The 281,919-nt window shown below is 50.8% G+C and overlaps 9 protein-coding genes across 11 annotated transcripts; 5 read left to right on the top strand and 4 right to left on the bottom strand.

Moving 5' to 3' along the window:
- Nucleotides 1-3,336: 3,336 nt before the first annotated feature.
- On the top strand, nt 3,337-17,344 carry C1QTNF12 (C1q and TNF related 12; the record flags this gene model as incomplete). Its single annotated transcript, XM_082295916.1, has 8 exons — nt 3,337-3,507; nt 7,320-7,439; nt 7,983-8,094; nt 8,384-8,565; nt 13,054-13,162; nt 13,989-14,079; nt 16,296-16,374; nt 17,246-17,344. The coding sequence occupies 8 exons, from the start codon at nt 3,337-3,339 to the stop codon at nt 17,342-17,344; spliced, it is 963 nt and encodes a 320-aa protein (XP_082152042.1).
- Nucleotides 17,345-44,988: 27,644 nt separating this feature from the next.
- Nucleotides 44,989-49,226, bottom strand: B3GALT6 (beta-1,3-galactosyltransferase 6). The gene has a single exon (XM_082295861.1). It carries the CDS (start codon nt 49,222-49,224, stop codon nt 48,208-48,210), a length of 1,017 nt encoding a protein of 338 aa, XP_082151987.1. The 5' UTR covers nt 49,225-49,226; the 3' UTR covers nt 44,989-48,207.
- Nucleotides 49,227-49,995: 769 nt separating this feature from the next.
- On the top strand, nt 49,996-61,744 carry SDF4 (stromal cell derived factor 4). The gene is made up of 7 exons (XM_082295907.1): nt 49,996-50,135; nt 50,794-51,164; nt 54,367-54,503; nt 54,872-54,985; nt 56,471-56,629; nt 58,968-59,143; nt 60,325-61,744. Exons 2-7 carry the CDS (start codon nt 50,857-50,859, stop codon nt 60,499-60,501), a joined length of 1,071 nt encoding a protein of 356 aa, XP_082152033.1. The 5' UTR covers nt 49,996-50,135; nt 50,794-50,856; the 3' UTR covers nt 60,502-61,744.
- A 760-nt stretch (nt 61,745-62,504) lies between these two features.
- On the top strand, nt 62,505-70,592 carry TNFRSF4 (TNF receptor superfamily member 4). Its single transcript, XM_082295908.1, has 7 exons — nt 62,505-63,127; nt 65,410-65,532; nt 65,863-65,961; nt 66,606-66,672; nt 67,165-67,382; nt 68,034-68,159; nt 69,144-70,592. Exons 1-7 carry the CDS (start codon nt 62,989-62,991, stop codon nt 69,212-69,214), a joined length of 843 nt encoding a protein of 280 aa, XP_082152034.1. The 5' UTR covers nt 62,505-62,988; the 3' UTR covers nt 69,215-70,592.
- Nucleotides 70,593-76,048: 5,456 nt separating this feature from the next.
- TNFRSF18 (TNF receptor superfamily member 18) lies at nt 76,049-80,875 on the top strand (the record flags this gene model as incomplete). The annotated part of the gene is made up of 6 exons (XM_082295574.1): nt 76,049-76,202; nt 77,318-77,452; nt 79,319-79,406; nt 79,491-79,579; nt 80,149-80,289; nt 80,715-80,875. 6 exons carry the CDS (start codon nt 76,049-76,051, stop codon nt 80,873-80,875), a joined length of 768 nt encoding a protein of 255 aa, XP_082151700.1.
- A 49,102-nt stretch (nt 80,876-129,977) lies between these two features.
- On the bottom strand, nt 129,978-139,178 carry LOC309581337 (uncharacterized protein C1orf159). The gene is made up of 10 exons (XM_082295895.1): nt 139,081-139,178; nt 137,223-137,332; nt 136,884-136,974; nt 135,819-135,894; nt 135,277-135,381; nt 134,874-134,939; nt 133,921-134,055; nt 132,558-132,583; nt 132,190-132,220; nt 129,978-131,676 (listed from the first exon to the last, which is right to left on the bottom strand). Exons 3-10 carry the CDS (start codon nt 136,953-136,955, stop codon nt 131,591-131,593), a joined length of 597 nt encoding a protein of 198 aa, XP_082152021.1. The 5' UTR covers nt 136,956-136,974; nt 137,223-137,332; nt 139,081-139,178; the 3' UTR covers nt 129,978-131,590.
- A 16,506-nt stretch (nt 139,179-155,684) lies between these two features.
- On the top strand, nt 155,685-156,895 carry RNF223 (ring finger protein 223; the record flags this gene model as incomplete). Its single annotated transcript, XM_082295573.1, has 2 exons — nt 155,685-155,736; nt 156,048-156,895. 2 exons carry the CDS (start codon nt 155,685-155,687, stop codon nt 156,893-156,895), a joined length of 900 nt encoding a protein of 299 aa, XP_082151699.1.
- A 2,724-nt stretch (nt 156,896-159,619) lies between these two features.
- Nucleotides 159,620-184,880, bottom strand: LOC309581286 (tyrosine-protein phosphatase non-receptor type 11-like). Of its 3 annotated transcripts, none has more exons than XM_082295800.1 (16): nt 184,819-184,880; nt 176,273-176,395; nt 170,759-170,953; nt 169,558-169,750; nt 169,358-169,477; nt 168,941-169,054; nt 167,961-168,057; nt 167,343-167,422; nt 166,713-166,868; nt 166,065-166,196; nt 164,110-164,264; nt 163,490-163,557; nt 161,528-161,679; nt 161,167-161,267; nt 160,549-160,644; nt 159,620-160,236 (listed from the first exon to the last, which is right to left on the bottom strand). In XM_082295800.1, exons 1-15 carry the CDS (start codon nt 184,830-184,832, stop codon nt 160,560-160,562), a joined length of 1,785 nt encoding a protein of 594 aa, XP_082151926.1. In that variant the 5' UTR covers nt 184,833-184,880; the 3' UTR covers nt 159,620-160,236; nt 160,549-160,559. The 3 variants fall into 3 exon arrangements, with proteins under 3 accessions (XP_082151926.1, XP_082151925.1, XP_082151927.1); XM_082295799.1 differs by lacking the exon at nt 184,819-184,880 and adding an exon at nt 182,704-182,811; XM_082295801.1 differs by lacking the exon at nt 184,819-184,880 and adding an exon at nt 178,933-178,958.
- A 4,102-nt stretch (nt 184,881-188,982) lies between these two features.
- AGRN (agrin) lies at nt 188,983-274,542 on the bottom strand (the record flags this gene model as incomplete). The annotated part of the gene is made up of 37 exons (XM_082295608.1): nt 188,983-189,286; nt 190,902-191,005; nt 191,527-191,751; nt 196,379-196,466; nt 197,757-197,946; nt 198,450-198,566; nt 199,435-199,446; nt 200,292-200,403; nt 200,515-200,679; nt 200,885-200,981; nt 201,095-201,229; nt 201,754-201,983; nt 203,204-203,419; nt 203,899-204,091; nt 205,128-205,472; nt 206,738-206,857; nt 207,145-207,259; nt 208,782-208,909; nt 210,253-210,387; nt 210,481-210,864; nt 211,496-211,601; nt 211,874-211,998; nt 212,606-212,749; nt 213,131-213,295; nt 214,796-214,909; nt 215,225-215,330; nt 215,441-215,586; nt 217,058-217,258; nt 218,088-218,282; nt 220,415-220,636; nt 225,390-225,596; nt 226,738-226,962; nt 228,768-228,992; nt 230,111-230,326; nt 237,565-237,636; nt 268,252-268,513; nt 274,348-274,542. The coding sequence occupies 37 exons, from the start codon at nt 274,540-274,542 to the stop codon at nt 189,129-189,131; spliced, it is 6,195 nt and encodes a 2,064-aa protein (XP_082151734.1). The 3' UTR covers nt 188,983-189,128.
- Between the last annotated feature and the right edge of the window lie 7,377 nt (nt 274,543-281,919).

The following is a 281,919-nucleotide window of genomic DNA, read 5'->3' as shown; positions in this document are numbered from 1 at the left end:
TGGAGCTGCCTTTTCCCAATCCCTGGCTGGGGAGTGTGGAGCTGTCAGGCTGTTTAGCCGGGATCTGACGGATTATCCCATTAATGTGTCATCGGGAGCACTCGGACAAATTCAGGGCTTGTCTACAACCAACCTGGAAAAAACCCAGCCTGGAGTATGGGAAGGCGCCAAAGAAAGTTAAATATTATTAACAAATCAAGGCTGCCACGTACTTTTCATGGAATGTGAGCTGCTCGGGGGAGGGGTGAGGTGCTCTTAACTCTTGGGCTGCTGGGGAGCTTCCCTTTGGGATTTGTTCCTGTTCCCAAATCCCAATTTTCCCCAGAGATGCTGTAAAAATTTATTTTAAATTTCATTTTTTTTTTTCACTCTACGTCTTGATTTTGTGCTCGGATTGTTTCGTGTTTCCCCGAGTTACAGATCCAGAGTTTTGCTCCTGATCCACAAAGTTTTCCTGCTGATCCACAGATCCAGAGCTTTGCTCCCAATCCACCCTGCAAAATCCAAGGAAAACCACGCTGACCATTATCCCTCGGATTACACAATTTATGGTAAAGGAATTGCCAAAATAAAGCAAAGTTTTTTGCTTGCTGGTCACATAAAGGGCTTCAAATGCTGGGATTTTCCACCTTTTAGCATTCCTGGATTTCTCCAGGTGTGATCCCAGGGAAATCTTTGCATCAGGGTCTGGATTTTTGGGAAGGATGGGAATATTTGTTCCAGGTGGTGAGGGATTTGCAGTGTCTCAGCACTTCCAGAGCTCCCTTGGGAAATGCTGGTGGAGGAAAACCTTTGGAATTCTGTTATTTGTAAAGAATATTCCTGACTCTTCTGTCCCTGCTACTGAGGGCAGGGGGGGAAACAGGGAAAATTGCACATGGAACACCCCAAACTGGGAAATAAAGCAGGAATTCTGCCTTATCCAAACTGGGAAAATTGCACATGGGACACTGGGAAATAAAGCAGGAATTCTGCCTTATCCAAACTGGGAAAATTGCACGTGGAACACCCCAAACTGGGAAATAAAGCAGGAATTCTGCTGTATCCAAACTGGGAAAATTGGGTATGGGACACCCCAAACTGGGAAATAAAGCAGGAATTCTGCCTTATCCAAACTGGGAAAATTGGGCATGGGACACCCCAAACTGGGAAATAAAGCAGGAATTCTGCCATATCTAAACAGGGAAAATTGCACATGGAACACCCCAAACTGGGAAATAAAGCAGGAATTCTGCCTTATCCAAACTGGGAAAATTGCACATGGGACACCCCAAACTGGGAAATAAAGCAGGAATTCTGCCATATCCAAACAGAGAAAATTGGGCATGGGACACTGGGAAATAAAGCAGGAATTCTGCCATATCTAAACAGGGAAAATTGCACGTGGAACACCCCAAACTGGGAAATAAAGCAGGAATTCTGCTGTATCCAAACTGGGAAAATTGGATATGGGACACCACAAACTGGGAAATAAAGCAGGAATTCTGCTGTATCCAAACAGGGAAAATTGGGCATGGAACACCCCAAACTGGGAAATAAAGCAGGAATTCTGCCATATCCAAACAGAGAAAATTGGGCATGGGACACTGGGAAATAAAGCAGGAATTCTGCCTTATCCAAACAGAGAAAATTGGGCATGGGACACTGGGAAATAAAGCAGGAATTCTGCCTTATCCAAACAGGGAAAATTGGGCATTGGACACTGGGAAATAAAGCAGGAATTCTGCCTTATCCAAACAGGGAAAATTGGGCATTGGACACTGGGAAATAAAGCAGGAATTCTGCCTTATCTAAACAGGGAAAATTGCACGTGGAACACCCCAAACTGGGAAATAAAGCAGGAATTCTGCCTTATCCAAACTGGGAAAATTGGGCATGGGACACCCCAAACTGGGAAATAAAGCAGGAATTCTGCTGTATCCAAACTGGGAAAATTGGGCATGGAACACCCCAAACTGGGAAATAAAGCAGGAATTCTGCCATATCCATGCCTGGCGTGACGCTGGGGGCTTACCCCAATCCACGGATTTTCAGCCCTGCCACACACGCTCCCGCCGAGCGTTAGAAATTCCCAGAAAAAGGGTGATTTCCCTGGGATAACGAAGGGGAGGGGCGGAGGGGAGGGAGCAGGGCATGGGCACTGATTTAAATCTGCCTGGCACACGGGGCTGGCTCCATTATCAGGGAATTTAATGGGAATGTGAGGAGAGGAGGCTTGACAGCTCATTAGAATGTGAGCCCTCCTCCTTTTTTTTTTTTTTTTTTTTTTTCCTCCTTTTCTTGAAGTTGATGGAAACTCACTCGGGAAAGGAGCCCTTGAAGCAGAAGCCGGGGAGGGTTTTGCCAGTGTGGAAAGGAGCAGCCAGAGGAGTCAGAGCCTCGGAGGGACCTGGAATTCTGCCTAGAGCCAGGGGAGAGGAGGATCGGGATGCAAAATCCACGAGGTTCTGCACCCTGACAGCCGCAGCTTCGGGATTTGCTGCTCATCCTTAGGGAAAAGCGAGGACAAAGCTGAAGAGGAAAGAAAAAACTTGGGAAAACTTCACCTGCTCCTCATGCACTTCGGGCCACCCTCAGAGGTTTTGCTTCCCCCTGCTTGAACTTTTGGGATGTGAGGGATTTGTTTTCTCCTTACAAGGCTGAGCTGGGATGCTCCCAATTCCTTGGATTACAATTCCCCAGCATCCCGAAAGGGAAGGATGAGGACTTGTCCCTGAAGCAGCATCATTCCCGAGGGAATGGATGGGATGAATTCCAGCCTGCTCTGAGGGGGAAATCTCCCGGTGAAGAGGGAGCAGCAGAGCCCGCGATGAGCTGGGGCTGGCAGCTCTGCCCTGAGCACTTCTCCAGCTTTTAGGGCTGAGTGCCTTTAAAACCGGGTTTAAGCCCGATTTGGGGGGGGCACAGGGGGCAGAGTAAAACCAGTTTCAAGCTCGATTTAGGGGGGCAGAGTAAAACCCGTCTCCAGCCCGGTTTGGGGGGCAGAGGGGGCAGTGTAAAACCAGTTTTAAGCCCGATTTAGGGGGGCAGAGCAGCCCTTCAAGGTGGGTGGCAGGACTTTGGAGGGCCTCTCGTATTTATGTAAAGCTTCCAGAGGCTGCATGGACTTACCTCCTTCTCCGAGGGGATCCAGGATTCCAAACAACTTCATCTCCACCTTTTCCATGGCTCCTGCTTGAGCAGAGCCCCCTGAGCCACCAGCACATCCCAGAGGAGCTGCTCGGATCCTGACCTGGTTAATTTTGATTTCTTTTTTTTTTTTTTTTTTTTTTGGAGACCAATCTGATTTTCTTCTTGGTGCTGGAGGATTTTGTGGCTGGCCCCTCCTTTCCCAAAATGAAGGGGTGCACCTGGCTGCTGGTGGCCACCCTGCTCTGTCAGCAGCTCTGTCCCTGCAGGGTCACAGCGGCCAGGAGGGACAGGAAGGGCAGGAAAGAGCCCAAGCAGCACCCAGAGCCCTTCAACGCCACCCTGTCCAACAGCGAGGAGCTGCACGGGCATCCCAAGGTGGGTTTTGGAATTCTCAGTGCTTATTCCTGCCAGGAAAGGGATGCTGGGGCCTTTTCCCAACTGATTCCAGGCTAACTTGTTGAATTTTTTGTATTTAACTTTAATTTCATCCTTGGTTTTTGCCCTTTTTTGCTCAATTTTTTTTCATACTTGCTGAAGCAAAGCCTTTCATATCCCAAATTGTGATTATTTTGGACTGAAGTTCCAGCTTCTCGGTAGCTGGGAATGATATTTTAGAGTTCTGGTTCTACCAGTGACAACTAATTAAAAAAAAAAATTAATTGCTCCCAAATTTTGCAGTTTCTCCTTGGAATTGATTGGAATTGAAGTCCAGGCTGTCCTGGGAGAGAGTATTTTTATATTCATATTTATATAAATAGACTCAAGCTATGGGGAGTATTTTATTATTATTATTATTATTAATATTAATAATATTATTAATACAGTGCTTAAGAATTGCCACTTATTTAATTTTTTAAAAAGGCAGGAATCACAATAGTGATGCTATTAACTATTAATAGGAATTATTAGGAATATTAATGTGCCTCTGGCAGACAAATTCTTTGGTTGGAATTGTTATTCCAGACCTTTTCACCAGCAAATCCAGGTCTAAAACCAAGCATGGCAGAGCTTTCTCTGAAAATCAGGGATGGGAAGGTTTGGGAGCAGCCAGGGGATGTCTCCAAGGGGATTTTGTGGCTCCAGGAAAGGATCCAGGATGGGTTTGGTTGTGGATAAATGGGAAGTGGAGCTGCAGTGGAGACTTGGGAGGGAATTTTGTAGGGTGAGGGCACTTTTGGGAAGATTCCCCAAGCTGGGAACAGCAGCAAACTTCCAGGGAGCTGCTCACAATCCTTTGGGATGAATATTTGCACGGGATTTTTGGGAATAGCGGAGAGGTTTAGGGAATTCAGAGCAGCTTTTAGGATTTGGGAGAGGGAAGGGCAACGAGGAGCGAGGGAATCTGGAACCAGCAGCAAACTTCCAGGGAGTTGTTCACAATCCTGTGGGATGAATCTTTGCAAGGGATTTTTGGGAATAGCGGAGAGGTTTGGGGAATTCAGAGCAGCTTTTAGGACTGTGAGGAGGGAGGCAATCTGGAACCAGCAGCAAACTTCCAGCGAGCTGTTCACAATCCTTTGGGATGAATCTTTGCATGGGGTTTTTGGGAAGAGCAGAAGGGTCGGGGATTTCACAGCAGCTTTTAGGATTTGGGGCGGGAAGGGCAGCGAGGAGGGAGGGAATCCCTGTCAGCCTCAGCCCGTCCCTCTGTGCCCACCCTGGTGACACAGAATGTCCCCTGTCCCCATGGGGTGACCTCCAGGCCTGCTTTGATCAGCGCCATTAGGGCTGGCAGTTGCCATGGCAACCAGGGGACAACCCGGGAATTGGGGCATGGCCGCCAACAATCGGCCACAAATTTGGGAACAATCGGGCTGCCACCGGGAATATCCCGCTCCGGGAGAGTAATTGGTTCAGGCTGGGCAGGTTTGAGGGCTCTAAAACCCTTCTGCTCCGCTAAAATTCCCATTAAAAAAAAAGAATTCCCATCAAATTCCCATGGAAAAAGCCATTTTTTTCCTGCTGATTTTTTGGGGTGTGGTGCAGGGTTCTGTGGCCACGCTGAATTGTTGAGGTTGTCCCCCGCTAAAACCCCTCCACCCTGCCCTTGCAGAGGGGCCAGGCAGGAATTTAATCCCAGTTTATCCTGGAATTAATTTTCCTGGATTGAGAAATGCGCTGGACCACGAGCAGGGTGGATTCTGGTTGCAAAAACAAAAAGCAGGAATTGTTTAATTCTGATGGAGTCTCCCATATATCAGGGCTGGAAAAAAACCCACAGGGCATCCATTAATCCAGAATTTGTTTGGATGCTGCAAGTTTTGGATGGAAATACTGGAAAATATCCCTGGCAAATGTTTGGCTGCAGCTCAGGCAGCACAACCCAAATCTCTGAGGGAAAATTGCTCCCAAATTTTGCAGTTTCTCCTTGGAACTGATTGGAATTGAAGTTCAGGCTGGTTCTAAATGTCCAGGGTGAGAGTATTTCGGATATTTTATATTTATTTAGCGCCTGCCCAAGCTGTGGGGAGTATTTTATTATTATTAATAATATTATTAATACAGTGCTTAAGAATTCCCACAATATCTGAGGTAAAAGTTGCAGTTTACAGCGAAACCATCACAATTTACATCATTACATTTAATAATTAACCCATCCTTAGCTAACAAAAGCCAGTTTTTTTGTGGAAAAAGTGATATTTTAGGCTCTTGAAGGGAATTCTGTGGGCATGAAAGGATGCCCTGAGCAGGGAAATGAAGCAGCAGAATCCTCATCCCAATTAATTCCCCACAGCTGGAATTTTTGTGGCCTCGTGCAGTGAAAAACTCAGGATGTGTTTACCTTGGAATCCTCTGGGCCCAGCTGGAGCAGAAGGAGCAGGGAATGAGTTATGAGCTGAGGGATTTTTTTATTTTCCCTGCTGAAAAGGTGGATGTGTTTTCCTTCTCATTAAGCTAAATTTATTTGGGATGAAATTCCCTCGGGAATTCTGTTCAAGCAGCAGCGGAGAAAGCTCCTCTTTGACATTCCCAGGGCCTGAGTCATGTGGGGAAAACTCCACTAAAACTGGGAAGGCTCAAATCTCCTGAGAAACCTGGGATTGCCAAGGGGACAGGGAACCTGTTGGGGTTTTTTTTTAAAGGAAAAATGTGGGGGTTTTTAAGGAAAAATGGGATTTCTTTAATGAAAAACGGGTTTTTTAAGGAAAAAAAAATTTTTAAAGGAAAAATGTGGGGTTTTTTAAGGAAAAAGGGTTTCCTCCAGTGTCATCTTTCAGTTGATGGCAGTGTTTTTGCCAAGCCCACCAGAGTTTTCTCCTCTGGATTGAGAGAAATCAGGACACGAGTGGTGGATACTGGATTTTTATGGATACAGAGGTTTTGATGCACTGGATTTTTATGGATACAGAGGTTTTGATGCACTGGATTTTTATGGATACAGAGGTTTTGATGCACTGGATTTTTATGGGAAGCAGCTGTGGATCCCTTCCATCCTGAATCCCTCTGTCAGATTCCAAGGGCTGCATCCACCTGCTTTATTCTTACATCTTCCTGAATTATTTCCCTTTGTTTTTTTCTGGGTCAGTGACTCTGCAGAAGTTTTACTCCTCCTCTATCAAATATTTCAGCCAGGGGCATTTGGGGAAAGGATTTTGGGGCCTGAAAAGTGGTAAAACCATGGGAGGAACTTGGCTGTGACCAGTAAATGTTGTTTTTCCTGGTTTATGTCTGACACCCATCTCATTTTTCTGGAAGATTATGAAGAAGAGCTACAAAAAATAACAGAATTACAGTGATTCCGTGTGGCCCGTGTGGAATAATGTTAAAAATATTTCAATATGAGGTGAGAAACATCATTTTTCATTCCCAAAACAGAAGGGGAATTTAGGGAGGAATTCCCTCTTGGATTTGGCTGAGAGGCCAAACCTCACACTTGTGCTGCAAGGAAAACCACAAGTGCTCAGGACATGATTTTCCATCTCATTAATAACCAGAGGATTATTAAGTGTGAATTATTAGCAGCTGGCATGGGGATTTTAAAGGATTATCAGAGGACTGGGAGTCCCAGAAGTTGGAGAGAGGTCTCTGAGGGACTCTCAGAGCTCTTGGCTCTTCCTGATTCCCCAAGGACACCCGCAGTGTCCTCCAAAAGCAGCAGAAACAGCCTGGGCTGGATTTTTTTGCATCCTCTGAGCCCCTGCTGTGGCCAAGCAGTGACATCAGCCTTTGTCCTTGTGTCTCCTCAGCTCCTGGAGTCTCCAGACCCCCGGATCACAGACCCCAGGAGGACCTGGATCTCCTTCGTGCACCGCCCGGACGATGGAAACACCTCCAAGAGGAGATGCAAAGGGAAAGACAAGAAATTGGTAGGATGTGCACTCCATGTATCCCATGGTTTCCCTTCCTGCTGCTCATCCTCAGGGCTCCAGCTTTTCCCAGCCCAGAGAGTGCTGAGTTTCCATTTTTTTTGGTGATTAATTTCTCAATTTTTGGAGAAGTTTGAGCCTTTGTGCTTTGGGAGAGAAGATATGGGAATTTTGACCCAGCTGCTCTTGGATTGGGCCTTTTTTGGGTTGTTTTTCTGCTCAGTAGAAATAAAATCCACTCTTTTTTTCCCCCTTCCACGAGATAAAGTCCAAGTATCCCAAAGGATAAATGAATCAAGGTGTGGACAGGTAGTTTATTTCAAATTAATGAGCTGAGTGACACTTGATCATGTGGCACTTTTCATCTGCTGCTTGGACAATCTTGGATGCTTTTAATGATTTCCTTCCATGCAGTTTATTTGAGGAAACAGGAATTCTCTGGGAACAAAACACCTCACATTGCTGATGTCCCTGTAGGATTTTTGCTCTGTCACTGCAATTCTCTGCTCCTCATCCCTAATTTTCCTTTGTTTGCTCCCTCAGCGAGGCCTGGTTGGGCCCCCAGGACCTCCTGGGCCTCAGGGACCTCCAGGAGCCCCTGGGGCTGAAGTCACCAGGGAAGTCCTTCTGCAGGAGTTCAAAGAGATTTTAAAAGGTAAGAGATTTTAAAAGGTAAAAGATTTTAAAAGGTAAAAGATTTTAAAAGGATATTCAAGGTAAAGGACATTAAAGGCTGTAAGAGCTTTGTGCTTTGTTTTGCTGAAGCACCACGACAAAGCAAGCACCGGCTTCACCTTAAAGCATTCCCCTGGCACCCAAAAATGTTTCCCCAGTGCTGCCTGGCTTAAATGAAAGAGGAAAACACAAAATCCAATCACACAATTAATGATTTCATGGGCCAGGCCCTTACATTTTATTTCCTTTTATTTCCCTTTTCCCCTCAGAAGCCATCGAGCGCCGAGCGTCCCTGGCCATTTCGGCCCATCCCAGCCAGCTGCCCCCGCTGCTGCTGTCCCTGGAGGAACTTCCATCCCACAGGCGTGTGGAGGAGGCTTTCCACTGCAAGCTCAAAGGCCAGGTCGTGGTGGACAAGAAGACCTTGGTGGAACTCCAGAATTTCCAGTCGGTGAGAAGGAATTCCAGAGTCAACCTGGCTGTTCCCTACTTAGCTCTGTGGGGCTTCCTGAAAGGCCAGGCTCATCCCAGAAACTCCTCCCAGGCTGGAAGAAAGATAGAAATCCATGAGGAAGTTTCCAAAGGAGGGACATGGAGATGGGGAAGGGTCTGGAGGGGCTGAGGGCACTTGGAGGAGACTGAGGGAGACTCTTTGGGCTCTGCAGCTCTTCCTGAGGGGCAGCTCCAATCTCTCTGTGACAGGGACAGCACCAAGGGAACGGCTGGAGCTGCTCCAGGCCAAGTCTAGGTTGGATTTTAGGAAAAGGTTCTTCCCCCAGAGGGTGCTGGGACACTGACCAGGCTCCCCAGGGAATGAGTACGGCCCCAAGAGCTCCCAGGGATGCACAGGGTGGGATTTTGGGGTGTCTGTGCAGGATCCATGATCCTGAGGGTCCTTCCAGCTCAGGATATTCTGTGATTTTATGGCTGAAGTGGCACTGAGCTTTGAGTCCTCTGTTCCTGACAAACCCAAGACAGAATTTCTCCTTCTTCTGCAGCCCTGCAGGATCTCCCACAGTTCTTCCCGTGCTCCCAGTTCCAACAAGAGCCAGGTTTTTATTTTAGTTAATGATGGAGGGAGACTTGTCCAGGTTTGGAATGAGCAGGATCTTTAGGATCTGCTGTTTTTTCAGTGCACACCCAAAGTAAAATTCAGATGTAGAATGTCAGAGGCAGACAGAAACCATTGATCATAGATTTGGGAGCCCAAATAAAGGCTGAATTTTGTTAGGTGAGCCAGTTCTGATGCTTAAATTCTTTACATAATAGACTAATAAACATTATCTATATAACTGAATTATAATCAGGTTATAATTTCAATCAGGGGTCATTATAATCATTGTTACAAGCAAGCTGCTGAATATTAAATCTGACATTAAATACTAAATTTTTCATATTAAAACTTGTAATAAACCATTCCAGTGGCAAACAGGCTCTGGATTTGCAGTATAAATTTTAGGAAAATTAAGAATTAAACCCAAATAGTTATTTGATAATTGATTGATGCTGGATTTTGGGGTCACAAAGGCTGTGGAAGAGCACAAGGCCCTCAGGGATGTTTTGTGAAGGGTTTGAAAAGGGAATGGGACAGGGAGAATCCTGTCCCTTGGGTGCTTTCCTGCTGGGATTCCTCGCAGCTGCAGCACTGCAGGCAGTGCTTACATCCTAAATAAGGTGCTTTCCTGGATTTTCCCCAAATTTCTGGCAGCTTGGCTTGGCAGCGAGGCAGGATCTGCCCTGAGGGGTGGGCAGGGCTGGAAGGAGAGCTGCTGCCTCATTAATTAGCATGGAAAATGGGAATAATCAAGACATCCCAGCAGTGGGAGCGTGGGCTGCTGCTTCCCATGCCTCAGGGATGGGGTGCCCAGCTCCTTCCTAATTTTTCCTGGCTTGGAGCTGCTGTGGGAGGGTCTGGATGCCAACCTGGCACTGCAGCCCGGGACAAGAAGTGTCTGGTTTTGGCTTGTGCTCTCTGGAAAAGGGGAATTCAGAGGGAGGGAGCCACAGGCTGCTCCTGCAAAGGTGAAAATATTGTCTTTAGGGAGAGTTCCTCTCCCACCATTCCATCAGTTTAGTGGGAAGAAGCCAACAGCTGGATAATTCTCAGTGGGATAACAGGGATTGACCCTGATTCCTGGATTTGGAGCTGATCCAAAGCATTTTGAGATAGAGGAGAGAACCTGAGAAGGGCCCATCCCTCTGCTCCCTCATTTGTGGTGTCCAAGTCACTCTGACCTTGAGCACTGAGGTTTTCCTACCAGTTTTCCCACCCTTCCATGCTAAATTCCCTCCCTCCTGGCCTCATGATGTCCTTGGAATGTGGGATGAAACATGGGATGCTCCTTTCCCACACCTCTCCCTCCTGCACCTCACACTGGAGGTTTTTGAGGATTTCCTCTTAAAAAAAGCTTTTCCCAGCAAGAATTGAAGGAACTGCAGCCTCTGGCAGGGCATGGAAGTGGGATTTAGCTGGGAATCTTCCTGGAATCAGATCATTTAACGTGGCCCACCTGCTTTTCTTGGCTTGTATGGCCTTGAACTCAAGTGAAATGTCTCTGCCTTTGGAATTTTAGTGCTGGATCAGGAGATTGTGGATATCCCTGTGCCTGGATTATCCTTTTCTTTACTAAGATAAATCCAGGCATTGCTTTTGGGGGGACCACTGGGATGTGAAACTGGGAGTTCCCATCCCAGTTCTCCAGGAATGGCTCCCGTTTTTCCTCCTGGCAGAAAACCAAGGATTGGCTGAGGGAGGTGTGGGATAAACTGAGGGGGAGAAGCTGATTTGGTTTTTCCAGAGTGGCTGCTCTGAAATACTGGAATATTTGGGGCTGCTTTCTGGGATAATTGAGTGATTTCCTCAGGAATAAATCCCTGTGGAGTTTGGAGCAGCTGGGTGAGGGCCCTGGGAGGCAGCAGCAGCTCTGGCATGGGATTTAATGGAATATTTTGCCCAGGGAACCTCACCCTGCATTGTGAGCAGAAGAATAACAAGGCAGGGAGGGCATGAAGGAACAGGAATTTTATCAGTTGGAATTTACTGGGGCCTGGAATTGCTTTCCAAGCTCAGCCAGTGGGGTTGGAATTCTGATGCTGCTTCTGCTCACGGCTGCAACAAGAAAGGGATGAATGAACCGGGCAGGGCTTGGAGCTGAGGGAAATACAAACTGGAATTACCAAAAATCGTGCTGGAGTGGTGGGATAAGGACAGAATCCAGCTCCTTCCATGATTTTTGGTGGGTTTGCTGTTATATTGGCTGTGGCTGTGCATGAGAAAATAGGAATTATCCTCAAATTCGAAATTCTAAGGAAGTTTCATCATGAGAAAATCTGCTGTTCCACATGGACTTAGAATCCTGGAATCACAGACTTATTTTGGCTGGAAAAGTTATGGATTTGGGCCTGGTTTTGGGATCCAGCAGGGTGTGTTTTTGGGATACAGCAGTGCCTGTTTTTTAGGATACAGCAGTCTGTGCCTGTTTTTTGGGATACAGCAGTGAGTAGTTTTTGGGATACAGCAGTGAGTAGTTTTTGGGATCCAGCAGTCTGTGCCTGTTTTTTGGGATACAGCAGTGATCAGTTTTTTGGATCCAGCAGTGCCTGTTTTTGGGATCCAGCAGACTGTGCCTGTTTTTTGGGATACAGCAGTGAGTAGTTTTTGGGATACAGCAGTGAGTAGTTTTTGGGATCCAGCAGTGCCTGTTTTGGGATCCAGCAGACTGTGCCTGTTTTTTGGGATCCAGCAGTGCCTGTTTTTGGGATCCAGCAGACTGTGCCTGTTTTTTGGGATACAGCAGTGAGTAGTTTTTGGGATACAGCAGTGCCTGTTTTTGGGATCCAGCAGTCTGTGCCTGTTTTTTGGGATCCAGCAGTGCCTGTTTTTTGGGATCCAGCAGTCTGTGCCTGTTTTTTGGGATACAGCAGTGAGTAGTTTTTGGGATCCAGCAGTGAGTAGTTTTTGGGATACATCACTGGGTATTTTTGGCATCCAGCCCTGTGTATGTGCCCTCACAGAGTCAGATCTGAACAGCTCCTGTGATCCCTAATCCCAGTTTGGGATAAACCTCCTGGACCAGTGTTCAGGGGCCACATTCCCAGTGCCCAGAGCATCCTTGTGGTGGGAGCAGAGTCTGACTAATGGGATTTCTTGGCCCTCTGGAGCCTCTCCCCAGCTCCAGCCAAATCCCTGCGGGGCCAAACCGAACACTAAACATTTCTCACCGAGTTTATCCGAGTCTGACTCAGAGAATCTGCTCCCAGTGTGACTCCAGAGCACTTCCCTGCCACCAGGAGCAGCTCCCTGCTGGATTTACCAGGGTTTGGTTATCCCAGACAATCCAAGGTTGGGACAAACCAAAACTGAAATGGAATCCCCCAGAATCCAACCAGTTCTTCGTCAAACCCCTCTGATTTCCACCTAAAGTAGGTAGGAAACTTCTGGAGACTCCTGTGGGTGTTAGGGCTCCACAAAAAGCAATGGAGAAGGTTCCAGGATAAGCCTGGGAATGTGGCTTGGCCCCATCTGGGATGTTTTTGGGAGTAGCAGGGAGCTCTTGGCTCAAATAATGGGAACAGAGCATCAGGACGTCAGTGGAGGCCACTGGGATCAGCACAGGGATTTGGGATTAGCCCCGAGATGGAGTCAGGAGCAGCACAGGGATGGAGCCAGGATCAGCACAGGGATTTAGGGCCAGTCCAGGGATGCTGTAAGCTCAGTCTGGGTCCAGATGAGTCAGAAGAGCCAGCTCTGTGTGTCCCACGGATCATTTTCCCTTTTGTGCACATCAAATTCTGGGAGGGAGCCCCTCTGGAATCTCCTGGCGGGATCAGGCCATTTTCAGCAGCTCTGTTCCCCTGCAGCTGGGCTGGTTCTGTGTCCTGGGCAGGGAGAAATGTTGGCAGTGCTGGGATGTGCTCAGGCTCTGTTTTCCCTCTCCAGCCCCTGGCCAAGGGCGCGTTCCTGCGGGGCACAGGACTGAACCTGGCCACCGGCCGCTTCACCGCCCCCGTGGGCGGCATCTACCAGTTCTCAGCCAACGTCCACATCGGTGAGTGTTGCCCACAGGGACCCCAGATCCTCCTGGAGAACCCCCTGCATCCAGGGAAAAGCCTGGATATCACCCTTTGGAACCATGGCTGGCTCCTTCCACAGCCTGCGACCCCAGTGGCTGCTCCATGGGCACCAAAAATCCACATTCCCTATGGAGCAAGAGCTTAGGGAGCAAATTTATTTGGTGCAGAAGCTCTGCCTTCCACAAAACACTGCAGAAAAAATGTAAATGTCGATGTAGAACTGCATCCAGGCAGGTTTTCAGTGGTTTTCCCTGCTGGAGCATCTCTTCCCCCATATATTCCCACTCCTCTCTTCTCAGTTGCACTATTTTTTTTTGCCCCTTTTAAAATCCGTTATCCCAGAGTTCTGCCACTGATGGGCAGAGCTGGATCCCCTTTTTAATCTGATATTCCAGAGGTTCTGCCACTGATGGGCAGAGGTGGATCCCCTTTTTAATCTGATATTCCAGAGGTTCTGCCACTGATGGGCAGAGGTGGATCCCCTTTTTAATCCATTATCCCAGAGTTCTGCCACTGATTAGCAGAGGTGGATCCCCTTTTTAATCTGATATTCCAGAGGTTCTGCCACTGATGGGCAGTGATGGATCCCCTTTTTAATCTGATATTCCAGAGGTTCTGCCATTGATGGGCAGAGGTGGATCCACCTTGGAGCTGTTGGCTTTGGCTCCACTGGATATGGGGGAACCTTCTGGCACCTTCTGTAGCCCCAAACCCAGAAGTCCCAAGGCTGCTGGTGTCCCTCTGAAGCCCAAATCCCAGAATTTGTGGAAATGCTGATATTTTCCCCACTGCTTTTCCCAGACCACAGTGAGCTGAAGAGCAAAGTCCAGCTGCGAGCCAGGGACAACGTCCGAGTGTTGATCTGCATCGAGTCCCTGTGTCACAGATACACGTGAGTCACTCCAGAGGGGACTTTGGGCAATTATTTTCCTCAAATTTTCAGTATTTCCTGATATTTCAACCAACTCTGGAAGATCAAGTTCACCAAAAGTGGATTTCTATATCATAAATTCGTGTAGAGTTGTTCTGCAGAGCAGCCCTCAGGCTCTCTGTGTTATTTTAATTCTGAGTTTTAACCCCTCAGTGCTATAAATATTAGTGATAAATAATTATTACATAATTGTGAATGAAGTATTATTTATAATAATATTTATATCACCTAAATATAGAATAATACACCCAAATATTGAGGGAATTGTGGCTGCAGCTCCAGGTGCTGAGTGCTCAGCTGTCACCATTAACACACAGAATTCAACACTTTATTTGTGCCAGAGCTCCATTTTTATCATTTCCTCCTCCTGAGTGGATCCCAGCCTCTCCCTGGTGTTACCATGGAAGTGTTGGAGTGATGAGGGGAAGGAATGGGTGGAAAATCGAGGGGAATGAGGCAGGAAGTGCAGGTTCGTGGTACCTCCTCACCTTGCTGAGAAAATGGTGCTGAATTTCCCTTTTCTGAGGGCAAAACTGCTTAAACCCCCACATTTTTTAAGTCAGGAAAACTTCCTCGGCTGCTTTTTACCTGTGCTTCCATTTTTTCCAGCTGCAGCCCGGAGGTGCCGTGTCCCAGGGGAGGCTCAGGAGGATTTTGGGAGCTTTTCCAGGGAGGAAGAGGATGGGAGGCTCCCAGCAGAGGGCAATGCTGCTGTGGCTCTGTCCTTGGCCCCAGACCTCAAATCCCTGCCCAGGTTTATTTTAGTGCCCTGCCCAGGGATTAAATTTGGGACAGATCCCAGAGCAATGGGATCAGGATGAATCTGGGACACATCCCAGTGCCACGAGAGGGTGGCTGGAGTGGAAGGAGCTGGGAGGAGGGATGGGAGCCTGCCTGGACACACTCCCTGCTGCCACCCCGTGCTTCTGGAATTTCCTGGGGACGTCAGCACCGACTCATCCATCCATCCATCCATCCATGGAGCTGGAGGAGCCCCCAGGGCTTTGGGATGAGCGATGGAAACTCAGGTGGAAGGAGACAGTCGCGGTGGAAGAGATTAATTGTGGGAAGTCCCCACCCCAGCCGGGATTTGGGATTTGGGCAGGATGTGACACAGCCTGAACCGAGGTGGTGCCAAGTGGCTCCTGCTCTCGGGGCCAATTTGCCCCCACTTTTCATTTATTCCCTTGCACAGGGCTGGGAAAAGCACGTTGGAACTTGCAGGGTTTCATCACCGAGGAAAAGAAAAGGGACAAAAGGGGTTGGTTCAGTTGGGAAAACACGGGAAAACAACCCCCACTGGGCAGGGAGGGAGGAACCAGCCAGGCAGGGAGCTTAGGACTGAGCTTAACTGGGTTGTGCTGGGTTTTGGTGTCCCAAGAACCTGAATCCTGCACAAAAGGAGCTGATTTTGTCCTGTGAACTGGGAATTCCACAGGGAACAGCTCTCCCTGATGGCTCTCAGAACAAAAGAGCAATGCTGGAGGGGTGATGTGAAGCTTTCCCTGGATTTTGAGCTGGAGCACAATTATTTAAGGATTTCTGGGGGCTTGTGTGTGATCCCTGATCTAAAAATCCTCCCAAGCAGCTGCAGAATTTGTCCTTTCTCACACAGAAATTTGTGGTTCAGGTGAAATAAACCTTTCATCCCTGGAAAATAAATGAAGTTTTACTGGCAGGGTGCCTGCAGCTCTTTGCAGAACAGGTACAAACCATTGTGCTGCTCACCAAACTGGGCAAACTGGGGTAGAGATCGATCCAAAGGGGTTTTCAGCACCTGCTCAGGGGTGGGAGTAGAGAGGACAAGACCCTGGAAAGGCCTCTGGGGAAAGGTGGCTCCCAGCTGACTTTTTTTATCCAAAATCCTGGGTTCTTTGTGGATTTTCCATCTGCAGTGAGGAAAAGCTTCTCCAATTTTATATTTAATGCAGCTGGAATCATGGAATTGTGGAATGGACCTTAAAGATCACCTCATTCCAATCCCATTCCACCATCCCAGCTTGCTCCAAGCCCCATCCAGCCTGGCTTTAAACACTTCCAAACATCAAAAATCCAGTCAAAATTCACCTTTTTGGTCCAATTGGTCTTATTTCCAAGGAAATTGAGGGACAATTGTCCTTCCACACACAACTGCTGCAGTTGCCTGAGGGGTTTAATCTGTTCATGTCTCTCTTTAGGTCCTTGGAAGTCATTGCTGGGCTGGAAAGCAACAGCAAGATCTTCACTATTTATGTCCATGGTTTGCTGCAGCTGCAGGTGAGGCCCTGAAAAGTGGGAATTTCTGCCCCAAATCCCTTGGCAGGACATGGAGTTATTTCCTGGCCAGGCTGGACTCTCCCCTGGAGGCGGGGAAGGATTTAGGAACCTCCTTTCTGAGGTTAAGGGAGGGAAATTCCTCACCTGGGGCAGGATCAGGAGGAAAAACCAGACTTGGGTTTCACATTCTGAATTTAAGGCACAGGAAGAACCTTTCCTTTGAGAAAAATTAAATATTTCTATTAATATTACATTTTAAATAGAAATATTTTCCTTTCCCAACTCTCCCCTGGCATTGCCAAGATGCCAATTGAATTTCCCACCTGAAGCACAGGTGGCCACTTCACCCAAAAAGGTGCCAGTGCCGGAAGGATTTGGTTGATAATAATAAATATATTAAATAGATAATAAATATATCTTAAATAATATCGATTTAATTTTATTTCTATAGAAAATATAAATATAGACATACAATTATATTAAATTAAAGATATTAAATTAAAGATATTATATTAAATTAATATATTCTATTAAATATATGATGTATCAACATATCTCTAAATATAGAATGTTTAATATAGAATGTTTAATATAGAATGTTCAATATAGAATGTTTTCATGCATATAATTTTTAATAGATACTTTTAATTTATCTATATATTTTATAGAATATCTATTATTGTATATAAATGTATAATATAGAAATATAAAAATAATCAACCACAAAAATGCACCAAATTTCTTCCACTTAATCAGATCAGATCCCAGGAGCCACAGAACAGCTGCTGTGCTGAGTTCCTGCTGGAGCCATGGGATTTTTCTCTCTTTTTCCTCTGGAATGTGTCACCTTTCCCTCTCCTTCTCCCTGCAGGCTGGGCAATACACCTCCATCTTCGTGGACAACAGTGCTGGGGCTCCCATCACCATCCAGAACGGATCTGATTTCATGGGAATGCTGATGGGAGCATAGCAGGAAGCCTGGGAATGCCAGCCCTGCTTTTGGGACTGAAGCAAACCCCACTCTGACCTAGAAACTGCTCCCTGTACCTGCAGCAATTTGAAACCAGCCAAAATCCTTTCACAGCTCCTCCAGCTTTGCTTCCAGAGGCTGCTGCTGCTTCTCGAGGTCCTCACCAGCTCAATTCCTCATCAGAATTATTCTTTTTATCCTCCTGAAAGAAACGTTTCCTATTTAATTTGTGCTTCACCAGATGCTCACGGAGCAGCACACTGAGATTTGGGGTTTGTTACGTTGTAATTTTATTATTTCACCGTAGCACTTGTAACCAGCACGGGTTTTTTGGGGATTGGTTGGGGGGTGCTTGGGTTTGGAAATGAAGGATTGAGATGGGAAAGAACAGAAATAACTCAGTGACTCTGTTCTGTGTGGTGGGGAGGAAGGGGACAGGGATTTTCCAGCAGAACTGCTTTTTCCATCGAATTATAAATGGTTTAGATCTTCTCCCAGGGTCAGAATTGGATACATTTGACCAGGAATATGTTGAATTCTCACACAATCCAAGGAATCCACGGTCTGAACTCTTTAATTGTGGTTCTTTACATCAAAATATTTCCTTGAGGATCCAAATCCTTCCTTGCCAGTGCTTTGGGGTGGGGAAAAGGGAAAGCCAAGGGGAGCACAAACCCCTCACTGCGTTCTTATGATTTAATAAGATAAACCCATGGATTTGGGCACAAAATCTGCGTCCTCAGAGTCCCTGGTGAGCGTGTCAGGTGTATCCCACTGATTGTCCAAATCCTGGCAAATCCAGTGGGAATGGGAGCCTTGGATCAGGCTCAGACCTATTTGGTCACTGCAGGGAATTAAGGAAAGAAAGCACAGGGCAGGGGTCACTCCCAGCAGCTTTTCCAGGTCTGCCTGCAAAAAACCTGGAGCCTCAAAGTGCACCCAAAAAAATCCAGGGAATCTTTTCTGGATTTCTGAGTGCAAAAGTAAAGGTGTGAGACTGAGCTTGGCCCACAGCTCCAGGCCATCACCTCATTTTAAATAGAAACAGGATGACATTTCATGGGATTTGTTATCCAAGACCTGGAAAAATCCTTGGGATTAAACCCCCCCCTCATTTAATGCCCCTCTGCAGCTTTTCCCTCCCCTCAGACTCCTGGGCTCTGAGGATTCACCTGAGCTGAGGAAATTCTTATGGAAAAGTCTCATAAATAGAGGGGGACAAGGCCCAAAATGGAGTTCAGCTCTGCCTGGAGCCTCAAAGTGCTGCCAAAAAAATCCAGGGAATTTTTTCTGAACTTTTGGGTGCAAATAAGGCTGTGAGACCAAGCTTGGCCCACAGCTCCAGGCCATCCTCTTGTTTTAAGTAAAAGGGGGATGACATTCCATGGTGGAAAAATCCTTGGGATTAAACCTCCCTCATTTAATGCCCCTCTGCAGCTTTTCCCTCCCCTCAGACTCCTGGGCTCTGAGGATTCACCTGAGCTGAGGAAATTCTTGTGGAAAAGCCTCATAAACAAAGGGGGATGAGGCTCAAAACAGAGCCCAGCTCCTTGTCCTTGGAAGTTATCCCTTAAAATGCTGCCATTTTTGATCAGCTGCAGCATCTTTGTGCAATGAAGAGCCAGAAAATGTCATTTATTGCTGGGTTTGTTGCAGAGGAGGATCAATCTGTGAGGTTTTACAAGCTCCAGGTGATGCTGCAAAGAGATATTCCAGGAGCTGTGGAAGAATCTGCTGGGAAACAGGATTTTAAACTGGTTTTAATCTCCATTATTAATACCTTGAGCCAGATCTTTGAGGGTATAAAAGGATATTTTTATTGTCTTTGTGAAGAATAAATTAAATTGGGACCTGCTGGAAGAAGAAGAGGGCACGGGGAGGGATCAGTTTGTGCTGTGGCAGGTAAAAAGTGAATTTAAGGCCACGTTGGATGGAGCTTGGAGCAACCTGGGCTAGGGAAGGTGTCCCTGCCCATGGATTTAGGGTCCCTTTGAACACAAACCATTCCATGATTCCACAAATTCCACTTCCCAGCCAGTGGAATGTGCTTGTTCTGTCTAAACCACAGCATTTACCCATGTTTATAAATTCCTCCCTGCCCCACCATAATGCCAGAATTCCCTTTTTGCAGCACATTTTGGGGCAGAAATTCCTTTTAAGCACAAACTGGGATCGGGGGGAATGCACAGCTCTGGAAAAGCAGAGCAAGGAGCCACGATGGTGATTTTTGGAGCTTCAGAAAGCTGATAACACATGAAATATCACTAAATATCACCAAACATCACCAACCCCTGTCAATAAAATGAGATATAAATGAGACATTTCCCCTGGGTTCGATGGAGTGAGTGCAGGCAGGGCACGGGGCCCACATCCCACGTTGTCTCCCTGCCCTGTGCTCTGTTCTTTGGGAATATTTGGAATAAATTTGGCCTGTTCCAGCAGCAGAATCCCGGAGTTGTGACATCCAGCACGTGCTGTTCCACCCCGAGGCTTAACTCGGAGCTAAAATATTTATTTTGTATAGAACTAAAAAACCTTTCTCAGACTTTGCTTTGGGAGTCGTGGCTTTTATTCCCCTCCTTTCCATGCTAAGTTTTAATCTCATTTTTCCTGTTTTATTAACAGGGATAATTATGAATAATTATCCTGCTTTTATACCTCTTATCCCTTATTTTAGGGGGGTCTTCCTGCTGTTTTCCCAGCGTTCTCCTGAGAACATCCAGCCTAAAAACTGGGAATAAAGCCTGAAATCTCCCTGGGCAGAAAAAAAAAAAAAAAAAGGAGAATTAAAGCTCCATCCCTGGAATCTGTCTGGAAGCCACAGGGCCTGGAAGCTCCAGCCAGGAACAGGAATCTTGTGTCAGAATTGAGGGAAAAGGAGCCAAATTGGCAGAGGGAAGGGACTTTGTGTCTCTTGGTTGATCCTGAGGTCGCTGTCACCCCCCTGGGGGGTTCCATCAGCTCCATTTACCCTCAGGAGGGAGGTCTGGCCCTCCAGGAGTTTTTCTCTGCATCACCAAAGTCTTTTAGCCAAAATTTAAAATGATTATTATTATTGTTAAAGGAGTTTTTTTAAAGCTGTGGATGCTCCCAGCGGTTTTCTTGTTCCCTGGGGCTCCAGCCAGCGTTAAAATGGGGCAAAATGGGTTGAAACAGCAAAAAAAAAAATGACCCAAAATTGAGTCTCTGCTGTGGAGGTGCAAGTGAATAAAACTCCTGAGGGATAATGGGGTGTGAAGCAAAGCAGGCAGAAAAGTCCCAATCCAGGAAAAGTGAAGGATTCAGCAGTTCAGGATGAAGTTGTTTATAACAAAATAAACCCCCTGAGATTCTGGTTTGGTGGTTCAGGGTGTTCATCCCAGCCCCAGGCAAGGGGAGAAACCTAAAAAAGACATAAATTAAATATTTTGGGGTTTTTCGGGTCGTTCAGACATTCCCTGAACAGCCAGGGCAGGGGGATGGGATCCAAACCCCTCATTTTTGGGGTCCTGGCAGAATAAAGAACACCGAGAGCTGCTGCAGCTTTTTTCCTTCAAAATCCTAAGAAATGTGGGGATTTGGGGAAGCTGAAGGAAAATCTCATTTCTTCCTGGGACAAATCTCTTTTTTACCTCAATTTTTCAGTTCTTCACAGGAAGTTTTGCCACAGAAGCACCCCCAGAGAGATTCAAATATTAATAAAAGCTCCCAACTTTGCCCGGGAACACCCTCAGAGGGTTTATTGGGAGATAAATCAATTAATATCAGGAGACAAATCAATTAAATTCCCTCAAATTTTGCTGTTTTCACCTTGCCTTTGCTTTTCCAGCTTCATGTTAAGGTGAATTTTAAATATCATCCTCTGGGGCTTCTGGAAGGGTCACCAGGAGGTTTTTATGCTAGAATCCCTCCTAAAAAGAGCTGAAAATTGGGGTTTATTATCCACCAAAACTGCTGGAAAATCCACCCAAAAAGCTGCCGATTCATCCCAAAAATGCAGGCTTTTGGTGCAGGACAGAGCTGAAATTCATCCCTGAATTAATTTTCAGGATATCAGAGTGACCTTTCAGTGCTTTATGGCCGCTGTTAAATCCTGTCCTTTGTTATCCCCAAATCCCTGGGATCCCTGACCCTGTTATTCCCAACATTTTCTGGCTCTGGAGGGCCCAGCCCAGCCCTTCCCAGTTGGAATCTGCAGGGAATTCTTTATTTCCTTCCCACAGGAGAAGCTGCCCCCATATTCCAGGCCCATCCAGGGCCCTTCCCAAAGAAATCCCAGGCCCTGAGCTCCCAATCCCAGGCATTCCCTGGATATTTTCCCTTGGAGCTGCCAGGTTTTGAGGTTTTTTGAGTTCTCTTCGAGTTTCATGTTCTGTAAACGCTTCCAATGCCACACTCCAGACTGACTCCAGGGGTATTTATGTTGGATTAGCAGAATATTCCCTGTTTTTCCTCACTCCAGAGGAAAGAGCCCGGCTCATGTCAACTCCCCTTGAGTGGCAGCCTGTTAAACCACCAAAAAATAGGATTATTTGTCATTTTAAACTTCTGTTATAAATAGGAACAGGTTACAAATCACTCCTCAAACAGAGGGGAAAAAACCTTTCCAAGCCTCTCCTCTGGGAGAAGGGAGCAGCAGAATTCCAGGGAAACGCTCCAGCTCCAAGGAAACCTCGAGGGGAATTTCAAAACTCTCCAGAATTGGTGAAAAAAAGCAAATTGAGCCCTTTAAGATAGTTGGATATTATGATAATGAGGATTTAATACATTCTTTGGGAAGGGCAGATTCCAAGAGGGAGATCCAGGCTCCAAGGAAAATCAGGGAGCTGCTGACCCTATGAAAACATGGAATTTTTATGGCTTTGTGACTCTTTTTGATGTAAATAAAGCATGACATTCCCATTTATTCCAGAGCTGATTCTCACTCAGGAATTCCATTGAATGCTCAGATGAAGCTGAGGGATCAATGAGGGAGAAATCCCATGGATTGGGGGTTCAGATGTCCCAAATTTCCTGCGGAGCTTCTGGGATTTGTGAATCCCCTAAAAAACACCCAGTGGTGAAGGGATCAATAGGTATTGATATGAATAATATCGATTATTGGAGCTCTGTGGGGAGGAGGAGTTGTGTCTGCTGCTTTTTAAGGTAACTACGCTGAATTTTTTTAACGTCTGGTGGGAAAAAAAGGGAATTTTGGCGCTCTACAACCTCAATCCCGGGCTTGGAAGGGATTTAATAGTTTTATTTTCTTGTTTTACCAGCAATTCCCATCCATATTTGAGATAAAAACCAAGAGCATCATGTGCAGAACAACATCTGGTATTCCCCTAAAACGTTCCTGTGGATTTTGGGGCTTTTCAAGTGGGAATTTCAGACCTCGTTCGAGGCATTTGCTGCTTTGTTTTTAGAGCTGCTCTGTCCTTCAGGGCTTGGGGGGGTTTTTTTAGCAGTGAAAATTTGTGTTCACAGCTTGTTTGGAGTAAACATTTGTGAGTTTATTTATTCACTGCTTTCGGTGTTTATTTATTCACTCTTCTTTTTATTGATTCACTGTTTGCAGTGTTTATTTATTCAGTCTTTTCCCTGTTTATTTATTCCCTTTTCTTTTTATTTTTTCCCTTTTTAAACTGTTTATTTCTTCACTCTTCTTTTTATTCCTTCACTGTTTGCAGTGTTTATTTATTCAGTCTTTTCCCTGTTTATTTATTTCCTTTTCTTTTTATTTTTTCACTTTTTAAACTGTTTATTTCTTCACTGTTCTTTTTATTCCTTCATTGTTTTCCCTTTTTTTCCTTCTATCTCTTTATTATTTTTTCACTGCTTTCCCTGTTTTTTCTTCCCTGTTCTTTTTATTTATTCACTCTTTCTCCTGTTTATTTATTCACTGTTCTTTTTATTTTTTCACTCTTTTCTCTGCTTATTTCTTCACTCTTCATTTTATTCCTTCACTGCTTTCCCTGTTTATGTCTTCACTGTTCTTTTTATGTATTCACTGTTTTCCCAGGTTTTTTATTCACTCTTTTCCCTGTTTATTTATTCACTTTTCTTTTTATTCCTTCAGTCTTTTCCCAGTTTTTTTTCTCCACTTCTCTCTTTATTATTTTCCCTCTACTTTCCCTCTTTATTTCTTTGCTGCCTTCCCTGGTTTTGGTCCTTTTCCTGTTGCTCTTTGCTCTCCTGGAGCTCTGGAGGTGCAGATTTTTCAGGATTCTCTGGAAAACGATGCTGGAAATGCTCTGGTGGATTTTTCAGAGCACTTGGAATTCCAACTGGATTGGAAATTCGTTCTCCTGCTCTCTTTTAGGATTTCCCTCCTCATGTTTCACTGCTTTTTAGGGTTGGTTTTAGGGTGAAGGGACGAGGAAGAGAAATGCTCAGAACCCAGAGTGGGAAAGGAGCTTTGGAGGTTCCTGCGGTCCCTCAGGCACTTGTGGCTTCATGGATAAATTCCCAACAGCTTTTCCTAGGCTTTTCCTTAAGAAAAGGTTGGGAACTTCTTAACTGAGAATCACTAAAGTTGGAAAAATCCTTGAGTCCAACCTGTGGTCACCACTAAACCACATCCCCAAGGGCCACTTCCACAGGTTTTGGAACATTTCCAGGGCTGGGAATTCCACCAATTCCCACAGCAGGTGGTTGGAACTGGGTGATCCTCCAGGTCCCTTCCCAAAGAAACCATTCCATGATTCTCCTGGCTGGAATTAACGGGAGGTTTGGGTGGACAGGAGACCGAGCGTGAGGAGAAGAGGGAACCCTCTGCAGGTGGCTCCAGGTGGAAGGGAAACTGGGAAAAGCTGGGAAAAAGTGGCTGAAAATGATCCCTAAAACCAGACAGGGAATGTCCCACTTGGAATGTGATGAATTTTTCCAGGATGGTGAAGTCTGGGCTGCTTTGCTTGGTTTGGTTTCAGGTGAAGTTCTCCAGGGCTGTTGGAATTACCAAATCCTGCTTTTTTTTTTCCCAGAGAAAGGGTGCTGGGAGCTCAAAAAACCAGGAATGACAACCAGCAACGACCTCAAACAGGGCAAATGTCCCCAGCCAGGTTCGGGATTTGGGGTTTTATGGAGGGATGGAGATTCCCGGGGGTGTCTTTACAGGAGGCACAGGGAGCTGCCATTGCCTTCCCTGGATTCCTTTGGAGGTTTTTTTGGGATGGTTGTTGTATCCTGAGGGGGCACACACTGGAATGTGGGAGAATGGAAAAGCGGGAATGTGATTCCAGCCCACCTGGGGCAGGATCCCTCATTCCTTCTGTGCCTCATCCACCAGGAGGTGGAATTCATGGTCCTTCCCAACTCGGAATATTCCATGATTCCATGACCTGGTGTCCCTGCAGGCAGAGCCTCCTGCACTCACCTTGACCTCTCTCATTTGGGTTTTAAGGGATTTTTTTCCACCCCACGAGTGGAAAAAAAAATTTCCTTCATAGGCTAGAATTCCTGGAGCTGGAACTCTAAAATATTTGGGATAATTCCTCTGGAAGCTTTGCAGGTTCATTTGCTCCCTTTTCAGCCCTTGGCATTGATTCCCAAATAAATTCTGGGAACACTCATGCCTTAGCATGGAATGAGTTTGTTTTCCTCCAGTTTTAACCCTTGATTCCCACATCAAATTCTCCCTGGAAGGACCTTGGAAAGGTTCATTCCCACCCCTCTGGATCTCCGTGCCAGGCCAAACGTCCCCTTTTGGGATCAGCCGGGAGCAGCGCGGAGCCAGGCTGGCTCCCGAAGTTCTGGCATCCCTGGAATTGCTCCGAGCTCCCAGATTCACCCTTCTCCCTTCCAAGGAAAGGAGGGAATGCCAGCGCTGCCTCCGTGCGGGACATTCCTGTGCCTTTAAACAAACAGGAGCTGGAGCCTGCGGCTGGATGAGGGAGCGGTAGGATCTGATAAGAGCCATTATCCCGCTCCGGGATCTGATAAGAGCCGGGGCTGAGGGAGAGCCCTGCCGGGAACGGCTCAGCCCCGCGGCTGAGGGGACACGAGGGGACATTGGGGCCCCCGCTGGAGCCTCCCTGCTTCCCGAAAATCCCCGCTCCTCGTGCTCTATCCCAGTGGGGCCAAATCCATGGAATGGCCGCGTGAAATGGCGGACGTGGCTGCTTGGGGTGGAGATAGGGAGAGTTCGGGATTCCCGGCTCTGAGGGAGGGTTCAGGGTTCCTGGTTTGAGGGAGAGTTCGGGATTCCTGGTTTGAGGGAGGGTTCAGGATTCCTGGTTTAAGGGAAGGAATTCAGGATTCCTGGTTTAAGGCAGGGTTCATGGTTCCTGGTTTGGGAAGGAATTCAGGATTGCCAGATTTGAGGGAGAGTTCAGAGTTCCTGGTTTAAGGGAGGGCTCAGGGTTCCTGGTTTGAGGGAGGGTTCGGGATTCCCGGCTCTGAGGGAGGGTTCGGGATTCCCGGGTATGAGGGAGAGTTCAGGATTCCTGGTTTAAGGGAAGGAATTCAGGATTCCTGGTTTAAGGGAGGGTTCAGGGTTCCTGGTTTGAGGGAGAGTTCGGGATTCCCGATCTGAGGGAGAGTTCAGGGTTCCTGATTTGGGGAGGAATTCAGGATTCCCAGATTTGAGGGAGAGTTCGGGATTCCTGGTTTGAGGGAGGGTTCAGGATTCCTGGTTTGGGGAGGAATTCAGGATTCCCAGATTTGAGGGAGAGTTCGGAATTCCTGGTTTAAGGAAGAATTCAGGATTCCCGGGTATGAGGGAGGGTTCAGGATTCCCAGGTATGAGGGACAGTTCAGGGTTCCTGGTTTGGGAAGGAATTCAGGATTCCCAGATTTGAGGGAGAGTTCAGAGTTCCTGGTTTAAGGGAGGGTTCAGGATTCCCGATCTGAGGGAGAGTTCAGGGTTCCTGGTTTGGGAAGGAATTCAGGATTGCCAGATTTGAGGGAGAGTTCGGGACTCCTTTGACGACGAATTCAGGATTCCTGGTTTAAGGAAGGGTTTGGGATTCCTGGTTTAAGGGAGGGTTTGGGATTCCTGGTTTAAGGAAGAATTCAGGATTCCCGGGTATGAGGGACAGTTCAGGATTCCTGGGTTCGAGGAAGAGCTGAGGATTCCAGGATTCCTGGGCTGGGGGAAGAATTCAGGATTCTCAGATTTGAGGGAGAGTTCGGGATTCCTGCTTTGGGGAAGAATTCAGGATTCCTGGTTTGAGGGACAGTTCCTTTTCCTGAGGAGATTCCCAGCCTCCCTGCTTTTACCTGGATGCTTTTTTATCTCTTCCATGAAATCTGTAGGAAGTTGGATGTATCCCAGCCCTCGGGAGGTTCAGTTAGGATTTATTGCATACAGACAGCAGAGGCACAACCTGATTCCCTAAAAATCTGGGAATCACCAGCAATTTCTGTGGGTGGTTGTTGTCTCTTATCACTGTATCCACACAAAAAACAGGTGGAAAAAGAAAACATGGATCTGGTTCCTGAGCAGTATTTTCATCCAGAGGTGCCTGGCCCTGTGGGAAGGATTATTTTTACATTTTAAATTTTTAAAAATATATTTTTAATTTTAATTTTAATAATTTTATTTTTATATTTTTAGGTTTATTTGCATTGGGGTTTTTAAAATATTTTAATTTTTATATTTTACTTTTGATATTTTAATGTTTGTATTTTTAATAATAATTTATTTATTGTATTTTTCTATTTTTAGGTTTCCTTTTTTTGGTTTTATTTTTATTTTTATGCTTTTAACTTTCATTTTTATAATTTTAATGTTGTATTTTTAGGCTTCTTTTTATTGATTTCATTTTAATCTTTTTAATTTTTTATCTTTTTAATTTTAATTTTTATTTTTTAATTTTTTTTTTTTTTTTAGTTTTATTTGGTTCTTTTAAAATTTTTTTTTCTTTTTTTATTCCAGACAAATCCCTGCTACAACACAACAGGGAGGGGAACCCAGTCCAGAAATAAAATTCCATGATCCCAACCCTCATCCCAAGGGAATTCTTGCACCTCCCTTGATCTGGGAAGGAGCCTTTTTTCCATGGTTGGGAATAAAAGCGAATCCGTGCCTGCAGATCCTGGAGGATGAGGATGGGAACAGAGCAGGAGCATTTTTCCTCACAATCCCATAAATCCGCCTTGTTCCCACTCTGCTCCTCGCAATTCCCACTGGGAACTCTCCCAGAACCTCATTTCAGCCTCACACCCGGGAACAACGCAAGGAAACTTTGGATCCAAACGGATTTGTTGTTTTTTCTTTCAATTCCTGTTTTTTTCTTGGCTCCAGGGGCTCTCGGAGTGAGGAATTTAAATTGGCTTTGCGGAGGAATGCGGGTCTGGGTGCCAAAACTCCGATATCATCTCTGTCTGGCACCTCCACGGCAGGTGCTTCCCGGGATAACCCCAGGCACGGCGGAAAAATGGGAATGCTGGGCTGCGATCTTGCACAACCACATCCCCCTGCAGCCCTGGGGACTCTTGCCCGCTCTCCCAGCACAGGGATAAAGGGATTTTCCAGCTGCTTCTCCCTCCACGTCCCTTCCCAGTCTCCCGTGGAGTTGTTAAAGCTGGAAAAATCCGGGATAAACCTTTAATTCCCTTCCACGCTGCGTGTCCTGAGTGTTTTGGAGCTGATCAATCCCCCTGCGGGATTGGGATGTGGGGTGAGGAATCTGGGATGCAAATCTGCCTCTTTTGGGATGAGCACATCCCTCTTCTTTGGGGCACTTTGCTGGGATCACTGGGAATTCACAGCTCCCAGGAATTCCAGGGAGAAAAGGGAGTTTCAGCTTCCCACCCATTCCCATTCCCTGCCCTGCCTTGAATGCTTGAGGAGAACATGGAATTTTTTCCATGGTGGGACAAAGCTCCTCCATTCCTCACACACTTCCAGGCTGGCACTGCATCCCCAAATCCCCTGGAAAGGCGGCAATAATTGAATAAGGGCCTGAGGAATTTTCCTGGCAGACCAAAATCATCCTTTTCACCACAAATCTGAGCTTGGGGCTTCCCAGATTATCCCCAAATTGGTCACTCAGGGATATTTTCCAGGGAATCAGGGATTGGAGCTGCGTGTGGGGCCCTCAAAAGTGCGGGAATTCTCTCAAAATTCCCATTTTTTCAGGAGCTGTTTTCTTTTCCCCCCACGTGTGGATTTCCTTGGTGTCACTTTGATCTGCGGATCAAAGAGCAGGAGGGGACGGGAGGTGAGGGGGGACCTCGGTCACGGGATATTGGATTTCCCAAGAAAAAAGCCTTGGAAAGAAGGGGATAAAATGGGAAAGGAAAAGTGAAAAATGGAAACAGGAGAGGGGACGGAATGGAAGTGGTGTGGGGGCGGCTCCCAGCTGATTCCAGGGAGTTTGGAGTTTTCCATGTCCAAATCCACGCGGATTTTGGAGCTTTTCCCTTCCAGCCTCAAGGAGCCGCTCCCGGTGATGCTCCACAGGATCAAAGCAAACCTTGGGAAACGAGGAGCTGAGAAACGAGAAAGTTTTGGGAATATCCATTTTTCCGTCGTTTCCACCGAAGCCGGCCAGCCTGGGCACGGCGCCAGGACACGCCAGGAATGAAATAACGATCCCAATTTTCTCTGGGAGAGCTGATTCCCATCAAATCCATCCCTCCCTGTCCTCGTAAACAGCTTTAATTCCCTGCAGGCGCCACATCCCTGCCCGGGGTTATCCCGGGGGATGGGGCTCGTCCTGCTCGCCTGAGCGGGCTGGAGCCGGGATTTTCCCTCCCTTTCTCCGCCTGTCAATCCCGGGAATTCTCCAAGGGTTTTATCTGGCAGGAATTCGGCTTTCAGCGCTGTCTGGGTGCTGGGGCGAGACGGGAGCTTTTAACACCCTTTTCCCAGCGTTTGCTTTCCTGCCTCGGGAGCAGCACAATTCTTCTGGGATCGAATCTGTGGGCAGGGAAAAGGGATGGGCTGGGAAAAGCTGCTCCCAGCAACCAGCACCCACTTTTGGGGCTGTTTCAGTGGAATTTTGCACCCAGGAAATATAAAAGGAGGGAAATGGGGAGGGTTGGAGTGGGAAGAGTTTGGGAATGAGGGGTTTGAGGGCCTAATCTGGGAATATTCCCTAGGGAAGAGCAGAGGGAAGGATCCATGGGAAGAAATCCCATCCCCAGTTTTGTAAGGGGCTCCCAAGGAGCCTGGAGAGGGATTTTGGAGTTGCAGGATACAGGGAATGGGTTCAGACTGCCAGAGGGGACGTTTAGGTGGGAAAAAATGGGAAAAAATTCCTTCCTGTGAGGGTGGGGAGGCCCTGGGATGGAATTCCTGGAGAATTTATGGCTGCCCCATCCCTGGAAGTGTCCAAGGCCAGGTTGGAGCAACCTGGGATAGTGGAAAATGCCCGTGGATGGGGTGGGATAGTATGGGATTTAAATCCCTTCAACCCAGACTCCTGAGGAATTCAGGAATTCATCAGCAAATTCAGGAATTCATCAGTAAATTCCGGAATCTCCCACTGCTCCGTGTGGGAAGGAACAGTCACCCCTCATTCCACCGATGCCTCAGGGAGCCAGGATCCGTCATTTCCTAGATTTTTGTCTGGAAAAGCAGCTGATTCTCCCCCCCAAAAAAATGCTGGTTTTGTGGGAAACCCGTGATTCATGGATGTGCAACACTTGGGATTGGCCACGGGGAATGAAGTGGAGGGGAAAGGAAAACACATCAGGAGGTCGGAGCAGCGGGAGCGGGGCCAGCTCGGGCTGTGTGGTTTGGACAGCAAATTCCTCATTTGCCGTGGCACCCGGAGGAACTTGACAGGAATTCCGAGGTTTCTCCCTCAAAATCCCATTTCAGGCTTCTGGAAAATGCCGTGGAGGGATAAGGAGAGCAGGGAGAAAGCTGTGGAAAACTCTGGGATGCTTTCACACAGTGCCCAGGCCTGCAGGGAAAGTGCAGGAATGAATTGTTTGGAGTCAGGATTAAAGCAGGAATGGGCAGCACTGCCCATGGCATGGGGCTTTTCCTGCTTTTCTGCCTTCTCTCTCCTTAAAAAAAATCCCCAAATCCAGAATTTTGGGAGAACCTTAAAGGTTCTCTCACTGGCCACGCTCCCACATCAACATTCCCAGCAGCTTTTCCATGGTTTTTCCTTCCAAATGTCAGCTCCAACCTCTCCTGCTGACTTTGTTCCTGCAGGTGGATCCCCTGCTCCTTCCAGGGAGGATTTGATGTGGGAATCAAGGGTTAAAAATGGAGGCAAACCGGCTCATTCCATCAATATTCCCAGATTTTTTTTGGATCAACTCCCCACTGCCAAGGTAGGGCTGAAAAGGGAATAAATAAACCTGCAAAGCTCCCAGAGGAAATATTCCCATTATTTCAGGATGGGATTATTTCCCATGGGATGGACTTCCTGTGGCAAAATCCAGCCCAGAAAGGGGCAGGAATGGGCTTGGATGTGCTCCTGCACCTGGTGCTCCCAGGAATTCTGCCCAAACCTGGCCATTCCCAAAAAATGTAAGGTGTAAATGCTAATTTAAGGTTGGAATTCTCTGCTTTTCCAGACGGGAATGCCCGCAGGGTGGATGCTGTGGGTGACATTTCCCTGAGGGGTCACTTGGGAGGGCTTCCCAAATTTTTGGCATTAATTGAGTTAATTAGGCTGGAATTGTCCTTCTTGTGATTTCTGAGGCTGTGCCCAGAAGAATTCCACCCTCTGGAATGGGAGGTGAGGAGCAGAACACAAGGAATGCCATGAAAATTGGTGGAATTCTCTAATTGGGATGGAAAGTGACGATTTTGGGCAAGAACCAGCAGGGAAAAATGGAATTTTAAAGGGATCAGGATTGGGACAACCCTGGGTGTTGAGTCACTGGTTGTTACTGGTTTTACTGGAACCAAACCTCTGGAATTCCCATGCTGCCTTTGCCATGGAATTGTTCCTTTTTGGAAGATTTCCCTTCCACACACTGCTGGGAAAACAAGGAGGGGAGAGGAAAAATCCCTTCATCCGTAGAGGTGAAAACCTGGAAATCCTAAAATCAGTGAAAATGCCTCCGAAAAACTGGGACAAACCCCCCTTTCCCAAACTTCCAGCCCTTTCTTCTTGGGAAGTTCTGCTGCAGGGCAGAAAGGGAACCTGGGGGAGAGCTCAGCCTGCAAATCTTCCGAAGGATTAGGGTTTTACTCAGCTCCAGGAATGTAAATGTGTCTGGCTCCATCCTGGCTGGAAATTCCTGGCTGGAGCCGAGGCTGGGCCATGCTTGGCTGGGATGAGGAGTTTGTTTGCCCACCCTGGATGGGCCACGGATCCCTCGGGCTGGGAATGATAAAAATGGGATCTGGGAGAGCTTTGAGGGCCATGGAGGAGATTTGGGGGAGCAGGAGGAGGAGTTGGGGGTAAAAATGTGGGGAGGGGATTTCCTTTCCTTTTTCCTTTCCTTTTTTCCTTTCCTTTTTTCCTTTTTCCTTTTTCCTTTTTCCTTTTTCCTTTTTCCTTTTTCCTCTTTCCTTTTTCCTTAATCCCTTCCCTTCCCTTCCCTTCCCTTCCCTTCCCTTCCCTTCCCTTCCCTTCCCTTCCCTTCCCTTCCCTTCCCTTCCCGTGATTTTTGGGGGAGTATTGATGATTTTGGGGGGATTTTATGTCATTTTGGGGGGATTTTTGGGTGGTTTTAGGGGATTTTGGGTGGATTTGGGATTTTTTGGGGGACTTTTGAGGCATTTGGGGGGTTTTGGTTTCATTTGGGGTGATTTTATGGGAACTTTCTGTGATTTTGGGATGATTTTTAAGGAATTTTGAAGGCATTTAGGGACATTTGGGAGGGTTGGGGGGATTTGGGGGGGTTTTAGCAGAATTTTGGGGATTTTTTTGTCTGATTTTGTGGGAATTTTTTGTGACTGGGGGGATTCTGGGATCAGTTTGGGGGGATGGGGAGTTTGAGGGGGGATTTTGCTTTATTTTGGGGTCAATTTTAGTGATTTTAGGGGAGTTTTAGGGGATTTTTGAGGGATTTGGGGAAGGATTTTGGGACCACCTGAAGTGGGGTCCCAGGGTAAATTCCCACCAGGAATAGCAGGGAAAAGAGGGTGGGAATTTTTCCCTCCAGGCCCTGGTGTTATTCCACGTGGAGAATTCTCCCAAAACCAGCAACAACATCACCTTCAAATCCTTGGGAAGAGGCTGGGGATGGGAAAATCCGGGCTGTGCTGTTCCTGCAGGGACCACACAGGTGCTGGATTTATGGAGCAGGGAAACAAACCCGGAATTGTGTCCGTTTTATCCCAAAAAATTCCACCTGGATAACAGAGCTGTGTGGTCTGGCCGGGCCTCCCTCAGGAACAAACACAACCCACTCACACTTCCAGCACTTTGCTCCCGTTTATTTCTCTCCTGTTGGAGATGAAATCCTTGGAATAAGCCTGGAAAAGCTTTTGGGATCAGTGAGTATGGAATGGTTTGGGATAGAAGGGATTTAAAGATCATCCCATTCCACCCCCACCATGGGCAGGGACCTTCCAGTATCCCAGCCTGGTCTTGGACACTTGCAGGGATGAGGCAGCCACAGTTTTTCTGGGAATTCCATTCCCACCCTCACAGGGAGGAATTCCTCTGGCAGCTGAGAGAAAAAAAAATCCAGATTTTAGGAATTTTTTACCTCAGTTTCTCTGTGGGTCCTGAGCACCTATTTTGGATTTTCATGTGGAGAAAAGGGGTCGAAAGCTGCTGTGGTTTTTATTATTAATTATTTTTATCAATAATGATTTTAATCATCATCATTTTTCATTTTCCATGAGTTTCCCTTTGGGATAAGGAGCCTCCTCCTCCAAAATCTCCCTCAGGATCCATCTCTCCATGAGGACAGAACCTGGGACACCTCAGCCTCTCCCACGTGAGTGACAAGTGCAGGGTTTGTCTTTCCTCAATCCCCTGAGGGGATACTCCCCCCAAAATCACATAAAATCCCTCCAAATTCCCATGAAAACCCCCCAAACCCCTCAAATTCCCAATTTTCCCCCATTCCAGGTTGTTCCTGAGCAGTCTGGCCCCATCCAGCACCTGCAGTTTTTGGGGTGGGGGCACCGGTAGCCCCAAAATCCTTCCCCAAATCCCCCCAGAATCCCCCAAAACTCCCCTAAAATCACGGAAATTGACCCCAAAATAAACCAAAATCCCCCCCCAAACCCTCCCTCCCCTCTCAACTGCTCCCATCCTGGAGATACAGAGAGCTCCGAGCCTGGATTTTGGAATTTGGCGCCATCCCACCCCTCCCAGAGCGTTGGGTGCCTGCCAGCAGAGCCCCAGTAATTAATTCATTCATTCATTAATGCTGATTACACAGCCTGTGCTCTGCCCCTGCACGTGCCCCTCTCGTTCTGAGCTCCTCCCAGCAGCCCTGAAAACAAAGTGGGGGATTTTTCCAGCTTTTCCATAGGGAATAAAGCCAAAATCCAAGGGATCTCCAAGCTGTGTTTGCTCAGGGAGCACTAAACCAGTTTTCCCAGTTTCCAGCACAGTTGGGCACTGGGGGGATCCATTGCCAGGTCCTGGAGATCTCAGATCCAGCAGATCCCCACCTCTGCCAGCTGGAAATTTAACCAAACCCCTGGAACGAGGCAAAAATCTGGGAACAGCAGGGAAGAGAGGCCCTGGAGAATCACCCAATAATTCCGGAATTCTGAGCCCACCAAGCCCAACCAACTCAGCACTTTTAATTCAAAATTGGATTTTAGGGATGGTTTTTTTTTTCTTAGATTTTAATGATTCCCACACCTGTCCCAAGCCTGGCTGCCTGGAAAAGGGAATTCAATATTTTGGGAAGTGCCAGTGCTCCTGGAAAAGCTGCTTGGGCCAGCACTGGCTCTTCCAGACAGAAAAGTCTTTGAGGTCCAGATCTAGCTGGATCTAAATCCCTGGAATTCACTTCCAGGTGGTTGATACTTCCCAAAAAAAGAACTTGAGCTCATGAAGGGCAGTTCTTTTCCCAGACCTTTTGGATCTCCATAGGAATCCCAGAATATCCAGAGCTGGAAGGGATCCCCAAGGATCATCCAACTCCTGGCCCTGCACAGGACACCCCCAAAAAGACCAGAATGCGGTTGGATCTTGGGATTTGGAGAAACTCCCCAAAATCTGGAGTCTCCTCTGGCCTGGGCTGTGGTGTCTGCAAAAATCAAGCAGGATGTTTTCCATATCCAAGATTTCTCCTTTATTCCATCTGTTCAGTCCCTCAGGAAGGACATTTCCAGAGCTCCTCTGCTCCAAAGGCCTGGAGAGAAACGAGACCACAAAAGTGTTGCTCACTTCAGAGAAGTCCTAAAAAAAATCCCAAGGGAAAAGACAAACAGGGAAATAAAACCCTCTGAAATCCATTGTCACTCCCAGATTCCAGGAATTTCCATGTGATGATTCCTTGCTTGATTTGAAATCCTTCCTGGCTGGTCTGAGGGAGCAGCTGAATTTATCACTCTGAGCTCAGTGTAAACAGCAGGGAATGAAATCTGTCCTGGGCACATCCCAGGCCAGGGAAATGCTGGGATGAGCTCCCAAACCTGCTCCCACATCTCCCTGCCCCACAGGAGTGAATCCACACAAAATCCATGTGCCAATTCCCAAACATTGCTCTGCGTGGGCAAATCCCAAGTGGAAAAATTCCCTTTGGGGAAGGTGACAGAGCTGATTCCTGGGAGACAGCAGCTCCCAGGGAAAGGAGCCGGAGGGAGCACGGAGTCGCTGTCGTGTTTGGCTCGGGATTCCAGGAGCAGTGGAGTCCAACTGCCAGCAATCCGAGAGTCTGGAATGTGCACTAAAATAAATATTCCCTCCTGGGTGTTTATTTTGTCTGGAGGTTCCTGCTCAGGTTGACAGGGCTGCAAATCCCTGCCTCGGGATTCTCCAGGGCCTTTCAGTCTCCTGAGGTGGATTTTGGGATTTATCTGCTGAAAATCTTGGTCTCGTTCCTGCTGGGAGGGAAGGAATGAGGGCTGGAATTGTGCTGGGATGCTGTGGAATCCCAGAAGGATTCAGGCGGGATGGAATTGCAGGGTTTGCTGCTCCAGCCCTCCCAAAAGGGACTTTTCCCTCTCTCAAGGAAGCAGAGAATCCTTGGAAATGTGTTCAGGTGGGATTTATCCAGGCCTGGGAAAGGCCTGTATGGGATTATATATCCAGGCCTGCAAATCCCTGTCTGGGATTCTCCAGGGCCTGTCAGTGTCCTGAGGTGGATTTTGGGATTTATCTGCTGCCAATCTTTCCCTCATTCCCTCATTAACTGGGAAATTAAATCCCATGTAAAGGTAGAAAATTCCATTTCCTTGAGTTGTTTTAGGGGAAAAGGGGACTAAAGAGAATTTCTCAACTCACTGCAACTGGTGCCTAAATCCTGGGAATTTCTCCCAACCCTGGGGCTGCACCAGCAGGAAAAATCGACTCCAAAATGATGGGAGCTCTCCTGAAAGGGACTGGGGGACATTCCTTGGTGGAAAATATGGGAATTCAGAGTAGTCAGAACATTTCCAAGCTCTTATTTCCCTATTCTTTTTTTATTATTATTCCCACAGATTTATTCCTAATGGGAGAGAGAATTTTGTGGGAATAGCTGAGTCAGGGGGAATCAAGCAGTGACCCTGAGTTGTGGGATAAAGAAAGGGATCCTATTTCCCTATTTATATTCCAGTTTACTCCCAAAGCTGGGGAAGTCAACAAGGAATAAAAGTGGGAATGGGAAAATTCCAGCAAGGAATGAGAGGTCAAATCAGAAATAAAGAAGAATAAAGTTAAATTCTGACCGTTCTGCTTGGAAATAAAATTGCCTAAAATCCCAAAAAGCAGGGAAGAGGAGGAAAGGTGACAGAATTCCTTGGAAGAGTATTTCCCTGTGGGGAAGAGGAGATTCCAGCCTTGGAGAGCAGAGCACGGGAGCCTGGCTGTGCCCAGAGCGAATCCAGCTGATTTTCATTGCAGGAAATTTGGATTCATTCCCTGGGGGATTTAATTAGCCATGGAAGGAACTCTAATTAGGCTGGAGAAGAAAGGCCTGGGCCTCCTGTGAGGGAGAGCCAGGAGTTTTCCATTGTTCCCAAAGTAAACACCGGAGGCCTGGGCACGTTTGGGATGCAAGGAAAATCAAAAAGAGGGAGAAATGGATTCCAAGTTTTAAAAAATTAGGGAAAAACCTTTTCCAGGAGCGTGGTCCTGGCAGGAATCACTTGGGGTGCAGCTTCAGCAGGCGTGGCTGGAATTGGTGATTTCTTGGGATAATTCTGTGGGGGGAATTGTGTGTTGGTGATTTCTCGGGATAATTCCTTGGGGGAATTGTGTGTTGGTGATTTCTTGGGATAATTCCTTGGGGGGAATTGTGTGTTGGTGATTTCTTGGGATAATTACGTGGGGGGGATTGTGTGTTGGTGATTTCTTGGGATAATTCTGTGGGGGGAATTGTGTGTTGGTGATTTCTTGGGATAATTCCATGGGGGGAATTGTGTGTTGGTGATTTCTCGGGATAATTCCTTGGGGGGAATTGTGTGTTGGTGATTTCTTGGGATAATTCCTTGGGAATGAGGGGGGGTTTTTTCCTTCCCATCTTTTTTTAGCTGGAAACAGATGGAAAATGGGCCACAGAACCTGCAGCGGGGAGGAGAGGGTGCCACACTGGGAATGCTTTTGGGGAGGTTGAGCCCAAGATTAGGATTTATTTCAACTGGAAAATCCAAATCCAGATTCCCGATTTGTTTTCCAGGCCTCACTGCCTGTATAAAAATCCAAAATTCCCTTCCAGCATCCCATCTTGGGACCCCAAATAATTGATAATTCATTAATAATAGATCCCAGTATTTGGGTTTATTCCATAAGGCTCAGCTTTTCCCAGGGCAAATCCTTTTTCTTCCCAAAATTTCAGTTTTCCTGCTGCAGAGGGAATCCTGAGTGGGATTTCTGGAATCCTCACAGAGGCCTGATAAGGTTATCAAAGCACTGGGAGATCTTTGGGATAAGGAGCCTCCCAAATTCCAGCAGGGCCTTTCCCAGCTGGGTTTGGGCTCGGGCAGTCCCAGGGATGGTGTTTCCCTCTTGGATTTGGGATTTGGAGGGAAGTTTTTGGGCATTTTTGGCTGGGTAAGACAAACATCCCGAGGCTGAGGACATCTGGAAGGCTCTGATTAGGGGGAACATCTGCTGTGGCTGTCTGGATTCCAGATGGGAGAAAACAGCTCGGAATTCTGTCCAGGAAATCCAGGAAAAGCAGGAGATGTGTCCTGGTAGGAGTTAAAGCAGTTAAAATGGTAGTTCACCAGTTCTGGGTGAAGGACGTGGGATCCAATGGATCCTGGAGCTTTATCCTAATGGATCCTGGAGCTTTATCCTAAGGGACCACAGAGCCTTTTCCTGAGGGATCCTGGAGCTTTATCCTAAGGGACCACGGAGCTTTATCCTAAGGGACCACGGAGCCTTTTCCTAAGGGATCCTGGAGCTTCATCCTAAGGGACCACAGAGCCTTTTCCTAATGGATCCTGGAGCTTTATCCTAAGGGACCACGGAGCTTTATCCTAAGGGACCACGGAGCCTTTTCCTAAGGGATCCTGGAGCTTCATCCTAAGGGACCACGGAGCCTTTTCCTAAGGGATCCTGGAGCTTCATCCTAAGGGACCACGGAGCCTTTTCCTAATGGATCCTGGAGCTTTATCCTGAGGGACCACAGAGCCTTTTCCTGAGGGACCACGGAGCTTTATCCTAATGGACCACGGAGCTTTATCCTAAGGGATCCTGGAGCTTCATCCTAGTGGATCACAGAGCCTTCTCCTAATGGATCACGGAGCCTTTTCCCAGGGCTTGTGAGCTCAGATCCATTCTGGGAAGGCTGCAGGCACAGGAATTTTGGGGATCCCAGCCCCAGGAGGAGCAGGGTGACCCCCTGATCCTGTCCCCCGTTCCCTGGGAATGCCGAACCCCTGGCAGGCTCACCCCGGGCTGCAGTTCCCTGCTCCCAGCCCCGTGTGGGTTGGATGGAGCCCTGCTGGAACGTCGTCTGTGCCGCTTTAATTCCCTAATAACAGCTTTTCCCTCCAGCCAGGCTGGAGCCATCACCCGGAGCAGCCCCTGGCATGAACAACTCCTCTGTGTTCGTGACACTGGGGTCTTTTATCAAGCAGCCTGGGATGGTTTCAGCAGCAGGGATTAAATATCCCAAATATCCCAATTAGTGCAATTCCCAGGTAGTGACAAGGCTGTTCCCTCTCCAACATTCCCCAAGGACGAGGGAGGGACGCTGTAGGAGGAGGGAGGCAGCAGGAGGATGCTGCAGCGATTATTTTATGGATTATGGGCATAAATGTGAGGTAAATTCCACTTGCCAGCCCAAATCCTCCATCTCGGAGGGATGGAAAAATGGAATTTTGGGACTCTGGCTTGCAAACAGCAGAGCTGGGCAGGGAGAAGCAGCTGGATCTGGACTAGAAGAAATTTTCCCAGCCAGATTCTTTATCTACGTATTCTATACCCTGCCCAAGCCACAGGAATTGCCCTCTTCATTCCCACTTTTTTGTAGGAATGAGAGGGAAAAAGCTCTGACAGGTAGTTTGGAGTCCCAAAATGTCCAAGGGGAAGCACAGGAATGTTGAAGGTCTCTCCAGTTCTGGCTGGAAATCCGGGTGGGTTCCTGGCTGGGCTCTTGAGGGCCCCAATCCCTGCCAAATCTGGGAATCAAAGGTTGGAAAAGCCCTTCGGGATCCTCAATGAACCACCTGGATGCTGTTGTTCCCCAGGGCAGCTCCAATAAAATGTTCTTTGCCCAAGCTCCTTTCACTGGATTGTTCTGGATTTACCCAGAAAAAGAGAAAAACAGGGAAAAAATTCCTCACCTGGATCTGCCATTCCCAACCAGGGCAGGATCCTCCCAGCACTGCAGGGTGATCCCAAGAATCCTTGAAGGATCATTTCATCCCAATTTCTATCCTTACTTTTATTTTTTCCTCACTTTCCCTTTCCTGCTCTGCAAAACCAGAGACGGGAACGGGCAAAATGTTTGAAAAAAAAGTTGGATTTAAAGTGTTAAGAAAGGACAGGAAAAAAAATTCCTGGCTTTTAAATCAACCTCAGCATTCCTGATCCAGTTGTTTATGAGCCTCTGTTCCAGCCCATTTCACGGACAAAAGCCAAGGGAAATGAGCTGTTTGATGTCTGGAAAGCCATGGAAAAGCAATGGAAAAGCCACGGGCCTCCCATGGAAAGGGAAGTGGTGGGATAAACACTCCCTGATTGCAGGGAAGGGGCTGCGTGTTCCCCGCCAGGGAAATCAGGGAATCACGGGCTGTGCTCGGGCAGGAGGGGAAGGGAAGGGCACAGCGGGAATAATTCAAGGAATGGCGACACTGGGAATCTTGGAATCATGGAATTTGGGAATATCCTGAGCTGGAAGGATCCACAGGATCAGAGTCCAACTCTTATTCCTGCCCAGGACACCCCAAAATCCCACCTGGGAGCGTTGTCCAAAAACTCCTGGAGCTCTGGCAGCCTTGGGAATGTGACATTCCCTGAGGATCCCGTTCTGGGCCCCAGCACCCTCTGGGGGAAGAAGCTTTCCCTGATATCCAGGAACCCTTTCCCCAAATCCAGGAACCTTTCCAGCAGGGATGCTGTGAGGGGAGGGTGAGCCTGGGGGTTCCCTGCTCATGGGAGCCCCATTTAGGATTGGGATGAAATGGAAGCAGCTCCCTTTGGCTCCCAAATTCCTGCGGGAACTGGCCTGGAATTTTCCATCCCATTTGCAAGGACAAAACCTTCCCACTGGTACTTGTTTGATATTCTTACCGCTGGATTTTCCTGTGTTTTCTGCATAATTCCGTTCTCCTGCTGCTGCTGCCAACTCAGCCTCTCCCAATTCCCCAATCCAGGAATCTGCAGCCATTCCCAACCTGCTCCGGGCTCCTGCCTGTCCTTTTCCTCCCAAGCTGCTCTTCCCAATCCATGGAGAAATCCCTGATCAATACAGGCCATGGGCTGGATGGGGAAGGGGAATGCAGAGGGAGGGAAGGAAATGTGGGGCCTTTGATGTCTGATTTCATCTGGAAGGCATCGAGAGCCAAATGTTTTGGGATAAACAACTGTCAGGGGCAGGGAATGACCAGATCCACATGGATGGGGTGGGGTGCTCCCAGCGTGGACCCAAGGGAGGAAAAATGGGATAATCCCAAGCATTGCTGCTGCTGAGGTATCCCCTCGTCTGTCAGCAGCCCTGGCACATCCAGGGGTGAGGGGAGGCAGGATTGCTGTCAATCCTGGGATAATTAACGCTGGAAAAACCTCTGGAGGTGCCTCCTGCTCCAAGTGGGGGCAGCTCTGGGGTTATTCAGGGATTTATCCACTTGGATTTGAAATGTTGGAGACTCCACAACGTCCCTGGCCAAGCTGATCCAATAATTTACTGTGGAATGATGAGGACAATTCCTTTTAATCCAGTTTGAATCCCTCTCGTGTCACTGTGCCCATCGTCCCTTGTCCTGCCACGGCCACTGTGAAGAGCCTGGGTTTGTCCCCAAATTCCATAGGAATTTTAAGCTTGGAATTAGTCCCTCTCCAAGTTTTCTAATCCAGGTTTATTTTATCTTCCCCCAGGTGATGCCCGAGGTTCCATTTGGAGCCGTTGCCACGATCAGGTGCCCTCAGGAGACTGTGAGTCCACTCAGGAATTGCTTTTCCAGCCTCCTGCCCCAGACTAAACACGGCTCCGGTTGTTCCCTGTCTCTCTCCCAGAAGGAATTGCAGCAGGGAGCTGCTGCTGGGACACTCCAAGGAGGATAAAATTCCTCTTGGAATTAAAAGCAAGGTCGTTGTCCCCCTTCAATTCCTCCTTTTCCCCTCAGTCCTTCCCCATCTGCCACCCCTGAGGTGCCCCCGAGGACAACCAGGCCAGGCCAATCCCGGTATCCCACACCTTGCAAAATTTATGGATTTTCTTGGAGAAAGAGCTCTTTGGGAGCCTGCAGCTCCCTGGGCTCAGGTTTTAGGATTTATTTCGGTGTCTCCAGCCCTGCTGTCTGAGCCTGAAAATAGCAACTGAGTCTGATCTTATCAGCAGCTCTTGGAGACTCCAATTATCTCCTCCCGGGACTCCGAAGAAATTGGATCCCGGTTATTGTTTTCTTATCCCTCTCCCTGTCCTCAGAAACCTCCCAAGCCACGGGCTCTGGCTTTGATGGAGCTTTTCAGGAGCCAGATTGGAATTTTATAAAGTGTAAGATAATCAGGCTCTTCCCTAAATCCAGCCATGCCTGCAGCCCAAAGCCTTTGGGATCAGAGCCTGAGGGGAGCGATTTGTTCCCAATGTTCTGAGGGAGAAACTGAGGCAAAAATTTCCTTTTAGCAGCTCTTCCCTCTCAATTCCTTTGGAATTATGGATCCACAGCGCTGGGCCATGATTTGGGAAGTCTGTGCATGGATATGGAGATTCCAGGAGTTCTGACTCCAATTAACTGCTCCGGGTTTTTTTAGGACAAAAAAGGGCCCAGCCTTGCACTAATCAATGCTCAGGGCAGGATGAGGTTGGATATTTGGGAATATTTCTTCCCTGAAAGGGTGGCCAACCATTGGAATGGGCTGCCCAGGGAAATGGTGGAGTCGCCATCCCTGGAAGTGTCCCAAAAACCTGTGGATGTGGCCCTTGGGGACACGGTTCAGTGGTGACTGGGTTAATGCTTGGATTCATATCTTGGAAGGTTTTTCCAGCTTTAATTCCAAGATTTCAAGGAGCAGCTGAGTGACCCCCACCCTGCAGAACTTTGCAGGACAGAAGAAAAAAACCCAGAACTTCTTCCTAGCCAGGAATCCCTATGGAATAAAGGGCTGGGAATGGTAAAGAAAAGCAGGAGAACTCCCAATTTTTCCAGCTTCTCGTGCACAGCACCTCAAAATTGGGAAGATCCTGGTGTAGCTGAGGATTCTCCTGATGTTTTTTGTACCAAACCCAGCAGGATTTGCCTTTGGGAAAGGACAGCAGCATCTGCAGAGAAACTCTGGACTCTGAGGAGCTGCAAATCCAGGCAGAAAAAATCACCCAGGAAACTGCACAAAACTCCAGGATTAATCCCAGGCTGGGATTTGAGTTTAGCAAAGCCACGGATCTGGCCTGGATCCAGCCTAGCACATTCCCAGGGGGGAGCAGGACACTTGTTTTCGTGGGATCAGGGCATGGAAAGAAGGAGAAATAATTAGACAAGGTAAGATCAGAGGGATTGGCCCCGAATTCCGGCTCTTAGCACCTCAACCGTTGGGATTTTGGCAATCCAGCTCCATCATCCTGGCTCGAGTCCTTCCCTAAAATAAATATCTAAAGTAAATATTTGGAATTCTCCCAGCCAGGATCAGCTCTGGATAAATGTTTTTCCAGTGGCTCGTGCTGTGATGATTCCAAGCCCTTTGGCACCATCCCAAATCCATTGATCACCGGCAACATTTTCCTTTATTTCAAAAATTGGGAATTTTTCCATTTTCCAGCCCCTTCTGTTCCTCGTGGATCCAGAACTTTGGGGGAGCTGCTCCACTCTGCCAGCGCTGGAGGGTGGAAAATAAACAGGGCTTGCATTCCCGGGATTTTGGCTGTCAAGGGAAGCAGGGAATGACAGGGACCACCAGCAAGTGGGAATTGTGGCTTTCCATGAGGAGATGCTCCTTCCCAACTTCCTGGACATTCCTTGGCACATCCAGAGCTCAGTGGATTTCTGAGCTTTCCTCCAAACCTTGGAGCAGTGTCCGGATTTTTCCACTTTTTTCCCATGTTTTCCATCAGTAGATGTTCCTCAGTGTATCAGAATTCCAAACTTCCCTAAATTTCAGGGAATCTTTCCACTGAAAATAAAGAGGAATCGGTTCCCAATCCCACAAAAAATCTCCTGGGAAGCTCCTGGAGTGTCAATAACTTTTAAGAGGAATTTTTAATTTCTACACATCCTTTAATCATCCCAAAAGTTGGAGCAGGGGTCCCACACAGACAGGTTTGGGAATGAAATCCTTTGGAAATCCCAGGGAATTTTCAGCTGATGGAACCCCAAAAATTCTTGATGAAAAGGGAACACAGGGACTGGGTTGTTTTGAGTTGTTCCATAAACAAATTCTCAGAATATTGTTAATTAATTTTTATTCTTTTAAAATTAATTTGAAATAACTTTTATTATTATTTTTTCCTATATTTTGGGGGCTTTTTTTTGGGCTTCTGCAAAGGTTTGTCTTTAAATCTCAGGGGTTTTCACATTAATTTTCCATTAATTCCATGGAAAAATACGGTGGCTCCCCTTAATAATTCCCTCCTGATTCCATTTTTTTAATTGGAAAACTCCTTTTGCTTTTCCCCCCATCATTTTATGTTGAAATTAGAGAAGTCCACCAGATTTTAGTTCATAAACAACTGTCTTTGGACAGTTTAATTCCCCTTTTTTTTTTTTAAGGGATTCATCCTTTCTGTGCTTCCAAAGGCATGGAGTGACATCTAGCGACTGCCTCGGACAGGCAGGAAAATTTGGGAATAAATTCCCAAATGGATCCCTTTGCTTCAACAGCACAATCCCCAAATTATTCAGAATTATTTATGGGGGAAAAAAAAAATCAGGATTATTTTAAATCTTTGTGGCAAGTTTGAGTTCTTTGTTTGAGCGTGGAATGTTTGAAATTGGGAGGAAAATCAGTTTTAAAAATATTGGAATGCAGGGATTAAATATTCCAAGGAAATCGGGGGGGGGGAAATATTCCCTTTAAAATAATTTGGCCTCACCCTCAGTTGATTTTGCTTCCCAGGTGGAATTTTCCAGGGAAAAGAAAGGGTAAAAGTGGATGAAACAATGTGAAAATGGAAATTATTCTGGGAATAAATGGATTTCTTTGTAATTTTCCTGGGAAATAAAGGGTGAGGTGGATAAAATAACAGGAAAATTGGTGGTAGGTTGGGAATAAATTCCTTTTACTTGTGATTTCCTTGGGAAAAACCTGGATATGGAGGAGTTTCAAGGGGCAGTGGTTGGGGCAGAGTTAATTCCTTGTTTATTCTGGAATTCTGTGTCATGGGAAGGGAAGGGAATTCTCTGACATTTATTTTTATTTATTTTTATTTCACACTCTCTGGAATTTCTGAAGGAGCTCCAAGGTTGTCAAAAATCCCCCAAATTTCAGCTCTGCTGAAAAGAAACCGAATAAAAATCAAATTCTCCATCAGAGCTTCCACCCTGATCCCTGAAATGTCAGGAAATACAAATTCAATCCTCAAAAATCAGGAATTTTCCACTCCAGGAAATTCAAGTTTTGTCCAAAATGTAACAGAACAAAATTCAGAGGAACAAGAACATTCAGAAAAGAAAAGATTCCAATACAGGAATAGCAATTTTTTAGAGTTAATTGTTGGTATTTTTTAATTCTGAGGTGATTATAGGAATTCTCAGCAGCTTGAGAGGTTTTGAAGTGAAACTTCATGTATTCATTATTTAATTTATTTAGTAAAGCAAGGAATGCTTCAATGTTTATTTTTGCACATAATTTAAAGAAATCACTGGAAAATAAAGCAAATTTTCTGAGTTTATGCCATTGCCAGATCTAAATAATTCAGTATTAATTCTTCAAGAGATGAGCAGAGAATATAATGAACAATTAATTTCTATTCATTTCTGACTAAAAAATAAAATTCTTTTAATTTTTTTATTTTAATTTAAATTATTCTGGAATTACCAAAAAGCTCAAGAATGGCACATGGATAATTTTGCTGGATGCCAAAATAAATTAAATTATTGTGGATCACACTCAGGTCTAGGAAAGCTGAGGGGAGAATTTTAATAATAACAGAAAAAATATAAAATATTGAGGAAGGAAAAACCCCAAAAGAAACTCTTTAAATAAACAAATAGCTACAAAAAATAAAGATAAATCTGCTCCTGGGTCATTTTATTTTCATTAAACCCGAAATTCCCACTCTGAGAGTTGCAATAAAACGCAAAATCCAAATTATTTCTCAGCAGATTGAAATATTCTCCCAAAAATCTGAAATCAGGCTCCTCATCTGATGAGAGGAAAATGATCCCAGAATGGCTTTGAAGAGTAAAACAACCCCAGAAAACCCTCGGAGATGATGGCAGAAATCGGGAATTTAATCCTGAGCAGGTGGGAAAGAGCCTTTGATTACTCCTGCTAATTGTTAAACTCATTTATTGTTCCAAAAGTGCTTCAGATTTGGCTCCAAAGATGAATTTTGGATGGTTTCCATTCTAAAATTGTAGTGATTCATTCATTTAAAACACACATTTGGATGACTTCAAATAACCTTAAAAGGTCTTTTTCAGGTAAAATGGAAATTAAAACTGTTTTTTTTTTTTTTTTTTCTGGCTTTTCCCACAAATTATGTGGGATTAGGGAATCATCAAGGCTGGAAAAGTCCAACCTTTGGACACCACAAAATGCCACTTCCAGTTGTTTGCTCTCTCCCAAATGATTCCATTGGCCTCTAAAATATCCCCCCCAAAAAAGGAGATTAAAGATATTTTTTATGAATTTGGGAATTTCCCAGGAAGCTGCAATTGGAATCCAAGGGCTCTCCTTGGAGAGAAAGGGAATGAAAGGAAAAGGAAGGGAAATCCAAGGGAATTCAAAGCAATTCCCAAGGATGTGGGCAAAGCTCCTGTGGTGTTTTCCAGCTGGAGCAAAACTTGGGATAACCTGAAATGGAACCAAGATCCCCCAATCACTGAGGTTGGGAATGATCCCTAAAACCATGGAATATCCACCCCCAGGGAGTGGTGTCCATCATTTCTGGGTGAGCTTTTCCAGGCTCCAATCTCAGCTGCAGATCCAGCATTTCTCCAGGAATTTTCCTAGGGATCAAACCCACTTTTTTTGGGGGGGGAGGGGAGGGGGCAGTGAGGAGTCAAAATCCCAATGGGAACAACTTCCACGGAGCCAGTTCTGGATGGAACTGGATAAACACCACATGGATCTGCACTTCTGATCCAGCTTCAAATAATGGCTTGGATCCCCAAAAATTCCAGTCCTGCCTGATCCTTGTTTTTCAAGGATGTTCCAGCACCTCCTGGGTGTAAAAATGACATTTAAGCAGCTTATTTTTCCTATAGAGAATACACTGGCAATAATTATAAATAAATATTCACATTACAAGTATTTATAATCACATTTCCAGACAACACTGATGAAGCCCAGATGGCAGATGGATGGTTAAAAAATGGAGATTTGCTGTCATCTTGGTAAATTCCTGGTTTGGAATAGGATTCTTTTAGGAAAAAGACATTCCCTGCTAATCCTGAAGCATGCATTAGGATGGATGCTAATAATAATTTAGTTTAACATGCTAAAATAACGGAGTTTTGCAGTATTTTAATTTTGTTTTAGGAGGAAGTCAAAGCCTTGTTGAAATTTTTAAAATAGAAAAATCCTCTGCAGAAGATTTCTAATCCTCAATAATTAATTAAAGCACCAGAATAACAAAAAAACCACTCCATACTTGATCCCTTTGGTCTGAATTCCTAATTTTGCTAAGAAGCAAAACTAAAGAGATACTGGCACCTTTTTTAAAAGGAATTTTTCTTTGCCATTTGTCTCTTCCAGACACTGAGCTGGGAAGGAAGGAACAGGATGGGAATGAAAGTGCAGAGTGCAACAAAACACCAGAACTGGTCACAAAAAGACATTTTAAAAAAAAGAACTTTTACATGTACAAAGTAAAAACTGCTCCCACTGCAAGAGCTGCAGCTGGCACAGGGGACTGGAGTAGCACTGGAAAAAATATTGGGGGTTTTGGAGCAGCTGCCACTCAAAAATGCTCGAATGGCAGGCTCAGCTGAAGGTCTGGAGATAAATAAATCATGTCTGAGTCCTCTGCCAGTGCCAGGGTTATTCTGGTGTAGCCAGGACTGAGGGACAAAATCCCATTTGTGGATGTGTCCCTTCAATTAATTCAATTTTAGTTCCTCTCCAAGGTGTTTTTTGGAGAGAATGAGAGAATCCCCCCAGTTTTGGGCACCTCAATGTGACTTTTTAGTGTCCTGAAAAGAGAAATAAAGTTCTCAAAGTGGAATTTTTGGGGTGGGGGAACCCATTTCTCTTGACTGCACCAAGTTCACTTTTATACCTGAAGTGCCCACCTTTGGGCAATGTTTTTGGAACTTCCACTGATCAATTCCTGCTCATTTTTATTAGAAATAAATATAAATCTGAAGTCTGCAATGCCTTGGAGCAGCCAGGGAGTTACTGACTGTTGGAGGGAAATATTTCTTGTGGAGGATGAGCTAAAAAACAACACCTGGAGGCTTTGCAGGAGGACAGTGCTCCCAAAATAAGAGAATAAACTCTGCATCTGCCAAATACCCACCTCAGCCACCTCCCTAAATAAATTTTTGTAGCTGCCAGATAATTTATGTACACATTGCCTTTAAAACAGCAAAAAGCTTCGAGAGAAATGAACAGATTTAGTAACTCCCTTCCCTGCCAAAGACAGCTCTCCCTGCAGGTATCCCACGAAAAAGGGGATTACCTTTTCCTGCCTGTGGCAATAACATGTTTCCTCTGGCACCAACAGCTTCACTGGGCTCCTCCCTCCGTGCCAAGCTGGCACTTCCTTGCCAAGGAATCAACAGTGGCCTCATTTCAGTGTTATCAGCATAAAAGCCTGGCATGATCTTTAGCAAATAAACCTCAGAATCTGTTCAGAATCTCCCAGCAACTTTCCATTCCAGTTCTCTCCCCCTCATTTTCCCTACTATCCGTGTTTTGCCCCCTTTTATTTGCCTTCAGTCCTGGCATTTGAGACTTTTCTGTGCATTCTGTCACCTATTTTTTTTTTTTTAAGCATCTGTAACCATGCCACGTCAGCAGCTCCCGGGGAGTCCCAGGGTGACAGAATGAGTCGTGCAAAATCTTTTTAAGAGTAATTAACCCCTCGTTAATGGGATTCTCCCCGTGTAACAGCAACCAAGAGTCCATCATCGCTTCGCCTCCTCCTTCCTGAGGCTTTCAGGGGATGCCATCCTTCCTCTGGCAGCACTGGGAGGGAGGCACTCCCCAGTCGTACATGTAGGAAAGCCTGAGTTTAACCTCCTCCTTACAGAGCTTCCCTTCCTTCGCCAGCGTCTGGTGCTTCTCCAGCATGTCCTCGATGCTCTGCTTGTGAGTCACTATGTATTTATTGTTGCAGCCCCGCGATTTGTACTCGGTGTCGAAGCGGGGGTCGTGCACTCTCTTCACATCGATGGGCGCCAGCCACACCCCCAGGGACACGTCCTCGCTCTGCCACAGGTTCAGGTAGTCCCTGCTGAGCCGCAGGTAGCGCACCAGGTCGGCGGAGATCACGTAGCCGCCGCCCAGCGCGTAGGGCAGGTAATAATCACACAGCACCCAGGCGCTCTCCTTCCATTTCCCCCCGGATTTCACCCGCCCGCGGCCCGAGAAGAAGCCCCAGTAGAGGCGCCGCGGCTCCTTGGCCCTCAGCTCCTCCACCAGCACATCCAAGCGCACGAAAGTGTCGTCGTCAGCCTTGAGGGCGAACTGGAAGTCCAGGTGCGCATCCAGCCACACGTAGGTGGCCAGCACCTTGGCCGTGAGGTTCTCGTAGGAGTCGCGCAGCTCCGGCAGCAGCAGCAGGTCCCGGTGCCGGCTCTGCTCCAGCTCCAGGCTCCGCAGCTCCTCCGCGCCCAGCCCCGCCGTGCCCACCACGAAGCGGCTCCAGACGTGCCCGTGAGGCGCCTGCCGCGCCGCCGCCATCCAGGTGCTGCGGATGATGCTGCGCCGCTCGCTGTACTTGGGGCCGCTCATCACCACCACGGCCACGAAGGCGCTGCCCTCAGGGGCGGGCGGGGGCGCGGCGCGGGCCCCCCGGCCGGGCTGGCTGTGCGGGAGCGCGGGGGGCGCGGGTAGCGGGCGCAGCCCCTCCGAGGTGCACTTGGCGAGGTAGAGCAGGACGGCGGCGCAGAGCGAGAGCCCGCCGAGCCCCAGCGCGGTGCGGTGCCGGCTCAGCCGCCGCAGCGCCTTCATGGCCGCGGGGGCCCCTCACGGCCGGCGCCGCGGCCGCGCCCACCGCGTGTAGGCGGGAACGGCGGTACGGCCGCCGGGAGGGGACAAGCTGCCTGCGGGAGCGCTCACCGCGCGTCGCCGCCAAGCTGGGGTGGCTTCACGGCTCCCCCGCGCTTTCCGCCTTCTCCTCCGGGAAGCGGCGGTTCCGTCCCTGCTCCTGCCGCGGCTCCGGCGGTTCCCGCACCGCGGGAAGGGGAGGGAAGAGGGGCAGTGCCCGCACACCCTGACGCGGCGGCCGCCGCCATCTTGCGGTAGGGCACGTGAGGCCGAGGAGGAGCCATCTTGGGTTTGGGTGCCTCGTTCTTGGGATGGTAAAGGGTTGGGAGGGACCTCAAAGCCCACCCCGGGTCACCCGTGCCATGGACAGGGACACCTTCCAGCATCCAAGCCCCCTCCAACCTGGCCTTGGACACTTCCAGGGATGGGGCAGCCACAGCTTCTCTGTCCATGGCAGGGCTTGAAATTAGACGATCTTTAAAGTATCTTTCAACCCAAACCATTCCATAACTCAATGAAAACAGCTGACACACACACACAGCCAGGAAGCAGGAGACGATCTGCGTGTTGTCTATCAACTGAGATAACGATGGGAATGCGAGGAAAACGCCCCTTTGCCCCCTCGCTGCCGGAAATGGCGCCTGCCCTCACCCAAGATGGCGGCGGCGCCCTCCCGCCGCGCGGTGCAGTGACGCCCTTCCTCCTTCTCCTCCTCCTCCTCCTCCTCCTCCTCCTCCCCGCCTCCCTCCGCCCTGGCAGCGTTGGGGGCTTCGTGAGGGGCCGCGGGCGCTCAGGGGCGGCCGGGCCCGGGCTGAGCCTCCCCGCGGCCGTCACGGCGCTCGGGGCAGCGTCCGCTCACTCCCGAGCGGCTCTCGGTGAGTGCGGGCGGCCCCTCCCGCAGCCCGCGGGATTCCGGGGGGATCTGAGGGGCTTGAGGGGTTTGTCTGGGGGGTTTGGGCTCCCTCGTGCTCTCTCTGTTGGATTTGGGATTTTTTTCCCTGGAATTGGGTGGTGTGATCTCTGTGGGTCACTTGCAGCGGAGGATACTGTGGTTTTATGGCTCTGTGACAGGTCCGCCCCGGGGTTGTTTCCTGGGTGTTTCCAGGTCCGCTTTCTCTTGGATCTGACCGTGTTTCCCTCAGTCATCCCTCTCCGAAAACGTCCTTATCCCTTTTCCAAGGAGCATTTTTGTTGGGATCTCTGGGATATTCCCGTGCTGCCGCGGCTCTTTGTGCATATTGAGGGATGTTCCCTTCCAGACTCCTCTGCAGACTGAAAACTAATGCATTAATTCCATGTATTTATTATTTAACAGGCTTTTTAAATCTCTGGCAGCAAAAACTCCTCTATTTTTGTGTAGTTTCCTCTGAATTTATTCTTGTGTGTAGGTTTTTTATATTTGTATATATATATTTTACTATTTATATGTATGTAAATAAGTTACTGATACTACGCGTAGATTTTTCTAATTTTTAGATGCTCATTAGTGACCTCTTGCTTCAAAGTTTAATTTCTGTCTTTTCTCCTTTTTAGATCGTTTAACCCACAGTGGTTTCAGCAGCCAATAATTTGAATTTAAAAGGAAAAAAAAAAAAAATGATGTCGAGACAAGCTTTCCTCTGTGGTTTGGGATCTCTTTATTTATCCCTCCTGTTCATCTTCCTTTTGATGGATGTTTATGCCAGGCCTGCAAATAATTCCGTGCTCAAGGAAAAAGCAGCTGACAGCAAAGATGAGAACGAGATCCTGCCCCCAGATCACCTGAACGGGGTCAAAATGGAGATGGATGGACACCTCAACAAAGAATTCCATCAGGAGGTTTTCCTGGGAAAAGAGATGGAGGAATTCGAGGAGGATTCAGAACCCAGAAAGAACAGGAAGAAGCTGATGGCGATTTTTTCAAAGTAAGTCATGGGCAGTGCCAAGAGCAAGGAAACAGGAAAAAAAATGGGAATTTTAATTAATGTTTAGAAGTTGAAAGGGAAAAGCCTCACTCTGGAACTGCTGTGTTTGGGTTTTATGCCAAAATATTCCGTTTCTGTGTGGAAAAAAGAACTTAAAGGTATGAAAATCAATATTCCTTTTTCCTGGCTCAAGGAATAATTCATCCCACTTGGATTTTAGATCCAGGAATTGGGGAGGAAGGGCTTCAGTTCTGTCCTAAGTTTGGTTTCAGTTGGCAACTTGAGTTCTTTATTTATTTTCTAGCCTTTTGTTCCCTCTGGAGCTTGGGTTTATTCCTGTTGGGACTTGTGCAAGTAAAGAGAAAACACTGGGAAGGCAATAAAGAAAAAAGGGCAGAGAAACAATGTGGTAAAATTGTGAAAAACCTTCAAAAATTGTGAATTCTGCTCACAAAACTTCCAGTGGATGCTTCAGTGGCTAAAAGTGGAGTGTTTCAAGTGAATAATAAATAAAAATAATTGTGGATAAGTGCACCTTCCAACAATTCAGGAATCCCCAGGACAGGTTCAGGAAGTAACAGAGCAATTCCTGAGAATCTAGAACAAGAAAAGAGAATAAAACATAAAAATAGACAGATTTTTTTTTTTATTTTATAGCTTTATTAAAAAGTTAATTAATTTCTTTACTTGGTATAGAAATATCAACTTTGATTTCAGACACTCAGGCATTTTCCCTTCCATAAAAAGCCCTTTTTTTGGCTTTGTTTCAGCACTTTCAGACACCAGGTGGCAGAATTGGGTTTTTTTTTGGAGTGAAGGATTCATTTTATTAAAACAGCTCCAGTCAATACCACAGGGGGATAAACTGAGGAGGCTTTAAAAGCTTTATTTTGTGCAAACTTCTCATGAATAAGGGAAAAAATATCAATAATAACATTGGATATTGGGCTTTTTTGAGTTTTCCTGAGCAAAGGAATTCCAGCAAACAGCCAAACCTTTTTTTTTCTTTTTTTTCTTTTTTTTTTTTTTTTTTTTTTAAATTTAAAGAAAATTCTTTATTATTTTGTGGTGTTCAGACCCCTCATTTCCCTGGTAAAATATTAAATATCAAGATTTCTTTCTCCAACTCCTGGTTAGGAAATTGTCATCCCCAAATTCTAATTTATTTCCTCCTGTTTGTTATGAAAGAGGTTCCTTAGGAAGTTTCAATTAATTGGATTCAGGATCGGTTTCATTCAGAGATTTATTTCAGATTCCCTCAGAGGATCAGATTAAAAACGTAGGGAAGGGTTTGGGGGAGATTTGATTGCTTTCTAGAGATACTCTTAAAGAGAAATCCCAGGGAAATCCAGTAAATCCCAGACTTCCAGATGCTCTGAAATTATTTTCTTGGAAAACAAAGCAAACACAGAATGTGTTTTTGATCAACCAAAGCTCAGTGTGCCATAAAATTCACAAATAAATTCAAAGCATGAATTATTATCTAACAGAATTCCTGAAAATGAAGTTGGAACATGGAAAAGCTTCCCCAAACCATGATTTTCCAGGCAGGAAAACTGTGCCTGAAACATTTCCTAACTCTGGCTTGCTGAAATCTTGATTTGGATGAAACAGAACCCAGCCCTGAAATGATTTGCATCAAAAATTGGCGGTTTTTTGGGTGTGAAAGTTGTGATTTAGGAACCTCAGTGCCCTGGGTTCATTCAGGGAGGGAAGGAAGCCACATAAATCTGATTTTTAGTGGCTTCTGTTAGAGAAACCAGGCTAAAATGGGTTCCTTATCCATATTCAATATATTCCTTGCTATAGGAAAATTCAGTTTTCCTACAAAATCCACTCTTGTTCAGACTCCAAGGTCCCACTTTGTGCTTCCATGCTTTAAATCAGCAATAAATGGGATTTTGTTCCCTTTTTCCCTAATTATGATATGATTTAGGTGGAAAATACAATTAGAAGGAGGAATTTTGACAGCTGTGATCTCAGGAAACAAAATTTTAAATACTGAGGGGGAAATGCCTTTTTTAGGCTCATTTTTGATGCCAAACTTGGTCCCCCCTAAGCCCTGAGTGCCCCAGGAGCATCTCCCTGCTCTTGCCACTGAGCTGATGTTTAATTATAGCACCTTTGTGATATTTAAACTCCCTAATTCTGCATTTCTTGGGTCTGTTTGTCTCTTTTTTCACATTTAATTGACATTTAAAGGCAAATCACATCTTGAATAATTCGAGTTTCAATAATAACACCTCAGTGATACAAACAGATAACAAAGCTCAGAGTCAAACTGGGGCTTTTTAATTGTGTTTTTCTTTGAGTTTTGTTTTTTTAATAGAAAAAAGAGTGGGTTTGAGATGCTTTAAATAGAATCTGAAATGGTAATGAAATGAAATCTGATTTTTTTTGGTTATATTTTGAATACTTACTTAATGGTGTGCTCAAAAAACCCTCAAAGTGGCAGAAAATTTGATTTATGGGGTTTTTTTTAACTGTAATTTTAAAATTTGTTTCTTAATGAAATAAGGATTGATGGGGTGGCAGAAGAGAGGATGGTCAGCATGGATTTTCCTGATAATTTTAATCAGGAAAAGTTGAATTCTGGAGCTCTGAATCCAAGAAATTCCTTGGGAAAGCAAGAGCCAGGCAGAAAACTCAGGGAGAACAAATGGATGTGCAATTTTAAAATGTGTTCAAAATTAAAAATAGCAGCTGGAATTTGTTACCAGAGATCAAAGTGAACAGAAAACACTTATTTTTTTATTTTCTTCCACTTCCAAGTGCTGCAATCAAATATTAGTTGGAATCCTCAGGAAATCTCAGAGATCTTGGGGGAAAAAAAGGGCTTGGAAAGAGAAATGGAGAGGGAATTAAAGGTCTGGAAGGAATTTGGAATTTCCAAGTAGTGACAATTGTGGTTTCCTCTTGAAAAAATTCCCTCAAAACCACGATTTAACTCCAGCAAAGTGAATGTTTTTCACTGAATGGTAACCTAAATGTTGTTAAATTGAATTAAATGACTGAAATTAATTAAGTTATTTACATTTAATTATGAAATAAAGGTTGAGCTGCCACTTGTTTCTCAGAGAGAGTCGTAAATGTTCTCTCTTCTGTTTATTAGTGCTGAATAAAACAATTGAGAAGCTAAAACCACACCAGATCTTTCCCTCCTAAGCCCCAAATGTAAATCCTGTTTGTTTTTCCTGCCTAGGGTGGATATAAATAATGATAAAAAAATCAGTGCCAAGGAAATGCAGCGTTGGATCATGGAAAAAACAGACGAGCACTTCCAGGAAGCCGTGGAGGAGAACAAAATGCATTTCCGAGCTGTGGACCCTGATGGGGATGGTAAAATCAACATTTTTTTTTTCCATCCAAAACCGACTTTTTACATCAATTCTGGCATCCAGAACTGGCTACTGGGATAAAATTTGGGTTGGGAATCGCAAGTTTTGGCTTCTGTGGGAAGGGATGTGCTGCAGGCACTTCTTTGTTTCATAAGGTAGTGGAAAAAACAACCTAAATTGGTTTTTTTTCACAAAACCTTTGTGGCTTAATAAACCCAGAAGTGAATCAGGTGACAGCTTTTATGTTGTCATTCATAAAATTCAGTGTGGGGTTGTAATGTTGGACTAAAAGATTTTAAAACTTGGTGGTTTTTAAATCCTAAAATCAAAAATTCATCATTTCAGGCTGAGATTTTCTCTTTCTTCCAGGCCACGTGTCCTGGGACGAATATAAAATTAAATTCTTGGCAAGCAAAGGCTTCAATGAAAAGGAAATTGCAGAGAAAATCAAAAACAACGAGGAGTTGAAAATAGATGAAGAAAGTAAGTGCACAGTGAGGTGGGCTTTGTGTTCCTAAAACCTGGATGTGAAAATAAAAATGGGAGAGAAATGTTTTGGTTGTTCTGCTTGAGTAGGATTGAAGTCAGAAAACAAAAATTTTGCATTTTTTCCACCTAAAATCTGCCATGAAAATGACAATTTTTAAGAGGAATGTTCCTGTTTTCCCCCTTAAAGAAATTTCAATTTACTGTTAAATCCACCCCGAAGTTTTAAGTCAGAAGACACAAATCCTACATTGTTCCTCACCAGAATCTGCCATGAAAATGACAATTTTTAAGAGGAATCTCCCTGTTTTCCCCCTTCAAAAAACATTGAAATTTACTGTAAAATCCCCTTCTAAAGCTTCTCCCTTTCCCTGCAGGAATTAGTCATTTAAAAAGGCCTTAGGTGACATTTTCCAGTGATTAAAAAGCAACTGAGATGCAAAAAGGAGCTGAGAATTTGCTGGCAGGGGAATCACCTGGGGGCAGCTTCCAGGAACCTCAGCACATCAGAGCTGCTGAATCAGGGCATCAGTTCTTTACCTGAGCACCAAAATCTTCTTTAGGAAAATCAAATTATTCATCCCCCACTTCCTGAGGGTTTTTTCTCATCCTCCAAACACTGTAAAAGTGGGTTTTTTTAAATAAAAACCACCTGGGTGTGTGGCGTTTAAGGCACTTCCTGCAGAAATTTGGATTTCAATTCACGATGGAATTGTCACCATGGAAGAGCTGGAGGTAAATTCCTGCTCCTTTTAAACCCAATTGTTTTCAAATACACCATTAAAACCCCAAAATACTTGAATTACAGCACAATTATTCACAAATATTTCATGGCAAAATAGAATATTACATTTTAATTTCGATTTAATTTTAATTTCACTTAAAATCTAGTATAAATATTTGGTTTATAAGTTTTTTGGAGTGCTGGCAGGTGGTTTTATGTTGGTTTTTTTAAAGAAAATTGGGATTTTTTTTCACCCTCTGAGGGTTTTTTTTTAACCCCCCAGACTCTGGGATGGATCTGGAGGGGTAAAACCCAACCCCAAAGCACAGAATCAAACTTCCAGTTACAAAATAATCTCCAGATTCATTGAAAAAAAAAGGAATAAAATATTCTTTTAATATTTTGAAAATACTAGAATAAAAGAAAACCTAAAAAAATGAAGGGTTTAATTTTAATGAATTGACAGATATTGACAGATAATAATTGGATTGTGGAATGAAATGTGCAAGAATTCCATGGCAAATTGAAAGGGATTTTGGTGCTGATTTCTCTCTTCGTACACCCTTGATTCTACTTCTTTTTGTACAGCAAAATGAATAAATACCGTGATAAATAAAAATCTGCAAGGTTTAAGCTTATAGAACATCATTAACGTTCTCTAATTAATCTGAGAGCTTGAAATCAATGACTTGTGACAATTGCAATCCTAAAAAGGAATTGGGACAAGCTTCAATTGGTGCTAAATCCCGACTTTGCAGCGCAGGAAGTGCTGGATAACCTGAAGGATCGCTGGTACCAGGCTGACAATCCCCCCCCAGACCTGCTGCTGACCGAGGAGGAATTCCTGTCCTTCCTGCACCCCGAGCACAGCAGGGGCATGCTGCAGTTCATGGTCAAGGAAATCATCCGGGATTTAGGTATTCCACACTTTTTTTGGGAATTCTTTCCAGGCGCTCTGTTATTTTAGGTGGCTATCGAGAGGGTTTTTTGTGAAATATTCTGATTTGAGCAGGGAAAAAAGGGAGGTTTTAGGACAAATCTTGGAATTCTGTGGAGTTTTTTAGGCATCTTGAAATTCAATTTGATTTCTGGTTTTTAAGTCGTAGACTAATTTGTGATTATTTAGAAAAAATAAATAATAAAAATTATAAATAGTAATAATACGTGAGCACAAATCCTGGAATTCTGTGGAGCTTTTAATGCATCTCGAAATTCAATTTAATTCCTGGATTTTAAATCATAGACTAATTTGTGATTATTTAGAAAAAATAAATAATAAAAATTATAAATAGTAATAATATGTGAGCACAAATCCTGGAATTCTGTGGAATTTTTTAATGCGTCTCGAAATTCAATTTAATTCCTGGATTTTAAATCGTAGACTAATTCGAGATTATTTATAAAAAATAAATAATATAAATAGTAATAATATGTGAGCACAAATCCTGGAATTCTGTGGAATTTTTTAATGCGTCTCGAAATTCAATTTAATTCCTTGTTTTTAAATCATAGACTAATTTGTGATTATTTAGAAAAAATAAATAATAAAAATTATAAATAGTAATAATATGTGAGCACAAATCCTGGAATTCTGTGGAGCTTTTAATGCGTCTCAAAATTCAATTTAATTCCTGGATTTTAAATCGTAGACTAATTCGAGATTATTTATAAAAAAATAAATAATATAAATAGTAATAATATGTGAGCACAAATCCTGGAATTCTGTGGAGCTTTTAATGCGTCTCGAAATTCAATTTAATTCCTTGTTTTTAAATCATAGACTAATTTGTGATTATTTAGAAAAAAAATAATAAAAATTATAAATAGTAATAATACGTGAGCACAAATCCTGGAATTCTGTGGAGCTTTTAATGCGTCTCGAAATTCAATTTAATTCCTGGATTTTAAATCGTAGACTAATTCGAGATTATTTATAAAAAATAAATAATATAAATAGTAATAATATGTGAGCACAAATCCTGGAATTCTGTGGAGTTTTTAATGCGTCTCGAAATTCAATTTAATTCCTGGATTTTAAATCGTAGACTAATTCGAGATTATTTATAAAAAATAAATAATATAAATAGTAATAATATGTGAGCACAAATCCTGGAATTCTGTGGAATTTTTTAATGCGTCTCGAAATTCAATTTAATTCCTGGATTTTAAATCACAGAATAATTTGTGATTATTTATAAAGAATAAGCAATATAAATAATACAAATTAGAAATAATAATATGTGTATTTATATATGAATATAATATATATTTATTAGGGTAATAAATAGAATTAATAAATAGAATTAATAAATAGAATTAATAAATAGAATTAATAAATATGATAATATATAGCACATAGAGTAATAAAAATAAGAAATGAGTATTTATACCTATAAATATATACATACATATTTATCTATCATATTTTATGCAATATATAAAAAATAACATATATTTTTATATATAAATAATAAATACCTGAGTATTTATAGATTTAAAAAATCAGCTTTTTCTTCACTACTTCACACTGAAGTTCTGCTGGTTTTGAGCATTTTACATATGAAATATTATCAAATTCATTGATTTAAAATATTCTCTCAGGGACTTGGGACTTCCCCAGCTCAGCAGCTGTGGCTTAGTCATGAAAATGGAAAGAAAAGATTGAGGTTTCTAAGCAAACAGTAATTTTTTTTTTTTTTCTTTGAGTATTCAGAATTATTGGTCCCCAAGTTGTTTTTCTTGCCACTGAGTCAATAATAATGCAGATTTCAAACTGTCAGAACACCTGGGGTTCAAAAGAATTAAAATAGAACTGATTTTTGCTGATAAATATGAGGAGTTTCCAGTGACACACAGAGAGAAAAAAGCTCAGTACTTTGAATTTTCTGAGGGTTTGTTTGATGCTGAATCTGTAAGAAAATGTCTGGTGTAGTAAATGGAACAAGTAAGAATTAAACCAAAAAAATTTAAAAAACCTTAAATGTCCATTTTTCGGTCCAGAAAAATTAATTTATTTAGTGTTTGATGAATGTGTGTGAATGTAGAATTTTCTATTTGGATTTTTTTTGTTATTTAAAATAATAATAAATACAATAAAATAATACTAAAATAATAAAACAGGGATTTTTTAAAAAATAAATTAAAATAAAAAATAACAACTTTTCTCTGCCCAAATCAGGCTCAAACCAGAAAGAAATTCCCATTTTTATGGATATGAAGCAAATCTTTTGAATTTTTCTGCTGCTTTTTGTGCAGATCAGGATGGAGATAAGAAACTCACCCTGTCAGAATTCATTTCTTTGCCTGTGGGCACTGTGGAGAACCAGCAGGCTCAGGACATTGATGATGACTGGGTGAAGGACAGGAGAAAAGAATTCCAGGAGGTCATCGATGCCAATCACGATGGAATTGTCACCATGGAAGAGCTGGAGGTAAATTCCTGCTCCTTTTAAACCCAGTTCTTTTCAAATACACCATTAAAACCCCAAAATACTTGAATTACAGCACAATTATTCACAAATATTTCATGGCAAAATAAAACATTACATTTTAATTTCGATTTAATTTTAATTTCACTTAAAATCTAGTATAAATATTTGGTTTATAAGTTTTTTGGAGTGCTGGCAGGTGGTTTTATGTTGGTTTTTTTAAAGAAAATTGGGATTTTTTTTCTCCCTCTGAGGGGTTTTTTTAACCTCCCAGACTCTGGGATGGATCTGGAGGGGTAAAACCCAACCCCAAGGCACAGAATCAAACTTCCAGTTACAAAATAATCTCCAGATTCATTGAAAAAAAAGGAATAAAATATTCTTTTAATATTTAAAAAATATTAGAATAAAAGAAAACCTAAAAAAAACCCCATGGCCACCAAATTTGGGGGCTCCAAGAGCCTTAAAAATAACCCAAAACTCATTTCTTGTGGGGTTTTCTGGTTTAAAAACCACATTTTTCATGTGTGGGGTCTGATTTAGGGCTTTTTTGGGCTTTTTTCTACTCCAAGACTGGCTAACTAGTAAAATTCCTCATTTCCCCATTATCCAAATATTTGGATATGGATTTTTAGGCTGAACAATTGTGTGGTGACACAGAATATTTTTAATTTTACTGAGGGTTTGATTCAAATAATCCCTGTTTTACCTGGGAAATCTCTATTCACCCACAGAGATGCCACATCTTTGACTGAATTAAAGATAATCCTCATCTTTCTATTTTTTAAATTAAACCTTGCTCTTAATGAATTCTTGAATTAGTTGGTTTCTGAGCCTTTTTAAAATGGCTGAAAAAAGTTCTAAATTGACCAAATTTTGAAAATACGAGAAGAATTTAGAAAAAATGAGCGAATTTAGCTCCTACAAATCACTAATTGTTAATTTGGGCCTGGAATTTGATCCTGAGTTTAATTTGCAGCCCAAACTCCACAAATATTTCTTGGAATGAGCTGAAAAAATCCAGATTTTTGGGAACAGCCGTGGAAGCGGGATAAAACCCGCTGTTCAAACTCTACTTAAAGAGCTTTTCCCGTGCTTCCCATCCATTTCAGGCTGGGATATGGGATGGGATATGGGAAGAAGTGTGGTCAGGGCTGGGAAAAGGATGATTCTCCATGTTTTAGGAATACATGGATCCCATGAACGAGCACAACGCGCTCAACGAGGCGCGGCAGATGATCGCCGTGGCCGACGAGAACCAGAACCACCACCTGGAGCTCGAGGAGATCCTCAAGTACAGCGAGTACTTCACAGGCAGCAAACTCATGGATTATGCCCGGAATGTCCACGAGGAATTCTGAGCCTGTTCCCTCTTCCAGCACTTTCTGCTTCCCAAAAAAAAAAAAAAAAAAACAACAAAAAAAAAACACACCCAGGGAAAAAAAAAAAAGGACTCGACCAAGCCGCGGAAATTCTTTGCTGCTATCGCCGCTCCTCGCTCGGTGGTGTCCCGGATTCCCGACTTTCCGTCCATCCCTGGCATCTGCAGCTCTTTGGATTGGTTGCCCTGCCAGCAGAAATCATGGAAAAGGCCTGGATTCTGGCAGTTCTCCCTGCTTTGTGCTGGTAAATCCAGCTGGAATTCCGGCTGCTTTGCCTGGTTAAATATTCCCTTGTTGCCCTCACGGCTGTTGATCCAGGGAATCCCAAATAAAGGTTGGATTTTGGGAAGAGAACAGTGATTCCAAGGAATGTTTGAGCTCCTGGGAATATCCTCACACAATTCCTCACAGCTGCTGATCCAGGGAATCCCAAGTAAAAGTTGGATTTTGGGAAGGGGATGGTGATTCTAAGGAGTGTTTGAGCTCCTGGGAATTGCCCTCACAGCTGCTGATCCAGGGAATCCCAAATAAAGGTTGGATTTTGGGAAGGGGAATGGTCATTCCAAGGAATGTTTGACCTCCTGGGAATATCCACACCCAATTCCAGTGGTTTTCTCAACCTCCTGAAGAGTTTTTTGGGAATTTAATGGCAATTTCCACCTCTTTTCAGGAGCTGGGGAAGAATTTATTTGAAATGTTACAGAAAAACTGTTTGGAATGAAAATTTAATTAATTAAATTAAATTAAAAATGACAGATTTTGTGTTGACACCTGCACTGGGCATGGGAGATTACAGCTTAAAAAAATCAGATTTTGGTCTAAAATAAAACAGTTTGGATTTTTTTGGGGAATTTGAGCTGTTGGACAGAGCAGTGGGAATCCCCAAGGGGTTTGATGGCTGCTAAATTAAAATTCACTGGCAAAATTAATGAGCTCTCTGCTAATTAATGCTGTTAATGAGCTGGTAATGATGAATTTGGGGGGAATTACAGGCTTTGGGTAAGCTCTGAAAGCATCTCTGTCCAAAGTAAAATTGATTTTTCCTCTGCTTCCATCTTTCCTGGGGAAAAAAACCCTTCTTTGGGAAAGAATTCCGGAAAATTGGAGATGTTATATTTGATTAAATTTATTCTCTTAATATAATGTAAATACAAGAATTTCTGTCTCTCTTTCACTCTTCCTCTTCTTTATTTGATGTTTTTATTAAACACCTTGGATAAGAGGTTTTTATATCCATTTTTTTTCTTGTTTGTTTTCCATTAAATATTTTTCTCTCCATGCTTTGGAAATGCTGCTGCTTTTAAGGTTTGCCAGAGAGTGGGGGGGAATAAAACTCCTCAGGAAGAAGAGGAATAAATGCCATGGATAATCTCATATAAAATGCATTTAAACACAAAAATTTCAGTAAATTCAGCTGATAATTGTATTTTATCTGTTTATAGATTTTGCCAACACGTTCCTAATTTAATTTTGGGACACCATGAGAACGGAATCCCTAATCCCCACTATTTTCTGGACTCAGTGAAGGCACAGCTGCAATTCCAGGGAGCTGGAACACCTAAAATTGAGCTCCACGATCCAATTCCAATAGGCTGGAAAATCAAATTCCCTAATTCCCACTATTTTCTGGGCTCAGTGAAGGCAGAGAGCCGTCCTAGAACGACCAAAACTTTTAAATCCTGGATCAAATCAGTGAAATTCCAATAGGCTGGAAAATCAAATTGCCTAATCCCCACTATTTTCTGGACTCGGTGCAGGCACAGCTGCAATTCCAGGGAGCTGGAACACCTAAAATTGAGCTTCAGGATCCAATTCCAATAGGCTGGAAAATCAAATTCCCTAATCCCCACTATTTTCTGGACTCAGTGAAGGCAGAGAGCCGTCCTAGAACGACCAAAACTTTTAAATCCTGGATCAAATCAGTGAAATTCCAATAGGCTGGAAAACGAAATTCCCTAATTCCCACTATTTTCTGGGCTCAGTGAAGGCAGAGAGTCGTCCTAGAACTACTTAAACTTTTAAATCCTGGATCAAATCAGTGAAATTCCAATAGGCTGGAAAATCAAATTCCCTAATCCCCACTATTTTCTGGGCTCAGTGCAGGCACAGCTGCAATTCAGGGAGCTTGAACATCTAAAATTGAGCTCCACGATCCAATTCCAATAGGCTGGAAAATTCCCTAACTCCCCCCAATTTCCCTGCCTCACCGGAGGCAGTCCCATGGAGCTCCTCCATCCCTGCATTCCAGCGGGATTCACCTGCCTCGAGCGCTCCTTTTTACCCCTGAAACCCTTTTCAAACTCACCATTTCCTCTTCCTGCCTCGAGATTTCCTGCTTAAAACCCCAACCTGGGAAAGGGAAGGGGCGTGGAGAAACCGGGAATTTCCCTCCGCGGCACCGCTCGGAGGTGTCCCCGAGGCCGGAGCTCACAGCCCCGGGAGCGGCCGGCGCTGCTACCACGGGCAATGGCAGCTCCAAGGATTCCTTGGAATTTTCCTGCTCTCTGCTGGCTCCTGGCTGTGGCTCTTCCCGATTCCCTGGCTTTGGAATGTGGGGAGCACCAGTATCCCTTCCATGAGAAATGCTGCAGCGACTGTGCCCCCGGTGAGTGGCTGCTTTTGGGGCTGGGAAGAGCGAGCTTTGGACTGGGACGTTTGGTTTTGTACTGGGATATCTGGTTTGAAACGTAATAACCTGGTTTTTAGTGGACTAGCTGATGTTTTGCTTCACGAAATACCTGTTTTCTGGTAGTGGAATAATCTATTTTTTAGTGGAGTATTTAATTCTTTCTTACTGGAATATCTGTGAGTGGAATATCTGGGTTTTTGGTAGTGTAAAATCTGGGTTTTTTAGTGTCATATCCGGGTTTTTTTGTTCGTGTAATACCCATTTTTTAGTGTGATATCTCATTTTTTCTTAGCGTATTTTTTGCTAGTGTAATGTGGAATATCGAATTTTTTCTTAGTTTTAAGTGTAATACCCATTTCTTAATGCAATATCTGGTTTTTTGCTTGTGGAATATCTATTTTTTAGTGTAATACCTCCTTTTAATGTCTATTTTTAAGTGGAATATCTATTTGTTCGTGTAAAATCTGTTCGTTTAGTATCTTCTTTTAGTATAAGATCTATTTTTGTTAGTGTAATACCTATTTTTAGTGTGGTATCTATTTTTAAGTGCAATATCTGGTTTTTTTCTTAGTGTAATATCTATTTTTAGTGTAATACCTATTTTTGGTGTGATATCTATTTATTAGTGTAATACCTATTTTTGGAGTGATATTTATTAGTGTAATATCTATTTATTAGCGTATTATCTATACTTTTAGTGGAATACCTATTTTTAAGTGCAATACCGATTTTTTGTAGTGTAGTATCTATTTTTTAGACTGATAAAAATCACTTTTAGGACAGAAAAATTTGAAAAATCTTCCTTTCTGAGAGTGGTTTCTAACTTTTTTTAATGTGTTTTTGCTTCCTGAATGGCTCAGTCAGGGGAATTTTCATTTTTGGGAATGTTGTCTGAAAAAAAAGTGGTAAAATTCAAATTATTGCTCTTTACCTGTCCCACAAAGAAGCTCAGAAATCCTGGATAAGAATGGCAATCGAATTAATTATTATTATAAATCTAATCTAATCTAATTCATTCTGGTCCTAAAGATTTCTTTTATAGCAAGGTTTAAATTATTTGATATTTTTCATGTTCTGGTGGGGTTTTGAGGAAGAAAAAAATGGTTTATTCCTAGAATTTAACTAAGATTTACTGGGATTTTTTTAAGGAAAAATATTCCTGATTTATAGACAGATAAACTTGCAGGAAAGGGATTTATTTCCTCCTTTTTCCTTGTAAAAACTGCAGGATTTTAACCTTTTCTAAAGGAAAATCCAGCTTGGTTTTCCCTCCTTATTTTTATTTTCCTTATTAAATCTTATTCCACAAAATTCTGGGAACTGCTGCAGGAATATTCTCCTCCAAGATTTAATCAAAATAAAATCAACTTTTAACCCAGCATTTGAGGCATTTCTTGCTTAATTCTCAAATCTAATTAAACCCGAGTGGGTTTTGAGCTGAGCTTAAAGCCAGGACTAACTGTAAGAGGATATAGATAAAATATAGTCTCTCAAAAATGTTCTTGTTCAAATGAAAGAACTTGTTTCAATTTTTTTTGCACTCTTTGCAAATCTGCCTCTGAGGGGAAACTTTTTTTTTCAGCAGCTCTTCCTGATGGTGGAGATAATAAAAACGTAGAGGTGGAGATGTTAAAATGCAGAAGTAATAAAAATGTAGTGGTTTACTGCAGTTAAAATCCCTAAAAATCTCCTTTATTTAGCCACTCGCAGCCCTCATAAAATAAAGAGAATTAAATTGGGGCCTGGTGCTCATTGTTCACTGGCAAAAAGGGAAAATGGAGCCCCAAATCCAAGGAAAAACCATTTTTATCCCTGTTTGGGATTTAGGAATGACCATTTTTAGCCCTGTTTGGGACTTTCTGGGGCTGATTTGTGGGATTTAGCTGGTGAGGGAAGGCAGGACCTGTCCTAAAACCAGATCTAGACTGGAGATCAGCCCTAGGGCTGTCCTAAAGCAGATATTCCCTGACACTGGAATATCTGAACTGGAGGAAAAGGTGGCTTGGGAAGGTGTATTTGGGATACAGGAAAGGGAGAAAAGTTTGGAGCATTTTCTCAACTCTCAGCCATCCCCAGCCCTTTTTAGCTGCTCACTTTAATGGAGATTTTTCACACAGGCCAAACTTTCAGGGATGATTCTGCTAAATAAAAAGCTGAAACTGCCACATTCTGGGCACTGTTTGATCCCAATGTATGAAAATTAAGATTTTTTCCCTCATGATCCCACCCGATCCCTCCTTTTTGGGGTGTTTTTGTAGGGGAGAGGATGAGGAGCCGCTGCACGGCCACAGCAGACACCATTTGCGCCCCGTGCCAGGATGAATATTTCAGCTCTGAGCACCACCACGGCTTCTGCCACAGCTGCACCATCTGCAACACCAGTAAGTCCTTGGATTTGGGACATTTGGAGGGAAAAAATCCCTTCTGGGGGGAAAAAAAATCCCTTTTTTGGGTGCTCCTCAAAGCCCAGGGTGTTTCAAGCTGATCTCACCTCAGTTGTGAGGGTGGAGCAGGCCTGGGCCTACCTGAAACTTGCTGTCCTTAAATGAAATTGTTCAATTATTAACTTGTTCAATTATTAATTGTTAATTATTAATTGTTAATTATTAATTGTTAAATTGTTGAATTCTGCAGCTTCTACACACAAACTCCCCCTGAGGAGTTCATTTTTGTTGTTTCTTAATTAATTTCTGGTCTCTGCCTGGGCCCAGGGAAGGGCAGCGTGGAAGTGAAGAAGTGTGAGAAGACCTCGGACAGAGTGTGCATGTGCCGGGCAGGATTCATGCCAGCTGGAATTCCCTTGGGAAGTGGTAAGTTCAGGATGTGCCAGGCTTCCCAAAATCTTGCCCCCAAGGTGGGAATTTCTGCTGGAAAAGCTGCCTCGCCTTTGGCTCACTGAGGGCTCCGCACCAAGTGGCAAAACAGGGCTGGGGGGGCAAAAAATTCTCTGGGATTCCTGGCAGGAATTGTGAAATTCTCCTGAATAATATCCAGAATTGATCATCTTTGGGAATCCAGAATTTGCCAGTAGATAAAGCAGGGAATCCTTCCACTTTCCTTTGAAAATATTGATAATTAGCCAGCAGATAAAGTAGGAAAACTGCCACTCTCCTTGAGAATATCCATAGTTTGTCAGTGGATAAAGCAGGGAATTCTGCTACTTTCCTTGGTAATGTCCATAATTGATAATCCTTGATAATCCATAGTTTGCCAGTGGATAAAGTGGATAAAGGGAATTCTGCCACTTTCCTTGATAATTTCCATAATCACCCAGGGGATAAAGCAGGAATCCCTGCCAGTTGCAGCCTACACCCTCTGAGTGCTGTGTTATTTCCCTTGTCTGGTTTTAGGAGTTTAGTTGGGTTTGGTAGGTCTGGCCTAAGACAGACTAACAAATTATTATTTTGTTGCTCACTGAACCCAAATTCTGCCTTTTTTATCCCTTTTTTCCCAGAGTGCTCCCGATGTCCTGAAGGGACTTTCTCCAGAGGAAGGAATGAGAACTGCCAGCCTTGGACCAAGTAGGAATCCCTGCTCCCAACGTGCTCAGAGCAGCTTTGGGGGTTTCATTTTTACAGGAAAAGCCCAAATCAGGATAAATAAATCAGAAAAAACCTGGATTGGTTTAGGGTTCCCTGAATCCCATCCTGTGTGATTTTTAGGATCCTTGAGCTGTCTGTGCTCATTTGAAGCCTCTGCCTTTGGCCCTTTTGCTCCTCACTGTGGCACCAACATTTTCTACCTTTTTTTAAAGCTCTGGATGGTTTCCTTGGAGCAGAAAATTCCTGTGCCAAAAGCAGCTCTGCTCCAGGGCTCACAGAAATCCAGGATCTTTTTTTCCAGCAATAGCTTGAATTGGTTTAATTGTGCCTCACATTTTTGTGGGATGTAGGGATGGTAAATCCTGAGTTTGTGGTGATAAGACAAGGACTGTGATTATCCTGTGGATGGGAGGTAGGAATCCGTTCCAGCAGCTGTTGGAAAGCTCATCCTGATTTATTTTGCATCTCCAGCTGCAGCAGTTTTGGGAAGAGCACCCTCCGAGCTGGCACAAGGACAGAGGATGCCCTTTGCAGCAGCCCTGATGTCCCTGCCAGTGCCACCAGCCCCACCCCGGATGCCATTCCCACGGAATTCCCGGAGAACAGCTCCAGTACCACAGCCCCCTCCAGCCCCAGGGAGATTCCCTCCGTTTGCCTGGATCCCAGCAGCCCCACGGAGCCCAGCTGGGGTAAGGACAGGCAGTGAGCAGAGCAGAGCTGGGTAGGGAATTCCAGCTGGAGCTGCTTTCCTGGGAAGTCAAATCCCACTTCCTCAAAAGCCATTTCTGTTCTTTACACAGCCTTTCAGTATTCCACATTTCCACCTGCAGGTTCTTTCCTGGGAACTGGAATCCCATTTTCTCAGGAGCCTTTTCTGTATTTCACACAACATTCCAGGATTCCACATTTCCAGCTGGGCAGAGATTTCCATGTAAAGCTGCTTTCCTGGGAACTCAAATCCCACTTTCTCAGAAACCATTTCTGGTTTTTACACGACCTCTCTATTCCACATTTCCAGCTTTCTTGGGGAAATCCCCCTTTTTCTGAAGCCATTTCTGTATCTTACACAACCTTTCAGGATCCCACATTTCCAGCTGGGCAGGGATTTCCATGTAAAGCTGCTCTCCTGGGAACTGAAATCCCACTTTCTCAGAACTAGATCTGTAGTTCCCACAATATCCCAGGATCCCACGTTTCTGTGGTCGCTGGAACTCTCAGCCTTTTTGTTTTAGAGGCATTTCTGGACTTCTGGATTCTCCCTTTAGAAGCTGGAAAACTCTGGGGATTCCAGCCAGAACTGGGAATTATTTTTTTAGGGAATTTTTCTGTTCTAATTCCAGGCTCTTTATCCCTCCTCCTGCTGTGCCTGATCCTGCTGATGGTGAGTGGAATGTCCATCCTCCTGCTGATTATCCAGGCAGCCAGGAAGGAAACCAGGAGAGGGCCTGGGAGGAGCATCCAGCAGAGTGAGTTCCCTTTTTTATGGGATAAAATAAACAGGAAAAAATTAATCAGGGCCCCCTGTTTGAAATTTGATCATTAATAAAAATTATCTGCAGGGAATTCCAGAGGTTGATCCCTGATTAGGAGGTCAGTGTCCCAAATTTTCATTCCAGAGCCCAGATTCCCTGATTGTTGCCATCCAGAGGGATCTTCTCCCTGATTTTCCCTCCTTTTATCTTTCCCCCTCCTTAATCCCTGATTTTAGGCAGGGAATTCTCTTCCTGGCAGGATCCAGCACCAACTTCCAAGAGCAGAATGGGAATTTTTTGTTGCCTCCATAGAATTGAAATGTCCTGAATTCTCCTGCAAACGTGGGAAAGGTCTGGCTGAGAAGAGCTGAGCTCTAAAACCAGGATCAAGTGGCAGAGCTGAGCTCTAAAACTGGGATTAAGTGGCAGAGTTGAGCTCTAAAACTGGGCTTAAGTAGCAAAGCTGAGCTCTAAAATCAGGATTAAGTGGCAAAGCTGAGCTCTAAAACTGGGATTAAGTGGCAAAGCTGAGCTCTAAAATCAGGATTAAGTGGCAAAGCTGAGCTCTAAAACTGGGATTAAGTGGCAAAACTGAGCTCTAAAATCAGGATTAAGTGGCAAAGCTGAGCTCTAAAACCAGGATTAAGTGGCAAAGCTGAGCTCTAAAATCAGGATTAAGTGGCAGAGCTGAGCTCTAAAATCAGGATTAAGTGGCAAAGCTGAGCTCTAAAATCAGGATTAAGTGGCAGAGCTGAGCTCTAAAATCAGGATTAAGTGGCAGCTGCCTCAAGATCCATTCCCAGGCCCTCGGCAAAGTGGATTCTCCCTGATCCCTACATTTGGTGTTCCCTAGATTGCCTGGAAAGCCAAGAACCAACCCAAAAATCCCTTGGAGGGGTTTGGTCACCCACAAACCCCGGGAAAATCCCTGTTGCTCCCTCTGTGCACTAATTGTTGGAATGATTCCCTGTCTTCCAGAGGAGGGGAGCTGTCGAATTCCCATCCAGGAGGAGCAGATTGACTCCAATTCCAGCCTCATCAAAAACTGACTCCGCTCCTTTGCTGTTTCCTGCATTTTCTGAGCCAATGGATCTGAAGGAGCAGTGGGATTGTCCTGTGGCTAATTAGGGGCTGGTTTAACTCTTTAATTACACTCAGGGTCTCCCTGAGTGTCCCCTTTGGAATTTGTGCCCATGGGAGAATTCCTTAGGGGAATTTTGTGTGGTTCTTTCTCCTGGGCAAATCCTTGCTCAGCATCCCAGGGCTGAGCTGAAAACCCTCTGGGAATTTCCAGGCAGGAATTTCCAGCTGGAAGAGCTGATCATGGAGCAGACTGAAAACCAGGATGGTTTAGGGAAGAGAAAATCCTTGGATGCTCCTGGTAAGAGGAAAATCTGAATTATTAACCCAGTCCTGGGATTTTGGGGTTGGATTTGAACCAAGCTTGTACAGCCTAAACCTGGGTTCACCTTGGAACCCAGAACTGAAGAAATCTTGAGCTGTGCAGTTAAAATCCTCCCACACTGCATGAAAAAAAAAAAGGAATTTTACTTCTGTAAAGGTTTAAAATCCCCCCACATTTTGAAATGATCAGGGTTGAAAATCCCCCCATATTTTCAAATTAATTTTACATCTGTAAAGGTTTAAAATCCCCTACCTTTTGAAATGATAAAGGTTCAAAATCCCCCCCATATTTTCAAATTAATTTTATTTCTGTCAAGGTTTAAAATACCCCACAATTTAAATTAATTTTACTTCTCTAAGGGTTTAAAATACCCCCACACTTCGTGAATTTTACCTCTGTAAAGGTTTAAAATCCCCCCCATATTTTCAAATGAATTTTACTTCTGTAATGGTTTAAAATACCCCCAACATTTTATTAAATGAATTTGACCTCTCTAAGGGTTTAAAATCCTCCATATTTTAAAATGAATTTTACTTCTTTCAGGATTTAAAATCCCCCCATATTTTGGAATTATTTTATTTATATAAAGGCTTAAAATCCCCCATATTTTGAAATTAGTTTTATTTCTGTAAAGGTTTAAAATCCCCCCGCATTTTAAAATGATCAGGGTTTAAATCCCCCCCACACTTCATGCAATTAATTCTCCCTCTCTAGTTGGTTTTCCACAACTTCATCACTTTTGGAAAGCAAATTTTTAGGGAGCAAATTCCAAATCTGGAGTGTCTCAGGGGAGCCTGAAATGTTCTTGTAAAAACTTCTGCTCAATTTGAAATCTCTCAGTGTAAATTCGAGACAACTTGAATTTTTTATCATTTAGGACTGGTTTTCACTTCAAATATCAGCTGATAACTCCTCAAAAATGGGAATTTTAAACACACAGCACCAAGAATATTCCAAAATATGCAGCAGGAAATTTATTTAGGAATTTAAAGTTGTTTGTAAATCCGTGGATTTTAAATATTTGGGGGTTTTTTTATATGTTATACATATAGTGGCCTCAGCAGGGATTTCCCTTTCCCCAGGCCTTATACTGTGTATAGGAACATTTGTATTATATACAAAGTGGGAGAGGGATTTCTGGGAATAAAACTCTGGAAAAACAGCTCCTTGCACGTGTTTGGGGCAGGCAGAAATGTGGGGGAAATTCCTGCAGGAAGCTGATCAGCCTGGGGAAAGGGAGGAGGGGAGATTTTAGGGAATGGTTCTTCCCCAGAGGGTGACTGGGCTCCCCAGGGAATGGAGACATTCCCAAGGCTGCCAGAGCTCCAGGAGCGTTTGGACACCGCTCCCAGGCACTGGGTGGGGTTGTTGGGGTGTCTGGGCAGGGATCAAAGTTGGATTCGGATCCCTGTGGATCCCTTCCAGCTCAGGAAATTGCAGCTGCTCCATCCTGGGGCTGGGAATTCCCACCTTGCCTTGGCTCTGGCTCCTGGGGAGTTTTCCCTGTGGTCCAGCAGCTCCAGCCACGGATTTGCTGGGATGTCTGAGCTGCCCCTTGCTGGGAATGCTGAACCCTTGGAACGTGTCCTGGGGCTCAAAGCAGGGATTAACCCGGAAAGTGAATTCCAGGCAACTCCCAGCCCCTTCTGGGAAGGGCAGCTGAGCTCAAATCCCACATTTCCAGGTGCCCCAGGAAGGTGCTGGGAACTCCTGAGCTCAAATCCCACATTCCAGGTTTCCCAGGAACATTCTGGGAACTCCTGAGCTCCATCCCACATTTCCAGGTGCCCCAGGAACATTCTGGGAACTCCTGAGCTCCATCCCACATTTCCAGGTTTCCCAGGAACATTCTGGGAACTCCTGAGCTCCATCCCACATTTCCAGGTGCCCCAGGAACATTCTGGCAACTCCTGAGCTCAAATCCCACATTTCCAGGTGCCCCAGGAACATTCTGGCAACTCCTGAGCCCATGGGTGGGGACGAGAACACCCCCAGGAACAGGGGAGTTGTCACCAGCACAGCTCCTCTGTCCCCTGGGCTCCTCAACTGCTTCCAAGAATCCCAGGAGTTTTCCAGGAAGATGCCCCTGGCTCAGTGTCCTTCCTGCAGCTCCCCAGCCAGGGATTTCCCAAAAAACCACCTTCCCTTCTGCCTGGAAAAGGAAGGAATGCTGGTCCTGCTGGGGTGGCTGAGGATGAGTTGGATTTGTTGGGAAAGAGGGCAGAGAATTCCTGCTGCAGAATTCCTGGATCCCACCACAAGATAATCCCATCCGAGGATTTATCCATGATATTTAATGGGATTTGGGACATTTATTGGAGGAATGAGGGTTGGAATGAGCTGATCTTTAAAATTCCACAAAACCCCAAACCACTCTGGGATTTGTGCTTGGAGTTTTTGAGGATTTGGGTGCCAATTTCAAGAAAACAACACCAAAATTTCACTGTAAATAAAAAAATAACGATTGATTTCTTTTTAATCACCACAGCTCAGTGAAAATTTGGAATTTTTTTTGCTCCAGTCCTGCCTGAAGTGCCAGGAAATAGTTAAAAATGAGCAGAGAATCTGGAAAAATTTGCTCCTGCCCACACTCCCTTCCCACACGAATGAAACTTTCACTTGTCAGAGGTGCAGCTCTGGGGCACCAAAGTTCCCGTTTTTCACCCAAATTTCCCCTTTTTCAGACACTTTGAGAGGCTCAGGCAGAGCTCTGCACCTTCAAACTGCTGGAATGCTGTCCCTGCAATTTGTTTTAAAATCCACCTGGGAAAATGAGAAATAATTGTATTTCTGAGGGAGAAAAATGCCAGTTTTCCTGGATAATAATTGTATTCCTGAGGGGAAAAAAAAAATCCCATTTTTTCCTGGCTAATTTGCCTTCAGCTGCACCAGCCCCTTCCATTGTTTGTGTGAGCTGCAGAGCTTGGAATTCCACCAAAAACCAGGAGAAAACCCAAACAAAATCCCAACCCCTTTAGCATTTCAATCCAAACTATTTCTATTTTCAGCCTGCAGTTTCATCATCAATATTTATTTAAAATGAAGGGATTTTTTTTCCTTATTTATCTAACTTTGGATAAATATTGAGGCAAGAACTGACAATATTTGAGCCACGCTGGAAAAAATATAAATAAGCTGAATTTTGCCGTTCTTGATGAGCCCTTTCAAGCTGCGGATCTGACATTTGTACTTCGTGTTCAGCAGTTATTCTAATTTTTTTTTAAAAACAAAAGAGCTAAAAACCCCCTGTAGATCAGAACAATTCTTTTCATGGTCACTTCCTCCTTTTCTTTTTTCCTTTTTTGGTTTTCCCTGGCGGCCTGTGACGAGTTTCTGTTGCTGTGGCTACGCCAGATCCTTTATCTCCTGCTTTTTTTCTCTCTCCACATCCTCCCCTGCTTCGGAGCAGCCCCGACGTGACTCAGGTTTGCCACCAGAGATGGAAAAAAGGTCACTGGAGATACTGGGGCTGAGCCTGGGTTTGGGGTTTTTCTGGATTTTCCCTCTGTCTGGCTTGATTTCCCTTTGGGAATGTCAGATTTCTTGGGATTTTCCTCGTGGAGTCACCACTTTCGGAGCCCAAAGAGGGGAATCTTTCCATGGGGTGTGCTGAGTTTTTGGGAAGGATTCAGGGGTTTCGATGGATTTGGGGTGAGGGTTTCGCTCCAGGTTTCTGCCACGTCCTGGGATTCCTGGGCAGGGCAGGGAATCCTCCCTGTGTGCCAGAGGGCAGGAATTGGGCACTGCAAGCCCTCAAAATTTGGGAATTCCAGAGAGAGCCAGGCAAAACCACAAGATGAGCTTAAAAGCAGAACTTGCAGGGAAAAAAAAGTTTAAAAAAGGGAAGGAGCACAACCATTTCCCATGATTTTCTCTCCCAGATTCAGGGAGATAAATCGTGGATAACTGCTTTGTCCTTCAGGATCTTTAGGAAGTTTTTGGGCAGCCCTGGGTGAGCTGTCCCTGCTCCTGGTGCTCTGGGAGTTGATATCCAGGCTCTCCCACCCCTCCTGCAGCCCCGGCGCTGCTGTTCTTCCACAGAATTCCTTTATTGGGGCTGGAAAACCCCTCCAGGATCAGACTCCGAGCTGTGCCTGATCCCCAACCTGTGACAATGACCCAGCCCAGAGCCCCGAGTGCCTTCCTTGGACACCTCCAGGGTAGCAATTCCCACGTTTAACAACCCTTTCCATGGAGAAATTCCTCCTGATCTCCAATTTAAACCTCTCCTGGAGCAACTGAGGCCGTTCCCTCTCATCCTGGCCCTGTTCCCTGTCCCAGAGCCCCCCACCTGGGGCTGTTCCCTCCTGTCAGGGAGTTGTGCAGTCACAAAATCCCCCCTGATCCCCCTTTTCTCCCTTTCCCAGCTCCCTCAGGAATTCCCCAGCCCTTCCCCATCTCCCTCAGCTGCTCCTCATGCCCCAATCTCCAGACCTTTCACCAATTTCCTGGCTCTTGGTGTGACAAACGACCTCATCCTGTGAGTAACATACTGTTGCTGTCAGCCCAAAAGGTTTTTTTAAGTCCAGCCTGAGGGAAATTTATTTCCCCAAAAGCACAGAGCCCTTCCCTCTGTGAATCCTGGAAGTATCCATGGAGTTTTCCACAGTGGGATGAAAAGATTTCAGAGCTGGGGCCTGCCGGCAATTCACAGCCAGGCCTAACGACTTGTGAATCACTCAGAAATTCTTTTTTTTTACTGGCAGGAGAAGCTCAGGCTTTCTTTCCTCCCCTATTTTGGGTAATCAGCAAAAAAAATCAGCATCAGGAAACCAAAAATTCTGCTAAAAACCTTCTGGCAGTGCTGACGTGAGGCCTGAGGGGTGATGGGGAAGCCACCGGGCCTCACGAGAGGCAGGGATGGCTTTGAGAAGCGGTGACGCTTTTTTGGGGGGTGGTTTCCTTTTGTTTTCTCCAAAATGCGTCATTTGGTCACCTCAGCAAAGCTCCAGGAAAAAAGGAAAGGACAAGAAGGCTCCAGGAAGAAAGGAAATTGAGGTGACGTGTCCAGCTGGAGATCCTGAATGTGGGCAGAGAAATCACAGGAATTGTTTGGGTTGGAAAAGCTCTCCAGGATCAGAGTCCAACCTGTGACCGATCCGTGAGTGCCGCATCCAGGAATTCCTTGGACACCTCCAGGGATGGGAATTCCACCCCTTTCTAATGCCTGACCCCTCTTTCCATGAGGAAACCCCAACCTGACCCTCCCCTGACAGGATTTGAGGCCATTTCCTCTCATCCTGTCCCAGAGCCCAACCCCCAAATTCTGCAAATTCTCCTAGGAATGTGCCTCTGGATGAGGATAATTCCATGTGTTTTCAGTGCCCTGAAGACAGAGCTCCAAGTGCCACAGGGGTGCAAGAATCCTCTGGTTTTTCCCTCAGTCTCATCCTTGCAGGTTGTGGTACCCCAGGGTGTGGAAAAGGGATTAAATCTGTGACATTTCCCCCTCTTTTCCATGACAGTTTAAATTTACGGTTGGAATTTGCCTTGATCCACGTGTGGGGCTGGCTGGAAAAGAGTTTTTTGGGGTGGGAAGTGGGCTCTGCATTTGAGGCCTGAGCAAGGAGAGGATTGAGCGGTAAAATGTCAGCTCCTGGCAGCAGACACAGGTGAAGCTGCTGAGAAAAACCCCAGAGATGAGACAGGAGATAAATCAGGTTATTTCTGAAAGGTCACTGCTGACTCTGGAGCTTCAGGCCTGGCAGGAACAATCATTGTCTGAGCTGACTGGAAATGTTCGTCATCTGACAGGACCTGAGCAGCTCGAAGGGTAAAAACACCCAAAGAGCAAAAAAAAAAAAAAGAGAAGAAACCTAAACAGCTAAAAAAAAAAAGAGAGAAAGAAAGAAATTTGTGGTTCTTGCTGTGATAAACAACAGGTGTCAGGTGCCACAGGGGGCATGGCTGGGATGGGTTTTAGGGACAGGTTCATCCCCCAGAGGGATATTTCCAAGGGATGGAGTGCCAGGACACAGGGAATGGTTTCAGACTGACAGAGATCAGATTTAGATGGGATATTGGGAAGAAATTCTTGGCTGTGAGGGTGATGAAGGGCTGGGATGGAATTCCCAGAGAATTTATGGCTGCTCCATCCCTGGAAGTGTCCCAGGCCAGCTTGGAGCACCCTGGGACAGTAGGAGGTGTCAGCAATGAGCTGATTTTTAAGCTCCCTCCCAACCCCAACCATTCCCTGACCCCACAACCCAAATTTAATCCCCTTTAATCCTCAATTATGCCCCAAAACCCTTCCAAACCCCCATTTTTATGGAGCCACCCCTTTCTCTGCCCCTGCTGCTCCTCCCTGGGTCATGCCTGACACTCAGACTCTGCCATTTTAAAGCAAATCTTCTCCCCGCCCCTCAAAAAGCAGGAAGAGTTCAGCCACAAAACCCCAACGCCTTCCTCTGCAGAGGGGACAGAGCAGTGCCAGGGACTTGGTGGCACTGCCCACGCCAGGGTGCCACTGCCCAAGAAGATGCCCAAGCAGAGGAATGGAGTTTTCCTGCTCCTGGTGCTGCTCCTGGGGCGCTGGGCACGGCAGGGCCGGGCAGGGCAGTGCCAGGATGGAGAGATGAGAGCGGTGTGGGGAGATGGCACCAAGTGCTGCCCTAAATGCACCTGGAAAGGAGGTGAGGATGGGCAGGGGGGGTGTCAATGGAGGTACAGGGTGGAAATTTGGTGGAAATGTGTGTAAATTGGGTGTAAATGCTGGGTAAATGCGGGTAAGCATAGGTACAGTGTGGAAATTGGGGGTAAATGGGTGTAATCGTGTGAAATTTTGTGGGTAAATGTGGGTAAATGTGGGTAAATTGTGGGTAAATGTGGGTAAATTGTGTAAATGATGTGGAAGTTGTGTGTAAATTGTGTGTAATTGTGTATAAATGTGGGTAAATTGTGTGTAATTGTGTATAGATGTGTGTAAATTGTGTGTAAATGTGTATAAATTGTGTAAATCACGTGGAAGTTGTATGTAAGCTTTGTGTAAATGTGGGTAAATGGTGTGTAATTGTGTATAAATGTGGGTAAATTGTGTGTAAATGTGTATAAATTGTGTAAATGATGTGGAAGTTGTGTGTAAATTTTGTGTAAATGTGGGTAAATTGTGTGTAAATGGGTATAAATGTGTGTAGATTGTTTAAATTGTGTATAAATGTATGTAAATGTAGGTAAATGGTGGAAATGATGTGGAAATTGTGTATAAATGTGTGGTAATTGTGTAGAAATGAGTGTAAAGTGTGTGGAAATGTGTGGAAATTGTGGGTAGATGTGTAGAAATTGTGTAGAAATGTGGGCAAATTGTGGGTAATTGTGTGTAAATGGTGAGTAATTTGTGTGTAATTGTGGGTGAACCTGTATAAATGTGTGTAAATGGTAATTGTATGTAAATTGTGTGTAAATGTGTGTAAATTGTGTGTAAACTGTGTGTAAATACGTGTAAATGTGGCTAATTGTGTGTAAATGTGTGTACAGAGTGTAAATTCTGGGGAGATGCTGTGGAACCTGTGTGTAGCTGTGTATAAATTGTGCACACCTGTGTGTAAATGTTGGAAATTACGTGGAAATCGTGTGTAAATGTGTCCGGAGGAGCTGTACACCCCCCCCCCCCCCCCCCCAAAATGCCCAGGGCTCCTCAACCACCCCGAAGCAGGGTGGGTGGCAGTGCCACCTCCCTGGTAACCCTTTTTTCCAGTCTTTTCCCAGGAGAATGGGAATGCCTGCCTTTTTAACCCTTTCCTTTCGGCAGGAAGCAGCAGCCCCTGCGAGGAGGCGCAGGACCACGACTGCAAATGTCCCCCAGGGCACAGCTGTGCCGACGAGCCCTGCCAGTACTGCCAGAGGGTGCCCCTGTGTGAGCCCGGACACGAGCCCACCAGGATCGGTAATGCCGGGATTGGGAATGGGAATGGGACAGGGAACAGGGAATGGGACAGGGAACAGGGGACAGGACCTGCCAGTACTGCCAGAGGGTGCCCCTGTGTGAGCCCGGACACGAGCCCACCAGGATCGGTAATGCCGGGATTGGGAATGGGAATGGGACAGGGAACAGGGACAGGGAACAGGGAACGGGACAGGGAACAGGGAACAGGACCTGCCAGTACTGCCAGAGGGTGCCCCTGTGTGAGCCCGGACACGAGCCCACCAGGATCGGTAATGCCGGGATTGGGAATGGGAACGGGACAGGGAACAGGGAACAGGGAATGGGAACAGGGAACAGGGAATGGGAACAGGGAATGGGACAGGGAATGGGACAGGGGACATGGAATGGGACAGGGAACAGGGAACGGGACAGGGAATGGGACAGGGGACAGGGAATGGGACAGGGAACAGGGAACAGGACCTGCCAGTACTGCCAGAGGGTGCCCCGCTGTGAGCCCGGACACGAGCCCACCAGGATCGGTAATGCCGGGATTGGGAATGGGAGTGGGACAGGGAACAGGGAATGGGACAGGGAACAGGGAATGGGAACAGGGAATGGGAACAGGGAATGGGACAGGGAATGGGACAGGGGACATGGAATGGGACAGGGAATGGGACAGGGGACAGGGAATGGGACAGGGGACAGGGAATGGGACAGGGAACAGGGAATGGGACAGGGAACAGGGAACAGGACCTGCCAGTACTGCCAGAAGGTGCCCCGCTGTGAGCCTGGACACGAGCCCAGCAGGATCGGTAATGCCGGGATTGGGAATGGGAACGGGACAGGGGACAGGGAATGGGAACAGGGGACAGGGAATGGGACAGGGAATGGGACAGGGGACAGGGAATGGGAACAGGGAATGGGACAGGGAATGGGACAGGGAACAGGACAGGGAACAGGGAACGGGACAGGGAACGGGACAGGGAACAGGACAGGGAACAGGGAACAGGACCTGCCAGTACTGCCAGAGGGTGCCCCGCTGTGAGCCCGGACACGAGCCCACCAGGATCGGTAATGCCGGGATTGGGAATGGGAGTGGGACAGGGAACAGGGAATGGGACAGGGAACAGGGAATGGGGACAGGGAATGGGACAGGGAACAGGGAATGGGAACAGGGAATGGGACAGGGGACATGGAATGGGACAGGGAATGGGACAGGGAACAGGGAATGGGACAGGGAACAGGGAACAGGACCTGCCAGTACTGCCAGAAGGTGCCCCGCTGTGAGCCTGGACACGAGCCCACCAGGATCGGTAATGCCAGGATTGGGAATGGGAACGGGACAGGGGACAGGGAATGGGAACAGGGAATGGGAACAGGGAACAGGGGACAGGGAACAGGGAACAGGGAATGGGACAGGGAATGGGACAGGGGACAGGGAATGGGACAGGGAACAGGGGACAGGACCTGCCAGTACTGCCAGAGGCTGCCCCTGTGTGAGCCCGGACACGAGCCCAGCAGGATCGGTAATGCCGGGATCGGGAATGGGAGTGGGACAGGGATTTTCACACCCTGCAATGCTTTTCTGGGATTCTTTCCTTCCCAAATCTGGGATTTTCGCACCCTGCAATGCTTTCCTGGGATTCTTCCCACCCAAAATTTGGGATTGTCACTCTCCCAGTGCCATTTTCACCCCAAACTTTGGGACAGTTTGCAGGAGCCACTTTTGCTCTGAGCTGCCTCAACTTCCAACCCTCCTTTCCCAAAATTCCAAGGTGGGAGGAGGAACTGGGAGTGGATTTTTCTAGGGGGGATTGGTCACACGGAGAGGGAAAAGCTTCCCCCGGAACTTGGGATGTCACAAATTCCCATCCTTTTTCCCTGCAGGAAAAGTCAATTTCAAGTTCGAGTGTAAACCATGTGAGACCGGGACTTATTCCAGCAGCAGGAACGGCTGGTGCCGCAACTGGACTGAGTATGGGAATAACTAATAGTTATTAATAATAATAAATAATAATCATTAATAATTAATAACCCCAAATTCCAATGGTTTTTCCAGCTGTGAGAGCAGCGGGTTCATAACGCTCCAGGAAGGGAACAGCACCCACAACTCCGTGTGCGGCTTCCCCATGAGACCTCTGGAGCCAGGTACTTCCTTCCCGCGGTTTATTCCCTCTTCCCTGCTTTTTTCTGGGATCCTCCAGAGCTTCCCGGCCTGGAAATCCTCTTGGAAAGCTGCTGTTGTTTCATAAAATACTGATTTTAGTATTGATATTAATATTGCTATTAATTGAGGTGTGATTAATTAATTGTTGGCCTGGCAAAGATTCCGCTTTTAAAGCGCTGTCCATGAAAAAGGTGGAGAAAATCCTTGGATAGGGCACGTTTAGGTGGGAATTTATCATTTCCCACTGAGCTGCTCCTGCTGTTTTCCTGGTTTCTCCAGGAAAAATGTCCTTAGGTCCTCCTTTCTCCTTTTTTCAGTTCCTTCCCTGCTCCCTTTCTTTTTCCTTTTCCTTTTTCCCCCTTCCTTTCTCCCTATTTTATCCCATTCCATGATTCCCTTGCCCCCTCAACTCTGAGCCTCTCAAACCTTCCTTCTTTCCCCACAGAACTCCCAAATCAATCCCTAAACTCCCTTGAAAGATCTCCTTCCTCTTGAACAAAAACCTGGGCCCAGAATTCCTTAATTTTTAATTAAATCCCGTTAATTGCAGCTCGGATTCCCCTGGAATTCCCTTCCAGCACCATCCTGGCCATCCTGACGGCTGTGGCTGTGTTTGTGCTCATCCTGCTCACATTCCTGCTGCACTTCTGCATCTGGACCCTCAGGAAGGACAAAAAAAACCCACCTGGAGGTGAGGAACCTCTGGAAGCTCCAGCAGGGATAAAAGGAGTGGAATTAGTGAGATAAATCTGGATTTTCCTCTGGGATTTGGGGCAGGTTCCCGGAATCACCGATCATTCAGGCCAACATTCCTGACAGAGGGGAGGGTTAAATGGGATTTTGGGATGGAATTCCTGCCTGGGAGGGTGGGGAGGCCCTGGAATGGATTCCCAGAGAAGGTGTGGCTGCCCCTGGATCCCTGGAAGAGTCCTTGGAGCACCCTGGGATAACGGGAAGTGTCCCTGCCCATGGATGGGGCAGCACTGGATCATCCTAAAATCCCTTCCAACCCAACTCATTCCATAATTCCCTGATCCCACGACCTGGAAAAGGGCTGGGCAGCCTGACCGAGGTTTCTGGGATTCCTGGATGAGCTTTTCTTTGTTCCCACTGCAGATTTGGGACACAACTTCCCGCGGCTGCCGCTGCCCCCGCAGCTCCCTCTCCAAGGGGAGGAATCCTACAGCATCCAATTCCCAGAGGAGGAACACGGGGAGAAAACGGCCGAGGAAAAACTTTCCATCTTATCCCTCAAAGTCTACAGTGAGCTCAGATAATGGGATCATTATCTGGGATCAGCAGGAATCAGCAGGGCTGAGCTCGGCTTCCCAGAAAAACAGCAGGAAAGGGAGGGATGGGGTGTGAAGCATCGTTTTTTCATAGGGAAAGGAGTGCATTTAGGGCGAGTTTGGCTTTGTTTTTCCCCAAAATCCTGGAATTTAGGGATAAAACCCTGCTCATTCAGGCTGGCATTGATTCAGGAGCTTTCCCAGGTTATCCTGATTTCCAGGATCTGGAATAGCAGCCACGTCTCCTCCTCTTCCCTTGGTTTTCCAGCGCTGCCAAACTGCCCTGATTGTGTCATTCCCAACCCCATTCCAGCCTTTCCCAATCCCATTCCAGCCCCGGGGGCTGCTCCGGCTCAAAGATTCCCTTGGGAGGCTCCTTTTGTGCTGCCAGGGATTTTCCTATGAAGGTTCTTCCAAGGAAAATCAGGACAAAAGAGAGTGGTGCTCATCCAGGGAATGGTCAGAGCTCCAGAAAAATGGAAATGGAAAAAAAATCCTGGAAAATGCTCTCAGGTGGGATTTTGGGATTGCTGTGCAGGACTCTGATCCCTGTGGGGCCCTTCCCACTTAGGATATTCCATGGTTTTATGATGTAATTCCAGCAGGTTTTGGAGGTTTCTTGGGCTGATCCCCTGTGGAGATGCCGATGTGTTGATAATTATGGATAATTATGGATAATCCAGGACGAGTTTCTTGTGCCTTTGGTGGATATTCAGTGGAAATCCGTGTAAATTCCTGGGATTTCAGAGCAATTGCACATGGATTTAAACCTCTCCTGGATGATCACTGGATTTTGGATCAGCTCCAAAGATCTGGAACGGGGCTGGGAGAGCTGGGAATGTTCCCCTGGAGAAGGGAAGGATCCAGGGAGATCCTTCTAGAGCCTAAAGGGATCCAGGAGAGCTGGAGAGGGGTTGGGACAAGGGATGGAGGGACAGGACACCGGGAATGGCTTCCCACTGCCAGAGGGCAGGGTTGGATCAGATATCAGGAAAAAATTCCTCCCTGTGAGATTCCAAAGGCTCCCGGTGAGTTCCAGCAGCTTGCAGCAGGTGATTCTGTTTCCCTGGATTTGGGGTTGGGATCACAGCGAGGAATTTCTGCAGGAACTGCAACCCCAAAAGTTGGGTTGGGAAGTTTCTGATTCCTCAGGAAAACTTGGGAAATTCTAAAGAAAAACTCATTTTAATGAAGTTTTTTGCTTTGGGATTTTTATTTTATTTGGCTTTCAAATCCAGCATCATTCCCTAAATTATCCTGAGGAAGCTGAGCCTTTTCCACTTTGGATTTTCATCCTAATCCTGGAGAGAACAGAGCCATCCTTAGGCTCAGGCTCCCAGGAAAACCTGGGGGAAAAAAAATATCCCATTTTTGGGGCTGTGCAGGCATCAGAATTCCACCCTCCAGGAGCAGAGGATCTGGATACACCCATGGGAACAATATTCCAACAAAAGCCACAAAATTCCATTCAAACCCCAGCTTTATTCCCAACCCTTTGGAAGCAGAGTGGCAGCAGAGGGAGCTCCTGGAGAGGCTGGAAAAATTTATTCCAGAGAGAACAGGCTCGGTGAGAGCCCGGGGAGGGGAGGGAATTAAAGATTGACCAATATTTCCTGGAAAATTCATGGATAAAGCACAAAGGGCCCTTCAGAGGCACTGCTGCTTTTATGGCCTGAGTGACGAAATCTGGGAATTGTTTCCCTTTTATCATCAAAGGCTGCTGGGAGCTGCTGGAATAACCAGGATCTGTTACAGCACTCCATGCCAACTGCACTTCTCCAAGGAAAATGGAGCCCCCTCCTCATTCCTCACCAACAGGAGCCCAGAGTGGCTCCAAGGGAGGCTCCAACCGCTTTTTCCTTGGAAGTGCTGCCTGGAGATGTCAAAAAAATCCCATTTTTGGTCTAAATGGGCTGATTTTGTCCTGGCTGCTCCGATTCCAGGGAGCCTGTGGGATCAGCATCCCAGTTTTTCATTTTCCACCTCCCAGTTTCACATTTTCCACCTCCCTCTCCCCCTTTTCAAAGCCTGGCTTTGGTAGGAAGGCCCTGTTTGGCAGATCCTGAGGGGTGGAATTCCACCTGGAGCTGCTGGAATCCAGAGAAGGCACTGGGAATGCTGAGAGGAGTGGAGCAGGAAAGGCTGGGAGAGTTGGGAATGTTCAGCCTGGAAGAGGATTTGGGATGATCCAATTGTGGCCTGGAGGAGCTTCAGGAAAGGTGGAGAGGGAATATTTCCAAGGGATGGAGTGACAGGACACAGGGAATGGCTTCAAAGGGACAGAGAGGGGGTTTAGCTGGGATACTGGGAATAAATCCTTCCCTGTGAGGGTGGGGAGGGGCTGGGATGGAATTCCCAGAGAATTTGTGGCTGCTCCATGCTTGGAAGTGTCCCAGGCCAGGTTGGAGCAGCCTGGGATAGCGGAAAATATCCCTGCCTGTGGTCCCTCCGAACCCAAACCATCCCTGATTCCATGATAATTCCATGGATATTGCTGATTTTGACTGGGCAGACACTGAGGGAGAGGGGGGGACGCTGAGGGAGAGGGGGGGACACTGAGGGAAAGGGGGGACACTGAGGGAAAGGGGGGACACTGAGGGAAAGGGACACTGAGGGAGAGACATTGAGGGGAAAGGGGGGACATTGAGGGGAAAGGGGGGACATTGAGGGGAAAGGGTGGGAAAATGAGAAATGAGGGAAAGGGGGACAATGAGGGAGAGACAATGAGGTGAACAGGGGACACAGGTAAAGGGGGGACACTGAGGGGAAAGGGACACTGAGGGAGAGACACTGAGGTGAAGGGGGGACACTGAGGGAGAGGGGGCGACACTGAGGGAAAAGGGGGGACAATGAGGGAAAAGGGGGGACAATGAGGGAAGGGGGGGACAATGAGGGAAAGGAGGGACACTGAAGGAGAGGGGGGGACACTGAGGGAAGGGGGGGACACTGAGGGAAGGGGGGGACACTGAGGGAAAGGGGGGACACTGAGGTAAAGGGGGGACACTGAGGTGAAGGAGACGACACTGAGGGAAGGGGGGGGACACTGAGGGAAGGGGGGGACACTGAGGAAAGGGGGGACACTGAGGTGAAGGACGGGACATTGAGGGAAAGGGGGGGAAAATGAGGGAAAGGGGGGACACTGAGGTGAAGGAGGGGACATTGAGGGAAAGGAGGGGACACTGAGGCAAAGTGGAGCTGGCCTTGCTCTGTCACAGTTACCAAGTGCCACTGAACAGCTGAAACTCAGATTTTTGCTGCCTTTTCCCTCCCTTTTCTGCTCCTCTGAGCTCCAAGAGTGAAATTTCCTGCCCCAGTGACAAAACCCAGGTAGGACAAAGGCTGTGGCCGTTGTCACCCATCCTTATCTCTCCTGGTTTATGATCCCTGCGTTTATTCCCCGCTGGTCCCACCCCTGGGTGCAGGTGCTGTCCCCAGGGAGCTGTTCCCACATCTCCTGCCTGTCCCACACCTGCTCCACTTTGCTCTGGAATAAAGGAGAGGGATTTGCAAATCCTCCCAGTCAGGAATTGTTTTAAAATTCTGCTTCCAAAGGGTTCTGACAGCAAAAGCTGTGGTGAGGCCTGTGCTGATCCCTGCCCTCCTTCCCTGAATTTCCTCCTCAAATCCCACCCAAAACACCCCCAGAGCACCCAGGAACCACCAATTCCAACAAATCAGGGCACTACCAGGGGGAATTGCCTCAGAAGGGGCTGGAAAAGGATTGAGAAAAGATTTTTTTTTTTTTAATTCCAAGCCCTGTGTGGGGTTTTGTGGAGGCCAGGCCACGTTTGGGCCCTGTAGGGCTTGGGGACAGTGGGAAAGGGATTTCCCATGGGAAGCAGTGCCTGAGTTTTTCGGCTCTATCCCATTATTTCATCACAGGCAACTCCATCAAATGGAATTCCAGAGTGGGTTGGGAGGGAGCTTAAAGATGATCCAATTCCACCCCATCCATGGGTAGGGACTCCTTCCACCATCCCAGGGTGCTCCAACCTGGCTTTGGGCACTTCCAGGGATGGGGCAGCCATAAAATCTCTGGGAATTCAGTCCCAGCCCCTCCCCACCCTCCCAGCAAAGGATTTCATCCCAGTATGCTGGAATTAGGGGTTTATTGTGACTTGAGCTCTCAGGGAAGGGCCCTAGGGGTGTCACTGCTCACACCGAGCAGGGAATTCACAGCACGATCCCCTCCCAGGGAATTTGTCTTCCCAGTAAATTACTGGACCTGGATGTGGCTCATTAATTCCTTTGGGAATTGTGTCTGGCCCTGGCAGGGACACAAAAACCGCCTGGGGTCATTTGTTACAAAAAAAAAAAGAGCAGAGTTTAGGAGGCAAAACTTCCCCTTTCCCTGGAAAATGCAGTTTAATGGAATATCAGTGACTGATTTCTCCAGAATCCAGTTGCAATGCAGCTGGAATTTCCAGCTAAAAATTACCTCAGCATCTCCCTAAGGACAAGAATTCTCTCTGCATTAAAAAGATTTTAATCGGAGGCAAAGAAATCAGTTTTTAATGCACAGAGCTGGGCTCAGTCAGGAAAATGTCAGGAAAAGAATCCCAGAATCTGGGAATGATTTGGGTTAGAATGGACCTTAAATTCTTCAAGTGTCCCAAAGGTCAGGCTTGGGAAACTCTTCCCACTCCCAGGAGCGAGTTTAATGTGAGCTGAGCCTGCAATAATATTTAATATTATTTTATATTATTTTATTGGTTTAATATGAGCTGAGCCAGGGGTTAATTGGGAGAAAAGGGAGGAGGGAAAGAGAGGGAAAGAGGGAAGGGAAGGGAAGGGAAGGGAAGGGAAGGGAAGGGAAGGGAAGGGAAGGGAAGGGAAGGGAAGGGAAGGGAAGGGAAGGGAAGGGAAGGGAAGGGAATCCTCCATTCCCCTCTTCCTTCCAAACCTTTTCAGATCCCAAAGGTTTTCCCAGGAATCTGAGAATGTTGGGATAAACATGGAAAAACCCCAATTCGCTGATTTGGGGTGCTCTTTCCAAACTCATTCCTAACAGAGCGAATCCATGGCCAGTTTCTGATTCCATGACCCATTCCATGCTCTGAGAACTCCCGGTTTCTTTGGGAGCCTCTCCTCCCTCACATTTTTGGTTTATTGGATCATTAATTATTGGAGTGAAGCGAAAAGTGCCTGAAACAATGGGATTGGGATTCTTCCAGGCAGCCTCTGGGTTGTTCCCAAACCGGAGCTTTGAAGGGAATTTGATCCCTGTGGAGCCTCCGTTAAAAATGTCACGAAGCCAATTTATGGAGCTTTGAATTCCTAATTTGCTAAACTCGGATGCAAGAGCAGAAAACAAGGTGGGATTTGGGTTTTTTTTTAGGATCTCGGAGTGGGGCATTCCCAGGGTTAAAATCAGAGGATCAAGTCTGCAATTCCTGCCAGGCTCTCCCATTTTCAGGTGCAAACACCACAGATTTTGTCCCATCCAGAAAAATCTCTCCAACTCCTGAGATCCCAGAATAGTTTGGGTGGGAAGGGACCTTAAATCCCATCCCATCCCACCTTCCACTATCCCAGGCTGCTCCAACATCCCTTGGACACTTCCAGGGATGCTGAAACTTCCTCAACTCCCATTTTCCAGGCAGGAATGATGAAAACCCAGCAAAATCCTCTTTTTTTTTTCTCAGTGCAACTCCCACCCCCAACCAAAAACTCTGGGAAAAGCCGATGGAAGCTGGAATTTGGCTGCGCTCCCGCGTCCCCTGGGCTGGCTGTGAATTCCCTGGCACCTTCCCCGGGGGTCACAGCGCCCTTCCAGAACATTCCCAGGGCTTTTCCTGCTGCTGCACAATGGTTGGGATCAGCTCCAGTGCTCCCAGAGCCCGTCCTGGCCTCACCTTCCCCCTCCCTGGATTACCTGATCCCACAGGAGCAGCAGTGGGAGGACGGAGCTGTCACAACCCAAAACGCTTCCAAGCAAAATTCCACCCTCGAGGAATCATTTCCCAATTCCTGGACAAGGGGAGAGGCTCCGTTATGGATTTCAAGGTGTTTCAGCCACCCCAAAACCTTCTGTGCTCCCTCAGCTTTCCTCAACTCAGGGGAAAATGGGATATTCCAGAGGGATTTAACCAACCTGGCCTTGGACGCTTCCAGGCTTTGGGAAGAAACCCCATTTTATTTTTCCCACCTGGAAAAAAACTCCAAAATATTTCCACTCTGTTGCCTTTAGGAAAACCAGATCTTTGGAAATGGATACATTTGGATCAGCCAAATCCCATGAAATTCGGATTTGATTGGGGAATTTTACTGCTTTTCCAACACTGAATTCCCATCCTGCTGCATCCCAGTTCTGGAACTTCCCTAAATCCAGCTGCCAGCAGCACTGGTGGGGAATCTGGGAGGACTGGGAGCTATTCCAGCCCCAAATCCACTCCTGCATCATTTCCCATGTCCTTTTCTCTCCTCCAGGAGTTTTATTTCCTAAACCACCCTGTGAAACTTTGAATTTTCCCAAAGCCCAACCCAATTCCGGGCAGGATTTTTCCTGGGACTAGAAAAAATTCCACAGAAACTCAGAGCTGGGTTAAATTTCAATTCTTTTATTCAATAGAAATTCCAGTGAAAATGTCTAAAATGGATTTTATCAGCTCCCAGGCACTGAAACAGGAGATAACTGTGAGATAGAAAACTTCTTCTCTCCAAGGGCAGCTGCTGGAGCTGCTCTTCCCATTTTTCCAGGGAAAAATCATCTTTATGGATGTGTTTATCCACGCAGGTGGATTGCAGAGATAAAGTAGAATATTCATTTATTAATTAGAATTAATGAGTAGTGGAGAAAGTGGGAATTTTTTCACCTTTTTGCCTTCTCCAAGGATGTTTTGGTCACACCTACCTTTGAAAATTCCCTGTCCACGGCCTTTCCAGTGGGATTTTATTCCCAGCTTCCCCAGGGACACTTTGTAATTAAAGGAATGAAGTTTTTGGTTTCAGTTCTTTGAAAGAGAATGAATTGAATTGAATTCATTTCATAATTAAGCTGCTGAAAGGTCAGATTTGTTGGGTTTCAGGAAGCACCAAACTCCAACAATCCCCCTTTTTTGGGACTTCTTGGGAAGGCAGAAATGGGAATTGGGAAGATTCCAGTGAGAAATTGTGGAATCCAAAGGGGAAGTGCTGGAATGAGGCAAATAAAGGGAAGAAAAACAAGGAATCCAAGGGTGGAAATGCAGGAAAAAGAGACAATGGTGAGGATAAAATTCATCTTTTGGGGAGACACTGCAACTTCCAAAGGAAGGAAGATTTTCCATGAAATTATGGGAACTCTGGAAAAGAAAAGCTGCAAAAATGAGAGTTGGAAAGGACCCACCTCAACCAGGACAACACATCCCATCTTCCTCTGGAGCGAGGCCATTCCTAGCTGGAAATTCCAGGGAATTGTGCTCTCATTTCCCAGAATAAAGGCTGGGTGTGGGGAATCTCTGGGAATCACCTTTTTCCCTGTAAAATGTGATGAATCCCATCCCCAAACAGAAGATTTTGGGAGCTGAGGGCTTGGCAGAACCTTTGAAATTTATAAAATCCCTTTAAAAGCGTTCTTCTCTCCATTTTAAAATCAACCAGGGATCTACCCCTGAGCTATTCCCATCATTTGGAAATTTAAGGAATGATTCCCAATCGGAAGCAGCTCCTTAAACCAAGAGCAGCCTCAAGGCCTGAATTTCACCAGAAAAATTCTCTTGCTTTGATTTTTATTTCAACCTCAGGGTTTCTGTGTTGAGAATCTTCAGCAGGAAAATTTTAGGATCCAGAACCATCAAATTCCCATTCCCAGGGCAGTTTTCCAAAGTTTTTTCAGCACTGGGACCAGCGAGGGCTCTGCTCAGGTTTGGATTGAGGATTTTTTTCCTGGGGTGTGGGGTCTGCACCCAAATTCCAGGGGCCTCAAATTCATGTGAGAATTCAGGGATTCTGCTGAGAAAATCAAGGATTTGGCGTTTTTTTTTCTCTCCACATTTCTGTCAAGAAAAAAGGGACTAAAATGCCTAAAATTAATATCATTAATTATTCTGATAAAATCAAGGGATTGGGGTTTTTTTTTCCAGGACAAAGGTGCCTGAAATGCTTCCAGTGAATTCCAGCTGTGAAACTTCCTGAACTCTTCTGCTAAAGGGAATTTTCCCCCCATTTCTCCCACGATGAAGGTGACCAAAATCCCTCAAATTAATATGAAACTCCATTGATTCTTCTGATAAAATTCAGGGATTTGGGGCTTTTTTCCTGATTTCTCCAACACAAAGGAACCTAAAATGCCTCCAAAGAATTCCAGCTGTGAAACTCCAGGAATTCCTCTGCTAAAGGGATTTTTCCCCCACATTTTTCCCTAGGACAAAAATGCCTAAAATGCCTCAAATTAATAAGAAACTTCATTGATTCTTCTGATAAAATCAAGGATTTGGGGTTTTTCCCCTCCACATTTCTGCCATGAAAAAAGTGCCTCAAAATGCCTCCAATGAATTCCAGCTGCGAAACTCCAGGAATTCTTCTGCTAAAGGGGATTTTCCCCCATTTCTGCCCCGCTGAGGTCGTGCCCGTGCGATTGACGGCATTACCAGACAGTATTAGACAGAAATAGGCAGATCTAACTTTGCCTGGTAAGACAGCAATCAGCAGGCTCCAGGAAAAGGACTTTCTCCACATCCAGGATTGGAAAATGATCCCAGGGAAAGGCTCTCCTGAGCCACAGCAATTCCCAGGGAATCTTGAACTCGTCCTGCCTGATTTGAGGCAGGAAAAGGGTGAAAATGCAGCTTTTTTTCTGCTTGGCTGGGAAATGAATTTTAAATATTTGAAAGGACTTACCCCAGCAGCTCCATCCGTGGAATTCCTCTGGCTGTACCTGGAGCAGCTCCCAAAAAATTGGGGATGCGCTTCCAGCTGCCCCACATCCATAAATCCCACTTGCTGAGGCAGGTTTTTAGGATTCTGCCCCAAAAAGCTCCTAAACCACCCCAAACCCAGCACTGGTGGTGAAGTAGATTTAAGGAAGGGGAGAATCTGTGGGAAAAGGGAGGGAATTGAGGCAGAAGGGAATTTTCCTGGCTCTAAGAAAAGCTGGGATGGATTCTTCCTTAAGCACCCACCATCAGTAGGGTGGGAAGGAGTGGGATTTCCCTGGCCCCATTTGGTTTGTCCAGGGAAGGAATGGGATTTCCCTGTCTCCATTTGGTTTTTTCCAGGGCCACATTCCCACGGATGCCCAGCTGGAATGATCTCCTTTTTTATTGTTATTTATTGACCCAATTCCACACAAATTCCAGCTTTGTTTGAAGAGGGGATGGGTGGGAGGGGGTTGGGCCCCAATCCCGCTGATTTAAGGCCTGGTTAAAATCCAATTTCCAGAATTCCTCCAATTTCCCCCCATTTCCTCCAGGGCTCCCGGAGCAGTTACTCATTAACGCCTTAATCACCCCTCTGCTTCCTCCTCCTCTGCTTTTCCTGGGAATTTCAACCTCCAAGGACAAGCAGAGCTCCTTCCAGGGGGTCAAGTGTGGATTTAGGGCAGCTCCTTCCGAGATCTCCACGTTGAAATGGGAATAAGTTTCATTATGGATCAATTGATCCATTTTTTTTCCCCTGCTTTTCCTTTATTATCCACTCATTTGGGGCAAGGAGTCTTAGGCTTGGCTTAGTGCAAAGCAGGGAAAAAGGATTTAAAGTTTTATAGTGATAAGGGAAGAGAATTCCAGGCTGGTTTGGGTTGGAAGGGACCTTAAAATCATCTAATTCCAAGCGTTTTTGTGTTGCTAGACCAGTTTTAATTTGGAATGTGGAGTGAGGGAAGGGGTTAAAACCAGGATGAGGCTGAGGGAAAACCTCGTGGGGCTGTGGTTTAATCCCAGATCAAATCCTTGGAATCCCACGGAAAGCTCTGGGGTGAGGAATGTGTGGAACTGCCTTGGTTGGCCCAGAAAGGAGCTGAAATTTGGGACTGGGAGGAAAATCTGCAGGGAAAAGGGGGTGAAAGACGGGAATGGGTCCTTAGGGAGGAGTCCTGATCCCTGGAGGGATCCAAGGAATTCCTGGATGAGGCAGGCAGTGACAAGGTGGGGATTGGGCACTGGTTGGATTTAGATCCTGGCCTAAATGATCCTGGAATTCTGGGATTCCTTGTGTGAGGATGGATCAGAAGGAATGGCTGCTGACAGGAATTCTCATCCCCTACGGATAAACCCACCTGCAAACCCCGAATGTGGGTGATTCTGTCAAGGAAGGTCCTGAAAGGTGAACAAAGACAGGTCCTGCATATGAACCTGGAATTAATTACACATCCCTGGAGCAGGGCGAGACTTGCAGCTTAATTAGGCCCCAAGTTAGGCCTGGTTTTAGCTGTGTGACCCCAAAGCCTGCTTGATCTTTACTGCAGCTCCAGCAGGGCTGAAATTCGGGATTTTTTACTAAAGCTGGGCTCAAATTTGATGGAATTGTTGTGGGATGAGGTGTCCTGTGTCACCCCTGCAACAGATTTAATTGGAATTTTATTCTGTAGGGGAGAAGAGTCGATTTCCTTAGGGAATTCCAGCTTCCACCCCAACTTTATCCCTTCTCCAGGAGCTCCTGCTCACTTGGGATGAATTCTTGGAGCTCCCAATATTCCTCCAGCTGCTTCCTGGCTGGAATTCCTGGCTTTCCTAAGGAATGCTCGGAGCAATCAACCCCCCTGGGACAGGGCAGGGTGGAAAGGTTGGGAGTTCAGGAGCCGTTCAGCCGTGGAGCTTTAATTGAGCTGGAATTGGGGACAAGGACCTTTCCAAGCGGGATCCTGCCCTTTATCACCTTCCACAGGCAGGAATGGCAAAATTCCAGGGAAATCTTGGTGTCCTGGGCGACATCTGGGCCGTGCAAACCAAATTCGGGGGGAGAAAAGTGGATTTGGGATGTTAGACCTGACCTAAATACCCAGCAGCACCTCTGAGGGGTTCCATCGATTTTTAGTGAATATTATTTCTATTTCTATTTCCATTTCCATTTCTATTTCTTTCTGTTTCTATTTCTGTTTCTATTTCTGTTTCTATTTCTGTTTCTATTTCTGTTTCCATTTCTGTTTCCATTTCTGTTTCCATTTCTGTTTCCATTTCTGTTTCCATTTCCATCTCTATTTCCATTTCCATCTCTATTTCCATTTCCATCTCTATTTCCATTTCCATCTCTATTTCCATTTCCATCTCTATTTCCATTTCCCAGGGCTAATCCCACCCCGTTTTCCCGAGATCCATCCTTACCCTGTGGAAAAGTTCCGCTCTGGGTGCAATTTGGGCCTGGAGTGGTTTGGTTCACCCTTTAAACATCGTTACCAGACAGTGTTAGAGTAGAGGCAGAAAATCCAGCACTGTCTAGTAAGATGCCCACAGAGGACCAGCGTGTCCAGCAGCTGCAGGAATCAATAATTCCATGTTCTTCAGGAGGCCCCAATTCCAGGAAAAAAACCAAGGAATGGCTTTATTTCATCGGGAGGGTCAGGAATTTACCGTGGGCACAAGGAAGGTGGGTGGTGTTGAAGGAGAGCTTGAACTCGTGGGGGGTTTCAGGAGGGAAAAGAGCACAAAAAGGTGATTTAATGCAAGTCTAAAGGAAAAACAGGGGGTTAAGCCTGGTTTAAGACAGGTCTAAAAGAAATGTGAGGTTAAATCTGGTTTAATACAGATAAAGATGAGGTTAGGCCTGATTTAATCCAGATCTACAAGAGAAAGAAGAGGTTAAGCCTGGTTTAATACAGGTTTAAAATAGAAACAGGGGGTTAAGCCTGGTTTAATACAGGTTTAAAATAGAAACAGGGGGTTAAGCCTGGTTTAATACAGGTTTGAAATAGAAACAGGGGGTAAAACCTGATTTAATACCGATCTAAAAGAGAAAGATGAAATGCAGCCTGGTTTAATACAGATCTAAAAGAGAAATATGAGGTTAAACCTGATTTAATCCAGATCCAAAACAGAAAAAGGAGGTTAAGCCCAACTTAATACAGATGAACAAGGAAATTCCAATAAAAGATTCACTTTCCCTCTCTGGGCAGCTCCAGGGCTTTAAGAGGGAAGGAAAAGAACATTTGGGGTCAGAATTCCCACATTTCTCTTGTCCCTACACCATTTTTCCATTTGGATATTCCTATTTTTGCAGCATCTGATCCATGGATTTTTCCTGATCCAGGCTTATCCATCCCAACAGGATTTGATCCATCCATAAATAAGATTTCCCAACCCACGATAAACCCAAGCTGTTTTCCATGAGCTTCACCCTTTATCCCCACATTTCAAGCTTCCATTTGAACTCCCTCGTGCTTGGCAGGGATTTGGGGGCCAAACCTGGAATTCTTGAGTGGGGATTAAGCTCAGCTCCCAACTTTTGTGCCGGATTTTCCACGGAGTGCAGGAAACACCATCATCATCATTACCAGGCAGTATTAGAAAAGCAGAAATCATCCAATGCTGCCCAGTAAGATGGTGAGGATATCTCAGGGTCAAGGCTCCAAAACCGGATTTGATTTTGAGCAAAAAATGAAAGGATTTGGGAAAAATGTCACCTGGGAATGGTCGTCTGTTGGGATTTGAGCTTTTTGGGGGATTTTCCAGTGAAAAATCTGGAAAAATCACCCCAAAATTGTGTTGATACCCAGCCCTGCTTATAAAAGGAGGTGGAGACTTACTAAAGACTAAAACCTGGCTTTGTTAGACCCTGTTTTAATAATTAAAACCAGCTCTGTCATCCATTGAATGGGGATAAAAAGAATAAAAATGATAGAATAAAACCAGAAGAATAATTAAATAATTAAGAATTAATAATGATAATGAAAATAACAATAAATGTGATCACCATGGCGAGTAATTACTAATGATAATAATGACAATAATGATAAGGAATAATGAACAATAATAATAAATAATTATGCACAAAAATACCCCAATATTTAATAATAATTAGAGCAAACCAATCCAAATCCTTAATAATTTAGGAAATACTATCGAGCTGTAAAAATTTCGGGAATTTTAGGGAAAAGCCAAAATTCTAAATGCACAACAATGTGAGAGATCCCATCATTTAGAGGGAATTTGGGATCCTCTGCTTGGATTTATCCACCAAAACCACCTTTAATTCCCTCAGCAAATGGCAGCAAATTCCATCCCTGCAATTCCCAAAATTCCAGATCCCATTCCTGCCACTGAGCAGGGAATTCCAGGAATGCCAGCATTCCTCGAGGACACAAAGGGGATTTTTGGGGCTGTTTTGGTGGCCTGGAGTGTCAGACCTGGCTGGGAGATGTGAGCTGGTGCATCCCAATTTTCCAAATCCAGCTGGAAAAAATCCCTGAGCTGCCAGCTCCTGCTTTAAACCCAGCTCCTGCTTTAAACCCAGCTGAGGAGCTTTTTAAGCTCCGCCTAAAGGGATTTTTCCGGGATGAATTATTTCAGATGTCAGTGGATCTTTCCCGAAATATTTTTTGGTTTGGAGCTGTTCTTGGAATTTTCCCCAATTTTGGAATTTTCAGAGCTGCTGCACTGACCCAGCCACATTTCAATCCCTAAAACCTGTCCAGAAATGCCTCAAATTCATCCTGAAAATCCAAATTTCACCAAGAGATCCATCAGGATCCTTCCTTTTGTGTCCAAAACAATAAACCAGCGTCAGGACAATATTGCAGCACCTCTTTTTTGGGTGGAAAACACCTAAAATAAAGAAGATTTCAACCATTTTTTTTTCCTGTAAGTGGTGTGGGCAAAAGGGAAAGGCAAAAGGGATCAGGAATGAGGAATTTTGGGGGAATTTTCCTTTCAAAATTCCTTCACTTTCCTGCCTTCGACACATTTTGTGATGAGGAAAATCCCATTTCAGCTCTCACAAGAAATGGGGTTTATTTTCTACTCAAGCTGCTTGGAAGGATAAAATTTCTTCCTAAAGGGAGGACATTTAACGGGATCATGGCAAAAATCCCAAATCCCGAGGAATAGGAAGTGGGAATGGCCCTTTTCCCTCAGTCCCACACAACACTTCGGGTGTCCAGGCACTTTTCCAACGATTTTTCCATCTTAAAATAAAACTCCTTCATTTCTTAGCTCACATTTTACAAACCAAAGAAAAGGCTGAGGGCTCTGGGCTGCACAAAATCCCTGCTCCAAAAGAAACTGGGATAGATCCATGAATTCCCTTTGGTGAATTGAGGAAGAGAGACCCAAAAAACCCCAAAATGGAGAGGAAGGCCCCCAAAAAACGCTCCAGGCTGGGTTCAAGTCCCTTCAGTTTGTTTGATTTCCTACAGCACAGAAATTTGGGATGGTTTGGATTGGGAAGGACCTCAAAGATCATTTATTCACAGCACTTTCCACTATCCCAAACTGGCTTTGGACACTTCCAGGGATGGGGCAGCCACAAATTCCCTGGAAAATCCATCCCAGGCCTCACCTCCCTCGGGGTAAATCCCATTTTTTAAATCTCAGCTCTAAACTGAGGAGGTTTTTCCACTTCCATCCTGCCCACGGATTGGGAAAATCAAAAATCCAAGTCCTGGCCACGGCAGGGATGTTCCAGGAGTGGGATTTGGCTCTCAGGACACCAATTCCTCCAAGGAATGTTGTGGAGCTGCTGGAGCCACCCTTATTCCATCAATAAAAGCATCCCCAAAAATTCCTGGAGCTCCTGCAAGGCCTTGGATCAAAAATATCCTTTCAAATATCCTTAAAAGCTGAGGGTTTTTTGGGAATCTGGAGCTCAGGGGGTTGGGATGTTCCTCACTCACCTCAAAACCAACCTCCCCACATTCCTCATTTCCAACAAATCCCATTTTAAAATCAACCTCCCCCCACTCCTTTATTTCCAAGCAAATCCCGTTTTCCTGGTCCCAAAGGGATTTGTTGAGCTGAGCTTTGAAAAGTTGAGATTTTCAAGTAAAGAATTAAAAAAAAAACACCCCAAAAAAGGATGTTTTAATTGGGAATGGGACTGTGAGGGAAAAATCTGCTCCCAGGGAAAATGTGGAATTTTACACCAGGACAGCTCAGGAAGAGAGTACTAAAAACCATCAAAACCAGTTAAAACCAGTTAAAAACCAGTTGAAAACCAATGAAAAAGCAGTTAAAAACCAATTAAAAACCAGTTGAAACCAGTTGAAACCAGTTAAAAACCAGTTTCTCAGAACTGCATCCCAGTGCTTCACTGAGGCCTTGTGTTGGATAAATCCATGGTTAAATCCACCAGGGGAATCTGAACTTGGAGTTAAACCCTACAAAACCTCTGAAAAACTCAAGAAACACCAAAAAATTCCCCCAAACCCCAACAACAACTGAAAAAAATACAAAAAAACCCTCAACAATAACAGCAAAACCCTGCCAAAAATCACAATAAAACCAACCAAAAACTCCCTAAACCCCAACAATAAACACCAAAAAACTCCCCAAAAACCCAACAAGCAAAAACTCCCAAAGCAACAATGAAAAAGCAACCAAAAAACCACCAAAGCAACTAAAAAACCACCAAAACAACCAAAAAACCACCAAACCCCCCAACAATAACAACAAAAATCACCCCAAAACTCAATCAACACCAAAAAACACCCCCAAACCCCAAAGCAACAACCAAAAACAACCCAAAAACCCCAAAACCCCTGAAATAACAACAAAAAGCTGCCAAATCCCAGAACAAAACCAACAAAAAACTCCTGAAAAAAGCCAAAACAAGCCCAAAATTCCCCCAAATTGCCCCGATTTTCCCAATTCTCTCGTGGCTGGATTCAGATCCAGGCTGGGAATGGGAAAATGCCTCAAAAATCCCATTTTTTCTGGCCTTTGTTAATCATTACTGAGCTCCCAGTGCCTGGGGAATTTCCTTTTCCCAACTTTTCCTCCCTCTCCTGGAAAAACGAAGCTTTTTGTGGGAAAAATAGATCATAAAAATATCGTGGTGCAATGGGGAATAAAAGGGTGCAAAAACGGGAAGAAAATGTTCAAAGTGAACGTTTTACCAGGTCAAAAAATAGGGAATAATTTCGTGGAAAACCCAAATCCTTCATAGGGATCTTGTTGGGACTTTTAAAGAGTTAAAAAAATTATTATTATTAATAATAATAATAATAATAGTAATAAATTTAATAATAATGCATTTAAGAATAGTAAATTTAATAATAAATTTAATGATAAATTTAATGATAAATTTAATGATAAATGCCTAATAATTAATATAAGAATATAATCATAAATAATTTAATAATAATACATTTAAGAATAATAAATTTGATAATAAATTTAATAATAAAATTCCTAATAATAAATATAAATATAAATATTTGACATAGATATAAATATAAATATAAATATAATAGTAATATAATAATAATAATAATAATAATAATAATAATAATAATGTTGTTGTTGTGCTTTTTCCCAATAGGAAAACAATTCCAGAAGTGAATTTTAGAAGGAAGAAGGAATGGGAAGAGGTGGCTTGGACCTCCCATGGGGAGACCTTGAGGCAGCAGAAAAAAAAAAGAGGGAAAAACAAGGAAAAAGCCAAGGAAAAAAAAGGAAAAATGCCTGAGAATTCCCTGTTTTCCGTTTTTGTATGGACAGCTTGGCAAAAAAGGGGAAATAAATCAAATATTCTTTTGTTTTAGGCAGGATCTTTGGCAAAGTGGCAGGAAAAGAAGGAGGCACCAGGTGAGGAGTGGGAAAAAAAGGGCAAACCAAGGAAAACCACAAGGAAAACAAGGCAAAACCCACGAAGAATCCCTGAGAATTCCCTGGTTTCCGTTTTTTTATGGACAGCTTGGCAAAAAAGGGGAAATAAATCAAATATTCTTTCGTTTTAGGCAGGATCTTTGGCAAAGCGGCAGGAAAAGAAGGATTGGGAAAGAGGGAAGAAAGAATGGGAGGAGGTGGCTTGGACCTCCCATGGGGAGACCTGGAGGCAGCAGGAAAGGAAGGGAAAAACGAGGAAAAAGCCAAGAAAAATAAAAGGGAAAAATCCCTGTGAATTCCCTGTTTTCCGAGCATTCCTGGGCATTCCTGGATATCCAGGGAATCTAAAACCGGCCCCGGGGTCGCCCAGGTCACCTCCTGCCTTGGGTTAAACTGCTCTTCCCACTTATTTCCTGCAGGAAAAGCCAGGAATGGCTGAGAGGAGTGGAAAACACAGGATCCAGCCCCAATCTCGCCTAAATCTTAAGCCCGGCTTTGTAGGTGCATTCCCTCCTTTCCCTTTTCCTCCTCAAATCCAAATTTGCAGCCTTCGAAAATTCCCTCGATGATCCCAAAGTGGGATCGGAGAGTTGGGAAAAAATTCCAGCTCCAAGGAGAGGGGACAAAAAAAAAAAAAAAGGAGTCCTAAATTAAGTTAAGCTGGAGGTTGAGCCTTAATCAAGGCTCACAGGCAGGGAAGGAACAAAGCCTGGGAAATTTAAGCCTTCCCATCTCCATGGGAGAAAATCCAGACCTGGAGCTGAGAAGGACAAGGAGGAAAAGCTTAAAAACATCCCAAAAAGCTCCAAACCCCTCCTTCAACCCGGCTTAACTAAACCACAAACTGAGATTAAAGAAAATCCAGACCCTAAAGTGGATTGATTTGGGTTTAATATTAAGAAGAGAAATTAAAAACCCCTTCCAAAATGAAATGAAAGTGAAATTTCCCCAGTGGAAAATGGAATTTCCTGGGATCGCTTTGCCCTGCCTGAAACGGGGGAAATATTCCAAGGAATTGTGGAAAGGAAATTTCTGAGGAAGGAAATTGGAGATTTTAGGGTCACTTTGCAATTTTGCAATCCTAAATTTCATGGAGATTTTTCGCCTTTTGTTAAAATGGAGAAAATGATCATTCCAGAACTTTCCCAGGGTTTTTTTTTTTCCCCTAAAAATATCCCTCATTCCTACCTAAAAAAGCAGCAGGAAAATGGGAAGCCCAGGAAGAATTTGAGATTTTTGTGATTATCACATTGAAGTGATTTTTTGGTTTTTCAAGAACTGATAGGATTTTAATATTTTAATTCACATTAATTTGTATTTAATTAAAAACATTGTTTGGGAGAGGATTTTTTCCTGATTTTTCTGGTTTTTTTCTGATTTTTCTGAACTTTTTTTCTCATTTTTTCCCTGACTTTTTCTGATTTTTCCTGGTTTTTTTCTAATTTTTCTGATTTTTTTTTCTGATTTTTCTGATTTTTTTTCTGATTTTTTCTGATTTTTCTGAACTTTTTCCTGATTTTTCCTGATTTTTCTGATTTTTTTCCTGATTTTTCTGATTTTTTTCCTGATTTCTTCTGATTTTTCTGAATTAAAGAAGCTCTGCTCAGTTTTTTGACAGCAATATTTTATCATTCATTTTAATTTTAGTTATTATTTTATTCAAAGGTTGGACTTGAGGAACTCGAAGGCTTTTCCCAACCTTATTAAATAAATTAAATAAATTAAATAAAATCAATAAATTAAATAAAATCAATAAAATCAATAAAATAAATTAAATAAAATCAATAAATTAAATAAAATCAATAAAATAAAAAGAGTGCCTGAAAAGCCCAGGTTTTAATTAATTCTGTGTAAATAATAATAATAATAGTAGTAATAGTAATAATAATAGTAATAGTAATAATAATAATCTATAATAAATATAACAAATATAACAAATATAACAAATATAACAAATATAAAAATATAAAAGTATAAAAATATAAAAGTATAAAAATATAAAAGTATAAAAATATAAAAGTATAAAAATATAAAAGTATAAAAATATAAAAGTATAAAAATATAAAAGTATAAAAATATAATAAATGTAATAAATATAAATATAATAAATACAATAAATAAAATAAATACAATAAATATAATAAAAATAAAAAATAAATAATAATAAATATAAAAATAAATAAAATAAATATAATAAAAATAAATACAATAAAAATACAATTCAAATAAAACGAAGAAATATAATATTCAAAAATAATTAATATAATAACCAAAAATAGTTTAAAAAAGGTGAATTTGGAGAGCGATTGAAACGCCAAAAAATCAAAGGTGCTTTCGAAATTCTGCTCACATCACCCCAGCCCTGTGTGGGCACCTTCAGGCACCCACCTGTGGCAGCTGCAGCAGAAATTCCAATTTAAAAAGGCATCAAAGCAAGGAAAATTTGCAAATTCCAACTTTAATTCGGCCCCGCTGCTCCAACTCGAGGAGTTTGGGTTCGGAGAGGGAATTTTTGGATATTAAAGTCATTTCTTTTTTTGGCGGGGGAGGTAAAATAAAGCAGAATTAATTCATGAAAGGGAGAAATGGATTGAAATGGTTGTGATTCCAAAGGGGGGGAAAAATAAATCAGGAAAAAATTCATCAGGAATTAAATTCTGGGCAAATGAGGGGGGAATAAATCGCTGGTGTTTTTTAGGGAAGAGCCATTAAAGAGCTTGGAATGAAATCAATCCAAGAGCGTTTAATGGGGACTTGGGAAAAGTTCCATCCCCTGAAACTCTTTGGGCCAAAATCCGGGATAATTTCCCTCTTTGTGCCCCACAGAACTTTCCAGAAGGTTTTTCCTCACGGGGTGGAGGGAAGGAGTGACCAAACATTTTGTGCTGACTCCCTCCAGGTCCGCAAATCCCGATCCCGATCCCCGAATCCGGCAGAATTCCCCCAAGAACCCTCCTGGATAACAAAACCCCTCTCCCAAATTCTCCCCAGCCAGCAAAATTTCCTCCTTTCCAATGGGATTCTAATCAAAAAAAAGGGGATTTTGAGGTTCCTCCAGGCTGGGAAAAAGCCAAGGCCTGACTTCACCCTCCAAAAATGAAATAAAACCACTTGGTTTCGTCTTCTCCCTTCTCAGCCCAGCTCTCCAAAGTTAAGGAAAAACAAGGAATGGCCGATCCTGGCTGGATCCAGCACTGGAATGAAGATGAAACTCCATGATTTTTATTTGGTGAGGCACCAAAAAGAACAAAAAAAAAGCCCCAGGTAAGAAAAGAATCAACAAAACCAACCCAAAATGGCTCCTCCTGCCATGAGCGGAAGCCGACGGCTCCGACAGAGCCCCAATTTTCCTCCACGTCCACTTGGATCCCATAAAAATTCCCAAATTTTCTTGTTTCTGTTTGGAAAATTCCCAATCTCTTCCCTTCACTGCTCTTATCCGAGGAATCGATTTGGGTCGGGATAGGAGGAAGAACTAAAATTCGAGGATCGGGCGTTTTGCAGGGTGAAGAAAACTCATTAAAATGCTGGTTAATTCAAGAAGTAATTAAAACATGGCAATCATTACTCAGAGCCAGCAGCCAACTCGGATTTAGAATCCTCACTTTTATTCCCAAACGTGGGAAATCCTCCCTTAAATCCAAATCTTCCGAAATCCCGAAATATTGGAAGAACCCCTTAAATTTGACGCTCGTTTTATATCGATTTTATTCGAATTTTAATCAATTTTCTCCAAATACTCCTTTTTTTCCCCAAGTTTTCTCTGACACCTGGGTGAAAGGAGCTTTTCCCCCTCCGACTCCCTCCTTTCCAAGCCCTTGGATCTGCTCGGAGCTGCCCTGACTGGTTTGACTGGTTGTAAAATGAACGTTTGGATTCATGTGCTGCCCTCCCCTCCCCCAGCACTCGGAGCGCACAAAACCTGATCTGTCCAACAAAACCCTCTTGAATCCACCTGGGGGGAGAAGGAGGAAGAGAAAAGAGGGCAGAGTCACGGAGAAAGTGAAGTGGAGAGGGGGAATATCGATGGAAAATCAGGAAAAGCCTTAAAGAAGTCGTTCTTTGCGCTCCGTAAATCCCTTTTTCCCGCTGTACCTGGACACTTTGGCTCTTACCAGGACCACCACCAAACACAGGGCAAAACTTCAGTGCTGGAAGCACAAACACCTTCTCCCAAAGCCAGCTCAGCCTCCAGGTGGGGAAGGAAAAGGTTGGAAGGATCAGCAGGCCAGGAGAGTTTTCCTCTTCCGCGTCCTGGAAAAGGCGACCTTGGAGCGCGAGGATTTCGCGGGGAAATTGGCGCCGAGCGAACGGAGGCGAAAGCAGAAGCACACCTGGAAAAACAACACTGCTACACCTCGTTAGGCGACTGAAATGGAGCTTAAAAAAAATCAAACCGAGCCTAGAAAAGGCAGGAGGAAAAAAAAAAAAAAAAAAGGCCGGGAAGGGCTCGGCCGAGCGCGGTGCCTCGGAGGAGCTGCGTGTTGGAGCTGGAATTGAGGAGGGATGGGGAGTGAGGCCAAGGCTCGTCTTACATGGAGCCCTTCACCCCTCCCTGCGCAGGTGCATTCCTGGCGCAGCCAATCCCGGCGCTCCCGTTCCCAACAGGTGTGTCCTGGCCTTGGGGAGCGGCCGCAGAAGCCGCCTCGGGAGCCGTGGCCGCCGAGCGCGGGGCTGGGCCCGGCCTAACAAAGGCTGGGTTATTCAGGGAGCTGTGAGGGGATGGTGGGGGGTGCTGGGCTTGGAAAGGATGTTAAAGATCCAGAGCTGTGGGCAGGGACTCTTCCCGTGAGCCCAGGGTGCTCCAAGCTGGCCTTGGACACTTCCAGGGATGGGGCTTCTCGGGTCAAAGCCTCGCCGCCCTCGCAGGGAATAATTTCCTCCCGATTTCCCATCAAATCCCGCCCTCATTCAGCACCAAACCATTCCCCATTGTCTTATTCCTCGTCCCAGTCCCTCTCCAGCTCTCCTGGAGTCCCTTTAGGCCCTGGAAGGGGTCTAAGCTCTCCCCAGACCCTTCTCTTCTCCAGGCTGGACCCCCCCCAGCTCTCACCTTCCTCCTACACCCCCTTAAGCTTTGCCAAATCCACCCTCTCAGGGAACAATTTCCTCCCAATTTCCCATCCAAACCTGACCTTATCCAGCACCAAACCCATTCCCTGGGTCCTGTCCCTCCATCCCTTGTCCCAGTCCCTCTCCCGGAGCCCCTTTAGGCCCTGGAAGGGGTCTAAGCTCTCCCCAGACCCTTTTCTTTTCCAAGCTGGACCCCCTCAGCTCTCACCTTCCTCCTTGACCCCCCCTCAAGCTTTGCTAAATCCATTCCAGGCCTCACTGCCCTCAAAAGGAACAATTTCCTCCCAATATTCCATCTAATCCTGCCCTCATTCCGCACTAAGCCATCCTCATCCTCTTCTTCCTTGTCCCAGTTCCTCTCCAGCTCTCCTGGAGCCCTTTTAGGCCCTGGAAGGGGCTCTGAGCTCTCCCCAGACCTTTCTCATCTCTCCCCCATCAACCCCACAGAACATTCCCACAGAACATTCCAATTGGATGATAATCCGAAATATTCTCCACCCCCACCAACCCCATCTCTGGGACCTTGTCCCAAACCAAGACCAGCAGCCCAATTTTTGCACATTTTAGGACTTTTCCAAAGGAGTTGTCAGGAAATTCCCCTCGGCGCCCTGACAATGAAACAAAAACACCAAATGTTTTCTCCTTGTTAAGAAGGAAACACGCTCAGATTTCCCAAGGAGGATGCAGCTCCTGGCTCCAATTATCCCATTAATTAGCTCAGAATTCCCACAAGACCCAACTTCTCCTCAGAAGTGACTCCAGAGATCCCTTGGGAAGCTTTGGATGTGTCAGAGTGATTTGAGCTGCACCAGCTGAGCTCCTGAGCTTCCCCTTCCTCCTCATCTCCACTTCCAGACACAAATTTTACCTGGAATGAGCTTAATCCACAGGATTTTAGGGAATAAATGTGTGCCTGGAATGAGTGGATTTATTTTTGTGTGGCTGGGTTCATACCTGGAACCCTTTGGTGGCCCAGGCAGAACATTCCCACAGAACATTCCCACAGAACATTCCCACAGAACATTCCCCCAGAACATCCCTGCTGAATGATAATCCCAAATATTCTCTATCCCACCCACCCCATCCCTTGGATCTCATTCCAAACCAAGCCCAGCAGCCCAATTTTTGCACATTTTAAGACTTTTCCGGTGTCTTTATCCCAAAAATTCAGGTAATTTTGGCTCCAAAGCTTTTTGATGTCCCTAAATCTCCACGTAAAACCTGGGAATGGGATTGTCCTTGGGAAAAGCCTCACTTAGAACCTGGATTTTTTTCATCAGCAACGTCAGGATGCAGCTGAAAAACCCCTACAAATAAAATTGGTTTCCATTGAAGGAGTTGAAGGGGGGGAGATCAAAACCCTGAGCTGCTCAAAATCCCATTGGGAGATTCAAAAGAAAGGAATTTTTATTTGAAAACAATTATTCCTTTCAATATGTTCATCATTTTAAACAATGAATACCTTTAAAATAACTTTATGAAAGAATTGTCCTGCTGGCCTCAGAGGGAGCCAAGTGTTTCAGGGATGATTTACAGGGTGAGAACAAGAAACAGCAGCAAAATTTCCCGGGGGATCTGGAGGAGGAGATGACCCAGCCCTACAAAACCTCCCTGGGCCTCATCAAACCTCCTCGGAGTTTCTTTGCTAAGAAAGAAATAAAAATCATCAAGAGCTTTTTTTTCTGCTCTTTGCAGAGAATTTTCAAGCTTGGAGATCTTTTAGGGTTCATTTATGGGGCCCTGCACTGATTTAGGGTGAAGGTGGAGCCCAGCATGGATAAAACCCCATTAAATCCAGCAGGAAAAACCTGATTAATGTCATTGTTTTTTTAAAGATTAATGTGTAACTTATGACATTTGCTGCCAAAATGTTCATTTTTGTGGTTATCAGAACAACTCAGCTGTGTCTGGGCCACGGCAAACCAACCCCCACGTTCCTGAGGTGAAAAAGAAATTAAAGGGAGCAAGAATTCCAGGGAAAGTCGGGTGAAAACTGCAGGATTTCCGTGAAAATTTAGAAGGATGAAATAGAATTATGAAATATGAAATGAAAATTTATTCTATTCAAGAAATAAAGATGAAATAAAAACCCTCTGGGTTCCCAGCAGCACAATACAGAATCCAGGGAATTCTGCTGTCAAAATCAGGGAATGGCCAAATATAAACCCAAAAAAAAAAAAAACAACCTGGGATGAAAAGCTGGGAAAAAGGAGGAAAAACAAAAGAGCAAAACCAGAGAGAGTTCAGGGTAACCACAGCACCAAAAGGAAATCAAAGATCCAAGGAAAACCTTGGAAGTGGCTCTGGGGGAATGTCCACGGCCTCGGGCTGGGTAGGGATGGGGAGGGTGCCTCAATCCCAGAGCACAAATGGGATTTGATTCTCTTGGGGATCTTTCCCTTAACGATCCCAATTCCCACCGAAATCATTCCCTCTGTTTTTTGGCTTTTTGTTTGTTTTCCATGAACTCCCTGGAGGTTTGATCCAAGATCACGAATCCTCATTCCCAGAAGGAATCTCAGCTCCAGAAAGGGATTTCTTGCTTCCATCACCTCAACCTCTTCCATTTCGCCACCTGCTTGCCCAATCCACGGGGTGAAAAACTGGGATTCATTTGGGATTCATTTGGGATGAACCCTGTGGAATTTTGGTTTTTAGGACAAAGTCCTGCTCTGTGTGGCCGCCAGAAACCCCAAACTCTGCCTCATTCAAGGACCTGAAGCCCAGATTTTCCTCTGGGAGAGCAAAATTGAGCCCCAGGCAGCAGCTGGCAGGTGAGGACCAGGATTTAGAGCCGAGGAACCTCCCCTGTCCCAACAAATCGAGGGGAGGAGAGGGGAGGAGGGAATTTTTCTGCACAATAACCCAGAGGGGAGGCTCCCAACCCTTCCCAGGGCACAGGGAAATCATCTTCAGGTCGGGAGGTCACCGCTAAATCCCTGATTTTTCCTGCCCTGACGTCATGGGAAGCAAAGGCAGAGCTTATTTGCACCCCAAAATGAAGTTTTATAACCTCAAAAGCTTTGGAAAAACCTTAAAATCCTCTCAAAACCCTCAAAAGCTTTGGAAAAACCTTAAAATCTTCCAAAACACCTCAAAAGCTTTGGAAAAACCTTGAAATCTTCCAAGACACCTCAAAAGCTTTGGAAAAAGCTTAAAATCTTCCAAAACACCTCAAAAGCTTTGGAAAAACCTTGAAATCTTCCAAAACACCTCAAAAGCTTTGGAAAAACCTTAAAATATTCCCAAACACCTCAAAAGCTTTGGAAAAAAAATTGAAAAGCATTAAAAAAACCCCTCAAAAGCTCTAAAAAAACCCGTAAAATCTTTGAACTAACCCTAAATACATATAATTTTTATATTTATATCTATATAAATATAGAAATGATAATAAATGTATTTAATTTTTATAAATTAAATTTTAGAAATTTTATTTACATTTTATAAATGATTTATTTATTTAAATTTTACGAATCACATCCATTTCTATCAATTAGAATAAATTATAATATCTATTTATATATAAATATATACATTTCTATATTTATATAAATGATAATAAATGTATTTAATTTTTGTAAATTAAATTGTATAAATGTTATTTAAATGTTATAAATTATTTATTTATTTAAGTTTTACGAATCACATCCATTTCTATCAATTAGAATAAATTATAATATATATTTATATATAAATATATATTTTTTATATATATAAATGATAATAAATGTATTTAATTTTTGTAAATTAAATTGTATAAATGTTATTTAAATGTTATAAATTATTTATTTAAGTTTTATGAATCACATCCATTTCTATCAATTAGAATAAATTATAATATATATTTATATGTAAATATATACATTTATATATATAAAAAATATATATAAATTTCAGAATTTTACCCATTTAAGGCCTTCTCTCTCATTTCAGGCTGGCCCTCAGCTGGGTTTGCACTGGGCTCGAGTTTAAGGGGAGATCCCTCCCAAAGCTCGGGAAGCAGAGGATTCCCAGGAGAGGGATCAGGATCCCATCAGCAGCGCCCAACACCCCCAGGGGGTGGAGCACCAAATCTTGGGAATCTGATTGAAAACCTTGGGCTCAGCACCAAATCTTGGGAATCTGATTTAAAACCTTGGGCTCAGCACTGAATTTTGGGAATCAGGCTTAAAAACTGTCCTTGAGACCTTGGATTCAGAATTTTGAGAATCCAACTTAAAACCTTGGATTCAGCACAGGATTTTGGGAATCCGATTTAAAAACTGTCCTTAAGGCCTTGGGCTCAGCACTGAATTTTGGGAATCTGATTTAAAACCTTGGGCTCAGCACTGAATTTTGGGAATCTGATTTAAAACCTTGGATTCAGCACTGAATTTTGAGGATCCAGTTTAAAACCTTGGGCTCAGCACCGAATCTTGGGAATCTGATTGAAAACCTTGGGCTCAGCACAGAAATTTGGGAATCTGATTTAAAACCCTGGGCTCAGCACTGAATTTTGGGAATCTGATTTAAAACCTTGGGCTCAGCACTGAATTTTGGGAATCTGATTTAAAACCCTGGGCTCAGCACTGAATTTTGGGAATCTGATTTAAAACCTTGGGCTCAGCACTGAATTTTGGGAATCAGGCTTAAAAACTGTCCTTGAGACCTTGGATTCAGAATTTTGAGAATCCAACTTAAAACCTTGGATTCAGCACAGGATTTTGGGAATCTGATTTAAAAACTGTCCTTAAGGCCTTGGGCTCAGCACTGAATTTTGGGAATCTGATTTTAAACCTTGGGCTCAGCACTGAATTTTGGGAATCTGATTTAAAACCTTGGGCTCAGCACTGAGTTTTGAGGATCCAGTTTAAAACCTTGGATTCAGCACAGAATTTTGGGAATCTGATTTAAAACCTTGGGCTCAGCACTGAATTTTGGGAATCTGATTTAAAACCTTGGACTCAGCACTGAATTTTGGGAATCTGATTGAAAACCTTGGGCTCAGCACCAAATCTTGGGAATCTGATTTAAACCCTTGGGCTCAGCACTGAATTTTGGGAATCTGATTTAAAACCTTGGGCTCAACACAGAAATTTGGGAATCTGATTGAAAACCTTGGGCTCAGCACTGAATTTTGAGGATCCAGTTTAAAACCTTGGGCTCAGCACCAAATCTTGGGAATCTGATTGAAAACCTTGGGCTCAGCACCGAATCTTGGGAATCTGATTGAAAACCTTGGGCTCAGCACCAAATTTTGGGAATCTGATTTAAAACCTTGGGCTCAGCACTGAATTTTGAGGATCCAGTTTAAAACCTTGGGCTCAGCACTGAATTTTGAGGATCCAATTGAAAACCCTTCCTGGAGGCCCAGGCCTCCCTGAATTCCCAGAAAGCACCACATCCCCTCCTTTCCAAGAATTCCAGCCGTTCCTGCCCTTTCCTCCCTGCCCTGTCCCCCACAGCAGCACTTGGGATCGCCGAGCTCCTGTCCGGACAAAGAGGAGTGAAAAGAAAAAGGGGAAAAAAAAGGAGGAAAAGCCAACCCAAAGGGAACAAAACCTTTCATGTTCAGAGAAGGAAGATTTCAAAAGCTGGGGGGCTGCCAAGTGCCAGGCTGAGGTTAGGGATTGATTTTCCAGCTTGGTTCTCAGCCCATGCCGTGGTTTTGGGCCATCCTTTCCCTGCCTTTTGTTTCCTCCTGGAGCAGTTGGAGTGCAGCAGGTGTTGCCCTGGAAATTCCTTTTCCATCTCCAAGCACCTTTGTTTCCTCCTCACAATTCGTCCTCGTGCAGCCCCGCTGCTCTGAAAATGAGGATTTCTGTAGGGCGCTGGAGGTTTGGAGCTGCTCTGGGGAGTGAATCCAGCATGGAATGTGTCAGGATCCCGAATTCATCCCCAGAAAAAGCACTGGGATTCTTTTATTCCATCATTCCCACAGCAGCACTCACCAAACGGGACAGCGCTGATTTTTGGCAGCACAAATTTGCACAGATTTCTGTTTTACAGCCAAAACACCCCCAAAAATCAGATTCAATCCCAGACTGGTTTTCAGCCCATCCCATATTTTTCAGCCCATCCCGTATTTTTCAGCCCATCCCGTATTTTTCAGCCCATCCTTTCCCTGCCCTTTGTTTCCTCCTGAAGCAGCTGGAGTGCAGCAAAACCCAAATTTAATCCCAAACCAACACAAAGCCCTCAGAGCTGGGCAGAAGTTCTGTCTCTCAAAGATTTTCAGCTCTGATTTAGGCCGGGCTTAGATTTTAGGATGATTTGGTGGCTGGTAAGAGCCGGTTCCTTGCGCTCAGAGCTGCTGGAACAGTTTTAAAACTGCTTTTAAAACAGTTTTAAACCAGAGTTTAGCAGAGCTGGGGGTAAATTGGGTCAGTTAGGCTGGGCCCAGACACAGACTGGCCCAGTTAGACCCTGGATTAGCGCTGGAACAGGGCCATGAACGCACAAAGGGCAGCCCCAGAGAGCCACGATCAGAATAAAGGCAAGAGCTGAGAATTCCAGAAGGATTTTCCTGCCTTTTCCAGCAGTTCTGAGCGGTTGGACTCAGAAATCTTCCCGGGCTTTTCCAACCTGGATAATTCTGTATTAAAGAGAGACTCCAAGAAAATCCATGGATCAAGAGGAATTATTTACATCTCTTTTCTCCAGCAGGAATTCCAGCGGCACCAGGAGAGTTTGCTCTGCTCTCCCAGCCCGACTGTGCCCATGAATCCCACTCATCTGGGACTTCCATCCCAGGGATTCCTCAGTGTCCCAGGGAAGGATTTCTCCCGAATTTCTCCTCTAAGGGAGCAGATTCCCTCCTGGCATCGCGTGACAGAGCAAATCCAAGCCCGGTTTCCCCTGGCACGGTGCCAGGAGGAGCAGGAACAGGAGCTGGGCACTCAGGTTGTGCCAGGTGCTGCCTGCTCTGAGTCACCCTCCCTTCCTCCCCCTGCGTGTCGGAACAGCTTCGGCTTTTCCTCCTCCAAATCCCACACCCAGGAAGGCAAAAAATCCACAACCTCACAGTGAAATCATCCCAAATCCAACCCCAAACCTCAAATTAGGGAGGAAATGGTTAAAAACTCAACCTCCCACAGCCCTGTTGGAAGGGTTCTGGATTAAGTGAATAAAAGGAACACAAATCCAGGTCATGGTTGGAACTGGTTTGGGTTTTCCTCCTCCAAATCCCACACCCAGGAAGGCAAAAAATCCACAACCCCACAGCGAAATCATCCCAAATCCAACCCCAAACCCCAAATTAGGGAGGAACTGGTTAAAACCTCAACTTCCTGCAGCCCAACTGGGGAGGTTCAATCTGGAGTCAATAAAAGCAACATAAAATCCAGGTCATCACTGAGCCACAAGCCCACAGTGAAATTCCCAAGTATCCCAAATCCAACCCTCTGGAAAACCCCAAATGAGGGAGGAAATGGTTAAAAACTCAACCTCCTGCAGCCCCACTGGAAGGGTTCTGGATGAAGTCAATAAAAGGAACACAAATCCAGGTCATGGTTGGAACTGGTTTGGGTTTTCCTCCTCCAAATCCCACACCCAGGAAGGCAAAAACCCCACAGCCCCACAGCAAAATCATCCCAAATCCAACCCCAAACCTCAAATTAGGGAGGAAATGGTTAAAATCTCGATTTGCTGCAGCTCCATTGGAAGGGTTCTGGATGAAGTCAATAAAAGGAACACAAATCCAGGTTCATGGTTGGAACTGCTTTGGGTTTTCCTCCTCCAAATCCCACACCCAGAAAGGCAAAAACCCCACAACCCCACAGCGAAATCATCCCAAATCCAACCCCAAACCTCAAATTAGGGAGGAAATGGTTAAAATCTCGATTTGCTGCAGCTCCATTGGAAGGGTTCTGGATGAAGTCAATAAAAGGAACACAAATCCAGGTTCATGGTTGGAACTGCTTTGGGTTTTCCTCCTCCAAATCCCACACCCAGAAAGGCAAAAACCCCACAACCCCACAGCGAAATCATCCCAAATCCAACCCCAACCCTCTGGAAAACCCCGAATGAGGGAGGAAACGGTTAAAAACTCAACTTCCTGTAGCCCAACTGGGGAGGTTCAATATTGAGTCAATAAAAGGAACAGAAATGCAGGTCAGGAGCTGTTTGTTCAGGGTCGGGTGACTCCGATGGGACACACCTCACCTCGCCTTTGGAACGCTCTCCCGCAGCAGATCCACGCTTCCAAGTGGGAATTAGAGTGGGAACACCCCCAAAACCAGGCAACAATGGGGTAATTTTCACTCCAGGCTCGCAGCTGGAGTAGGGTTACACCAAACACGGCAGCAGGTGCAGGGCAGGTGCAGGATGTGGGATAAATCCCCAAAACCTCTGAAAAAACCCCATAAAAGCCGTGGGGTTTGGATTAGTGGCAAAGGACAGCCGGCGTTGGAATCATCAAATTGTAATTTTAGTCATCAGATCATCACTTAAATAATAAAATCGGCATTTTGAATTATAAACGCAGCATTTGAATCTTCAAATCATCATTTTAATCATCAAATCATCATTTGAATCATCAAATCATCATTTTAATCATCAAATCACCGGGTGGTTTTGGTCTTAAAGTTGGGATTTTAATCATAAAATCATCCTTTTAATAATAAAATCATCATTTTTAATCCTAAACCTATCATTTAATCATAAAATCATCCTTTTAATAATAAAATCGTCATTTTTAATCCTAAACCTATCATTTTAATCATAAAATCATCCTTTTAATAATAAAGTGATCATTTTTAATCCTAAACCTATCATTTTAATCATAAAATCATCCTTTTAATAATAAAATCATCATTTTTAATCCTAAACCTATCATTTAATCATAAAATCATCCTTTTAATAATAAAATCATCATTTTTAATCCTAAACCTATCATTTAATCATAAAATCATCCTTTTAATAATAAAATCGTCATTTTTAATCCTAAACCTATCATTTTAATCATAAATTCATCATTTTAATAATAAAGTGATCATTTTTAATCCTAAACCCATCATTTTAATCATGAAATCATGGGATGGTTTTGATCCTAAAATCAGCATTTTAATCCTATAATCATCATTTTAGTCATAAGCCCATCATTTTAATAATAAAATCACGGGATGGTTTTGATCCTAAAATCAGCATTTTACTCTTAAAATCATCATTTTCATAATAAAATCATAATTTTTGATCATAAACCCATGACTTTAATCCTAAAATCATGGGATGGTTTTGATCCTAAAATAATCAATTTGATCCTAAAATCATAAATTTAATCCTAAAATCATAAAGGAATTATTTTAATTATAAACCCATCATTTTAGTCTTAAATGGGATGGTTTTAATCCTAAAATCATCCTTTTAATAATTAATCCATCATTTTAATCCTAAAATCATGGGATGGTTTTGATCCTAAAATCATGGGATGGTTTTGATCTTAAAATAATCAATTTGCTCCTAAAATCATCTTTTGACTCCTAAACCCATCGTTTTAATCCTAAAATCATCTTTTGACTCCTAAACCCATCGTTTTAATCCTAAAATCATCATTTTAACAATAAAATCATTATTTTAATCATCAAATCATTTGGGTTGGAAGGGACCTTAAAAAGCGATTTTGTTCCAACCCCGCTGCATCGCACATCCCATTCCAGGCTGTGGAATCTCCCACTTCTCCTGCACATTTATGGGCAGACATTCACCAGATTTGAGCCAGGATTATCCCAAAGAACGCTCTCAATTCCAGCCCAAATTTGCCCAATTCCTCCCCAATCCATGGGGGTTTAAGGTGGGAATTCTCCAGGATATCCAGCCCCGCTTTGGGGCAGGAGCCAAAACTTCCCAGAGTTTTTTCCGGGGAGTTTGAGCTGAATTTCCCTTTAACATAAACCCAAAACTCTGGGATCAATTCTCCTTCCCCATCAATCCTTCCCAATTCCACAGATCCCATCAATCTGCTGGGATCCAGGCAGGGCATTTTCCTGAGGGGTTTGTGATGTCCAGGTCCTTTCCCTGAATTTCCATCCCTATTTGAATGTGGGATTAAAGTGGATCGGGGCCACCTGCCTGGAAACAAATATCAGGAATTATCCATGCAAATCCCAAGGGACAGGGATGTGGGATGGCAGGGAAAAGAGGGGCCGAGGCCACGTTTCACCTCATTTCATATGGAATTGATGCAAAATCCCAAGATTTCCTCATGGCAGCAAATTCCAACTGCAGCTGGCAAAGCTTGGAGCTCTGGGATTTTTTTTTTTCATCAGGGAAAGGAGCAGAGAAAACAAAAAAAAAAAAAAAAAAAAGGAGGAAAAAAAGGTTTTTTCAAGGAAAAAATAAGGAATAAAATCGGGTTTTCCTGACAGCTGCCCTCCCAATGGTGTTGAGTTCAAAAAAGAGGGAGATTTTTATTCCAGAGGAGTGGCAGGATTGGTAGGAAATCGGCAGCCAGCACCAAAAAAAAAAAAAAAAGGGGATTTTAAATCCTAATTATGGGACTTTAAATCCTAATTATGGGATTTTAAATCCTAATTATGGGATTTTAAATCCTAATTATGACCCTTCTCTCCTGGATTGGCTCCCATCCCTGGAATTCCAGGAACAAAGCCAAAAAAAGGGGATTCCCTTGGGAAATTGGGATCCAGAGAGAGCAGAACCCAAAATACATTTCCAGTCCACGCTGTGCTGAGGAGGAAATTCCAATTGCACTGATCCCGTGGAATTTTCGGGCTGATCCAACAGCTATCCATGGAATCAGAGAACCATGGAATTGCTGAGGGGGGAAAATCCCTGCAGGATCATCCAGCTGTGCCCCATCCCCAGCGCAGAGCCACATCCAGGAGTTCCCTGGGAACACCTCCAGGGATGGGTGCTCCAAACCCCCTGTGGGCAGCACCTTTTCCATGGGGAAATTCCTGCTCATGTCCAACTTAAACCTCTCCTGGTGCGTTTGGGGTCCTGTCCCAGGGACATCCCAATATTTAACAACCTTTTCCATGAGGAAATTCCTGCTCATGTCCAACTTAAACCTCTCCTGGTGCGTTTGGGGTCCTGTCCTAGAGCTGGACCCACCCTGGCTGCACATCCCAATATTTAACAACCTTTTCCATGAGGAAATTCCTGCTGATGTCCCACACTGTCAGGAGTTGTGGAGATGCAGGAATTCTGCCCGATCCCCCTTTTTCAGACCAGGAAAAAGCCATGTCCTTAACTCTGCACTTCCTGGTTTATTTTCCATCCTTGGACAAACAACCTTTGTTTCAAAACCACCAAACTCCGACGAGTCAGGACCTGTCCCTTCTCCCTTCTCCCTTCTCCCTCCTCCACGGGAGCCCCTCTGGAGAAAGCTCTGGAGCAGCATTCCCAGCACAGCAGCTGCTCCTGAGTCACCCTTCCCAGCGGGAATTTCATGGGAAAAGGTGGGAAGCTCTGGGATGAGTCACGGCAGTACCTGGATAACCTTGGGTCAACTCCTCCAGAGCTGCTGCTCCTCCTCCCTGCTCCCTCCTCTTGGAAAATCCTCCTTTTCTGGCAGGAATTATTGATCCAATTGAAGGCAGAGATGTGAAAATTGAGAGCCCCTTTGTAATTGAATTAATTGGAATGCAAATAACAGCGATGAAAAGACCGAAAAGTTGGAGGAACAGCGGAAGTTTTGCCACTCGGGTGGACAAAATCAGGTTCTGATGGTTTAATTCTGATTATTTGGGGATTTTCAGCATTATTTGGTGATTTTCAGACCAATTGATGAGCATTTTCAGCTCGATTTTTGAGGATTCTCTGGGCTTGCAAAGTATTTTCAGTGCTCACCAACACCCCTAAAGAACCAAAATGCACCAGCTGGGGAGGGCTGAGAGCTAAATTTATTCCTGAATCCTCTCAGATTTGAGGTGGGAAAGGTTGAGATCCCAATTTATCCCCAAATCCTCTGAGATTTGGGATGGAAAAGCCCCAGTCTCAGGCTGGGAGCTGGGCTGGGCCCTTCGCAGCCCAAGCCCAGCGGAGGAGGAAGTATCAGGTGACAATTTGGTGACTCACCAGCAAAAAAAAAAAAAACAACACAACAACCAAGGAAAGGGAGGTCACAGCCTCAAAAAATATCCCCAAAAAAATCCCTTTATGGGGATTTTGGGGGGAGCTTGGGAGAATCTCCCCTCAGATTGATGAATAAAGAAATTTTGGGGGTGGCACTGGGCCAGCACGAGGCTGCCCTGGCCGGTGATGTCCCCTCCCGGTGCCTCTGTCCCTCGTTAACCCCCGGCTTATCTGGGCAGCCCCTGCGGCGTCCCCGGGGCTGGGCAGGGCTGCCCCGGGCAGGGCGGGGTGTGCCAGGCACGGCTGGAGCCGGGGCTGGGCCAGGGCGGTGCCGCTGATGTGACATTGATGTGACACTGATGTGACACTGATGTGACACTGATGTGACACGGGCCAGCACCTCCTCAGAGAGTCAGAGAGTCCCGCGGCTCTGACACTGCTGTGACACCTCTGGGACACAGCTCTGACACTGCTGTGACACGGGCCAGCCCCTCCTCAGAGTCCCCCACCTCTGACACTGCTGTGACACCTCTGGGACACCGCTGTGACACGGGCCAGCACCTCCTCAGAGTCCCCCACCTCTGACACTGCTGTGACACCTCTGGGACACAGCTCTGACACTGCTGTGACACGGGCCAGCACCTCCTCAGAGAGAGCCACAGCCCTGACACAGCTCTGGCACCTCTGGGACACTGCTGGGACACTGATGTAAGACAGGCCAGGACCTCCTCAGAGAGTCCCCCAGCTCTGACACTGCTGTGCCATGGGTCAGCCCCTCCTCAGAGTCCCCCACCTCTGTCACTGCTGTGACACCGCTGTGACACGGGCCAGCACCTCCTCAGAGAGAGCCACAGCTCTGACACTGCTGGGACACCTCTGGGACACCGCTGTGACACTGCTGTGACACAGGCCAGGACCTCCTCAGAGTCCCCCACCTCTGACACCGCTGTGACACGGGCCAGCACCTCCTCAGAGAGCCCAGCCCCACAGCTCTCGAGCCCAGCCCCCCAGCTCTGCCACCTTTCCACGCAATATCCCGAGTGGGATACTCCCAAGGGAATCATGGATCCAAGCCTTATCCCTGCCCAGGACAGCCCAAAATCCCACCCTGTCCCCAAGAGTCCCCCAGCTCTGAGCCCTCTGTGACACCGCTGTGACAGCCACCAGCCCCTCCCCAGCTCTGGCAGCTCCCCACATTCCCAGAACATCCTGAACGGGAAGGGATCCCCAGGGATCCCCCAGTCCTGACACCCCAAAATTTTCCCCCTGTCCCTGGGAGCGTTTTCCCAACATTCCCTGACCCCTGGCAGCTTTGGGACTGTGACCATTCCCTGGGGAGCCAATTCCAGGTGTTTTTATCTGGAAAAATCGGCTGCTTCCCCACCTGGTGACCCCAAACTTCCCACAGAAAATGCTGGAATGGTTCCAGTGCTGCAGCACAAAGAGGGAGAGAAGGAGGAAAACCCAAAGTTTGGGAATGCGGGGAATAAAAGTAACGAGCCCCGCAACAGTGCGGCAGCAAAGGGCTGGGTTTAAATGCTCCTTAGCTTAGTTAGGCTGGGATTCACTGAGCTGAGCTCAGCCCAGTTTGTTCAGGAGCTTCCAAAAATTGCTCTGACCCCCAGGACCGAGTTCATGGATTCACAGAATCAATTCCTGCGTTGGAAAGGACCTTAAATCTCATCCCATCATCCCATTCCATGGGCAGGGACACCTCCCACCATCCCAAATTTCTCTGAGCCCTGTCCAGCCTGGCCTTGGATACTCCCGGGGATGGGGCAGCCTTTAAAACCAGGTTTTTTCCCTAACTCTGGCATCCAAAAGGGAATGATTTAAAGGCAGGGATTTATTAATTAATCATCTTAATTAATAATTCCAAGTGGTTTTATTTTTGCTTTTTCTGGAGAAGGAGGAGCTCTTGGAAAAGGTCACAGCTCAGTAGGAACAACACTGGGAATTCTAGGGAGGATTTGTGCAGAAGGAACAAGGTTTGTGGGATTTTGGGGGGATTTTTATGGGAATTGTGAAGGGAAACACAACAGGAGGAAAAAGCCACGACTGGCACAAGATTGAGCTGCCCAGAATTCCAGAGGGTTTTTCATTCTGTTCCCCTTTTTTTCCTTAAACACCTCAAGGATTTATCCCATTGTTTTCCAGGGAGCACTTGAATATCCAAATAAATATCAGATTTATCCCATTATTTTCCAGGGAGCACTTGAATATCCAAATAAACATCGCTGTGCTCATTGCCAGCATTTGCAAATGAAATCAGGGCAGCTGCAAATCCCAGCAGGAAGATGGAATTCCGGGCTAAATTATTCAAATCCGCATTTTTTGCTTACAAAACGCTCATCCCTGGCAGCTGCCCCTGCTCTGGTGCCGGGTTTTTTTTGCCACGTGCTGCCATAATTAATGTTTAATTATGCAAAATTCACCCTGATTTCTGATGTTAATTTGTGGAGCCACTGATTCCTTTCACTGCTTCCCAAGCCAAGTTAAAAAAATCCCAGGAAAAGGAAGGAAATGTGGCTGATTTGTCCTTTTAGTGAAAATAAAAGTTTGATCTCTTCCCCCCTGTGAGTTTTAAGACAGATAAAACTCATTATTGACTTTCAAATCATGGAATTAGGGTTGCTGAAAAGGGATTTGGGAATTTTTCCTGCCCAATTATCTTTGGGATGGCCGGAAAATGGAGCAGAGGAAGCAAAATTCCATGAAAATGGAGCTGGGGGATTTAAAAAAATCATTAATTTCGAGATCTCAACCTTTAAATCTGCATCTCCCCATTCCCAAGGGCCTGGGGGCTGCTCCAAATATTTTCCAAGCTGGATCAAGGTTGAGCTGCCCCTTCCCCATGCCCCAAAACCATTCCCAAATCTTCTCTTCCATCCTTTCAAACCCTATCCCGGTGCAGGAATGATCAGGAATGATCATCCCACACCCATTCCGTGGCTCCTGATCTGGCACAACGCTGTGGATTGATCCCAAAAAATCCCCAAACATCCGGCTCCATCCTAAAAAAAGCATTTCCAGGGAATCTTGGGAAGCAGGTGCTGTTTAACCCTGCCAGGAGGGGAGGATTTAACAACCAAAGCAGCAGAAAATCAGGAATTTTCAACTCCCATCAGCCTGGAGAGGGATTCAACCGAAAAAAACTGGGAAAAGGCTGGATCCCACACCACTGGAAGCACTTTTAGGCTCCTTCCTGATGCCCAAATCCCAGCAATTCAGGAGTTAACCCCAGGCCTGCACCTTTTATTTGCCTTGGATTTGCCCCAAGTTTGAGTCATCGCATTCAAACAAAAGGAAAAAAAAACCAACAAAAAGCCCCCAAACCCTTTGTGCTTCATATTCCAAATACCCCTGGGAAAGGAGAAGTTTTGGAACAATGAGTGCACATCCCTGGCTTTACCCTCAGAAGGAAAACCAGGATGCATCCAGAGCATTAAATAATCCCAATTTCCGTGTGCTGCCGTGTAAATAAAACAAATTACGGCACATCTACAGCAAAACTCCAGCTTTTCTGCAGCTCCACGGATCTGCTGGAGGTGGGAGCGAGCTTTTTTATAGGAGCAGACTTCCAAAGGAACGTCAGGAATGCGGGCTGGAAACAGATCAGACCTTACCCTTGTAGAAAAACCCGATTTTTTCCCCCCTTTCCCTCCGAAGTTTAAATTGAAACAAAACCCTGAATCATCCAAACGCTCCAGGTCCTCATCCAGGATCCGGCGCCAGGAATCCACAGGTTTTTCCTGCTCAATCAGGAACTCCAGGAAGCTTTGGAACCGGATCCAGTGGCGGTTTGGGTTGGACTGGGGGATAAAAAAACCCCCTTGACCTGCAGCCCATTAACCCCTGGCTTGGCTGTTTCATCCTGGTTGGAGCTTTATCCTGCAATTCCCAAAGAAATCCACCGGCTGCATTCCTTATCCCGATGGATTAGAGGGGTTTGTGCTGGATAAATAACAAGGGGCCGAGGGCCAGGCTTGGAGCTACAGCCAGACTGAGGATTTCAGGGATTTGGGGGGGATTTTAAGGATTTTTTTGGAGGATTTTAGGGATTTTTTTGGATGGTTTTAGGAACCTCTGGATGATTTTAAGGATCTTTGGATGATTTTAGGGACCTTTGGATGGTTTTAGGGATTTTTAGATGATTTTAGGAGCCTTTGGATGATTTAAGGGACCCTTGGATGATTTTAAGGATCTTTGGATGATTTTAGGGACCTTTGGATGGTTTTAGGGATTTTTAGATGATTTTAAGAGTCTTTGGATGATTTAAGGGACCCTTGGATGATTTTAGGAGCCTTTGGATGATTTAAGGGACCCTTGGATGATTTTAGGGATCTTTGGATGATTTTAAGGATCTTTGGATGATTTTAGGGACCCTTGGATGGTTTTAGGGATTTTTAGATGATTTTAGGAGTCTTTGGATGATTTAAGGGACCCTTGGATGATTTTAGGAGCCTTTGGATGATTTAAGGGACCCTTGGATGATTTTAGGGATCTTTGGGTGATTTTAAGGATCTTTGGATGATTTTAGGGACCCTTGGATGGTTTTAGGGATTTTTAGATGATTTTAGGAGCCTTTGGATGATTTAAGGGACCCTTGGATGATTTTAGGGACCTTTGGATGATTTTAGGGACCCTTGGATGATTTTAGGGACCCTTGGATGATTTTAGGGACCCTTGGATGATTTTAGGGATTTTTTGATGGTTCTAGGGACCTGAGAATTATTTCAGGGACGTGCTTTAGCCAGAGAAATAAAAATTTCCCTTCCTACTCAGAGGCTTGAGCCAGGCCTCGTGTCTCTGTGCTGATGGGAGAATCCAAACCTCCTCCATGGGCTGCAGGGAATCCATAAAATGCTTCAATTCTCTTGGTTTGGGGCATTTCTGTCCCTTCCTAACAGGCAGAACAAATATCTGGGATTCAGGGCAGGCTGAGAGGGAAAATCAAGGATTTGGGGGATATTCAACGCTGCCAGAGCTCACAATAATTATTATTATTTATTTTCATCCCTGAGCTTTCAGCCCTTTCAGCAAAGACTGCTTTCAAAGCAGTCCCAAAACTCCAAGGATTCCCTAGATTTTAATAAAATTCCTTCTCTCCAGCTACATTTTAAGGAAGATTCCCACTTTTTTGGGGGGCTGTGCACTCCTCAGGAAGAGCAGGGATTTGGGATTAGGCCTCCTTTGTTCCAGGTTCCCACCAGGGTGTAAATCCCTGATTTTCCACTGCTGACACTTTACACCAGCTCTGGGATCCCTCTGAGTGGGAAATGCTGAGGGCTGAAACCGGGAATATTCCGCCCATGGAAGTTCCCATCCCCTGGAAAACTTCCAAGAAGTGATCCCAGACAACACCAACCACTACAGATCCCTGGGGTTAAAAAAATTTAGGAAATAAGCGGTATAACTTTTTTTTTTCCTTTTTCTTTTTGTTTTCCAATAGTAATTCCCCTCCTGCCTCTTAACCAACTGCATCCATGGCTGGGAATTTTCCAGAATCACCAGAACACTGGGAAATACCTCTTTTAATCCCTTTGTCCCTAATCAATGCCTCAAGAAATTTCCCTGTTATAATTCACCCTTGAGCACCTCAAAATCCAGGAATTTTTACCCTTTTCGCTCCTACAAAACTACCCCAAGACAGGCAGAACCCAATCCAAGAATCCCCTCAGGAAAAAAAATCCTTCCTTAGGAGAGGATAAAGTCCAACACTTACTTGTCGTGCCCCGTCCTCTTCGTCCTTTAAACTCCAGCAAAACCCCACCGAGGAGAAGACCCCGAATCTCCATCCCAAATGGGGAAGCAGAGGGAAGCAGAGGGAAAACGAGGTGGGAGATGGAGGCTGCCGATGGAATCTGGGAAGTGTGGATTTCTTCCTGCTCTGTTATCTCGGCCTTGGCCGAGCGAGGGAATGCTGGTGGAAATCTTTGCCTGGTACAGTGCGGAGCCTCCGCTTCACAGGCCAGGAATTTTTACTTTGAATAATTTTTAACTTCAGCTCCCAGCGAGGAAAATCCAGGGGCTCCAAGGCTCTGCTTGGTTGGGTTTGTTTTATTATTTATTTCGTGGGGAGAGTAGTCCGAATTGATGAGGGAGAAGTGGGGAAATTCCCCTTTTTCCTGGCCTTTCCCGGCTTCCAGGGGTGGAGGGGATGAGGGGAAGGGATTAGCACAATTTTCCTGGAAAAATGAGGAGATAACAGAGCTGGGAGAGGGGATCTTCAGGAACTTTAATCATGTGATCTCCATTTGTTTTCTCCCTTTGTTTTAAAATACAAATAATTTTCCTGGCCTGTGGCTGACGCAGCCCAATCCCCTCAGGAGGGCTGAGACAAAACTAATTACCAATTCTGATCGTTGAAATTGGTTAAAAATACCAATTTACTGTTATTTTAATTATTTTTACCCCTTAGAGGGTTGAAATTCAGGCACATTCCCCACAGAAACTGAGAGAGTAAAACCTGAAAACACAAAGGAAATTTGAAAAAATCCAAGCCAAGAAAAAAGGCCCAAATCACTTTGGAAGGGCTAAAACAAGATTAATTACCAATTCTGATCATTAAAATTGTTAAAAATACCAATTTACTGTTATTTTGATTAATTTTACCTCTTACAGGGTTGAAATTCAGGCACATTCCCCACACAGACTGGGAGAGATCACCTGAAAACAGAAAGGAAATTAAAAAATCCAGGCCAAGAAAAAAGGCCCAAATCTCCTTGGAAGGGCTAAAACAAGATTAATTACCAATTCTGATCATTAAAATTGTTAAAAATACCAATTTACTGTTATTTTGATTAATTTTACCTCTTACAGGGTTGAAATTCAGGCACATTCCCCACACAGACTGGGAGAGATCACCTGAAAACAGAAAGGAAATTAAAAAATCCAGGCCAAGAAAAAAGGCCCAAATCTCCTTGGAAGGGCTAAAACAAGATTAATTACCAATTCTGATCATTGAAATTGTTAAAAATATCAATTTACTGTTATTTTGATTATTTTTACCTCTTACAGGGTTGAAATTCAGGCCCATTCCCCACACAGACTGGGAGAGATCACCTGAAAACAGAAAGGAAATTAAAAAATCCAGGGCAAGAAAAAAGGCCCAAATCTCCTTGGAAGGGCTAAACCAAGATTAATTACCAATTCTGATCATTGAAATTGTTAAAAATATCAATTTACTGTTATTTTGATTATTTTTACCTCTTACAGGGTTGAAATTCAGGCACATTCCCCACACAGACTGGGAGAGATCACCTGAAAACAGAAAGGAAATTAAAAAATCCAGGCCAAGAAAAAAGGCCCAAATCTCCTCAGCTCCCTGAGGAAATCACACAAAGTGGGAAAGTCAGGATCAGACCCAGACTGCACCCAGACCTCTCAAAAAGCAGCTTTTAAACCAACTGAAGTGGAAATAACTCGGTGTAAAGTGAATTATCCCAGTGTTTTCCCATCTGGCAATGGGAAATTGAGGAAAGAGGTGGAAAATTGGGCTGGGTGACCCTTGTGGGGCTTTTCCAGCTCAGGATATTCCAGGATTCAGTTCTGTGAGGAATCCCATGACTCATTCCATGAAAACATAGGATTTCCAAGGGATGTTTTCCTCCTCCCAGGGGTGAGGAACCCTCAGCAAACCCCTCAACCACAACAAAATATTCGCTTCAAGGCTTGAAAAATCTCTGCCCCCATCCCCATTTTTGCCCTCAAGTTCATTTGAGCTCCCTCCTGGTGAGAAATGTTTATTCCCACATTAAATCCCAGTAGGAAAACTCCCTTTTTTTTTCCTGCAGCCACACAAACCCCAAAGCTGGCAGTGCCAGCTGAGCCCTACCACAAACACCCCAGCCCTGCCCCGTGTTTTTATGGTGTTTGTCCTTGTTAAACCCAGGTTTATCCCTTTTTTTCTCCTCTCAGCACCTGCCCTTTTCCACCCTGGGAGCTGGGGAGTCGCTCCCAGAGCTGCTGAGCACCTGCACAATTAAAGCTTCATTAAAAGCGACTTTTGAAATTGCTACCTCTGGGTCGTTGGAGCAGGAAAAGCAGCTGGATAAAGCCTTGGAGATGGTCAGGAAGCAGCAAAAATTCCCTGTTTCCTTCCCATCTTGCTGCAGTGAAGGTGAAATTCAGCAGGTTGGAAGCGTTTGTCCTCAAAAATGAACTGGAAATAGGGAATAAGCAGAGATATTCCAGAGAAAAAGGGAAATATTCCCTCAAAATACAGATTATCACTGCTCAGTGTTTATGCAGAGTGTTGTCCCATTATTGGGGCATTTATTGCACAATTTATTTAAGCAAACACGTGGGTAAGGGATGCAGGAAGGTGGGATACAGATTCCATGGCTTAAATATCCCCAAAAAGCAGGAAAAGCAGAACCTGGAGGAGAAAAACATGGAATTTTCCAGGTGGTTGATGCAGCAGTGAAACGCTCGCTCTCAGGGATCTTGGAGGTCTTTCCCCCCAAAAATTCTGTGGTTCTGGAAGGGGAATTAATCCCTCCAAAAGACTCCAAAAAGAGATTGGAAATCCACCTGGGATGGTGGAAGGTGGAAAGAAGTGGGGTGAGAGGAGATTTGAGGTCCTTTCCAGCTTAATCCTGGAATTCCGTGACCTTAAATGCCCTCTGGTGACAGCAGAATGGGACAGAAGGAGCCGATTACCCACGAGGCTGAATTCCCTGGTTTATCCAGCGAAATTTATCCAGTCCTGAGGAAGGAAAATTGGAAAAAAAAAAATCATAATTTCACTTCAAATTAACCCTCAAAACGAACAATAACCTCGCACGATTTAACAAGCGGGCAATCCTCGGGTTTTAAATCCACTAAAAGTATTTTTAAAGGCTTTTAGGACTTCGGGAAACTCCTTTTCCTTATGCCAGGAATCCCTCGGGGCTACGTTTGTCCTGCCCGAACAAACCGCCCGCACCAAAGCACGGCTTTTCATCCGCATCCATAAAATTTTATAATTTTTATTTGATTTCTGACAACGCCCCGGGAACGTTTTGTGCTTATCAGGACCCAGATAAGATAGGAGAGGTTGGGCTCGGCTCATTAAAGCCCGGCCTGGCAGCGGCAATTAACGAACTCGCTTTTCCCAGGTGATTGAGCGGGATGAGCAGCTCCGGGAGGATTCACCTGCTGCGGGAAAGGCGCGGTCCCAGCGCAACTTGCCTGGGTCAAAATCCAGGGATTTTTATGATCCAGAGGCTGCCGGGGGGATGGAGAGCTCTGCGCGCTCCTCCCGCCCACTGCCAGGCCGGGTTTAAAGTTTAACAGGATTTTTAAGACGAGGTTTTATTCTCCCGCCGCTCCGGGATGTCTTTAATTGATGGGAATTCTCGGGAAAGCGGGAACGGCACCGAATTTCAAAAATTTAACCAATTTTGGGTTTTTTTTTCTCCTGCTGCCTTCAGTGGGACCCAATCGCCCAATGGGGGATGGAGAACTGGTTGTACTGGGAGCCACTGGGACACCCGGGAGAAGGGATTTTGCCACCCAGGTGCGATTCTGGGATTCTTATCCCACCACTAATTAGTGCTGCAAGCCCAAAATTCAAAAGCCAATTTCAAAATTCCAAATTCAAGCTCTCTTTGGAGAAATCCCAGCCTTTTAGAGGGAGAAAACGTCATTTCCCTTACTGAGATTATTTTATTTCGTTTTAATTTTTATTCTGCTTTATGGTATTCTATTTTCTTTTTCTTTTAGTTTATTCTACTTTATTTTAATTGATTTTATTTTACTTTCTTCTATTCTGATTTATTTTATTTTATTTTACTCTCACCAGTTTTGTATTTCCCACCAACCACCAAATTTCCTCGCAAACTCGACCCAGACAACGCCACCGACTGAAATAACTCCCAAACCAGCGAATTCCCCCCATTCCCATCCCTCTTTTCCCAGGAAATCCGTGAGCAGGGCACTCCTTGCCTTCTACTCCCCCCAAGTGGCCGCAGCTCCAGGGATTTCCCAGCTCCGGGGATTTCCATGGACAGACCCCGCTCCTCTGGATTTGGGTTGGAAGTGCAGAATCCAGCAGAGGGGGGAAAACGATCCTGCTGCCAAAAATCCCTGGATTTTAGGGAAAATCAAGCAGCTCCAGCCAGAATAAAGGGAATTAAAGAGGATTTTATGCACAGAAGGAAGAGTCTGGGATTAACAAACACCCCCAGCCATGAAATCAAAAGAAATGCATGGAATTAAAGGAAATCAATGAAATGAAATCAGCTAAAAAGCAACTTCGCTGCTTGAAATGACGTCATTGGGAAAGGGAATCATTGCCCCACTCCCGATCCTGGATCCCTAAATCAGCTCCCGGTGGGGAATTGGGAGGGAAAAGGGGAATTAAAGCCCGGCTTTATCAGCCAGGGAGGCTTTGCCTGCTCAGAGCTCGATGTAAACACCTTAATGAAGGCGCTCGTGCTAATTGCAGCTGTTGGCTCTTAATTAAAGCTCTCCCAATTCCAGACCCTCTGGAATTGCAGCTCCTGGAAGGTCACTGGAGTTCACCTGCCCAGCAGTCGGAATTCAGGGATTTTCCGCTCCCACAGCAGCTTTCCCAAGGTTATTCCGCTGGTTCCTTTTCGGCTGGGATTTCCTTCAGGAATAGGGGGAATTCATGGAATTCTCCTAAATTCATGGAGTCTCCTAAAGCAAATTTCCCTGGAGAGCCAGCTCAGCTCTCCCTGAGGGCAGCAGAGGCTTGGAATTTGAATTTTCCAACATTATTTCCCGCCTTGTTCTCCGGTTTTATTTGCCAGGAGGTTTTTGACAAACGAAAATAAAATGGAATATTAAGGATTTTTTTCCCACTTCATCCCTCTCCTCTCCTCGTGGCGGATAATGGGATTCTCTTTCCCAGCCTGTCCTCATCAGAAATAAATTTCATTCCTGAAATTGTGCTGGAGAAGGAGGAAATCACCTGGAATTTAAAGTAAAGCAATCCCTGCCGTTATTCCCAATTATTCCCATTAAAATGTCCAATATTTCTGCTAGATTCGTTCTTGAGATGAAAATTCCATCTGGATTTTCCTGCTTTTTAACACTTTGGGGCTTGTTTAACACTTTATGTGCCGAGATTTCCCAGCTGGGAATTGCAAAGGAGCAGCTCTGGAATTTCTCCCAGCTCCTACAAAAAAATTGGGATTCTCAGTTTTTACCAATTCCTGCAGGGGAAAAACTCCACCAGCTGCTCCCATTGTGGTTTTTAGGGAGCAAAGAGGGAAATTGGGGTAAAAAAATCCGTCAGGTTGGAGGCACAGGGATGGAAAAGTGGAATTCCAGAGGATCCCAGGTGCCACCAGGTGTCACCCATCCACCGCCGAGTGTCCTGGAAATCGCTGTGGGAAAAGTTTGGAGCAGGTTTTTTGGGAAGGGAACAAGAGCCAGGGATCAGTTTGCAGATCCCACGAAGATTCCTGAACTGGGATCCAGGTTTGTTCCTATTTGCCAAAGCCACGAGCCGCCCCACACCAGGGAAGGAGGACTGGGAGCTACTTTAAAATTGTTCGGGGATTTTTTTTCCAGCTCTGTTTTCACACCCGAAGGGGCGGTGGGAATTCAAATCCCACCCTTATCCCTGAAAACAATCCCAGGGGAAAGGATCAGCACCAAAACCCATCGTGGAACTGGAAGCAAATCGCCAAATATCCCGGATTTGGAGGCCTGGGTTGGGAATTCTCTGCCAAACTCATGCAATTCCTCAAGAATGGTTTGGATTGGATGGGATTTGGCAGCAGATCCCGGTGGGAATCACTTTTCCCTGGTGCTGATAAGAGATTTTATCAAAATCTCCTCAGCCGGGCGAGGTCCTGAACTCCCCTCACATCAGAACGCAGCAGCTCGTTATGCAATGGGTTGATTTGCATATGCAAATGAGACGCTTCTCCGCACTTAAACTCAGTCCTAAATTATCTCTGGCTCCAAAAAACGTTTCTGGGGCTGTTTAAAGCTCTGCCAAAAGGAGTTGGAGCAGCTAAAATTCGCTTTATTTTGGGTGTTTATGTGGATTTATAAATAGGGAAGGCTTGGAAGAAGCTGGGATGAACCCAAATCATTGCACGGTTCCATTCCAGAAAGAGATTTTAAATAGAATAAATAGAAATATATTGAAAGAAGTCTCTTGAAATATATAGAGATATTGCAAATATTTTTCCAGGTCTCCCTTTTCCTTAAGCCCCTCCTCAGCAACACTTCCAGGCAGGATTTTTCCCATAAATCAGCCCCTTTTGGGGATTTATGAGGGAAAAGTTTAACTGTGGGGGCTTGGCAGCCCCATTTCTTTTGGGTCTGCTCCTGTTATAATGGAGAAATGATTATTATTATTAAAATTATCATTATCATCCTAGTTTTATTTATTGTCATTATTTTCATTTTTTATTCTCATTACTTTATTAAACTTTAATGCTGTTTTATTATTATTTATAATAGTTTTATTATCATTTTAATTATTATTTATTGATAGTATAATTATTATTTATAATTTTTATTCCTTTTTTGTTACCATTTTATTATTTAAATTACGATTTCATTATTTTTATTAATAATATTTATTAGTTTTAATTGATAATAATATAATTTTAATTTATTTCTATGTAATTTTTATTAATATTTTACTTACTATTTTTATGGTTTTTTTAATTATTTAAATTAAAAATTTCTTAATTTAGTACTATTATTCTTTTATTTTAAAATGTTTGTTATTATTTAATTTTATTATAATTATTTTATTACTTTTATTTTATCGTTATTTTCATTATTATCAATAATAATTTGTTATTCTCATAATGATGATGATGATGATTATTGGCCAAATAGGTTGGGTTGTTTGGGCAGCTGAAGAAATGGAAGAAACCCAAGAATCCCAAATCCTCAGGGAAGGGAAGAAAAGGAAACAAAAAAGAATTGAATGGAAAAAGGAATCAATGCTCAACCCCAGCCCATCCCCTTCATCAATCAATAATCAATAATCCCCATTATCCCAATCCCTGCTAAATTCCTATTTTAGAGTTTTCCTGCTCTTCTTTAAAGGAACCTTCAATAAACCCCTGCAAATTCTCATTTCCTGCAGGCGTTTTTTACTGCAGGGAATCCGCTGGGTTCCCACAGCCTCATCCAGAGCATTTGCTGCTTATTTTCACCATCTCCACGTGGAATTTTCCTGCTGACACGTGCAAAGATTTGGCTTTTACCAAATAAATCCAATTTTAAGGTGTAAAAACCCAGCCCAGCCTCGTGACCCCGCTTTCAACCGGGCAGGAAGCAGCAGAAAAAGGGATTTTTATTTCTTCTCCCTCTGTTTTGGGGGCAGTGAGGCCCCAGATGAGCTGAAATCTGGGCTCCTTGGGTGTTAATTCTGTTCCCTTCATCCCAGGCTTAAAAAGGAAACACAGAACGACCTCCAGAGACACCAAAAACAAAAAGAGCTCAAAACTGAAAAAAAGAAAGCTGAAATCTCTTTATTTTGGCACCATTGAAAAAGATACAAATCCATTGAACATCAGGGTGTTAAAGCCGAGCTTTAAAGCGCTTCAGTGGTATTTTTGAGGGAGATGGAACCCAAACCATCCCATTTTATAGGGAATTTGCCAGTGCAAAGAAAGGAGAAACCCATAAACCCAAAACTAAACCCCCAAAACTCCACCATAAAACCCAAAATTAAACCACAAAACCAAACCCTAACCCCAAACCCAAACCCCCAAAACTCCACCATAAACCCTAAACCACAAAACCAACCTTAACCCCAAACCCAAAACTAAACCCCCAAAACTCAACCACAAAACCCAAAATTAAACCACAAAACCAAACCTTAACCCCAAACCCAAAACTAAACCCCCAAAACGCCACCATAAAATCCAAATCTTAACCCCAAACCCAAAACTCAATCCCCAAAACCAAAACCAAGCGCACAAAACTCCACCATAAAACCCAAAATAAAACCACAAAACCAAACCTTAACCCCAAACCCAAAACTAAACCCCCAAAACTCAACCACAAACCCAAAATTAAACCCACAAAACCAAACCTTAACCCCAAACCCAAACCTAAACCCCCAAAACGCCACCATAAAACCCAAAATTAAACCACAAAACCAAACCTTAACCCCAAACCCAAAACTCAACCCCCAAACGCACAAAACTCAACCACAAAACCCGAAATTAAACCACAAACCCCAACTTTAACCACAAAACCCCAAATCTTAACCCCAAACCCAAAACTCAACCCCCCAAACCAAAACCAAACGCACAAAACTCAACCACAAAACCCAAAATTAAACCCACAAACCCCAAATCTTAACCCCAAACCCACAACATTCAACCCCCAAACCTAAACCCCCAAACCCCAACCACAAACCCAAACCTAAACCCCCAAAACCCAACCACAAAACCAAACTTAAACCCCCAAAAACCCAACCACAAAACCAAAGCTATACCCACAAAACTCAATCCTCAAAGCCAAAACCAAAGCCCCAAAATTCAACCACAAAACCTGAATTTAAACCCCCAAAACCGAACCCCAACCCCACAAAACCCAACCAGGAGTTCCCAGCGCTGACAAAGCTGAACCACACACAAAAAATGAGTAAAAACCTCGGGATTCTGAAGTTTTCTGGGTAAAAATCTCGGGATTCTGAAGTTTTCTGGGCATTATCACTGAGAAAAAACTTGATTTTAATTCCACACAAAATTCGATTTTTAGACAACAATTAAATCAAATCCCACTCGAGGAGAAGACACAGAAAAATCCTTCAATAAATTAAATTTTAGGAATTAAGCAGGACAAGAATCCATGGACACACAGAAATTCCCTGCTCCAGAGCTGCACTTTCTTGGCATTATTTGCATAGTTACTCCTTTTTCCCCCCCTCAGGAATTAGGAAAATCCTCAGGAATTCCTGATTTTGGGATAAAACCTCCATGATTTCTACTTGGGGGGGAAAAAAAGAAAATCTCAGCAGCACAAAAAGAGACTGAAACAAAATCCAGGTTGGATTTTCCCAAATCCTCCAAGTAATTCCATATGGGAAGGGTTTCAACTGGAATTGCCCGATCAGAAGGAAAATAATTTTATTTATCATAATAGAGAGGCAAAATCTTAAATTCCAAGGGTTTTTTTGGCACAGGAGCCTCCATGATTTGGGGTTTATCCCTGTGGATGCCACAAAAATCGCGTTGTTTGTAAGGAGATAAAAGCAAATCCAACTGCCCCAAAATTCCCAAAAAATAGGATTATTCCATAGGATAAATTGATCTCTTCCTATCCCAACTTTTCCTCTTGGAAGGTTTTAACCCCAGGGAAAAGGGAATGTGGACTCTCCATGTGGGAGTCAGCTCCAGGACAGCTTTGTCCTCATTTTCCCAAAAAAACCCAGGAGAACCAACTGTTCCCATCCCTGTCCCTGCCAGGGGCTGCTGAGGGAGAGCTTCCAAAGGATTTATTTTGGGAGCAGCACAGGGAGGTGGGAATGCTCAGGCTGCAGAGCTGGAATTCCAGGTGGTGACAGTGACATTTCCATGGATTTAGGATGGATCCCAGAGCCACCCCTGCCTGCTGGAGGGAGACGTGGCCAGGAGAAAAAAAAAAAAAAAAGTCATTTTCCAGCTATTTTTAACTTCCAGAGAGAGAAATTGCTCAGGCAGGAACAAGATCCAGGCTGGGGGAGGTTGAGGCTGGTGTTTGGAATTAGGGAATGCCTGCGGAGCTCAGTCCTGCCCTGCAAATTCCAGGGATTGACCATAAAAAATCCCATGATTGCAGTGGCAGGAGTTGTCCTGATCCCTCCAGCTCATCCCAAACATCCCCGACTGCTCTAAACCCAGGAATTCTGCTTTTCCTTCCCCGGGGAATGAAGCCAGCAGGGCCAATCCTTGCAGATTTATCCTTTATCCAAGGACTGAGCTGGAAAAACTCCCCCAAAGATTCCCAGATCTGGGATGGGGCCTGGATTGAGCACCAAGGACAGCGAGACAACGATCCCAGGGGATCCGGGCTCTGAGGAGGCTCCGGGCTTTGCTTCCAAAGGATTCTGCATCCTAATTATTGTTGTAATTAATTAGTCATCATTAATCACTGTCATCATTAATCACTGTCATCATTAATCACTGTCATCATTAATCACTGTCACACTGTCCTACAGTGGCACTTAACGAGAGCATCCCTTTGCCAATTCCCCATCCCGGAGTGGATCCGCACCCCAATCCCAGGATTTTGAGGCCTGCAGCGCTGTCACCTCCAGTTTTGGGGTCACACCACAGGGACAGCACCAAGATTCCTTAAGGATTTTCCTCATAGCAGGGAAAAATCCCCCAAATTCCTCAAGGATTCTCCTCACAGATTCCTTAAGGATCCTCCTCACAGCAGAGAAAGTCCCCCAAATTCCTTAAGGATTCTCCTCACAGCAGGGAAAATGCACCAAGATTCCTTAAGGATTCTCCCCAAACAGGGCAAGTCCCCCAAATTCCTCAAGGATTCTCCTCACAAATTCCTCAAGGATTCTCCCCAAACAGGGGAAAATCCCCCGAATTCCTCAAGGATTCTCCCCAAACAGGGCAAGTCCCCCAAATTCCTCAAGGATTCTCCTCACAAATTCCTCAAGGATTCTCCCCAAACAGGGGAAAGTCCCCCGAATTCCTCAAGGATTCTCCCCAAACAGGGCAAGTCCCCCAAATTCCTCAAGGATTCTCCTCACAGATTCCTCAAGGATTCTCCCCAAACAGGGCAAGTCCCCCAAATTCCTCAAGGATTCTCCCCACAGCCTCTGGAGGAGAGGGAAGAACCCCCGGAGCAGGGACAGGGCCCTGCAAAGTCCCCAAATGTCACCGAGCTGGTGCCACCTTCTCGCTTGGGATGATTTGGCACAAACCCTTCGGCTTCCTGTGGGATCAGCAGCTTCCAGAGTTTTCCATGGAGTCAGGAAAAGGGCTGGGACACTCCCGGGAGGGGCTCAGACGTTGCTGACCCTGCTGTCGGCCGGGGCCAGGCCGGAGGGGCCCAGGGAGCGCTCGCGGCGGACGTAGCGCGGCTTCCGCACTGCAAGGCACAAAAGCGGCATCAAAACTGCTGGAAAATGGGATTCCAGCCGGAATTCCAGCAGGGAAAAGGAGGTGGAATGTGGCAGTTGCTGCCCAGGGAGGTTTGGAGTGCCCACAAGCATGGGGTGGGTCAAGGGTGTGGCACTCGGGGCAAGGTGGAAATGGGGAATTGTTGGATTTGGATCCTGGAGATCTTTTCCAACCTCAAGGATCTCGGGATTCCTTGGTTGAGAATTCCCAACCCCATCCAGCAATTCCTGAGGGACCGAAGCCACAACCAACCCCAAAAGCGAACACAAACCCAGAACACTCAACCACAAAGCCCAAAATGAAACCCACAAAACCAAACCTTCACCAGATTCCATCGGATTTCCGTCCCCTCCACACATTCCACAGCTTTATCCCAAGAATTATTTGGATTTTCTGTTTATTTTTAGCATTTCCACGTGGAGTTTTCCTTGTTTTTTAGGCAACGGGTGGAAACAGCATATTTCAGGGAAAAATTCCTCACCTGAAGAAGCTGGAGGAGAGATCATGGATGCCTGTGGAACAGGAGAAGGATAATGGGAAAAAAAGAACTTTTTAACCGTTTTTCCTTAAAAAATCCAGGAATTTTTTTGAGGATTCCAACAATTTTCACTCTGTACAGAGCTCTTGGAAAAACAACTCAATGCAATCCATTATTTTTCAGTTTTTGTCCCAGTTTGGATACAAGGAACCCCAAAATATCTTTGATATTTATTTCAGTCTCATTTATCAATTAAGGAGTTGCTTAATAAAGTTGCAATTTAGTTAATTAAAATCGAAATTATTAACAAAGTTGAAATTATTGTTTATTTAATGTTTTATCTTGTTCCCATAAAAAAAGAATTCACTCACCGTTTCACTGGGCTGGAGAACAGATGCTAAAAGAGAAAAAAAAGGGATTAATTTAGATTATTTTTATTAATTTAGAAGGCTGGAATGGCTAATTTTACAAAAATACATCCATGAATGGAATCATTTGATTGTTAAAAAATGAGTTTTGTCCTAAAATCCAACCAAAATATTCAAAAATCCCATTTATAGAATTTATTTGGTGTAGGACTCTCAAGACTGGAGAATTTATCAGCACAAAATGGGGATTTATGAGCTCAAAATGGGAATTTTCCCCACAAAATGGGGATTTATGAGCTCAAAATGGGAGTTTTCCCCACAAAATGGGGATTTATGAGCTCAAAACGGGAATTTTCTCCACAAAATGGGGATTTATGAGCTCAAAATGGGAATTTCCTCCACAAAATGGGGATTTATGAGCTCAAAATGGGAATTTCCTCCACAAAATGGGAATTTATGAGCTCAAAATGGGGAATTCAGGCCTCAAAGAGCCACTTTTGGGGCCTTGGATACAAAACAGTCCCACAGAAACTGGGAATGGGAGGATCCCTGAAATTCCTATGAACAGATCCAGCATTTTTAGCCAAAACCTGGGAATTTTTCTGCTCCATCCACCCCTTAATTCGGATTTTTTGGCGACTTTTTCCAGGTGTGGCAGTAAAACGTGAAGGAACTGAACCAAAAATCAGCTTTATTTCAACAGAAGGAGCTCTAACACAGCAAAATCCGGGCTGGAGGTTGCCATGGGAATTAAAATCAATCCCAAATCAACCCCAAACCCATGGAAAACACAGGGAAAAATGTGGGAGACATCCCCTTCCATGTGTTTTGTTCAGCACCTCCCAGGAATTGCAAATGTGGACACACAGAAATCCCAGGAATTGCTGTTTCAAGGCTTGGTGCCCTGGGGGGGAGCAAAATTCCCGGTGTTTTTCCCTACTTTTTCTGGAATTGCTTTGCCAGGAAGGTCAGTGCATGGATTTCCAGGAGAATTTGTGGATTGTCCATCCCTGGAAGTGTCCAAGGCCAGCTTGGAGAAATGTGGGATCATGGAAGGTGTCCCTGACACCTCTCAGCCCAAACCATGATTCCATGAGTTTATCCATGATTTTATCCATGATTTTATTCCATGGTTTTATTCCATGGTTTTTATTCCATGCAGGAATAGCAGAGATAAAGACCAACAAAATCAAAAATCCCCACAAAATCCAGCCCTGCTTTACATTTTCTTGGGATAATCAGGAAAATCCAGCAGCTCCATGGAATTCAAACCCAACCGTGAGGAGATTTCAACACAAAATTCAACTTTCAATCAATTAACGCAGCAAAGTTCATTAAGGACTGGATAATTAAAGGGGTTTTTTACCTTTGTTTCTTCTGTAGAAAATATTTGGGAGTTTGTTGGCTCGTTTGAGGTAGAAGAAAGAAGCCACGGAGAGGATCAGGAATAAACTGATGAAAAATGTCCCCAAAATGAGGGAAGCTGCGACTTCTGGGCCCCCTGAGAGAAAAGAATCATAAAAAAGAGAGAAAAAAGTCTGATTTTCACCCAAAACCCCTCCTAATAAAAGGGTTGAATAAAAATACAGAGCAAATCCCTCATTTTTAGGTGGTGTTGGATAATCCCATGTGCCTAAAACTGAGTTTATGGGCAGGATAAAAATGGGAAAGGGAGCAGCAGCTCACAGGGGCTCCTCATTAATTCACTTTTTAAAAATTTTAACAAATTGAATCACTTTTTAAACTCATTTTAACAAATTAAATCACTTTTTTAACTCATTAAATCACTTTTAAAACTCATTTTAACAGATTAAATCACTTTTTTAACTCATTAAATCACTTTTTAAACTCATTTTAACAGATTAAATCACTTTAACTCATTAAATCACTTTTTTAACTCATTAAATCACTTTTTCAACTCATTTTAACAAATTAAATCACTTTTAACTCACTAAATCACTTTTTCAACTTATTAAATCACTTTTTCAACTCATTTTAACAAATTAAATCACTTTTAACTCACTAAATCACGTTTTTAACTCATTAAATCACTTTTTAAACTCATTTTAACAAATTAAATCACTTTTAACTCATTAAATCACTTTTTCAACTCATTTTAACAAATTAAATCATTTTTAACTCATTAAATCACGTTTTTAACTCATTAAATCACTTTTTCAACTCATTTTAACAAATTAAATCACTTTTTTAACTCATCAAACCCCTTCTTTTAAACTCCCAATCCCTTTTTCCACCAACCCCAAATCCCTGGAGCAGAGGGAATAATCCCTCAATCTGCCCAAAATTCCATTTACTCACCGAAGTTCTGGATGAAAGGAGTGACAGTGCTCACGTTCATTTGGGAATTCAGCCCTCTGCTCCCAGCTGTAAAGAAAAGGATGGAATTTCCACTAAAATCCATTTCCATCACCAATTTGGACATTTGGCTCTTCCTGCAAACGATCCCACTGCACTTCCTGCCCACCAAATTCCCAAATTTCCACAGTTTTTGCAGCTCCAAGTCCCACGAGGACTTTGGGAAAGTTTTTTAAACGACGTGGGATAAAAATCTCCATTTTTGGAGGTATTTTTGAGGAGTTTTTGCTGCAGGAATCGATGTCAATGAATGAATACAAATGACTGAACTGAATTAAGATTAATTGAGTTCCAATCAGTTGAAATTAATGGCATTTCAATGAATTTCAATGAATTCCAAACTCACCATTTCTGCACTCGCTGAGGTTGTGCCCAGAGGGGCCGGGCAGGGTTTCATTCCTGCATTTAATGCAGCTGCTGCTCCCATCCTCATTCCACCTCCTGTAGCATCCTGCCCCAAAAAAACCACGGAAAAAGGGATAAAACCAACAATTCACAGCAAGAATTCCCAATTTTCTGCTCATTCCCAGCTTTCAAAGGGAAAACCCAGCAGAAATTCCCTTTTTTGGGAGGGTTACAAAGAGCTCCTGCTTCCTCTTCTCCCACACAAAAGAGGTTTTATTCCCAATGTTTATCCCAGGAAAAAGAAAACTTTCGATGAGGCCAAAAGGAGAAGGAATTCCAAGGCACTAAGATTAATTAATTTATTTATTTTCACTCCCCAGCTGCTGGATTTTGGTGCTAAAGTCCAGAAAATCTGGGAATTTTTGATCCCTGGAAGTGTCCAGAGCCAGGCTGGGCAGGGCTTGGTCTGTAAATGAGCTTGAAGGTCTTTTCCAACCCAAATCATCCCAAAATTCCATGGTTTTATTCCAAATAATTCCATACCTGGGCTGCACTGGTGGGTGACGGGGCAGGAGCTGTTGGAATCCAACACATCCACACAACATTCTGGCTCTGAGACCTACGGAGAGGAATTCCCAGTGCAATTCCCACTTTTCCATCGAGGAAAATGCTCCAAGAAAGAAAAAAATCTCCACAGAAATTGAGGAATAATTCACTTCAAACCTGCAGGATTTTTTTCTTTTTTGCTGTTTTTTTTTTTAAATTTTATTTTTTGTTTTATAAATGCATTTTCTTTTTCTTTTAGAAAGAAAAATAAATGTAGAACATTTGTTATAAAAGCCTAAATTATTTACAAATTCTCCAAGGAAAATCAACCAGAACTTCCAAAATTGAAAATTTTCTGGGTAAATCCCCTTAAAAAATCCTTAAATCAGGCTTAAAATAAAAAGAGTAATTTTGGATGAATATAATGAGACCTGATCTGGATTCAGCCATAGGAAAACTGAAATAGAACTGAGAAAAACCAGCAAATTTTATTCAGTTTATCAGCAACACCACCAAGTGTGAGAGGGAGAAATCAAAGACATCAGGAGCAGCAGCTGGGGCTGTTCAAACTGAAATTAGCAGGAAGCAATTAGTAAATTTTACTGGATTACAGCAAAAAACCAGGAAAAAGCAAAAAATATTTAGAGATAAAAAATTAAAATCAGGCTTTTTTTGAGGTTTTAGTGGTGGGATTCTTTTAAACCAGAATTTTGTACTTTGTATTTCTGATTTTTTTTTGGTCCCTTGAAGTTTTAGAGCAGCTCAGGCATTAAAAAGTGAAATTTTGGGGTTGGTTTGAGGTTAAATCGATCAATATCTTTAAAAAAAGGATTCTTTTTGGATTCTTTTTGGATTCTTGAGGTGCTTTTCCCACATGGTTTTGCATCCCTGTTAGCCCACACAGGCAGGGAGAATTCCCTGCTTTCAGAAGGAATCAGAGGAAAACGGGAAAGTTTCAGGGAATGCTGAGTTTGGAGCAGGAATTCCTGAATTCTGAAGGCTTTTAGGAAGTGCAGGAGGAGAGGAAAATAACCTGGATTGGAGAAATCATGGAGCACCCACCGAGTTTTCCGTGGATTTGCCGGCAACTTCTGCCACGAGCCTCGTTAGGAGAAGCACAAAGGGCACCTCCATTCCCAGGAAAAACACGGGTCTGGATAAAAATCAGGAAGAAATTCAAATTATTGATTAATAACACAAGAATTCTGCTTCCACAGGGCACCTCCATTCCCAGCAAAGACACGGGTCAGGATAAAAATCAGGAAAAAATTCAAATTATTGATTAATGGCACCTAAATTCTGCTTCCCTTTGTTAAGGAAGTTTTGCCAACGCATCCTTTTTCTCGGGAATGAACCATTCCTTGGATCTGAGTGGAATTAAGCACTGAGGGAAGGGCTTACCTTGGTTCAGGATCCCAGCTGGAGACATCCAGGATTTTCCCTGCTGCCTCTGTGGTTGCTAAGGAACGAGGAGAGCTCCGAACTGGGCCATGCAGGGACAATCCCAGCAGCTGGAAAATCAACGGGATTGTAGGAAAGGAGTCACCACGAGGGGCTGGCATGGATGGGGAGCACGTGGAAAAGGGAATTCTGCAATTAATTCACCCCTTGGGATGGAGATTGAATGGATTTGTCTGGTTTTTAAGGGAACTTTTCCATTTGGAATGGAATTTCCTGGCCTGTCTGTCACAAATCCTGGTTTTTCTTCCTTTAAATTGACAGAGAATTCCACACAATTCTGTGGTTTTTACATGAAACTGGAAGAAAATGAAAAGGAAAGGGGAGAAAAAAAAAGGGGGGAGAAAAAAAAAGGGGGGAGAAAAAAAAAGGGGGGAGAAAAAAAAAGGGGGGAGAAAAAAAAAGGGGGGAGAAAAAAAAAGGGGGGAGAAAAAAAAAGGGGGGAGAAAAAAAAAGGGGGGAGAAAAAAAAAGGGGGGAGAAAAAAAAAGGGGGGAGGAAAAAAAAGGGGGGAGGAAAAAAAAGGGGGGAGGAAAAAAAAGGGGGGAGGAAAAAAAAGGGGGGAGGAAAAAAAAGGGGGGAGGAAAAAAAAGGGGGGAGGAAAAAAAAGGGGGGAGGAAAAAAAAGGGGGGAGGAAAAAAAAGGGGGGAGGAAAAAAAAGGGGGGAGAAATCCTGGTTTTTCTTCCTTTAAATTGACAGAGAATTCCACACAATTCTGTGGTTTTTACACGAAATTGGAAGAAAATGAAAAGGGAAGGGGGGAGAAAAAAAGGGGGCAGAAAAAAAGGGGCAGAAAAAAAGGGGGAAAAGGGAAAAAGCCAAGGAAAAGGCACCACCTCCCACTTGATCTGCAGCTGCTGAGCCACTCCCTGTGTCAACAAAATAAACCTGCCTGTCCTCCAGGAAATAATGCTGCAAGGCATTCCAGCTCGGAATGACTCCTCCAAAACCCAGCATTTAGGAAAAAAAAAATGTATTTTTTATATCATAAATAAAACATGGGGACTGAAAAAATCCTTTTTTCTAAGGGGGAAGTGCCTGAAAAAAGCCTTTAACTGGAGAACTCCTTTAGTGCCTCGTTTCACACCCCAAAAATTGGTTCCTATAAAAATCCACCGGAGGAGTTTTTAGAATCCTGCCAAAGAAGTGTCCTGAGCCCTTGGCAAGTGGTTTTTCTGAAGGAAAAAAAAAATCATGCAGCAGCTCCTATAATTAATTTCCTGATTTTTTTTTTTTTTTTTTAAATTAAATCATTTCCACCCCGCCCCCAGCTTCAAAATCAGATTATTCAGCTCAGTGGGGGGAAATTAGGATGATCTCCTGCTCTCCCTGAAAGCTCCAAGCTCCTGAAAATCCTACTCCAATCTCACAATTCCAACTGATTTTTTCCAGTGGGAATCGGGGCAGAGCAGGGAAAGCTGGCACTGCCACCATCCCTTCCAACTGAAGCCCAATAATGTTAATTATGATCTCAATTTAAAGCAGGATGTGCTCAGGGATGGGTGCATTTTAACCACACACAGAGTTTGCTTTGTTCTCCATCCGTTTTCCATCATTTATCTTCAGGAATGAGATGAAAAATGAAAGAGTTCCTCTGGGGGAAAACAATTGGGAGCGGGTAAAAATGTTTTATAAATATTTTTTAAAAACTTCTCATTGATTTGGAGGCTCTGAGGAGATTTTTGTCAATACCTGATTATTAAAATAGCTGGGAAGAGCAAGAAAACACAGATGAGGCAGGAGTATTTATTAGAAAAGATATTAAAATTAAATTATTGTTTAAACAATAGATTGCTCTTACCTAGAAAAATAACGCTGAGGAACAAGCCATAATAATATTTGTGGGAAAAAAATCACTTTTAAATGCCAGCTCCTCCTCCTGGTGAAGACAAACAGCTCAATCAGCTCAACATTGGTTGGATTTCCATCCCTAAAATAAATCAGGACACAATCAAGAGCTGCATTGATGATTTTTGGCCCTGCAGCTGTCCCAGCTACTGGATCAAAGCAGCAGCCAATAATTTTTATTTCCATTAGACAGAGACAATATTTAAACATTTTATTGATCTGAAGCTGTTGGGGTTTTTATTGACCCGGTTTTAAAGCAAAGCTGAGCTCAAAAAGCTGCTGTAAAGCTTCTGAACACAGAAAATATTTGTTATTTTTTACTTAATTTACATTTTACTCCAAGCCCCACAATTATTTCTTCACAGCCCGGTGGATTCTCTATCAGGCAGTAATAATTAGCAGCTTATTTACATACTATACAAATTAAATCTCTGTGGATGAGGCAGAAATTCAAGCCAGGGATGGGACACTAAAGATTGGATTTTTTAGGGTCATGCCCATAAAAAAAAAAAATCAGACAGATTCAAATATCTGTATTTTTTAAATGCAATAATGTGGGAAAAGATATCAAGTATTCCTCAAATCACACCTCAGGAAGGCTGGGAAGAGCTTGTGAACTCTAACAGGGAATAAATCCAGCATGGAACTTCCAGGACAGCAAATTCCAGCAGGGATTTCAGCTTTTAATGGGTCTCACTCCTCAAAACCACAGAAGGAACAACTCCTTTTAGTGTTTTCTGGTCAAACACAACATTCTGCTGCCATCCTGGATGAGGTTTTACCTCATAATTTGAAATTTAAAGAGGAAAAAAAAGCCCTAAAACCTTCAAGAGATTCAGGAGCCACCAACGCTAAAGAGAGGAGGGGAAGGTTTGGCTTTGAAATGAGGTGTGAGGTGGGGTTTGGATGGGAAACTGGGAAGGAATTCTTCCCTGTGAGGGGCTGGGATGGAATTCCCAGAGAAGCTGGGGCTACCCCATCCCTGGGAGTGTCCCAGGCCAGCTTGGAGCACCCTGGGATGGCAGAAGGTGGATCTGGATGAGTTTCAATTCCCTCCAACCCATCCCATCCCACGATTCTGTGCTACACAAATCCCATCAGGATCAAACACCCACAGCAAAACCATTTCCCCCCCCCCCCTTAAAATATGTCCCACGTTTGGCAGCGTTTTCCCTGTGGATAATGGCAAAAAAAAAAAAAAAAAAATAAAAAGAGACAGAACGCCAGGCAAAAGCTGCTGCCCAAATTAGAAAATATTTCTGCCTCGGTGTTTTCCTGCCAGCACCGTTTGGGGAAGGCAGACGCCAGAATTCAAGCAAGGATTTCACACCCTGAGTGTCACGTTTGAAACAAATCCCGAATCTCTGTCAGCTCGGATCCCCAGTGCCACAAAACACTGAAATTAAACCACATCGAGGCTCACTCAGGTAATTCTACCTCTTGTTGCATCTCAAAAGCAACACAACCAACTCAGCGACACCGAGGTTTTTTTCCTCCCACTCCTGGAAGCAAAATGCTTTCATTGATCTTTACACTTTCCATTCTTTCTGCTGCAATATCAGCATCTTTCTTGCCTAAAGTGTTGCTGGAGCTTGGGAATTACTTCAGCAGCTGGGAAAGGATGGAAGTGAAGAGAAACTCTGCCTGAATTCCAGGTGGTTTCATAATTCCCTGGGTTTGAAACCGCATCGCACCCGAAGCCTTCTTAACTCTGAGGTGACAAAGCTGAGAGCAGAACCAGAGGGGGTGTAAAAGCTGAAGAATCCAAGGGGTTTCCAAAGCTGAAACTCTCACTCACCAGCTCCTCCAGGCTCCCAGGAGCCCTCTGCACCTTGCCCAGCTCCCAGCAAACACCTGAGGGTTGTGGTTTGCTGCTCATTCCCCTCTGCAGCTGTTTCACAATGAACCTGCTGTGCCAGAGACAGATAAAGGTTGGAACAAAACAATCTTTTTATCAATCCCAGCTCGAGGAGGACTCGTTTTTCCAGCTTTGAGCAGAGCTCCGATCCTGCCCTTCCAGCGCTGGGATTTTGCAACAGCAGCCAGCAATTAAAACCTCAGTGCTGCAGACAATGAGAGCCACCTTAAGCCAGGCTTTGCTGCAAAAGCTGCTCCACACCTGCCCTGAGCAAACATTAATTAGTATTTGCTGCCGGGACACGTTCTGCTCTTACAGCACTCGTGCAGCCTGAGAAATCAGGAGGAGGAGGGAATGTTCTCCAGGGAAAAGGGCTGGGGGAATGGGATAAGGGGATGGTTTGGGTTGCAAGGGGTTTAAAGGTCGTTCAGTGCCATGGGCAGGGACACCTTTCACTGACCCGGGTGCCAGGGCCTCAGCACCCTCACAGGGAGGAATTTCTTCCCAACATCCAACCTAAACCCACTCTCTTTCACTTTGAATTCATTCCCCCTTGTCCTGTCACTCCATCCCTTGGAAATACTCCCTTTCCAGCTCTCCTTGCAGCTCCTCCAGGCACTGGAAGGCCTCAATGAGGTCACCCCAAAGCTTTCCTTCTCCAGGCTGAACAATTCCAGTGTTTCTATGGCAAATTTTGGGGGGGATTTCGCCCCTAAGCGGTGCACCAAAAATCCGTATTATTGGGGTATGTGTTTGGGGGAAGTTTAGCCAAGAAAAACACACCAAAACAATAACGCCAAATACCTACAACTCCAAAAATCTGAGATTGGTAAAAAAACTGTATTACACCGAGTTAATTTATTAGGAAATAAAGCACCCAAAGTTTCAGTGGGGGCATGAGAAGGAGAGGACTCCTTTCCGAACGCACCAGGAACCAGCTGGCCCCAGAAGCGCTGGGAAAGGAGGGGGAACAAGGGGCGATTTTTTTATCCTAAAGCCAAACCCCTTCCGACCCCCCTGGCGCCAGGATCGGGGACTTTTCCCTGGAGAACTCGGTGGATCCATCAGCCGCCACTGCCCACCCCTGCTCTCCGCGAACAATGAGGCCCCACCCAGCGCTCGCCGCCCGTCCCGAGAGTCGCCGCCCGTTCCCGTTCCCACTCCAGTCCCCTCCTCCTCACCTGAGGGCTCCCCTGAGCATCCCCCCGGCACCGCCGAGGTTCCCGTTCGTACCCCCCGCCCTCCGCCGGCGCCCTGCCCGCTGCGCCCCGCGGCACCCTGGGAGTTGTAGTCCGGCGGCCACCGCCCGCCGCGCCGCTTCGGCGAGAGGTTGCTCCGCCTCGAACTACAAATCCCAGTAACCCCCGCGGCGCGCCCCACCTGCGCCCCGCTCCCCGCAGGTAAATACGCGCTCTCAGCCTTTTCGCGCGGCGCCGCGGCGCCTGCTGGGAAAACGAGTCCCGCACCGCAGGCCGGGCGCGGGGGCGGCGAGGTTCCGAACTACAACTCCCGGCGTACCCCGCGCGGGCGCCGCCATTTTACGCGTTGCCTGGCAACGCTGACGCGGCGGGAGGGAGGCGGCGGCGGCGGCGGGGTCGAGGCCTTTGCGCCCAAAAATCCTTCGGGAGCGCCTGGGAATTCGGGGAAAATTGGGAACAGCTGGCCCAGATGTGGCTGCCCCATTCCTGGGAGCCCCCAAGGCCAGCTTGGACGGGGTTTGGAGCAACCTGGAATAGTAGGAGGTGTCCCTGCCCATGGCAAGGGGTGGGACTGGATGGGATTTAAAATCCCTTCCCACCCAAACCATTCCATAATTCCATGAAGGAAACCACTGCGGGAATTCTCCTGCAGGAAGAGCAGGATCTCTCAGCAAAACTAAGATTTGAAGCGGGAGGCAGCATAAAAACTGCACTTCTGACCTCGAATCTTCACCTTTGTGCAAAAAAGTTGCCTCCTTTTGAAAAGGAGAATTAAAATTTGTCCCAAGTTTTTTTGTAAAAAACCCAGAATTAAAGATATAAACAATGCCAAACATCATCTGGGTAAAGATATCAATTCTTGATGCCTGGGGTTTTTTTTTAAGATTTTGTCAATTCTTTGATAGTTCCTGGGCCACTTAATGGAAGAAACTCGTTGAATGTAATGAAGAATAAAACTATTTTCCAAGAAACAGTTTCCCTGCACGTTTCTATAACTGTGCAGAGGAACACTAAAAGCAGCTCTTCACAAATCTCATCTGGTCCTGCAGGAAAACTCCGATTTTTTAAAATTTTCCCAAGTAATTTCAATGTTTCAGAGCAGAACCTTGACCCTGAGAGGAGGACTGAAGAAATCAGCAGGAAATAACTTTTGGATGCAGCAGCTGGGGAGTTTTTCCTCCAAAGCGGGGATTTAGGATATAATTCTGGTCTAAATGAATCCCCTCTTTGCTGAAGAGAGATGAAAGCAAAATGCAGCTTCTGAGAAACACAGAGAGAGGGTGGGGAAAGTGCTGAAAGTGCAGAGAATGAGCAGAATTGGTTTCATTTACTCTGCACATTCACTGAGCATTTCATTCTCAAAGGCCTCCGAATCCAGTGAGTTCTGGGTGCCAAAACCACCCAGAAAATTGAGTTGTGACCGAGGGTTTGGAGTTAAAAGCGCTGCTTCATCTCAAAATAAAATTCAGCTTTATCTCTTTATGGATTAAGCCCCTTTTTTTTTTTTGCCTTTTTATCCTGCTCATGAGCTGTCAAATTCAGAGCCAGGCAAACAAATTTATCTCCTCCTTGGCTTTATTCCATAAAAGCGTCGCTTGAAATTCGCTCCGCAGCTCCTTAAGGTTCTTGTGATCCTTTCCCACCCCTTTAACAGCGCTCCACAATTTTTTTGGTGGGATTTTTCTTGCCTAAAGGATCCAATGCCTGCAAGGGTTTGTGGTTTAAATCCTGAACGAATCATTTAGGGCCTCTCATACAAATTTATTGACGTTTCTCCACTACAAAACTCAAGTTTCTTCCTCCCCAACACCTGCAGGGCAAGATTTGCCAGAGGAGGAAATTCCAGACCCCAATTCCTTTTCCTTTTCCTAATTTTTAGGGAGGGAAAGCAATCCCAGACCTGTTTTTTCCCAATTTTTAGGGACACAAGGCAATTCCAGACTCCAATTTCTTCCCTTTGCTTATTTTTAGGGAGGGAAAGCAATCCCAGACCTGTTTTTTTTCCAATTTTTAGGGAGAGGAGGCAATTCCAGACCCCAATTCCTTCCCTTTACTTATTTTTAGGGAGGGAAAGCAATCCCAGACCTGAGGTTTTTTCCCAATTTTTAGGGACACAAGGCAATTCCAGACCCCAATTTTCATGGACACCTTGGAACTTAAAACAGTTCCATCCAAAGAATTCACTTTACTTTTGTTATAAACTAAAAAGTTCAATCCCACCAGGATGCACTGCCCGTCACCTGCCTCACCAGCTGGCATGTGCAGCCAAAATTCCTTTAAAAATGTGTTTTCTTGATATTTCAGAAAGACAAATGAAATCCCAGCTGATTTTTGGGGTTAATCCTGAAGGTTTCAAAGGAGAAAATGAACTAAAAAGCAGCCACAGACTCAAAGCATCGAGGAGATAAGAAAAAAGAAAACAACAGATGGATTTTAGAGCTGTGTGGGCTCCAGGAGGGAATGAGATAAACAATTCACAGCTCTTGTAGTTTGATAAGGAAGAAAAGGCATTAAAAAAACAACAATAAATTGTTTTTCTGGCCCAGGCTGCTCCGAGTTGTGACAAAGTTCAAGTCCTGAGCTGTTCCCTCCCTCCCTCCATTTCACAGCACAAACTTAGCAGTGCTTTTCCCTTTTTCATACTTTGTGAGGGGTTTTTTTTGAAAGCTAAACCAGCTGAAATTCAACTTTTTATCCTCAGAGCTGCAGCAAAAACCACACGAGGACAAAAAGCACCTCAAGAAATCCCAAATTTATACAAAACTCGCACCGAGACACGAATTGCTGCTGCTTAAAAAACCCCAAAAACCCCAAAACTTCAAGCTCGGAGCGCCAGAATATGGATGGGAAACCTTTTTTGCTGCTCAGAACACGGAAAAAATGTTCTTTTTACTGTAAAATTGTTGCCACGCTCGCGGGGTTTGTGGTTTTTGTTGACAGTTGGGAGAAGCAAAATGCTGTGAGAGCACCCAGCCTTTGAGTAATTCCACTACTCGTGGTGTAGGGGCTGAGTGAAGCTTCAAAACTTCCTCTGAGCAGCGCTTTGAACCTTTTTTTTTATTTTTATTTTTATTTTTTTCCTCTGATGGAGGAGGAAAAAATAAAAAGTCCTTTACGGAGAATTCCTGCAGGGGAGAAAATATCTTTATTTTCCTCAGGCAAACACTGTGGAAATCCTTTGTCAGGAATCTCAGGGAGCTGCAAACCACAGCCCTGTGAGATAATTCTGCAAGAATTAAAGATCTCCTTTTTATGTGGTTTATTTCCCCTTTTAACTCCTTGTTATTTTGCATGGGGATGAGGAGCAGCACCTTCCACAATCCCAGAGCTTTCCTCATTCTCTGGAGCACAAATCCATTCAAATTTGCCATTTCCAAGCCAGCTCCTGATTTCCTCAGGGGTTTTGCTGACAAAAGGGTTGTGGGGTGCAAATTTCAAAACCTCAAAGGCCTCATTTCGACAAATTTGGGGCTGCTCCTCACCTTTATTTTGCTGGTTTGAACACGAGGAAAATCTGCTTTTCCACTTAAATTATTCCTCCGTAAACATGGAAAAGATTCCTGGAGGTTTTTGATGTCTTCCCTAAACTTTTTTAGTATTGGAAGTTGCAAATTCTACACAAAATATGGATTGGTTTTGTCTGCTTGTTCTTTGTTATAAAGCCAAACTGTCTTCAAATGCAAATAATTGTAAAGGTAGGAGGTGAAAAACCCCATAAATATTCATAATTTTTAATGAACCCCTAATTCCTGGATGTTCAGCTGAAGGTAAATTCATCAAATATGATAATTATACGAATTACAGCTAATGAGGTTTCAATCTTGCTCCATTTCCACGGCTTTGCAAATATTCTCTGTACTTTTAAAAAAAGGAATGAGGGAGGAAAGGAGGTGGGGAATCACTCCTGAGGCTCCAAAATTAAATAGAAACCCTATAAACACACGTGGAAGTGCATTAAAGTTTTAATGCTGCCAGTAATAGATGGCTTTAATTACTCTCCCATGGAAAAAGAGCTTCCCAGTGATGGATTGACTTCCATTTCAGCTTTATTAAAAAGGAAATTGCATCCAGGAGTTTTCATTTGCCTGGATCAGCACAAAAACCCACGGCAGGGAGAGGATTTTGGAGCAGGGCAGGGCACAGGTGTCCCCTATGGACTGGGGATGGAAAATCCAAGAGGAATCTGGGCAGGAGGAGCAGCAGAGGAGGGCAGGAGCATGAGAATATTTCTGAGCCGTCAGAAAACTTGCTGTATTTGAAAAATCCATGTAAAAACCACCATTCCTGCAGAATCCCTGAGGTTGGGAAAGGATTCCCAGCCCATGGAGGCCAAGCTGTGCCCGATCCCCACCATGTCCCCAGCCCAGAGCTCTGAGTGCCACCTCCAGGTGTTCCTTGGCCACCTCCAGGGATGGGGACCCACATCCAGCCCATTCCAAGGCCTTGCCACCCTTTCCATGGGGAAATTCCAGCTGGTGTCCAGCCTGAGCCTCCCTCGGCCCACAGATCATCGAGTCCCACCATTCCCTCAGCACCGCCATGGTCACCCCCGGGCCGCATCCACACTTTTCGGAACATTTCCAGGCATGGAGATTCCAGCACTGCCCTGGGCAGCCCCTTCCCATCCCTGAGCACCTTTTCAGCAAAAAAAAAATGTCCTTAATATCTAATTTAAACCTCCTTTGGTGCAGCGTGAGGAGTTTCCCCTCATCCTTGTCCCTGTCCCATCTGTGGCTGTCCCCTCCTGTCAGGGAGTTGTGCAGAGTCACAAAATCCCCCCTGATCCTTCTTTTTTCCAGGCTGAGCCCCTTTCCCAGCTCCCTCAGGATTTCTCCAGCCCTTCCCCATTCCCATTCCCTTCGCAGCCCCTTCAGTGGTCCCACAACTGGACACAGCCCTCGAGGTGTGGTCTCAGCACGGAGGGACAATCCCAATCCCAATCCCAATCCCAATCCCTGCCCTGCTCGCCTCAGTCCCCTCAGCCCTTCCCAGCTCGAAGGGATGGATTGTTCCTGAAAAAAAAAAAAAAAAAAAAAAAAATTCCAGCACGGGAAGCAACAAGGAAAGAGATTTGCGCAACAGGATTTCCTGGCCGGCCCCAAAACGGGGGAATTTGGTGGCTCTCCCACTTCCAGGGCTGAGTTTTCTGCCCTTTATTCAGTCGGCCCTGGGGGCTCGGGCTGTGTTCCGTCGGTGCTTTGTGAAGCTCTTCCTCACAGCCAGGAAATTCCCGGCGTAATTCCAAAGGCACGCAGGGAGCTGCAGGGAGAACAGGGAGCCTGGCAGATTTTTTGTGGATTTTAGCAAAGTCGAGAACAGAATGGCCAGCTCGGATCTGGGTCCTGGATCCCTCCATTAAAGCTGGGGGCAATTTGCTTTCAATTCTCACAGCTCAAATCTCCAGAAAAAGCCATTCCTCCTCCTACAAACCCTCACTTTTGCATTCCCAGAGTGGTGGAGAACTTGAGCCCAGCTCGGATGCAGATCCTGGATCTCTCCATTAAAGCTGTGATCAATTTGCTTTCAATTCTCACCGCTCAAATTTCTTTTCTGGGGGATCCACATGCCGGAATTAGCTGGAATTCGGGTCTGGTGCACCAGAAAATGCTCCTGGTGGGATACATTGGGATCCCAACCCCCCCTTCCTACCTGGATACGCTCTGGGCAGTGCAAACAATCCCCAGTGTGGAGTGAAGGATATTTTGTGAAGATTCCCGTGGATCCCATCCTGGAGAGGAGGAATTCTGCCAGCAGAGGGCAAGAGGATTTGTGTTACGTAAGGAAAAAGCAGGGAGAGGAGAAGCGGGAGGGCCCGGAGCCATTCCCTGCTCAGCTCTGACATCACGGGCCCATGTCCCAAAGCCATCCCGTCACCACACGGGAGGGAAGTGAGTAATTCCGAGTAATTCCGAGTGATTCCACCGGAACACCAGCGTGGGCCAATCACCAGGGCAATTAAAGTGTTGGGAGAGCTGGGAGCACCTCCTCCCCTCGCTGCTGGAGGGGTTTAACTGGGAAAAGGGGGCTCCAGGGAGACCTTATGGATCTCCACAATTCCCTGAAGGGAGCTCGGAGCCAGGTGGGATCAGGTTTCTTTCTGCCAAGTGCCTCAAGTTGCACCAGAGGTGCTTTAGGTTGGATATTTGGAAAAATTTCTTCACCACAGCAGTGGTCAGGGTTGGAACAGGGATGTGGTGGGGTCACCGTTCCCGGGGGGATTTAATGTGGCATTTGGGAACGTGGCTTAGTGCTGGGGGAGTGATGGATTTGGTTCCCTCAGTGGCCTTTTCCAGCGAGATTTCTGTGATTCCATGATCTCCTCCCTCACCAGCAACTTTCCATGACTCCAGCTGCCTCTGGATCCCTATTCTCCACCTGGAAACAATGGCTCTATTCTTGATCCCTGCGAAGAGCCTTCCCTTTGTTTTAGGAGGAGAATTCCTTTATTTCCTGTGCCCTTTCCATCCCAACTCCAGTTGCACTTCCAGCCTCTCAAGAGCTGGAGCTCTGGGATCATTCAACATTCCCTAAACGAAATCCACTTCCTGCTTCCACAGACAATCCTGGTGGGATTTACCCTCCCCTGGAGCCACTCGTTGGTATCCCAGCTTTCCTTCCAAGCTGCTCTGGAAGCAGCACAAACATTTGGAAAGCCACCAATCCCCTGGTCCTGGGATCAGGGATCACCGGTGATTTCCAAACCACAGCTTGCCCATTAGTCCAGGGCACTTCTCCTTCAGGAATAATGGGGAAAAAATAAAAAAATAAAAAAAATAGAAAAGGAGCTGAGCTTATGTCCAGGGAATGGATGTAATTCCGGCTATTTGAGCTGCTGAATCACAGGGCCTGGAGCTGCTGAGGAGTAATGGTCACATGAGGGCTGCAGTGCCAGGAAAATTGCAGTGATTATCTCATCCTGCTGCTTTCCTGGGCACTGCAGGAAACCTGGGACAGCCCTGGGTACCAGGTGGATCCAGGGGCTGAGATTAAATCCACAGGCAGAGCTTGGGTCGGCCTGGCACCACTCAGAGGGCACCTGAGGGGCACCAATTGGTGTTTAACAGGAGCAGTTTTCCTCTGAATTTCTGCCAGGCTCGCTCAGTGGAATTCCAGGGTCTGCAGGGGCCTACAAGGAAGGCGGAGAGGGATTTTCGTCAGGAATTGGAGTGGCAGGACAAGGGAATGGCTTTGGAGTGAAAAGAGGGTGTTCAGATGGGATATCAGCAAGAAATCCTTCCCTGGGAGGCTGGGGAGGCCCTGGAATGGATTTCCCCCATCCCTGGAAGCGTCCAAGGCCAGGTTGGAGCAGCCTGGGATGGTGGAAGGTGTTGGATGGAGATTATCTTTAAGGTCCCTCTTCAATGATTTATCCCAACCCTGATGGTGTTTCCCACTCCATCCCTGTTTAAATCCTCATCCCTGTGCTCTGGGAAGTCCCAGCAGCATTTCCCAGCTGTTCCTGGGCTGGGAAAGATCCCAAGCGGTACAAGGAGATAACAGCCCTGATAAACAATTACTGAAAGGCTCCAGGCACTCTCTGAAGTGTCTCGAGATCGTCTGACAGGAGCAGTTAGAGCAGCGTAAAATAAAATGTAATGGGATTAAAACCATCCCACGGTCAGCTCCTGGTTTATCTGGTGACTCACCACGGCTCTTTCCTGCCAGGACCTAACACAGGCTTTGGAATTCCGACTGGAATTTAAACAGCCCAGTCTAGCCCGGGGAACAAGGACTGCACAGCCAGCACCTGGCCGGGAGCTGGCTGCACGTGGAGCCGGGAGGAGAAAAAGGCTGGGAAACATCCCCTGCTGGAGCTGTTTACAGCCTGCAGCAGGAACTGCCCGCAGCATCAGGGCCTCGGACTCCCGGGAACGCTGCAGGGGCAAAAAGCAGCGCTCGCTGGAGGCCAGGGAATTGTTTATCAGGAAAACCCAGCCGGTGCCGGCTCCCACTTCTCCTGCAGCTGATTAGAAGCTGATAAGAGGGAGGTGGAGAGAGCTCAGCCGCTGAGCCGGACCCGGCTCAAACCCCACAGAGGTTTATGTGTGTTCTCCCTGGATTTCAGGAGCTTGGGAGCACGGATGTGGGAGCTGGAGGAAAAGAAAATCTCAATATTCTCCTGCTGCCAGCATTTAACCCTGCAGGGAATTCTCTCCCTGCTGCACCGCGGTTGGGATAGGCTGGTTCTTGCCCCATTAAAACCAGCACATCTGGATTTTTTTCCTTGAAAATCAGGAGAAAAAAATCCATGAGCCTACAGCCTTGGATAGGCAGGAATCACTCTAAAGATGTTGGAATTTTGTCCTGCTCCGTCTGAGTCCAGAACATTTTGGTTCCTGACACTGCTGCCCTTCCTTAGGAACTGCTCCCTGGGGTTTCTCCTTGCACAAAATCCCTTCCAGGCTTTAGGCACAGCCTTAGGAGCAAATCCGAGCTGTAAAACAACGCCCAAAACCCGATGGAACAGGCAGCACCCCCAGACATGCTAATGGCTCAGGAAAAAGAGGAATGAGCTGGGTTTGGATGAGGGAGAGAGGGATCAGAGGAATTTCTGCTCCTTGGTGTGTTTTGCCTTTTCTTTCCACCCATCTTTACCTGGTGGCTTGAGCTTATCTCCAGAGATAAGCTGAGCTCAGTGCGCAGGGAACGAAAAGAGGGAAAGCCGAGCCAAGGGAACAGCTTCAACCTCTGGTTTTATTCTTCTGCTTCTCTCTCAGAAACGCTGGCTTGAAGTTTTTAATGGTCCTGTCCTCAACCACCTGTTAAAAATCTTCTTTTTCTTTCCTAATCCCCCTGTTGGAAAGGATCCACGGCTTTGAGAAGATCTCATTCCTGCACCCACACTCCTGCTTGAGGTGGGGATGGTCACTGATGGTGGGGAGGGTTTAATGATGGAAAATGTCAATGTTTGAACCAAAGTGATTCCCATCAAATGGGATCCTGCAGGAAATCCCTGGCTGGAGCCCCTGGGAGCAACCCCATCCTCACAGTTTCCATCTAAATGAATCCAGCAAGGATTAGGATGGAGAACCAAGGCTTTTCATTCCCTTTCTTCATTTTCTTTATCAATTTATGCAGGAAAGGAGCCACAGGAGTCATGAAAATTCCTTGTTTTGCTCAAGGTCACATTGCTTATCCCAGCTTTCTCCTCCACCTCACCTCAGTGTTCCAGGCTCATTCCTGCAGGATTGGCAAAAAATCCATTTAGGACAAGGATTTTCCCACACCTGCACCAGGGAATGGCTTTGGGAAGCACCCAAATAACCCAAATCCAAGGAAATCTCCCACAGTTGCTGCTCCCAATCCTTCGGGATCCAGCCAATCCTGGCTGCAGCTCCCACCAGGCTCATCCCATTCCTCCAAGGGAGGGTAAAAATAAACCCAAACCTCCCACTCACTTTGGGAGCCAAGCCCTGCTCGTCATCCCGAGATCTCGTGGATCCTGGGGAGGGAGGGAGGGAGGGAGGGAGGGAGGAGTGTGGGGTGCCCAGTTTGCCCCAGGCTTGGAGTCACCATTCCCAGTGGGAAAACAGCCTCGGGAACACCGAAACTCGGTGGAGAAGGGGTTAAAATGTGCCTGGGTCTTGTTCAAAAATTAAATTATTGTTATTCCACCAGGGGAAAATGGCCTCAGCTGGACCCAAGTTTGAAAATTACAATTTTTAGTTAAATATTTCCATCCTCAGTGCCCCAAAGGAATGAAAGGGCCCCAAAATGTCACCGAAATGTCACCGAAATGTCACTGAAATGTCATTAAATCCTGAGCCTGGGTGACCAAAGTGCTGCTGCAGGTGACTCAGGGAGCAGGACTCCGAAAATTCCCATTTCCATCCCTCATCCAACATCCTGCTGCCTCAGCCCTGGGAAGTGTTTGCTCCCTCATAAATAGATGGGGGAGGACCCTGAGCTCCAGGGATTGTTATTCCCAGTGGGATGCAGATCTGGGAAAGTTCCATTTTCCCCTGCACTGGGTGTTTCTTTTCCCTGGGAATCCAGCAGGAAATGATTCTCTAAAGCAGCTCCCTGTCCCTGTGGATCCCACAACCTTCATTTGAATCCTAAAAATTTTTTAATCCTAAAGATCTGGTAATTCCAACCCGCTTCTCTCATTCTTTAAAGCTCCTCTTCAGCTCGCTGGAGCAGATTTATATTTTATTTATTTTGCATAAAATTTGTATTTCATTATTTTTAGCTTCTTGAGGAGTATGGGAACGTTGAATCCAAAGCCAGTCCTGCCTGACTGCCCCTATAAAATCAGTGGGATTTAGACAATTCCCTGTCCCAAAAGATTTCCACACTCCCATACATGGCAGGAATGGTGCTCCTCAACCAAATTTTAAGAAGGGACTTTATGGAAAGCCTGGAAAAATCCACAGATGTTTCTTTCCTTGAGGAACTGAACAAAAAGGAGAGTTTGCAACAAATAAGGACAAATTTGGAACGTTTACAACAAATAAGGACAAATTTGGAAGGTTTTCCTCTCCCCCCACCCCTCTTTTGTTTCCTTATCTGCCCACAAATGTAAATTTGCTGCTTCTTTTTTTTTCTGGGTGTCCTTTGACCCACAAAAGGATGGGATAATATTCCAGGTGGGATAATATAATAATATTTTCTATGTTAATCTCCAAAGGATGAAATTCCCTCTCCAGGCCAATCCAAACAGGATTCATCTGGGCCATTGTAGAGCAGCTCCAAGCAGATTTTATGGAGTGTTTTAATTAATTTATAAGCACTTTCCAGGCTTTTAAATTATCCTGGTTTTCCTATCCCAACCATTTTTTTTTTCCTCAGCCAATCACAAGAAGCTTATCTGTTAAAATCTATTAATCTGTTAATTACTATTATCCCTTAATTATCTTGGTTTCTTGGAGAAACGAGAGAAGAATAAACGCCATTTTTAGGGAACTTTTCCTTCAGGAGATTTGCTCTCCCAGGAAAACACAACCACGACCTCTCCACTACCAACAAAACCATGGAAAATTTTAAAACCCCTCAAAAAATAGAATTTCCCAGCCTGGAAAAGAGGGCTCAGCCCCTGTTTGTGCCCTGTTTTCCCCGTGGCTGGGGCAGGCAGGTGTCCCTTATCAGGAGCATTCCAGGCGGGCTGTTTGTCACAGGAACCGGCCCGAGCGGGAGCGCGCCGGGAATGATTCAGTGGGATGGGGAAGGGCAGGTGGAGCAGGAAAAGTCACCTCTGGACAGGAAGGTATAAAAGACACCTGAGCTGCAGCAGCACCAGCCACTCGAGCACGGGGAGCTCCTCGAGGTTTCCTTGCCTTGGAAAGACCTGGGAACAACGCCGAGCTGGAATTCCAAGATTATCGACTCCAAAGGCTCCGAGCCTGAGTGTCCTCTGGGGAGGAGGTGGGAATCAAGAGATCAGAAGATGCTTTTGTCCCTCTAACAGCACCTGAACAGGTATTTACAGCCTTTCCTCTGCTCCCCACCTCCTCTTCCCTCGCTGGGGGTTCCTTGCTGTGAGTTAAAATCCCATTTAGGGATCGTTGGAACAGGGATCATTGGAATGGGGATCACTGGGACAAGAAAAGTGGTGGCCGCTGTCCCGATATTCATAAATGTGACCTCTCTCTGCCTGGTTTTATGGTGGAAAAATGTTTCTAGAACTTATAAAAAGTATTGAATTACTTCGTTTGTGTCTCTCTCTCCAGAATGGTTTTGTTATTTCCCGCTGTTCCCGAAGCTTCTGGAAAAGCCCGGGTAAAGAGCTGGGAAAAGGAGACAAAGAGCTGCAGGCTCTGAATCAAAAAAATGATCAGAAAATCAAACAAAAACCCCCCGAACCTCAAATAATTCTTTTAAAAAGACACAGAAGGGGAAGGTTGACGTGTCCCACAGGGCAGAGCTGGAATTAAAAGTCTCCTCCTCTTTGTATCTCCCGCGTTTGATCCAAATCCCTGTGTTCCAACTGATCCAGGGCCCACAGAATCCCAAAAATCAAAGTATCAAACAAAAGGTATAAAATAGAACAAATAGAATAAAATCATAAAAATAAGTAGAATCTCAATCTATTAAAACTAAGAAGCTTCTGTAAGGTCACAATCGTATTTAGCAAATATGGGGAACGTGGGGGAAAGTTTGGATCTTTATTTAAAAGCAAATTTTGGAGTAAACTTTGAGTTTGCTCTCAGGATTTTGCTGTGGTGGAGCTGACATAGCCCAGACCAGTAAAAACCTCGTGAGAGCAGCTTTAATTTCATAATTCAGATTGTGAAACGAGAGCTTGAGCAAGCCAAGGCTTCTCCCTTTCTCAGCTTCCCTTGTGCCACTGGTTTGCTGCTCAGAATTCCTAAAAAACCCTCAGGAACTGCAAAAAACCTGGGCTTAGGGGGTGGAGTTCTGCAAAAGGGAAGATTTAGTCAAGAAAAGAGAAGAAAAAAAGAAAAAAAACCCCACAGGTTTTCCTCATCTTTGTGCCAGCTTGGGCTCGGATTTGTAATTCATCAGCATCTGCCAGGCTGTGCTACAGCACACACAGGCAGGAAAAAAGAAAAAAAAAACATCAAAACCCATTAAAACTCGCTGCAAAATGCACAAAATTTAACTCCAGGAGAAGCTGCACCCCCTCCCCCCCAAAAAATCCATATTTAAATGAAGAGAAGCACAAAAAAGGAAGTTCTGAAGGGTGGCACAGCTCTGGCTCTGAGGGGAGGAGGATGAACTCTTCATCCTTCAATAATGGGGATTTTTTCCCTGTGGAATGTGGGGAATATTTGGTGTTTCTGACCGCCGAAATTAAGCTTTAAATGCTGGGATGTGGAGGCTCTGAGCGCAGGGCTGTAATTACAGCAGCCACCTGAGCATCGCTGCCTTGTCACGGGCAAATCTCCCGGCAGGGAGGATCAAGCCGGGCTCGTTCCGTGACACATCCCAAAAAAATGTTCCCCGGGCATCCAGCACCGGGGCTGTCACCAGGAATTTCCTCCTGCTTTCGGGTAAAGGAGCTGAAAAGTTGGGTCTGGATGCAGCTGGAGCTGCAGGTGTTGTCTAAAACAACCCACATTTCGGGTGATCCTGAGGGGGAAGAAGGGACAGGAGTTGTTCGTAACCCGATTTTCTGGGATTGGGGGCTCCTGCACACCCAGCACACGGCGCTGGCTCCGCTGCAGGGCTGGGCATAGGGAAGAGCCGCCTTTCCCTTGGGAAAACACACCGGGAACCAGCGGAGAATTCCCCCGGCTCTGCCACCAAGGCCATTTCCTCCTTGCTGTGGCACGGGGACAGCGCAGAGCTGCAGCTTCAGGCTGAGGATTCCACAACTTTGGCAGGCAAAAATGGTGTTTCCCCCTTCTCCTGGGCTTCTCCCGGGATTCCAGCATCCTTGGATGGCCCTGGGCAGCTCCCAGGAGCCGGGATCACGGCACAAAGCTCCCCAAAGAGCCTTTCCCCCCGTTATCTCCCCACTGAACGGTGTTATCTGTCTCTTAGGCCTGCCTCATGCTCCATAATCCCTGAGGGCCTCCCAGACTTAGAGATTCCCTCATGGAATCTTCTGCTCTCCTCCCTGCTCAGGTGCCGGGGAGCACCACCCGGGGTAGGTCCACCTTGTGTTTTTTCTGCCCCAGAGGGAGGAATGTGGTGGGAATGTCGCTCCCATCTCTGCCATTCCAGCGGTGCTCTGGTGGGAAGGGCTTGGTGGGGGATCTCTGCGGGTTCCTTGGCTCTCTGCAGGTTTGACTTCACCTTCCAAGCTTCCCAGAGGTTCCCTGTGTCCTTCCCAGCTCTGCTCCAGGCTCAGGATGCAGTGGAAGTCACAAAGCGCTCTTTGTTCCTTTAAGGGGTTGAGCCCAGAGCCGGTGTTTCCACGTGGTTTAAAAGAAATCCTGTGCTTTCCTTCTCTTCCAGAGTCTCCCAGGGCTCTGCTCCTCTCCGGGGGCTCCATCATGTCCTGCTTCTCCCAGCTGTGGCACTCCAGCACTCCGGAGTCTCCCACCAGCCCCGTGCCGGCGTCTCCAGGAGAAATCCCCATCCCCATCAGCCCCATCGTCGTCACCTCCCCCACAGATGGCAAAAGGAAAGGCAGATCCCCCACGGGCTCTCCCAGCTCTCCAAATCCCACCTCTCCCAAGCCAACCTCGCCCGTGGAATGCTCCATCTGCTTCAACACCTACGACAACACCTTCAAGACCCCCAAACTGCTGCAGTGCTCCCACGTGTTCTGCCTGGAATGCGTGGCCCGCCTGAGCACGGGGCTGCCGCCCAACCAGCCCGAGGACCTGCTGCCCTGCCCCTTCTGCAGGCAGCTCACCAACATCCCCCAGGAAGGAGCTCCAGCCCTGGAGACCAGCAAGGAGCTGCTGGCCACGCTGCCCCCGGAGCTGCAGCAGGAGAAGGTGCTGTGGATGGAGGGCACCAAGCTGTGCTGCCGGCGCGCCTCCGACGACCCCGAGAACCCCGAGTCGTGCATCTCCATCGACGTGGCCATGAGCAAACCCGAGAGCACCGAGGCTCCTCCCACGGGGCTGGCGGGGAGGCTGTCCCGCTGCGACCTGTGCGACGACTGGAAGCGCATCGTGCTGCTCTCGGCCCTCATCATCATCCTCTTCTGCATCATCCTGTGGCCCGTGCAGTGCGCGCTCAAGACGGGCAACCTGCGCTGCTTCACCAGGACTGTGGCCATGAGCAGGCCCGAGTACCTGCCCCCCAAAGCCACCACGGCGGCGGCTTCGGTCACACAGCCGCCCTTCCAGTAGTGCCAGAGCTCCTGGATGTGCTCAGGGGTGAGGAACAGGGACAGGACCTGTGATAAAATCCCCTTCCAGTAGTGCCAGAGCTCCTGGGTGTGCTCAGGGGTGAGGAACAGGGACAGGACCTGTGACAAAAATCCCTTTCCAGTAGTGCCAGAGCCCCTGGATGTGCTCAGGGGTGAGGAGCAGGGACAGAACCTGCTGCTGGGACAGGACCTGGGACAAATCCCCTTTCCAGCAGCACCAGGAGTCCCTGGATCTGCTCAGCTCAGTGGGGACACAGGACAGAACCTGCTGCTCTGGACAGCTTCTGGGACAAAACCCTTTTCCAGCAGTGGTGCCAGAGCCCCTGGATCTGCTCAGGGATGAGGAATAGGGACAGGACCTGCTCTTCTGAAAGGATCTGGGATACAACCCTCTTCCAGTAGCACCAGGATCTGCTCAGGAATGAGGAACAGGAACAGAACCTGCTGCTCTGACAGCTTCTGTCACACAGCCCCCCTTCCAGTAGGGCCAGGAGCCTCTGGATCTGCTCCAGGACGAGGAACAGGACCTGCTGCCCTGACAGGACCTGTGACAGAATCCCTTTCCAGCAGCACCAGGAGCTCCTGGATCTGCCCGGCTCCATCCCCACCGCGGGGATGACGAACAAGAGCTGCTGCATTCCTTGGATTGCTGGCAGACCCCACATCCCGCTCTCCCCACACTCCTGTGCCTCTGGAAGGTTCCCTCCGCATCCCGCTGCCACCTCTCCATGGAAACCGGGGCTGGGAAATGCACGGAGAGGTTTTTTTTCCAGGAGTGGCACAGAGCTGGATGCCCCGTGGCAGCGGGAAGCGCCGTTCCTCGAGCTCCCGAGGGAATAAAGGAATATTTTCTGCCAACTGGAGCAGCTCCATGATTATTCCCGTGAGGAGCTGGGATGGGGAGGGCGAGGACACGTCCGAGCTGGATAAACAGAAGGGAAACACCCACATTCCACAGGCTGGGAAGGTTCCTGTGGTGCTGGAGGTGGAGCTGCTGCCTCCTGCTGACAGCCCCGGCCCCATCCCCACGAGCATTCCCACAGAACCCAGCACCCATTCCACTCGTTTTTCCCAAGAAGATGCTTAAAAATCCTTCATTCCCAGCTGGAAGGTGATTTTATACCCAGGGCTGAGCTCTGAGAGGCACAAACCCAGCAGAGCCTGGAGTCACCACATCACCAAACCTCCCCCAAACTTCTCGCTGTTGCCAAAAAATTCCCTTTTTTTTTTTTTTTTTTTTTTTTTGGACAGCTTTTCCTTCCTCATCTTCCAAAGTGTCAGTATTGGGACCAGGCCAATGGCTGACATTCCTTTTTATTGAACCAGGGATGTGCCAGTGATTCCCAGGGAATTCCTGGTGATGCTGGCTCCCAATTCCATGTTTTTATGCAGTATTGTGTGCAAGGATCACACTGGGATGGATTAAATTATGTTTTCTACAATTCAAGGTGTCCCTGTGTGGAATGACTCCCTGTTATCCCTTTTCCCTTGCAATTCCAGCTGCATTCCCAGGTCACTGTGAGCCTGCAGCTTTATCCTGAAAATTCACACTTTCTCCCATTGTCCCAACTGAGAATTCCCTCTGTGCTTCCCTAATTTAACCTGGAAAATGAGAAGCTGCAAAACCTCTTCACCTTTCCCAGCTGACTGATGCTTCCAGTCTCCTTTTCCAGCAAAAACAAAATCTAATCTGGAATAAAAAAGGGCTGAAGGAATGGCAGGAGTAGCTCGAGTTGGTGCTGTGTGGAATTTTTGTGGAAAACTGGGCAGGTGTCAGCGACAGAAATGGCTCCAGGCACTGGAAAATCTCCTGCCAAAATCCCTGGGCTTGCCAGGAATCCTGAGGGGTATCATCCCACCCATTCCCTGTGCTTCCCAAGGAAAGGGAGCATTCCCAGCACCAAATTCAGTGGGAAAAGGAACTCACCGAGGCTTCAGCTGGAGAAGGCACTTCCATTTTTCCTCAATAATTTGGGATCAGCCCAAATCCTTGGGAGGGATTTATCATTCCATCTTCATCAGCACCTCCCTCTGAGGAGACCAGGGGAGAGGGAAGGAACAATCCCAGCCTCACCAAATCCATCTTCCCATGGAAAAGGGGCTGTGGTGTTCTCACAATTCCAACAATTCCCAGTTTTCCATCACAGCATCCTCAGGGATGTTGTGTCTCTGCACATTCCCAGCTTTCCACGTCCTTGGAAATAAAGGCTGGAGGTTCAGCTCAACCTCCCACTCCTGGAGAGTCCAGGGAAGGGGGAAAAGGAGGGAAAACAAATCCCTGGACAGCAGAATTCGGCCATGGGGACATCCAGGATGTGGCATGGGGAAAAAACCCATCCCAAAACCCCAACCTACTTCAAAGAAATGGGAAAAAAAACCCCTTGGGAATATCTGACATTTATTAAAAGTGCAATAAAAACAAACAGTTCTGACCCTGGGAGCAGGGAGAGGGAAAATCAGCCAGGAATTCCAGCCCAGGGATGTGGGGGGTGTCCAGCCCTTGGGTTTGGCACTGACATCCCAGAAATGCGGGCTCCATCCCGTTCCAGGGATGCAGGAGGGATTCAGCACCAGCCCTGGGGCTGCTCTGGGGCTTCAGGCTGCACTTCAGACCCCAAAACTGCTCTGGGGGTTCAGGATTGTCCCTCAGACCCCAAAACTGCTCTGGGGGTTCAGGCACTGAATTTCAAACCCTAAAACTGCTCTGGGGGTTCAGGACCAGCTCTGGGACCCCAAAACTGCTCTGGGGGTTCAGGCACTGGGACCCAAACCCAAAACTGCTCTGGGGGTTCCAGCTCTGGATTTCTGACCCCAAAACTGCTCTGGGGGTTCAGGATTGGATTTCAGCCCCAAAACTGCTCCAGGATTTGGGCTAAAATCCCACTTGGAGCTCTGAAATGCTGGACCTGAGGAGCGCACGAAGTTTCCCAACATTTTACTAAATCCCTGAGTGGAAAACCCTTGGGAAAGCTCGGAAGCAAAAAGCTGTTCCTGTTCCTTTCAACAGCTCGAGTGTAAAAAATACGGATTTAAATTAAAATAATAATTAATAATAATTAAAAAAAAAAAAAAATCAACAACAAAACAACCCTGAAGCTGAGCTTGGATGCTCCAATCCACGTCCAGAGGCACTTCCATATAAATATCAACCTGCAGATCCTTTGGGAGAAGATCCTTCTCAGGAATAAATTAGGATAAGGCAGATTCCCAGGTGGATTCTTCCCTCCTGGCCAGATCCAAGGGGTTGGGGAAGGCGAGGCAGGTAAAGAAATCGTCCTCGGCTGCAGAACTTGGGAAGGGTGGATGTAAACACTGGAATTCCTGCATTCCAGAGGGAGGAGGAAGAAGAGGGAAGGGTTAGGAGTGGGAGGGAAGTGCAGGGATGGGGTTCCAGAGCTGATATTCCCAGGGAGGGAATTGTCTCCTGCTTTTTTGCACTCCCAGCAAAGCCTCATTCCCAGAATCCCTCAAAAAGCAGAATTCCCCCCTCCCTGTGGAGATCCCATTCCCTTTCTCCCAGATTTTGAAGCTTCATCCCACTCTGGGATGTGCCCAGGTGGTGCCAGCAGGGTGGTGCCACCCGAATCCATCCACATTCCCACATTCCCACCTGGATTTCCCTGCCCAGCTCACCTGAAGCTCCGCTACCGCCCGGAGCTGCTCGTTCCCGGAACCTTTGGGCTCTGGATGTTGAGGTTCTCGTAGACGGAAGCAGAATCCTCCTCCAGCCTGTCCAGGAGCAAAGCCCTGGCATTCCCAGCCTCCCCACTCCAGAGCTTTTCCCAGAGGGATGAAGTGGGAATGGCCCTGACCTTGTGGATGAGGCAACAGCAGCTCCCACTGCTCCCATTCCCTGTTTCCCCTCCCTCCTTGGGAGTGGAGCCTGTAAATGACACTTCCTCCCACTCCATCCCCCTCTCAGATATCCCATTCCTTAGGGAAAGAGGGAAAAAACCACCATTTGGGATCATTTATCCCTGCTCATGTCAGGAATTCATGTTCCTCAGCCCACGTTCCCCTTCCACATGGATGCAAATCCACCTCTCCCCACCCTTGTCTCATCTTCCTTCGGATTTTGCTGGAAAAGTGACAGAGTTTCCCTCTCCAGCTGATTTTTCAGAGCCAAGGGCGTTACTCCCTAAAAGTCAGGATCCATTTCCTCCCCTCCTTTCCCACACCATATCCAGCAACTGCTCAGGATGGGATTCAGGGCTGGAAAAGGGAAAAATCCTGGGAAAACCCTGAGCTTACCCAGGCTGGCTCCGTGGGGCTGGGGGCTGCCCTTTGGCTCTGCCCTTTTCCACGGCAGAGTATCCAATGTTCAGGTAATCCCGTTCTTTCCTTTTATTCCTCTGGAAGAGAAAGCAAAGCCAAACAAATCCCACTGGAAGCACGTCCAAACCAAACTTCCCGAGATCCCAAAAGCTTCCCAAGATCCCAAAAGCTTCCCAAGATCCCAAATGCCAGAGTGGGATGATTTTTGTGTGTTCAGGAGGTGCTCAAGGACGTGGTGGCGATCGATCCCAGCTTGGACTTTGCCAGTTTTAACGATCCTGGAATGAATTCCAGGGAGAAGGTGGGAATGGCTTTTTCCAAGGAATCCAGGGCTCACCTGCTCCTCTTCCAGCCTTTTCTGCTCGGCCTCGATGAACTGCTGCACTGCCATGTAAACGAACTTGTACTGAGCCTCCGTCTGCACCATGCCCGAGCGCTGCCTCCGGACCATCTGGATCGTCTTGGGAATGTCGATGTCGCAGTCCAGACCTGCCCAAATCCCACGGGATCACGGTTTGGGAATGGGAATTCACCTGGGAAAGTGTTTTCCCATGGCAGCTCTGGGAGCTCTCGGGATGTGGGTGCACACGGTGATGGTGCAGCACTGGGATATTGGGAATATTGTGGAAGGATTTGGGGAATGTCGGTGTCCAAGAGGATTTTTTTAGCCCTGCCAGAGGATAAAAATGGACTGGGAATGGTCATGGAGTGGGAATTCACCTGGAAAGTTGTTTGGGAGCTCTCAGGATCTGGCTGCTGTGAAGCCCTGGGATATTGGGAATATTGTGGAAGGATTTGGGGAATCTCTGTGTCCATGAGAGGATTTTTTATCCCTATCTGGGAATATTGTGGAAGGACTTGGGGAATCTCTGTGTCCATGAGAGGATTTTTTATCCCTATCTGGGAATATTGTGGAAGGATTTGGGGAATCTCTGTGTCCATGAGAGGATTTTTTATCCCTATCTGGGAATATTGTGGAAGGAGTTGTGGAATCTCTGTGTCCAAGAGGATTTTTTTAGCCCTGCCAGAGGATAAAAATGGACTGGGAATGGTCATGGAGTGGGAATTCACCTGGAAAGTTGTTTGGGAGCTCTCAGGATCTGGCTGCTGTGAAGCCCTGGGATATTGGGAATATTGTGGAAGGATTTGGGGAATCTCTCTGTGTCCATGAGAGGATTTTTTATCCCTATCTGGGAATATTGTGGAAGGATTTGGGGAATCTCTGTGTCCATGAGAGGATTTTTTATCCCTATCTGGGAATATTGTGGAAGGATTTGGGGAATCTCTGTGTCCACGAGAGGATTTTTTATCCCTATCTGGGAATATTGTGGAAGGAGTTGTGGAATCTCTGTGTCCAAGAGGATTTTTTTAGCCCTGCCGGAGGATAAAAATGGACTGGGAATGGTCATGGAGTGGGAATTCACCTGGAAAGTTGTTTGGGAGCTCTCAGGATCTGGCTGCTGTGAAGCCCTGGGATATTGGGAATATTGTGGAAGGATTTGGGGAATCTCTCTGTGTCCATGAGAGGATTTTTTATCCCTATCTGGGAATATTGTGGAAGGATTTGGGGAATCTCTGTGTCCACGAGAGGATTTTTTATCCCTATCTGGGAATATTGTGGAAGGAGTTGTGGAATCTCTGTGTCCAAGAGGATTTTTTTAGCCCTGCCAGAGGATAAAAATGGACTGGGAATGGTCATGGAGTGGGAATTCACCTGGAAAGTTGTTTGGGAGCTCTCAGGATCTGGCTGCTGTGAAGCCCTGGGATATCTGGAATATTGTGGAAGGATTTGGGGAATCTCTCTGTGTCCATGAGAGGATTTTTTATCCCTATCTGGGAATATTGTGGAAGGATTTGGGGAATCTCTGTGTCCATGAGAGGATTTTTTATCCCTATCTGGGAATATTGTGGAAGGAGTTGTGGAATCTCTGTGTCCAAGAGGATTTTTTTAGCCCTGCCAGAGGATAAAAATGGGAATGGCTGAGGTAGGATTGCTTAGAGCAGGAGGAGGATAAGGGAATTGGGTCTGTCCTGCAGCAACTTCCTCCAAATCCAGAGTTCCCACCCTTGGGAAGTTCCTGGAATAGGCACAAGCCCTGCTGCCTCAGGACTCCTGGAGCAGACCCCAGGATTCCACAGAGAATTCCACAACTTCCAGGAAAGGGTGACAAAACCCTTCCACAGAGAAGAATTTGGGGGATTCCTTTTGAAATCCTGGCCCTGCTGATGCCACCAGGAGACTCCCTGGAGGTGCTGGAAGCAGCTCCCTTTCCAGAGGGCCAGGGATAGGGATACACACCTTGCCTGTGGATTATATCCACCAGGATATCGATCACTATGATGGTGCCTGTGCGTCCTATGCCAGCACTGGGAAGAGAAAAGGGAAAAATCACTGTGGGAAGAAACATTCCCAGATTTAGTTCAGCTCCCAAACTCCTCCAGGTGCCTGGATTTGGCATGGAGGGTGGGAGATCCAGAGCCAAGGATCCAGGGTATTATTCCCTAAAAGTCAGGATCCATTTCCTCCTCTCCTTTCCAAGGAAAATCCTTAGGAAATCAGAATTTGTGAGGCTGCAGGAGAATTACCGACTCCAAACCGGGGCTGCTTTTCCCTGCAGAAGGGCTGGGATTTCCCAGGTGTGTTTTTATCCCCCAAATTTGGGTGGAACACAGAAAAAGAGGGATAATTCCATGGGATAATTCTATGGGCATCCCACTGCTCCCTACCTGCAGTGCACAACCACGGGCCCCGAGCCCGGAATGCTGCGCTGGGCCCGGTTCACCCAGCCCAGCTCTTCCCTGGGCTCCAGGGAGGCTCTGCAGAAGGGCTGGGATTTCCCAGGTGTGTTTTTATCCCCCAAATTTGGGTGGAACACAGCAAAAGAGGGATAATTCCATGAGTATCCCACTGCTCCCTACCTGCAGTGCACAACGATGGGCCCCGAGCCCGGAATGCTGCGCTGGGCCCGGTTCACCTGCTCCAGGAAGCTCAGGACCCCCCCGGGCTCGTTGGGAACGCCGTGGTCGGGCCAGCTGAAGTACTGGTAGTGCCTCACCAGCCGTGGGAGCTCGTCCTGCAGGGGGGAGCCAATCCCATGGAAATCATCCTCAGGGATCTGCTTCCAGGGGGGGATTCACCTTCCCTCCTCAGGGATCTCCTCCTTCCCTCCTCAGGGATCTCCTCCTTCCCTCCTCAGGGACCTCCTTCCAGGGGGATTTCATTTTCCCTGCTCAAGGATCTCCGCTTTCCCTCCTCAGGGACCTCCTCCTTCCCTCCTCAGGGACCTCCTTCCAGGGAGGATTCACCTTCCCTCCTCAGGGACCTCCTCCTTCCCTCCTCAGGGATCTCCTTCCAGGGGGGATTCACTTTCCCTCCTCAGGGACCTCCTCCTTCCCTCCTCAGGGACCTCCTCCTTCCCTCCTCAGGGACCTCCTTCCAGGGGGGATTCACCTTCCCTCCTCAGGGACCTCCTCCTTCCCTCCTCAGGGACCTCCTTCCAGGGGGGATTCACTTTCCCTCCTCAGGGACCTCCTCCTTCCCTCCTCAGGGATCTCCTTCCAGGGGGGATTCACTTTCCCTCCTCAGGGATCTCCTCCTTCCCTCCTCAGGGACCTCCTCCTTCCCTCCTCAGGGACCTCCTTCCAGGGGGGATTCACCTTCCCTCCTCAGGGACCTCCTCCTTCCCTCCTCAGGGATCTCCTTCCAGGGGGGATTCACTTTCCCTCCTCAGGGACCTCCTCCTTCCCCGCTCAGGGATCTCCTCCTTCCCTGCTCAGGGATCTCCTTCCAGGGGGGATTCACCTTCCCTCCTCAGGGATCTCCTCCTTCCCTCCTCAGGGATCTCCTTCCAGGGGGGATTCACTTTCCCTCCGCAGGGACCTCCTTCCAGTGGGGATTCACCTTCCCCGCTCAGGGACCTCCTCCTTCCCTCCTCAGGGACCTCCTTCCAGCGGGATTTCATTTTCCCTGCTCAAGGATCTCTGCTTTCCCTCCTCAGGGATCTCCTTCCAGGGGGGATTCACTTTCCCTCCTCAGGGATCTCCTCCTGGGGGATTTCATTTTCCCTGCTCAAGGGTCTCCACTTTCCCTGCTCAGGGGTCTCCATCCGGAAGGGATTCACTTTCCCTCCTCAGGGATCTCCTCCTTCCCTCCTCAGGGATCTCCTCCTTCCCTCCTCAGGGATCTCCTTCCACGGGGGATTCACTTTCCCTCCTCAGGGATCTCCTTCCAGGGGGGATTCACCTTCCCTGCTCAGGGATCTCCTCCTTCCCTCCTCAGGGACCTCCTTCCCCCCTCAGGGACCTCCTTCCAGGGGGGATTCACCTTCCCTCCTCAGGGATCTCCTCCTTCTCTCCTCAGGGATCTCCTCCTTCTCTCCTCAGGGATCTCCTCCTTCCAGGGGGGATTCACCTTCCCTCCTCAGGGATCTCCTCCTTCTCTCCTCAGGGATCTCCTCCTTCCAGGGGGGATTCACTTTCCCTCCTCAGGGATCTCCTCCTGGGGGATTTCATTTTCCCTGCTCAAGGGTCTCCACTTTCCCTGCTCAGGGATCTCCATCCGGAGGGGATTCACTTTCCCTGCTCAGGATCTCTTTCTGGGAGGTTTCACCTTCCTTATTCAGGAATCTCCACATTCCCTACTCAGGGATTTCCTCCTGGGAGGTTTCACCTTTTCTGCTCAGGGATCTCCTTCCAGGGGCTTCCCCTTCCCTACTCAGGGATCTCCTGGGATGCTTCCCCTTCCTTCATTCCCCTCCAGCTCATTCCCAGTACCCCCAAACTCCACCAGGGTGACTTTTCAGTGGGCAAACCCAGCAGGGGAAGCTCCAGAGCCCCCTCCCTGCGGATGCCAGCCCGTTCCTGGCCGGACTCACCCTGTCTGGCCGCAGGATCTCCAGCTCCCGCAGGAGGTAGCCCTGGGCCTCGCGCTCGCTCACGTTGCGCACTCGGATGGCCCCGAATTCCTTGGAGCAGCCCTTGTCCGGCCAGTACCGGAAGCATTTGTTCTGCAGGGACACCAGGGAGGGGATCCTCAGCCGAAATTGGGGAGCTGGAGGGGGATCTGAGCCCCTGGGATCCAGAGGGGGCAGCTCCAGCAGGGAGGTGTTCCCTGTGAACTGGGATGAACTGGGAAGGGCCGTTCCTATGGGAAGTATCCCAGTGGGAATCTTTTGGGGAGAGCTTCTGGTGTGTAACGGGGGCTCCCAAAGCTCGAGAGGGATTTTTCACAGGGGATGGAGTGACAGGACAAGGAGGAGTGGGCTCACGCTGACAAGGAGCAGGTTTAGGTCGGATATTGGGAAGAAATTCTTGGCTCTGAGGGTGAAGAGGTTATTCCATGGATATCCCATCCCTGGGAATGTCCAGGGCAGGACTTGGAGCAGCCTGGGATTGTGGAAGGCGCCTATGCCCATGGTGGGAGTGGGATGGGGCGGGGTGGGAATGGGATGGGCCGGGATGGGGTGGGATGGGCTTTAAATTCCTTCCAGCCCCAACCCATTCCATGATTCCCTGCAGCTCACCCGGCCCCTTTCCACCTCCCTGGTGGTCATGACGATGACGTGGGAATTCTCCTGGTGCACCATGGCCCAGAAGTCGTTGACGGTGCCCTGCAGGCAGCCCTGGGTGGCGATGTAGACCTTGCAGTGCTCCGAGCTCCTCCCGTCCTCGGGGATGCTCTGAGAGACGGGAAAAACCCACCTTCAGCATTCCCAAACTTCCTGATGCCCTAAATCCTCCTCCAGTCTCAGCACCAGCCTCACCAGAGCTGTCAGCAAATGCTCTGCCAGCCTCTCCAGGGGCATTCGTGCTGCTGGACAACGTCCCTGTGCCACAGAGCCTTCCCAAAAGGTGGATGGGGCTGGAATGAAGCCGCCTTCGTGGCTTCCCAAAGGATGGGGTGTAAATTCCAGAGCTGCCTTGCTGGAAATGCAGCTTCAGGCAGCTCTTGGCTGACAGATTGAATCCCAATGCCAATTTAATCCCACTTTGATAATTTTCCATCACGGAAAGGCTCCGGGAATGGCTCAGGAAAGGAGGGGATGGAGATAAACTGAGATGCTTTGGGATCCCCAAAAAACCCCAGATTTGGGCTGATCCTGAGAGTTTATTCCCTCAGATTTCCCACCTGGGGGATTCCCTTCCCCAAATACCTTGATGTAGTTGGCGTTGATGTAATCGGAGCCGGGCACAGCCCCGTCCACGTCCCGGAGCGTCACCCTCGTGGTGTCAACTGTGGGACAGGAGTGACACCGGGGTCACACTGGGGTGACACTGGGGGATCTGGGGTGACACTGGGGTGACACTGGGGGCTGGGGTCACACTGGGGTCACACAGAGGGGTCTGGGGTCACACAGGGGGAGCTGGGGTGACACTGGGGTCGCACAGAGGGATCTGGGGTCACACAGGGGGGGCTGGGGTGACCCTAACCCTAAACCCAAAATCCCACCCTGTGCCTGATTATTGATTCCAGCCTTTATCCCTGCACAGCCACCCCAAATTCACAGCCTGGGCATCCCTGGGAGCATTGTCCAGCCACCCCAGGAGCTCTGGCAGCCTTGGGGCCGTGCCCATTCCACCCTAAACCCGCCCTGGCTCAGCTCCACTTGAGCTCTGAAGCGTTTTTGGATTCAGGGAACAATTTCCCCATTTCCCAGGATAAAAAAGGGGATGGAGAACACCACGACTGGACCATTCCACCTCCTCCCACCCCATCAAAAGCTGCAGGAATTGGGATCTAAACCCCAAAGCAGTTTCTGGTGGTTCCTTACAGGGCAGGATGTTCTTGTAGCGGTTCTTGGCCTTGTTCTCCGGCCGCTGTCCCTCTTTCCTGGGATACAGGAGCTTGCATTCCTGCTGCTGCAGCATCTGTGGGGACAGCACAGGGGAAAAGCTGTGCCTGAGGCAAAGGAAAATCTCCTTGGAATTGCCAGTCCTGGGAAGAGCTGGCAGGAAGGGAGAGGGAGCCGAGAAGCAGCTTGAGGAGAGAGTTCATGGGGGGAGAAAGGACAAATTCCTGCAGGGAATAACGGGAGGAACTGCCTGGGAAAGGAGTTCTGAAAGGAGCATGGAAAACAGGGAAAAGGAGCAGGAATTAACACGGAAAACGGGGAAAAGGAGCAGGAATTAACACAGAAAACGGGGAAAAGGAGCAGGAATTAAATCAGAAAACAGGGAAAAGAGCAGGAATTAAATCAGAAAACAGAAAACGGGGAAAAGAGCAGGAATTAAATCAGAAAACAGGGAAAAGGAGCAGGAATTAAATCAGTTAACAGAAAACAGGGAAAAGAGCAGGAATTAAATCAGAAAACAGGGAAAAGGAGCAGGAATTAACACAGAAAACAGGGAAAAGGAGCAGGAATTAACACAGAAAATGGAAAAGAGCAGGAATTAACACAGAAAATAGGGAAAAGAGCAGGAATTAACACCAAAAATAGGGAAAAGGAGCAGGAATGAACACAGGAAACAGGGAAAAGGAGCAGGAATTAACACAGAAAACAGGGAAAAGGAGCAGGAATGAACTCAGAAAACATGGAAAAGAAGCAGGAATTAAATCAGTTAACAGGCAAAAGAGCAGGAATTAACACAGAAAACAGGGAAAAGGAGCAGGAATTAACACAGCCAACACAGAAAACAGGGAAAAGGAGAAGCAGTGCTGAGCAGAGAGCTGGAAAACCACGACATTCCCACCCAACCAGGATGTTGCTCACCCACAGGGATAACTGGGGAAGGATATGGGAGCATCCCATACCTCAAACTCTTCCCAGAATCCCTGCTTGGCCTTCTCACTGGGATCTGCCATTTTATTGAGCTCCCTCACCCTGTGCTCGATGTTGGCGGCGTTGATGCGGGTGGCGTTGAAGGGCTGGAAAATGGACACAAATCACTGCCAGCACCAGAAAATCAGGGAGTTTTTCCCTCAGAATAAGCTGTTCCCAAATCCCTGGGGGTGTTTGCAGAGAAAATCAGGGAGTTTTCCCCTCGGAAAAAGCTGTTCCCAAATCCCTGGGGGTGTTTGCAGGAGCTGGGGTCATTCCTGCGCCTGCAGGAGCAGGGAGCAGCAGGATGAGGATTTGCTGGCAGTTCCCAAACCCAGCCATCCAAGCCCTCTCCTGGGAGTTTGGGTGAGCCCGGGAGGAGGCAGAATTCCCACAGGAGCAGGAATTACCTGCTTCAGGTGAACCACAGCTCCCGATTTCTCCACCATGGGGTTCTTCTTGTAGTGCTCCACCAGGTCCGTGAGGGTGTCGAACCTCTCTCCTCCGCCCACGTCGTACTTCCCATCCAGCTGGGGGACAAACCCCCAAATCCAGGGTGATTTTGGGATTCCCAGCTCCCAGTGGGATCCCCCCCAAGCCCTATTCCCACCTGGAAGTGGATCATTACGTGGGTCACGTGTGGCTTTCGGTCGCCGCTCTCCGTCTTGTCCTCGCTGGTGAGCACGGACAGCACGAAGTCTCCGGGTTTGCTCTGGCTCTCCCTGACCAGGAAACTTCCCGGTTTTCCCTTCTCTGTCAGCAGCTTCTCCGCCTCCTTCCCGCTCAGGTGCCCGTGGTACCACCTGGGAGCAGCCACAGAGCCAAGGTCACCTCGGGAATGTCCCCAGACCGGGGCTGTGCTGGAAAACCATTTCCAACTCCCAGTGCCACTGGGGTTATTTTAGGAGAGGGTGGAGAGGTCCAGTCATGGTGTTCTCCATCTCCTTTTTCCCCTGGTTCTTTCCTGGGAAACTGGGAAATTGTTCTCTGAATCCAGAGAAGGGGAAGCCAGGAATTTTCCTGACCAGGACACTTCCAGGTGCCTGTGGGAGCAGCCTCAGAGCCAAGGTCCCACCTGGGAGCAGCCTCGGAGCCAAGGTCCCCTTGGGAATGTCCCCAGGCCAGGGTTGGAAACCCATTCCCAACTCCCAACCCCACTGGAGTTATTAACCTGGGAATTCCTGGGAATGGCTTCTCCAGCATTATCCTTGGGGTTAAATTCACAATAAGCTGGGAATTCCCTGGAGGTTGCTTCTCCTGCCCCATCCTTAAGGTTGAACTCACAATAACCTGGGAATTCCTGGGAATGGCTCCTCCAGCTCTATCCTTGGGCTTAAACACACAATAACCTGGGAATTCCTGGGCATGGGTTTTCCAGCTCTATCCTTGGGGTTAAATTCACAATAAGCTGGGAATTCCCTGGGGGTTGCTTCTCCTGCCCCATCCTCAAGGTTGAACTCACAATAACCTGGGAATTCCTGCTTGTGGCTTCTCCAGCATTATCCTTGGGCTTAAACACACAAAAATCCCTTTCAAACCATTCCATGATCCCCTGTTCCCTAAAAGCTGGAGCAAGCTCATTGGGATGTGTTAGCACTGAGCAAGCAGCAGCTCCTGAGCCTTACCAGCTCCTGATCCCAGAATCCCTGAATTCCTTGGAGGCCGGAAAATCCCTCCAAGTCCGCCAAACCCACCGAGCTCCACCTCCGTGCGCACGTGGCCACACCACATCATCCGAGGGACTCACGGACCCCAAACCTCACCAAATTCCAACCTCCTGCCCAGATCCAGCTGGGAATGCAGGGATTTACCTCTCGGAGGTGGGGTCCTGGCAGTTGAGGGGGTACTTGAGCTCGATGACGTTGCTGTTGCGCTCGCGGAGCAGGCCCTGCTGCTCGGTGTAGTGCTGCACCAGCTCGGCCAGGGTGGCGAATTTCTCGCCCCCGTAGAGGTCGTAGTAATCCCCCGTGTTCTGGATCTTGATGTGCGTCACCTCCTCGTTCCTCCTGGGCAGGGGAAGAGGTCAGGGAGCAGGGAAAAGCAATTCCAGCCTTCTGGAGAAGCAGCTAATCCTGGGGGAGGCTGGGGGAAATTGATGGCTGGAGACATTTGGGGGTGTGTGGGAAGGGCCTTGCCCTGCCCTGCAGCTCTCATCCCCACAGCCTCTATCCCAGATTCCCTGGAATTCCACCACCACACCCAGCCCTGGAACCCGAATCCAGCCCCAAAGTAGCCAAATTCCCAGAATTCCCACCTGGGGGAAAGGCCCAGGAAGGCCAAGGGGAATTTAAGGCCTAACACAGGGCAATCACATCTCGGTTTCCCTCCTCTTGGAATTTTGTCCTCCCTCCTCTTGGAATTTTATCCTCCCTCCTCTTGGAATTTTATCCTCCCTCCTCTTGGAATTTTATTTTCCAGGAGTTGGTAGCTCCATGTGTGCTTTTCCATACCTTTTCTGTCTTTCTCTTCTTCTAATTCCCTCCTCTTGGAATTTTGGAGTAACTTAAAATTGAGCGGGAGGGAACAGGGAATCATTTGACTTTGCAAAGCTGCATGAAATTCCCAAATTAAAGCTTTGGGAAGTGTTTTGTGTGGATTTAATGCTGCCCTAAACCTTTTGCCAAAGTTCCCCTGATTTCCTAGGTTTCCTAGAGGCTTTTTTTTGGGTGTTTAGACCTTTTGGGGAATTTCTTGTAGGGATTTTTCCCATCTAACACAGAGTAGGGACAGCCACTGCCTCCATCCCTGTTGCTCCAGAGGATTTTGCCAATGTAGGATCAGCAATCCCAGTTTGTTCTGGGATGTTTTATCTGGCACTGAGGAGATTTCCAGCTGGTCACAATTCAGTGACAGCTGAGCAGGGACAGGGGCAGCATCTGGGGATGAACAGGGAAACACAGAAAAATGGGAAAAGCTGCAGCTGGATCCTGGAGAACAAGGCCTTGGAGACTGAACCCAGCCACCTGCAATGGGGGAAAGCGTGGGGTGGCACCTCTGGCTGATCAAGGAGACAGGGACAGCTCCTCCTGGCACATCCCACTTGGCCTCCCACCCCAAATCCAGCTCTTCCACAGGCAGGGACCTCCAAATCTGCCAATATTTCCCTCCGTGGCTGGGGATGAAACCTGGCTGTGAAATGCCCATCCCATCCCAGTCCCGTGGCAATTCCTGTTCTCCCAGAGGACTGGCACTCCAAGAGCTGCTGCCACTCACGGATTCCAAGCACAATCTGGTTTTTCCCTGAGTTTCCAATGCTCCCTTCCCTTTCCCAGCCCCATCCCAGCCCACAAAGGCTCCGTTCACAGCCCTGGCCCCGAGGCCTTGGAGCCCTCCAGGGCTGGAAATCAGGGAAATAATCGAGATCCTTTATCCCAGAGCCCTGGAGGTCACCCTGAACACAAAGCACATTGATCCATCCCCATTTCCTTCCCATTTTCTTCCAAGCTGGGCTGCACATCCCGGGAATGAAGCCTGGAATCCCTGGCAAGGGGAATAAAGCACAAAGGAGGTGCCCAAAGCCCTGAGCTGCTCTCAGAGCTGGGAGCAATCAGAGCTCATGAACAGCAAATCCCATATTTTTTTCAGGAGTTGCCTCCATTCCCTGCTCAACTCCTTCCCACTATCAGCACTGATATCCAGGAGAATTTTCCTGGATAAAATATTCCCACGTGGGAATTGCAGCCCATGCTGCAGTGCCTGCCTGCTTTAGAGCAGAAGCAGTAAAACAGGATTCACAAAACACCCCCAAACAGACCCTTTTTTGTTCCTAAAGGCAGAAGAACCACTTCAGAAATCCCAAATATCTTTGCTTGCTGTGGCCCCAGAAGGATTTTTTCCGTCCAGGCAGAGCTGAGGGCTCTGAGAAGCTGCAAAAAGCAGCTGAAAACACCTCAAAAGCAGAAAATTCTCCCTCAGGGTTTAGAAATGTCACTGAATGTTTGGTAAAATGAGAGTTTGGGGCTCTGTGAGAGAGCCCATCAGCACAACCCTAATCCCAAACTGAACGAGAGTAGGGTGAGATGGGATATTGGGATGAAATTCCTCCCTGGGAGCTGCTGGGATGGAATTTCCAGAGAGAAGCTGTGGCATCCCTGGAAGTGTCCCAGAGCACCCTGGGACAGTGGGAAGCGTCCCTTGGGTGGAACAGGATGAGCTTGAAATCCCTTCCAACCCCAAACCATTCCCAGATCCTACAAAATCGCCCTCATTGCATTCCTAACCTGCATCCAGAGCGGGTTTGCACAGGACTTTTGGGAAAAGAAACGAAATAAAAGCCCTGGCAGCTCCAGGAATGCTCCGTGTTAATGGGGAAATCACTCCCAGGGCTGAGATCCACAGGGAATTCTCTTCCCAGCAGCTCTCTGTGCACATCCAGGAGCCAGGAGAGGATCTGTTCCCATAAAACACATCCCAATTATCAAATTAACAGCAGCTTTGAGGGGTGGCTCTCAGCTCCTGGCATTTGTGGTGGCCACGGGCCAAGCCCCACTCAGGCCAACTCCCAGCGTTGCCTTTTCCTTGGTTCCAGCTTTTCCCTGGCTCTGGGAGAAGCTGCTCCTGTTTTTTTTTTTTTTTCAGGAATCATTCTCAATATTTGGGCTCTGCAAAGGGCTCTGGCAGATCCAGGTGAGGAAAACTGGGACAGCTGGAGAAATGGGGCATTCCCTGAGTGGGCTCCCACATTGGTGCCCCTGCAGCCCTCACTTTAAATGGATTTGGGATACAAATCACTCTTAAATTTGGGGATATTCCCTGGAAAAGCCAACTCACAACCAGGTCCCTGGAGGTAAAGAGATGTGACCTAGCAGAAAAGACAGGTGAGGATGTTTCTGCTCGCAATGGGCACAGAAATATTCCTCAGATCCTCCCAAAAATTCTGCTCCCAGCACCCAGAAGGGCTCCTAAATATTTATTTTGGGTAAATAAACACTAAAACACCTGCAGGGAAGCACACAAGTCACCTGTAGAATCAGCTGAGGTTAGTACAGCTTTACTCACAGTGCCTGCTCCACCCCTACTCTGCACTGAAGCTGCCAGACCCCTTCCCTCCCTCCAAAGAAATGCCCCCAAAATTCAAATGAGCCCCAAAAAACCCCAATTTGCACCCATGGTTTGAGCACCTGCCAGCAGTGTGGGATCAGAGCTGAGGGAAGAGGAGGAGAGGGGAGGAAAAAAAAGGAGGAGGGAGGGAAAAAAGGGAAAGAGAAAGGAGTCCCAGAGCCTCAGGGCAAAGCTTTTCCTGATTCCTGCACTGCTGTTTCCTCTGGACACGCAGCAGGACGGGGGATGGAATTTGGGCAGCCCAAATCCCATCCTTTCCTGCATTTCCCTTTCCCTGCCTTTCCCAAGGCCTTGGAGCAGCCTAAGAGGGGTTTCAAAGGAGCAGGAAGAGGATTTATTGTTTGCTTGAAGGGACTTTCTCCTCCTGCCACCTCTATTTTCGGGACTTTCTCCGAGAGATCCGAATTGTTTCCTCTGCAAGGCTTTGATATCTCAGAAAGGAGGAAATGGAGAGGGGGAGAGCTGGTCAGTTCAGAGATCAAAACCCCTGGAAGAGCCCTGTCAGGATACAATTCCAGAGGGAATAATGACACATTGTTCATATGTGCAACAGGGCCGGGGGGAAGGTGGCTGCCCAAGCTCTCAGCTCTCAGTTTTTATTCAATTTTCCAGAATTTATGCCCTTTTTGGGGCCATAATCAGTGGGGGAAATGAATGAAATAGAAGCAAAACCGGTGCAGCTTCAGCCAGATAAGCAGTGAGCACCTGCAAGGAAATTTTCCATGCCCGAAACTACAGAGCAACCCTCAAGCAGGGATTTGGGAGGTAAAATTTTTAAAAATGACAGAAAGGGGTAAAAAAAAAGATCTTTTTTGTAACCAAAAGCTCCACACAGCACGTGGGCCACGTGAAATGTCCTTTCCTGGAAGGTGTCACCGCTCTGGGGACACTTTTTTGTCTCAGAACTGGGTCAGATTTTCCACTGCTGATGCTGCTCTGCTCTTAACTTGCATCTCGTCGTTAATTAAGGGCATTAATTGGCTCCATTTGTAATCAAAATGTTATTAAACATAAAATGTTGAAGGAGGAGGAAGTGCTCCAACCTCCCTCTGGAAATGTGATTCTCCCTCCTTTCATTCCTCTCTTCTTTTTGCCCCAGAGAGAGCAGAAATGGGGGGAAAATAATAATAAAAAAGGGGGAAAAATCATAACAAAAAGGGGGGGAAATATTAATAATAAAAAGGGGGGGAAAATAATAACAACAAAAAGGGGGGGAAAATAATAATAACAAAAAGGGGGGGGGAAATAATAATAACAAAAAGGGGGGGGGAAATTAATAACAAAAAAGGGGGGAAAATAATAATAACAAAAAGGGGGGGGAAATTAATAACAAAATGGGGGGGGAAATTAATAACAAAATGGGGGGGGAAATTAATAACAAAATGGGGGGGGAATAATAATAACAAAAGGGGGGGGAATAATAATAACAAAAGGGGGGGGGAATAATAATAACAAAAGGGGGGGGAATAATAATAACAAAATGGGGCAGAAAATTAATAACAACAAAAAGGGGGGGAAAATAATAATAACAAAAAGGGGGGGAAAATAATAATAACAAAAAGGGGGGGAATAATAATAACAAAAAGGGGGGAATAATAATAACAAAAAGGGGGGGAATAATAATAACAAAAAGGGGGGGAAAATTAATAACAAAATGGGGGGGAAATTAATAACAACAAAAAGGGGGGGAAAATAATAACAAAAAGGGGGAAAATAATAATAACAAAAAGGGGGGGAAAATAATAATAAAAAGGGAAAAAATAATAACAGAAAAAGGGTAAAAAAATAACAGAAAAAGGGTAAAAAAATAACAGAAAAAGGGTAAAAAAATAATCACAGGAAGGGGGAAAAATAATAGCAGAAAGAGGGAAAGAAATAACAGAAAAAGGGGTAAAAAAATAACAGAAAAGGGGTAAAAAAATAACAGAAAAGGGGTAAAAAAATAACAGAAAAGTGAAAGGAGTGAAAGGTGATCCAGCTCCTCCTCCCCTCCCTGGGCTCCCTCACGGACACAGCGAACAAAGCCCAAAGCAGCCACTTTTAGGCCCTTTGGAATTTTAGGGAGGGGATTCCTCCCTGCTGGCACTGAGCAGAAAAGCACGGGGCCGATGCTCTTCCCTGGCCTGGCATCAGCGTGGGATCACTGCCAGGAGCACAGCGATGGACAATCCAAGCTGGGACATTTGTAGGGCTTCTGGGGAGATCCTACAGCGATCCTTTTATTCCAGGGAATACCTGGAAAGCTCCATCCAGCTCCTCCTCACCTGACAGAGAGGGTGAAATCCCCGGGGTTGCTCTTGCTGGGCCGGGCCAGGAAGCTGCCATGGACACCCCTGGTCAGGAGGAGCTTCTCGGCCTCAATCCCGCTGATGTTGGGGTGGAACCACCTGGAAAATGCAAAAGGGACACGGGAAATGAGGGATTCCTGCAGGCACGGAGCCCTGCCCGGCTCCTCACCCCCTGCCAGGGAGGAGGATGTGGGGAAAAGGGAAGTGGAGAGGGAAATGCAGAAATGGAGGCTGGGCAGGGTGGTTTCCACCCAAAAGCTGGGTTTAGGCAGGGATTAACTAAACGATGTTGCTAAGATCAGTTTTAGGACCCTGTCATCGAATTCCAGCTTCAATCTCAGCCCTGGAGACTGGAGGGAGGTGCTGGCCAGAGCCTCAGGAAGAGCAGAGTGCACATCCAAACCCCAGGGAGAGCAGGAAAAGCACTCCAGGAGCTTTTTCCTTCCAGAAACAGGAGCAGGCACCACCCTCCTGGCAGGGACCTGGAGCAGCCACTTCCATTTCCAGGCTCTGGAGCCTCAGCTGGCATTAATTGTTAATTAATATAAATTCACATCTGACACAAGCAAGAGTCTGCACTCAGCCACTCCCGGTGATTCAGCCCCTTTTATCTCAATTATTCCAGTCCACGCTTGCCCCTGGCACAAATCCCTCTTCCCATTCATTCCCCTCCTGGAAAAGCAGCAACACATTCAGGATCTGGCACAGAAAAAGGTGGTTCAGGTGTCCAAAGCAAAGATTTTGCCCAGGAAATTCAAGTTTGTTCAACGTGGGTGACAACGGAACAGCCAGGAATCACTGCAGGGGAGAGTGGCACGAAAAATTCCTGTCAGGAACAGCAGCCAGGGAAGGGGAGGAATCATCAGCAGGACACAAAAAACCCTCATCAGGAGACAAAAAAACATCACTAGGGCACAAAAAGCATCATCAGGACATGAAAAGCATCGTCAGGACATGAAAAGCATTGTCGGGGCACAAAAATACCTCACCAGGGTGCCCAAAAAACCATCGCAAAGGCTCAAAAAGCATCGCCAGGACACAAAAATACCTCACAGGAACACACAAAAATCATCACCAGGGCACAAAAAACCATCACCATAACCCAAAAATCCCCTGTGCAGACAGGAAGGCCACACAGAACCAGAGCACAGAGGCCCCAGAGCATGAGGGTGTGACCGGGGTGTCCCACAGGGGCTCAGAGGTGGCACCTGCAGCAGGAAATTCCCAGTGGGGCTCTCCTTGAGGATTTCTTTCCACGTTCTCCCCGTTAAAAAGGTGCAGCCCAGGCCCTCGAGGTGGTTTGGATGCCTCAGCCCCGAAGGAGTGGGAGATTGGCAATTTTTTGCCTTTGTTTTTCAAATGTTCTGATTTAATTCCCTCAATCCAACTGTTGAAATCCCCCTTTTCTACTCACTGCGCTCCACTTTAACCTCAGCCTTTCCCACTGCTCTCCAAAGCCCTAAAAGTAGGGAAAAAATCCTTTAAAACTCCCTCTAATCAATGCAATTACCAGCCTGTGCATTACAGATGATTTTATTCTCATCAAACAATTTAAAATTCAATTGCAGGCCCAGCTGGAGCATTAAATCACCACCCCAAAAAGCAGCCCAGGTGTTGTGTGAGTGCCAAGCTTCCTCCTGGGGCAAAAAAAAAAGGGTTTTTTGAGCTTTTTTAGCTGCTTTGCTCTGGTCCAGTGGAGCAGAACAACCCCAGGAGAGAGCAGAACCGGAGGAGCTGTTGAGAATGAGGGTAATGCAGGAGTTTGGGATGCTCTGGAGGTAAAAGGGAATGTAAAATACCAATATTTCCATCCTCTGAATCCCTGGGAGTGCTGCAGGGCCAGGGAAGGAGGGAACGAGGAAACAAATACTGAAGGAAAGCTCCTCTTTCCACTCAAACAGAGCCCCAAGGCCTCAAACGAGGCCTCAGCCACAGCCCAGACCTTGCCCCGGCTCCATTCCCGGTTTTCCCAGTTTTCCTCACCCCTCATCCCTCCCAGCCTGGCCAAGGGATCGTTCCCCACCCCATTCCCTGCTCCAGCAGAGCCTTTCCCAGCTCTCACCCCACAAAACCTCATTGCCCTGCAGTTCGGGCCCCACAGAGCCCTCAGCACCTCCCACACCTCCCCGCTGATCCAATATCGTCATTTCTTCCACTTTTTCGCTACAAATCCCACCCAGGGGTGCCTGAGCACCCCCCAAAATCAGGATGTGGAACCCCACGAGGGATTTCTCAGTACATAAAAGGACTCTCAGGTGGGGCAGAGATAAAAATCGAGTAAAATCGTGCCGGGGCAGGGATCGCCTCTGCCGGGCTGCAGCAGCACCGAAACTCCCAGGAATTCATTCCTTAATCCCAGCACCCCCTTTCCCAGCACAAGCAGCACCCAGAGGGAATTTTGTAACTGGAGAACCACGCAGAGAATTCACCAGCGATGCTGAGGAGCCCAGTAAATCCCAGTTTCCACCCCTAAAACTCCCAGCCCTCCCTGATGTGCTCCCGTTCTGCCCAAGCGTCACCTCCCTGTGCCACCCCACAACCTCCCCACTCGGTCCCCTCAGTTTTTTCCCCCTTCTCAGAGCAATCAAATGAACGAAAAACACAATTCAGAAACACACAGAGAGAGCAGCTCCTACCTCACCATCCCCGGGCACGCCTCAGGGGTTCCCAAATCCACGGAAAACCACGGGGGAACCCCAAAAATCTGGAGGGGGGCAGAGCTGCTTTAGGATGCAGGAGGAAATTTGCTGCTTCCTGCGGACATCCAGCATCCCCCAGGAGCGAGTTTCCTTGGGATTCCTTGGGATTCCCTGGGTTTCCTTGGTGTTTTGGGGGGTTTTTTGGTTGGTTTTTTTTTTTTTTTTTTTTTGGGTACGGTGGCAGCAAAGTTTTCAAGCGAGGTGGCAGCGAGTTGTTGCCCCAAAAAGCAGCTCGTGGTGGCAGGGACAGGGGTGGGGACAAGAAAAGGAAGCTCTGGGTCTCTTATCTCGGTCTCAGAGCTGTGAGCTGAGCGCTGAGAAAGGGACAGGAGGTGACAGCAGCTCCTGGGGCTGGGGGAAAAGGAGAAAGAACCTAAAAACCACTCCTGCAACCAGCACTTCTCATCCCTGGAACACGAGGGGGACGTGGATTTCTCTTGAGATTATCCAGCTTTTCCAAAGAGGAAACAATGCCAGGAATAAAATCCTCTCTCTCGTGTCATTCCAGAGCTGAAAGGCTGAAAACCAAGGAAGAGCTGAGCTGGGATGTGCTGATCCAGCTGTCCCCCAATCCTCCGGGGGGTTCCTAAAACATCCCGGCTTCCCTGGTGGCTTTTTGGGGTTTTAGTTTCGGTTTGCAGGGCCCTCCCTTCGCTCCCCTGAGCGGGGATCCAGCCCTTCCCTCTGCTCTGGGAGGATTTTTGGGGGGAATAGAGGGGTTTTGGGACACAGGGATTTTGGAGAGGGACACATGGATTTTAGGGACACAGGGATTTTGGAGGGGGACACAGGGATTTTAGGGACACAGGGATTTTGGAGGGGGACACAGGGATTTTGGAGGGGGACACAGGGATTTTAGGAACACAGGGATTTTGGAGGGGGACACAGGGATTTTGGAGGGGGACACAGGGATTTTGGGGGGATATAGAGGGATTTTGGGGGGATATAGAGGGATTTTGGAGGGGGACACAGGGATTTTGGAGGGGGACACAGGGATTTTGGGGACACAGGGATTTTGGAGGGGGATACAGGGATTTTGGGGACACAGGGATTTTTCGGGGGGATATAGAGGGATTTTGGGGACACAGGGATTTTGGGGGGGATAGAGGGATTTTGGGGACACAGGGATTTTGGGGGGACGCAGGGATTTTTGGGGGATACACAGGGATTTTGGGGGACACACAGGCAGAACCCATGTCCCCAGCCCTGCAAGAAGCCAAAAGTGACCGAGGACAACCCCAAACTTCCAAACCCAGCCCCTCTCGTGGCTCGGCCAGTCCCAGGAAATTTGGGATCATCCCAACCCTACTGATCCAGTATCTCCCTCCTGCCTAATCCTGCCCGTGCCTACTCTTCTTATTAAAACAATAATAAAAAATAATGATGTTAAAAACTCCACATGAAAACCACACAAACCCTATTTTTAGGATGATGCCAAGGGCAGCAAAATCCCAGAGGGGCTTTGAGCAGCCACCAGGCTGTGAGCAGGTTCCTCCTCAAATCCCAATTCATTCATTCATTCATGGATTAATTAATGAAATCCCTGGCTTAGGGAACAAGGCTGGAGCATCCCAGCTCATCCCACTTGGCACCGGTGCCAGAAGGAGGCCGGGACATTCCTGCAGGGTCATTCCTGCCCTGTGAACCCTCTGTGCCCCAGGAATCCTCAAATCCCGGGATTATATAACCCTGAGGAGCTAATTAAAAACCAGGAGTGTTATTCCGGCCCTGGGCAGGGTGACAGGACCAAAAATACGGGACAAAAATCCCGGAGAAAAAATTCCCATCCCCTTTGAAGGGTGGCCAGGGCTATTTTTGAACCTGGCTGCAGCGGGAAAAACTGGAGAAGGGGGGGGGGGCGGGGGAAGAAATTCCGTGGTTATAATTAGAATTTATAATTAGAATTTAATCAGGGATTCCAGAGGCTGCTGGGAATATTTTGGGAGGGTGGGAGGAAGCAGGAGCAGCAAACAAATAAATAAACACCTCCCAGAACAAATCAGATCCGATGCAGGGATGCTGCTCCAGGAATTTTTTGTTGCTTGGGAATCAAATCTTTGTCACCTTCCCACCCTCTGGAAATCTCCCATGGCCAAAGGACACATCCCAAGGGGTAAAGAGTCACAATTATCCCAATTTTTGAGGTGTTTGGAGCTGGAGGAGGTTCCCAATTCCTGTCCTGGGGGTAATTTCATGATTATTTATCCCGGAGGGAACATCTCCAGGGGATGTTGCTGCTGCTCACTTGGGTTTTCCTTCTTAATGTTTAAAACACCTTAAAATCCCCTTCCTTTGGGATGTGCCTTTCCCTGCTGCCGGGGGTTTCCTCCCAGCACAGCAAATCCCAAATCCACAATCCCAATTCCACTTGGGAAGAGGGGGAGAGGCAGCAGCCACAACAAGGATCTGGAGGGATCCTCCCCACATGGAATATCCCCCCCCTCATGGAACATCCCATCAACAAAATATCCCATAAAATATCCCATCAACAAAATATCCCATAAAATATCCCATTAACAAAATACCCCACACACGGAATATCCCACACAATCCCACGCACGGAGCATCTCACCCACGGAATATTCCACGCACGGAATATCCTGGAATATCCCTCACACGGAACATCCCATCGACAAAATATCCCATAAAATATCCCATCAACAAAGTATCCCATAAAATATCCCATTAACAAAATATCCCATAAAATATCCCATCAACAAAATATCCCATAAAATATCCCATCAACAAAATACCCCCCACACAGAATATCCCAGGCGTGGAATATCCCACACGTGGAATATCCCAGAATATCCCAGACATGGAATATCCCACACAATCCCACACACGGAGCATCTCATCCATGGAATATTCCACGCACGGAATATCCTGGAATATCCCTCACACGGAACATCCCATCGACAAAATATCCCATAAAATATCCCATCAACAAAGTATCCCATAAAATATCCCATCAACAAAATATCCCATAAAATATCCCATCAACAAAATATCCCATAAAATATCCCATCAACAAAATACCCCCCCCACAGAATATCCCAGGCGTGGAATATCCCACACGTGGAATATCCCAGAATATCCCAGACATGGAATATCCCACACAATCCCACACACGGAACATCTCATCCACGGAATATTCCACGCACGGAATATCCTGGAATATCCCTCACACGGAACATCCCATCGACAAAATATCCCATAAAATATCCCATTAACAAAATATCCCATAAAATATCCCATTAACAAAATATCCCACACACGGAATATCCCAAGCATGGAATATCCCACACAATCCTGTACATGGAATATCTCACCCACGGAATATTCCACGCATGGAATATCCTGGAATATCCCTCACACGGAACATCCCATTGACAAAATATCCCATAAAATATCCCATTAACAAAATATCCCACACACGGAATGTCCCAGAGTATCCCATCCACAAAATATCCCCCCCCTCCCCCAGAATATTCCATCCCTGGATGGGACTTGGAGCACCCTGGGACAGTCAAGGTGTCCCTGGATGAGTTTAAATCCCTTCCATCCCAGACCATTCCACGATTCCATGAATTTTCCTAAAAGGAACAGCCCCCTACTCCTCTGAGCCCCCCCAAATCCTACCACTCCCAGCCCCAATTCCCAAAAAACCCCGGAGAGATCCTTTTCCTGCAGCTGGATCATTCCCACCTGCCCAGGACACCGTGACAGCCACGGGAATTCCAACAGCCCAGGAGGGAATTCCAGGATTCCAGGTCCATCCCTGCCCGTGGCAAAGAAGATTTGAGATCAAACTGCAGCCACAGGAGAAAAATCCACATCCAGGAAGTCCCAGTTCCTGATTTCCAGCCCTGGCTCATGCCAAGAATTTCCTGCTTCCCTCGGATCCGTGCAGGAAGCAGCTCTGGGATGTGATCCCACACATTTCCTGGAGCTGGGAATGGCACTGAAGGAACCATTTTCCATTTTCCATCCCTCCCCAGGGCGCTGCTTTTGCTCCAAAGCCCCGAAATGAAACATTTTTTTACTGCAGGGAAAGAGTTCATTCATCCTTAAAGAACTTGGGAATGTTTCTTCCCATCAAATATCCCGGAGTGTGAGGCTGGGAATGGGGATTGGGGTGGAAATACAAACTGCAGGGTTTGGGAGATGAAGTTTTTAGGGATTGGGAAGCCCAAGGGATGAGGGTCAGGGATGCTGTGGAGGCAGGGATGGAGAATGGGAAATCAGGGATAAATCAGGGGAAAATCAGGGATAAATCAGGGATAAATCAGGGGAAAATCAGGGATAAATCAGAGGAAAATCAGGGATAAATCAGGGATAAATCAGGGATAAATCAGGGATAAATCAGAGGAAAATCAGAGGAAAATCAGAGGAAAATCAGAGGAAAATCAGGGGAAAATCAGGGGAAAATCAGGGGAAAATCAGGGGAAAATCAGGGATAAATCAGGGATAAATTAGAGGAAAATCAGGGATAAATCAGGGGAAAATCAGGGATAAATCACGGGAAAATCAGGGGAAAATCAGAGGAAAATCAGGGATAAATCAGGGATAAATTAGAGGAAAATCAGGGATAAATCAGGGGAAAATCAGGGGAAAATCACGGGAAAATCAGGGATAAACCAGGGATAAATCAGTGACCCGGGACAGGAAAGCTCCCAGCTCCGGGTTCCCACTCCCAGGACCCTCTGGAGGGGGACCAGGTTTGCTCCTGGGGTCACAAAGGCCCTGGAAGAGATTTCCCAGAGGAAAAACCGGGAAAAAAGCCCAGCTAAAATGTGGCTGCCCCATCCTTGGAAGTGTCCCCGGCCAGGCTGGGAGAGGGGAATGTGTTGGGGTTGGAGCTGGATGGGCTTTAAGGACCCTTCCAACCCAAATCCAGGATTGGGAGAATCCCAAATCCAGCCTGGGATTCCCTGAAGTCCTTGACAGAAATGGGAACACTGGTGGCATTATCCCAAAAACCTGGAAATTCGCTCCCTTCACTCCCAGCGTCACATTCCAGCCACAGCATCCCAGGAAAAACAGCTGGAAAGCAAATTCCCTCCCCAGGGCTTTCCAGGTCATCCTGAGGTGGGAAAGGACAGCCAGGAATCCCCCAAAAGCCCTGAACCGGCTCGAGGAAACCCCCCTGGAATGCAGCAACACGGAGGGAAAACCCCATCCCTTGGATATCCATCCATCCCTTTGGAAAGCACGGCCGGGAAGGAGAAGCGGGCAGGGAATGATGATCCCAAGTGCCCCCGGCTCCTGCCACAACCGAGGAAACGAAGGAACAGATGCTCCAAAGTCTCTTTTTTCCCCCAGCTCGCGGCCCACGAGGAGATTCCCAGGAATTTTGGGAGCTCGGTGCCGTTCTGGCGGCCCCGCTCCAGCATCCCGAGCCTGTGGGATGGGATGCTTGGAGCTTCCTGAGGTTTTGGGGTGCTCCGGGGAGAAACCGCCGGGGTTGTGACTTCAGCACGGTCACCGAGCCCCGAGCGGCGACACCGGGAACACCGGGAATACCGGGCACCGACCGGCACACGGATAACACGGGTATACCGGGAATACCGGGAATATCAGGAACACCGGGAACACGGGCACCGCGGAACCGACCCTGCCGGGGGAGCGGGGGCAGCTCCGAGCCGGTGCCAGCGGTGCCCGGGAGCCGCTGGTGCGGGACGCTCTCGCCGCGGGTCGGGACGGGATAAATTGGGATGGGATGGGATGGGATGGGATGGGATGGGATGGGATGGGATGGGATGGGATGGGATGGGATGGGATGGGATGGAGTGTCCGGCTGGGTGCGGGCTCGCTCCTCACCTGCGGGAGGTCATGGCTCGGTCCCGCTCCCGGCGCCGCTCCCGCCGCGACTGCCCCGCTCCTCGCCCGGCGGGCGCTGGGCCCGGCCCGGCGGGGAAACCCCTCCCTGTGACGCGAGGGAATCCCCGCCCTCCGCCCCGCCCTCATCCCGAGCGCCCATCCCTGAATCCCGAGCGCCCACCCCCGCATCCCGAGCGCCCACCCCCGCATCCCGAGTGCCCACCCCCTCAGCCTCCGACCCATCCCGGTGCCCGAGCGCCCACCCCAAAATCCTGAGCGCTCATCCCCGCAGCTTCCATCCCATCCCCGAATCCTGAGCATCCATCCCCGCAGCCTCCAACGCATTCCCGGCTCCCTGAAGTCGTTCCCCGTCCAGCCCCGCGTGTTCCCGGTATCCAGCTCCATCCTACGCGGGGCTCGGCAGCACCGGAGAGTTCCCATCGTGAACGGAGTCATGGAATTGTTAGCGTTGGGAAAGATCCCATAAAAGACAGAAATCCTCCCAAAGAAATGCCCCGAATCTGGCACCTCCCACGAATCCTGCGTGAGACAACAAAGCCAGCTGTCCAAGAGGGAATAAAAACCAGGACACAGCCACTGACACCCCCCCAGTGTCCCCAGCGGGTCAAAAATAGCAGGTTTGGAACTATAAAAAGACCCAGCGGATTCTGTGTCCATTCGGGGAATCCCCAGGGAGCTGCCAGGGCAGGAGCCAGCTCATTCCTCAGGGATGAGGGCCTGGAGGGTGGCACAGCTTCCCTGGATCGCTCCCGGGCCAAATAACAACCCTGGCAATGGTGACCCCTGTCCTGCCCTTCCTGGTGCTCCTGGCACTGAGATTCCCAGTCCTGGGAGCTTCTCCCAGATCTTGGCTGGCTTGGTTTTGTCATCCAGGATCCGTGGGAGATGCTGGCTCCAGGGCATTTCTTTGGGGGAATTTCTGGCTTTTATGGGAAGCAGCATAGATTTGACACAAGCTGGGCCAGCCTGTACTCAACCCCCCTCCAGCTGTCTTTTCCCTCTTTTCCCAGGACAAGGACGGGCTTTTTCAATGCCCCTGGAAGAGGGAGAAGCTTGGCAAGGGTGGCACAATGAGGTCATTGTCACCACGAGCCTGGGGGTGCCTCTTTGTCCATTGAGGTTCCTCCAGAGCCGGTGGGGACACAACTCCATCACTGCCAGCATCCCAATGACGCCTTTTCCCAAATTAGCAGCTCCCAAATGGCAGGAATTCCATGGTTTTGCCTCACTTCACTCGGCCTGGATGGAGCTGAGCTCTTTGCTGGACAGAATTCCCCAATTCCCATCTTTTCTGGCAGGGAGGTGACAGCAATTCCAGCAGGAAGAGCTGGTCAGAGCTGGAATGTGGATGCTGGAATGTCCTGGGCTGGGGGGGATCATTCAAATCCAACTCCTTGTCCTTGCATGGGACACCCCAGAAATCCTACCTGGAAATGTTCATCTCAAACCATGTCCTGCTCGAGGCTGATTTTCCATGGATTTCCAGCAGGGAAAACGCTGCCATCCATGAGGAACGACCCCCAGGGGCAGCACCTCAGTGCTGTGGGATACAAAAATTCCCTGGAAAACGCCAGTAAAAGAGACAAAGAGGGAAAAGGGGAGACTCCCAAGAGCTGAAACCACTCCCTGACCCCAGAGGAGAGGAAGGAAAGGCACAAAAATCCTGCAAAACCCTGGGATTGGGGTTGGAATTTGTGGAAAAACTGAATTTAGGAGGCACCTGAAGGAGCCCCTCTGCTTCACCCCCCTCTGCCCAGCAAACAGCACCCAAAAAAAAAGCAGGAATTTCCTTTTTTTTCCAGGGAAAAAAAGAAGCACCAGGCCCCTTAAAAACCTCTTTAATCGTTTCCAAACTTTATTTGTGGGTGATTCGACGAAAGACACGAGTTAGTAATGGTTACATCATGCTGCTCCTCTACCGTGCATCGCCCTTCGGAATTCAGCCAGCAGCTCCCAAAGTCAGGAATTCCTGAAGCCACACGGACATCTCGGGGGTGTTAAATTAAAGAAAAAATCCCCCCCCCCAAAAAATCAAATCTGGAAAAAAACCCCCACGACCTCAATGTCCTTTTTTTTTTTTTTCTTTCTTTTTTTTTTTTTTGTGGTTTTGTTTTTGGATATAATGTTACGGGAAAAAAAAAAAAAGCCCACGGCCCTAAGGGTGCTGCTGAAAATTCCGGCTGCTCCCCCACGAGGACACAAAATTCCTGGTTTAAGGCATTTCCAAGCCCCAGCGAAAGCAGACGGAGTTTTTGTATTTATTTTCGTTCGGTTGTGGGCTTTGTGTTGGGTTTTTTGTTATTTCTTGGCTTCATTTCAGCGGCATTCCCGAAAATCAGCAGCTTTCCCGTCCCTCTGGAGCTGGCACATCCAGCCCTGGCTGAGCCCAGCTGGGAATCTCATTCCCAAAACATGGACTGGGAGCTCCCAGCTCCCTCCCTCCCATCCCACCCCATCCTCTTGGGATCAAAGCCCAGCATTTCCCACCAGGAATCCCAATTTGGAGCCAGCAGCCACCAAAAATGGGGATTTTGGCACCCCCCAGGACCCCCCCAGCCACAGCAGAACCCCCCCGGGAATATTTAACCCCTGGATTTTCCACAGGAATGTCACAGGTTGGGAATTCTACTTTTTTTTTTTTTTAAATCCAATTAAACAAAATAAAAGCAGATCCAAGTGGTTTTTCCATAGGTTTTTTCCTCTTGGTTCCATCTTTGTTCAGAGCTCACCCTGAGAAAAGAAATTTCACTTTTCCTGGCTCAAAATTTGGTGCCAAACCCCCCATTTTTGATAGAAATTTAGGGGAAAAGTGCCCGATTCTGGCACCTTGGGTGGGAATTACCACCCAAAACCCAGTGGGATCCTGCAAATGAATTCCCTAAAGTTGTTTTTCCACGGAGCAATCCCAGCTGCCAGCTGAGGGTGGGAAGGGGACACAGAGGCCCCAAACCACCAGGAAATCCTTCCCATGGAGAAGGAATCCCAGTGGAGGATGGGATCGTTTCTTCCAGAGCTTTGATCCATCTGTTCTTCTCCAGCTTCCAGGAGATCCGGAGGCTCCAGGCAGAGGTGCTGCCACTCCCAATCCCACCCCAGAAACTTCAAAACTGGCCTCAAAATTTTCCTTTCCAGGAAGAAAATGCTTAAAAATCCCCCCAAACACTCTCCAGCCCCGTTCCCATCCCTGTTGGAGCCATTCCTGCTGGGCTGGCAGCATCCAGAGGAGCGTGGAAGACCCAAAAACTCCAAGTCCAAGGTAAAAATTCCAAATTCTCTTTGTGGGAGAGGCTCCGATGGCAGCTCTGCATTCCCAGGCTGGGAGCCAGAGGCTGGAAAATGCTGTGGGTCATGGAAGGACACATCCAAGAGATGTCTGAAAAGGGAAAAGGGATCCTCCCAGCCCCTTTGGAAGAGGCAGAGCATTCCCAGCTCGGGGAGAGGAGCTCCAAGTGATCCCCAGCATGAGGGAGGCCGAGGCTTGGAGGCCTCGGGAAGAGCAGCCGGGGAGGGTCGGGACACGTCCGGATGAACACAAAGTGTGGGAATGAGGTTTCCCAGCTGCTCCTGCACGTGTCCAAGAGGAAGAGGAGGAGGAGAACCGCTGGAAAAATCCACATTGTTCCCCCTCCCGGCACCTCTCAGTCCAGCAAAGAGTCACGAGACAAGCGCAGAGCGAAGCTTTGGCCGCCTGGCCGGAGCAGGCCCGGCTCTCTCCCTTCCAGTGCGTGGCATCCCTGATGTGAGCAGAGCTCGAAGGAGAAAAGCACTTGAGATCCTTACACACATAAATTACAGTGAGAGGAACGGGGGGCAGGAGGAAATCGGGTGAACACAGCGCCAGGAGAAGGTTTGGAAGAGCCAGACCCCAGAGCAGGGCGGGAATTCCCCACATGGGAGGGGTCGGGGCCAGGCAGTGAATCCGTGAAGGCCTCGCCAGCACCCAGCAGCGTTTCCCCCACAGGGGAACGAACAACGCCCCAAAAACACCAGGAAAAAGGGGGGAAACCCCCCCCCAAAAAAGAAGCTTCAAGTATGAAGAAGATTTTCGCTGCAGTGGGAGAGTTCTTCTGTCGCTTCTCGGAGCCTCGAGGTTTGTTCTGTGTCGCTGCTGTTCGGGCCGAGCCTCACCGCCCCGCACGGGCTGCAACCCAAAGAACCCGAAAGAAAAAAGGGGTTTCCTGCCCTCCCTGTCCCCCCCCAAAAAATATAAAAAGCAATAAGTTTACAAAAATAGAAAATAATTACAGCAATAGGCAGGAGGGAGGGGGAGGGAGGGAGGTCCCTGGGCTCTATTTGGCCGAGCAGTGCAATATCCGGGGCTGGTTCAGGGCGTCCTCCAGCAGGTGCAGCTCCCGGCGATCCACGAGCACGTCCCGGATGCAGCCGATGAAGCCGGTGCTGAAGGCCTTGGGCAGCCTGTGGGGCACGCTCGGCTTGTCCAGCCCCCCTGGAAAGGGCACGGGGACACATCAGGGCAGGGGACAGATGGACAGACAGACTGGGGGCAGGGCAGGGCAGGGGACAGACAGACTGGGGACAGGGCATGGGGCAGGGGACAGACAGACTGGGGGCACTGCAGGGACAGGGGACAGACAGACAGACTGGGGACAGGTCAGGGCAGGGGACAGACAGACTGGGGACAGGGCATGGGGCAGGGGGCAGACAGACTGGGGACAGGGCAGGGCACAGGGGGCAGACAAACAGACTGGGGACAGGTCAGGGCAGGGGACAGGGGACAGACAGACTGGGGACAGGGCAGGGCAGGGGACAGACAGACAGACTGGGGACACTGCAGGGACAGGGGACAGACAGACTGGGGACAGGGCATGGGGCAGGGGGCAGACAGACAGACTGGGGACAGGTCAGGGACAGGGCACAGGGGACAGACAGACTGGGGACAGTGCAAGGACAGGGGGCAGGGGACAGACAGACTGGGGACAGTACAAGGACATGGAACAGGGGACAGACAGACAGACAGACAGACTGGGGACGCTGCAAGGACATGGAACAGGGGACAGACAGACTAGGGACAGGTCAGGGACAGGGCACAGGGGACAGACAGACAGACAGACTGGGGACGGTGCAAGGACAGCCAGAGCAGCCCCAGTGGTGGCACACGCTCACAGTCCCACACACCATCCCCGGTGCTGTCACACACTCTGTCACACACTCACCCCCAGGCACTGCCTCCCCACAGCAGGGAAAACCCTCTTCCCTGCCCATTAATAAATATCAATTAAATGAATTCATTTTATAAAAATTAAGTCGTTGTTTCCGCTTAAATCACGTCAGTTCCAACCAATGCCTGTCGCTTTCCTGAGGACACTTAAACCACTGGCTTCTTTCTACTGGTATTTCTGTTGAAAACACTGTTCTATTTCTACTCTAAAATACCGATCCGAGTCTCGTCTCCTTGGCATTTGGCCCCAAATTCAAGCTGCATTTTGGTTCAGTGACTGCACTGCCAATGGTGGCCCATCAAACACGCTGAAGTTACAAAGGGCTGACTGCAAACACAGCCTGGGCAAGCCCCGGAAAAATTCCTCATGGAAAAAATCCTGCTTTCCAGGTAACTTCTAGGTGGGCCTCAGAAGGAGAAATTTTGGAATATGAACTCCCTGTAGGTCAGGTTAGACCTGAACTACAGGCTCAGACCAGGGAGATAAGCACAGATGCTTCCAGAAAGTGTGAGTAGAATCCAACCCTGTTCTTCCCTGTGAGGGTGGGGAGCCCCTGGGATGGAATTCCCAGGGAAGCTGTGGCTGCCCCATCCCTGGAAGTGTCCCAGGCCAGCTTGGAGCACCCTGGGATAGTGGGATGTGCCTGGGAATGGCACTGGAGGGGCTTTAAGGTCCCTTCCAACACCAGTTATGACTCTAATTCCCAGTTACCCCCTCAGGGGACACGGTGCCATGGCAGGGAGAGGCACAGGTCCCTCAGCATTTGTAGGAATTTTGAGGCCACGGTGTGATGCTGAAGGAAGGGAGGGACATCCCCATCCCATTCCAGCTCTGAATCCTCAGCCAGGGACACGGGAATGCTCTCCTTTCCCCCGGACTCACCCAGCCACAGGGCCCCATCCGTGTCCAGCTGGGTGGCCCCAAGAGGGGAGGAGCCGGCGATGGGAGCTTCATTCCCAACCTGGAGGGAGCCTTCCCTCTGGACCCTGCTCCCGAGGGAGGGAGGAAAACCAGCAATTAATGAACAGCCTCAGAGGGAAGGCCCGGAGCTGTTCCCTGCAAATCCCGACACCGGGAAGCACCAGTGCTTTTCCAGCTGTGGAGCTGAGCATCCCTGGATACAATCCTTGCCCCAGTGCCACCCAACTGACTGTCCCCTCCAGCACCCCTGTGGCATCCCACAGAGCCACCCCAGCCCTGCCAGATCCCGTGGCAGGAATCCCTGGCACTCCAGGGGCGTGATCCCTGCCCGCTCCCACCTCCCATAAAAATAAAAAAGGGCCGGCTTGCTCCCACTGGGAACAGAATGTGAAACCCTCAGAGATCCCAAATCCAAGGCATGGCCCTTCCACACCTCCTGTCTGTCCCCTCTGACATTTCCCGGCGTGTCCCAGCAGGGCAGGGCCTGCCCTCTGTTCTCATCCAAGGAGAGATCCTTGGGGATCACTGTGCCGTGACTCAGCCGCCTCATCCCCATCCCCATCCCCATCCCACTGTCCCCCCTCACCTGGAGGCTTTGATGTGGATCCACTGGTTGGTGTTGACGGGGACTGTGGAGCGCAGGGTGACGGGTTTGGAGCCGAGGTCGTAGCTCAGCTGCACGAAGCCATCCACGATGGCCAGGGCGATGTAATCCGACTTTTCCAGCCCCTTCCCGCTCCACAGGAGCAGCCCCTGCGTGGCCTCGGTTTTGATGCTGAGCTCGAAGTGGTTGGACTGCAGGGCCTTCTCACTGCAGGGAGAGCAGAGGGAGAACGGGGCTGGAAAAGCGACAGGCGGCTCCTGAGCAGCTCCTTGGAGCAGCCTCCTCCTCTTCCCAGGGAGCTGGGATAGCCTCCATCCCATTCCTGGGATTGGGATACATCCATGGGGTCTGTCCCCACCTGCTGCCCTCAGGAGTGACAGATTTTGGGATAACCTCCACTCCTGGGATAGACCTCAAGGGTGGCAGATTTTGGGATAACCTCCACCCCACTCCTGGGATTGGGATACACAGGATGGGTCTATCCTCACCTGCTGCCCTCAGGAGTGACAGATTTTGGGATAACCTCCACCCCACTCCTGGGATACATCTCAAGGGTGGCAGATTTTGGGATAACCTCCACCCCACTCCTGGGATAGACCTCAAGGGTGGCAGATTTTGGGATAACCTCCACCCCACTCCTGGGATGCACCTCAAGGGGGGTGGATTTTGTGCTATCAGAATTCCTGTGGGAGTGGATGGGAAGCTCCAAACCAGGCCAGAGGATCCAAGGAGCAGCCCTGGAGGTCTCTGACCCAGCTGCCACTCTTGGGAACACCAATCCCCATCCTCCTGCTGCCCTGAGCGGGGCTGCTCAGCTCTCCTGGGATTCTCCCCAAGATCCAGATGGAGATTCCTTGTTTTTGTCCTCATGGAGCACAGTCCCTGCCAGTTGTGCCACGGCAGCCTTGGCACTCTGGGACTGTGACAGGAAGGGGATGGAGGCAACAAAACCTTCTCTAGGTCTTTTCCCAAGGGAGGAAGGAAGGAAAGATGGGATTTCCCCCATATTTGCATCCCGATTTTTGCCTCTGGAACAGGCACGAGGCTCCTGGCACAGAGACACAGACTGGACAACAGAGACAGCACCGAGAGCTTTTTATCCCCACGGGATGCTGCATCCAGAGGGCAGGACAAGGCCTGATGTCCTTGCAGGGTCACTCAGCCTGGGCGCCCCCTCTGCAGAGCTCATCCCTCAGGGATAAAAAGCAGGGATGGGGACACACAGGACACACACAGGGACACGGGGACATGCTGAGGCACGGGCACAGCACGAGACAGCGGCAGCCTGGCACACTCACCTGGGCTCCGAGGGGAAATCCAGCGCCTCGGGACTCGGATGGGGGAAAAAAGGGGAGCGTGCCATAAGCGCAGGGCAGCGAGGAGACCCTTCCCTGCCTTCCCTTCCTGCCTTCCCTCCTTCCCTGCCTTCCCTTCCTGCCTTCCCTCCTTCCCTGCCTTCCCTTCCTGCCTTCCTTCCCTCTCCCACCCCGCTGGGAACAGCTTTTCACCCCGCGCAGCTTCCAAGCAGGAACTGCCTGGAGCGAGCAGGAGAGCCGGGAATTGTCCCCTGGGTGAGCCTCCTCCAGCCATGGAAACACCTGTGGAAGTGGAAGCTGGGGCAGGGAGAGCGGGATAACGGCAAGGAGGGAATATCCAACCTGTGCTGGGCACGGAGTCGGGTTTGGGAGGGGCTGAGGGAGAAAAGGAGCTCAGGAAGGACCTCTTTGATCTCCACAGCTCCTTGGCAGGAGGGGACAGCCAGGGCGGGCTGGGGACAAGGGACAGAGGAGAGGAAATGGCCTCAGTGGAGGTTGGGATTGGATATTTGGGAGAATTCCCTCAGTGGAGGTTGGGATTGGATATTTGGGAGAATTCCCTCAGTGGAAGTTTGGATTGGATATTTGGGAGAATTCCCTCAGTGGAGGTTGGGATTGGATATTTGGGAGAATTCCCTCACTGGAGGTTGGGATTGGATATTTGGGAGAATTCCCTCAGTGGAGGTTGGGATTGAATATTTGGGAGAATTCCCTCAGTGGAGGTTGGGATTGGATATTTGGGAGAATTCCCTCAGTGGAGGTTGGGATTGGATATTTGGGAGAATTCCCTCAGTGGAGGTTGGGATTGGATATTTGGGAGAATTCCCTCAGTGGAGGTTGGGATTGGATATTTGGGAGAATTCCCTCAGTGGAGGTTGGGATTGGATATTTGGGAGAATTCCCTCAGTGGAGGTTGGGATTGGATATTTGGGAGAATTCCCTCAGTGGAGGTTGGGATTGGATATTTGGGAGAATTCCCTCAGTGGAGGTTGGGATTGGATATTTGGGAGAATTCCCTCAGTGGAAGTTTGGATTGGATATTTGGGAGAATTCCCTCAGTGGAGGTTGGGATTGGATATTTGGGAGAATTCCCTCAGTGGAGGTTGGGATTGGATATTTGGGAGAATTCCCTCAGTGGAGGTTGGGATTGGATATTTGGGAGAATTCCCTCAGTGGAGGTTGGGATTGGATATTTGGGAGAATTCCCTCAGTGGAGGTTGGGATTGGATATTTGGGAGAATTCCCTCACTGGAAGGGCTGCCAGGCATTGGAACTGGGGTGGAACATGGAAGTGTTCACAAAACCACATCCAAAAGTGCCACATCCACACAACTTCTGAACACTTCCAATCCCTGACCGCCCTTCCAGAGAAGAAATTTTCCCAAATATCCAACCCAAACCTCCCCTGGTGCAGCTTGAGGCCGTTTTTCCTCCTCCTGCCCTTGGGATGCTTCGGGATGAGCTCCCCTCTTGGACGTGGAATTGTCACATGTGGCCTCTGAGTCAGCCCTGGGGCACTCACAGGACAGGGAGTGCAGGGAAAAGGGGAAATCCAGGAGTGCAGCTGTCCCTGCAAGTGTCACAGGCTCCAGGTCCTGCTCATTCAGCCCTAAATAAACGTAAACTATAAAAATGGATGTCCCAGTAAAAACCAGTACGGGCATGTCAGGGCTGGAGGAGCCATGGGAATGTTGGTCCTGCCCTGGGCACACCCTGGAGGAGAAAAAATCCACTTTTATGGGCAGCCCACGGCCTGGCAGGGCTGCAGCCAAGCCCAGCAGGGGGAACTGGGAGAAGATCCCTCCCAGGATGGGGCAGCACAGCCCAAACTGGCTGGGAAAAGGCTGGGAATGGTGACATTCCCTCTGCAGGGCACTGGGCCAGGCAGGGTCACTGGCAGGGCTGTGGCTCGGGGTGGGGGGGGTGCACAGGGACAGTTGTGAGGCCACAGTGCTGGAGGGCACTGCCCAGCTTAGGAGGACACTCAGGATAATCCTAAAAATCCTAAAAATCCTAAAAAAGCCTTCCCAGCCCCTCCCAGTGCTGTGAGCATGCAGGTGATGGCCCTGCAGCCCCCCAAGCACAGGCACAGCTCAGCCCCCAGGGCCCTGCCCGTGCCCAGCGGGCACAGAATGAGGTGGGATGGGATGGGATGGGATGGGATGGGATGGGATGGGATGGGATGGGATGGGATGGGATGGGGCAGGCAGGGATCCCCCCAAATTCCCCCTTCCCACAGCAGGGAATGCTCCTCCTGGAGCAGGGCTTCCCTTCGGTGCAGGACAGACACACAGACAGCACATCTCAGCTGCCCAGGCATTTGGACTTCTCCCCATCCTTCTGCCCTGACTCTTTTTCTGACCCCTCATCCACACCGGGGATGTTTTGAGGGGTTCCCAGTGCCCAGCCCGGCCTCCTCCAAAGCCACATCCATGCTGGAAAAATCAGGGCGGGATCAGCACCCTGAGTTTGCATCTCCAACACCTTCAGCTGCTGCCGGAGCAGGGAGCCACAGGAGTTCTCCTTCCCTGTGCTCGTCCTTAAACTCTGTTCAAATCGTGCTTACTAATTAAATTAAGGCATGCCGGGGGGACAACAGCTGGATGAGGCAGGGCTGGGACAACAGCTGGATGTGACACATCCAGGTAAAGCAGCTCCTGTACAACCCCACGAGCTGCCGTCAGCACCCGAGTCCTCCTCCCCTCTGGAATGGGAATATTTTCCCCCAGAAGATGCCGGGAGAAGCCCCAGATTCCTCCCCTTCGTCCTGCCCGGAGCTGCCCCGGTGTTTGGGGTGGCAGTGGGGACGTGGTGAGGGTGGGCGGGGCCGTACTTACGCTGGGATCTCATTGCTCAGGTGGCTTGAAAACAGAGAAACAGCGACATTGAGAGGGGACAGACACACAGACAGGGACAGACAACAGCTCCACACGGACATCCCCCCGCAGGGCTGGGAAACTGGGAATGGGACAGGCAGATGGATGGGATCCCATCCAAGACCCTCTCCCAGCGCCCTGGAGGTGGGAATTAACCCCAGTGGGGAGGGAGGAAGGGCACTGAGCAGAACTCCCAGGAGTCTCCTGAAGGAGGAATTTGCAGCCTGGAGGACCTCAGGCAGCATTCCCAGAGGGAATTCCCAAGGACCAGCATAGCCATGGACACCACAGGGTCCTCCCCAGCATGGGGGACGAGCAGAGGTCGGGACAGTCACACGTGTCCCAAAGCAGAGATGTCCCATGCTGCTGGCAGCACCATCCAGCCTGGGACATGAAGGATGCAGCTCCATCCCATTCCCAAACCAGGCTGGGCTAAGCCAGGAGTTTCCTCCAGGCAGCAGAACCACAGCCAGGCCTGGAGCTGGGAATGTGGGGGGAAAACACTCTGCCAACAGGGCAGCTCTGCCGGGAAGGACCAGGAACAGCCGGCCCTGGTTTGGAGCTCCTGGATCCCAGCTTTTCCTCCTGGAATCAGCCCGAATTCCTGGTTTGGGGCTTGGCTCAGGCCAGCAGCCAAGGTACCTCTTGGTGACGGCGTTGTGGTACTCCAGGTACGTCCTGCCGTCGAAGGCCACGGCCTCGGCATCCCCCGCTGCCTTCTCGATGATCACTGAGGGGGGAAGAACAGGGAGGTGGGAAAAGGAGCTGCCAGGGAAAGGCAGATAATTCCTGTCCATGCTGGGACTCTGGGAAAATCCCCCTTTCCTCACTGAGCATCCCTGACACACCCAAAGCTGTGTCCCCTGCGAAATGTCACCCCTTGAGAGGTCTGAGCGGCTTTAGAACCCGGGATTTGCAGCATTTCCCCATTTGGAAGCCAGGAAAGGTCGGTTTGAACTGGAATTTTGATTTATTGGGTTTAAATGGAGAGAGAGGAGGTTTAGGTGGGATATTGGGAAGGAATTCTTCCCTGGGAGGGTGGGGAGGTACCAACACAGAGAAGTGTGGATGGCCCACCCCTGGAAGTGGATTGGGATTGCTGGAGCAACCTGGGATAGTGGGAGGTGTCCCTGCCCATGGATGGGGTGGGAAACGATGGGATTTAAGGTGCCTTCCAACCCAACCCATTCCATGATTCCCTAGCCCAGCTCTCCAAGGGTTTTTCTCTCAAAGAACATCCTGATTTGTGCTCCTTTTCACCCTAACCCTTGCTGGATGCGCTGAACTTCTGCAGCTTTCCCAGGTTTTCCATCTGATTTAGGATCCCTGGGACAGTGGGAGGTGTCCCTGCCCGTGGGATGAGAGCAGCTTTCAATCCCTTCCAACCAAACCATTCCGTGATTACAGGAAGGACAAGAATTCCAGCTTGGCCTCCACGTTGTCCTGCTGCCACCAGGACAGCTCCAGTGCCATGTGGGTGAGGGGCCACCTCCAGCCCCCATGGCCACCTCCAGCTCCCCATGGCCACCTCCAGCACCCCATGGCCACCTCCAGCTCCCATGGCCACCTCTAGCCCCCATGGCCACCTCCAGCCCCCCATGGCCACCTCCAGCCCCCCATGGCCACCTCTATCCGCCTTGGCCACCTCCAGCTCCCCATGGCCACCTCCAGTGCCCTGTGCCACCTCCAGCCCCCCATGGCCACCTCTAGCCCCCATGGCCACCTCCAGCTCCCCATGGCCACCTCCAGCCCTCTGTGCCACCTCCAGCTCCCTGGGCCACCCCTAGGCCCCCATGGCCACCTCTAGCCCCCCATGGCCACCTCCAGCCCCCTGTGCCACCACCAGCTCCCCATGGCCACCTCCAGCTCCCTATGCCACCTCCAGCTCCCTGGGCCACCCCTAGACCCCCATGGCCACCTCCAGCCCCCCATGGCCACCTCCAGCCCCCCATGGCCATCTCCAGCTCCCTGTGCCACCTCCAGTCCCCATGGCCACCTCCAGCCCCCTGTGGCCCCTCACCCTTCTCGCAGTGGGCCCCAGAGAAGCCCCTCTGGCAGGAGCACTCGTAGCCCTCCATGCTGGGGCTGCAGGAGCCCCCGTTCTGGCAGGGGTTGGGTTTCTGGGTGCAGGGGTGGCCCCGGAACGGGGAGATCTCCATGGCACTGCGGATGTTGTGCTCCATCAGCATGGGCACCCCCTGGACTGAGATCTGCAGGGAGGAGAAACGGAGTCACTCACGAGCTGCCCGGGCCCTGGGATGGATTTCCCAGAGGAATTGTGGATGTCTCATCCCTGGAAGTGTCCGGGACCAGGTTGGACGGGGCTGGGATGGCGGAAGCGTCCCTGCCCATGGCACAGGATGAGCTTTGAGGTCCCTCCAACCCAAACCAGTCTGGGACTCTCTGATGGTCCTTCACTGCCACCTCTGGTGCCATGAGGGAACCAGGCAGTGTCCCTGGGGACGAGAGGAGACCGGAATCCATCCCGAAGATGGGAATCCATCCCCAATTCCCACATGTTCCTGTGACCTCATGTTCCCCTCCTGGCCCCCACTGGTGCCACTTTTCGACCAGGTGTGCTCCACATGCCAGGAGAGCTCCCAGCTCCATCCCAGGGCAGGTGGGACAGCTCCCACTGGACACTGGGCTGGCCACCAGGACTGCAGCCTCTCACAGCTCCCAGTGGACACTGGGCTGGCCACCAGGACCTCACCTTCTGCACAGCTCCCTCGAAGCCACTGGAGATGGCGGCTGCTCGAGCCAGCTTGGAGAAATCCGGGGCTCCCCCCACATAAAAGGGCTCCTTCAGGTTCAGCACCATGTGAGGCATCTGGGGAAACAGGAAAATCATGGAGAAGGTGTCAGGGTGTCCCTGGTTGTCCTGGACGGGGCCAGGAGTTGGGCTTGAGGATCCTCGTGGCTCCCTTAATTTGGGATATTTTATGATGTTTTATTTTATGATGTTTTATTTTATGATGTTTTATTTATGGTTCTACAGATGGAGCCTCCAGGAAACCTCCTCATGCCAAGGACTGCGAGGTCCCACCCCTGGTGGGCACCTGGGAAAGGTTTCCCATGGATTGAATTTTGGGGAAGGGCTGTCCCAACGCCCTCGGGCCTGGAGGGGGTCTCTGGTTTCGTGCGACCCCAAAACTCGGGTACCCAAACATCGCCCCGAGCCTCTGCAGGGCTGGAGCTCAATCCCAGCACATTCCAGAGGGATCCATCCTGGCTGCTCCAGGTTTGAGGGGGTTCTCCTGCACCCCATGGCTTGAGGAGGTTCTCCTGCACCCCACGTGGTGTTTTTGGAGGAGGAAATTCCCTCCTTGCTGTCGCTCTGCTGGAAAATCCCAGGTGAGGCTCCAGCCCCAGGAACGATGCCCATTCCTGGGAATTCTCTGGGATGGAGCCAGGGCCACAGCAAAGACGGGGTGATATGGATCACTAACGAATGTTCCATGGGATTAACAGAAAAAAAATGACCGGATTAATTGGAATGCTCCCGAAACAGAACACAACAACTGGCTGGGAATGAGGGAGGAAAAGGGAATGAGCGGCTCTAAACTACAGGGATCCTAAATCAGATGGGCAAGGGGCGGGGTGGAACACTGAGATCGGGATGGAAAACACAAAAAAAAGGAACGAGGTGCCAATGGCAGATGAGATGGAGGCGTGGGGGGGGTCATACTTATCTGTACCTTACGGGATTTCTGGGATCCAGACAGCAGGGGAGGGAAAAATACAAAGGAAAATCAAAGGGAGAGAGAGAAAAAAAAAAAGAGAGAGAAAAGGGACATCAGTGGGGTGACATGGCAACAGGCAGGGCTGCCAAACCCTGCTGCCACCCTGGCTGGGTGGCTCAGGGACTGGCAGGAGGTGGCAGGAGGGTCACTGCCACCCAGGGAGCGGCTTCGCTCGGAGAGGAGCTTCAAAAGAGCAGAGCGAGGGGAGGAAAAATCCCTGGTTTTGCAGGAATGCTGCGGTTCCGGCTGGATTTGGGGATGAGTTCAGCGGCAAGCAGGGCTTTTCCTGCCTTCTCAGCTTCCTGGCTGGAAAGGGGCAGGGAAGGGACCCCCAGGAATGCAGCGACAGAAGCGTGGAGGGACAGGGGTGGGGAGAGGTTGGAGTTGGAGAGGGAAGCTCCAGCTGGGACTAGAGGAGAGGAAGCACCCATGGATGCAGCAGCAGCACCACGAGGCTTTCCCTGCTCCATGAGCTCCTCCCCGTGCTGGGGGGCTCCTGACACCCCTTAATTAACGATGGAATCATTTCCCCACGGGTGCCTCACGTACCTGTCCCAACACACAGAGCTGAAATAAGGGATGGGGGCTCCGTGCGAGTGTGGGGGGCTCATCAAAGGCATTCCTGAAACCTGGCTGAGCTCTGTGTGCAGGGACAGGGAGGGACGAGGGGCTGGAAGCTCCTGTCTGGCAGGAGATCCTTCCCTGCCCGGGTCCTGGCCACTCCTCCACCCTCAAAACCACGACTGAAAACCCAAGAGCCTGGGGAACTCCTCCCACACATGCCCAGAGCCCTCCCAGACCCCCAAACTCACCGGGGACTCCCCCGTCACCCTCTCGCCGTTGTTGACCCTCAGGACACCCTTGCGCCCGCTCCTCTCCAGCAGGACACTGATCCAGGTGTTGAGGGGCACTGGCTCCTTGCTCCTGGTGGGGAAAAAGGGGAAAAGAAAGCTCCCAGGTGAGAGCTCTGCCCTCAGAACCCACAAAGACAGCACTGGAAACCTGCCCTGAGCAGGCAGGGCCACCCCAGCTCACCTGAGCACGGCTGCCCCTTTGCCCAGGTCGTATCTGTACTCCAGGTGCCCCTCGTGCAGCGCCAGGGACACAAAGTCCCCTTTGCCATCGGTCTTCTGGCCGTTGTAGAAGATCATCCCGCTGGGGTTCTTGGCCAGGAACACCACTTCCATGGACATCTTGTTCCTGACAAATAAGGATTATGGATACCCTCTCCTCGAGCTGCCCTCACGCTCGGTTTCTCCATCCCTGTCTCCCTTGGGATAACCCTGCCAGCCTGGGACCGTGGCCATGGCACGGATGCCAGCCCTGCCAGGTGAGGGATGCCCCTCGCGCTCAGGGCGCTGTGGGGTGGGGATTTCCCCCTCTGCTGCCCATCCCTGGCACTTACTGCAGGTCAGGCACGAAGCTCTGCAGCCCGTTCAGCTCCAGGTAGGAGAAGCCGTTGAACTCGGGCAGGAAGGGCATGGAGTGGTCCTGCTCCGTCACTGGGCACACAGGGGGCGAGGTGAGCGACACGAGGCACGGCCCCAGAGCCTCACCAGGCTGGGGGACACCAGCACCGGGATCCCGCCCTGCCCCAGGGGATGCCCCGTCCCACCTCGCTCGCAGAACTCCCCTTCGCGGCCCATGGGGCAGGCGCACAGGGCCCCCTTGTCGGGCAGCACCAGGCAGGTGGCAGAGACGTGGCACGGCGAGGGCTCGCACGGGTTCCTCTCGAAGGCGCACGTGGGCCCTGCGGCGGGACAGGCAGCTCGGCACCGACCCACGGCCACCAGCACAGAGCCGTGTCCCCAGTGCCCCCAGTGTCCCCCCTCCTGGCTCAGGTGGCTTTCCATGAGCTGGGAAATCCCACAGAATCCCAGGATGAACCTTTGGGATCATCAAGTCCAACCTATGACCCAACACCTCCTCACCAAGCAAACCCCGGCACTGAGTGCCAGTCCAGGCTTTGTTAAACCCCTCCAGGGCCAGTGACTCCAGCCCTCCCTGGGCAGCCCATTCCAGTGCCCCATCCCTCTTCCAGTGAGGAATTTCCCCACAGCGAACCCCACAAACAGCAGGGCACCACACCCCTAAAACACCTTATGGGGATGTCATTTTACTGCCTCTAAAGGGGACTTCATTTGGGGCACGAGAACACCCAGATCCTGACCCTTACCACCCTCACCGGACGTGGCTTCACCCTCCACGACGATCCCAAAGGTTCTGGGATCTCAGGGGGGTGGGGCGAAGACCCCGCAGCGCCCATCCCCGTACCCGTGTAGGCGTCGCGGCACTGGCAGTGGAACATCTCTGCCTCCTTGGCGTGGCAGATGCCGCCGTGGTGGCAGGGGTTGGGCTCGCAGGGGTCGTTGCCGCACTCGCCCACGGCGCTGCCGTAGAGGACGTCGCCGGCGCCGTCCCGCAGGTCGTACACGCGGTTGTTGATGCCCAGCACGCGGATGCAGCCCCGCAGGCCGCCCGTGGCCGTGGTGCGCTCGGCCACCCTGAGGGGACGCACGAGGAGGGTTTGTGCCCATGGCACAGCGGGGAGCTGGGCCGGGCAGTGGGGTCGGGCTGTGCTGCCCTCACAATGCCAGGGGTGGGAGAGACTCCAGGCTCAAGGTGGGAGTTGTCCCTGCCTTGGCACACTCATGGGGGCAGTGGCACACTCACGGGGACAGTGCCACACTCACGGGGACAGTGGCACACTCATGGGGACAGTGGCACACTCATGGGGGCAGTGGCACACTCACGGGGACAGTGCCACACTCACGGGGACAGTGCCACACTCACGGGGACAGTGGCACACTCATGGGGACAGTGCCAGCCTCACGGGGACAGTGGCACACTCACGGGAACAGTGCCACACTCACGGGGACAGTGCCACCCTCATGGGGACAGTGCCACCCTCACGGGGACAGTGCCACCCTCACGGGGACAGTGGCACACTCACGGGGACAGTGCCACCCTCATGGGGACAGTGCCACCCTCACGGGGACAGTGCCACACTCATGGGGGCAGTGGCACACTCATGGGGGCAGTGCCACCCTCATGGGGACAGTGCCACACTCATGGGGGCAGTGGCACACTCATGGGGACAGTGCCACCCTCATGGGGACAGTGCCACCCTCACGGGAACAGTGCCACACTCATGAGGCAGTACCACACTCACGGGGACAGTGGCACCATCATGGGGACAGTGGCACACTCATGGGGACAGTGCCACCTTCATGGGGCAGTGCCACCCTCGTGGGGACAGTGCCACCCTGATGGGGACAGTGCCACACTGACGAGGACAGTGCCACACTCATGGGGCAGTGCCACCCTCGTGAGGCAGTGCCACCCTCACAGGGACAGTGCCAACCTCATGGGAGCAGTGCCACCATCATGGGGACAGTGCCACCCTCACGGGGACAGTGCCACCCTCATGAGGCAGTGCCACACTCATAGGGGCAGTGCCACACTCACGGGGACAGTGCCACCCTCATGGGAACAGTGCCACCTTTATGGGGCAGTGCCACCCTCACGGGGACAGTGCCACCCTCATGGGAACAGTGCCACCCCCCCAGGCCCAGTGCCACCCTCACAGTCCCAGTGCCACCCCGCAGTCCCAGTGCCACCCTCACAGTCCCAGTGCCACCCCGCAGGCCCAGTGCCACCCTCACAGGCCCAGTGCCACCCTCACAATCCCAGTGCCACCCCGCAGGCCCAGTGCCACCCTCACAGTGCCATCTGGTCGTCGGGCGCTCCCCCGATGAACAGGTCGGTGTCCAGGTTGAGGCCGTCGGTGCCCGGGGGGCTGTCCCCGCTCACGTGCGGCTCCCCATCCACGGCCAGGGCCCCGCTGCGCCGGTTCCGTGTCACCACCAGCTGGTGCCACCGGCCCGGCTCCACGCGCACCCGGCTGGTGACGGTGCCGGTGCCGGAGCCGGTGTTAAACCTGGGGGAAAAAAGCGCTGTTTGTGCCCAAAGGTGCCAGCTGGCCCATGCCAGGGGTGGTGTGGCACTGGGAGCACTTGGGGACCCTCTCCTTCCCTCTCTCCTTCTCTCCCTCTCCACCTCTGCCCTCCCCATCCCCTCATTCCAAAGTCATCCCATTGGATTTTGGAATGCAAAAAAACCCCACTCCTCTGCTTTTCTCCCTTTCTTCCCCCCCGCCCCCCTCTGCATTTCCTTACCCAGCTAAAAAAAAAACCACCAAAAAAAGATCTCCCGCTCGCCCAAAACAACCAACCTCCCACACCTCGGAGCTTTCTGAAATTCAGAGGGAGCCAAGTGAGTTCACTGTGCAGAGAAGAGGGAACGAGCTCCCTCAGTATTGCAGCTACATCCCAAAAATAACCCCCTGGATTTTTGTCCACTTTGAGGCCTCTTTGGCTCCATTCAACCCAAATTCCCCCTCCTGGCTGTGCCTCTCACCTGAGCTCCACGAAGCCGCCCACGAGCGCCAGCGAGATGAAATCCTTGCCGTGGTTCTGGGCGTTGTAGAGGAGCAGCCCGCTGGGCTCCAGCGCCCGGAATTCCATGGAAATCCTCACTGTGTGGTAGGCCTTCATCATCTTGAAGGCCAGGTAGGACTTGCCCCCGAAGCTGGGGATGAAGTACCTGATGGCTGCGGGGCCGGGGAGGGGACACAAGGATGGAGCAGTGAGCGCCTGGCACAAACCCGGGAATGTTTTCCTGCCAGGAAGGCCCCTCTGAGGCCACATTCCTGGGAAATGATCCCCCTGAACACTCCCAGTGCTGCCCACAGACCCCTCTGGTGACGCCATTTACCCCAAAAATCGGGATTACTTCATCCAGAAGTTTCCCTACCAGTTCCTCCCAGTTCAAAATCAGCGCTGCTGGTCCTTCCCATGCCCTGCTCCCACAGCTCCTCCAAACTCAGCTTCCCTGCTCCTTAATTTTCCTCTCTCCTCCCCAAAAACCTGACAGGTTCCCATCCATCACTCCTGGCTTTTCCTTACTGCAGCCGACGTTTTCCAAAGGATCTGGGCGGCCAAATCCCGTTAAAACCAACAGGGCTGGACACCCAGGGCTTGGAGAGCTCCAGGTGACGGCTTTAGGGACAAAGTTTTTTAGGAATGAGCCCACCCAGAGCCCCTGGTGTGACCCCAAAGCACCTGGGGGAGCTCCCAGTAAACACCAGCAGTGCTGCCAGGATCCAGCTGCTTCCCGAGCTTCTCCAAGGGCTGGGAAACGAGCCTGGATCAGCAGCACCCCCGTCCTGGTGCTGGGGAGGGTGGGCAGAGCCTGGCTGGGTGGCACTGGGTGATGCTGGGTGACGCTGCCACGAGCTGGGACAACAAAGCAGCAGCTCCCAACCTCCCAGGGCTTTGGGATCAGGACAGAGCCAGGGAGGAATTGCTCCTCGCTCTTTGCAACCTCTCTGCTCAGCTTTTACACCCACTTGTACCCACACAAGCTGCACTGGCAGAGCTGGGACAGCCGGTGACACCAACCCCTGCCGTGCCAGGGCCGATTTTGGGGTTGGTTTGCACGTCCCCCCCATCCCTCTGTCCCTGCTCAGTGGTTTTGTGCTGTTTCCCATCTCTGGAAATGTCCAAAGGTGGCATCCCTGCCCAAGGCAGGGGCTGGCAAATGATTCTTCAGGCCCTAAATTCGGGATTTTTGGGAGCATCACCTACGTTTCTCACACACAGCCCCTCCTTTCCCCGCCGGGCAGCTGCAGGTGAAGTCCTGGCCGTCGTCCTCGCAGGTGCCACCGTGCAGGCAGGGGTGGGACTCGCAGGGCCTGGGGGGTCTCCTGGTGGTGCCAGGGGGCTGCCGGGTGGGCTTCCTCCTGCCGCTGCCAGGGCTGGTGGAGCTGGGCCTCCTGGTGCTCAGCACGCCCACGGCCTTGGGGCCGGCTCTGCCCGCGGGCTCCGGGCGGTGGCCGAGGGCTGTGGTGGCCGGGGCCATGGTGGTGGCCGGGGCCATGGTGGTGGCCGTGGTGGTGGTGACGGTGGTGGTGAAGAGCCGGGGGATCCAGTCTGGAACACGGCAGAGGGGCGGGGTTAGGCGTGGGTTAGGATTGGGGTTAGGGGTAGGTGTGGGTTAGGGTTAGGTGTGGGTTTGGGTTAGGGTCAGGTGTGGGTTAGGATTGGGGTTAGGGGAAGGTGTGGGTTAGGATTGGGGTTAGGGGTAGGTGTGGGTTAAGGTCAGGTGTGGGTTAGGATTGGCGTTAGGGGTAGGTGTGGGTTAAGGTTAGAGTCAGTTATGGGTTAGGGTCAGGGTTAAGGTCAGGTGTGGGTTAGGGTCAGGTGTGGGTTAGGATTAGGGTTAGGTGCTGGTTTGGGTTAGGGTCAGTTATGGGTTAGGGTCAGGGTTAGGGTCAGGTGTTGGTTAGGGTCAGGTGTGGGTTGGGGTCAGGGTCAGGTGTGGGTCAGGGTTAGTGTTACGTATGGGTTAGTGTTAGGGTTAGGGTTAGGGTCAGTTATGGGTTCGGTTCAGGGTTAGGGTCATTTATGGGTTAGGGTCAGTTATGGGTTAGGGTTAGGGTCAGTTATGGGTTAGGGTTAGGGTCAGTTATGGGTTAGGGTCAGGTGTGGGTTAGGAGCAGGGTCAGGTGTGGGTTTGGGTTAGGCGTGGTTTAGGGGATGGATTTTGAGCAGCCAGGGTGCTCCTGGCAGGACACCAGGAAGGGGAATTTGCAGCCTAAGTGACCTCAAAGCAGACAAAACTCGGGGTTTTTTTGGGATGTAGCTGGAATGCTGGAGGTGAGGGCTGTGCCTGTTCCAGGCTCTGTGTCCCTGCTTTTCCTGGGAATTCTGGGGTGTGTGGAGTCCCACACTGGCCACCACCTCTGGAATTCCAGGATGGGCTCCCTTTCCAGGGCAGAGCTGCATGTCCTTGAGTGGCACTGACCATATTCCATGGAAAAGGGGGGAATTTTAACCCTTTTATGGTTTTCCTGAGGGAAAAATAATTCCAGGCCCAGGGATTTTACCCAGAGGGTGGTGAGGCCCTGGGATGGATTTCCCAGAGAAGCTGAGGCTGCCCCATCCCTGGAAGCATCCATGGCCAGGCTGGAGCACCCTGGGACAGTGGAAGACCCCTGCCCATGGTCCAGATGATCTCTAAGGTCCCTCCCAACCCAAACCATTCCATAATTCCACAATTCCTCTGCCCCCTGGCACTGCCTGGGGAAGCTTTTGGTGCCACAGCTGCAAAGCCCTGGCAAGACCAGCAGAGCTCCTCTGGCATTTTGAAAGCCTGAACCAAGCGAGGGGCACTCGGCACAGCCCCAGGGACTCACCAAAATCCATGAATTTGATGTGCTCCTGCTGGGGCTTCTTCACCAGGATGGTTTTTTTCTTGGAAGCTCGGATCTGCTTCAGCAGGGCCCCCTGGATATCGGCGGCCGTGTAGGACGTGGCTGATCCCAGCCAGGAGGGGGGAAGGAGGGAGGGAAGGAAGAGTGAAGATTCCAACAGGAATTTCCCTCCCAAATCCCTCTTCCCAAGGAAAAGAATCCTCCTTTCCCAAGGAAAATGCTCCCAGCTTCCTCAGGGGAGCAGCTCCTCCCAGCTCTGCTCACACTGAAGTTTTTCAGGACAGAAGGCACAACCCCAGGGAATTTTAGGATGGTTCTTTCCTTCTCCTCCCCACACAGGGTTCTCCAGCTGGAATTCCCACTGGGAATGCCCCAGGGAATGGCCCTACCTGGGTCAAAGTGGGCCTCCACGATGACCCTGACAGCGCTGCTCTGCCCCAGGTCCCGCACTCGGATGCTCTTGAAATCCTTCCTCACTTCAGAGCCACGGAAAAGCTCATCCAGCTGTGGGGGAAGGAGGAAAGGGAACATCCTGGTCAGCGGGGAAACCTGGGATGGGGATCCTGCCAGGGGAAGATCCTGACTCTCAGCCAGCCTTGGATTTGCTTCCAAGCCCTTGCAAGGCATCCCGGTGACAGGGAGGGAACAGGGGCTGCTGTGCTGTGACAATTCCAGCTGGTGCCAGCTCCTTATGGCCAAGGGAAGAGCGGGATCCATAAATAAAGCGGGACAGGGAACCACCCCTGAGGTGAGCAGGAGCAGAACCGAGCCAGAGCGGAGCCACCTCGCAGCTCATCCCGGGATTTTCCTTTGTGTGGCATCCGAGTCCTCCTGATCTCTCCCAAATCCACCTAAAGCTGCTCAGGCACTCGGGAAAACCCCACAGAGCCCCGCTCTGCATCCTTAAATACCCGCCTGCCTTCCCGAGCTGGCTCTGGGACACTGCAGGATTTGTCTGGAGGACACGGTGCCAGCGCTGCCAGCTCTGGCACAGCCAGGGCCACCAAACCTTCCCCTGGCTGAGGCTGGAATTAATTAATTCAGGATCCCGCGGTTTAGTTTTCCCTTTTCAAGCGGGAATAGCGGCCAGAGGGGTCCAGGGGCACGTCACACCCGTGGCATCAGGCAGGTGGCACCGGGGACAGGTGTCTGCAGCCACAGGTGGCTTTTGTGCCATGGTTTTGTGTTTCCATGGAAAACCAGAAAGCGGCAGAGTCCCGGAATGAGTGAGGCAATGATTTTGGGAGCATTTCCACCCTCAGGCACACGGCAGTGACCTGGGGACGCTGTTGCTGTCACGGGGACTGCAGCAGCCATCTGGGCCCTGTCCATCTGCTCCAAAGGGCTTGGAATCAGCTCCAAAGATGTTCCTGCCCTTGCAAAGATGGTTTGTGGTTGCTCTGCCACCCAGCACTGCCTCAGCATCCCCAAACGGACAAATTCCCACCCAAAATCCACCTGCTCCCACAGCTGGAAGTGCAGGGGGTTCTCCTGAGAGGTGGGAGAGTGGATTTACACCAGGAGTGTCCCAAAGTTGTGCAGCTGAACTGGAGGGAGAAGGGGGTTTGGATGGATTTGTCTCAGGGCTTATTCCTGGAGGTAAAACACTTTGGGAATCTCAGGGGTGTCTGAACAGTCCCAACATCGAGGCCAAGCTGGAAAAGGATTTCTGACCCAGCACGGAACAAATGGAGGCTGTGGCCACGTGGGGTCAGGCTCTTCTCCCAGGGAACAAGTGAGAGGATGACAGGAAAGGGCCTCAAGTTGCACCAGAAGAGCTTTAGGTTGGGTCTCAGGCACTGGCACAAGCTCTCCACGGCAGTGGTGGAATCACCATCCCTGGAAGAGCTCCAGGAGTGTGAGGATGTGGCACTTGGGGACGTGGTTTGGTGAACGTGGTGGCGCTGGGCTGGGTTTGGTGATCTTGGAGGGCTTTCCCAACCTCGATCCAGCGATTCCCTGACTCCAGAATTCCCTTTTTCCTCCAGATCCCAGCCGTGCCCCCGGCAAGGGGCGCAGAACTCACCGCGCCCTCGATGCTCCGCGCCGTCTCCCCGAAGAGCTCCGACTTGGGGTCGGCCATCTCTGGGGTGTAGAACAGCTCCTGGCCCTCCACCTCCTCCAGGATCAGCACTCCTTGGAACACCTTGGTGGCTGCAGGAGGGAGGGAACACAAGACAAAGCCCTTTAGCTGGGCAGGGGGGGGCGAGGGGCTGGGAGAGCGGCAGAGTCCCTGGGAAGGGGGATGGCAGTGTGGGGGTAGTGCCAGTGCCGGGTTAGTCGGGATGGGACGGGACAGCCATGGAGGGTTAGTGCTGGAGCAGATGGCAAAGACCAGGCTGGACGTGGCAGCTTTTACCAGACGGGATCCTGCGAGCTCCGGCCCCGAGAGCGGCCCCCCTGCACCGCTGGGTGACAAGAGAGACACGTTAGAGGACACGCCACGGCCCGGGGCACCCACAGGCATGCACGGGGCACAGCGGGGCCGAACGGGGCTGGGGGCGAGGAGGAGACCTGGCACAGGGAAAGCCAGGCCTGCCAAACCATCCTGGAACCGCACCAGGAATGCCAGGGGTGGATCCTTTCCTGGGGACGCAGAGGACGGAGAGATCCCGCTGTGGGAACCACACAGGAAGTTCCTTTCCCTTTCTCTTTTCCCCTTCCCTCTCCCTTCCCATTTTCCTTTTCCCTCTCCCTTCACACAGGTTGGGTTAAAAAGGGAAAGTGCCGTTTTCCCAGAGGAAAAGGGGATGTCCTGCTGAAAACCCCAAAGAACAAGGAAAGACCTCAGTGAGGAAAAATCTGGGACACGGCCCCGGAGGAATAATTTTCAGGATAACGAGGATGTTCTAACGGAGCAGAGGTGTGGCTGTGCTTCCTCAAATTGTGGGAAGGAGGGGAGATCCCAGCTGGATCAGGGAGCAGGAAACACCACCGGGAACCCTGGGAAGCCCAGAGGGGACATTGGGGCTCCAGCTGCTGTCCCTGCCCGCACCAGCACCAAACTGGTCCCGATCCCAGTTCCTTCACAGACACAGGGAACCCAAGGAATTCCCTCATCCCCCCTGGTGCCCGTGGTGATTGGGCACAAGCCTGGGCAAAGCCCTGGTCAGGGTTTTAGGTCTGGAGCAGTCCAGGGACAGGGTGGGCACCTGAGGGGAGAGAGGGGCAGAGCTCTGGCTCTTGGGGTGACCAGCAGTGCCCACCTGGGCACCTGGGCTGGCTGTGGCAGAGGGGACAATGCCTGCCAGCTCCTGGGGCTCAGGACATGCTCAGGGACACCGGAGTGGGCACAGGACCAGCTGGGCAAGCACAGCACCGTGCTGGGCAACTCAGGCATCCCCCCTGTGAGACCCCTGACTCCTCACCCCAAAGTGACCCCAGACCCTTCCTCCATCCCCAGTTCACCCGGGCAGCTCTTTGTGTCATTCCCCTTGAGAGATCCCCAACTCCTGACCCCAAAGCGACCCCAGACCCCTCCCCAGCCCCGAGCTCACCGGGGCAGTTGCTCCCCTCTGCGTCGGCAGCCGCGGTTTTGCCGTCGGAGCAGCAGCCCAGGGCGGTGTTGTAGCACGTGGCCCTCTCGATGGCAGGCGTGGATGTCACCTGGCCCTCCTCCAGCTCCTCCTCCCCTGGGGGACAGCAAGGGGACATCAGCAGTGACACCTCTGCGCCCCGGTGACGCCCCAGCTCCACCCGCGGTGACACCCAGGGCTGGCACTCACCGGCAGAGCCAGCCCCGCTGGACTCCTGGTCACCGCTGGTCCCCATGTCCTGGTCCCCGCTGCCCTCAGCGCTGCCGGACTCGCTGTAGCCTGGCTGGCTGGTGGCCACCACCACGGGCGCGGTGGCCAGCGGGCGAATGGTGGCCTTGTGCATGCCGTGGGTGACCCAGGGCGTGGTGGCCGGCCTGGCTGTTGTCACGCGCCTCGTCGTGGGGTGGCTTCGCTCCGTGGGCTTGGCTTCCAGCGGCACGGAGCTGGTGGCCACCCCTGTGGGCTCCGGGGCCCGCGTGGTGGCCTGAGGGGGTGCGGGCAGCAGGAGCCGGTCCGGGGGCAGCGTGGGCAGCGGCGTGGGGGGCACGGGGGGGCTTGTGTGGGGGATGGACTCTGCAAGGAGCGGACACAGGAGGTGAGGAGGGGGAAAAGGCCGGGATGGCACCGGGAAGGGGGTGACAAACCCCAGGAAGGGCATCGGCTGTGCCAGGGGTGTCCCAGAGGCACAGGAGGCAAGGGTCAGCATCAGGACAAGGGGGTGGCACTGCCTGGGGACACTCTCCAGGGGACACTCAGCGTGGCATTGCCAGGGGACACTCTCCAGGGGACACTCAGCGTGGCACTGCCCAGGGGACACTCTCCAGGGGACACTCAGCGTGGCACTGCCTGGGGACACTCTCCAGGGGACACTCAGCATGGCACTGCCCAGGGAACACTCTCCAGGGGACACTCAGCATGGCACTGCCCAGGGGAGACTCTCCAGGGGACACTCAGCGTGGCACTGCCCAGGGGACACTCTCCAGGGGACACTCAGTGTGGCACTGCCCAGGGGACACTCTCCAGGGGACACTCAGCGTGGCACTGCCTGGGGACACTCTCCAGGGCACACTCAGCGTGGCACTGCCCAGGGGACACTCTCCAGGGGACACTCAGCGTGGCACTGCCTGGGGACACTCTCCAGGGGACACTCAGTGTGGCACTGCCCAGGGGACACTCAGCGTGGCACTGCCCAGGGGACACTCACCGTGGCACTGCCCCACGTGCTTGACTGTGATGTGTTGGCCCTGCCTGCAGGCGATGGTCAGCAGCTGGCACTGGTCCCCGTAGGTGACACCGTCGGAGCCACACACCTGGGGGCACAGGGGACACTGCAGCTGCACCTCTGGGCCCCTGCCAGCAGCGGGAACAGGGCCCTAAAAGCTGGAAGTGTTTCTGGGGGGGCTCCTGTGGGGCACAGAGCAGCTCGGAGGTGCCAGCCGGGCACGGAGCGTCCCCAGCCGGGGGACACGTGTGACCTGCATGTCACCAGCAGGGAACAATCCCCTGCCTGGTTCTGTGGGGGAGAGACATCAGAACACCCCCAAATGTCCCTGAGCACCCCCCAAGGGTGCTGTCCCCAAACCTTGGTCGTGTTGGCCTCGGAGCACAGCGGGGACGGGCACTCGCAGTGGGCGAAGCCGTTCACCTCGACGCACGAGGCCCCGAACTCGCAGCGCATCTCCTCGCAGGATGTGGGGGCTGAGGGGTCTGCGGGGAGGGAAAGGAGGTGAGCAGTGAGAATCCCAGTTGTGCAGGAGCCAAAATCCCAAATGCAGGAAGCAAAATCCAGACTGTACAGGAAGCAAAATCCAAACTGTACAGGAAGCAAAATCCCAAACACGCAGAAACGAAATCCCGGTTATACGGGAAGCAAAATCCCAAGTACAGGAAGCAAAATCCCAATTCTAGGAATCAAAATCCTAATTCTAGGAACCAAAATCCCAGTTACAAAGGAATCAAAATCCCAAACACGCAGAAACAAAATCCCGGTTATACAGGAAGCAAAATCCCAAGTACAGGAAGCAAAATCCCAGTTCTAGGAACCAAAATCCTAATTCTAGGAACCAAAATCCCAAAGGAACCAAAATCCCAGTTATAGAGGAAGAAAAATCCCAACGAGAGGAACAAAAATCCCAGTTATACAGAACCAAAAATCCCAGTTATGCAGGAACCGAATTCCCAATTATACAGGAACCAAAATCCCAGTTATAGAGGAACAAAAATCCCAAAGAGAGGAACAAAAATCCCAATTACACAGGAACCAAAATCCCAGTTATTCAGACACCAAAATCCCAGTTATGCAGGAACCCCTGACCTTTCTCACAGCCAGCAGTGCCCAGTTTGCTGCCATTGGGGCACTGGTTGCACTTCATGCCCATGATGCCCGTCCTGCAGGAGCACAGCCCCGTCATCTGCTCGCAGTCATCCCGCACCGAGCCCACGGGGTCACAGTTACAGGCTGGGAGAGGGGAAATGCAGTTATAGGGTGGGAAATAGGGGAAAAACCACCGTTACAGGGTGGGAAAGGGAGAAAATGGAGCTGTAGGATTGAAAAGGGGGAAAACCCCACAGTTACAGAGTGGGAAACAGGGAACATCCCCGCTGTTTTGCTGGTGAATTTGTGGAGCCAGGGATTCCCTCAGGAATCCAAGGGAAGAGCGAGGAGAAGGGGCCAGAGAAGCCCAGGATGTTCCGAGCTGCTGCCACCCCTGCCCCGCTCAGGGGGTGGTGATGTCCCACCCCTGTCCCACTCACAAGCGGTGGCCCTGTCCTTGCCCACCCTCACAGGGGGTGTCCCAGCCCTGTCCCCGTGCCCCCCGTGCCCCCCCGGGTCACTCACGGGTGCAGCCGCTCCGGCCGTCGGTGACGATGCCGCGGAAGTTCCAGAAGCCGGGCTCGCAGCGGTCGCACTTGAGGCCGCCCACGCCGGGTTTGCAGGAGCACTGGCCCGTGCCCGGGTCACAGGAGCCACCGTAGGAGCCGTAGGGGTTGCACTGGCACGTGCCTGGGGGCGGCGAGAGCAGGGACACCCCTGTGGTCACCGGGTGCCACCCGCTGCTGCCAGCGCTTCTCCTCCATGCCAGCTCCTAGGGCTGAACCCGCTGTCATGGAGAGCTCCTCTCTCGTTTACATCAAAGGCAAGGAAGCCATTAGAGGCTGATTATTAATTCATTAACGAGCAGCTTGATGGAGGGGAGGCGGCCAAAGACAGACAGGGAGATGCTGTCCTGGTCCCAGTGGGAAAGGGACAGCGAGGGACACCTGGGGAGCACAGGGAGGGGGTGGCTGAGCACATCCCAGCGCCGCCGGGCCAGGGAAAGGGAATGTCCATGGATAAACCTGTCCCAGGGGATTCCAGCTGCTCCTTAAGTGGTGATCATCCCCTGAGGGATGTTTGCTGCCAACCCAGGGACACAGGTGGGACACAGACTGGTGGGATCTGGGCTCCAGGCAGCTGGGAAGCTGAGTCCATGGATGGGGGGGGCAGGATTTCCACGGGAAACCCTGAGGATCGTCACTGGAAATGCTCCTGTCACCTGGAGGATCCCCCTGGGCAACACCCCTGCAGCTCCCAGCCCATCCCACAGCCCACCCCACACAGCCCCCAAAGCTGAAGTCACACACGCAGGCCATCCCAAGCTGCTGCTTTTCCCATTATCCAGCTGCTTTCCCCATTATCCCAGCCCAGGAACACGAGGAATTGTGTCTCCGTGGGCTGATGTGTTTCCCCCACCAGGCAGCCACAGCCTCAGCTGTCCAGAGCCTTTTAAAATGCTCAGATAATTATGGAATAAATATTAATGAGCCACTTGCCAGCTCAGCTTCCTGCACAGGAGGTCACCCACCTGTCACCAGGCCTGGGGTGGCCTCTGGGAGGTCCCCAGGTGAGGCATTTCCCACCATGGAATATTCCTGTCACTCAGGCACGTGGAAATCCCTGAGCCCAGCCACGGGTTGAAAGCACCGAGGGCACAGCGTGGCCCTGGAGGGACCTTTGGGGACATCCCAAGGGGACTCCACCACCCTGCCCTCCTGCATTCCAAAGGGATTCAGGCCTGGAAGTTGGCTCAGGGCTTTTGGAAGGACGGGAGCATCACCTGCAGTGGGAGGTTGTGGCCGGGTGGGGTCAGTCCCTTCTCCCAGGGGACAAGGGACAGAAGCGGAGGAAAAGTTGCACCAGGAGAGGTTTAGGTTGGATATCTGGGAAGATTTGTTCACTGAAAGAGTGGCCAGGCATTGGAACGGGCTGTCCAGGAAAGTGGTGGAGTCACCATCCCTGGAAAGGGTCAAGAAACCTGTGGATGTGGCACTCGGGGACACGGTTTTGCGGTGACCACAGCGGTGCTGCCACTTGGGAGAGCTTTTCCGACTTTAATATCCCACGATTCTGCAGCTGGGGAGCGTCCAGCTTCACCTCCCCTGGGACAGGACCCCAAACCCTCCCTCCAGCTGCTCCTCCAGCCCACCCCGAAGGTCCCTCGGTGCCCCCCGAGGTGGCACTCACTGGGGCATCCGGCCGCTCCCACACCCAGCGCCAGGGTGACGTTGTCCGGGCAGCAGCCGTAGACGGTCTGGCTGCAGTGTGGCACCAGCAGAGGCGGCGGGGTGGTGGCCAGGGCTGCAGGGGGAGGACAGGGACACACGGGTCACTTTGGCACCCGCCACGTGCGCGTGGATCCAGCGGCATTCCCGCAAATCCTCGTGGAGGTGCTGGGGACAGGAGGTGAGGTCCGACCCTCGGCCAGGGAACGCGGGAGTGGGAAGAGCAAAGGGACAGGGACAGGGACAGGGAGGTGTCCCCAGTGAGCAGTTCCTGCTCTCCCCAGGGAGAGGGCACAGCCAGGCACACAGCCACCAGGGAGGAGTGGTTGCCCTCAGGGGACACACACGGGCACACAGGGACTCACACAGGTGGCTCCCCGGTGGGACTCACCCCGACAGGCTCCCTGGCTGGTGACAAAGAGCTCCTGGCGTTTCTCGCATCGCGTCTTCTTCAGCTCGCACTCGTTGGCGTAGGTGGCACCGTCAGAGCCACACACCTGTGCCAGCACAGCGAGGGGACGGCTCAGCGCAGCCCCTGGCACGGGGTGCCCGCTCCAGGGATGGGCTGTGCTGCCCGGGGAGGGGATGGGAGGAGGGCAGCGCTCACCGGGCTGCGGGGCACGGCCAGGCACGTGAAGTCGCACACGCAGGGCTCGTCCTCGGCGTCCTCGTCCCACCAGCCCCCGAACTGCCGGCACCGCTCCTGCTCGCACTCGCTGCCATCCCCCGAGCCAGAGCCCCCCGAGCCACACTCTGGGGACAAGGACACCACGGTGACACGGGGCTCCCTCCCGGTGGGGCAGAGCCAGGGGGATGCGCAGGGTACGGGGACAAAGCCCTCTCCTGGCTCGAGGATGTGCCCAGGACACCCAAACCTCAGCGGGTTTCACTTTTCAGCCCCAAAATCCTGGCCCTACGTGGGGTGGGATCTGATGCCGGGGCTACAGGGAGGATCCCAGATGTCCCACTGCTGGCACGGTGTTGTGCCAATCACACTGCAAAGGGGCTTCGGCAGGTGGCCTGAGCTGCTCCTCCCGCAGCAGGAGCCAAACCAGGGCCCTGTGGTTGCCCAGCTGCCAGGAGGGACAGCTGCCACTTGCTTTGGTGACAATTGCACTCCGTGCTCTGACCCAGCTCCTTGCCCCCATCCCAAACCCTCCACGCACAGGGAGATCGTGGATGGTGTGGAGCTGGGATTTGGGTTTGCACGTTGGGGTAGGGAGAGGTTTGAAATCCCTGAAGCTCTGCAGGATGCTCTGAGCCGCAGCAGCGGCAGAGACGTGGCTGATTTCAAAGGCTGCTGGAAGGGGAAAAGCAGAGGGGGGAAGGGGAACCTGGCCCTTTTTCTGGAGTGATCAAAGGCTGCGCTTTGGCATTACACAGAGAATTATTCAGGCTCTGCTTCCGGAGGGACAGCAACCTGGAATCCCCCGGGGAGGGCTGGGATCAAACACCCTGTTCTGTCTGCTCTCCCCCTCTCTGATGTCCTTCCCAGCTCCTTTACCATGTGTGCCGTGGGCCAGGGAACCTCAGCTCCCTCCCTGTGCCAGCAGGAATCCGCAGATTCCCAGAGATTTCCCAGAGTGGGAGAACTCAGCGGGTTCTCTATTTTTAGGCTCACCAAGCAAGGTGCAGCCGACCCCAAAACCTTCCCTGGGGCTCTTCTGAGTCAACAGAGCCACGGGATGGGTTGGAAGGGGCCTTAAAGATCCAGTTCCAACCCCTGCCAGGGGCCAGGATGCCAGGGATGGCATTGGAGAGGGAATATTTACAAGGGATGCAGAGACAGGACAAGGGGGAATGGCTTCACACTGAGAAAGGGGACATTTAGGTGGGATATAGGGAACTGATTCCTCCCTGTGAGGGTGAGCAGGCCCTGGCACAGGGTGCCCAGAGAAGCTGTGGCTGCCCCTGGATCCCTGCAAGCATCCAAGGATAGGTTGGATAGGATTGGAAAAAACTGGGATGGTGGAATGGGGGTTGGAATTTGAAGGGGGCTGGCACAGGAGCTGCCGTGCAGGGGGTTTTAGGGGTCTCACAGGGCGCAGTGGGGTTCCATGGCACACAGAGGGGCAGCAGGGAAGCGTGGCTGGCACAGGACCTGCCCTTTTGGGGCTTTTGGGGTTTCACCGGGCACAGCGGGGCAGCGAGGGAAGCTCAGCGCACGGAACCCTCGGCCCTCCCTCCCTTTCCCCCGACCCACGAAGAAGCAGGACCAACCCACCGTCCTCACAGGGTCCCATCCTGGCCACCTCGATGCTCTTCTGCAGCTGGCACGAGGCCACCTGCAGCTGGCAGGGGCTGTCGTAGGTGACGCCGTCGGTGCCGCACACCGGGGCCGGGGGCTGGCGCTCACAGCGTGGGCACAGGCACTGCCCGCCCACACAGCGGCTGCCGAAGGAGCACACGGAGCTGCCACACGACTCTGGGGCACAGGGAGGGACAGGCTCAGCCACCCGAGCGGCTCCCGTGGCCACCAGTGCTGTGTCACAGAGCTGGGGACACCAATGCCACGTTATTCCTTATTTAATCCACGCGAGCTCTACGAGGGTCGGGTGCCCACCCCGAGCATTTCGGATTCCCAGCAGCTCTTTCTGGTGAAATAAATCCCATTTAAGCATTTACTCTGGGAGTCAGCTGCCATCCTCACCCAGCCTTCCTTCCCCAAACCCCCGGAGAATCTCTCACCCCTGGAACACCCAGCCCCAGCTGGACAGGTATTTATGAGGCTCCAATCATCACCGCAGCTTTTTGGCCTAATGAAGAAGCCGAGCGGGGCTTTTAATTCATTAAGGAATGAGCCCAGACGGCTCCCTGGGCTGGGGAGTGAGGAGGAAACCAGGAACAAAGAGGAATTAACCCCAGGGGATGGAGGGGAGGGAAAGGCAGGGAAGGATCAAACGGAGCCTGGTGCTCTCCATTCTGCCGCTGGCTGTTAACACGTTTTCAGCCTAATTCCCGACTCAGCCCCACGGACATTAATCCAATTTCTTTGCTCGGCTCAGACAAATAACACGGGGTGCACTCCCCTCTGTGCATCACCAACCAGCTGGGGCTAAAAAGCTGCTGGAGAGCCTCAAAATATCCAACCATTCCTAAGTTAAAATCACCCAGGCAAGGGGGGTGATTCACTCACACCTCGTGAGTGACCAAACCCACGGGATAACCACGCTGCGGGATGACCAGAGCGGGGCCGAGCATCCTCTGCCTGCGGGATGTGACGCGGGGGACAAAGGGGACGCTGGCACACTCACTGCAGTCCCCCTGGGCGGCCACCAAGATGTTTTTCTGCTGGGTGCAGGCTCGGACGTGCAGCTCGCACTCGCTGCCGTAGGTGTTGCCGTCGGTGCCGCAGACGGGCTGCGACGAGGGGACGCACTCGGTGGGGCACACGCAGCGCCCCGTCTCCGCCTCGCAGATGGCCCCGAACTGGCATTTGCCGCAGCGCTCTGGGCACAGCAAGGACAAAAGCGGCGTTAAAACAGCGGGGAAGGCGTTGCTGGCTCGTGGTAGAGCTGTGGAATAGTCTGGAAGCAAAGCTCATCTTTTTTAAGGGACACCTTGAGCTGTCCCAGCTGGCTCCAAGCCCCGGCCAGCCCGGATATTTCCAGGGATGGGGAAGCCACAGCTTCTCTGGGCAACCTCCCCACCCTCCCAGCGAAGAAATGAGTCCCAAAATCCCATCCAAGCCTCCTCACGCAGCTCTAAACCCCAGCAAGGCAGAAAGAAAAGCTCGCTGCACCCTCCTCCCGCTGCACCCTCCTCCCGCTGCATGTCCCCAGGGTGAGGAAGGGATGCAGGAGCAGGGAGAGGCTGGAAGAAAAGCAAGAACTCCTCCTAAAAACCATCAGGGCCAGGAGAAAGGGGCTGAAATGTCACTGTCGCTGTGGCTCTCAGAGCTAAAGAGGTGGGAGAGAGCACAATTATGGGGAGCAATAAATCAGCCACGGGCTCTGGGGAGGGGGGAGGAGAGGCAGCAGATTCCCACAGGAAGAGGCGGTGGGAAGGGGGATTCCACCTCCAGCTCGATTCCTTTGCTGGCTGCAGGTGGAACATCGCACCTGACACGCTGACAGCCAGGCTGAGGGCACAAAAACCCCTTTATTTGGTAAAAATTCCCTCTCCAAGCAGCTCTCCCTCCTCACAAGAGACACCAGGCAGCACAGCCCCCGACTCCTGGGTGTTCACTGATTCATCCTCTCCTTCCAGCACCTCTCTTCCCTCCCTGCCAGCCCCATGCCTCCTCCATTTTGCCAGGAATTTGGCTCCAAGGTGCTTTTCCTGCTTTTTCTCCTCCACACAGCAGCTGCTGCCTTGGCATGGGGGAGGAGGAGGCACCAGCCCCCTGCTCGGTTCGTGCTGGTGGCCTGGAGGTTTTTATCCGTGGCACAAATCCCGAGCCATGTACGGGATCTGCAGCTCCAGGGGATGCTGAGGGCAGCCAGCTCCTCATTCCCAGCCGGAGGGTTTGGGGCAGAAAATCTGTATTTGATCAATCTGCAATTAGCCCAGCTCTGCCTGAACATCCCAAAGATTTGGTTCTGGGAGAACCAAGCTTAGCCCAGGCTGTGCCCGGCTGCAAACCCTGAGTGGCAAAGCTGTGCTGGCACAGGGAACAGATGGAAGTGCCTGGAGCAGGGAATGGGCACGGCCCTGAGAGCTCCAGGAGTGTTTGGACAACGCTCCCAGGGTGGGATTTTTGGGGTGGATTCAGGGATCCCTGCGGGTCTCGCTCAGCTCAGACATTCCGCGGCTCCGTGCCATGGGAAGGGCTGAGCTGCGTTTCCGTGGTGGGTTCTCCTTTGGGATCGGGATGGAGCCCGCTGAGCTCACCCCTGAGGCAGAGCCTTCTCTGCAGGGCAGCTCGGGGAGGGTTTGCTGGGTCAGGGGACAGTGCCAGGCCTGGTGCTCACGGAGGGACAACTCCCAACTCATCCCGAGCTTTCCCACTGCCTCACATCCCTCAGCGAGGAAGCAGCACCCAGGGTGGAGCCTGGATCCTCTCCCAGCGCCCTCCTTTGAGCTGAAACACAACCCAAACCTCTCTGTCCCCACGGGCAGTGCCACCTCTGTGCTTGGGTCACTGTCCGTCCCTGTGTGCCAGCCCGGGCTGGGGTGAAGGGAGGAGGAACAACAACAGCAAAACAACAATGACAAAACAACACCAATCCCAGCCCAAATCTCACCACAAGGCCCCTCATGCTTGACCCCGGTGTCCCTCTTGAGGTCGTGGGCCACGAACAACAACCAAACAACAACAACCAAACAACAAAACAAGGCCCAGCCCAAATCCCACCGCAGGACTCCTCGTCCTTCACCCTGGTGTCCCTCTGGAGGACACAGGCCAACAACAACAACAACAAAGCAACAACCCCCGCCCGAAACCTCACCACAGGACCCCTTGACCTTCACCCTCACGTCCCTTTTGAGGTCACAGGCCAACAACAACAAAACAGCAACAAGAAAACAATCCCCCAGCCCAAATCTCATCACGAGGCCCCTTGTGCTTGACCCCAAAGTCCCTCTTGAGAGCGCACACGCCATAAACCACAACAAAACAACAAGAACCCCCCAATCTTACCACAGGGCCCCTTGTGTTTGACCCTGATGTCCCTCTGGAGCACGCAGGCCATGGCGTCCAGCTCGCAGGGGTTGCCGTAGGTGCGCTGGTCGGTGCCGCACACGGGGTCGTAGCGGCCCTGGCACTGCTGCTGGCACTCGCACACGGCCTCCTGGTTCTTCACCACGCACGTGGCCCCGAAGGAGCACTCCACGCTCAGGCAGGGGCTGGGTGTGCCCAGGTCTGCAGAGGGGACAGGGACGGGCGCGGGTGGCTCGGGTGGGTGCCGGCGCGGGTGGCGGGCGCTGAGCGGAGCAGGACGTGCCAGCGTCCCCAGCCGCGGGGCCACCCGCCTGCCCCGAGCCGTGGCACGAGCACAGAGCTGCTGGGCTCACCCCCAGGCCCCATCCCCTCCATGCCACCCCGCCATGCCCGGCTCAGCACGGTCCCCATGCGTGGCGGAGGTTAGGGATGGGCAGCAGGCATGGGATCGTCTCCCCGCATGCCAGGAACAGGATTCCCACCCCGTCCCCTCCATCCTGGGGAGAACCTTCCACAAAGCTCCCACAGGGAGAGCTCCCTTCCCTGGGATCCACACCCTTGGGATCACACTGGAAAACTCATCCTGGCACCCCCTGTGGGATTCCCCAGCAGGACACACGCAGCTCCAGCACACTGCTCATCCCCCAGGGAGCTGCTGTGGGGCACCATGGGGACATCCCATGCCCTTCCTTCATCCCAGCCCTTGGGAAATGACTCCGGCAGAGCCCTGAGGCTCCCAGGGATTGGTAATCCCACAGAAGCAGCATTCCCTCTGGATCCACCACCCCAGGCGAGCAGTGGCACCTCAGCGGTGACAAAGTGCCAGCAGAGAGCACAGGCCGTGTCCCACTCCCTGCTGGCAGGGAAATCCCAGGGATTCCTCCCCATTCCCAACCAGAAATTCCCTCCAGGAATCCCCCCCCACCACCACCCAGGAGCCAAGGGAGGAGTGGGGACAGAGCCAGCACTGCCCAGTGACCCTCCGGACAACGGCCCCGAGGGGCTGGGGCAGGGAAAGGACACCAGGGATTCCATCTGTGCTGGACAGTGACAAGGACACAGGACAAGGACACGGGTGGGGACACACAATGCAGCCCAGAGGAGATGGAGCAGCAGCAGACACAGCACAGCCCCGGCAGCGAGGCAGGAACGGAGCCGTGAGCTGGGAAAGGTCCCTCTGGAGCAGCCCTGGGCACCTCCCCGGCTGGCACCACGGCGGTGGCACCTCTGCAGGGCAGGAGCCGGGCAGAAGCCCTGTGCCAGCCGCCGGGAAGGGCCCGGATCGGGATCTGCCTCTCTGGGAAGCACCTACCAAGTCACAGCCTAGAGCCGAGGGTCTGCAAAGAACAGGGAAAGGGGGACAGTTCAGGCACAGGGACACGGCTCCAGTCCCTCTCCAGCTCTCTCCCCAACTTCCCGGCAGCTCTGAGCGCTTCCCAAGGACCAGGAATTGCTCCCTGGGGTGCTGCTCCCATCTGTTTGTCTCCCTTTTTTCCACGTCCCCCCAGCACACTGACACAGCTTCCACGGAGAAATTCCCTCCGATGGACACGATTTTTGTGGGCATGAAGCAAAGATAATCCCTGGTTTGAGATCCAGGCTCACATTCCTGCCTCGGGAAGCACGGGAATGGGAGTGGGAGCACAGGGAGAGGCCAGCCCTGATGGGGAACCCGGCCCTGACATTCCCTGTCCTTCTCCAGCAGGAAACCTGCGGAGATGCAGCACACAAAGTTCCCAAATCCCAGCCTGGAATATGTCACACACAGCCATGGGCCACCCCCAGGCATCTCTGGGGGGGTTGGCACCAACTTTGCTGTGGGTGGGAGCAACGAGGACCTGCTGGGCTGGGCTTTAATCAAGACCTGCTTTGGTTCCTGGCCCTGCCCCATTATGGAGGGAGGGAAACTGAGGCACGGGGCAAGCAAAGCGCTCCTTGTGCACCCTGGGTGATTCCAGGGCGTGATCCTTTACCTGCTGCTGAGCCTGGAAGTGCTCCAGACCAGGCTTGGAGCAACCTGGGATAGCGGGAGGTGTCCCTGCCTGTGGCAGGGGGCTGGACCTAGATGATTTATGATCCCTTCCAACCCAGCAGACACCTAACGAAGGCCAGGGATCAGGAATCCCACATTCTGGGAATATCCAGGGAATACTGAGCTCTCCTGCCAGCTCAGCTGGGGGTGCCCACGGAGAAGAGGCACTGAAGCCACCTTGGAACCCATCCATCCACGCCTGGGACACGCAGTGAGCTCCGGCACCGCTCCACAGGGAAATATTCCCGGAATAGAACCACTTCCGAGCACAGCCAGCTCCTCAGAGCCTGGGAGAGGGAGCCGGGATCTCTGTGGAGCTGGGATTGGCAGGGACAAGCAGGACACACAGCTGGGACAGCACGGGGAGAAGCGCCACAGCCCCGGGCAGGCAGGAACTCCGGGAAGGAGGAGGTGGGGAAGCCAGGGGGGTTAGTCGGGAGCAGGAGGAGAGGGAAGATCAACCAGGAGCAGTCCGGAGTGATGCAGCAGCCCGGGGGGGGCCGGCCGAGGAGTGGAGGGCTCCCAGCACCCACCTCTGCTCCCACTCTCCTTTGCCTCGAAGGAAGCATCGGACAAGAGCCCAGCAATTTCCATTCCAGCAGGAAGAGTTTGGGGCGAGGGATGGGACAAACCCCAGGGCAACCTCTCCGTCCTGGGGGGCTCTCAGGCCAAACTAGAGAGAGGTGGGAGCAGTGAGAGGAGGCCAGGAGTGGCCCTGGCCACGGAGGAGGGGCAGAGGCGAGCTCCCAGCAGAGATGTCCGGGCAGGGAGCAGGAGGGTGGTGCCAGGACAGAATTCCTTCCTCCACACAGGCAACACTGTAAAACACAAGACACAGACGAAACAGGAAAGAGAGAGAGAGAAAGAGAGAAAGAGGGAGAAGAGAAGAGAGGAGAGCAGAGAGAGGCAGGGAGGAAAAGACAGATGCAACTACAGACACCTTCCTTCCTTCCTTCCTTCCCTGCTGTCCACATCGGCCTCATCCCATCCCTTCTTTCCCAGCTGCACCATCACAGCACTGAGAGAGGTAAAACCAAGGCCTGGATGGTTTTGTTTGTCTTGGATGGTTTTGTTTGGCTTGGATGGCTTTGTTTGGCTTTGCCTCCCTGGCCTGGCTGCTGGGAAAGGCAGCAGAGCTCGGGGTTTGTCAGAGGGCTGCTTGTGAGGGGTTCAAGTGCTGCCAGCCCCTCCCATTCCCAGCTCCCTGCATCCTCTGCATTCCCACAGCATCGAGGCAAGGATGAGCACCCCAGCACTGAGCTCAGAGCTTTTCCTTTTCTGAGCTGACTGGGATCAAAATTCCACTCACACCTCCCAGGGATGGGCAAAGGACTGCCTGGAGCTGTCACGGGCACGCTGCAATCCCAGGTTTTGGCAGACAGAGCCCTGGCTTTGATTCATTTCCCCCCCTTTTTTGCTCCTATCCCACCAGGATGCAGCTCCTGGAAGCAGATGTGTGCTGGCCTGGAGGGAGGGGAGTTGGGAGGGAGCTGAAATAAAGGAGAGGGAGATGGAGAGAGGAACGGCAGGTGCAGCAGGAGCACATCCTGCAGCTCCTGGCCTTGTGCCACGGAACACGGCGGAAACGATGAGTGGCTGGTGCTCAGGAGCAGCGTGAATTCCCTGCTCTTCCCAGAAATTTGGGAAGTTTTGGCCTCTGAAGGAGGCACAGGGGAGGGTTTGAAGAGAGCCCAGGGAGACAGGGCTGCAAAAAATCCCCCTCCTGGGAGCACAGCCCTTCCCACAGGGAAAACTCAGGGAATTGACTCCCAACCATTCCCCCATCAGAAACACGGGGGAATGGATGCTTAAAAATAACAGCTGTGGTTATTCCGAGTGGGATTTTGGGAGCCTGACAAACTCTTTTCCAGCAGCTGGGTCTGGCAGCCTCGAAACTCTCCAGCAGGAGCACAAAGCCAACAAAATCCATCCCCACCATGGAGTTCTAATTCCCGAGTACTTCAGGAGGTTCAATCCAGCTGATACCTGATAAAACATCAGCTCAAAAGAACAGGACACGATTCCAGAGGTGGGAAAAACCAAACTGAGCTGAAATGAACAACTTGTAACCCATCCAAATCAATCCAGTGGCTGCTTTAACCTCCTTCACTTCCTGGAGGAGAATCTTAACGCTGGACATTCCCAGCATCCTAAGGATCCAAAGCCCCATCCTATCCCATCCTCCTCAGAAAGGTCCATGGGGAAGCTTCTCCTAGAGACGAGACAAAGACACAGTGAGAGCTCCAGAGAGAGCACAGTGGGAGGAGTTCCCGGCGGAGAGCACCTGGAGCTGAGAGAAGCAGGCAGGCATGGAAGGGAGGGCATGGAAGGGGTTTGGAGACTGGCACTACCCTGGGAGGAGCGGGAATGGATGGCATGGACAGCAGGGAATGTGGTGGGGAGTGAGAGAGATCAGCTGGACGTGACAGACACGTGGTTCAAACACGGAGTGTCCCCCGTGTCACACACCAGACAGAGACAGACCACGGACAGCGAGACGGGCACACACCGGGGCTGCTGGAAGGACAGAAACACGGAACGAGGGACATTCCAGGCTGGCTGGACACAAGGCTGAGCCCGTGCCTTGCTCAGTGGGCACCCATTTGCAGCTTCCCAGCATCCCACCCTGCCTGGAGAGGGATGGGAAGCGCCACGGGGTGGGTGAAGGACCAGCATCCCCATGGCATCAAAGGACCAGCATTTCCCACAGGACAGGGGGGAACCAGCACTCCCGTGGCACGATCTGGAGATCAGCACCCCTCCCTCATCCCAGGATGAGAGGGACCAGCATCCCCATGGAACAGCATCCCTGCGGGACGATTTGGGCACCAAGATCCCCACGGGACAATTTAGGGACCAGCACCCCCATGGGAAGGAGGGCCCAGCACCCCCATGGGCTCCCTCCCAGCAGTCCATCCTCACCGCAGGGCCCGCTGTGCTTGACGGGGATGGCAGCCTGCTGCTGGCACTCGGCCCGGCGGCGCTCGCAGTCGCTGCCGTAGGTGCGGCTGTCGCGGCCGCACAGGGGCCGGAAGGCGCCGTCGCAGGTGAGGCGGTCGCAGGAGCAGCGCGCGGCGCCGCGCCGGTTCAGGCACACGGCGTTGAACTTGCACTCGTCCTTGCATTTGTCTGCGGGGGAGGATGAAGCCGTTTTGGGGTTTTTTGTACCCTTTTTTCTTTTGTGTATATCGTCTGTATTCTTTACTTGCAGCTTGTTGTGCTGGTGGCTGGTTTTCCCAGCGTTTTTCCATGCCCTTTCCCTAGGCAGAGTGACAAAGCATATTGCAAAGCCCCTATCCTATCTCGGTTCTCCCTGGCTACCAAGGCTCAAAAACAGCTCTTCAGACACATTTCCAGCAACAAAATGCTGATCCAGCTGAGCTGGATCTTTCTCAGTCACAGAGGATTTCTGGAAGCCTCGTTGTCCCATCTGGGGTGCCAAAAACTGGTGCCTGAGGTGGCCACCTAAAAACAGAGGCCAGGCAAGAACAAGGGAATAAAGGTAGGTGTTTATTGGAAGGGCCTTCAAAGGTGCACCCTGGGCAGGCCAAAGGCTCCACCTGAGACAGACCCTGGGTCACGGGTCCTTCACACTTTTATAAGTTTGGTCCATTTGCATATCAGAGTTAATTCTCCAATTATAACCTCAGTTAATGATGTCATTACTCCAAGTTTGACCCTGCTCTTTAGAGGCTTTTGGTTTACACATTTTGGGGCCTGGGACAATCTGGGGGTCCTTGGAGAGCAAACCTAAAGAGAGTTTGTTATGGCTGACCAGCACGAGAGAACAGCAGCTGAGAGGCCACAGGAAATGTCAGAGTGACCCAGCAGGCAGCGCGGGGTTTGAAAAATAGAAAAGTTAAAACCTAAGGCACCAAAAGTAAAGTCCCATCCTTGGGGGGGAAGACTTAGAAGGGCCTTGACCCGGGGCAGGGGAATTGCATCACCACTTGTGCTCCTAATTGGTGCTTTTTAGTCAATTATGCTAATTCACCAAACTTATCAAAGTGTGTGCACCCCCGGTGGGGACTGGGCTTATGTGAGCCCTCTCCATAAGCGCCCCTGGAGGCCTCCAAACGAAGATCCACTTTTAATTTACCTCCTTACTACAATTAGCTCCAGCTTCATTTCCAGGTTGGGAAAAAGGCAACAGGGACAGGCCAGCAGCGCTCACACCCACCCTGGGCACAGCGGGATGGGGGCCAGGGGATGCTCCCACTGCCCCGAGCGCTGCGAGGGAGGAGGAGGAGGAGGATGGCGAGGCACTCACCCTGCTGCTGGCACTGCCCTGAGCGCACCTTCTGGAGGTCCAGCCCCCGCACGGCCCCCGAGCGCCCCATCACGCACTCGTTGTCGTAGGTGACGCCGTCGTCGCCGCACACGGGGTCCTTCCTCGGGGGGCAGCTCTCGGGCCGGGCCAGCAGCTCCGCCTGCCGCGTCCGGGGGTTCACCCGGCACACGCGGTTCGGGTCGGAGAGGACGCTCTTGCAGGGGTCTGGGAAGGGAGGTGGGAGCAGGGAGTCATTCCCTGCCCAAATCGGTGCTTCCCAGGCTCTGCTCCTTCCCTGCATGGCCCCAAGAGCCCCTCAAAGATCCCCTTGTGCCCCTAAGGACTCGTTCCTTACTGAGGGTACCTGACCTTTCCAAAGGGAACAATGCTGGGATAAACTCTGCCTTTCCTCCATCCCGAGCTGCTCTTGCACCCCTCTGCCTCTCTCCTGGGATAAACTCTGCCTTTCCCCATCCCATGCTGCCCTCACAGCCCCCTGCCCCTTTCCTGGGATAAACTCTGCCTTTCCCCATCCCAAGCTGCCCTCAGACCCCCCTGCCCCTTTCCTGGGATAAACTCTGCCTTTCCCCCATCCCGAGCTGCCCTCACACCCCTCTGCCTCTCTCCTGACCCACACAAACCTTCTGAGTCCAAGGAATGTTTGCAGGGTGCTTGGGACTCCCATCCTGCTCTTTATCCCTCCCTGGCTTCCCAAAGTGCTGGGAGAGCCCTGGAAGCAGCCAGGGCCCCACGCTGCCGTGCCCCACATCTCTAATCCAGGTTTAGGCTCTAATCTAGGTTTATCTGGATGCCCATCTCTGATGAGCTGAGCTCCCTTCAGCACACCAAAACCACGGGGAAAACAGGTGCTGACTGCTCCTAATCCCGAAGGATTTTCCCTCCCTTGCCAAGCACCTGGGGAGCGCTGATTCCTTGTCTGCAATTCCAGAAGCACCACGGGATATTCCCACCCTTTAATCCCTGGAATCCCTGCACTGAGAAGGGCAGGAAACAACAACAATAATCGGGATCTCCCTGTCTGCCATCCCCACACCCCATGGGAATGGTGTAGGACAGGGTTCCAGCTGGGTTTGTCCCTTAAGGCTGGTCTAGGACAGGGGCCCAGCTGGATTTGTCCCTTTTAGCACAGAAATGAAGTGACCTCCACTGTCCCAAAGAACATCCCAAACCTTTCAGCTCACCCAGGAGCCCAAATTCCTTCGAGCACTTCCAGATCCTACAGCCCTCCCTGAGCTCCTGCTGCTTCCCAGCTAAAACCAGGAGCTCCTGGAAGCTCCAATTTTATTCTGCACCCTAAAAACCCCAGAGGCTCTGTGCCAAAAGCACAGCCAGGGGCCTCCAGGGAGCAGCAGGAGGGACAGGAGGTGGCACAGATGCTGGAGCTGCTCTCTGGGTCAGTGGGGCTGGAGCACAAACACCCCGAGGGAAGCGGGGCCTCGGTCTCAGTGTCAGCAGCTGTCACCCAGAGTGACCCTTCTGCTGCCCAGAGTGACCTGTTTGTGCCCAGAGTGACCTGTTTGTGCCCAACCAGACCCTTCTGCTGCCCAGAGTGACCTGTTTGTGCCCAACCTGACCCTTCTGCTGCCCAGAGTGACCTGTTTGTGCCCAACCTGACCCTTCTGCTGCCCAGAGTGACCTGTTTGTGCCCAACCTGACCCTTCTGCTGCCCAGAGTGACCTGTTCGTGGCCAACCAGACCCTTCTGCTGCCCAGTGACCTGTTTGTGCCCAACCTGACCCTTCTGCTGTCCAAACTGACCTGTTTGTGCCCAACCTGACCTTTCTGCTGCCCAGAGTGACCTGTTTGTGCCCAACCAGACCCTTCTGCTGTCCAAACCGACTTTTTCCTGCCCACACCGCCCTTTCTGAGCTCACAGCAAGCACCCACCCAAATTTCTCCTCAACCCTTTCCCACCGCTCTTCCCTCCAACATTCCCACCTCAGCTGGACGCATTTTTAACCCCCTCCTCCCCGGGATATTTCAAGCCCCTGGGGGTGCCAGGGGACTCACCACAGGGGCCATCGAACTTCTTGAAGACGTTCTCCTGCTTGTCGCAGGCGTGCTTGTTGAGGTGGCACTGGCTGCGGTAGTCGCGGCCGTCGCTGCCGCACACGGGGCTCTCGGGGACGCCGCTGCACGACGAGGGACACACGCACTTGGCCACCTGGCCATCGGGGGAGGGGACACACGTGCTGCCGAAGCTGCAGGTCACCTCTGCACAGGGGTCCTTGGAGCCTGAGGGACACAGGAGGGGACACGGGTGAGAGCACGGCAAAGGTCGCGGTCTCATTCCTCTCATGGAATAACCCCGAGATATCGCCCGGATCCATCCCCTCTGAGTGCCCCAAAAAGAGCAGCAATGGATCATTTGCCACCAGTTCCAGCAGATGCCAGAGGCAGAGCTGTTCCCTGCTCCTGAGCAGCGAGTCCATCCCCCCCCAGTGCCCACCACGGGGGCTGTAGGATCATTCCGAACCCTCGGCACACGAGGAAGGAGCTCCCTCCCCTCCTGGCCCCTCTCTCCTCTCCTTTCCCACCCTCTCCACCTTTCCTGCAGTCTCTTTTCCCTACAAATGCTCCCTGAGAGCTCCAGGGTCCTCAAGGCCCTTCCTGCAATCCCCAATCAGAGCAAGAGCTCAAGGAGCAATTCCCTCGCTGACAAATTCGTTTGCCACCTTTTTATTTCCCCCCTTTATTTGTGGCTTTCTGATGATTATTAATTATTACTTGGAATCCGTGCTCCCTCCCCTGCGCAGGAGCCCCAGCAGGAGCTGGGTGTGGATTCACTGCACAGCCACACAGAAAGGTCAGGCTCATTTCCTGGGAGCTGAGGAGACTGGAGAGGGCTCATTCCCGCAGCTCCTGGCTCGCAGTTGGAATGTCAGCCCCACTTCCAGCTGTGGCAGATGTTTCCTGCCCTGCAGAGGTGCTGCGGGGCAGCGGGGATGTCCCAGAGGGGGTTGGTCCTCACGGCGTTTGCCACACACCCCTGGACCAGCTTTTGGCCAGCATTTTTCCAGCATTTTCCTTTCTTATCACACTCTGCTGACCCCCAAGGAAGAGCTGGTGATACCCTCAGTGTCCCCTCCCATCCTGTCCCCATCCCCAGGACATCAGAGATGCCCCAGCACGGGCTGTTCCTCACGGGGCTGTCACACACCCTTAGCCCAGCCTTTGGCCATCACTTTTCCATCCCTTTTCCGTCCCTTTTCCATCATTTTCCCTCCTTGCCACACTCTGCTATCCCCCAACACAGCGCTGACCATCCCCTCAGTGTCCCCAGCGCTGTCCCCACCCCCTGAGCTCATCCCGGGTGTCCCTGCCCGCCCTGGGGACCCGGCACCGCCACTCACCGCAGGCTCCCTTGCTGACCACCTTGATCCTCCTCTGCTGGTTGCACTGGGCCCTGTCCAGCTCGCACTCGTTGCTGTAGGTGGAGTGGTCGGAGCCGCACACCGGGGCCACCACCGGGGCACAGGGACCCTTCCTGCACACGCACGAGGCCTGGCCCGGCTCCGAGGGGCTGCGCTCGCACACGGCCCCGAAGCCGCACAGCATCCCCCGGCAGCCTGCGGGCACACGCGGGGACATGGTGGGCACGGGGATGCACGGGGGCATGCAGGGGGCACGGGGACACGTGGGGACACATGGGGGACATGCAGGGGGCATGGGGACATGTGGGGACACACAGGGGGCATGCAGGGGGCATGGGGACATGTGGGGACACACAGGGGGCATGGGGACACGTGGGGACACACAGGGGGCATGGGGACATGTGGGGACACACAGGGGACATGCAGGGGGCATGGGGACATGTGGGGACACACGGGGGCATGCAGGGGGCACGGGGACATGGGGACACACAGGGGGCATGTAGGGGGCATGGGGACATGTGGGGACACATGGGGGACATGCAGGGGGCATGGGGACATGGGGACACACAGGGGGCATGGGGACACATGGGGACACACAGGGGGCATGCAGGGGGCACAGGGACACGTGGGGACACACAGGGGGCATGGAGACATGTGGGGACACACAGGGGGCATGGGGACATGTGGGGACACACAGGGGGCATGCAGGGGGCACGGGGACATGGGGACACACAGGGGGCATGTAGGGGGCATGGGGACATGGGGACACACATGGGGGACATGTAGGGGGCATGGGGACATGGGGACACACACAGGGGACATGCAGGGGGCATGGGGACATGTGGGGACACACAGGGGGCATGTAGGGGGCACGGGGACACGTGGGGACACACAGGGGGCATGGGGACACGTGGGGACACATGGGGGATGTGCAGGGGGCACGGGGACAGACAGTGGGGCACAGGGCTCAGATGAGTGACCACAAGGACACACGGATGGGCACACTGGCCCAGGTGACCACAGGGCCCACACAGGTGGGCAAAGAGCCCCAGGGGAGCACACTGCCCACACAGATGAGACACAGTGGCCCGGGTGACCACACGGGTGACCACACGGGTGACCACGCTGCCCCAGAAAGCAGCATCCCCAGCACTCCAGAACGCTCCATCCTAAGGTTTTTTTGGCATTCTCCACACCCCAGCAGCGTTTTCTGCTCCCCGCGAGCGAGAGGGGAGTCACGGGAAGGAGAAACGTCCTCACCTGAGCGGGCCAGACCTTCCCCCAGCGCTCAGTTCAGTCATTTATTGCTCGCTGCTTACCAAGAGCAGCCGCCCCACGTGCCCGGAGCCTCCCGAGGAAATCAGGGATGCGGGAATCTCTTGATCAGCGCAGCTGAATTGCCGGTGGAGCGGGCACGGGTGACTCCACACGGGTGACAGTGAGAGGTTTGTGCCCCAGGGCACAGCCTGGCACCCACAGCAGGCGCTGTGGGCAGGGGAATATCAGGGAGTGGTGGAATTATGGAATATCCTGAGCTGGAGGGGACCCACAGGGATCAGAGTCCAAGGGGACTCCGCCCAGACACCCCGAAATCCCACCCTGCATCCCTGGGAGCGTTGTCCAAACGCTCCTGGAGCTCTGGGACATTCCCGGGGAGCCTTTTCCGGTGCTCGACACCCTCTGGGGGGGGGAAAACCTTTCCCTAAAATCCAATTTCCCCCTTCCCTGGGACAGCTCCGGCCGTTCCTTGAGGCGTTCCCTGCACTAGCATCGCCAGTACCCCCTCGCAGGACACCCCACAGGCCACAAACAGAGCCTGACCCACATAACGAGGGAAAAGAGGAATCCTAAAAGGCGAAATCCAGCGCTCGGCGGCGCCTCATTTACACTTCAATTCCCAAGCGTTTGCCTGGAGATTCCGGAGCGGCGACAGCGAACCCAGCACGAGATAAATCCCGGGAAATCAAAGGGAAAAGGACTCTCCTCCTCTCCCGCCCGGTATCTGAAGGGATTAATCGTTTTTATGAAGAGCTCCGGGTGGAGTCGGAGTCTCTCCCGCACTTCCCGGCGCTGCTCTTTCCCCCTCTGTGGGCTTTTTTTGTTAAAATAAAGATGAGCTGTAAAAATCAGAGGGTGCAGGGGAGGCGTCCGGGGGAATGGGAATTGCGGGATTTATCCCGAGGAATGGGGCTGGGGAGTGGGAATGGAGCTGGGGAGCATCACCAGGTGGGCTTGGAGCTGCCTTAGAGGGGAGGGGAAGGGAAAAGAGGGGGGAAATGGGGCAAAAAAGGGGGGGGAACATCCATGGAATAACCTGTGCCAGGGCCTCACCACCCTCCCAGGAAAGAATTCCTTCCCAAGATCCCACCTAAACCTCTTTTTTTTTGTTTAAACCCCTTCCCCTTTGTAAATCCGAGCTCTGGAGCTGCCCGGCAGGGCCACGGAGGGGGTGAGGGCAGGGCCTGGATCCAAACCCGAGCTCTGGATCCAAACCCGAGCTCTGGACACAAACCTGAGCTCTGGATCCATCATCCCCACGCCACAGGCTCAGGGCACAGCGAGGAGTTTGGCAAACAGCGAGATCTGCGCTCGTCTGCAGCCAAAAAATCCCTCGGAGCTGCCCTTTCCCAAAGCTCCTGAGCCGCCAGGGATGAGGGGGAGCAGCCAGGGAATAAAAGGAAGGATCATTGTCCCCCTCCAGCCGAGCCTCTCGGCAGTGCTGGAGCAGGGACAGGATCATAAATAACAACAATAATAACAATAAAAACATCTCCCGGGGAGGGAGGGGAAGCCAAAGGTGTCGCTGGAAATAATTGCCGGCGGTGTTTGCATCCAGAGCGATTCCATGGGCAGGGAAAGCAGCTCCTCTGCTCTGCCCCAGCCCCAGGCTGAGCTTTCCTGAGCAAAAAGGGCTTTGGGAAGAGATCGAGGCTCAGGGAAAAACCTGCCTGGGTTCAGAGCCTCGGCTGCAGCTCAGGGGAGCTCCGAGGATCCACCTTTGATCCCGCAGGGAGAGAGCAGAGCAGGAGGTTGATGAGGTTAATGAGGGGTTCCTGTCCTCTGGCTAATTGGGGAAGGGCACCCAGGCCTCTCCCTGAGCAGCCCAGACAAAAGGAAGGGCACAGACATCCTAAAATCCCACCCTGTACAGCCCTGGCAGCGCTGTCCAAACGCTCCTGGAGCTCTGGCAGCCTCGGGAATGTCACCATTCCCTGGGGAGCCTGGGCAGTGCCCAGCACCCTCTGGGGGAAGAACCTTTCCCTAAAATCCAACCTGAACCCCCCTGGCACAGCTCCATGGCACAAGAAAAGGGGGAAAGGAGGGAGGAGACAAGAGAGGAACCTCTGGGGCCCCATCCAGGCCCTCTGCAGCGCCAGAGCCGAGCTGCTCCTGCAGGAACAACACCCCACAGCTCCAGGGCAGTGACACCAACCCAGCCCCAAACCTGACCCCTCAGACACCCCTAATTAGCGCAGCTTCGTTAGCAGGGCAGCCTCTGCCAAGGGACAGCTCGGCCTCTCCCCGAGCAGGTGCTGGGGCTCTGCAGGAGCTGCCAGGGCAGATGGCACCGGCTCCACCTCCCCGCATCCGACGGCGCCTGCAGATGTCCAGCAGGGCTGGAGGGACAGCTGGGAACGGGATGGAGCCGTCGTGGCAGAGGGGAAGGGCAGGGCCAGCCTGGGAATGGCCACGAGCCATGCTGGGAATGGCCACGAGCCACCCACAGCTCTGCTCTGCACAGGGAGGGGGGAGCCGGGGTGGGGAGGCAGGAATTGGAGTGGGATGCTGGAATTGTGTCAGGGTAGGGAGGCAGGAGTTGGTTTGGGGGTGCAGGAATCGGTCTGGAGAGGCTGGAATTGGGGTGGGGATGCTGGAATTGGGGTGGGGAGGGCCGGAATAGTGATGCAGGAGTTGGTGAGGGGATGCAGGAGTTGGTTTTGGGGGTGCTGAAATTGGTGTGGGGATGGTGGAATTGAGTCAGTGTGGGGATGCAGGATTTGGGGTGGGGATGCAGGAATTGCTGTGTGGACACAGGGAGAAGGCTCCTTGCCCAGGGCCCTCCTCCCCAAATGCAGCTCCAGGCAGAGCAGCTCCTCCATCCCTCCCCATCCCAAACAGCCTCTGAGCCCCCTGGTGCAGAGCAGGGAGGATGGAGAGCGGCTCCATTCCCCATGCTGGGCTCTCCCTTGACAAATCCCATAGGAAACAACCCCCAGGTCACCGGGAAGGAGCTCGGATTGAGGAGGGATTAACTCCAAGCTGCCTTCGAGTGCTCCAAGCTCTCGAGGAGCTCGAGTTAATGAAGCCCCGAGCTCTCCCACTCAAATGTTTCTGCAGCTTAATAACAACAATCACAAGTGGAACGGCAACATTGCTCTTCTGCAGTGCACGGAAAAGAGGGGAAGAAAGCTCCTGGAGCGGTCTGGGGATTGCTCACAGCTCCCTGCCAGGTCTGTCCTGTATTCCCAGCATCCCAGCAGCGCCTGGACACTGGGAATGGCACAGCAGAGGGACTCTGGTGGCCACACGGTTCGAGCTTCCCCCTCAGCAGGAGCCTTGCCAAGGGCTGAGGAAGGCCCGGAGCGCTCAGGGATGAGGGGGAAGTTGGGGAAACAGGGAGGCAATTCCTGCCTGCTGGAGGCACCGTGGGCATTTGCCAGCCTGGCCCAGCTCCAGATCCCGCGGGATCCCAGCCCTTGGAGGAAAACCATGAGGAAAGCACAGCTGGGAGCTTAATTACAGCTCAGGGGTGGGAGGGTGGGATGGACCGGCTTCCACGGCTCCGGGTGTCACCGGGAGAGGGAAAAGGCAGGCAAAGGATCCCAAGGAATGACGCTGCCAGGCACAGCCCCAAATCCCGCACAGGGAGGGGGTGGAGAAACCTCCCCTGGAGCACCCCTGGGACCTGCTGGAGCATCCACAGCATTCCCCGCCGGCCCTGGGAATTCCCAGGAAGAGCCCGGACCGAGGAATTCCGTGCCTGTGACAAACACCCCTTTAACCCCGCGCTGTTCCACGGATTAAAAACTGTCGGGGAAAACGCGGGGAGCTCCCCTGCCGGAGCCATGGAAAGCATTCCAGCCGGGAACACAAACCGGGAGCAGGGGATGCATCTCCCCCCATGCCCAGCGCTGCTCCCCAGGGATGAGCGGGGGACACTTTTGGGGCTTTTCCCTGTGCCAGAGGGGCAGCGGGAATGGCCGGGCTGGGCATTAATTCCGACTGAGCGAGGTGCCCGTTGCCATGGAGAGCGGCTGGGCTGGCGCTGGCGGCTCCTGTCCCCCAGCCCAGCCGAGCCCAGCCCAGCCCTGCTGCCATCAATATTCATCGCGCCTCGGGGAGCGACGACGAGCCGCCCAATCCCTCTCCGAGCGCTGGGAAGAGCCACGGGAAGAGCCGGGAATTCATCCCCGGGCGAGCATCCCCCCTCCCGGCATCAATGAGCGGCAGGAAAAGCTCGGAGCCGCCGGATCCCGCGGCACAAAGCTGAGCCCAGGCACCGCTCCTTGGGCTCTGCTCCCTCGGGGACACGCCGGCCCCACGTCCCCAAAGCCCTGGTTTTGTTCATTTTCACCCATTTCCTGCTGAAACCGGGCCAGGAAAAATCCACCTGGGAGGGAGGTTTGAACCTGGGAGGTTTTCGCACGCAGAGAGCCCCAAAATTCCTCACAGAGCCAAGAGCAGGGAGGCAGGGAAAGGCCAGGAAAATCCCACCTGGGAGGGAGGTTTGAAGCTGCTCCCACCTGCCTGCACCCCAACACACACAGAAACAGCCCCAAATTCCTCACGGTACCAAAAGCAGGGACCTGCCCAGATGGGAGGCAGCTCATGGAAAGGCCGGGTCAGGAAGGGAGGGAAAAACCAGGACAATCCACGTGGGAGGGAGGTTTGAACCTGGGAGGTTTTCACACGCAGAGAGCCCCAAAATTCCTCACAGAGCCAGAGCCCAGGGCAGGGAGGGAGGGAAAAACCCTGCCCAGCTCTGCAGCCCCGTCTGGGAGGGGAAAGGGCCACCCCAAATCCCAAACTGGGGATCCCCAGCTGGCAGAGCTGGGCAGGCTGGGGGAAGGTGAGGACCTGGCACAGAAAATCGAGAGGTGACGACGCTCAGGGAGCCCAGAAGAAGCGCAGGGGGCCCTGCTGGCTGTCCCCAGGCACTCCCTGCCTGCCAGGACCCGCCTAATCCTCACCCACTGCCTCTCTGGGGGCAGGGAGCCCCTTCCTTCACCCCAAACCCGAGCTCTGGCTTTGCCAGGCTGGACAATGACCCTGCCCCACCAAACCTCCGGGCACAGTTCTGGCTCCCACAGCCCTTTATCGCACCCTGAGAGCAAACCCAGGCCAGGAGATCCCAGCTCCCGAGCACACCTCAGCCCAATCCCAACCATTCCCAAGCTCAGCCTTGTCCCGGCCTGCCGAGGACACTCAGAACCACATCAAATCCACCCCAGGGATGATCAGAGCACCACCAGCACGAGCAGAACCAGCAAAACCCATCCCCTTCCCCACCCTCTTCCCGTGTCCCCTGTCCCCCTCTGCCCCAAAACGCCTCCTGCACCCCACACCAGGAATTTGCTCCCTGGGAGCCTTGGCAGCCCCCCCAAAAGTGGGATGATTTTTTTTTTTTTTCCATCTCCTCTGGGAGCACCGGGGATCTTTTGGGAGTCTGGCATCTGGCTGGGCCGGGCCGTTCGTATTTCGGAGCCCTGAGCAAGGAGTTCCACCCACGGAGGTTTTTATTTTGCGCTCGAGATGCCTTCCCCGGGCCAATTTTAGATTAATCACATTTTTATCTCGCATCCGTTTTTTTCCCCCCGCCTCCTTCCCCACCCCCGGCAGAGGAGGCAGGGGAAAAAAAAGCAAAAAAAAGGCAACAACAGGGTTATTAATTGGCTGCTGATTTCTGCTGGGCTCTTATCTGTGCACGTGGAGGTGGAGGCAGAGCCTGCCAGCAAAGGCAGGGGTTTTAAGCCTGGTTTTTAAAGGGAACAAAGCTCCTGTGATGGTTTTATCTCAGCCTGGGCTTGCCTGCCCTGCATCCAGCAGCTCCTGAAGCTGATAAGAGCATCGTTATTAAAAATAAAAACCCACCAAAGTACCTCCTCTGCGAAACCAGAAGAAAGGTGGGAGAGGCAATTCCAGAGGCAAGGATGGCCCAGGGCAAATGGAAGCCTGCAGGGGCTTCCAGGGAAGGACCTTCTGCAGCCTTCCCCTGCTTCCAGCTGGGAAAACCCCTGGAGAAAGGGAGCACTGAGGGACTCCTGCCCTCGCTCCACACCCAAACCCCGCGTCCCTCAGCGCTGGCAGGGATGTGCTGGGGGGCTCAAACGGATCGGAGGCTCGGGAGACTTTTCCCTGAGGGAAAGGGCAGCGCTGGAGAGGCTCCCGCTGTCCCCAAACCCCCCCGGGCACAGGGACAGCTCTGCACTCACCATCCCTCGGCGGCGGCGGCGTCTGCGTGAAGTAACTGTTGGGTTTGTCTGCAAGGGAACAAAAACACGGAGCTGTCACAGCTTCCTGGGCACAACCCCTCCTCTCCTGCCCCCAGCCCTCTCTCGAGGTGGTGTTTCCTCCCTTCCCGAGCAGGTTTGCCTCCCAGGAGGTGCTGGAGCCGGGAGGGAGCGGCAGGAACGGGAGCTGCGATCACCAAAAGCCGGTTTGGGAGCCCAGGTATCGATGGAGCATCTCTGGTGTGGGGTGTGGCAGCAGCCCCCGGCGCCTGGCAGGGCTGGGATGTGCCCTCGGCCTGCCCTGCCCCAGCTCCCGGGGGCTGTGAGGCCGATCCTGCTGTGGGTCACCCCAAACACAGCCCTGGCCACGGACTCAGCAGGTCATCCCCGAGCAGGGCGCAGCGGGGATGCTGAGGCCTCCAAAAAGTGGCAGAGAGGGGTGGCAGGAGGTGAAAGCTGCCGTGGGTGTGACCACAGGGCCCAGGCAAGGGTCACACCTTGTCACCTGCCACCCCTCTGTGTTTGGGGGTGCAGGGGGGAGCTGAGCTCCACGCAGGCTCCAAAATCCTGAACGGGAAACACCCAAAGCCTGGGATTTGTGATGTACCCAGGGCAGCAGAGCCAGGCCGTGCAGAGATAACCCCGCCCCACCACGCTCCATCACCTGGCCCTGCTCCTGCCTGGCTCCCAGAAGCCATCCGTGTGTTTTCCAGCGTTTATTCCCAACCCAGGGAAGCGGTGGCGCATCCCAAAGCCGGGCTGGAGGATCTGCCTGCCCTCCGTGGGCTTTTCCCACAGCAGGTGTTCGGCACTTCCCAGCTCAGGGAGGTCAAAGCCAGCCCTGGATGATGGAATTTTCCTCCACAGGCGTCGGGAAGGGGAGCAGCCGTGCTGGCAGGAGGTGACGGAGCCTGACAGGAATACCTGGATGCATCCACACCCAAGGGTGGGATCTACTCAGCTGCACCAGGGATCAGATGAACAGCCAAACCTCAGGGGAAAAAAAACCCCTGTTTGCTGATTCCTCAGAGCAAGGATCCTGAAGCAGCCTGGGAGACACATTTCCCACTCTCTTGTAGGGCTCCAAGGTCCAGCAGTTTGCTGGGAATGAGGGAACACCAGAATTCCTGAGCCAGGGCAGGGCTCCATGCAGGAGCCCATTTTGCCCCTCACCTCCCACCACCAGCCCTGCCCAAATCCTCACATCCCCCCGGATCATCACCCCCAGCACACCGGGATTTGGGGTGGGACCCTGCCGGGAGCAGCAGCGGGTGGGAGCTGGGCTGGCCCACGCACAGCCACCCTCACAGCTCTGGGCCAGCATCTGACAGGGGAAAGTGGAGCAGAGCCACGCAGGGCGCTGGCAATCCCTGCATTGTCCCCAACGGAGCGAGGAGCTCCAGGAAAAGCCGCGCTGGCAGCACCGGGAGCCCCCCAAACGCCACCTGCCTCGCCCTCCCCTGCTCCAGGGACACCTACAGTTATTGAGGAAGAGCAGCACGGCGAATCCCAGCGTGGAGGTGGCCAGCAGGATGAGGCAGATGTTGCAGGGGATCATGAAGTAGCGCACGACCAGGGACACCTTGTGCTGGTACAGCCGGTCCCGCTCCAGGGCTCCCGGCGCCATGGGGTACTGGCACGCTGTCATGCTCGGTGTCACAGCCCGCCCGCCGGCCAGCCAGCCCAGAAGGGTCGCCACGAGGCTCGCATGGATCCCTTTCCCCCCTCCCCGCTGGTTTTCGGCAGCCTAAGTTGTCCCAGAGGTTCCCATCTCGGCTCGCAGCCGGGCTGAGGGCACCTTCAGGAGTTTGTGCCCGGCGCTGCCATGGCAGTGGCGCAGCCGCGGGGACAGCTCCCAGCCCGCCCCGGAGGGCTCAGCGAGCCCCTGGTCCAGCCCGGAGGGTGTCAATCCACACCTGCCCGCAGAAAACAAACGCAAATCCCGGCGCCGAAAGCTCTAAATCCGCGGCCGAGCCCACCAGGACAAGGACGAGCCGCTGCTGGGGTGGGAACGGTGGGAATGTCACGGCGGCGACGCGTTCCCGGCGGCAGCGCTGGGACAGGAGCCCTCCCAGGCTCGGGAATATCCGTATCCTCCGGGATATCCTCTCACATCCGCGCCGACCTCGCTCCGGGAACGCGGAGCTCCCTCCGCTGTCCAGCGGCTCCTCCGGGACAGCTCCGGCAGCCTCTGACCCTCCGCAGGTCCTCGCAGGCGGCAGCAGCCGAGATTCCCGGAGAAACCCAAGATTCCCGGAGAAACCCAAGATTCCCGGAGAAACTCAAGATTCCGGGAGCAGCCCAAGACTCCCGGGGATTCCGGGAGCAGCCCGAGGTGCAGCTCAGTCGTGCCACGCTCCAGCCGAAGGCAGCCGCTCCCTCTCCCCCTCCGAGGCTCCGCTCAGAGCCGCGGCAGCTCCATCCCCGCTCCCTCGCCGCCCCTGCCCAGCCGAGCCCAGCGCCGGCTCTCCGGCACCTTCCCAACCCTCCGGCCAGCGGGAAGGGGCCCGGCTGGGCCCGCTGGGCACGGGCACCCTCGCCGGAGGGGGCCAGCTGCCCGCCTCACGCCGCTGGGACATGCCAGCCCTTCCCGGCGAGTCCCCAGCTCCGCGCGGAGCCCGGCATGGAGCGGCGGCCGCCCTGCCTGGCTGGGTGGGAGGCTGGATGGGAGGGTGGATCCTTAATCCCGGTGGTCTCCGTGCCCCCCCCGCGCAGCGTCAGACAAGGGAGCGGCAGCGCGGAGCGAGCCCGGAGCGCCCGCCCCACGCCCCGGAGCTGCCCCCCCTCCCTCCATCCCTCCCTCCGCCCGCCCCTCGGCTCGACCCCGGCGAGGGGGGGGCACAGCGAGCCCCTCCGAGCGCCAACAAAGGGGAGCGGGGGCGCAGGGGCGCGGCGCAGACAAAGAGCGGGGGCGGCGGGGGTCGCGCAGGAGCCGCTCCCCCGGGACACGGCGCGGGCAGCGCGGCTCCGCCCCGCCGGGGACCCCCCCCCCACGACCCCCGGCAGCCCCCCGGGATGGGCTGGGAAGGGTGGGAGGGGGTGGAAGGGCTCGGGGGGGTGGGAGGGGGTGGGGGCTCAGCGCCCCGGCCCAGCCCCTCCGCGCACTCGAGATGCCGGGAGGCGGAGAGAGCGCTCACGCCTCGGCCGGCATCGCCCCCCGAGAGACCCCCGGGGACGGCAGAGCCGCGGGGAGAGCAGAAAAACCCCCGTTATGATTTTTTTAGGACGTTTTTTGCAAGAGAGGGGCACGGACTGGGCACAGCCTGCCCAAAAGCAGCGGGAAAAAGGACCAGGACCCAGTGCTGGGACCGCAGGGAATGAACTGTCCCCTCCCTGCGGGCTCCTGCCCTTTCCCTGCTCCCCTCGGGCAGGACGCTGCCAGCCAGGATGGGAAAGGTGCCACCAGCAGAGCCGGGTGAAAGCCAGAGGGAGGTCAGGGCCCAAAGTGAAGGTCCGACAATGGGGTGAGAGCCCTGCCACAGCCCCGGGCAGGGATTCCTGGTGCCCGCATGCCAATTCCAGGCTGCCAGGAGCTCACTCTGCCCTCCCTTCGGGTCGAGGCTCTGCCAGGACAGCATTCCTGGCAAAACACACACACAGAGCCCCGCAAGCCGTTCCCTGCCGCTGTCAGCCCACATTTGGGCCACCAGGACCTGCTGGGTCATTTCTCAGCCACCACAGACGAGCTCTTCCTCACCAGGGAGGAACTGGGCAGCACGAAACCCCTCAGGAGGAAGGTGCTGGGGTCACAGAGAACGCAGAATTCCTGCTTCCCACTGAATTCCTGCTTCCCACCCCTCCAAAAGGCAACAGCTTGGGAGGATCACCCTTGCCAGGGGCAGCTTCCCCTCCCAGCCCTTCCAAGGATCCTCCCCTCACCTTGGCAATGCGCCTGGAGCCCGAGGGACACAAACATTACGGAATCCACCCACCCACCCTCCCCTCCCACACGCGGGGGACACTGGGTGGTCCTTATCAGGGCACCCCTGGCTCCAGGAGCCTCCAGCTTCCTGTGGGATGGGCACAAGTTGCTCCCCGGCCACCCCACAAAGCCGCCGCGCTCCTCTCCGGGGGCTGGGAGCATCCTGGCGGTCCAGAGGTGCAATTCCAAGGAAGAAGAAAAGCAGAGGAAAGAGGGGAAAAAACCTCAAGGTTGCTCCTCTTTAAACCTGCCCGGCTCCCTGGGGACTGGCAGAACACGATCCCGATGATCCCAGCACTGGGAGGCACGGGCTGCATCCCAAACACCCAGAGAGCCCCGGGCGCAGAGAGGTGTGAACCGCTGGGAAGTTCCCCTCACACTCACACAAAGGCTGGGAGAGCCTCGGAGAGCCCAGGAGCGACGAGGGCTCAGCAGGAAACTCTCTCCAAGCCGTTCTTCCCACCGGGATCCACCGCAGGAGCCCCCTCAGAACCCTCTGCCAGGGAGAGGCTGGAGCCCCCCTCACATTTGCCTTTTCAAGCAGGAACTCCAATCGCTGTCACTGCTCCAGAGGCCTCCCCAGGCACCACTTGGGAGCTCCTGGAGCATCGCACAAGGATCCGAGACATTCCCAAAAAACGAGCCCTGCTCCTCTGCTCCGCTTGGTCACTTGGTAGCCAGCTCAGCCTGCCCCTGCATCTTTTCCGTGACAGCTCCTGCATCCTTCCCATCCCAGCTCCTGCATCCTTCCCATCCCAGCTCCTGCATCCTTCCCTTCCCAGCTCCTGCATCCTTCCCTTCCCAGCTCCTGCATCCTTCCCTTCCCAGCTCCTGCATCCTTCCCATCCCAGCTCCTGCATCCTTCCCATCCCAGCTCCTGCATCCTTCCACTCCCAGCTCCTGCATCCTTCCACTCCCAGCTCCTGCATCCTTCCCTTCCCAGCTCCTGCATCCTTCCCATCCCAGCTCCTGCATCCTTCCCATCCCTGCTCCTCCATCCTTCCCTTCCCAGCTCCTCCATCCTTCCACTCCCAGCTCCTGCATCCTTCCCTTCCCAGCTCCTCCATCCTTCCCTTCCCAGCTCCTCCATCCTTCCATTCCCAGCTCCTCCATCCTTCCTGGCACACAGCTGCCGAATTCCTTGCCCGATGCTCTCACTCGGGCCCTGCCCTGCTGCCACCGCTCCGGGACCATCCCTGTTCCATCCGGGCAGGGCTTCAGAGCTCCCCCAGCAATCCAGGATAAGGCCCAAGGCCTGGCTTTGAACAATTCCCAAAGGGAAGCTCGGGCATTTGCATCCTCCCCGCGCGTGTTTTCACATGCAAATCACCCCGGCACAGGCGGCCCTTTCTTCCCAGGTCTGCGGGGCTCTGTCCCCTCCAGCCATTGCGGGGCCGCTTTTAGGGGCAGCCCCGCGTGGATCTGAGCAGCCTTTGTGTCCCGGAGCTTCCAGCTCCAGCACGGCCAGACCGGCTCCTCATCCTCTTAGGAAAGACAAACACCGCGCCCCTTGCGAGGATTTGGGATGGGATTTGACAATCCGAGAATCCGTTTGCCCTGGGGTGACCCCGCACCTGCCTGGCCTGTCCGTGTGGGGTGGCATTTTTGTCCATCAGTCTCCCTGTCCCCAGAGCTGGCTGCTTGGACAGCCCCTGTCCAGCTGCCACGTCCTGGCCACATCTTTGGTGACAGTGACAGCAGGGACACCCCGTGTGCCACCTGCTCCCTCGGCCAGCCAGGAACATCCAGCCCTTCCCACAGCTTGGGATGTGTCCGTGGGGAATGAAGGGCCAGGCAGGACAACCCAGCAAGAGCTGGCCAAGCAAAAAAAAAGGACATAATGGCAAAAAACAGGCCATAAAAACAGAAAAAAGGGCCATAAAAACAGAAAAAAGGGCCATAAAAACAAAGAAAAAAAGCCATAAAAGCCACCTTTGGCTCCGGAGAGGGCAGCTGGGCACAGCAAATCCAGGGATCCAGGGCAGTTTGCCCGCCCAGAACCTGGATATTTATCTCTGGATGGAGCAGGGATGGATTCATCCCTCATCCCTCAGCCACTGCCCATCATCCCCCCTGCACCGACAGCCTTCCTCTCCTTCCTCCTCCTCCTCCTCCTGGGAGCGGCCTCCGGGTGCCCGGGGGGCCGCTGAGGGACAGGAGGCACAAAGTCCCCGTGGCTGCCAGGAGGGAGGAGGGAGGGACAAGGGCCAGGTGCCAACTGAACCCCTCACACGAAGCTTCTCTTCCCCTGCTCCGGGCAAAAATCCATCATCTCCCAGCTAATCCACATCTCCCTGCCCGGATTTTTTCGTGGAAGTGCTCCGTGCACCCGGGGCTGCATGTGGCCAGCGGGCAGCTCAGAGCTGGTGCCACTCCTGGCTGCGTTTCTGTCACAGCCGGGGTGCCAAGGGTGGCACAGGAGGGGCTGGGGGCAGCTGGCTTGGAGGAGCCGGGAAGAGGGGAGGGATTATCCCGCTGTTCCCGGAGCCTGGAGCCGGCAGGAGACGCAGCTCCCCGGGCACTGCGAGCAGCGGGAGCCTCACACGCTCCGGTCCCTCGGGAAGGGACGGCACCAGCAGCGGCCTCGGCTTAAATTCCTTCCCATTTCTGCCTTCCCAGATTCCAGCCTGAAGCACGCAAAAAAAAAAAAAAAAAAAAAATCGGAGCTGCTTTGGGAGATGATTGACAGCTGTCAGTCACCCCCTCCTCACCCAGCTCCTGCTGTTGCCAGGCTGATTCCCCACCTGGCTCCCTTCCTGCTAATCCTGTTTGGCAGGGAGCTAATTGGGATTTATCTGACAGCACCCAGGGCCTGCAGAGCCGTTTTCTGCTTCCTCCGGGGAGGAGGAGGAGAAGGAGGAGGAGGAGGGAGCCTGCAGAAGGCGTTCGCTCCTTCTCCCTTTCCCCATCCCCTCCCGCAGTTTTCCCGGCTAATTACCGGCGAGAGGAGCGGGACTGGGGGGGAGAAACGCGGGGATTTTAATTATTTCATTTAACACTTGGCAGGACCCAGCTTTGACTCCCCGCTGAGCAGCGCTTGGAAATAAAGAGCTTTTAAAGGCTCTCCGCGGGAGAGGAGCGAGCGGGAGTGGGATCCGGGGCTGGCGTGTGCGGGGCGGGATGGGGATGTTCGTTCACGCCATTCCCAGTGAACATTCCCAATAAACATTCCCAATGAACGCTGCCGCTCCAGGGAGGGCTGGATAAGCACGGCCTCTTTTGAAAAAAAGGGGTTTTCCCCACTTAATAACTTTGTCTGGAAGCGGATCCAGCACTGGACCAGGCAGCGCCTTCCAGATGCGCTCAGGGATGGAAAACGCCTGGGAAAGGGATGGAAAAAGCTCCAGCGTGGAGTGGGCCATGCATCTGGTGCCCGGGGACTCCAGGTCCCCCTCTCCCAGCCCTGCAGACCCCTCCGTGCTCCCCAGAGCTGTGCTCCTGCCGCCTTGTCACTGCGATGTCCCCAGCGAGACCCCCCCAGATCCCACCCAGCCGGGGGAAGGTTCTGATGGCTCTGCCTCGCCCCTAAAAAAACCAGAACCTTTACCCCTAAACCAGAAAACTCAAACCAAGGTTCGCCCGCAGAGCTTGGAAGGTCTGGAAGGACAAAACGCTGCCCCAAAGGGGACACGGAGCAAAGCCAAAGCCACCCGAGCGAGGGGAAGCAGCTCCGAGCTAAAGCCGCGCAATTCCCGCTGTTCCAAGGACTCCGCGCATCCCGGGCAGCGGTGCCTTCCCAAAGCCGAGCTGCTGCCCTGGGCGCGGCTCACACGGAGCGCTGGGAGCCCATTCCCAGGAGGATTTTGCGGAGCGAGCGAGGATTTCACCCCCTCAGCGGGCACCGCTCCCGGGATCAGCGCCAGGAGAGGGGAACAGCGGGGCGCGGCTGGGGACAAGTCCCCGAGTGCGTCCCCCCCCGGTCCCCGGCCGTGCTCCGGTTCCTCCGCGGGCTCACACCGCCACCTGCCGCCCTTCCCGACCCTCTCCTGCCGCCGGGAATTCCAGCCGAGCCGCAGGGAGCTCCAAAGGGAGCGGGGCAGAGCCCAGAGCAGCTCCCCGGACAGGGATGGGCTGCCCAGGGCAGCTCCAGGGACCCGCACGGAGGAAGGGACAAACAGGGGGACAAACGGGACCTTTCCAACACTTCAACCCGCCCTGAACTTTTATTATCTGGTGGTTGCTGTTTCCCTCCACCAGAGAGAGCCTCGTGAGGCTACTGGAGCCACTGGGAGTGACTGGGAGCGACTGGTCCAAGCCTTCAGGCTCTCCCCGCGCGGAGCTCAGCCATCCCTTCTCCCAAACCTCTCCCAGCTGGCTCAGCTGCCAGGATCAGCCGGCAGCGCAGGATTCCTGCAGGATGTGAGGGATGTCGTGGGTGGGAATAGGAAGAACCAGCAGAAAACGGGGATGGAACCACCCCGGGGCATTTCCCTGCAGCAAAGCCCCGGCGGGATAAAATCAGGATGCGTCCCTGGCGCTCCGGATCCCTTCCCAGCGGGAAAGCAATGAGTGACATCCCGCAGCCACAGGGTGGCTCAGGCTGGGGGGGCTGCCAGAACCCTAAACCCGCATCAGCAGAGCCCCAAAATCCCATCAGCAGAGCCTCAAAAGCCCAGCTGGTGAGAAAACTCCTCCTGCCACAGACCCAGACCATAAAGCAGAGGGATCTCGGCAAAATCCCCCAATTCCAGTCCCCCGGGGGCTCAAGGGGTGGAGGGACACAGGAATGCCCAGCACATCCCTGAGCCAAGGGGATTTGTCCCTGGATCCGTGGCCACCACCCCTGGGCAGGGGCAGAGCTCTCCCTGCACCTCTCGCGGGCATCGGAGAGAGCCCAAAAATGACCCAAATTCACCCCTGAGCCTGCCCTGGGACAGGGAAGGGAAAAAGGGGGGAAAAAAGGGAGGGGGGAAAAAAGGGAGAGGAGGGGGGAAAAAGGGAGAGATGGGGGGAAAAAAGGGAGAGGAAGGGGGAAAAAAAGGGAGAGGAAGGGGGAAAAAAAGGGAGAGGAAGGGGGAAAAAAAGGGAGAGGAAGGGGGGAAAAAAAGGGAGAGGAGGGGGGAGAAAAAGGGAGAGGAAGGGGGAGAAAAAGGGAGAGGAGGGGGGAGAAAAAGGGAGAGGAGGGGAGAGAAAAAGGGAGAGGAGGGGGGAGAAAAAGGGAGAGGAGGGGGGAGAAAAAGGGAGAGGAAGGGGGAAAAAAAGGGAGAGGAAGGGGGAAAAAAAGGGAGAGGAAGGGGGAAAAAAAGGGAGAGGAAGGGGGAAAAAAAGGGAGAGGAGGGGGGAAAAAAAGGGAGAGGAGGGGGGAAAAAAAGGGAGAGGAGGGGGGAAAAAAAGGGAGAGGAGGGGGGAAAAAAAGGGAGAGGAGGGGGGAAAAAAAGGGAGAGGAGGGGGGAAAAAAAGGGAGAGGAGGGGGGAAAAAAAGGGAGAGGAGGGGGGAAAAAAAGGGAGAGGAGGGGGGAGAAAAAGGGAGAGGAGGGGGGAGAAAAAGGGAGAGGAGGGGGGAAAAAAAGAGAGAGGAAGGGGGAAAAAAAGAGAGAGGAAGGGGGAAAAAAAGAGAGAGGAAGGGGGAAAAAAAGGGGGGAAAAGGGGGAAAAAAAGAGGGAAAAAGGGGGGAATGGGGGAAAAAAGGGGGGGGGAAGTGGGATAAAAGGGGGAAAAAACCTTTCCCCTCTCCCCTGAGCAGCTGGAAAATCACCCCCAGAGGCGTTTGGGCGCTGGATGGGGCACAGCAAGGAGAGCGAGCATTCGCAGGAATCCAGACCCTTTTCCAGCTGCCCACCAGCTCCGGGAGAGCCGGGAGCAGCCGACCCCCAGCTCCTGCCCCTGCCAGCCTCACCCGGCACCCGCACAGAGCCGAGCAGGGGCACCAGGATCGATTCCCTGCATCCCTGAGGAGCGGGAGGCCCGGGAAGCGGCAGCCAGCAGAGGATGCTGTCGGCTCGGAAAAGCTCCCCGTGCTCCTCCCGCGGCCGGGAGCGTGCGGCTTCCCGGGAAATTTGGGTGGAAAACCCAGGAGCAGCGGTTTTATGGAGCTTCCTCCACAGCTGGGGCGCTCCTGGGTCAACCCGTTCTCCCCGGCTCCTTTGGCACTCGGGGGCAGAGCTGGCACAGCTCTGTGCCACCCCAAAAAGCTGCTGTGGGGTCGGCAGCGATCCTAAAGGTCCTGGAGTGAGCGCAGGAGGTCGAGAGTGGGAAGAGGAACAGCCCCGAACCCAAATCTAGGGCAGTCCTGGTTCGATCCCTTCTCCCCGGCTCCAGGGGCTTGGCACTGCCAGCACAATGCCCAGCCCAAGGGCAGCTGGGCTGGCACGGCTCTGTCCCACCTCAAATCACCCCAGAAGCTGCTGTGGGGTCAGGAGCAAACCTGAAAGTCTTGGGGTGAGCACAGGAGCTCGAGAGTGGGGAGAGGAACAGCCCCAACCCCAAATCTGGGGCACTCCTGGTTCAATCCCTTCTCCCCGGCTCCTTTGGCACCTGAGGGCAGCTGAGCCAGCACAGCTTTGCCCCACCCCACACCACCCCAAAAAGCTGCTGTGGGGTCAGCAGCGATCCTAAAGGTCCTGGGGTGAGCAGAAAAGTGGGAAGAGGAGCAGCTCCAAGCCCGAATCTGGGGCACTCCTGGCTCAATCCCTGGCAACTCCTCTGGCAACCGAGCCCCGTTCCAGCCTGGCCTTGGACCCTTCCAGCTCCTCTGGGCACCCTGTGCCAGCGTTTTGCCACCCTCATTGTAAGAATTTCTTCCTCGTACGCGGTGTGAGCCCACCCTCCTCCAGCTCCAGCCCATCCCCGCTGGTCCTGCCACACCTCCCTCGCTTTTCCTGGGAGATTCCCAAGGAATTGCTCCGTTTGCCCCACACCTGGAGCTCCCCAGCTCAGCCAGGACGAGGACAGGAATTCCCTCCTTCCAAACCACCCCCCCCTCCCCCCTCCCAGGCCAGCTCGGCAGCCCAGTCCTCCCAGTTTGCCCCAGTTCGAGCTCCCAGAGCTCCGCCCGCCCTCCCCAGGCCGCAGATGAAGGTGAGAGGCTGAGGATGGAGAGGAAGATGAGGCGAGTGCTACGTGAGGAGTCCTTAGATCACAGTTCCACACCCCCAGCGCTCCGGGGGATCGGTGCCACCACCACAAACTGGGAACAAACCGGGGACAAACCCAAGGAGGGAAGGAGGGAAGAGCCGGGAGCTCCCCAAACTGTGATCTAACAGCAATAGTGGCTCGGAGGTGTGAGCACAGCCCCGAGGGGCCGGGGGTGCTGCACACCTCGGGAGGCTCCTATTGCTCCAGCACATCCCGAGGGATGGGGATGACAGGGACTAAGCCAGTGGATGGAGAAAATGGGAATTTGGGTTGGTTTTTTTTTTTTTTTTTTGGTGTGACACCCCCACCACTTACCGGCGAGAAGCTTCCTATGTTCTTTAGAAAGCAGGGGAGGAGAAAAAGGAGAGAAGAAATCAGTTAGAAGCAGGAAAACAGGAGCGGCCCCCAAGCTTTCCGCCTCCCCAAGCCCCCTCCGCCACCTGAGGTGCTTCCAGGTGTCTCTCCCAGCCCTTTCCAGGTTGGATCCTGCCCCACATCCAGGCAGCATCGAGGAATTCTTTCTCCCTCTTCCCAGCGATCCAAATCTCACAGGCGAAAAGGAACTCCCAGGGAACAGACCTGGGCTCTTTTCCCACGTGCAGCAGGCCCTGGAAGGGAATCCAAGGCCAAGCTGTGCCCTGGGGACATCCACGTGGTCTGGATCCAGCTGGGAAGGACCAGGGGCAGAGGGACAGCAGGACTGGCACTGCCACCTTCGGCTGCAACACCCAGAAAACCCCAGAGCTCACCCAGAAAACCCCAGAGCTCACCCAGAAAACCCCAGCTCTTCCCCTGTTAACCCTCACTTCGGGAGGCCATTCCCATCCCCACCCTCCAAGCACACGGATTTGAACACGTCTGAGTGGCACAAGGAGCTCCCAAATCCGCCGGCAGCCGGGAAACAGCCGGATCCTGCTGATCCCGATGATCCCACACGCAAATCCTGCCCAGCAAAACAAGGGGGAAAGAGCCCCAGGACACCGAAACCGTGCCAAGCACAGCACAAATCCCACCAGGAGCGTCCCAGCAGTGACTCCTGACCACCCTGGATCTGATCCACGAGGAGCTGGCACTCGAGGAGCTGCTGGGGAATATCCCAGGCGCAGAACTCCCATTAACCATTAAATTCCACGGATTTTCTGGGCAAAGGGATGAATTTCTGAAAGCAAACCACAGTCAGGAGCTAAACCTGCAGCTGCCACGGCTTCAGATGTTTCCCTCTCCCATCCCAGCCTGATCCCTCCCCTTTGAAGGAGAGGGCTGGAAGCACTTTTGGGGCTGAGGGAAGCGGAGCGGGGGATGAAACAAGGTCCCGGCAGAGGTGACGAGAGAGCAGGGCCAGGGTTGGCAGCTGAGCATTTCAACAGCCCTGAGGAGCCTGGATTGTCCATCCAGGGAGTCGGAGAACTCCCGTGACCAGCATGGAATGCTGCCTGTGGAAGCAGGGTCCCTGTCCCACGGGGGGAATCCAACCCCTGGCCCCTCTCCTGTATTCACAGAGCCCCAGGGGTGTGGATGGATGGAGGGAGGGATGGAGGGATGGGCCAGAGGTGCCACCTCCTCTGCCAGGTGGCAGCAGCACGGATGGAGGCAGCACCACCCCCGTAATTTGAATTTAGAGGGGCCGGAGCTGAGGGAGGCAGAGCTGGAACTCCGAGCCGGCCACAAATATTCCACCTGTCCCAGGCCACGGGAGCTCGGCTCTCGCTTCTGTTTTCCTTCCTCTTTTTATAAATCCAAAATCCCAAAATAACCTGGGCTGCTCTGGGATATTTTCCAGCTGTTTTTTTCCCCCTCTCTCTTCCTTTCTGCTGGCGCTGATTTAGGGCTGCGGGACACGATCCCAGAAGGGCCCTGGGATGCCCCCACAGCCAGACTGGACACTTGGCCCTGAGGAGCCACAAGCCAAGGGTCACTCACAGGGACTCCAGACCGTTCCTGTGCTCGGCCACATCCACCCACAGCTCCGGATGGACATCCCAGCCCCTTCCCACACAATTCCCATCCATCCCATGGCTCCCTGTCCCTCAGGAGACCCTCCCAGCCAGACTGGACACTTGACCCCACAGAGCCACAAGCCAAGGGTGACTCCAGACCTCTCCTGTGCTCAGCCACGTCCCCTCACAGCTCCGGATGGATACTCCAGCCCCATCCCACACAATTCCCGTTCATCCCTGTCCCTCGGAGCCCCCCCAGCCCAGCAGGGCCCAGACGTTCCCCTCTGATTTTCAGAACAAAAGTGCAATTGAGCCGAGCCACCCCCGAGCCTGACCCTCCCTTCAGCAGAATTCCCGGGGCTTTGATTTTCCCCTTCACGGAGCTGCGGCTCCGCGAGGCCGCTGAGAACATCAAGGAGAGGCAGAGAAGTTTGTTTTACTCGGGATTAAATAAAACAAAACCCGAAAGGAGAGCGGGAGGCTCCGTTCCAAGGTCAGGCACTCGCCTGTGGAACGCTTCCCCGGCCAGCAGCGCGCTCGGAGCAGGGAATATTCCTGGGAAGCGAGGCAGGGCAGGAGGAGGGTGCCGGAACAAAGCTGCCCTTCCCTGCTTTTCCCTTCCCTTCCCTCCCGAGGCACCCAGGATGTGCCTTTGAGTCACTCCGGGTGTCTGGGACAAGTGGCACTGCTGGGAAGCCACGTGTGGCCACCCCCGGAGGCAGCTCCTGAGTCACTCCCAGCGTTTCTCCCGGGCCACTTCCCTGCCAAAGCACGGGGCAAAGCTCAGCCAGGCACGTTGTTCCCTGGGAAAACCCTGCCTGGAGATCCCCGGCCTGGAAAAGAGGCTCTGGGAAGTGGCTTCAGAGCAATCATGGGCAGGGCAGAGAGCCCCTTTCCCGGTTTTCCTTCGGAAGGGAAGCTGCTGCCTTCCAGGGAATGGGATTGGGGTGGGTGTTCCTCACCTGGGAGTGTCCAGGAGCCGGGAGGAGGGGCTGGGAAAAGTCGGGATAGCCACAAACAGATCCCAGCAACTTCACACTGAAATCCCTCCGCAAACGCAGCCCGGGAATTCCTCCCTTTTCCTGGCGCTCGGCAATGAATTCGGGAATTTTCGGGAGTCTGGGGCCGCGCTGTTGTTAATTACACACTAATTAAGCACGTTACACCCACTCTCAGACACAGATCAATCAACTGGCAGCGCATCAGCGTCCTGCGAGCCCGCCTCCCTGCAGAGCCGCGATTTTGGGATTGGGATTGGGATGGGAGCATCCCCAGAGCCACGCCGGGAAGGAGGGAGAGGAAGAGGCCGGAATTCCTCCACCTTCCTCCCTTCCCAAGCTCCGAAAGTCCCCGAAACGCCGCCAGGATTGGAACCAGATGTGTAGGAAGTGTCTCATTAGCGGTAATTGCTTCGCGAGGATTTGAGGTTTCCCCTCTCCGCCACCACCAAAAACACTCGGAAGGAGCTGCCGTGGGTCCGGGACAAGGGGAAAAAAAAACCCCTCAGGGCAGAGTTTGTGCTGCACAAACGTTTGGGATTGGCGGCAGGGAAAGTTTGTTCAGCGGGAGCTGAGGGATCTGATCCCATCCCGGCAGATTAAGCTGGAAAAACTCCGCCTAAATCCCACTTTCCTGCCTCATCGCGGCCAAATGATTCGTGAAATGGGCTCACAGTTACGTGCCCTGCACCCTCCCGGCTTCCAGAGGGGGAAAACGGGCACGGGGCACTCCGGGAGCTCCTGTCCCACAGCCCGGGGCTGGTCGGGGATGTGGCAGCAGCTCCAGGCTTCCCCACCCCAGCCATCCCCGTGCTCCACCTGCAGAGCAGTTTTCCATGGATTGCAGGGCTGGAGCGGACAAATCCAAGAGATCAGGGCAGGCAGGTCCTTGCAGGGAACAGGCTCGGAGCAGGGAGACCCAAACCAAGGCAGGTTTCACAATTTCTGCAGGGACTGGATGAGATCCAAGACCTTTCCAAGGCCCTGTGGCATCCAGAGCCAAGATTCTCCTGTGCTGCACGAGTTCCCCACACCAGGGGCGATTTTCCACCTCTTGCATAAATCATCTCTTGGTTCTCGTGCTGCATTCCCACTTCTCCACAGAAAACCACCGCAGAATTCCCAATTTATGGCACAAACCTCTCCACGATTTTCCTCCCTGCACCCCACCAGCGCTGGATTTGATCCCTCCTCGGTGAGCAGAGGGAAGCAGAGCCATCCTGCTGTCCCCCTGTGCTGGATCCCGGCAGGCTGAGCCGTCCCCAGGCCCACTGAGGGCTCCAAGGAAGGTGATTACAGACAGCAAATCCCAGGAAGCAGCTCCCCGGATCCTAAATCCCACCAGAATCTCACTCCACGCATCCCTCAGGGACAGGACCGAGCTGTGAGGACACAAAGCCGCACCAGCCCTTTGTGGTGCCATCACTTCGGCACCTCCCTGAGCAACATCCGTGTCCCGAGCGCCATTCCCGACACCGGGACAGCCCCGATCCCGGCTGGGACACAACCCCGGCCGCTCTGGCCCCGTTTCCTCCCGCAGCCCTGGGGACAAAGGCGCCTTTGCCGGGCACAACGCCGGGCTGGGGTCAGAGGAGGAGCCGCACCCGCTTTATTTTTGGTGAGAGCGGCGCAGTGGCGATGCACGGATCCCCCGGGCTCCTCAAGTGCCACCAGCGGGGCTGCGTCCCCCGTTCCCAGTGGGGCTCCCCGTTCCCAGTGGGGCTGTGTCCCCATTCCCAGTGGGGCTGTGTCCCCATTCCCAGTGGGGCTCCCCGTTCCCAGTGGGGCTGTATCCCCATTCCCAGTGGGGCTCCCCGTTCCCAGTGGGGCTGTATCCCCATTCCCAGTGCGGCTCCCCATTCCCAGTGGGGCTGTGTCCCCATTCCCAGTGGGGCTCCCCGTTCCCAGTGGGGCTGTATCCCCATTCCCAGTGGGGCTGTATCCCCATTCCCAGTGCGGCTCCCCGTTCCCAGCGGTGTCCCCCCGTCCCCATCGGGGCGGTGTCCCCCCGTTCCCAGCGGTGTCCCCCCGTCCCCATCGGGGCGGTGTCCCCCCGTTCCCAGCGGTGTTCCCCCGTCCCCAGCGCAGCCCCGGCGCTCACACAAAGGCCGCTTCTGTTGGAGCCCGGCGCTGTTTCCTGGGAAGGGAGCCAGGCCTGGCAGCTCCCGGCAGCGGGAATCAAAGCCCCGTTTGTGCTGCCGAGCCCCCCGAGCAGCGCTGGGGCACCCGCGCAGGGCGGCGAGGCCGGAGCAGCCGGCCGGGGACAGCGACACAGCCCCGCGCACAGATGGGGACAGCGGGGGGACAGCGGGCACGGGGCGGGACGGGAGCCAGCCTTGGCCCAGGAAAAGCTGTGCCACGGGCAGGACGCTGGGCAGCCCCCCCAGGAGCCCCCCGAGCCCGGGAGCAGCCGCCGTGGCCACCGCGGGCAGGGGGGCACGGCCGGAGGGCTCTCCTGAGGGTGCCCTGCTTTGTCCCTGCTCCTGCTTTGCCACGCCTTTATCCACGCTCCTGCTTCGCCGGTTTTTTATCCATTCTCCTGCTTTTTCCTGCACCCACGCTCCCGTTTTCTCAATCCCAATCCCATTGCCCATCCTGGAATGCCAGTGCAGCATCCTTCCTCAGCCCTAAACTCCCGTGTCCGGTGTCCCAGTTTCCCTGCACTGGAGGGAAAGGCAAATCCCCCGCAGGAATCCACGCGGCCTCTCCTTCTCCTCTGCTCTTTACGCCGCTTTTAAGTCGCTTTTCCGCTGTCCTGAATAATTGACGGGGACATGAAAATTTAAAGTCTTTCAAGATCCCATTAAAATTCATTTCCCTTTCCCTTCGGAGAATTGCCGTTGCCGGAGTCCCATGTAGGGCAGCTGCTTTCCTTCCCGGGACTTAACTCCGGAGAAAATTCCCTGTCAATTGTTCCATGGAGACCCTGGAATGACATCCCTCATCCCTCTCCATCAGCAGCCTGCTCATCCCATTCCCTCCTGATTCCAGCACCGATCCCGCAGCTCTGCCTCCTCCAACCTGTTCAGCATTCCCATGGCAGGATAATGGGATCCTGCTCTGATCCAGGACTGCAGCCCCTCGTCCTCTTCCTCACAGGAATTTGGGGTGGGATTCCCAAAATCCCTTTTCCTCAGCTATTCCTGTTTCACATCCCATCTTCCCTGAGCCTGGGAGGGAGGTCTGGGATATCCCAGCAGGACAAATCCCAATAAACCATCCAGGGTCCCTTCCAGGATGCCCAGTGCTGGTGGCCGTGGTCCTTGGCACACTGGGAATACTGGGAAGCGCTGGGGGAGAGCATCCAGGCAAAGCTAATCCCTGGAGCAGCACGGCCTTGGAGAAGTGTGGGATTCAAGGGGAATCCTGCCCTGGGAATTGGTGGAGTCTCCATCCCTGGAGGTGTCCCAAAATCCCGCGGAGGTGGCACGTGGGGGCGTGGCTCGGTGGCGACCACGGCAGTGCTGGGTTAAGGGTTGGATTCCATGATCCAGGAGGGCTTTTCCAGCCTTAAATCATTCCATGGTTCCGTGATTGGAAAGGTCTTTTCCAACCTGCACGGGTTCTGTGATCCCAGGGGTCTTTCCAACCCCAAGGATTCCATGATTCCATAAAAGGCTTGGCCCATTCCCTGCCTGGCCCCTTCCTAACACTGACCCATCGCATCCCATTAAAATTCCCAGGAAGAGAGGGACCCTGGCCTGGGAAGTTTAGGACAGATGGCCCTGGATTTAGGAACATATTCCTAAATTCCTCCAAATTGTCATTAAAAGGCCAAAACTGTGTTTCCCTGGAGCATCTGTGACGTGGGAGGAATAACTCAGGGATAACCTAAGGAATAACTTAAGGGAACCATCACAAAGCATCAGGAAAACAGTAAAAAAATGAAAGTTTGAGCTGCTTTTAGCGCTCTTAAAATGTCACCAAGGCCACCAAACCCTTTTCTGGGAGCTGTTCCCAGCTTTCCTCTGCTTCCCAGCCGCTTCCCAGCTCTCCAGAGGCTGCCGGGACAGGCTCGTGTTTCCCACAGAACTCCTGGAGTTAATCAAGTGTCACAACCTTGGGCAAAGCTCTCCCAATTTCCTCCCCTTGACCAAGTGATCCCGAGGATTTGGAGCAGGCTCCATAAATCCCAAAGCCACGTGGGGTTTGTTTTCCAGGAGGGAATTACCAGGGGATGCTGGGCGGGAAGCTCACACTTCCCTTTCCAGTAGCAGGAAAGTCTTTTTTTCCCTTCTTGGAAAAGGAACAAGGGCTTCAGAGCAGGCTCCAGAGGGATGGGATGGGATGGGATGGGATGGGAAATATCCTGGGCTAGAAGTGACCCACAAAGATCCCCAAATCCAACCCCAAACTCCCACCCCGGCCATTCCCACTTCCGCAAGGAATCCCAGAATCATTCAGGCTGGGAAATCCCTCCCAGCCCATCGAGTCCAAGCTCTGCCCCATCCCCGGAGCGCTTCCACGTCCAGGCATTCCTTGGCCGCCTCCAGGGACGGGGATTCCAAACCTCCCTGGGCAGCGCATTCCAAAGTTCCACAACCTTTCCCATGGAGCAATTCCTGCTGCTGTCCAGCCTGGCACCAGCTCGAGGCCGTTTCCTCTTGCCCTGTCCAAGCCAGGACCAACTGCGGGCAGCGCCGAGGCCGGGGCTTACAGAGGGAATCCAAGGAAAACACGGAACACAGGGCGAGGACGCGTTCCCAGGGCAATTCCTCCCTCATCCATCGAGGTGGGAGCACGTCTCCCACCCCAACCCCCCCCTCACAGCTCCTGCTGCCACAGGATCTTCTGGAGCAGGGCTGGGATCCAGGGGAGCTTCCCAGCCCTTCCCAGGTCCATCCCGAACAGCGAAATCCAAGGGGCAGATCCTGGGATATGAAACTTCCGGAGAGATCAGGGCCTTTTTAAGGGAACGACGAGGAAACAGCAGGGAGAGCACCTGGCACGAAAGCCATGGAAAAGCAGGAGGTGGGAATGGATTTGGGGTCAGCCACAGGGTCCAGCATGGCTGGGAGGTTCCAGGAAGGACTGGGAGCTGCCCACTCCGGGGTTTTGGGGGGAAAACATGGAAAAATCCCAAATAAAGCCCGTTAAAAACGGCTGCAAGCGGCACAGAGGAAAAGGCTGGCAGTGCCCAGCAGCAGGATCTCCCTGTCCTGCTCCAGAATCCTGCAGCTCCTGGAATTTCCCTTCCTTGTCCCTCTCCTGCAAAATTTCTGCAGGATCAGGAAGGATCAGCACCATTCCTGCCTGCAGGAGGGTCGGCAAGAGGAGCTGGCATCTTTTCCAGGATCAGGGAGAATTAACGATCCTCACGGGAGGCTGAGGAGGCCAAATTTGAATTCTTTTTTCCCCTAAAAGAAGCTCTAAAGCCGAACAGAGTCTGATCCATCCCCAAGGGATGCCCGGTGTGGGTGGCAGCAGCACTGTTCAAACACTCCTGCTTTAAAACATTCCAGGTATCCCAATCTCCACCCTCACGATCCCTGGGATTCGGGCACATCCCGCTTTTGCCAGGGAATTTTTATCCACACTCCTAACCAGGACAGAGGGGTTTTTTTTCTCACAGCAGGGGACAAAAGGGACGAGCTCTTTCTGTGCCCTCCATGCCCTGCTGCCACCTGCCAGGAACAGGCGGATCCAAGATCCAAGGAATCCTCCTCCCACACACGCCCTCGGAGCTGGGAATCCCACAAAAGCATCCTTGTGGGGCCGGCCCCAAAAGAGGAGAGGAACGATGTTCTTACCTAAGGAACGATCCACGGGGGACGGGGCAGCACATGGAAAAAAAAACACAGGGAAAAAGGCTGGATCAGACCAGGGAAAATCCTGCTGGGAAAAGGGCCTGGGGAGGAGCTGGACCCTCACCCCAAAAAGCTGCGATTCACTCCCAAAAAAATCTGCAGTCCCCCAGAGCAGAGGGTAACCCCAAAAAGCTGCAGCCTTCCAGATATTCACCCCAAAAAAGCTGCAGCCCCCCGAGGAATTCACCCCAAAAACCCCACAGCCCCCCCAAGGCCTGTTCCCTACAGCCCAGCCCCTTTTCCCCTCTACCACAACCCAAAATTCCCTGTGGGAAGGACAACGAGGACCTGACAGAGCCAGGGAGAGGCTCCTGTCCTTAAAAAGCTGATGGGGGAGTGAGGGTCCAGGAAAACCAGGGAAAAGCTCCTGTCCCTAAAATCTGAGGCCAAAGGGGCAGTGAGGATCGAGGAAAACAGGGAAAAGCTCCTGTCCCTAAAATCTGAGGCCAAAGGGGCAGTGAGGATTGAGGAAAACCAGGGAAAAGCTCCTGTCCCTAAAATCTGAGGCCAAAGGGGCAGTGAGGATCGAGGAAAACCAGGGAAAAGCTCCTGTCCCAAAAATCTGAGGCCAAAGGGGCAGTGAGGATCGAGGAAAACCAGGGAAAAGCTCCTGTCCCTAAAATCTGAGGCCAAAGGGGCAGTGAGGATCGAGGAAAACAGGGAAAAGCTCCTGTCCCTAAAATCTGAGGCCGAAGGGGCAGTGAGGATGGAGAAAAAACAGGGAAAAGCTCCTGTCCCTAAAATCTGAGGCCGAAGGGGCAGTGAGGATCGAGGAAAACCAGGGAAAAGCTCCTGTCCCAAAAATCTGAGGCCAAAGGGGCAGTGAGGATCGAGAAAAACAGGGAAAAGCTCCTGTCCCAAAAATCTGAGGCCAAAGGGGCAGTGAGGATCGAGGAAAACCAGGGAAAAAGCTCCTGTCCCTAAAATCTGAGGCCAAAGGGGCAGTGAGGATCGAGGAAAAACAGGGAAAAGCTCCTGTCCCAAAAATCTGAGGCCAAAGGGGCAGTGAGGATCGAGAAAAACCAGGGAAAAGCTCCTGTCCCTAAAATCTGAGGCCAAAGGGGCAGTGAGGATCGAGGAAAACAGGGAAAAGCTCCTGTCCCTAAAATCTGAGGCCAAAGGGGCAGTGAGGATCGAGGAAAACCAGGGAAAAGCTCCTGTCCCAAAAATCTGAGGCCAAAGGGGCAGTGAGGATCGAGGAAAACCAGGGAAAAGCTCCTGTCCCAAAAATCTGAGGCCAAAGGGGCAGTGAGGATCGAGAAAACCAGGGAAAAGCTCCTGTCCCTAAAATCTGAGGCCAAAGGGACACCGCGGGCTGGACGAGGCCGGAACAGCGGCAGCAGCTGCTGCCAAGGGCCGTGCCAGGGTTGCCAGGGCTGCCGGGCTCTGTTATCCAGCAACAGCCTTTGAAGTCAGGGCCCAGGAATGTGCCCGGCTCTGCTCTGCCAGGGAAGGAGGGACAGCGCTGCCGGAGCCGCCGGAGCCACCTCGCTGCTCCCCGGGAGCATCCCCGGTGCTCATCCCATATCCACATCCCATATCCACATCCCGTATCCACATCCCACAGCCAGTGCCTCGAGGAATCCTGCTGCTCTCCCCTGGAATCCCACTGGTTTCCCCTCTGGAATCCCACTGCTTTCCCCTCTGGAATCCCACTGCTTTCCCCCTCTGGAATCCCGCTGCTTTCCCCTCTGGAATCCCACTGCTTTCCCCCCTGGAATCCCACTGCTTTCCCCTGGAATCCCGCTGCTTTCCCCTCTGGAATCCCGCTGCTTTCCCCTCTGGAATCCCGCTGCTTTCCCCTCTGGAATCCTGCTGCTTTCCCCCCTGGAATCCCACTGCTTTCCCCTGGAATCCCACTGCTTTCCCTGGAATCCCGCTGCTTTCCCCCCTGGAATCCCGCTGCTTTCACCCTCTGGAATCCCGCTGCTTTCCCTTCCTGGAATCCTCCTGCTTTCCCCTTCGTTTTCCAGGAAAAAGCCCCCGGAAGCTGGAGCTGGTCCCCACCACCCCGGCCAGGCCGCACTGCTCATCCCATATCCCCAAACATCCCCTCTGCAGCCCCATCCCTCTCCCAGCCCCTTCCCCACGGGAGGGACCCCACTGCACACTCCCTTTGTTCATCCAGGCTTCTCCTGAACAAATTCCGACAGATTTTGGGGTGTTGGTTCCCAGGTGGGCGGCTCTGGGCCTGGGAACAATGATTGCTGTATTTGGACAGCCCCGGAGCATTCCCAGGATTTCAGCTGCCTGGAGCTGCAGGTGCGGGGCTGGAGCTGGGATTGGAGCAGCCACCGACCCCCCCTGGATGAGTTATGGGATCATGGAATGGCTTGGATGGGGTTTAAGTCCCAGCCAATGCCACCCCTGCCATGGGCAGGGACACCTCCCTCTGTCCCATGTTGCTCCAGCCTGGCCTTGGACACTTCCAGGGATGGGGAATCCATGGAATAACCTGTGCCAGGGCCTCCCCACCCTCCCAGGGAAGGATTTCTTCCTGATATCCCACCGAAATTCCCCCACTTTCACTCGGAACGCCTCGTTGCGGTGCAGCCGGAAGGACCCAGCGGAGCCTGTTATCCATTCTCCGCCCATTCCAGAGGCGAGATGTGACTTTTCCCACCCCCTTGACCCCACCACCCACGGCCTGGATTCCGGGATCGGCGCCCAGGGTGACCCTGAGCTCCCCCAGGGCGCAGGGAATGTGACACATGGAGATGCGGGACACGGGAGATTTCCTGGGAAGGGAAAGGCTTTCATCTGGAGCAGGCTCCAAACGAGTGCCAGCTGCTCCCAGCTCCCTCCTGGCACACGCACGGGGCCGGGGCAGGGCACATTCCCACATTCCCACGCGCATCCCACAGGCCGGAGGCAAAGGGCGCCAGTCCGGGGTCAGGTGTGACGTTATCCCGCAGGGACAGAGCCACGGGCAGGCTCTGGGATCCCCACAAACCCTTCCCTCCCCAGGCCAGATCCAGGATTCATCCCTGCCTCCACCATTCCAGCACGGAGACTCCAAATCCCTCCAGCTGCTGGCACAGAACTGAACGGGATCAGCTCCCAGTGGGAATTCTGTGAGCCCACATTCCCAGCACTGACACTGCCCCAAGAAGCACATCCCAACTTCCCAAAACCCCTCCTGCCCAGCTCCAGAGCCTTTCCAGTGTCCCAGTTTCCCTCCAGGAACCCGTGTGGCCTCTCCTGAAATTTCCTTTGCTCCTTGGGGGGTTTAAAGTCGCTTTTCCTCCTCCGTGGCACAGGGGCAGCAGGAACGGGCACGGGGCACGAGCAGTGATGCCACTTCCACAGGGAAGTGGGTTTGTGACAATCCCGGGAGCCCTGGGCCAGCCCGGGAGCGGCACCTGGCAGAGCAGGGAGCAGAGCCCCGGAATCCCACACTGGGATCCAGGGAATGCCACAGGAGGAAAAAATTCCCTCCCTCCTGTCCTGACCATGCCCCTCTATGAGCATCAAGCAGCAAGAGAATCCCAATCCCAATCCCAATTCCCTTCCACAGCCACTGCAGCATCCTTCCTCATCCCTAAATTCTTGCTTCCAGCAGGAATCTGCCAGACCTCCCCTCCCTGCCCCTGGAGCAGCCAGAGGGGTCAGTCCCCACCCCTCAGTGCCACCCCTGTCCTACCCTGGCCACCCCCCTGGGAGCCCTCTGGACAGACGGACAGCCGGGAAGCGTCCGTCCTGCAGATCCCAGGGCACGGGGCCAGGGTTCAGAGGTCCCAGGGAAAATTCCCACTGGAAAACGGAGCAGAAGGGATGGACTGCGTGTGAAAAACGGGATTGTGCCCGAGGAACGGGATTCAGAGCTGGATCTTCTCTTATCACGACAGACGTGGCAGCCAGAGGGTCCCCAAGATCCCCAGGGCAGCAGCTCCAGCCCCCTCTGCTGCTTCCCGGGATGGATTCCAGCGCTTCTCCAAAGGGTTCCCACGCCTGGGCCGGGCGGAGGGGCTGGAACGTCCAACATCCTCCCCCGGGGCTGGAGCAGCGCTGGTCACTCACTGCGGCTGCTGCCCAGAGGCCGTGGAAACGCCAGGGCCCAGCGCTCCCAGTGCCCCTGGCCAGCGGGAGGCTCCCAGTGGGATGCTCCCGGAGAGGAGGAGGAGCAGGAATAATCCACAGGCTGCAGCTGCAGGAATGTCCCAGCACCCTCTTCAAACCCCTTTGGCTTCCTGCACTCCTCCTTTTCCAGGCTGGGAAAAGCCCAGCCTGAAGGGCAAAAACCCCATGGAAAAGGAGAATTTGGGATGGAGGGAATCCAGAGGGAGCCCCACAGCAGCCCCAACCCCAAATCCACAGGCAGAGCTGTGGGATGGGACATTCCCGAGGCATCCCTGGCAGCCTCCAGGGAGCCAGGGCACTTCCAGAGGCTGGAAAAGGTTCCCTGGGGCAAAGAAAGTGCAAGTGCAGGGTGTGAGCAGGGCTGGAGCCTGAGCGGGAGCTGCCGGGGAGGGGAAAGGAGCAGTCTGGAAAAACAATTCCAGCTGGGATTGCTGTCCCTTGCCTCAGCCTGGGAACTGGGGCCCGGCCAGCAGCGCTGAGCTCCGGGCTCCTCACGAGCCGCAGGAGCTCGGGGTGGGATCAGCTGGAGGCGGGAGGAGCCTTGGGATGCAGTTGGAGTTCAAAGGGAATGTGGCAGGGATGCTGCTGCTGCCGCCGGGCATCCCCTCCCCAAAAAAGCTCCCGGCGGTTTTTCCCCCCCACCCCGATGGCTTCCAAATGGAAGAATCCCTGTGGTGTCCAAAGCAATTCCCCACATCCCAACCCAGCCCAGCTTCCCGTGCTCTTCCCGAGTGAAGTGGGTGGGAAAATCCAGCCTTTGATGTTGCACCGAGCGAGCGGCTCCAAAACAAAGCTGGGCCACGGGAGATAAAAAACCCCAAACAAACCTCGCCACGGGACGCATCCGGGAGATGGAGTGGGAAAGAATTCCATGCCCGTGGAGGGCACGGCTGCGAGAGCTCCGTGGAAAAACCACAGGGCAGCTGTTGTCCACTCCCAGCACAGCAGCAGAGCCCAAAAATCCAGGATTCTGGGGAAAATCCCCCTAAAAACGCTGCTCTGGGCAAGGCAGGTGCTCCCCCAGTATTGCCCTCACATCGCTGGGAATCGCCCTGAATTCCCTGGAAGAGGCTCCAGTGGAGGTCCACAATATCCCACTCACTTCCCTCAAAATTGCCCAAATTCCCTGGAAAAGGCGCCACCGGTGCCTCCCCTAATTTTCCCTTCACACCCCCGGAAATTGCCAAAATTCCCCAGAAAAAGCACCAGTGCTGCCTCCCCAATTTTCCCTTCACACCCCTGGAAATTGCCCAAATTCCCTGGAAAAAGCAGCAGTGGCACCCCCCCGAATTTCCACTCGCAGCCCTCGGCGAGTTCTGGCACTGCCCAAATTCCCTGGAAGAGGCCGGGAAGCGCCTGGGAGCTCCTGGCTCCTTTCCCAAGGGAGGCTGCCCTGGATCCTGGGGCGCTCCAGGGATGCATAGCTGGAATTCCAGGCTGGCAGGGCAGGAGCCGTGCCAGGACAGGTTGTGCAAACATGGAAGGGGCAGGGAGAGAGGGCTCGGGAAAGGGGGAAAGGCTGGAGAAGGGAAAGGGGGAAAGGCCGGAGAAGGGAAAGGGGGAAAGGCCGGAGAAGGGAAAGGGGGAAAGGCCGGAGAAGCAGCTGAGTCTCCCTCACACTTTTAAGGGTTCCCAAATCCAGGGATACTGGGCAGGGACTGGTCAGCCCAGGGCTACTGGGCAAACACTGACAAGTCCAGGGATGCTGGGCAGGGAGAAACTGGTCATTCCAGGGCTCCTGGGCAAACACTGACCAGTCCAGGGCTCCTGGACAGGGACTGGTCAGCCCAGGGCTACTGGGCAGACACTGACCAGTCCAGGGCTCCTGGGCAGATAAAAACTGGTCAGCCCAGGGCTACTGGGCAAACATTGACCAGTCCAGGGCTCCTAAGCAGATAAAACTGGTCATTCCAGGGCTACTGGGCAGACACTGACCAGTCCAGGGATGCTGGGCAGGGAGAAACTGGTCAGTCCAGGGCTACTGGGCAGAGACTGACCAGTCCAGGGCTCCTGGACAGGGACTGACCAGTCCAGGGATGCTGGGCAGAGAGATTGGTCAGTCCAGGGCTACTGGGCAGGGACTGGTCAGTCCAGGGCTCCTGAGCAGATAAAACTGGTCATTCCAGGGCTACTGGGCAGAGACTGACCAGTCCAGGGCTCCTGGGCAGATAAAAACTGGCCATTCCAGGGCTACTGGGCACTCACTGACCAGCCCAGGGCTCCTGGGCAGGGAGACACTGGCCCTGCAGCTTCTCCTGCAGGGAAGGGCAGCGGGATGTGCCAGAGCAGGGCCCAGGAGCTGTGGCAGAGCCTCCCACTCGGGATTAAAATTCCTCAGGAATTTACTAAACAAATGGAGCTTCCCGGCTCCTGCCACAGGCCCGGGGGATGTTCCACATTTCTGCCACGCCAGGGACGGAGGGGAGGGACCCTGGGGTTGGGGACAGGGCTAGGACAGGGCTGGGACAGGGCTGGGTGGCCTCTGCAGCACTGAGACACCAGCACTGTGGCCAGTCCCCGTCCAGCCTGGCCTGGGACACTCCCAGGCACAGGGAATCCATGGAATACCGACTTCCACGGCTTCCCCACCTCACAGGGAAGGGTTTCTCCCCCAATATCCAGCCTAAATTCCCCCTGTTCCAGCCTGAACCCTTCGCTCCTTGCCCTGCTGAGGAACCCCTCTCCTGGTGGGATCCTCCAGCTCCTGGGAGGCCGCTCCGAGGTCTCCACGGAATTTCCTCTCCTGCTCCATCCTCCAGGCTCTTCCCAGTGTGTTTTCCATGGCATCCCTGAGAGGAAACCTGCTCCAGCCCCCAGAGGAGGCGGCAGGAAGGGGCCCCCAGGGCTGGATTTTCCCCTCTCCACTCTTTTTTTCCCTGTTTCCCACATTTCCCAGCTGCTGGAGAACTCCATGGCCCTCCTGGGACGGAGGTGTTGATGCTGCTCTCGTTATCTCTGATGGAAAACAGAGCCGGGGAGAGGAGGAAGGAAAGGAAAAACCACTTTTTGGAGGGAAAAACCCACACATCAACCCCTTCCCTGCCTGCTCCGGAGCACAGGGAGATGCCAGGGATGGATTCAATGGAATGGCAGGGGTGGAAAGGGTGAGCAGAGCACGGGAAGCGAGCACAGCCCCAGCCACCTCTCCCGAATTCCTGGGAAGAGAGGAGCCCTCTGAATTCCTGGGAGCCTCGGGAAGGAGCCTGGAATGGGAACTGTGCAGGGGCAAAAGCAGGAGAAAAGTGGGAAAAGAGGCAGCGGGGAAGGGGCAGCTCTTCCCACAGGGATGGGAATTGGGGAAAGGCTCTGGAATGGCTGCAGTTCCAAGGAAAGGGACTTTTTCCACCCGTGGAGCACCTGCAGCACATCCCGAGTTTTTTCATGGAGCAGAATTTCAAAGGCTCCTGAACTGTGGTCACAGCAGTGCCCCAAAAACGCCCACAGTGTCCTCAGAATGTCCCAGAGCTGCTCCTGATGTCCCAAACCCACCCCAAAACTGCTCCTTCTGTCCCCAATCAGCCCCAAAACTGCTCCTCGTGTCCCAAACCAGCCCCAGAGCTGCTCCTCGTGTCCCAAACCAGCCCCAGAGCAGCTCCTCGTGTCCCAAACCAGCCCCAGAGCAGCTCCTGATGTCCCAAACCAGCCCCAAAACTGCTCCTCCTGTCCCAAACCAGCCCCAAAACTGCTCCTCCTGTCCCAAACCAGCCCCAAAACTGCTCCTCGTGTCCCAAACCAGCCCCAGAACTGCTCCTCGTGTCCCAAACCAGCCCCAGAACTGCTCCTCCTGTCCCAAACCAGCCCCAGAACTGCTCCTCCTGTCCCAAACCAGCCCCAGAACTGCTCCTCGTGTCCCAAACCAGCCCCAGAACTGCTCCTCGTGTCCCAAACCAGCCCCAGAACTGCTCCTCCTGTCCCAAACCAGCCCCAAAACTGCTCCTCCTGTCCCAAACCAGCCCCAGAACTGCTCCTCCTGTCCCAAACCAGCCCCAGAACTGCTCCTCCTGTCCCAAACCAGCCCCAGAACTGCTCCTCCTGTCCCAAACCAGCCCCAGAACTGCTCCTCCTGTCCCAAACCAGCCCCAGAACTGCTCCTCCTGTCCCAAACCAGCCCCAGAACTGCTCCTCGTGTCCCAAACCAGCCCCAGAACTGCTCCTCGTGTCCCAAACCAGCCCCAGAGCTGCTCCTGATGTCCCAAACCAGCCCCAGAACTGCTCCTCCTGTCCCAAACCAGCCCCAAAACAGCTCCTCCTGTCCCCAGTCAGCCCCAAAACTGCTCCTGATGTCCCAAACCAGCCCCAGAACTGCTCCTCATGTCCCAAACCAGCCCCAGAACTGCTCCTCGTGTCCCAAACCAGCCCCAGAACTGCTCCTCGTGTCCCAAACCAGCCCCAGAACTGCTCCTCGTGTCCCAAACCAGCCCCAGAACTGCTCCTCGTGTCCCAAACCAGCCCCAGAACTGCTCCTCCTGTCCCAAACCAGCCCCAGAACTGCTCCTCCTGTCCCAAACCAGCCCCAAAACTGCTCCTGATGTCCCAAACCAGCCCCAAAACTGCTCCTCGTGTCCCAAACCAGCCCCAAAACTGCTCCTCGTGTCCCCAGTCAGCCCCAGAGCCACTCCCGGTGCCCCTGAACCCCACAAAAATTCCCCTCCAGGCCTTTCCACCACGACTAAACCTCCTGGAACCCCTCTGCCTCCCCTCCAACCTGCGCTGCCTCCCGGGGGTTGCCCTGGGCTGACCTCCCTTCCCAGACAAGACTCAGATGTCTCGGATTTTTCCAAGCTGGAGCCACAGGACACGAGGATAAACTCCCAAACATCCGTGTTTTTCCACTCAGCTGCCTCCATTCCTCCAATTCCTTCTGCGAAAAGCCCTCCCAAGGTTTGTTTGGAAACTCCAAAGTGCAGCAAAGAGCAGCTCTGCTTGGAGGAGCCGATGGGAAAGCGAGTCCTGGAGCTGAATTCCCAGCCTGGGAGCTCGGGAATGCTCACCAGGGTGGCAGGAGCAGCTCCTCAAGCCTGGCTTTTCCCAGATTTCCAGGAGCTGGGTGGGCTGGAAGGGATTTGCAGAGGACTCAGGGGGAGGGGACTCAACACAGAGAGAACGGGGCTTCCAAGGTGCGGGAAGAGTGGGAAATCCGTGGAATATGACCCAAAGGAATGGCTTTCCCAGGAAGAGTGGAGCGGCTGCCGAGTCAGCTGGATGCCAAAATAAAAATCCCACCTGCCCTGAGCAGCACCCGGAGCTCCCTGGGGTGGGAGCAACTCAAAGCCCCCCGGTTTTGGGATTTCTCACAATTCCAGCGGTTGGGAGAAATCAGCTCCAGCACAGGTGGGGTGTCCAGGTGCTTTTCCAGCCCTTCCCAGTTCCCACATTCCCACAGCAGCCCCCCTGGCACGGCAGCAGCATCCTGGGGAAGGGGGAATTGATGAGTTGAAGGGACAAAGTCTGCAGGAAATGATCCCAGGAAATGTTGGGAAGAATCAGTGGCTAGCACAGGGCAGGGAATAAGGAGAAATCCTTTGTATCCCATAGTGTATTTGTATACAATATGGATTGGGAATTAAAGCTCGGAGGGAAGAGTCCAGACATGCCCAGGAGCAGCAGCAGAACCCTTCCCAAAAAATGCTGGATGGGAGGGAAGGGCTGGGGCCAGCCCCAGCCACCTGTCCCAATCCCACACCAAATCCATGGATCCCGATCCCTGCTCAGTTCCTGAGGGCCTGAAGGGACGGCGTGGAATGGTTGGGGTTGGAAAAGACCCTAAGGATCATCCCATTCCACGGGCAGGGACACCTCCCTCTATCCCAGGGTGCTCCAAGCCCTGTCCAGCCTGGCCTGGGACACTCCCAGGCACAGGGAATCCATGGAATACCGACTTCCACGGCTTCCCCACCTCACAGGGAAGGGTTTCTCCCCCAATATCCAGCCTAAATTCCCCCTGTTCCAGCCTGAACCCTTCGCTCCTTGCCCTGCTGAGGAACCCCTCTCCTGGTGGGATCCTCCAGCTCCTGGGAGGCCGCTCCGAGGTCTCCACGGAATTTCCTCTCCTGCTCCATCCTTCAGCACCACCCCAGCTCCCAGCAGGGCGCACAAAAACCCCCAAATCCCAGCGGGGAGGGCAGAAACCTCCCCTAAATTTGCTCCAAAAGCCCCACTCACACTCACACTCCTCCCTTGGAGTGAGGCAGGAGCAGGACTGGTGCTTCCCCGGGATAGCGCGGAATTTTAGATCCCTATTTTTATGGGTGTTTTGTATTTATAGGCCCAGTTTTTTTCATAAATAACAAAAAATTCTCCTTCCCTCTCCCAAAATCCCATCCAGGGCAGCCTCTCTTGAGCTGCTGACCCAGAGCGGGGTCATTCCCCCCGTCAGCATTCCCAGCTGGAAAAAGGGGTTATGGCCTCCCTGCCGTGGATCCGAGGGGAGGAGGGAGCCAGTCCTGGGGTTTTTCTGTTGTCCAAGCAGAATTCCTGCATTCCTGGCCCTGTTCACTCCTCTGCTCTCAGGACACACTCAGCAAAGGCTTTGGGGGCTCCAAAATCCTTTTGGGGGCTCCAAAATCCCATTAGGGACCACCATAAAACTGCAGGATGACCCTAAATCCCCTGCCCATCAACCTCTGACCCCCAAATCTGCTCCAGAACCCACAGCCCAGAGCGACCCATCCTAAACACACACAGCTAGAACAGCAGGATGACCCTAAACCCCCACCAACCCCAAAATCAGTGCCAGCACCCCCACCCCGAACACACCCAAACCAGCAGGACGCCCCTTAACCACCCAACCCCTCGCAGAGCAGGGGAAAAATCCCGGAAAAATCCTGGAAAACTCCTGGGAACAGCCTCACCTTCCACGCAGTGCTCCACCTCCTCCAGGTTGCGCAGGGTGATGCGCATCAGGCTGGAGTTGAGCATGAGCTCGTTGCGGTGCGCCGGCCACAGCGCCTGCGGCGCGGGGTTCACGAAGAAGATGCGCGTGTCGCCCGTGGCCACCTGGTTGTCACAGATCAGCGGGTCCCCGAAGCCCCCGATCACCACCTTGTTGCCCCCGTCCAGCAGGATCTCGTGGGTCACGATGTCTTTGCCCTTCAGGTAGCGCCAGACCCGCACCTGGAAGGGGAAGGGGAGAGAGGTCACAGGGTTGTTGGGCTTCCTGGGCTCCCATTTCTCCTTCCTGGGCTCCCATTTCCCCTTCCTGGGCTCCCACTTCCCCTTCCTGGGCTCCCACTTCCCCTTCCTGGGCTCCCACTTCCCCTTCCTGGGCTCCCACTTCCCCTTCCTGGGCTCCTCTTTCCCCTCTCTGCGCTCCTCTTTCCCCTCCCTGTCCCAAACCATGGAGGATTCAGCCAAGGGAGCCCCTCTCCCTTTATCCATCCAAACTTCAGGCCTAAGAAATAAATCCTGGCCACAGGAGCCCTTCCCAGTCCCCTCTCCCAGTGTTCCCAGCGTCCCCGGACTGGCTCGTCCCCCTGCACCCAGAAATCCACCCCACACAGAGGAAGCAGCAGCTGCCACGTGGCTCTGAGGGCACACAGGACACTGGGGACACATCCCCATCCTGTCCCCATCCTGTCCTGGCCGGTCAGAAATCCCCCGGGTAGGGAATCACAGAATCCCTGGAATGGGAACAGCTCAGGGTCCCCCGAGCAGGGAATCACAGAATCCCTGGAATGGGAACAGCTCACTGGGGCTTTGTCGCTGTCACCACAGGTGTCCCTCCTGCCACAGACCTGAGGGCACCTCAGCACCCAAGGCCTTCAGGGAGGGGGTGGCTCCATGATAACACGGGTGGCTCTGAGATAACGGGGTCTGGAGCCCCTCTCCAAGTCAGGACACCCGTCCTCGCTTCCAGAGTGTCATTCCCAAGGGGGAAAAGGGGCAGGGAATGGATATTCCCACACGGCTGGGCAGCCAGACATCCCCCACCCGTGGGGGACACTGGGGGTGGTGGTGGTGACACGGGCCAGGAGGGGATTTAGATCCAGAGCAGATCTAATCCCGCTGGAAAAGGAACCATTCCCGGTTTTCTGCCTCTGCCCCGGTGGCCCTTCAGGTGTCCCCTCCCTGGATCCGAGGGGCTGTTCAGACACAGAGACTTTTCTGCCAAATTCCTCCCCATCCCCTCCCTCGGCATCTCCAGGCAAGATCTGAGGCTCCAGAGTTCGGATCAGGGGTTGAAGCCTCGCTGGGGGCTCTGGGGAATGCAAATCCTGTGATCCGTCATCAATCCCGGAATTTTTTTTTTTGCAGCCCTGACTCCAGAATTTCAGCCCAGCTCTCAGCCCTGATCGAAGAGGCTTCAAAGTTCACCCTGAGCCAAGCTCCTGCACAGCGTCCCTGGCAGCACTGGGAGGACGGGAACAGGGTCATTCCCACATTCCCTGTGGCCACAGGAGCCACAGGACGGGGCCAGAGCCTCCTGCTCAGCGCCAGCCTCACCTGCTGAGCAGGAAAAGGGAACGAATCCAGCACCGCCTGTGCCCTGCAGGCACAAATCAAGGCTGAGAACCAAGTTTAGGCCTTTATTTCTCCTGTTTTCCTCACACTTTCTCCCTCTGGTGAAACATTTGGAGCGGAACCCCAGCCTTGGGGGGGGGGGGGGGGTCTGAGCTCCCAGGCAGCGCAGCCATCCCAAAAAGGCAATTAATTACCCCAATTATGACCCCAACAACTGCACCCTGCCCTTCTCCCCTGCATACCTGAGCTGCACCAGCAGCCCAGGTGTAAGCAGGGCTGTGACAGCAGCCGCACATGCCTCGGCTGCTCCCAGGCGTGGAGAGCTCGCCCCGTTCGGGGCAGCCACGTGTTCCCCACACCCGTTCACCCTCCAGCAGGAACGGGGGTGCTGAGCCACCCCACAGCTCCAAAACACACGGGGTAATTCGTCCCTGGGATGTGTCCCTCCCCGCACAGCCCAAATCCAAGCTGCGGAGAAGGGACAAGGGCCAAGGGACAAGGACAGGGAAGGTTTTGCACCTCCTGCAAAGCCGCGGAGGGGGTGGGATGAGAGGCTCTTGAAAGGCTCCAGCTTCCTCAGGAGGGGCGGCTCCGATCTCTGCTCCCTGGGAGCAGCGACAGGACCTGAAGGAATGGCTGGAGTTGTGCCAGGAGAGGTTTAGGGTGGAAAGCAGGAACATTTCTTCCCCCGGAGGGTGGTGGGGCACTGGAGCTTCCCCAGGAGCGCTCAGGGATGCCCAGGGTGGGACTGTGCGGGGATAAAAGTTGGACTCTGCTCCCTGCGGGTCCCTCCTGCCCCAAACCATCCCGCGACTCCCTGAAGAAGCCTCGGAGATCTTCCCTGATCCCACAGGGATAGCAGCACCCACAGCGACATCCGTGGCAGGGGACAGCCCCTCCCGAGGCCACCAGCGGCCGTGGCAGCCCAGGTGAGCCTGGAAAAGCTGTGAAGGGCTCAATCCTGCGCGCACAACCCCCTCCTGCCTCCCCAGCTGCTCCTCCAGCCTCCTCCCCGGGCTGGAGCTGCTCTCTCCCCGCAGTCAAGTCAAGACACCTTCCCGCAGCCCCACCTCCTCCTGCTGCTGCTCCAGCCCCAGGGCAGGCTCCGGAGGAGGTGAGCAGCAAACCAGGGCGAAAAACCTGCCAGACAAAGGAGGAAAAAGGGGGGAAAAACCTCCTCCAGCAGGCAGAAAACACAGCCCGAGGCTGGCGCTGAAAGGCGCGCGCGGGGCGTTTTCACAGCTCGGTTTTGGGCTTTTTCTTTTTGGGAGGGGGGGGAAAAAAAAGCTGAATTCTCCCCCAGCTCAGCAGCAGATGGTAATTGGCGTTAATTGGCGTTAATTGGCGTGGCTGCTGCGCTCCGAGCCAGGCCACAGCACTCCCCGAGAACATCAAGAGTCCGGCGGCCTCCTCCCCGCCCTGCTCCCTAATGAATGGATGCGCAGGCACCAAAGCCCCGCAGTTACCTGCGGGCATCCCATTCATCAGCGCCGCACAATTAAGACTTTGTCACCGCTGACTCACCGGCGGCAGCGAGGATCGCGGAGAAGAGGAAGGGAGAGGGAGGAAAAAATGGGGCTGGGACCTGTTTGGAGGAGGACCCTTCCCCGGAGCGCTCTGTTTTTCCAGGGAGAGCAGAAAACGCTGGATTTTGAGGGGGTTTTGCAGCGCCGGGGAGGCAGAGGAAGAGCAGCCACAACTTTATCCAGGCAGACCCTTGCACGGGCGGGTTTTAAGGGCAGGAAAACAAATGAAATAAACAGAAATGAAAGGATTTTCCAACGTGCCACGGGGTGTATCCCATGATGGGGACGGGGACCACCTGTGCAGGAACATTCCCGCCGGGAATACGCTGCGGGAAATGCCAGGCTTGGCTTTGTAAAGCCAGGTGAGAAGCTGGAGCAAAGTCCCCTCTGGAGGAGCTGTCACTCGGGGTCGCCACTGAATTTTGGCAGTTTTGGGAGAGGAAAGCCAGAATCCACTCCGCTTCCAGCCCTTCCTTCTCCCTTTTTTTGTCCCTCTCTGGGCCTTTTCCCTGCCCTTTCCCCAGGACCCAGCAACTCCCGACAAAAACCCCCCAAAACCTGGCCTCTATTGTCCGGAACAGGATCCACATCCTTTTCCACGCTTCCTACAGCACTCACAGAACCTGGATTTGTCCTATAAATAGCAGCTGCCTTCCTACACATCGGGATAGCCCAGAAAAAGGCGCTTCAGGGGGTCAGAGCAGGAAGGGACAATGCCAGCACAGAGGAGCCGCAGCAGCAGCTTTGGGAAGAAGTCAGAAGCTGCAGTCAGGAGTGTCAAATCCCTTGGAAAAACAGCACGGCAGCCACTTTTTGGGAATGCTGTCAGCCTTCCCCAGCTCCCCTGGCAGCGCAGGAACGGCTGGCAGCGATTTCGGGGTGTTTATCTAACCTTAACTTCACGTTACTCCTCGCGTTTATCGGCGCCCATCAAAGCCCTCAGCTGGGAGGGTTGGGAGCCGAGCTGGGGAGAACAATGCCCCAGTGAGGAATTCACAGATCCCCACGTGCCCGCTCCCTCCCGGACCACCCAGCTCCGGGAATACTCGGGATTTTGGGTGTGGAACTCCCCGCACACGCTGGGCCCTCGCCTTTCCTCTGCTGATAAGGAAGAACCTGACAGGAGATAACGGCGGGGTCTGGGGAGCAGCGACCAGGGCAGGACAGCGGGGATTGGGGCAGGAATTTCCTCAGCAGCAAGGTTCTGGATTTATCCCAGCTCCGCAGGGGCAGTGCAAGGACAGCAGGAGCCGGGGGTCAGGTTTAATCCCGAATTGCTGCTGGAATTTAGATGTTTGGTAAAAAAAAAAAACCCCAAAACCGCAACAAAATAAACGGTAGGGGTGGCCAATCCAGCCAAATCCACACAATTCCAAGAGTTTGGGAGATGTTAGGAGGGCGAGAAGCCAAGAGCTGCTGCAAAGCTGCACATCCCCAAGTCACTGCAGTGACGGGAGATTTATCTGCGTCCAGCTCCTTGGGACACCCCAAATCCCATTCCAAAGCTTTTTTCCCTGCAAAGACACCGTGAGACGCCACTAAAAATGCCACGGGATGGGCTGAGGGGCAGGGAAAGGGACAGGGAACCACTGTCCTGGGGAAATTCCCGAATGTCACAGCACTGCCGGGATGGGATGGGGAGAAAGCTTTCCTGCTTTCCCTTTTACACGACTCCAGGGCTGGAATGGTGTCTCAGGAGCACATCCCGGCCCTTCTGTGCTCTGAGGAGACCAGGAATGGGCAGGAGCAAAAATCCCAAACTCCAGAGCAAGCAGCACGAGCCTCTCCTGGGCACTGCTCAGGGAAACGCCGGGAAGAGATTCCCTTCCTAATTTCAGGAATACGAATTGTGCTTCTCACAAAGCCACCACGGGCAGCTCCATTCCAATCCCGGCTGCTCCAGATGGGGCTGGATTGCACCTTGCAAAGGCAGAGCTGCTGAGCAGGCAGCTTTCCCCATCCCAGCTTTTCCCATCCCAGCTTTTCCCGTCCCAGCTTTCCTCATCCCAGCTTTCCCCATCCCAGCTTTCCCTGGCCCAGAGTCCTGCCCTGCTGCTGCAAGCTGATTTTCTGCCAGGCAGACACCTCGCTGCGAGTCTGCGAAAAGGGATTTTCTTTCTCAGCCGGGCATTTCTGCCTCGCCACCAGCGTGGCAACCTCGCGCCGGCCTCAGGTGGCCACATGCATCTGTGCCCCGCTGCTGGCAGCAGCTCATTAATTCTGCGCGGAGCACCCAGGATGTGCCAGACACTGCAAACAGACGGTGCCTGCTCTCGCCTGGAGGGGCTGCGATCCCATCCGCGAGGTGCAGATGGGTCGGGGGGCGCTGGGAGCGGGCACCGGGCACCAGCTGGGCGGGCAGGGGCTGGGGGATGCTCGGGGGATGCTCCAGGGAAAGTTCGCCTTCCCCTCTGCCACCACAGCATCACCCCCGGCCCTGCTCGGCGCCAACCGCGGGGTTTTTTTTGGAGGAAAAGGGGAATGGGGAGAAGAGGAGAAGGCAAGGGAAGAGCGTGTCCTTGCAGGCGAGATTCCTGCCCCGGCAAGGGTTAAGGCGCCCGGCACGTTTTCTGTCAAGCGGGCGGGTGGGATTTCAGGTTGCTCGGGACTTCGCCGCCTCGTAGCTTCGGGGGGGAGATAACAAAACCCCATAGCCCGAGGCCAGGTTGGTGGTTAAACAATAGCTCGGGCTGCAGGAACTCGAGATGCTGCTAAAGTCAACAGCGAGCAGCGGCTGGAGGCAGGAGAGGCTCCCAGCACCTTCCCGGCAGCCGGGCACGGAAAGTTGGGAGGCAGCTCCGCATCTCGCCTAAGAGGGAAATGCCCATAAAAAGCAACCTCCGGAGATTCCCCCCCCCCCCTCCTCCGCCGGCCGCAGCTGCGGGAGCCGCTCCGCAGCCTAAAAAACCCCCAATTCCACCCCAAACCGCACGGGGCCAAAGTTCCCCCCCGCGGCTTTACCTTGCAGGAGTAGGTGTGGTGCACCGGGTCCACGTTCATGATCTCCTCCACCGTGCCCGTGAGCACCACGTTGGCCTCCTCCTCCCTGCGCTCCAGCTCCCGCTCGGGGCAGCTCGCCAATCCCAATCCCAGTGCCATTCCCAGCGCCAGCAGCGCCAGCAGCGCCCGGCCCCCGGCCGCCCGCGGTGTCCCCATGGTCCCGGCGGCGGTGGCGGCCCGGTGGCGGTGCCGGTGCCCCGGCGCTGCGCGCAGACAAAGCGGCCCCGCTCGCAGGCAGCGCTGGCGCAGCCGAAAGGGCCACTTTTGTTCCAGGAGGTGAAAAGGAGGAAAGAAAGAGAGGAGGGAGGGAGGCAGCGAGGGGAGGGGAGAGCAGGGGAGGGGAGAAGGAGGAAAATCCCAGGAGGAGGAGGAGGAGGAGGAGGGATCTGGCTCCCCGAGAAGCGCTCGGCGCTCGCTGCCGTGGCCCTGGAAGAAAGCGCGCAGATTTGCATGCAATCTGAATTGCTGATAAGGAGGGAGCGGGGGTTAGGGGGAGAGGAGGGAGGGAGGGAGGAAGGGAGGGAGGAAGGCAGCACGGCCGCCCGCCCGCCCTGCTGGCAGCGCTCGGTGCGAACGCCGCCCCCAGGAAAGGAGCTCGCCTCGGTTAATGGATAATCAGCGCCGCAACGTGAGGAGACTTTTAAAGGTGTAGGGACCGCAGCCGGCCCCGCCGCCACCCCAGCCCTGCGCGACAGCTGTCCCCAACCCTGTCCCGGGCTGTCCCTCCCTCCATCCCGCACCCCCGAGATGCTCAAAGAGGGGTGGCACCCCGGCCTTTCCCTCCCTGTCACCCCCCAGCCCGAGCAGCAGCTGTCCCCAGCCCCGTCCCCTCCATCCCGCACCCCACAGATGCTCAAAGAGGGGTCGCATCCCGGCGCTTCCCTCCCGGACACCCCCAGTTCCACCCCCAAAGGTACTCCCGGGTTTTCCCTGCGGGGAAACTGAGGCAGGGTTGGTCCTGCTCCGCAGGGACCCCCACGGCTCCATCCCGGGCCACATCGCTGTCACCGCGGTGCCCGGGGCTGTGCCCCGCGTGGAATCGTGGTTTGGGTGGGAAAAGACCTTAAAAACCACCTCATGCCACCCCCTGCCTGGGCGGGGACACCTTTCCCCACCCCAGCTCGCTCCAAGCCGCGTCCAGCCTGGCCTGGGACTCTCGCAGGGACTGCGGGTGTCCGTCCCCCGCAGCACCGCGACCTCGTGCCCCGGCTCCCCTCGGGGGCTGCGGGCCGATTTCCCCAGATGTCCCGAGCAATTAGGGCAGATATAAATGAAGAGTTAAGTGGCACCGGGGGAGGGATGTTGTTCGTGCCCTCCATAAATCAGCCGGCCCCGGAGGCGCTTTACGAGGCTGTTTCCATTCGCTCGCCCTAAACAAGCCCCGCGTGTGACCCGGGCCGAGCTGCTGATCCCAGGGTGAAGTTTAACCACGCCGGGTGGCACCTGCCAGCACAGGATGTGACACATGGCGTGTCCCCGTGTCCTCCCGCCACGAACAAGCTTCACATCCCGTCCCTCCCGAAATTCCCGAACCGACCCTAAATTATCCCGAGCGCTCCGTGCTGTTTGCCCCTGTGGATGTCGAGCTCCCTTTCCCTCTCCTCCTCTCGTTTATTTCATTTCTAGAAACAAATGAACCTTGCTGAGTGTTCCAAAGGCTCCCTGAAAAGGAGCGCCAGAGATCCCATAAATCTGCCTGGAGATATCCCAGTTCCTGTGGGGTTTGCAGGGAAGGCACCCTGGACGTTTTCTGCGGCGTTCCCACAGTCATTCGGGGCTCTTCTGGTAACCCCACAGCTCCTCCCAGGATTCTTTCCACTCAAAACTTCCATTTCTCCCCCGGAAATCTGAATTCCCCAGCGCAGCGCCGAGGGAAGGCTCCTGATCTGAAGCAGGCAGGGTTTGATCACCTCAGGGATAAAATCCTTACCAGTGGTGGCTTCAGGCCCTATCGAAAACGTTTTCAGGGAGATCCTTTTCCCCCCCCAAAAAAAGTGGCTCAGAGCCTGCTCAGGTGTGCAGGAAACCCAGTAGGGAATAACTTCCAAACCTGCCAGATTTCCCGCTCCTGTAAAACCCCAAGAAGCTCCAGCACAAAGTGACCCGAAGAAAATCCACATGATCCCATTTTCTCACCAGAAAACTTCCCCAAAAAGCCTGGATTTTTGGATGGGGGGCACCGGGAAGCCTCCATCCCCCAAAGCCAAGCCCAGGCCCCACAAATCCTGGCAGAGGAGCTCCGTTACTCCATTTCTTGTGTTGTTATAAACTCCAGCAATCAGCTAAAAATATTTCACTGCCCTGGCAGCTGATTTTCTTTTTTCCCCTGCTGTTTTAATTATTAATTTTTATTGTATTCCTCGAGCTCTGCTGGAGTGGAAATCCCAGGAACAAGCTCAGCTCGAGGTGGAAGGAACCAGCTGGGACTCCCTGCTCCAGCACCTCGTGGGGAGGAGAGGGCAGGAATTATTTCTGCTGGATTTGGACAATTTTGTGGTTTTGAGTTGTCTCCTTTTAGCCCCACCCCTCCATCTGCTTTCAGGGCTGGGTTGTGAGGAGAGAAATGGATTTCACAGCTTTTTTTGTTGTTGTTGTTTTGATGTTTTTGCCCCAATCTGGTGTGGTTGCAGTGGAATTACTGGGCCTCGAGGGGTGGTTTTTGGTGGAGGTGAGACGTGAGCAGCTCGCTCTGATCGTGGAGGGTTATGGGGTTCATAAGGAGGAGGATTTTCCAAAAGGCAGGAAAAGAATAAAATCACCCCGAGCACCCTTTTAGGGAGCAGCACATTCCCGCTGGACCTCACACTGATAAAAGGAGGAACAGGCAAAAATAAAACCAACCTGGGATGTTTCTGTGGGAAAACCGAGGCGAATTCCTCAGCAAATCACAGCCCAGAACAAATAAACAGCAGCTCCCAAAAATACACAAAACACTGGGGTTTGTCCCGGCTCTTCCTGGTGAACCTGGGGCTCAGGAAAACTTCCGGGAATGTGCTTGGAGGCGGCTGGGTCTGGCTGTGGAAAATCAAAATATCCTGGGAAAATCCGCAAGGAATCAGGCAGGGTTTGCTTCCTCACGGTTGTGCTTGATTTTGGGGTGGGGATTCCAAGGTTTTTTTGGAGGGAGTGGGGGCTAAATGGAGAGGGGAGAAGGGAAGGGAGGGCCTGGAGCTGCCCACAGGTCAGAGCAGGAACCCCTCAGGGTTCGGAGCCCCAGAGAGCAAAACCCGGCCCTAGGGGTGACAGCAGCATCCCCATCCCTGATTTCCAGCGTCCCCATTCCGATTTCCTTCCCTATGAGCTTCCCTTCCCTCCTGCTCCATCTCCATAAGCTCCCAGACGTGTTTTAATGTGATTTTTTTTTCCCCCCCTTTCCCCTTCTTTCAAGTTTAATCCCTCCTGGTTCTTCCTGCTGCTGCCAAGCTCCTTTTGTGCCCTGTTAGGAACCCTCTGGATGTCCCTCCGGAGCGGCTGCTCCTGGGATGCTCCGTGTCTGCCCGGGTAATGATTCCCAAATTAGTAAATCTGTTAATTGGAGCGGGGCTGAGGGCTGGGCCAGGCCCCGCTCGCGGGGGTTTCACCCCACAGCAGCTTCACCTCGGCCCCTGCAGCATCCAAAGGGGTCACTCTGTCCCTCTGCTGCGCTGGGGGACAGGAAAATTTGGCCTTTCCCAAAAAAAAAAAATCAAGGAACACCCCGGGGTCTGTCACATCCTGGAGAGGCAGATTTGAGAATTCAGCGTTTTCCTCCCCAAATGGGGCTGGCAGCCTTGGATTGGGTGAAAAGCGGGGTAAAAACGGGGTTAAAAATTCCCGGCTGATCCCCTGGAATGCCAGATGGGAGCCACTGGGATCCAGGCTTTGCTGCACAGGCAGGAAAAGCAGGGAATTGTGCTGAATGTGCCCAAATTGCCGGGACTCCGGGAGAAAACCCCAAACCACGGCGGGTTCTGGGCTGTAATGACAGGGTGGGAGCAATCCAGCCTGGGCTGGGATCAAGGGCTGGGGTCCCCCAGGGATTTGAGGGACTTTTGGGCCCAAATCCTGAGGATCAGAGCTCCCCACACCCCTGCAGGTGTTTTAGGGCTGAGTTTAGGGCTGAACCTCCGGCAGGGTTCAGAACTTAACCCCAGCTTGGGGACAAAAGCACCGGGGCTCCGTGAACCACAATGGAAAGGGGAGAAGGCAAAGAAGCAGAAGGAAAATCCAGCGTGGACTTGAGGGCAAACGATGCCCCGGGATCAAATCCCATCCTCAACAACGCCTGGGGGGCAGTGGAATTCCTCCTGCTGGAATTCTCCGTGGCCACGGAGCCTCCCTAATGTGGATTGATGGCCTCAATCTGCTCCGGGTGCAGGGAGAAGAGAGGAAAAACCTTTCCTGGCCCCTGATAGCCATTTTTCCCACCCAGAAATCCCAGCGGAGTGGATTTCCCTGTGCCACTTCCAGGAGAAAGACGTCTCCATCCGTTCCCCCCCGCCTCCACCCCGACAGGCAGCAGCAGAGGGAAGCGTTCCCACCTAATTCCTCCCTGGATTGATTACAATCAGGCCAGGATTAATTGGGGAGAGTGAAAATGCTTCTCCGGGCGATCAATCTTCCCCCGGTTCCCTCACCTTGTCATCCACTAATAACTGGGAAATCAAAATTCCCCTCCTGGCTGCCTCGAGCCGGCAAATGGATTTCTCGGATGCAGTGCTGGGAATCCTTAAAAGGTTTTCGGGAGCAGCAAGGAAGACAAATGGGATTAGCTGGGCAGGGAAAGTGCAGCCGCAGCACTTCTGCCTTCCCAGCAAGGGGGAAATTCGGCTCTTCCAGGCTCAGGGGGTGAGGGAGAGCCCTGGGGCAGGGTTATGGAGCAGGATTTGGGGTGGGAGTCATGGATGCAGAGGGGTGGGGCTGAAAATATTTGGAATTGAACACACGAAGCCTTTGCTGGTTTAAATTCCAGAGGGTTTTGGACCCAGCGTTCGGTGTAAGGGGCGCTGGGAATTTTCTCCAGCTGGAATTGGGCATCTTCAGTCGCTGCTCTCATCCCACCCCAGAATTCCCTGGATTTGATGGGGGGGCCATGGATGCAGAGAGGAAGAATATCTGCAGTAGAACACCTAAAACCTTCCCTGCTTTGAATTCCAGAGGATTTGGGACCCCACGTTCGGTGTAAAGGGCACTGGGAATTTTCTCCAGCTGGAACTGGACGTTCCCAGCCCTGATCCCATCCCACCCCAGAATTCCCTGGGCTGTCCCAGTGTATTCCCAGCTGTTTGGGTTTGGATTTCCCAGCTGACCACGCCATGCCAAGGACACTTGGAGGATGTCACCATCTCCGGGATGGCTGGAATGTCACATTTGGCTCAAATTCATCACAAGGAGCCGAGAACCCGGCCCTGCTCCTCCATGGAATCTTGTCCCAGGGAAATGGGGAATCCTGGAATGGTTTGGGTGGGAAGGGACCTTAAAACTCACCCCATCCCACCCGCTGCCTTCCAGGGACACCTCTCACTGTGCCAGGCTGCTCCAGCCTGGCCCTGGACACTTCCAGGGATGAAGCCACAGCTCCTCCGGGCAAATCCCATTGATTTCCTTCTGCCACCAGCTCTTTAAAACCACGGGAATCTGGGAAATGCCGCACCCAGGGCAGTCCCAGTTCCCACCAGTGGCATTCCCTGCGCTGGCAGGGGGCATCCCAGGAGGTTCCTGGGTGCCCAGGGCTGTGGGGTAAGTGGGCACAGCCATCCCTGGCCCTGGCTGATCCCATAAAGACCCCCAAAGCTTCCCGGAGCTCCCCGATGGAAGACACGGAGCGTGCTGGGAAGCAGGACTCGACCTGAAAGAGAAAAGATTAAGATTCAGAGCATGCAGGGATCCAGATTTTCCCTTTCTCCCTCTTTTTTTTTTTTTTTTTTTCGGAGGAGTGAAGGAGCCAAGGTTTTCCCAGTCCCTCCGAGGGCGCTTGGCAACCCCTGGGAAGCTGCTGGAGCCTCTCCCGGCAGGGCTGGAATGCCCAGGGGTGGGCACAGAGGGACTGAGCCCTCCCAAACCGTGGTTTCACACTCCCCTAACCCCATTCCGCACTCCAAGCAGGATTTATTGGGCCAGGCTCTCCAGGAGATCGAGGCTTTTGTGCGGAATTTTATCCAAAACCCTTCCTGCAGCTGCTGCGTGGGCATAAAAAAAAAAAAATAACAGAGAGAAGGGAGGGGAATAAAAGAGAAAAAAGAATCGAAACTGAGCTTTGAAAAGATTTCTTCTCTCTCTGAAATCAGTTTGTGAGTCACACACCGGGAATGACCAGGGAATATTTCATCGCCGGGGATCTCAGCCTGCCCAAAGCTCGGCTCTGCATTCGTCATTCCGCACACACACGGAGCGGGGAGTGGGGTTTAACCTCTTCCTGCCTGCTCTTCCCGGGATTCTGCCCCTGGGCCAGGCACTGGCCAGTTTCCTCCTGCTTTTTCCTGGTTAAAATGGGGACAACGCCGAGGGTGCTGTCCCAGAGAGGCTGAAATTCCATTGGGAGGGCAGCAAAAGCACGGGAATCATTGCCAGCCTCACTCCCGGCTCAGCTCAGGCCGTGCAGGGAGAGAGGGAGCAGGAAAATGGGAGCTGAGGGTGCTCTGCACCTGCTGGCCTGGGAATGAGCGGGATTTGGGGAGGAATTCCCTCCGCAGGGATGCAGCAGTGTCAGGAAAAGGCAAGGAATGGCCAGAGGGAGGTTAGAGAGGGTAGAGGGATGGAGGGAGGGATGGATGGATGGAGGGATGGAAGGATGGATGGATGGATGGATGGATGGATGGATGGACACAGGGATGGATGGATGGATGGATGGATGGATGGATGGATGGATGGATGGATGGATGGATGGATGGATGGACACAGGGATGGATGGATGGATGGATGGATGGATGGATGGATGGATGGATGGATGGATGGATGGAGGGATGGATGGATGGATGGATGGAGGGATGGATGGATGGATGGATGGATGGATGGATGGATGGAGGGATGGATGGATGGATGGATGGATGGATGGATGGATGGATGGAGGGATGGAGGGATGGATGGGTGAAGGGATGAAGGGATGAGGGTATCCTGCCTGGCTGGTGCCCAGTGGGCTTCCCAGGACCCTCCTTTCCCTGGATCTGCCTCTTGGATCCACTGTAAAGCGCTGAATCCGAATTTTACAAAGCCGACAAAAAGCGGCGGGAGAGGACGGGAAAAATCCGGGGGAAACCTCAGTGCGGGGGGGTGGGACTGGATGACCCCTAAAGGTCCCTTCCAGCCCAACCCATTCCATGATTCTCTGACTCCTTCCCCTCCAAAACTCCTTTGCTAATCCAGTCTGGGGCACGGGAGAGAATTTTCCTTCCGCTGCCACACCCGAGGGAAGCCCCCTCACCCCTGCCAGTCCCCAAACCTGCCCTAAATTTCCAGCTGAGCTAAAAACCACCTGGAAAAGCACCCCGATCCCACCAAGGCCACCGAGTTTGCTGCAGGGAGCGGGAGAGGAGCCAAGAGCCGAGCCCAGCAGTG

Source organism: Coloeus monedula, assembly GCF_965178545.1.
Source record: "Coloeus monedula genome assembly, chromosome: 22".
Classification (NCBI taxonomy): domain Eukaryota; kingdom Metazoa; phylum Chordata; class Aves; order Passeriformes; family Corvidae; genus Coloeus; species Coloeus monedula.
Note: the sequence above shows the minus strand (reverse complement) of the source record. Positions and strands in the feature narration are given on the sequence as shown.

Bases quoted from the DNA above. Each gene is read 5' to 3' on its own strand.
- B3GALT6 (XM_082295861.1), bottom strand. From the start codon at position 49,224: ATGAAGGCGCTGCGGCGGCTGAGCCGGCACCGCACCGCGCTGGGGCTC.
- LOC309581286 (XM_082295799.1), bottom strand. From the start codon at position 182,774: ATGGACCTGGAATCCTGGAATTCCCTCCTGGGCTGTTGGAATTCCCGT. The intron at 166,197-166,712 runs GTGAGCTGCAGG...GTGTCCCTGCAG, and splicing joins GGGAGGTGGAAAGGGGCCGG to AACAAATGCTTCCGGTACTG. The intron at 161,680-163,489 runs GTGTGTATCCCT...GGATTTGGGCAG, and splicing joins GGATATAATCCACAGGCAAG to GTCTGGACTGCGACATCGAC.
- LOC309581337 (XM_082295895.1), bottom strand. From the start codon at position 136,955: ATGGAGGTGCCCTTTGTGCTTCTCCTAACGAGGCTCGTGGCAGAAGTT. The intron at 135,895-136,883 runs GTGGGTGCTCCA...TCCTCTCCGTAG, and splicing joins GCAAATCCACGGAAAACTCG to GTCTCAGAGCCAGAATGTTG. The intron at 131,677-132,189 runs GTGAGGAATTTT...TGTGCCTTGCAG, and splicing joins CTCTCCTCCAGCTTCTTCAG to TGCGGAAGCCGCGCTACGTC.
- SDF4 (XM_082295907.1), top strand. From the start codon at position 50,857: ATGATGTCGAGACAAGCTTTCCTCTGTGGTTTGGGATCTCTTTATTTA. The intron at 54,986-56,470 runs GTAAGTGCACAG...CCGACTTTGCAG, and splicing joins GTTGAAAATAGATGAAGAAA to CGCAGGAAGTGCTGGATAAC. The intron at 56,630-58,967 runs GTATTCCACACT...CTTTTTGTGCAG, and splicing joins GGAAATCATCCGGGATTTAG to ATCAGGATGGAGATAAGAAA.
- TNFRSF4 (XM_082295908.1), top strand. From the start codon at position 62,989: ATGGCAGCTCCAAGGATTCCTTGGAATTTTCCTGCTCTCTGCTGGCTC. The intron at 65,533-65,862 runs GTAAGTCCTTGG...GCCTGGGCCCAG, and splicing joins CTGCACCATCTGCAACACCA to GGAAGGGCAGCGTGGAAGTG. The intron at 68,160-69,143 runs GTGAGTTCCCTT...CCTGTCTTCCAG, and splicing joins TGGGAGGAGCATCCAGCAGA to AGGAGGGGAGCTGTCGAATT.